Source organism: Oncorhynchus gorbuscha, linkage group LG12 (assembly GCF_021184085.1).
Source record: "Oncorhynchus gorbuscha isolate QuinsamMale2020 ecotype Even-year linkage group LG12, OgorEven_v1.0, whole genome shotgun sequence".
Taxonomy (NCBI): Eukaryota; Metazoa; Chordata; class Actinopteri; order Salmoniformes; family Salmonidae; genus Oncorhynchus; species Oncorhynchus gorbuscha.
In genome coordinates, this window is record NC_060184.1 from 34176919 (window position 1) to 34465276 (window position 288358).

Genomic DNA, 288358 nt, shown 5'->3' on the forward strand with positions numbered 1-288358 from the left:
GCCTGCTCCGCAGCTCCATCAGGAAGCACAGCCAGGAGGCCTTCCAGGCCAGACTCAACAGCTCCAGCTTAGCCAGAGGGCCTTACAGCAGAGCTCGTCCCCATGGAGTCCAGGGAGGGCCATGCAGCCTCGTGGAGATGCATGAGGGGGCAGAACAGGCAGCATGGGGAGGGGGAGCCTGGTGGGGGAGAGGGAGAGGGAGGGGGAGGAGGGCTGGTTCCGTGCAGAGCCAGTAGCCAGGACACCACAACAGCCACCAGCAGCAGCAGCAACAGCGGCAAAACGATCAACACGTTATTGTTGGCTGGAATAAAAGATTGAAGCCAAACTCAAGTTCTCAAACTTCCTGGACGACGTCGGTGGCAGAGTGCTCGTCCCAGGCAGCCTGGAGGCCTTCCAGAAACTACAGCCTCCCCCCCCTCCCCAGAGATCCAGCTCTCTCAGCCCCAGAACCTGTCCCAGCACCACCACAGGGTCGGAAGACGACGTGATCCAAGTGGAGTACCGGTGGAGGAGCAGTCCGCCCTGCTCAGTGGCACTGCAGCGGGGCAGGATGCAGGAGGAGCAGGGTCCCATAGAAATGCCTGTGGGCAAAGCTTACCTGGAGACAGACATTGACAGTGTCCGGAGGGAGGATGAGCTAAAGGACATTAAGTTCAAGAAGGAGAACACATTGTCAACTCTGGAGAGGGAGAGGAAAAGGGGTTTGGTAGGAACAGTGGCTCCTCCAGAATTGCGGCAGAAAACTTTGGGAAGAATAAGGAGTCCAAGTCCAGTTTTGTGGGATGAGGGACTAGTGATGAGATACCCCTACCGATCCTTCTCTCTACCCAGAGAGATCAGCATGGTGAGTGACAAATCGTTATGTTTCTTAATCTTACACTGGTGTGGTGTGACTTTTTTCTTATACCCATCATGTTTTTCTTCTGAGCATGATCAATACATTGCTGTGATTGCGCAATAGTGCGTAGAATCATTTGTGCCATTACCAAAAGCCAATAAACACATTTTCAAAAAGCCTGATGCACAATCATTTCAGAATATCTTCAACTAAATAATATCTAAAACAGATGAAGTCTAGTATTTCAAATGACATGCACCTGCAATGTTATGAGTATACTGACAAAATTGCAACTTATTTGACAGTTTACTTGGGTCGGGAAAAATGACCAAATATGTGTATGTCACGTGATTCATCTGCTGTATTTAATGAATGGACTGTACATGCTTGTATTTGACTGATTAACTGCAATGTGAAATGAGAAGTAATTCATGAACTCAAATTCTATTCATCGCTACAAACCATAGTAGATAATGGGCCATGACTGTTTGTGTCTTATCCTAGACCTAGAAGCTTTTGCCATGTTAACTATAGACGGCTAAGAACAAATCACATTACACTGTATTTGCATGTGCATTTCATTATAGATAGCACTAACCAGATTTCTCACACAAACTAGTCAACCGTATTACAATCTTGTCAATCACACATTTTCCAGCATCCCTATGTATGACATCTATCATTAGTGATTCAGTTGGTAGAGCACAGTGCTTGTGAGGTCCAGGATTTATATGATCCTTTTAGAAATTTAGCAGACGCTCCAGTCTTAGTCAGTGCATACATTTTCATACTCGCCCCCTGTGGTCTACCAACTGAGCCATACGGGACAAAGGATTGTGGGTAAGATTCCTGCTGGGACCATACATATGGAAATGTATGCACCCATATGACTGTTTAGATAAAAGCTTCAGATAAATGGCTATTATTATTACTTATCTCAGCATGTAGCCAAGTCTAGGAAGGAATATGGGTTTGCAAATACTCACAAGTTCAAATTCACGTTTGTTTATTCGTCACATACACATGATGTACTGTACATGGTATACAATGTGCAAGGAAATGCGTACTTGCAGGTATAACTCATTTAAACATAGAACTAACGTAAACAGGCAGATATATACTCCAACAACAACAAATGGTGGCCTCCACAAAGATACTTTGACCCTAGTCCGAGGCACAGCTATTATCATAAAAATAGACCTAGAACACTAGAATTTATGTACATCTCTCTACAGCCATTATACCAAGTCAACCAAAAAAGCTTGCCAATCACTAAATCAATATGGAATGTCGTGCATTTGCAGCTTCCGCTCATGCTTTCCCTGTCCAGAGACTATTCAATATCAGCAAGTTGACAATAATGGATTTTCTCTGTACTGTTTGTTACTCTGTAGGGCAGGGGTAGGCGACTGGCTGCAGGCCGAGTTTTGTCGGTGCGAATGGTGCGAATGGTCGGAGGGCCAGAACATAATTATAATAATTTGTACTCTGCAAATTGACCACAACTAAGCCCAAAAAGAGATTATACTGGAAAATCACAAACATTTCATACCTCAATTACAATGAGACAAGATCCACATGTCGCTTAATTTGTGGGAATCCCCCCCCACACACACACACAGACACACACTTGTGAGCCGGTTTTGGCATATTGCCGACCCCCTGCTGTAGGGTGTATGAGCGATGAGTTGTGTAGCCAAACAGAGTTCTCCACCATTCTGTGCGTCTGATTTCTGACATATATGCAACTCCCAAGTGTTATATTGTATAATAAAACATCAGTATGACATTATTTGTGAATAAAGAATATGACATCAAAATATTAAATATATGTTATCCAACAGTTATCGAGTTGGACACCAGAACGAAAATCTTGCGTAATTGCGCCAGATACTTGATTATGTTCTGGGGAGAGACGGGTTAGAGACCATACTAAAGAGACCAGCGAAGTCTCCACCCATTTTTAAACTGCAAGTCTCTGCCAGTTTCGGGCAAGTCTACGGGAGATTCTCAACTGCATACTCCTCGTGTCCTCTCTCCTTGCCTCCTTCTTAAACCCCTTTGGAGCAGAAGTTCAGAGAGGCGGGACCTCTGCCTTTCTCATCCAATGTGCTTTGAGAAAGAGGAGAGCAGTGTGCGATTAAGATTCTCCCTGTGAGCCAAATGTCCCCTCCCCTTTCAAAATGTGAAAGTTGCATGCACCTGAGAAATTGTGATTTGTCCTAATAATCAGTGAAGAAAAATCACCATAATGGAACAAAGTTCTTTGTTAGTTGTTGCATCCCACAGTCTTTTGACAGATGCTGCTACTTTAAAAAAAATGTTACTTGCATCTGTCCACGAGAGATTACAACAGATATTGCTGCTGTTGCTAGGTGCATTGTAAATCAGAATTGTTTAAGTTTTAATATGGGTTTCATTGGCAACAAGGGAAATATTCAATGTCTCATTCTGCCTTTATGCAGTAAAGATCATATGATATTTACTTTCAAGGTTTTCAAAAGCCTAAATATGTCTGACACATCATCTCACCATAGGTATCACAGACAGTCAATAATGAGAGAGAAAATAACATTGCTCAATTTACTGTCTGATTAAATTTCAGTCTTTGCCGTCACCTTAGCAACTGCTTGAAAAAAGGTGGGCGGTGAGGGGGCTGAGAGACAAGTGTGTATGTGAGCTTGTTTGTGTGTGTGTGTGTGCGTAGCTGTGAAGTTAATTTCTCTCTCAGTAGTATTTTACAGGAGCCCTTGTACAATACACGGTGCTGGTTGAGATCAGTGCTGTCACACCCATCACAGTCCCATCCTGGCATGTACATGGCCTTCTGCTCTCATCACACTTCCTGTGAAATAACCACTGAATTCCTTAACTATGTGTTTTTTATCACTACTTTTTATGACTGCACAACGCAATAAATGTGTTTTTCATTTTTTTACAGTAATGAAACATATATTGTACACACAGTACCAGTCAAAAGTTTGGACACACCTACTCATTCAATGGTTTTTCTTTATTTTTACTATTTTCAACATTGTAGAATAATAGCTGTCGTGTCTGTGACGATTCTGGAGAGTTACGTAGTGAAGTCATCAAAACTATGAAATAACACATATGGAATCATGAAGTAACCAAACAATTGTTAACCAAATCAAATATATATGTTATATTTGAGATTCTTCAAAGTAGTCACCCTTTGCCTTGACGACAGCTTTGCATGCTCTTGGCATTCTCTCAACCAGCTTCATCTGGAATTATTTTGCAACTGTCTTAATTAAAGGAGTTCCCAAATATGCTGAGCACTTGTTGGCTGTTTTTCCTTCACTCTGTGGTTCAACTCATTGAAGGCTAGGTCATCTGATGCAGCACTCCATCACTCTCCTTCTTGGTCAAATAGCCCTTACACAGCCTGGAGGTGTGTTGGGTCATTGTCCTGTTGAAAAACAAATAATAATCGTACTAAGAGCAAACGAGATGGGATGGTGTATCGCTGCAGAATGCTATGCTACAGTGCCTTGCAAAAATGTTCATCCCCCTTGACGTTTTTCCTATTTTGTTGCATTACAACCTGTAATTTAAATCATTTTTATTTGAATTTCATGTAATAGACATACACAAAATAGTCCAAATTGATGAAAAAAATAAAAAACAGAAAAGTGGTGCGTGCATATGTATTCACCCCCTTTGCTTTGAAGCCCCTAAATAAGATTTGGTGCAACCAATTACCTTCAGAAGTCATATAATTAGTTAAATGAAGTCCACCCTGTGCAATATAAGTGTCACATGATCTGTCACATGATCTCAGTATATATATACACCTGTTCTGAAAGGCCCCAGAGTCTGCAACACCACCAAGCAGGCGGCACCATGAAGACCAAGGAGCTCTCCAAACAGATCAGGGACAAAGTTGTGGAGAAGTACAGATCAGGGTTGGGTTATAAAAAAATATCAGAAACGTTGAACATCCCACGGAGTACCATTAAATCCTTTATCAAAAAATACACCACAACAAACCTGCGAAGAGACGGCCGCCCACCAAAACAAAGAGACCAAAGATAACCTTGAAGGAGCTGCAAAGCTCCACATTGGAAATAGGAGTATCTGTCCTTAGGACCACTTTAAACCGTACACTCCACAGAGCTGGGCTTTACGGAAGAGTGTCCAGAAAAAAGCCATTGCTTAAAGAAAATAATAAACAAACATGTTTAGTGTCCGCCAAAAGGCATTAGGGAGACTCCCCAAACATATGGAAGAAGATACTCTGGTCAGATGAGAATAAAATATAGTTTTTTGGCCATCAAGGGAAATGCTATGTCTGGTGCAAATCCTACATCTCCCATCACCCCGAGAACACCATCCCCACAGGGAAGCATGGTGGTGGCAGCATCATGCTGTGGGGATGGTTTTTTATCTGCAGGGACTGGGAAACTGGTCAGAATTGGAAAAATGATGGATGGAGCTAAATACAGGGAAATTCTTGAGGGAAACCTGTTTCAGTCTTCCAGAGATTTGAGACTGGGACGGAGGCTCACCTTCCAGCAGGACAATGACCTTAAGCAATATGCTAAAGCAAGACTCGGGTGGTTTAAGGGGAAACATTTAAATGTCTTGGAATGGCCTTGTCAAAGCCCAGACCTCAATATGAATCTGTGGTATGACTTAAAGATAACTGTACACCAGCGGAACACATCCAGCTTGAAGGAGCCGGAGCAGTTTTGACTTGAGGAATAGGCAAAATCCCAGTGGCTAGATGTGCCAAGCTTATAGAGACATACCCCAAGAGTCTTGCAGCTGTAGCTGTAGCTCAACAAAGTGTTTACTTTGCGGGGGGGTGAATAGTTATGCACTCTCAAGTTTTCTGTTTTTTTGTGTCTTGTTTCACCCCCCAAAAATATTTTGCATCATCAAAGTGGTTGGCATTTTGTGTAAATCCATTTCAGGTTGTAAGGCAACAAAATAGGAAAAATGCCAAGGGGGTTGAATATTTTTACAAGCCACTGTATCCATGCTGGTTAAGTGTTCCTTGAATTCAAAATAAATCACTGACAATGTCACCTGCAAAGCACCCCCACACCATCACAACTCCTCCTTCATGCTTCACGGTGGAACCACAAATGCGAAGATCATTTGTTCACCTTCTCTGCGTCTCACCAAGACACGTCAATTGGAACCAAAAATCTCAAATTTAGACTCATCAGACGAAAGGATAGATTTCCACTGGTCTTATGTCCATTGCTTGTGTTTCTTGGCAGAAGAAAGGATCTTCTTCTTATTGGTGTCCTTTGGTAATGGGTTCTTTGTAGCAATTCGGCCATGAAAGCCTGATTCCCATCAGTCTCCTCTGAACAGTTGATGTTGAGATGTGTTTGTTCATTGAACTCTGTGAAGCAATTATTTGGGCTGAAATTTCTGAGGCTGGTAACGCAAATGAACTTATCCTCGGCAGCAGAGGTAACTCTGGGTCTTCCTTTCCAGTGGTAGTCCTCATGAGAGCTAGTTTCATCATAGCGCTTGATGGTTTTTGCGACTGCAAGTTCTTGAAATTCTTTCAGATTGACTGACCTTCATGTCTTATAGTAATGATGGACTGTCATTTATCTTTGCTGATTTGAGCTGTTCTTGCCATAATATGGACTTGGTATTTTACCAAATAGGGCTATATTCTGTATACCACCCCTGTCACAACACAACTGATTGGCTCAAACGCATTAAGAAAGAAAGAAATTCCACAAACTAACTTTTAACAAGGCACGCCTGTTAATTGAATTGCATTCCAGGTGACTACCTCATGAAGCTGGTTGTGACAATGCAAAGCTGTCATCAAGGCAAAGGGTGGCTACTTTGAAGAATCTCAAATATAAAATATATTTTAATTTGCTTACCACCTCTTTGGTTACTACATGATTCCATATGTGTCATTTCATAGTTTTTATGTCTTTGCTATTATTCTACAATGTAGAAAATAGTAAAAAATAAAGAAAAACCTTTGAATTAGTAGGTGTGTCCAAACTTTTGACTGGTACTGTGTATATAAATACACTACCGTTCACAAGTTTAGGGTCACTTAGAAATGTCCTTGTTTTTGAAAGAAAAGCAAATTTTTTTGTTCATTAAAATCACATCAAATTGATCAGAAATACAGTGTAGACATTGTTAATGTTGTAAATGACTACTGTAGTTGGAAACAACAGATTTTTATGGAATATCTACATAAGTGAATGGATGCCATCACTCCTGTGTTCCAATGGCAAGTTGTGGTAGCTAATCCAAGTTTATCATTTTAAAAGGCTAACTGATCATTCGAAAACCCTTTTGCAATTATGTTAGCACAGCTGAAAACTGTTGTTCTGATTAAAGAAGCAATGAAACAGGCCTTCTTTAGACTAGTTAAGTATCTGGGGAATCAGCATTTTTTGGGTTCAATTACAGGCTCAAAATGGCCAGAAACAAATATATATATATATTTTAACTCGTCAGTCTATTCTTGTTCTGAGCATGAGGACAAGTACACAGTCTAATGTACTTGTCCTCTTGCTCAGTTGTGCACCGGGGCCTCCCACTCTTTCTATTCGGATTAGATACATATATAACTACATTATAAATGTTATTGTGTGAACTGTCTAGTTCAGTATATTTCAATGAATAGTTTTTATTACGTGGTATATTAAACTATATGTTTTCCTCATTGAAAACAATAGACAATGAAGTTCTACTATTATTCATGAGATAGCTCAGTAAAATATTGCTGAATGTCCCTGCCACTTGATTAGCACTGAACTCTAAATCTGAATGGAGATGAAAATTCCTCGTATAGCATGATCTCACCTGATACATAATGTACAAGGGGTGAGAGAGAGAGAGAGAAAGAGAGAGAGATTGAGAGAGGGAGAGAGAGAGAGACGGGGAGAGGGAAAGAGGAGAGAGATATATGGAAAGAGAGAGAGGGGGAGGGAGAGAAAGAGGGAAAGAGGGGGGATAGAAAGAGAGGGGCGGATGGAGATGGGATAGAGAGAAAGAAAAAGAGAAAGAGAGAGTGGGGGGGATCCAACCTAGAGAATCCAACCAATTTGCAGTGGAGATGAGAGTTTCATTCCTCTCCACCGCCTGGTGACATAACATGTGAAATTCAACAGATGGGGCCACCTGTTTCCCTCCACCTCTCTCTCTCCCTCTTTTCTCTCTCTCTCCCCTCTCTTTCTTTATATCTTTGTTTGCTCTCTTTCTTTTCCCTTCAGCTCATTATAGATATTGAGTCACTGCCAGCATCTATTGGGGGGGGGGGGGGGGTTGCTATGTATCTGCAGTCTCTCTTGTTCTCTCTCTCTCTCTCTCTCTCTCTCTCTCTCTGTCTCTCTCTCCCTCTTAATATGACAGGATTGTTCTCTTCACACCTTTGCTAAATGCAGATATAGCCTGACGTGCTCTCTGCATGAGCGATAGAGAGAAGTAGAGAGAGAGAGGAAAGGAGAGAGAGGATTTAGAAAACAAAGAGAGAGAGCGGGAGTGAGTGAGGGCGAGAGAGCAGAGATGGAAACGAAGAGTGCGAGTGTGAAATGAAATGTGTGTGTGATTGAGTGTGTTGCTACTCAACTGCGACTAGCAATGCTTTTGGCAGTAGTCTACAGGGCCAATGGACTCGTCCGTTCATCTAATCTCCTGTGATTTCCTTGTAGGTTCCTGATGAGCAGATGAACACCGTAAGGTAAAATGACGCTCTCTTTCTCTGTTCTTCCCTGCCTACCTCTATCCCTGCCTGCGAAGCACGAAGCAGCCCCCTCAGATCCATCTCTCTCTCTCCCTCTCTCTCCCTCTCTCCCCCTCTCTCTTTCTTTCTAGCTTTGACTCTTTTTCTCTCATCTCTCTCATTTTGTCTCTTTCACTTTATATTCCCTCCCTTGCTCTCTCTCTCCTTTCTCTATCCCCCCCTCTCTCTCTCTCTCTCTCTCTCTCTCTCTCTCTCTCTCTCTCTCTCTCTCTCTCTCTCTCTCTCTCTCTCTCTCTCTCTCTCTCTCTCTCTCTCTCTCTCTCTCTCTCTATCCCTCTCTCCCTCTATTTTATCTCTCTTTCTCCTCCCTCTCTCCACCCTCTCTCCACTTCTCCTCTCCTCCGCAACTGGGGGTTTCTCCACGCTTATCGGAGTTGAGTAAACCAGCTCTGGATCACACAGCAGGGCTTTCACCAGAAGCCCTAGCATACACACACACACACATATATACACACACACACACAAATATACACACACACACACACACAAATACACACACGCGCGCACACACGCACACACGCACACCCTCCGCACTGCTCCCCTCACACATACAGCGAGGAGCGGAGGCAGAAGGCAGCAGGCAGCCAGGTTTCTGTGTCATCATCACCAGCACCAGCGATTCACAATGAGGCTCTGTGTGAGCACCAGCGGAAGGTACTGCTTCTTCAACGGAGGGAACGTCTTTGATTTGGGATCTGGGGTTGGCATGGTGTGCGTGTCTGTCTGTGTGTGATTTATTGGTACGTTTGCGCAGTTTCAGTTTGCTTCACATCGGTGTGGCTTAGAGCTTGTGTAGCATTTGCAATGATAATACAGTTCACGATTTGATAAGGATACTATTAGAATGCCTCATTAGAGCATGTAGCTTCACTTATATGCATTTACACTGGTACAGTTATACCACCGATTGTTTTTCTGGCTTATTGTTCAATACAGTGAACATGTCAAATAAGAAGTGGCGTATATTGTGTTTAAACAATACACAACAGACACATCCTACTGTCCTCTGAAAGCGAGAGAAAAGGCTTGGCTAAAAGGCTTGCTAATATGGTGCTTAAAGGTTTGTTGCGTGAACTAGGATGTGTCTGTGGTGTTTTAGCACTCTGATATTCTAATATTGTTCTGGGAAGTCTCTTGTGGTTTCAGCGAAGCCACAAATCATTTTTTTTCAGTGCACTGTCATTCAGAGGGAGAACAAGAGCTATATAGCCTGGTTCCTCTCTAGGTTTCTTCCTAGGTTCCTGCCTCCTAGGGAGTTTTTCCCAACCACTGCTTGCTCTTTGGGGTTCTGGCTCTGTATCTGTAAAGTACTTTTGTGAAAAATACATTTAATGAATTGATTAAATAGTGATACCTAGGTAAAAGTATTCTTGTCCTACGAACAGTCCTTATAAACCTCTCATACCCCTCTCATGTTATTAAAATAGTCCTGGTAAATTTGATTGCCTCTGCAAAATGTTATTGTTCCTCCCTCAATTATATTGTTTTTAATGCAACATCATTACATATCCATCAGATCAGCTCGAGTCTTCTCTTGTGTTTTGGTTGACTGGCTGCAACACGTAGTTCTATATACCTAGGCTATAATACACTGTGTAAAGTTTTTAAAGATTTACGAGGTTAAATTGCTTTTCAAAACACCAGGGAGGGTAAATTCATTTGATGGACTGTTTCACCAACAGCCCAACAGTATTGATTATCGTCACCTCTGTGACCGGTGTTAGCCGCTAACTGTTTGGCATTTTAATTATACAGTACAACATCACAAGTGCCAAATCTACATGAAATTGGATGATAAAGTTATTCTCTATTCTCGCCTTTGGCTTCACAACACACGATTGACATAAAGAAACATTTCATCCCCTCTTCTTTCTCCCCTATCTTTACAAGGCTGGTCGATGACATGTTGATTGCATGTTCATGTAGACCTACAGGGAAGATAGACCATGTGGAGACGTTCACATTGAATCATATCTTATTTTATTCACTTCCTAACTTGTTGGATAAGAATAGGACAGATTTTCTCAGGGTACCGGTTGTCACTAGTTACCACAGCCACAAAGTCTGTATATCGAAACAATTCATGAGAACAAAAACATAAATGTGCTTTTTTTGGTCTTCAATTAAGGTTAGGGTTAGGAAAAAGGCTTACAGCGTGGTTAAGGTTAGGTTTCAAATACGATATCAAAAAGAGGAATTGTAAAAAAAAAAAAAATAGGTGGGGTTTAGCCATAACTAGGACTTTGTGGTTGTGGTAACTGTTAGTGACCATCTCAAAAAATCAAATCAAATCAAATTGTATTTGTCACATACACATGGTTAGCAGATGTTAATGAGAGTGTAGCGAAATGCTTGTGCTTCTAGTTCCGACAATGCAGTAATAACCAACGAGTAATCTAACCTAACAATTCCACAACAACTACCTTATACACACAAGTGTAAAGGGATAAAGAATATGTACCTAAAGATATATGAATGAGTGATGGTACAGAACGGCATAGGCAAGATGCAGTAGATGGTATAGAGTACAATATATACATATGAGATGAGTAATGTAGGGCATGTAAACATATAAAAGTGGCATTGATTAAAGTGACTAGTGATACATGTATTACATAAAGATGGCAAAGATGCAGTAGATGATATAGAGTACAGTATATACATATGAGATGAGTAATGTAGGGTATGTAAACATTATATTATGTGGCATTGTTTAAAGTGGCTAGTGATACATTTTTTTACATCCATTTTCCATTATTAAAATGGCTGGAGTTGAGTCAGTATGTTGGCAGCAGCCACTCAATGTTAGTGGTGGCTGTTTAACAGTCTGATGGCCTTGAGATAGAAGCTGTCTCTCGGTCCCTGCTTTGATGCACCTGTACTGACCTCGCCTTCTGGATGATAGCGGGGTGAACAGGCAGTGGCTTGGGTGGTTGTTGTCCATGATGATCTTTATGGCCTTCCTGTGACATCGGGTGGTGTAGGTGTCCTGGAGGGCAGGTAGTTTGCCCCCGGTGATGCGTTGTGCAGACCTCACTACCCTCTGGAGACCCTTACGGTTGTGGGCGGAGCAGTTGCCGTACCAGGCGGTGATACAGCCCGACAGGATGCCCTCGATTGTGCATCTGTAAAAGCCAAATTTTGCTTTCTTGCTCTCTCTCTCTCTCTCTCTCTCTCTCTCTCTCTCTCTCTCTCTCTCTCTCTCTCTCTCTCTTTCCTATCTCTTTGTCTCCTCTGCTTCCTCCTGCATGCATTGCACCCTGCCTCAGCCTCACCACTGTCTCACCAGTGGCCTACTCTCTGGAATTCAAAATGTATTATGAGAATTTAGTAGCTTATTTTTTTCCCTCCTGCTGAGGTAGGCTCTGTTTAACGCAATGACTGCATATAATTTAACATTAGCTTCTTACTTCAATGTTATATTGATTGATTGATTGAATTGATTAAACAGTTGTAAAATACACCTCCACATACAAGTAGCTGGCTAAGTAAGACTAGCCAGAGTCCTTCAGCGTCACTGCAATAGAAGTCTCTGCCAGTAGCTAGTCACCTGACTGACTGTATCTATAAACGACGATTTCCCACTTGTGCGCCCATTCTTAGAGAGTTGTGTTTCTGTTTGTTTGGGGATGTCTATACACATGGCAGGAGTCTCAGGACGGTTTCAAAATGGCCTTTTGTCCATCATCTTAAAATGGCCTTTTGTCCAGCATCTCACACAGACTGTCAGCAGCATCTCTAGTTACCTACTTGAGCCTACTCCGAGCTGGGGTAGTTCAGTTCATGTCTCAGGCCCTCAGCCTGAGCCAACGAGAGGGCGGAGTTAGCCGTTTGAGAGAGGGGTGGATGTGCTGCTAAAACAACCTGCACACTGGGGTAGACGTAACATAGTAAAAGTACATCCGGAACACTCCAATTAGTACGATAGGTCACATTTGGTCTGATATGTATTAAGTAGTGGAAGTCTATCATCCATTTTGTACAATATGTTACGAATTTGCAAAAACATATGATATGTTACGAATTGCTAGAGATTTGTGTTATATGCCCACCCTTCCAACCTGACTAACAAGGTTAGTGTTGGGCCAGTAACCGAAAGGTTGCTGGATCAAATCCCCGAGCTGACAAGGTAAAAATATGGTGTTCTGATCCCGAGCAAGGCAGTTAACCCACTGTTCCCCGGGTGCTGAAGATGTGAATGTTGATTATGGCAGCCTGCACCTCTCTGATTCATAGGGGTTGGGTTAAATGTGCAAGATGCAATTCAGTTGAATGCATTCTGTTGTACAACTGACTAGGCATTCCCATTTACTTAAAATAAATATAATTCTTAAGTAAATAGTTGATTTTCTTTAGTGTGTAGAAAATATATACATTTTTACGATCTCCTTGTAGTTACGGCCCTGTGTTTGATGTTTTAAAGTGATTGGAATTTTAAAATATTGTCCCATGTACATTGTGTAATTTACTGATTGTCCCTAACCAACCCCATAGAGATATCGAATGTCAAACCAAATTGAGCATTGGCATTACGATCAGGTCTCGTGCAGCTGCGCTCCGAATTGATGATTACTTGGGTGCTGCCAGGTGTGGACATGTGGGCAGGATTAAAACCCACAGAAATCACAGTTTAGTATTTTTCATCCTTAATGTTGTTCTGGAGGCAGCTCTACAGACTGGTCACTCACTGGCTCAGCCACAAAGTTCTAAAATCTGATTTTGAACCTATCCCTAACCTTAATAACACTGCTAACCCTAATACCTAGCCCTAGCCTTACATTAAGACCATAAATGGCAAATGTTTTCTTTACAGCTGGCCTATCTAATGGGAAATCAATCAGTTATGCCTCCAAGACAAGACTCATAACAATAAACATCAACCTGCACAGAACTGTTACGGTAACCTTCATTCCATAACATACCGTTCTTTCCTACAGATTTGACTCCAACCCCCAGAGTGCCTCACTCAGTGCTACCGTGCCAGTGACCCCAGTCTCCCAGCCCAAAAATGATGAAATGTGTTGAAATCTCTCCACTGTGTTTCCTCATTCTGTCTCTAATTTCCTTGTATGTATTTTGGCCTCAGCCGGACGTAGTAGATGTACATTTTATCGAGAGATGGACCTTTGGCCCTGTCATGGTTTGTAGGAGTGAGGAGCTATGCAGTGTTGAATGCAGAACTGGTGAGTTCGGTAGAGGCTGTCTCACGGACTGGACTGGGCTAGATGGCTATTCGCTAATGAGCTTCTCAAACATGCCTCAGTGCGTTAGAAGACAGACCTGTCACCGGTTGGTCCTCTCTCTCTCTCTCTCTCTCTCTTTCTCTCTCTCTCAATCTTCCCGTTCTCTCGTTCTCTCTCACTCATAATATGTGAGATATTGACGGATCCTCTGCGGGGCATTACTGTGTCTCAATACCATCATTACTCTTCCCCGCTCCCTCTCTCTTTCTCTCTCTCGCGCCGTCTCTCTTTCTCTGTCTCCCCTCCACCCTAAACGGGTGGTCGACATGGGTGAAAACTGTGGGGTGCTGGTGTACCTGAGGAAAGGGTAGGCTCACTAATAATGTAAGCCTACACGTAGGTTGCGAGGGAGATGTTGATCCTCTCGCTTTTGACATTTATTTTCTTTGCATTGTTATTCAAACAAACGGCCTGGTTTCCCAAACTCAGATTAAGCCTAGTCTTGGATTAGAAATCACGCTCCATGGAGAATTTCCATTGAAATAGCTGTTTTGTGCTGGACTAGGTTAAATGAAACTAACATTCTTTGTTCCTGAGTTAGGATGACGACTTGTTATGGGGGCATCCTCTTTTTCCTAAGATGTCTTTTCTTTTGGGGCCTACAGTATCCTGTGTATGGACACGTGAACAGACAGTACACACACGCGCAAGCGCACGCACACACGCACGCACGCTCGCACGCACGCACACACACATAAACACACAGGCCTCCGAGCAATGTGCCTAATCATTCCCTGTCCATTTCAGCCACAGTCACAAACAATGTGTGGTGCAGGTCTCTCTGTGTGAGTATGTTGTATTTTGCATGACTTTAACCAGTTCTATAAACTGTTTGTCTCAATCAAAAAGTATTGAATATTTTCCACGATATGTTGCCTTTTGAATTAATTATATAATTTTGGGCTTTCATAATGTGTGACAAAGTCAACCTCCTTTTGAAAGAATGACCTGTTTTTACAATCTGTGACTCAGTGTTACTCTGCCAGAAAAGTTTAAGTGTAACTTTGGGAAAACAAATCAAATTCCAGGAGAATGGAGAATTCCCTGTAGGGTTGCTTGGCACCATAACGTGTTTTATATGCCTGAGGGCAGAGGCTGTTTTGATTTCGGAACAGCATGTGTTTGTGTGTTGTTTTCCGTCCGCTGTGTGTGTGTTGTTTTCTCTGTGTGTGTGTGCATGTGTTGTTTTCCGTCCATTGTGTGTGTGTTGTTTTCTCTGTGTGTGTGCGTGTGTTGTTTTCCATTTTGGGTGTGTAAGCACACTTGCTCGTGTCGTTTCTTTGCTTGTGTCGTTTTTACAACATTGGTTCCATCAAGTTTTTTGACATTCCACTGATCTCAAATTCCTCCCAGGATCTGACTATAACCCCTTCTCCTAGCTAAGTGCCAGCAACAGTGGGTGAAATCCCTTCTCCCAGTAATTAGCCCAATGCTGTTGGTAAGGAAATAGTAGGATGTGGTGGCTTGGAAATGAAAACTACAGCCCCATTTATACCTGGTTCTTAAATGCGTCCTTTTTCCTGATCTTGTCCACATTCTGATTGTGCCCACATTTTTGGATATGTGGGCAGTAAAGAGTCTTGGCCCTTGGTTATATGTCCTGGAGCCCTGCTTTAACTGGTCAAGTCATGTGTTAAGGAAACCCCTCATGGCAGATCCTGCAGATTGTCTACCTCCTGCGGGACCGAATAGAGCTTTGGCTCCTTGGTGGTCTGGCTGTGGCATAGAGTAGAGCCATGGCTGTGTGGTTAGGGCAGATATTCTGGCTGTCTAAAGGCAAGCCACATGAGTCAGCCAGGCAGCCACTCAGGGCTTCCGCTTTAATGCTGAGTCTGGGCCTGCGATCAGGGCTTTCCTGCCAGCTAATCGGTCTACCGGGGTAGACGAGTGCAGGGAGAGACGGAGTGATGGGAGCAATGCTTGGTTCTCTTTTCATCGCTCCCTTTCGTTCTTTCTCTCTTTTTCTCTGTCTTTCTCATTTATTCGCTCTCTCATCACCTCTCTCTCTTTCTCTCTCTCTCCCCTCCGTCTCCCTCTTTCTTTCTCTCTCGCTCTTCCTCTTTACTGCAGGATGGCAGATCTGAAAAGCAGGCCCTCTCCTCCCCTGCAGCCCCTGCTCTCTCTCTTCCCTCCCACCTCATCCCCTCATCACCCCTCCTCCTCTCGCTGCTCTCAATACCTTCATTTTCAGCCCTTCTCTGAAATGTCAGCATGGCACATGAGTGGGAGGCAGCTGCAGCTCCATCTGAATCGAGAACAGTGTATGTTTTCTCTGATATGAGAGGATTGGGTCAGAAAGGGCATTCAGAAGAGACTTAGTGAGGGAGTTTGACACCAAGAGAAATGTGTGCGTGTGTCAGTGAAAGTTGTGCGTTACCTCCCAGCTAGAAAACAATGTTAATTTCTCTCCCAGGGAGGCTTAGATTTAGTGGGAGTCTTGGTGTGATACACACACTAGGAAACACACACACACATTAAGAAATGCACACACACAAAGACACATGCACACAAATGTATGTACACACGCAAACACACACAGAGACACACGCGCGCGTACACCCACACACCCCCACACACACACACATTGTGTGTGATGACTCAGAGGGGAGCAGCTGGAGTTGAGGCCCCAGTCGTGAGGGTGAGTTGTCACCATCTGGAGGAATACAAGTCTCCCTGACTTACCTCAACTCAAGGGGCATAACAAATGATCTCTCAATGACATTATCTGTGTGTGTTCGTGCCTCTGTGTGTATGTGTATGCATCTATCTGCCAGCCTTAGTGTGACGTTTATAAGGCCCACTCTTGCCCTCCATCACTTTGGCTGTGTTTGAGCTTCGCTGTGTTCACGGCTTGAGAGTCCATCTTATTCTAAACCCGGAGGTGCTTTGATCAAGCCGAAGTCTGTCTCCTCTCATCACCCGCACAATTTGTCTGCCTGATGACAGCTGCACCTGTGCTGTGGACCCATTCGAGACGGGAGCAGAAATATTTACAGAAGTGGGCCCTGCCGGAGCAAGTCCATTACCCCTGTCATAGTGCTTCGACGCTAGAGAGTGAAGAAGTGAAGATGTGTCCGTTTCTCCCAGTATGCACTGCACGTACACTTGAGGAATGAATTTGTTTGGATGGTTTGGTCTACTCACTGTTGTGGTTTTTAATGGCTGCTGAACTGTCTCTTTGCTCTGTTGACAGGAACAACAGAGGTAGAAAACTCACTCAGACAACTCACTCAGCAGGGCAAACTTAACTGACCCCCCTCCGACGAGAACAATAGGCCCCACTCCCTCCGACGATTCGAAAGCAAAAAAGCACATGAGAGGGAGCGAACACAGCAGACAAACCATGAAAAAGATATATGTCGGAAAAACGGCCCTAAAAGTTTCCCGAAATGGCAGTAAACACCAGAAAAAGAGGTAAGAGAGAATGCTGCAGAACATCCCTCCCTCCATCCCTCCATCCCTCCATCCGCCCACCGGGGTCCTTCCACCCCCCCATCTTTGTGAAGTGGTGTTGAACAACTCAAGTGTTCTTCCTCAAAAACAGAGTCATTATCCCGCCTCATCGTTCTCTCATCGCCGACTGCCGTTGAAATGACAGCACTCATTACCGTGTGACTCAGTCGTGGCCATTTCCAGAGGTCACTAATGTGTGATTGGCGTTATAAGCTCATGCTCTTGTCACGTAACAAACACCTGTGTTGTGCCATGTATCGTGTTGCAAGGGGTGGGGGGGGGGGGTTGTTATGGCATGAAAAGCATTCAAACACTGCAAAAACACATTGGAGTAACCATTGACTTGAAAATGGGATGCTATTCAAATATTAGGGTATTGTTATTCCATTTAGTCAGAAACCATTAGGTGTGAGACTTAGAGCAAATGCAATGGTGTCCGGAGCATTGTCTGGAAATGATTAACATTCAACACTTTAGGCAATTAGGAGTGAATAATGGTATTATCAGTCCACTGACTTTTGTTTTCATTTCCGAACCAATAGCTTAGTTTTCTCTCATGTGTTAAGTGCACGCTCTGCTTGCCTTAATGGGAATTTGAAGCTATAGAGCTTTTTTTGCATGTGTATCGTCTGGCTTTGGTGGTTGCGTTTTGTGTGTGTGTGCTATAGCAGTGTGTGTGTCTGTGTGTTTGGAATGTAGATTGGAGCGTTTTTTTTTTTTTGTATATGTGTTTGCATTGGTCGTGGGAATTTATGTCATTACACAGTCACTTTATACTGACGTCTCCATGATTTAAAAAAAACAACAACATTTAAATGAAAATTGTATCACCCTTTAATTTAGGGACTTCACTGTTGAAAGGAAACATCTTCACTTTCATCCTCTTACATTATCTTGGTCTGAACCCGCAACCTCTCCCTCCTTCTATGATCTTGTTAAGTAGATAGAGGGATGAGAGCGGGGTGACCACATCTCTCACCGCTTGCTCTCTCTCTCCCTCTCACTCTCGCTTTCTCTCTCACTCTCCGTTATCTGTGATCTCCCGACAGATAGTCATTACCATCCTTCCTCCATCTGTCCATCAATACAGGCCCATTAGCCTGCCATGGACACTCAGATCCATCAAAAGGGGGAGGGATACGTTTCCTTTTACCTCTCATACTTACCCTTTATAACACTGAATCCCAGGTAGTGCCGAGGCTCTATAAATAGTCCACAGGGTGCTGTCTCAGTGAATTACAGATTGGAGATCATTACTCCATAAATCTAAGCAGTCAACATATATTCCTGGGATAGATTACAGTTCATAGAACCATATTGGAGAACTGAATTCCAAAAAGCTATATATTCATTGTCAGAAATGTTTGGAAATTTAGCTTTTACTGTATGAAGAACTTATGAAAGAGATTGGTGTGATTTTTCACTCTCTAATCATGGCATGGGGTTGTTCAATAACAAACATGCACAGTGGGGTCTGAGATTATTGACACCTTTGATAAATAATGACTGTATCAAATAAATAATGAAAATGCTAAGCTATATTGTATGCTCCAAAAAATTGGGAAATGATAATATTTTATACTATTACAATTGCTCAGAGAAAGAGATTATTTTTATCTCAAAAAGTGACGGGTCAAAATTATTGACATCCGTAGAGATTTTTAGAAATAAAGTAGTCAAAAGTGTAGGATTTGGTCCCGTATTCCTAGCACGCAATCACTAGATCAAGCGTGTGACTCTACAAACTTGTTGGATGCATTTGCAGTTCGTTTTGGTTGTGTTTCAAATTATTTTATTCCCAATAAGAAATGAAAGGTCAATTCTGTATTGTTCACTTTTATTACGAATAAGAATATAATATGTTTCTAAACACTTCTACATTAATGTGGATGCTACCATGATTACTGATAACCCTGAATGAACTATGAATAAAGATGAGCTAGAAAGTTACAGAGGGTCAAAGATCATACCCCCCCCCTGACATGCTAACCTCTCACCATTACCAATAACATGGGAGGTTAGTGTGTCTTGGGGGTATGATCTTTGACCCTCTGTAACTTTCTCACTCATCATTATTAATGATTCACAATACATTATTTACCATTCATGTATCTTTCTCTGAGCAATTGTATTAGTATAAAACAATACATTTCCCCACATTTTTGGAGCATACAATATTGTTCAATATTTGAATGATTTAGTCATTGTTGCTCATCTTTATTGTAAGGGTGTCAAAAATTCCGGACTTCACTGTATTTGTTTGAAATCTATCACTGGTTTAATTTCAGAGACACAAATAGTCATGTTTTTTTGCTAAACGTTATATATGATAAATAACTACAACTTCAATTAAAAAAACAGTGCAAACATTTGTGACATCAATATATATTTTTTTTTTTACAACAAAAAAAAAACGAATCAACACAGTAATATGAGATATGAATGTAAAAAATGGACCTCGGACATTTTCGTCATTTAGCAGATGCTATTATCCAGACGAGAGTTATACAGTTAGTACATTCATCTTAAGATAGCTAGGTGAGACAACCACATATCACAGTCAAATATACAGAACACCAACATTCCATTCCAGAGAATGAACTACTTTGATCAGAGCCCTCTGGCCAGAAGTAGTGCACTACGTAGGGAATAGGGTTCCAGTTGGGACGAAACCTCAGTTGAAAGTGATCCTGGAAGCCACTGTAACCAATCTGGCTGATGGCGGTGGTGTTCTGTGCTATGCAGCAAGGTTGTAGATTATTAGGTATTAGAGCTGAACGCTATTGGGAAGCCAAAGACATCCAAACCTTAATGTACTGTACCTTAGCTGCATATAGAATCATAACGTGGTGTCTCATATGTATTATTCATGTGTCTCCTTTACACAAAATACTGTATATATCCGTTCTGCTTTTAATGGGCTTCCTCCTCATTTATACATCACCACTGTATGATACATGATGTTCATGAATCATCACACACGACTCCCATTATATCGTATTTATACTCCATGTGTCATAACATATACAGTATATACATATAATATAACATGAAGTATACCCTTGTAATATACTACTTCAACTATGGCTGATGCCTGGTGTGTGTTTGTGTCCCTCACAGCTCTTTGCAGGAGCAGAAAGAGGACCTCCGGAAGCGTCTGTCCTACACCACCCACAAGCTGGAGCTGCTAGAGAGCGAGTTTGACTCCACCCGACAGTACCTGGAGACAGAGCTACGCCGCGCCCAGGAGGAACTCGACAAGTTCACAGACAAACTACGCAGGTGTGCCAAGCTGCAAAACCACACCCTCATGGATCTCATTGCATTGATTTGTGCGTTCATCTCTTGGGAAATATGCCCCATATTATAGTCACATTCACAATAAGTCTTTGAATACCTCTTAAGGGTAAAGCCTTAAAAACTAACACTGTGGTACATTATCATGACGGATACATAGCAGAGACATCATTAACCCAATGGGTGCAGAAAGTGTTCAATTATTAATAGTGTGAGTTGGTAAGCCGGTGTCATTGTGTGTCTCCTGGTAGAATACAAAGCAGCTACTCAGCACTGCAGAGGATCAACCAGGATCTGGAGGATAAGATCCATAGAAATGTAAGTGAAGTGTGTGTGCATATGCGCATGCATGTTCGTGTGTACCTGTAGGTGTGTGTCTGCATGCTTACGTGTGTGAGTGTGTGTGTGTGAGAGAGCACGCATGCGCAAAAGTGCATGCATAATTGTGTACACTGTGTGTGTGTGTGTGTGTGTGTGTGTGTGTGTGTGTGTGTGTGTGTGTGTGTGTGTGTGTGTGTGTGTGTGTGTGTGTGTGTGTGTGTGTGTGTGTGTGTGTGTGTGTGTGTGTGTGTGTGTGTGTGTGTGTGTGTGTGTGTGTGTGTGTGTGTGTGTGTGTGTGTGTGCGTGTGCGCGTGCGTGTGTACATGCACACGTGTCTAAGCAAGCAGTGGCCTTTACTCTTCAGAAAAGGTAGTGAAAAGCACTGAGCAGTGGATTTGAATATGAATACACTAGCTGTTGGTACCACTGACGTTAATTACAGCCTTTCACAATAGCTTGTCCTCCTTCCTACGGCAGGATGATAGTGAGCCTATTGTTCGGGGCTAGCCCTGCGACTCACATCTTTTGTCAGATGCAGCTTTTCTAAAGGAAGCATACAATTAACCAGCCTGCCATCCCAGCATTGTATGATCATCAAGTGTCTTCTTCCTCACTGCGAATAGACAGCTGAATATGTCCCCTCTCTGAATTTGTTAAGAGTTTGTAACTTTAAGATGTTGCAGGCTGATTGCACAACCAGCTCTCACTGTCTCGTGTCAGAATTTGATTTTGAAGTTGTTTCAAAAAATGTTGAGGTATTTAAGGTTAGGTTTTGTCATAAACTCCAAATTGTTAAGGTAAGGGCTACGTTTTGGGATAGGCTTTAAACAAAAGTATCAGAAAAAAAACTTTATATCGCTGGTTTCAAACTTGCAACCTTCGGAATCAGAGGCAGATGCTTACGCCTATCCAACATCGCTGTCCACAACAACCTAGCAAAACCAAAACCTACTTGAAGGTAACAGCGCTCACTGTTTCCCTTAGTGGCCGGTTTCCACGTCATCTCCCGACGTCCTCATACATGGATGGACATTGAATACTGACTTGTATTACGACCTGGCTGGATAGCAAGGAGGAGTGGAGAGGGTCTTTGTTTCATGGAACGTAAAGGGACAGGATCATTTATCAAAGGGTTTCATTGTATATCAAACTGTGAATTCTTATCAGTTGGATAATTATTCAGCTCAAATGCTCCCGCTTTAGCGGTTATCAAGTCGATGATGCAATTATCCTGTGCTCAGTAGATAATCAACTCTTTTTTACACTTTACAAACCCCCAATCTGAAGTTATTGCAGTTCAATTGTTTTAAATAATTTGCCGTTCCTTTACTGTCATAAAAATCTATAGAAACCAAACATAAACATGGTCAAAATGTATGACTTACAGTGCCTTTGGGAAGTAGTCAGACCCTTTTCCCACATTTTGTTACGTTACAGCATTATTCTAAAATAGATTCAAATATATATATAAATCCTCAGTAATATACACACAACACCCCATAATGAGCAAGCAAAAATAGTGTTTAGCAAATGTATTAAAAATAAATAAATGAATCCTCCCGAGTGGTGCAGTGGTCTAAGGCACTGCATCGCAGTGCTAGCTGTGCCTCTAGAGTTCCTGATTCGAGTCCAGGCTCTGCCGCAGCCGGCCGCGACCGGGAGACCTATGGGGCGGCGCGCAATTGGCCCAGCATCTTCTGGGTTAGGAGAGGGTTTGGCCAGTTGTAAAGATGGGGAGAGGTCTGTCTGTAATAAAGAGATGCTCTGCTTTTTTGACACCTCATTCCAAAAAGCAAGTCCTGCAGGCTCTAGTTTTGTCTTATCTTGATTATTGTCCAGTTGTGTGTTTGAGTGCCGCAAGGAAAGACCTAGTTAAGCTGCAACTGGCCCAGCATGTCTTGCACTTCGGAGGGCTGATATAAATACTATGCATGATAGTCTCTCTTGGCTAAGAGTTGAGGAGAGGCTGACTGCAGCACTTCTTTTTTATAAGAAATTGTTTGCATAGTCAACGTACACACAGCTCTGACACACACACTTAACCGGCCAGACATTTGTCACAGTCCCCAAATCCAAATTCAAGAAAGTGCACAGTGTTATATAGCTCCATTATTGCATGGAACTCCGTTCCATCTCATATTGCTCAACTGAACAGCAAACCTGGTTTCAAAAAACAGATAAAGCAACACCTCACGGCACAGCGCCTCTCCCCTATTTGAACTAGATATATGTGTGTGTATGTATTGATAAGTAGGCTACGTGTCCTTTTTAAAATTGATGTAGTTCTGTCCCTAAGCTGTTGTTGTCTATTAATGTTCTGTATTATGTCATGTTTCATGTTTTGTGTGGACTCCAGGAAGAGTAGCTGCAGCTTTCACAACAGCTAATGGGGGTCCTAATAAAATACCCCCAAAAATACTAAATCATGACAGATCTACAATACAATTTATGTTTATGTAGTCTTCCCACAAGAGATTATTTGTTATATAAGATTCGACCGGAATGTCCCACTGGTGAAACCTCCATCCTTATGATCTACAGTTTGGTTGATCTTGAACTGTTACTATCATCTACTTTCAGATTCAGATTGCTGGCATTCTTCATGATCGTCACAATCACTTCCCTTCTGCTTCATCTGTGGAGTCAGGTAGTTCTGTTCTCCTGGTAACAGGAAGCAGGAAAACCAGAGCCCCACCAACCAATGAATGGCCGCAGAACACAATAGTGAGGAGTGACCAGTGGTACATAGCCAATAGATTGACGCTTTGCCTGTTTAATGGTTCGTCAGAGGTCATAGTGGGATTTCTTACAAGCAGCTGGATTATAGTGTCCCGCTCCTTAAAAGCAGCGGCTCTAGAATTTAGCTCAGTGCGTAAATTGCCTGTAATCCATGGCTTCTTGTTGGGGTATGTACATACTGTCACCGTGGGGACGACATCGTCAATGCACTTATTATTGTGGGGCTGATAGTCCCCATAATATATAGGTATTGGTTGAAGCTCAGTATTAAATCTTCCTACCACAACTCCCAAACTGTTTTTTTATGTTTTATTTTGCACTGATTCAGAGTGACCATCGAGTTCTTGGTCACCTCCCTGACCAAAGCCCTTCTCCCCCAATTGCTCAGGTTGGCTGGGCGGCCAGCTCTAAGAAGAGTCTTGGTGGTTCCAAACTTCTTCCATTTAAGAATGATGGCTGCCACTGTGTTCTTGCAGACCTTCAATGCTGCAGAAATCTTTTGGCACCTTCCCCAGATATGTGCCTCGACACCCTCCTGTCTCTGAGCTTTACGTACAATTCTTTCGACCTCATGGCTTGGTTTTTGCCCTGACATGCACTGTCAAATGTGGAATCTTATAGACAGGTGTGTGCCTTTTCAAATCATGTCCAGTCAATTGAATTCACCACAGGTGGACTCCAATCAAGTTGTAGAAGGATTATCATTGGAAACAGGATGCACCTGAGCTCAAACTCGAGTCTCATAGCAAAGGGTCTGAATACTTGTGTAAATAAGGTATTTGTTTTATTTTTAATACATTTGTACATATTGAGGAAAACAATATTTGATCAATTTTAGAATAAGGCTGTAACCACAAAATGTGGAAAAAGTCATAAATAAATAAAATTGTCATTATTTCCAGCTTAAACATACTATATATTTTTTTTATTTTATTTAAATATATATATATAAATTATGAACACAACATATACAAAAACAGAAATATACAAACAAGAGTACATAAAGCTCACAGACAAGGATATTACATATCGAATACATTTTCAATTTGTCAAAAAGTTGCATGGTGCGTATTCCTTTTTGGTTTTTACATTTACTGATCATTTTTTAAAAATATTTAAATTCTATCTTAAATAATGTGAAGAGGGGTTTGTTCTCTGCCCACTTCTTTTTATGGATCAAGAATCTTCCATGAAAGATAAACAAATTAACAATGAAAGTTAAATCAGGGTCCATAACATTTGGATCAAAATAAAACATAATATCAGAGTCTTTCAAATTAACATTAATAGTCATTTCTTTTTAAATAAAATCTTCTAACTCACTCCAAAATCTTCTGACATAAGAACAGTCCCAAAATAAATGGTCAAGAGTCTCTGGGTCACAACCACCTAACCTAGTTGAATATTATTATATATATGTCTGCCCTTCATAAAACCAGTCTGGGTATCGTCATCAATGATTTGGTCAAGACCTTTTTTAAGTCTTTCTGCAAAGATGGATGTACATTTTCTAACATCATAGGATCTTTGTTTGGTTTGTGGATTACAGAAATGAGGCCTTGTGTCACAGAAACAGGCAGGACCCCTAAGTCAACAGCTTCCTTAAAAATATTAAATATAAATACAACAATATCCTCCTGAAAATATTTATATAATTCACTAATAAGGCCATCATTCCCTGGAGATTTGCTCAATTTTAACCTGCTGATCCATTTAAAAAAAATGGTCATTAATATAAATTCATCACGAGACTTTTGTTGTATTTATCTATGAATACAACATAGATAAATGTATTTCATCTATGAATTTTGCATAATCTTTGGCAGAGTCTAGAAAGGCAGATATGTCATTAGTAGGACAGGCATTACTGGTATAAAGGCTACCATAGAATTACGAAACATATTTTGAAATATCTTTGGGGTTTTCATTTTCGTTGCCATCTATATTAAACCTATGAATACAGTGCCTTGCAAAAGTATTCATCCCCTTGGCGTTTTTCCTATTTTGATGCATTACAACCTGTAATTTAAATGGAATTTTATTTGGATTTCATGTAATGGACAAACACAAAATAGTCCAAATTGGTGAAGTGAAAAAAATGACTTGTTTAATAAAAAAGAGAAAAGTGGTGCGTGCATATGTATCCACCCCCTTTGCTATGACAACCCTAAATAAGATCTGGTGCAACCAATTACCTTCAGAAGTCACATAATTAGTTAAATAAAGTCCACATATGTGCAATCTAAGTGTCACATGATCTCAGTATATATACACCTGTTCTGAAAGGCCCCAGAGTCTGCAACACCATTGAGCAAGGGGCAGCACCAAGCAAGTGGCACCATGAAGACCAAGGAGGTCTCCGAACAGGTCAGGGACAAAGTTGTGGAGAAGTACAGATCAGGGTTGGGTTCTAAAAAAATATCTGAAACTTTGAACATCCACGGAGCACCATTAAATCCATTATTAAAAAATGGAAAGAATATGGCACCACAATAAACCTGCCAAGAGAGGGCAACCCACCAAAAATCATGGACCAGGCAAGGAGGGCATTAATCAGAGAGGCAACAAAGAGACCAACGATAACCCTGAAGGAGCTGCAAAGCTCCACAGAGGAGACTGGAGGATCTGTCCATGGGACCACTTTAAGCCTTACAATCCTCAGAGCTGGGCTTTACGGAAGACTGGCCAGAAAAAAAGCCATTGCTTAAAGAAAAAAATAAGCAAACACGTTTGGTGTTTGCCAAAAGGCATGTGGGAGACTCCCCAAACATATGGAAGAAGGTACTCTGGTCAGATGAGACTAAAATTAGCTTTTCTGGCCATCAAGGAAAATGCTATGTCTGGCACAAACCCAACACTTCTCATCACCCTGAGAACACAATCCTCACAGTTAAGCATGGTGCTGGCAGCATCATGCTGTGGGGATGTTTTTCATTGGCAGGGACTGGGAAACTGGTCAGAATTGAAGGAATGATGGATGGCGCGAAATACAGGGAAATTCTTGAGGGAAACCTGTTTCAGTCTTCCAGAGATATGAGACTGGGATGGAGGTTCACCTTCTAGCAGGACAATGACCCTAAGTATACTGCTAAACACACGAGTGGTTCAAGGGGAAACATTTAAATGTATTGTAATGGCCTAGTCAAAGCCCAGACCTCAATCAATTGAGAATCTGTGGTATGACTTTTAAGGTTGATGTACACCAGCGGAACCCATCCAACTTGAAGGTGCTGGAGCAGTTTGACTTGAAGAATGGGCAAAAATCCCAGTGGCTATATGTGCCAAGCTTATAGAGACATACCCCAAGAGACTTGCAGCTGTAATTGCTGCAAATGGTGGCTCTACAAAGTATTGACTTTGTGGGGGGTAAATAGTTATGCATGCTCAAGTTTTCTGTTTTTTTTTCTTATTTTTAGTTTGTTTCACAATAAAAATTATTTTGCATCTTCAAAATTGTAGGCAAGTTGTGTAAATCAAATGAGACAAACCCCCGAAAATCTATTTTAATTGCAGGTTGTAAGGCAACAAAATAGAAAAATGCCAAGTGGGGTGAATACTTTCGCAAGCAACTGTAGATGTAAATTCAGAATATTTTCTTTCATACTTCAATATTTTCCATAAGACTTAAATAGTTGGGCTTTCCTCCAATTTTCTTGTATAATATCTTTGGCATCCATCTTGAAATGATCATCTTCCAACAGTCTACTATTGAGTTTCCAATAAATCCATTTTGGTTTATTAACTTCAGATCCATTAATATTTAAAGAATATAACTTTATGATCAGTAAGAATTGATGTTTCAATGCACCTTGTCTATAGTATTATCTAATGAATTAGAAATCAACCAGAAGTCAATTATTGACTGTCTGGACATGTCCTTGTTACTCCAAATTAATTCCTTTATATCAGGATATTTAGATCTCCAAATATTGACTAATCCAAGACCAAGACATAGGTTATTAATCTCAGGATTAACCATGCTGGATCTGTTAGGAGGGGGATATCTGTCAATCATCACATTAGATAGAGAACTAAAGTCTCCACCTAAAATACATGTGATATCCTGAAATACACTCTGTACTCTATACATAACTCTATTAATCTCTTCTTCAAATTCTTGAAATAATATCCTGTTGTTTTGTTTGTTGTTGGACGCATAAATATTCCCTAGAAACATTTCACTGTTGAAATTTACTGTTAAAATGAACCAACGTCCAGAGTGGTGAGTCTTACTACTGATGACCTTCCCTTTAAATTCACCTCTTAACACTGTTACACCTGCAGCGTGGTTGTTGCCATATGATAACCAGATATTGTTACCCCATCGATTTTTTTCCAAAAACCGAAACCGGAAGAATAAGCATGAGTCTCTTGTAGAAAGTAGCCTTACGTTTGAGTAAATTACGAATACACCTGACATTAGTTGAACAAAGAGGTAAAGACATAAACTTTAAACAACAACCTTGTTATGCTAGTATAAGCTTTTCCTAAGGATATGTAACTCAAATGGATTTCCATCCCATTATTGACCTCTCCAACAAAAAACAAACGAATACTGGTCATAAAGTTACCAATGTATTCTTACTCCCACAAGGGGAAGACAATGTGTAGACTTTACAATAAGCAGTTATTCACCCATAGTTAGTGTTTAGTTTACCAGTTCTCAGGTCAGCCTTTCCTCATTCAAGTGTTTGTGTGAATTCCTTATAATAAAAGGCTACTTTTCACCTGGCAATGAGGCAGTATTTAGGCCTACCAGTTCTGTTTGAGTTAGACTGGCTCTCTCTCAAATGTTCTGATTTGGCCGCAATTCTTTTCCCAACGATGATCACTCTTGCACCGACAAAAAAATGCAGTTTTCCCTGCCTTTCGAGCTGCAGCCACCATCGGCCACAGTTTCTCTCGTGTCACTTAGTTCGCAAAGGTCAGATCCTCCGTGAACCTCAATTTTTGCTTGATGAGGAACTCACAATTATTCGCTCGCCTCCAGAGAAGATCCTGATTAAATCTGTTGGTGAACTGGATAATGGTTGTCCTCGGTCTCTTGTCTTGATCCTTAAGTCTTCCCAAACGATTAAAGATGTTGACATTTTCCTGAAGTTTGGCTTTTGATTCGGGAATGACAGCTCCACATATGTCAACAACTGTGCATTTGATGTCCTCACCCGCCTGTTCTAGAATTCAATGAAGCTTCAGGTTCCACCTGCGCTGGTATCTCTCCGCCTCATTTAACTTTTGCTCGAGTTCAGCCACCTTCCTTTCATTTTCCTGGCAGACAACTTCCACTTTCTTCATGTCACTTTTGAGGGTTTTCACTTCTCCCAAGATAAAGTCAATAGATTTTTTCATGGTCTCAATTTTCATTGTATTCACCCCAACCATGTCCTCCAAGCCATTTGCCCTTACATCTATCTTTGCTGTCAAAAGAATTACAATATTGTTTTGCATCTCAAGAAGTGACATACCCTCATCTTTTTCCCCTGGGGCTTGATTGGAGTGCTGGGGGTTGTAAAGTAACGGCCTGAGCGTCCACAAATTAATACATACCATACAAAACATAACATATACTAAATGGAGTGTCTCAGATTTAGGTACACAATAATACGAAATGCTATGAGATCAGGTTGCAGCAGCGTGCCGTCAAAAGAAAACTAAATGCTTGCTAATTTGGTTAGCTGCATGATTAAATGAATCTGTTTTCAACAAATCAACTGTTTTAGATGGTTTATTTTTAATCAAGCAAGATACATAAACGCGCAATCACTACTGAGTGAATTAAAACTTCTTTGGGACTCAGGGGCAGTATTGAGTAGCTTGGATAAAAAGGTGCCCAGAGTAAACTGCCTGCTACTCAGCCATAAAAGCTAGAATGTGCATATAATTAGTGATTTGAATAGAAAACACTCTGAAGTTTCTAAAAATGTTTGAATGATGTCTGTGAGTATAAAAGAACTCATTTGGCAGGCAAAAACCTGAGAAAAAATCCAACCAGGAAGTGGGAAATCTGAGGTTTGTAGTTTTTCAAGTCATTGCCTATCAAATATACAGTGTCTATGGGGTCATATTGCACTTCCTAAGGTTTCCAATAGATGTCAACAGTCTTTAGAACCTTGTTTGATGCTTCTACTGTGAAGGAGGGGGGAATGAGAGCTGAATGAGTCAGGGCTCTGGCAGAGTGCCATGAGCTGGTCACGCGCATTCATGTGAGAGGTAGCTTGCGTCCCATTGCATTTCTACAGACAAAGGTATTCTCCAGTTGGAACATTATTGAAGATTTATGATAAAAACATCCTAAAAATTGATTCTATACTTCGTTTGACATGTTTCTACAAACTGTAATACAACTTTTCATTTGAACTTTTGCTTGGACTTGCCTGCGCATCGTGAGCAAAACAAAAAGGAGGTATTTGGACATAAATGATGGACTTTATCGAACAAATCAAACATTTATTGTGGAACTGGGATTCCTGGGAGTGCATTCTGATGAAGATCATCAAAGGTAAGTGAATATTTATAATGCTATTTCTGACTTCTGTTGACTCCACAACATGGCGGATATCTGTATGGCTCTTTTGTTGTCTGAGCGCTGTACTCAGATTATTGCATGGTGTGCTTTTTCAGTAAAGCTTTTTAAAATCTGACACAGCGGTTGCATTAAGGAGAAGTTTATCCAAAGTTCCATGCATAACACGTGTATTTTCATCAACATTTGTGATGAGTATTACTGTAAATTTATGTGGCTCTCTGCAAAATCACTGGATGTTTTGGAACTACTGAACATAACACGCCCATGTAAACTCTATATAAATTTTTGGATATAAATATGAACTTTATCGAACAAAACACACATTTATTGTGTAACATGAAGTCCTATGAGTGTCATCTGATAAAGATCATCAAAGGTTAGTGATTAATTAATTTTATCTCTATTTCTGCTTTTTGTGACTCCTCACTTTAGCTGGGAAAATGGCTGTTTTTCTGTGACTAGGTGCTTACCTCACATAATCATTTATTGTGCTTTCGCCGTAAAGCCTTTTTTAAATCAGACACTGTGGCTGGATTAAAGAGAAGTTTATCTTTAAAATGGTGTAAAATACTTGTATGCTTGAGGAATTTTAATAATGAGATTCTGTTGTTTTGAATTTGGCGCCCTGCACTTTCACTGGCTGTTGGCGACGTGGGACGCTACCGTCCCACATACCCCAGAGAGGTTATTAACTAAATAAAAACTGTCATCACCAGACTGTCCATTTTAGAGTGTCAAGTTGCCTTTGGAACTGAAGGTCCTGGGTTTGCATCTTGGGGGATACATTCGTACCATTCTCTTTAGTGTATAGTTTTGACACACAGCGCTTTTTGCATTTATTAGGTGTCTCTTAAAAGTGCCTTTTGGTTTGTGAAGTGGCAGTGAGTGCGGTGGTGTGTACTACTGCGTGAGTCTTTCTAGAACTGAGGAGAGACCATCTCTCAGACTCTCAAGGAAGAAAGAGGTCGTTGCCCTCATCAGTGAGATGCACGCCATCCCTACAGTCCTGCCCGGGGACACAGTGCTTCATGGCAGAGTGGTGGATTGTGGGCATGTTCCTGTCACAGAGAAATGCAAGCTGGCCCATGTGGAACTGACAAATGACTTATACCAATTTAAATGCACACAGTACACATGGTACTTTGCCACTGTCAATACTTAAGATGTGTGTTCTGTTCCAAATCTTGAGTACTCCCACTCCCACCTGTTTTCATGTTTATACTGCCATTTATAAATGAGGACATTGTGCTCTTTTACTGGAGTTGGACAGCTGTGTACAGCATTACTTAGGACATTTGTAGCTGAAGTTTTGTTTTCAAGGATTTAGAGCACCTATCCAAGTTCAGATTTGTTCAAACTGTATGTCAATCATTTCTCTTCCAAGTTTTGCACTTGTCTAATGACTGTTTTACAGGTGTTTCTCAGCAATTTGTCATTTGTTGCAGTGTTTGTAAAAGGAGTTGTCAAAATTGCTCTTGACGATCCACACCGTTATGCAGGCTTCTCTGTTTAAGCCCAGTGCTACCACACCTGATTCTACCACTCAGCTGTTCATCGAGACCATGACTAGTAGGATCAGGTGTGGTAGAACTGCGCTTGAACAAAAAAAGCCTGCATAAACCTATAGCTTCTCAAGAGCAATTGTGGCCATCCGTGAATTGTATTTACAAAGTTGACTATATCAGATGAATGTGCATTTGGTTGTAAATGTTATATTTAGTGATAACTCACTTTTGTTTACAGGTATGTAAACTTGTACATAGTTCATGGGTACATGTTGATTATTTGTGTATTTTCCAGGTGCTTGCGCAATTGTCTAAAGAGAGATCAGGGAAAATGTTTCCAGTTTACTCCATATTGGCTTAAAAGGGTTTCTCGTTTTTCGCTTCCCTCTGGAAAATCAGCTGTTAATATTAGATGAATACTAACAATTACATTATTTCTGTTGCCATTTTTATTTGTTGTTTGCTCTTAATGAACTTTTATTGCTGTGTTATTTTGTATTATTATAATGTTGTATTATGATGTTATATAATCACTTTCCGGTGTAAAAATGGAAATTAAAAACAAAATACAATGTTTTAAGTGAGAATAGGCATTGGTCTGAAGCAGTAAAATAAAGGAAATTCACATGAGCACCACAATGCCTATTCCACCTATGACCTATGACAGTAGCTACTGTATGTTGGTATTGTACTTCAAACTTGTGAGACGTCTGTTTCTAAAACTAGACACTCTAATGTACTTGTCCTCTTGCTCAGTTGTGCAACGGGGCCTCTCACTCCTCTTTTGATTCTGGTTAGAGCCCGTTTGCACTGTTCTGTGAAGGGAGTTGTACAAGGCCGTTGTTGTCATGCAGGTGAAAGAGGACCCAAAAGCGACTTAACAGAAACAGAGTTTATTTAAGTCCAAACAGGGAATAACAGAAATCCTCTAGTCTGTAGAGGGGAAATAACTGGAGAAGCGGCCACAGACTGCAGGTCGCTTCGGGTAGGCGCAGGCCGTAGTTGACAGAGACACCTGCTCACACGCAGCATCTGATGAAGGCAAAAACACGACAGGACAGGGCGATACACAATCACAGCAAAAACACGACAGGACAGGGCGAAACGCAATCACAGCATGGTGAATACTAAACAAGGAACCGACGGGACAGGAACGGAACACAAAGGAATAAATAGGGACTCTAATCAGGGGAAAGGATCGGGAACAGGTGTGGGAAGACTAAATGATGATTAGGGGAATAGGAACAGCTGGGAGCAGGAACGGAACGATAGAGAGAAGAGAGAGCGAGAGAGTGAGAGAGGGAGGGGAGAGAGAGGGATAGAAGGAGGGAAAGAACCAAATAAGACCAGCAGAGGGAAACGAATAGAATGGGGAGCACAGGGACAAGACATGATAATAAATGACAAACATGACAGTACCCCCCACTCACCGAGCGCCTCCTGGCGCACTCGAGGAGGAATCCTGGCGGCAACGGAGGAAATCATCGATGAGTGAACGGTCCAGCACGTCCCGAGACGGAACCCAACTCCTCTCCTCAGGACCGTAACCCTCCCAATCCACTAAGTATTGGTGACCCCGTCCCCGAGAACGCATGTCCATGATCTTATGTACCTTGTAAATAGGTGCGCTCGACAAGGACGGGAGGGGGAGGGAAGACGAACGGGGTGCGAAGAAAGGGCTTAACACAGGAGACATGGAAGACAGGATGGACGCGACGAAGATGTCGCGGAAGAAGCAGTCGCACAGCGACAGGATTGACGACCTGGGAGACACGGAACGGACCAATGAACCGCGGAGTCAACTTACGAGAAGCTGTCGTAAGAGGAAGGTTGCGAGTGGAAAGCCACACTCTCTGGCCGCAACAATACCTTGGACTCTTAATCCTGCGTTTATTGGCGGCTCTCACCGTCTGTGCCCTGTAACGGCAAAGTGCAGACCTCACCCTCCTCCAGGTGCGCTCACAACGTTGGACAAACGCTTGAGCGGAGGGAACGCTGGACTCGGCAAGCTGGGATGAGAACAGAGGAGGCTGGTAACCCAGACTACTCTGAAACGGAGATAACCCGGTAGCAGACGAAGGAAGCGAATTGTGAGCGTATTCTGCCCAGGGGAGCTGTTCTGCCCAAGACGCAGGGTTTCTGAAAGAAAGGCTGCGTAGTATGCGACCAATCGTCTGATTGGCCCTCTCTGCTTGACCGTTAGACTGGGGATGAAACCCGGAAGAGAGACTGACGGACGCACCAATCAAACGACAGAACTCCCTCCAAAACTGTGACGTGAATTGCGGGCCTCTGTCTGAAACGGCGTCTAACGGGAGGCCATGAATTCTGAATACATTCTCAATAATGATTTGTGCCGTCTCCTTAGCGGAAGGAAGTTTAGCGAGGGGAATGAAATGTGCCGCCTTAGAGAACCTATCGACAACCGTCAGAATCACAGTCTTCCCCGCAGACAAAGGCAGACCGGTAATGAAGTCTAAGGCAATGTGAGACCATGGTCGAGAAGGAATGGGGAGCGGTCTGAGGCGACCGGCAGGAGGAGAGTTACCCGACTTAGTCTGCGCGCAGTCCGAACAAGCAGCCACGAAACGGCGCGTGTCACGCTCCTGAGTCGGCCACCAAAAGCGCTGGCGAATAGACGCAAGAGTGCCTCGAACACCGGGATGACCAGCTAACTTGGCAGAGTGAGCCCACTGAAGAACAGCCAGACGAGTGGAAACAGGAACGAAAAAGGAGGTTACTAGGACAAGCGCGCGGCGACGCAGTGTGCGTGAGTGCTTGCTTAACCTGTCTTTCAATTCCCCAGACTGTTAACCCGACAACACGCCCATAAGGAAGAATCCCCTCGGGATCAGTAGAAGCCACAGAAGAACTAAACAGACGGGATAAGGCATCAGGCTTGGTGTTCTTGCTACCCGGACGGTAAGAAATCACAAACTCGAAACGAGCGAAAAACAACGCCCAACGAGCTTGACGGGCATTAAGTCGTTTGGCAGAACGGATGTACTCAAGGTTCTTATGGTCTGTCCAAACGACAAAGGAACGGTCGCCCCTCCAACCACTGTCGCCATTCGCCTAGGGCTAAGCGGATGGCGAGCAGTTCACGGTTACCCACATCATAGTTGCGCTCAGATGGCGACAGGCGATGAGAAAAATAAGCGCAAGGATGAACCTTATCGTCAGACTGGAAGCGCTGGGATAGAATGGCTCCCACGCCTACCTCTGAAGCGTCAACCTCGACAATGAATTGTCTAGTGACGTCAGGAGTAACGAGGATAGGAGCGGACGTAAAACGTTCTTTTAGAAGATCAAAAGCTCCTGGGCGGAACCGGACCACTTAAAACACGTCTTGACAGAAGTAAGAGCTGTGAGAGGGGCAGCAACTTGACCGAAATTACGAATGAAACGCCGATAGAAATTAGCGAAACCTAAAAAGCGCTGCAACTCGACACGTGACCTTGAACGGGCCAATCACTGACAGCTTGGACCTTAGCGGAATCCATCTGAATGCCTTCAGCGGAAATAACGGAACCGAGAAAAGTAACGGAGGAGACATGAAAAGAGCACTTCTCAGCCTTTACGTAGAGACAATTCTCTAAAAGGCGCTGTAGAACACGTCGAACGTGCTGAACATGAATCTCGAGTGACGGAGAAAAAATCAGGATATCGTCAAGATAGACAAAAACAAAAATGTTCAGCATGTCTCTCAGAACATCATTAACTAATGCCTGAAAACAGCTGGCGCATTGGCGAGACCGAACGGCAGAACCCGGTACTCAAAATGCCCTAACGGAGTGTTAAACGCCGTTTTCCACTCGTCCCCCTCTCTGATGCGCACGAGATGGTAAGCGTTACGGAGGTCCAACTTAGTAAAGCACCTGGCTCCCTGCAGAATCTCGAAGGCTGATGACATAAGGGGAAGCGGATAACGATTCTTAACCGTTATGTCATTCAGCCCTCGATAATCCACGCAGGGGCGCAGAGTACCGTCCTTCTTCTTAACAAAAAGAACCCCGCCCCGGCCGGAGAAGAAGAAGGCACTATGGTACCGGCGTCAAGAGACACAGACAAATAATCCTCGAGAGCCTTACGTTCGGGAGCCGACAGAGAGTATAGTCTACCTCGAGGAGGAGTGGTCCCCGGAAGGAGATCAATACTACAATCATACGACCGGTGAGGAGGAAGGGAGTTGGCTCGGGACCGACTGAAGACCGTGCGCAGATCATGATATTCCTCCGGCACTCCTGTCAAATCGCCAGGTTCCTCCTGAGAAGTAGGGACAGAAGAAACGGGAGGGATGGCAGACATTAAACACTTCACATGACAAGAAACGTTCCAGGATAGGATAGAATTACTAGACCAATTAATAGAAGGATTATGACATACTAGCCAGGGATGACCCAAAACAACAGGTGTAAACGGTGAACGAAAAATCAAAAAAGAAATAGTCTCACTGTGGTTACCAGATACTGTGAGGGTTAAAGGTAGTGTCTCAAATCTGATACTGGGAAGATGACTACCATCTAAGGCGAACATGGGCGTAGGCTTATCTAACTCTCTGAAAGGAATGTCATGTTTCCGAACCCATGCTTCGTCCATGAAACAACCCTCAGCCCCAGAGTCTATCAAGGCACTACATGTAGCACCCGAACCGGTCCAGCGTAGATGGACCGACAAAGTAGTACAGGATTTTGATGGAGAGACTTGAGTAGTTGCGCTCACCTGTAGCCCTCCGCTTACAGATGAGCTCTGGCTTTTACTGGACATGAATTAACAAAATGTCCAGCAACTCCGCAATAGAGGCACAGGCGGTTGGTGATCCTCCGTTCCCTCTCCTTAGTCGAGATGCGAATCCCTCCCAGCTGCATGGGCTCAGACTCTGAGCCAGAGGAGGGAGATGGTTGCGATGCGGAGCAGGGAAACACCGTTGATGCGAGCTCTCTTCCACGAGCCCGGTGACGAAGATCTACCCGTCGTTCTATGCGGATGGCGAGAGCAATCAAAGAGTCCACATCTGAAGGAACCTCCCGGGAGAGAATCTCATCCTTAACCACTGCGTGGAGTCCCTCCAGAAAACGAGCGAGCAGCGCCGGCTCGTTCCACTCACTAGAGGCAGCAAGAGTGCGAAACTCAATAGAATAATCCGTTATGGACCGTTCACCTTGGCATAAGGAAGCCAGGGCCCTAGAAGCCTCCCTACCAAAAACTGAACGGTCAAAAACCCGAATCATCTCCTCTTTAAAGTTCTGGAACTTGTTAGAGCAATCAGCCCTTGCCTCCCAGATAGCTGTGCCCCATTCTCGAGCCCGGCCAGTAAGGAGTGAAATGACGTAAGCAACCCGAGCTCTCTCTAGAGTATGTGTTGGGTTGAGAGAGAACACAATCTCACACTGCGTGAGAAAGGAGCGGCACTCAGTGGGCTGCCCGGAGTAGCAAGGTGGGTTATTAACCCTAGGTTCTGGAGGCTCGGCAGGCCAGGAAGTAACAGGTGGCACGAGACGTAGACTCTGGAACTGTCCAGAGAGGTCGGAAACCTGAGCGGCCAGGTTCTCCACGGCATGGCGAGCAGCAGACAATTCCTGCTCGTGTCTGCCGAGCATGGCTCCTTGGATCTCGACGGCAGTGTAACGAGCGTCTGAAGTCGCTGGGTCCATTCCTTGGTCGGTTCCTTCTGTCATGCAGGTGAAAGAGGACCCAAAAGCGACTTAACAGAAACAGAGTTTATTTAAGTCCAAACAGGGAATAACAGAAATCCTCTAGTCTGTAGAGGGGAAATAACTGGAGAAGCGGCCACAGACTGCAGGTCGCTTCGGGTAGGCGCAGGCCGTAGTTGACAGAGACACCTGCTCACACGCAGCATCTGATGAAGGCAAAAACACGACAGGACAGGGCGATACACAATCACAGCAAAAACACGACAGGACAGGGCGAAACGCAACCACAGCATGGTGAATACTAAACAAGGAACCGACGGGACAGGAACGGAACACAAAGGAATAAATAGGGACTCTAATCAGGGGAAAGGATCGGGAACAGGTGTGGGAAGACTAAATGATGATTAGGGGAATAGGAACAGCTGGGAGCAGGAACGGAACGATAGAGAGAAGAGAGAGCGAGAGAGTGAGAGAGGGAGGGGGAGAGAGAGGGATAGAAGGAGGGAAAGAACCAAATAAGACCAGCAGAGGGAAACGAATAGAATGGGGAGCACAGGGACAAGACATGATAATAAATGACAAACATGACAGTTGTACAAGATCTTCAGTTTCTTGGCAATTTCTCGCATGGAATAGCCTTCATTGTCACACCCTGACCGTAGAGAGATTTTATGTCTCTATTTTGGTTTGGTCAGGGTGTGATTTGGGTGTGCATTCTATGTTCCTTTTTCTATGTTTTGTATTTCTTTGTTTTGGCCGGGTATGGTTCTCAATCAGGGACAGCTGACGATCGTTGTCTCTGATTGGGAACCATACTTAGGTAGCTTTTTTCCACCTATGTTTTGTGGGTAGTTGTTTTCTGTTTAGTGTTTTGCACCTGACAGGACTGTTTCGGTTTTGTTTATTCACTTTGTCATTTTTGTTTCAGTGTTCTGTTTAATAAAAGTCACAAACACTTACCACACTGCGCTTTGGTCCGATTCCTCCTCATCCGACGACGACACCCGTTACTGAACTACCCACCACCAAAGGACCAAGCAGCGTGGTATGGAGGAGCAGAGGGTTCAGGACTCCTGGACATGGGCGGAGAAGAGAGAGAGAAGAGAGAGCGAGAGAGTGAGAGAGGGAGGGGGAGAGAGAGGGATAGAAGGAGGGAAAGAACCAAATAAGACCAGCAGAGGGAAACGAATAGAAGGGGAAGCACAGGGACAAGACATGATAATTAATGACAAAACATGACACTGATAGCACCAGATGCTAATAGCACCAACAGGACAGTATAAATCCTCTTAAATGTAACTAAACATTAGCGAAAATGTAATCGATGTCATCCCCAAAAGTAATTATTTATCATGAGAGGGCCATAAAAAAATAACTAATAATGCTGCCTACTCAAAGAAAGATTCAAATCTCATATGATGTATTTCCTATTCAACAAAACTAGATGAAGACTTGAAACGATTTCATATATTTTTTCTAAATATTGTTTAATCAATTTCTAAAATAACTAACAACAAGATTTCACCTTCCTTCCAAGTGTAAAATACATATTTGTATATTTAGTGCTAGAAATGTGCATATTTTCTGAAGGTTTCTCTTGTTCAAAATGTCTGCCCCAATTGCTGTGAACGTCTCACAGAGTTCTAGCTTGGCTTCTTGAACTCATTAGGAACTCGCCTTTCGTCGCCTATTAATCATAAAGTGTTTTTTGTTTAAAATCTATGAATTATTTTAGATTACTTGCTATAAATCTATCTCTGAAACCACTCTCTCCTGTTGCGTTAAGATGTAAGGATTCCAGGCATATGCGCGGTTAGTGTCTGTGATGTAGGGTTCAGCCAGGAGTTGATGGAGAGTTGGAAGAGCGAATTAAATGGTAGGAGGGACATCCCAGTTTCGAGTGGTTTTAGATTTCACATCCTGCTTCACACAGGCAGAAGAGACATATTCCAGTGTTCATGAGAATCATGGCTAGCACTCAAGCAAGCCATTTCCATCTATGGTGTTCACATATGGACTTATAAGCAAAAAATGTTGGTCGAACCGGTACCAGACCCACGCTGGTCCCCAAAACAGGGGAATTTACATCTAATAGCAAAGATTATAAATAAATAAGTTTAAGATTATAAAGTAATGCTGAATTATATACATGCATCATTACAGATTTACAGATGGTTGATATGAAACTGATAAAAAGTTCAGTTGAACAATGAGAATAGGTAGACTTCTGCTACGTTGTCATGTTGTCTGGAACAGAGAGTGAAATGAAGCCGTTTCAGCTAGTTCAAGGTAAGATAGTCACGAGTTGAGGCCTCTGAGAATTCCGTGTCCTGTGTGATCTGAGGCACAGAGAATGATGGGACACTCTTGTATACTTTTAGACCATTTTAAGTGATGTGTGTTTAATTAAGCATGATTACACATGATATGATTATAAGCAAATATATGTAGGGTATGGCATCTGGCTGGGTTCTACTGCACTGCCACGGAAATCAAAGAAAAAACAACAATGTATTTGCAACGTGAGTCTGACATGAGCCTTTGCTCTCCTCAGTCTCAGCACCATGACGACGAGAAGAGAGCCCTGAGCAGAGAGATCATCGTGCTCAACAACCACCTGATGGAGGCCAAGCTGACCATTGAGAAACTGAGGGAGGACAATGTAAGGGCACTCTATGAGGTCAGATCTATAGGTCATCAAAAGTACAGTCACAACCCTCAAAGTGTATTGTAACAACCTTAGTATACAACACCTTGCATCTTCGCCAAGAGGTTTGGAGCTCGTTATATAAGGTGTTGGACCGAACAACACTTGAGTTCAAGTCCCGGTTCTGGCTCATCCTCGAATTCAATGCAGTGTGTTTCTTTGGAATGAATCATTTCTTAAGAACATGTTTTCTTCTAACACATTCCAACACTGTGTCTGTCCTGTAGGATCTGTACAGGAAGGACTGTAACCTGGCTGCCCAGCTGCTCCAGTGCAACAAGTCCCACTACAGGACCCAGCTTTCTGAGGTGAGTCCTCCCCCAACCACAGACATATAATTACTTGAACAGCCACATTGAATGTACCCAAGAGTCCAGGGAAATTGCAGTGGTTTAGTTATTCTTCTTTGCCTATCAGACCTGGGCTCAAATAGTACTTTGTTTTCATTCAAACTTTAAGCACTTGGTTGAGCTTGGTCAGAGTGACAGATAGGCAAGATTTGACCTTTGGCAATTTTTCTACGAGAGCCATTGCACCTGGCAAGGGCAATTTAGCACAGCTAAAGTATTTGAAAGAAAATGTATACTATTTACATTTACATTTAAGTCATTTAGCAGACGCTCTTATCCAGAGCGACTTACAAATTTTGACCCCAAGTCTGCTGCTGCCTATTATCAACATACTACACTGGCTAAGTTAAATTAAAGCTAATGCTAAGCTGAAGCTACGGTCTTATGACTTCCTCAACCCCAGCCATTGGATGGTGTTAGTGAAGCTACACAGGGAGGGAAATTCACTTGGATAAAAATCCCCAGGAGATAAAACAACCTTCATCCTTTATCTAAGCAGCTGAATCCACCTGACTTGAGGTATGGGCACGATGTGCAGTGCTGCAAATATTAGCACAAGTCTTGATCCATTCACATCGATCGATGCATGAGCTAGGATTACGGGTTAAAACCTGGGCCCTCGAACCTAAGCTGAAATAGTTCCAAACTTCCAATACATCAACAGTTTGAATCATAAGGTGATTACTCCACTGATGGATTGGTTAGGAGGTAAATGTTTGACAGTGATTAACAATGGAACACTACAGCTACATTATGTGACAGGTAAGTGAGTAATTGATGGAAGGTTGCAGAGCGCTAAGACACTATATGCATAAGGAGATGGAGATTTGAGTATGCCCAACAGTGCCCATGCTACTTTTGTTTTCCAGCGGGAGAGGAACGAGCGAGTATTGATGAGTGCGTTAGTGCCAGGGCAGACTGGCAAGGCTTTCAGCTGTATCAGCTCTGGGCCCCCTGCCCGGCCCGCGTGGCAAGAGCAGATTTTAAAGCTGGCACGTTGCCAATACCGTTAAAAAATGCCTCAGCACATTTGGCACCATGCGCCTAAATGGAAATATCAATGCAAACACGATTCATCAGTTATGTAATGGTCATAAACTAATGGTGTGTGTGTGTGTGTGTGTGTGTGTGTGTGTGTGTGTGTGTGTGTGTGTGTGTGTGTGTGTGTGTGTGTGTGTGTGTGTGTGTGTGTGTGTGTGTGTGTGTGTGTGTGTGTGTGTGTGTGTGTGTGTGTGTGTGTGTGTGTGTGTGTGTGTGTGTGTGTGTGTGTGTGTGTGTGTTACTATATGGAGTGAAAGAAACAGATAAACTGATGACACCTTGGGCATATACTGTCCACTGCTGCAATGGGGTCAAAGGTTATAGTTCTACTTATGTCCTGCAGTCTGTTTGTTTGTGGACTGGAGAGTAATCAAAAGGTTATTGATGGAATGTGGTGCAACACAGAGACATTATGCATGTTTCCAGCCATGATTGAAGTGCGTTAGTCACTTGCTCCACTGCATACCAAGCATGGCTCCCGAGTGGCACAGTGGTCTAATACACTGTAACTCAGTGCGTGAGGCGTCACTACAGGCACCCTGGTTTGAATCCAGGCTGTACCACAACCGGCTGTGATTGGGAGTCCCATAGGGCGGCGCACAATTGGCCCTGCATCGTCCAGGTTAGGCTGGTGTAGGCTGTTGAAAATGATTATGTTCTTTGAAAAATTGGTCCTGGAAATATGTGCAAACAATATCTAAATATCTCATGGTAATTGGGTATTTACATTGGTTAAAGCGAATGTGTGATACAACTGCTATGAAAGGATGTTTGTACAAACGTTCAGTTTTGTCTTGGCTCCTATTAGCCATGAAGCTATAATTAGCTAGCTTCTCATTGCCAATTAACGATAATTGACTAGATTCCTTTTGATAACATTCTGCAAAAGCTTCATTCTTGTTGCTATGGAGAGACAGAGGCAACAGCGACATATCAAACTAATGATCTCATGATGTACCTATGTTTACCATCCATGAAATAACTCCAGGTTACACCTCCTCAGTTATAGTTTTCAGTTTCATGCCTGATCTCCATATGGTGCCATTATCAGTATGTTGTTGCTAATGTTTGAAAACAATGTTTTTATCTTCCATGAACTTCCATCCACTAATCTCACGGTCTGTATCACCATTATCTATACCTCAGTGTCTCTCTCTCTCTCTCTCTCTCTCTATTTCTCAGTTGCCTGCTGAATTCCAGGAACGAGTGACCATGCACATGGAGGGCACACCTCTTTGCCACACTGCCTATGCCGATTCCGTCCCTGCCTCCGTCATCGCCAAGGTGCTGGAGAAGCCCGACGAGGCCTGCAGCGGCAGCCAAGCCTCTAGCTCGCCTAGCCCCCAACCCCAGGACCAAGGCTTTCTCCTGGACACCCTGGACAGAGGTGAACGCCTTGGCCTCCGGGCAGCATACAAGTCAGACCTGTACAGCAGCGACACAGCTCTGTACTGCCCGGTCGATCAGAACCGTGAGCGCAGGCCAAGCATGGACCTCCATGGCCAGAGAAAGCTGCTCTACGGGCCCCAGAACTCCACAGATAGTAACCCAGAGGAGGGTCCCTTGTTGGGACTGAGGTCTGGCTTCTCCCAGGAGTGCTTTGCCAAGTTCCCCACCTCTCTGGGCCCCACCTCGGGCAGCTCCTACTCCAGCTTCAGCGGAGGGGGCTCGGACGACAACAAGGGCAACGGCCCACCAAGCAGCACGGCCTCCTCTCCCCACCACCACTCCCTCTACATGGACTGGAGGAATGGGGGAGACTATGAGAGGAAGAGTGACTCCTCCTGGGAGAGGGACAGTCCCGGCGGGGGCGGCTTCGCCAAGGTCCACGCTGTCTTCCAGCAGGCCGGCGGAGCACACCACCAGAACGGCAGCTCGCCTGTCTACAGCCGCACCATGTCCTCGTGCTTCAGCGAGCCCTACGAACCCCTCCCTCCTTCCTCCTCGCCAAGCGTAGTCTATGGAGACAGCCGCCGGGGCAGCACACTGGCGCCCGAGGAGGAGGAGCTGATTGGTCGCTGGAGGCAGCTGAGTGTGGAGGACCTAAGCGCCCACTCGTACCACTCGCCCGGCCGGGCCTCGCCCTACAGCTTCTCCGAGCAGCACTTCTCCATTCGGCCCGCCAAGATCCGCCTGGGACCCCTCTACAGCAGCTTCCAGGAAGGGGCAGACTTCTACCACCAGGCAGGTGTAGGACCCATCATGGAAACCCCAGTGTGCTTCTCCACGCCCAGCCCCCAGTGTAGCCCTGTGGGGGGACTCCGTCAGTCCCATCCGTCCCACAGCCAGCAAGCCCACCAGACCCATCTCTACCGGGGACAGGAGGACAGCCAGGAGTCAGAGCACAGCCTCTACCACTCAGCAAGCTCCAATGACAGGGAGGGCAGTGTCGGTGTAGCAGGGGCCGGGGTAGGAGGTGGAGGGCAGAACAAGGAGTACGAGGACGTCAGCCCAAACAGCTCCACTGAGTCCCTAAACCAGAGGTCCTTGGAGATGGCTGCCGAGCTGCAACAGCACTACCAGACCGAGATGCAGCATCCATCGCCCCCCCAGGGCAGTCCACCACCGCCCCCGCTACCACCTTGTCCCCCTCCCCCGCAATACCAAACATTTGGCACGTTAGGACTCTCCAGAAAGGACAGTCTCACCAAAGCCCAGCTGTATGGAACACTTCTGAACTGAGAGAAGAAGGGATTCTCATCCTCTGACTTACTGTTCTTTCTTTTCCTTAATCTCTTTCCCTGGTGGGATGTGAGGTGAGAGGTCTTGGTAGATCCAGCAAAACACATTGATTAGTGTGAGTCTAGCCGTTCAGTTGAAGGACATTCATTTTGATAGGACATTTGGACGATACAGTAGGTTAAGCATGAATTCATCAGATTGTTGCCACAGCTGTGAAAAACTGACAAAAGTGTGGTTCGCATCACTACAATGAACGTGTAAGATTGTCTGGGTCAGGTGAATTGACAATTTATTACTGTGCGAAATGAGTGAGGAATATAGGAAAAGACTCTGCTACCTTTGGTACATTTGGTACATAAAATAGTATTTGGAGGTACCAGAGACCACAGTTGTGGATGAAGGAAGTATTTAAAGTAACTGTTGAAATATATAAATATATTTAATTACAACTACAACAATTGAGTGTTCAAAGACATATTTTGTTTGTAGTTGCATTCAAAAGAAAATATAAAACTGATGCTTGTAAAGAAATGACGACAATTGAATCAGATGTGGACACCAACACATTGTAAATATGTCTGGTTATTAAGAGCATCTGCAAATCAAAGAGAGATAGTTGGAATGTTAAAGAAGACTGTCAAAATTGCACATTGAGATTTGTTTGTCAATCACAGGCTGAATACTGAATACTGTGCTGCATTTCTGCAGAGTAAAATATGTATGACAATGGGGCATGGGTTAAAGTTGCAGCACTAAGAGGTGTTTGTAACTCAAAAATAGAGATGCCCCTAGCCTAAACCCATTTGAGTGCAGCTCCATTGATTCGTTCAGTTTTTGCTTTGACACCATTTTGAAATATCCAGAGCGCTTAAAGAGACCGTTCGAAGTATGTATCATTTTGCTACTGATGGACTTCTTTTGAGATGTAAACATTTGTCTTACCCGTTGATGTTATTTTTGCTCTATAACCCTTGGAGACATTTTCCTGTCCCACTCTACCTCAGATGCCCACACCCCAATCAAGCAACCACAAATCTGTTTCTATCACACAATGATGCATGTTTCTATATTTCTGTTGTGTTTCATTTAACCTAATAAAGCACAAACCACACATGTCGATGCTCCAAGGTTTGCTAAAGTGTGATTTAGTGTTGAGGTGTGTGTTGGTGTGCGTGCGTGCGTGCGTGCGCGCGCGCGTGTGTGTGTGTGTGTGTGGACGATAATAATTATGCCATTCGCTAAAATGAGTGCAGAAACAATGTTGTTTTAAAAAGCATTCCAATCAAGCTGTGTGCGCACACGTGGAGAGAAACTATCTTTTGGATTGTCGACTATTTTGTTAATGTATAGCATAAGCCATACCTCCCCATTGACATTCATAACGCACTCCCCCTCTCACTCACTCGCTCTGAAGCGGAAAGGGAATTACTTGAGAAATTACATCTATCCAGAGGAGGGAGCCACCACGGCATCAACGTCGCGACATCATCCAACTGAATCTGAATCTCGTTGTAAACTTAATTGTTCCTGTGCATCCAGTCACAGCAGAAGGCAACGCATTTACAATTCAAACACTTCGCGAGACGAAAACGCGATTAGGCAACACAACACAACCAGTCCTCTATTCCTTTTTCCCACCGTCAAATGCACGATGCAGTATGCATGAGTTTAGCTGCCTTAGCATTTATATACAGCTGGTGAACTAGATATCAATTTGCTTGCTTTTCAAACCACTCCGGGGATATTTCGATAGCACTATAACCAAACTTGTAAGCACATATTAAAAGCAAATATGACAGTCCACCTTCCCTTTGCTAATCACTACAAGGAATTAACTCCCCTCCACTTTGATTGTGTGAATTTGTGATTCAGTAAACACTGGTGAAAAAAAGTACAGTACATATAATCTAGTAGGTTCCTATGGGAACTGGTATACTTAGTTACACATTCATGGAACACTGCATGTAGAAATTCTCAATGGATCTTCTCTGTTTCACAGGCACATTGCTCACATTATTAGCACTCTCGGCATGCACACCTCCAATCCCAATCCCACTCACACTCCATCCACACAATATTTGCACATCTCTCACAGATGCACACATCCACACCAAGGTTAATTAAAAACATCAGGAACTTTGCCCACTGATCCCAGTTCCAATGAAATCCCAAACCGTCTCAATCCATCATCCCCCAATTCACTTGATTCACAGGGAAAAGTATCTCGGATCGTCTCTAGAAGACTGTCTGGATCCCAGGTCTCTTACTGAGACTTGATCCCCAACATGCTTTCACTCAGGTTCCACAGCCTCTTGACCGAGTGATCATCCATTACCTTGGGCATCAGCTCCTCGCAATTAGCGAAGCACTTCCCAACCACTCCCTCTCCATGTTGGGCGAACACGCCAGGTAGAGCGGCGTCCAAGCGCCCTCCAGTGGGCTCTTGAAGAAGGCCAGCCAGGCCAGGTAGAGGAGAGGTTTTGCCAGGAAGAGGGATGTAGATGTGCCTCCCCAGCCTGGTACTCACCATGCCCGGGGAGAGTGTGTTGACCGTGACGCCCTCGTCTTCCCGCGTCGGGTCAGCTCACGGGAAGATTAGCCAACTTGCTCTGGCTGTAACAGAACGCTTTGTTGCAGCTGCTCTCACAGGAGTGGTAGTAGAAGTAGAACATGTTATTATCCCTCGAGGGGGAAAATCATCCATAGAAACACAACAGACATTACACAAGGGTTGTATTCATGAGGCACCAAATTGAAGAAAACTGTCTGAAACAGGAAAGGACTAACCTGAACTCTTGTTTCATAAGAAACTTTCGTTTTTTCATTTTCCGTTGCAAACTGGTTTGTGCTAAGAAATACAATATACACAAAACTACTTCAACAGGAAGTCTGGGGCGAGGTGGTTGAGGAGGAAGTGATCCAGGTGGTTGAACCCCAGCTGCATCTCGAAACCCTCCTGTCTTGGTGTAGGGACACTGGTAGATGCCTGCGTTGTAGATGAGCACATCAACTTTTTGTTCTTCCTAATGTGGGGAGACAGAAGGAAAACAGGCATGTAAGAGGCACACACAGTGAATGATTAGCATAGGGGTTTTGTTTAATGATGGCTGGATGACTGTGTCGTGTTGGTCTCTATATACAGTGCCTTGCGAAAGTATTCGGCCCCCTTGAACTTTGCGACCTTTTGCCACATTTCAGGCTTCAAACATAAAGATATAAAACTGTATTTTTTTTGTGAAGAATCAACAACAAGTGGGACACAATCATGAAGTGTAACGACATTTATTGGATATTTCAAACTTTTTTAACAAATCAAAAACTGTAAAATTGGGCGTGCAAAATTATTCAGCCCCTTTACTTTCAGTGCAGCAAACTCTCTCCAGAAGTTCAGTGAGGATCTCTGAATGATCCAATGTTGACCTAAATGACTAATGATCATAAATACAATCCACCTGTGTGTAATCAAGTCTCCGTATAAATGCACCTGCACTGTGATAGTCTCAGAGCAACACATCTCATCACCCTGAACACACCATCCCCACTGTCAAACATAGTGGTGGCAGCATCATGGTTTGGGCCTGCTTTTCTTCAGCAGGGACAGGGAAGATGATTAAAATTGATGGGAAGATGGATGGGAGCCAAATACAGGACCATTCTGGAAGTCTGCAAAAGACCTGAGACTGGGACAGAGATTTGTCTTCCAACAAGACAATGATCCAAAACATAAAGCAAAATCTACAATGGAATGGTTCAAAAATAAACATATCCAGGTGTTAGAATGGCCAAGTCAAAGTCCAGACCTGAATCCAATCGAGAATCTGTGGAAATAACTGAAAACTGCTGTTCACAAATGCTCTCCATCCAACCTCACTGAGCTCGAGCTGTTTTGCAAGGAGGAATGGGAAAAAAATTCAGTCTCTCGATGTGCAAAACTGATAGAAACATACCCCAAGCGACTTACAGTTGTAATCGCAGCAAAGGTGGCGCTACAAAGTATTAACTTAAGGGGGCTGAATAATTTTTCAGTTTTTGATTTGTTAAAAAAGTTTGAAATATACAATAAATGTCGTTCCACTTCATGATTGTGTCCCACTTGTTGTTGATTCTTCACAAAAATATACAGTTTTATATCTTTATGTTTGAAGCCTGAAATGTGGCAAAAGGTCGCAAAGTTCAAGGGGGCCAAATACTTTCGCAAGGCACTGTATATCTCTCAATCTATATAATTTGTAATAAACTACAATCATTGCAAGTGATTTCCAGTGAAGGAATTGTAATTAGGATAACTACACCCCGTACTGAATTTATTTCAAAACTTAATTGACGTTGTTAGCTTTTGTAAACAAATATCAAGCGACTGTGTACACACGTGACTGTTTCAGCACGTTGGACAGCACACCATTGTGTACTTTGAAAGATTACCTTCATTACTAAATACTGGAGTTTGTGCAGCTTCCCGGCAAAGGTTTTCACTATGCCACTGTTCGTTCAGGTCACAATTACCGTCTTTCCCCCAATCATATCTGCCGGGTACTAGAGCAACTGTACCAATTTCTTCCAGGAGAAAACATTCGGAAACAATTAGCAATATTTCACCACCGACAACAGCTGCCACAAGAATCGCAGCTGACATTACAGCGAGGACTTTAGTTTTCACTTACAAAATATAGATGCATGAGCTAGAGAAGAACTACAACACCCACAAGCCTTTGCGGTGTTTTCGCATGGCCATATTCTCGTGACACCTTGCTAAATAAGAAATAGTCGCACCCTGCTGGTAGACAATGGTCCGTATTTGTATTTATTATGGATCCCCATGGCAGCAGCTACTCTTCCTGGGGTCCAGCAAAATGAAAGCAGTTATACAATTTAAAAAACATTACAGTACATTTCACAACAGATTTCACAACACATTAAGTGTGTGCCCTCAAGCCACTAGTGTACTACCACATATCTACAACACAAAATCCACGTGTACATGTGTGTATAGTACATGTTATCATGTGTGTATGCATGTGTCTATGCCTGTGTGTGTCTCTTCACAGTCCCCACTGTTCCATAAGGTGTATTTTTATCTATCTATTTTCTTTACAAATATTTTTTTAATCTAATTTTACTGCTTGCATGAGTTACTTGATGTGGAATAGAGTTCCATGTAGTCAGGACTCTATGTTGTTCTGTGTGCCTCCCATAGTCTGTTCTGGACTTGGGGACTGTGAAGAAACTTATGGTGGCATGTCTTGTAGGTAATTCATGGGTGTCTCAGTGCATTCAACATGTCAATACTTCTCACAAATACAAGTAGTGATGAAGTCAATCTCTCCTCTACTTTGAGTCACTACTCCCTTCATAGAACTGCGCAAACAGACTAACCAGAATAGAAAGAGGAGTGGGAGGCCCCGGTGCCAACTGAGCAAGAGGACAAGTACATTAGAGAGTCACTGTTGACATTGAGACTGGTGTTTTGTGGGTACTATTTAATGAAGCTGCCAGTTGAGGATTTGTGAGGCATCTGTTTCTCTAACTAGACACTCTAATGTACTTGTCCTCTTGCTCAGTTGTGCACCGGGGCCTCCCACTCTTCTTTCTATTCTGGTTAGAGCCAGTTTGCGCTGTTCTGTGAAGGGAGTCGTACAGTGTTTAACGAGATCTTAAATTTCTTGGCAATTTCTCGCATGGAATAGCCTTCATTTCTCAAAACAAGAAGAGACTGGCGAGTTACGGAATAATGTTCTTTGTTTCTGGCCATTTTGAGCCTTTAATCAAACCCACAAATGCTGATGCTCCAGGTACTCAACTAGTCTAAAGAAGGCAAGTTTTACTGCTTCTTTAATCAGAACAAGATGTGCTAACATAATTGCAGAAGCGTTTTCTAATGATCAATTATCCTTTTAAAATTATGAACTTGGATTAGCTAACCCAACGTGCCGTTGGAACACAGGAGTGATGGTTGCTGATAATGGGCCTCTGTACGCCTATGTAAATATTCCATGAAAAATCTGCCGTTTCCAACTACAATAGTTATTTACAACATTAACAATGTCTACACTGTATTTCTAATCAATTTGATGTTATTTTAATGGACAAAAAATGTGCTTTTCTTTCAAAAACAAGGACATTTCTAAGTGACCTCAAACTTTTGAATGGTAGTGTACGTTAGCTCAACCATCCCAAGGGGGACCCACCATTCATGTAGAGGCTGGGTTCTGTTAGACAGGTGACTCTCAATCCACAGTATAGCAGGGGATGTAAAGCCATAACACATATGTTTTTCCAGCAGCAGATTATGATCGATAATGTCAAAAGCTGCACGGAATTCTTACAAAACAGCTCCCACAATCTTTTTATTATCAATTTCTCTCAGCCAATCATCAGTAATTTGTGTAAGTGCCATACATGTTGAATGGCCTTCCCTATAAATCTACTGAAAATCTGTTGTTAATTTGTTTACTGTGAAATAGCGTTGTCATTTTTCCAAAGTTTACTAAGGGTTGGTAACAGGCTGATTGGTCGGTTGTTTGAGCCAGTAAAGAGTGCTTTGCTATTCTTCGGTAGCGGAATGACTTTTGCTTCCCTCCAGGCCTGAGGGCGCAAACTTTCCTGGAGGCTTAGATTGAACAGATGGCAACTAGTAAAGGCAATATTGTCCGCTATCATCCTCAGTGAATGTCCACCCACGTTATCAGACCCAAGTGGCTTGTCATTGTTGATAGACAACAATCTTTGCTTCTCCTCTTCCACACTCACTTTACGGAATTCGACATTTCAATGCTTGTCATGCCTAAGTTTGCTAACCTTACCAATGAAAAAAACATTAAAGTAGTTGGCAATATCAGTGGGTTTGGTGATGAGTGAGCCATCTGATTCAATGAATGATGGGGCTGAGTTTGCCTTTTTGCCCTACATTTAATTTAAGGTGCTCCAAAGCTTTTTACTATCATTCTTTATATCAGATATCTTTGCTAATCTTTATATAATTTATCTTTGTCTGAGTTGTAGCCTACACTGTAATAACTACCAATATGTAACAGGTTCCTGTAAATAACCCTTTACACTTTTCCCCAAATAAGACACAAAAAAACCTTTCATGTTCTTACAAGTTTATTGTAGAAAATATCTGATGACCCACTTAAGTAACACACCTTTGGTGCACAACCAACAGCAATAGGCTAACAATAATGCACATTCCTAGGATGCTCTATCTATTCTGTTTCTACACTATCACCCCGTTCTCCTAGACGCAGGGTGAACTTGGCAAGAACATACTGAATAGGCCTATAGCAGAAAGCTTAGAAATCATCATGCCAGTTGTGTATGCCATGTATTTGTAGGTGCACAGATAAATGACATTATTTTCAGGGAATTAATAAAAGCAGGCCTACCACCCCCTCATCTTTCCCTCACTAGGTCTGTGCTGTACTGTGTAGAGTCAAACCATAAGGTGGCTTTCATTTAATACACATTGTACTGTACAGCTTACACACACTTCTGCTGATTTGGCATCTTGAAGAAACATAAACAACGAGGAAGGGGACATCGATGAACCTACTGTACATTTCACAGGGGAGATGTTCGCCAAAAAAAAAGATTCATTGCAATACAAAAAGTAGAGGTATAAATCATCTAGAAACACAACTGAACATTCTAAATATCCATTCTTGTGAGTTAAGCCTACAACATGTACTATTTGACACTTGCTTTCTGTACATGCTGAATAACCTAATGGAGAAGCAGAGTAGAAAGTGTAGGGACAGGTTGGAAATACATATATACTCAGCCTATCTAAGAATAGGGATAGTAACAAGGCATGAGGTGAGAGAGCCAATGCTGAAGAGGTCTGGCTGGAGGAGGAGGTGGTGGGGGATATGGGTAGACTCACGGCTGGGCCTCAGTCTCTGCCTCTGCCTCAGTGCTGGGTTCATCGTAGATGTAGCTCCCAACACCTCCAGTGTTCACACCTGGAATGGAACAATGGACATCTGACTATGGTGATATCTATGAAATATCATAATACATGTAAAGCATAGCAATAGGGTGGTTGGTCTTTCAATTGGTTAAGAGGAAGAAAGTCTTGGGTGAGTATAGCATACCTTTGGGCCCAAACAGGGTGGCATAACATGGTTTGTGGCAGTAGGGCTGCCCATCATGCTGAAACAGAATGGAATTCATATCATTGACTATACCCAGACAGTTCCTGCCACATGCAATATGATTATATAATTACTAGAACTGCACTACGTTACAGTCCCACTGTAAATTGTACATTTTATAAGTATATTCTTAGTATATGTACATTGTACATTTTCTCTGTACATTTTCAACTGTAAATTTGCATACTCTCTTATCATGTGTAACTGTTCTTTGTTTATTGTATTTATATTGTATGTACTGTATGTAGATTATGTGTTGTCTGTCTATCACTAGCAGCACCTTCTCACCAAGTCAAATTCCGAGTACGTGGAAAATGCCATTCAGATTCAGAGAGCACAGACAGGGCATCTACTTAAATCTTTCTATTTTCTCTCCTTTCTCCACTCCCCACATCTCCCTCTTCTCTACCCCTTCTCCCTGTTTTCTGTCTCTCACCTCTGCGTGGCTTCCAGGGGCCAGGGTCTTGCAGCATCTCTCACAGCGCAGACAGGGTCGATGCCAGTCCTTCCCCAGGGACGTTACCTTCTCAGCTGCACACACAAGCACACACGGAAGCGCACGCACACACAATATCAGGCATATCACCATGGAAACAACATTCCTCTAGTACTTACAGTTGCCAGCCACCATGTGCATTGTAGACACACACTCACATACACATATACATACACAGATATATGATACACAGATACATGATACATACAGATACACAAATTCTTCAAAGTAACCACCCTTTGCCTCGATGACAGCGTTGCTCACTCTTGGCCTTCTCTCAACCAGCTTCATGAGGAATGCTTTTCCAACAGTCTTGAAGGAGTTCCCGCATATGCTGATCACTTGTTGGCTTCTTTTCATAACAGGCTTACTTAACATAACGGGCTTACCGAAATACACTGTCTTGCTGCATCTTGGACATTTACTGGGCTCTCCAGAAAAAGTGGAGAAGCTTGCGGCTGTGTCAGAAAGAGATGGTGGAGAACAGGACTGTTACACAACCAGTGGTCAAAATACACTGAATACCCTCTCTATATGGGATAACACATGACAGTAGCTCTATCCTTCTTTTTTGAGTTTGTCCTCTTTTTCATTTTTTTCTGTCATGTTCCTTACCCTTCACTGGGCCTCTGGCGTGAGCTTTCTTCTCCTCGAGTTTGGCCCCTGTTTCCGTGGAAACGCTGGCAGGGGTATCGTTAACGGGAGCCTCATAGACGTAAGAGCCAGCACCTCCTATGTTCACACCTACAGAGAGAGAGAGAGAGAGAGAGAGAGAGAGAGAGAGAGAGAGAGGCTTTATTGCATACTGTGCGAGCACATTACCCAAAGCAGTTTCCTTTTATGAGACTCTGGAGAAGTATAAATTAGGCCTATCTTAAGGGCTCACTGTAATTAAACATTTTATTAGCACATAAGCATAAAACAAAAGAATGGCTGACGATAAAGTTGATGTATTTCACCTTTTGGTCCAAAGAGGGCAGCATAGCATGGCTTGTGGCAGTAGGGTGTTCCATCATGCTGTGAACAGAAGGAAAGACAACAGCAAAAGTATCTGGGAACAAACACATTGGACTGTGTTGGGCTTCATTTTGGTATTAAACTCAAGTCAAAAAAATACCCCTATAACATATTGATGTCCATTCCAGTATTGAGGGCTGCATGACTGACTTGAGTTTAAAATGGCTGACGTAGCTTTGGAGGGATCTTTGGATCTTTTAAACAAACATGCCACAAATAAGAGAGGAACCCAATGGATTTCAGATTGCACTGTACACTACACGTTAAACCATATCCTTTAGTAGCCTGCATGAACCTCAATAGAAGTCAATCCCATCTGTTCGTAACTGGCCTAGCCTCCTGTACAGTACTGTACAGTGCCCATATTGATGAATAGGCTCTGTCAGAATGCTGGTTACTCGCCCCATGAGGCCCTAACCCTCTAACCCTCCCAGAGATCTATGGTAGCAGAGCCAAAAATGTCTGCACAGTTACTCCTCTCTATTGTACACAAAGCCCCCTGTGGTTGTCCCCTGACTGTCTCTGTGTGGGGTAAGCTACAGACTCCTCTTACTTCAGCATGGCCCCCTGGGTTCAGGGTCTTGTTGCAGCGCTCACATTTCAGACAGAACTTGTGCCAGTCTTTCCCCAGGGATGTCACCTTCTCCGCTGGGGGGGGAGGAGAGACAGAGAGAGGGGGGGGGGGGTGCTACATTACTGTAGAGGAAAGGGACATGTGGTTGCATTCACATATGTAGATGTCAACTGAGTATGAGATGCTACAGAGTGAGTGAGTTCGGTAGGGAAGGACATTTCTCTGGTGGTTGGATTGGATTGGTTAGTCATTCATTTCTTTATCAACCTAAACCCCACCCTGTCCATTGCCTTCAGAACGGAAGTCTGGTTATCTCTGTTGTACAGAGGAGTAGATTCTCTTTCATGTTGATGATCATATTATATTGATTCCACCATTTTCTCCACATCTCTATTGTGCCTCCAGTCCCCCCCCCCCGCTGTGCCAGACTTTCCCATAGCATGAGTCACCACTGTAATTCAAAAGCCTGTTTCATATCTCAAATCCCAAAGCCTCTGCCCCACTTCTGACCGTTCCGCCTGGCCATCATTCTGCCAGACACACACGCCCACACGCACACATTGGCACGCATGCACAGTCACAATCTGCCTGCAAATTAGACTACAGTAAGAGAGGAGACAATATGTTGCAAATGCTTCCTGTCCAATGTCTAATGCCTGTCCCTGGCTGCTGTGGGATTGCAAGGAGAGAGAGAGAGGACATAGAACAAGCTACTCAATGAGGCTTTTATCTCTAACCTCTGTTAGATATAGCCCAGAATCCTAACACCCAGATATCACATGCTTTTTAGACTGGCGACCTGTCACTAATGCAAGATACAGTTAAGTGGGAGGCAGTGACCACATAGTCACCTCGGCAGACAGACAATAACCACTTTTCTTTGAGAGTCATGAGAGTCTGTCCCTGCAGGGTGTTCTCTCTCTCTCTCTCTCTCTCTCTCTCTCTCTCTCTCTCTCTCTCTCTCTCTCTCTCTCTCTCTCTCTCTCTCTCTCTCTCTCTCTCTCTCTCTCTCTCTCTCTCTCTCTCTCTCTCTCTCTCTCTCTCTCTCTCTCTCTCTCTCTCTCTCTCTCTCTCTCTCTCTCTCTCTCTCTCTCTCTCTCTCTCTCTCTCTCTCTCTCTCTCTCTCTCTCTCTCTCTCTCTCTCTCTCTTCTCTCTCTCTCTCTCTGTCGGTCTCTCTCTTTCTCTCTCTCTCTCTCTCTCTTGTTCTCCCTCTCTGCATTTGCATGCATGGATGGCATACAAGCATGCACACAAACAAACACACACACACACACACACAAAGACAGAGACAGAGACAGAGAGAGTAAATGAGAAAGAGATAAAGACAGTGAGAAAGTGAGAAAGAAAGAGGGAAGGCTGTGGGGGTTGTTCAGTCTAAATAATTAAGGTTGATTAAGGGTATTATGTTTCCCCTTGTGTACAATATGTGACTATGTCTCATCCTGTATCTGATCTGTTGATGAGATCAATCCAGTGGCAGTGTGGGAGCAGGACTCTATGGCAGGATCCCGAACGACATCCTACACAAAAGGGTTCCTTTGATGTCCCCATAGGAGAACCCTTTTTGGTTCCAGGTAGAGCCCTTCTGGGTTCTGCAAAAAAACTCTGTGAAAAGGGTTCTACCTGAAACCCAAAAGGGTTCTACCTGGAACTAAAAAGGGTTCTCCAAAGGGTTATTCTATGGGGACAGCCGAATAACCCCTTTAGGTTGTAGATAGCACCTTTTTTTCAAGGAGTGTATTCCTTATTTAGTGCACCACATAGGCAACAGGGTACCATTGGAGGCACAGCCTATGACTCTGACAGTCAGGGAGGACGGAGGATTGTTATCAGCTTTCATGGACAGGAACAGCAAGTAAATGACACGTGAAGTCAGTACAGTTTCAGAGATATGGCTGATGACGATTACGCAATGGCCCAGATTAGAGTGTTGAAATGAGAGAGGAGATCTTGCGGGGGCCGAATCAAAGACTCGGAGTTACGCAACGTACATCAAACATCATCTAAACTCCTGAGGCAAAAGGACTCAGAGAGAATCTGCAGTATTTCATAATGAGAGTGGGAGTAGAGAAGCAAACACTGCAGATTTAGCAGCACTCAACGGTAGCATCAAAGCAGACACTGACTTAAGAGATGAGGAGCCTAAGGGGGCAGCGTGTGATTATGTGAATAAACACAGAGAGTGGCATTGCCCTCTTTATTGGTGACACGCTACCAACGAACGGGTCAGAGGGACATTCCATAAGGGAAAGGATTAAGATAAGACAGTAAGCAGATTTCAAGTACTATCTGGTATTCAGGCATTCAGTTATTACCAGATAGAAAGCCCAAGACATTGCCCATTCTGGGCTAATTAGGTAAGAAGAAATAGATGCTTCAAGATGAAGGAAAAGTTTTTGCGAGGTTTCCAGGGGTTTTATTCTGATGCACTGCCGATGACTATCATAGACCCACACTTACTGTTTTTAACTCGTGAAAAAGAGTGTAAAATAGTCTAAGAAGAACTATCAAAACAATCTGTTTCTTTCATTGTTTTCTATTTTTACTATGGTGCATAGGGGCCTAATTTTTTACAGGGGAGTGGGAAATAAATAACAGAGACTAGATTGAATCATGTATGTTTCAACATATAGTAGGCCAGGTCTGGTAGGCCATACGAGAGAACATGTTGAATCGGCTTGTCGTTTACAGTGTCTCGGGACTCACACGCACGCTCTGCCATTGGTTTGGATGGGCGGCTGGCTAGCGCGAGGCTCCACTCCATTTCCTTCTTTGGAAGCTGTCCATGTCAGTTAGTTCTGAAATCTGAATGTTTACTGTTCTCCAGAGCTACACTAAACACACATACACAATATATATATATATACACAAAAGTATGTGGACACCCCTTCAAATTAGTGGATTCGGTTATTTCAGTGGAAGCAGTGGATACGGGTTCTCTGGAGTGATGAATCACGCTTCACCATCTGGTAGTCTGAAGGATGAATCTGGGTTTGGCGGATGCCGGGAGAACACTACCTGCCCCAATGCGTAGTGTCAACTGTAAAGCTTGGTGGAGGAGGAATAATGGTCCGGGGCTGTTTTTCATGGTTCGGGCACCTTCGTTCCAGTGTACGGAAACCTTAATCCTACTGCATACAATGATATTCTAAACAATTCTATGCTTCCACCTATGTGGCAACAGTTTGGGGAAGGCCATTTCCTGTTTTAGCATGACAATGCCACAGCGCACAAAGCGAGATCCATACAGAAATGTTTTTTCGAGATCAGTGTGGAAGAACTTGACTGGCCTGCACAGAGCCCTGACCTCAACCCCATCGATCACCTTTGGGATGAATTGGAACACCGACGGCGAGCTTTGCCTAATCGCCAAACATCAGTGCCCGACCTCACAAATGCTCTAGTGGCTGAATTTAAGCAAGTCCCCGCAGCAATGTTCCAACATCTAGTGGAAAGCCTTCCCAGAATGGGGGATGTTATAGCAGCAAAGGGGGAACCAACTCCATATTAATGCCCATGATTTTGGAATGAGATTTTCGACAAGCAGGCATCCACATACTTAATCATGTAGTGCAGGCCAGAGCAAAGTCAATGCAACAAATTCATTATTTATATGGAAGGTAGGGCCTATCTATCAGCACAGCAACATGCCTAATTAATTGGTTTAGCTCAATCTGATTATTGTGCCAAGCAGCTAGGCTGGCTATCTCAATTATTTTTAAACCATGAACACATTCCCTGAATAGGCCTACTGTAAATAGGCTATCGGTTAAGGAGAAATGTATTACTTTTAAATCCATCTAATAGCCATCAATGGGAAAGGCTGTTTATGTCATTAATCTGGGGACAGATGTTTTCACTTTAGGCTATATCCCTCCAAAACCCAACTGATCAATTGCAGTTTAGCGGTGTGCGCTGAAAGTAGACTTGGCCGTCACCCGTCTGCAGGGCGTTGAATTGGACTGATATTACGAAGATTTTCACTGTTCTGATCGATGTATAGACTAGCCAATACTCGTGGGACGTAGGTTTCCCATATGTCCTGATGAAGGAAGAAATGATCCCACCTCCTTGCATGGTTTAAAGCAGATGTAGGCTATACCACACTTCCGAAGTCATGTACAGTCAGGGACCCGGGCCTAATTGGTTGAGCCTATATAGGCACGCTAGGCTGACGCCGCAGACCCATACCTAAAAGTAAATAACCTACTGGTTCATTCTAATAAAATAGATCAAAGGCAGTACAATTTCCAATTAGGTCTTCCCCAATCTGTAGGGTGATATTGTCTAGGTTTACTGTATAATTATAATGTGACAGTGGGTTTATATTTTAGTAAACAATAGCTGTAACGGTGTCTACAATAGCCTAAGTAATTAGGCCTACATAGCTCACTCCGGGGGGGCTTTCACACACTACAGACATGGGACGATAGGCTATATGATCATATGAAAAATGCACTTACCAAAATAAACCGTCTTGTCGCATTTAGGACATTTCGATGCCATGTTCCATATATTCTGGACTAATGCCTGGAGACGAGAGAATGTGATATCCTTTTTATTTTTTAAATTAGCAATTTGAATCGACGTTTTCCCCCCTAGATTGTATTGATGGGCAAGTGGAAATAGCAGGCTTCATCCCCATACGTTATTCTGCTAAATTTACATAGCCCCTCCTCTATGATGACGTATGAGCTGCTGATTCTGGCCTCGTCCCAATACTTTAAAATGGCTCCTTTGGCTACTGCACAGCAGGCTAGAACCTAATCCATGAGGACAGAGATTTAACATAAACGTTATACATATTTAAACCAAAATATACCCAGTAGCAGCAGTATAACTGTGGTTGATTCTTATTTGGGAGCCAACTTGGTTTGTGGCATCACAGCAGGCTATTGTGAATCATTTCCATGAGAGTCGATGTCATCACTTCTATATCAGGTGTCCCTGTATGTCAACTCGATGAATCGCATTGCAACCTAACAGGGACAGTTCCTCTACTCTCACACTTCATCTTTTCAACACTGGACGTCTCTGTTTGTTTCAGCTTCATGTGGTTGTTAGGATACTCTCTTATAGGCCTACCCCTGTCCTACTTAGACAGAATGTTAAGTGATGCTCTGCAAGTCCCAAGGATACTGTAGGTTACTGTAGATACTGTAGGCTACTGTGGATTCTTGGCATTCATATAATGCACATTAGGTATTTGCTACAAATGATCTTGAATCCCAAAAGAGGCTAAACGGTCTAGTCCTTTTGTGGTCTCATTAAAAGTTCAGAAGGGCTTTATGACAGGATTTGTATCTGTCCTTACAGTCATGACTGTTGTTACAGTTGTTACCAGGGTGGACTGGGATGAAAAAAAATCTGCCCTGGCATTTCAGCCACACCAGCCCACATCACTTCACGCACCTTGCGCACCCCAGCTACTAACACACACAGTCGGTAATGCTACTGACACAGAACAGAGGCATTTATAGTACAGCATTACTCAACTTTTACTGTACCATCGACCGGTGAAAAAACATAGTCCTTTGCTTTTTTTAATCAGCTCTTTTTAACCAGCTCGTGGTGATATACCTCACTGCTATAGATGTGCCTCTGTTGCCTCCCTGTTGTGTAGTCTGCCTCTGCATCTTCTCTGCAGACAATCTGTCTGTCTGTCTGTCTGTCTGTCTGTCTGTCTGTCTGTCTGTCTGTCTGTCTGTCTGTCTGTCTGTCTGTCTGTCTGTCTGTCTGTCTGTCTGTCTGTCTGTCTGTCTGTCTGTCTGTCTGTCTGTCTGTCTGTCTGTCTGTCTGTCTGTGTTAATTGTTATTACATATAGTGCCAACATATTAAGGAACTGGCAATATATCTGTCTCTCTCTGTTTTCTTCCGACCTCCACTGCATTCACCTCTGAGCTGTCTATTTATGGATGCCAATGGATGTCAGGCTTTCCCCCCAAAAGTGACCAATTCGTTATTATTTTTAAATTCAATCATTTCTCTTTCGTCTCTCTGTGTTTCATAATTTTCCTTCAATTCACAAGAGGCTGAATGTATCTCACAGGAGAAAGCATCCGAGCGAGCGAAACAGCACCCCTCTGTCACGTTCTGTCCATTGTTCGTATGTGTTTTCCTTGTTTTAGTGTTGGTCAGGACGTGAGCTGGGTGGGCATTCTATGTTGTGTGTCTGGTTTGTCTATTTCTATGTTTGGCCTGATATGGTTCTCAATCAGAGGCAGGTGTTAGTCATTGTCTCTGATTGGGAACCATATTTAGGTAACCTGTTTTGTGTTGGGTTTTGGTGGGTGATTGTTCCTGTCTCTGTGTTTGCACAAGATAGGACTGTTTAGGTTTGCACTTTTCTTGTTTTGTATAGTCTGTTCATGTATAGTCGTCTTTATTAAAAACATGAATAACCACCATGCTGCATTTTGGTCTGCCTCTCTTTCACCAGAAGAAAACCCTTATACCCTCTCTCTATGTGTAGGCCATCAATCTGATGCTGTCTGGTCATAAAGAGTATGACATTGTTGCCGCCTGTAGCATTGAAGGGAAGTCAGCTAGCATCTGGCCTCCCTTGACAAAAAACTATTAAAAAATTAGCCTATCAGCATTGAGCTAAACTGAGCGAGCTCAACTGTGAATGGTCCTGGTGAACCAAAAAAAGTGTCAAGGGAAGCCAGCTTGGATGTGGCATCACTCCTATCAAATCTCATTGAGATTTATTTACGTCATTAACAGAAATTAGGGGGGGGCTTATATTTGTATATGATCCATGAAAATACATTTTAGTCATTCAACAGATGCTCTTATCCAGAGCGACTTACAGGAGCAATTAGTGTTAAGTACCTTTCTCAAGGGCACAGACAGATTTTTCACCTCGTCGGCTTGGGGATTTGAACCAGTTACTGACCCAGTGGTTTCCCAAATGTAAATCTATTGGAGCTGAACCCTGGTGTCCTGTATGACACTGGCTTCCCCAGGGATTTTACCCACGCACTGCAACTGCTCCTATCAGTAAAAAACAAGAAGAATGGACTCCAGTGGACACGCGATCACCAACACTGGACAATTGAGGAATAAAAAACATCCCCTGGTCCGACGAGTCCCGGTTCCTGTTGCGTCATGCTGATGGCAGAGTCAGGATTTGGCGTAAGCAGCATGAGTCCATGGACCCATCCTGCCTGGTGTCAACGGTACAGGCTGCTGCGGCGGTGTACCATCATCCAGTCTCCAGCAACTATGTGGTACCATCGCGCCAGCATGAGCCAACAATCCTGTCGAACATTTCAGACTTATAGAATCCATGCCACAGAGAATTCAGGCTGTTCCGTAGGCAAAGGGGGGTCCGACCCGATGCTTGATGGGTGTACCTAAAAAACTGTCCAGTGAGTGTATGTGGTCTGTATGTTCCTAGCCTGTGCTAGGCCCAGCAGCATCCTAATGAAGGAATAAACACATTTATTAGATAAAGACAAATATTCCTAATGCTGAAAATATAAGTGCCTAAGGGTTCATTACTAATATATAATAATATAATAATATATGCCATTTAGCAGACGCTTTTATCCAAAGCGACTTACAGTCATGTGTGCATACATTCTACGATAACAACATTAGACCATTAGACCATAACAACATTAGACCATAACAACATTAGACCATTAGACCATAACAGCATTAGACCATTAGATCATAACAACATTAGATCATAACAACATTAGACCATTAGACCATAACAACATTAGACCATAACAACATTAGACCATAACAACATTAGACCATTAGATCATAACAACATTAGACCATTAGACCATAACAACATTAGACCATTAGACCATAACAACATTAGACAATTAGATCATAACAACATTAGATCGTAACAACATTAGATCATAACAGCATTAGACCATTAGATCATAACAGCATTAGACCATTAGACCATAACAACATTAGACCATAACAACATTAGACCATAACAACATTAGACCATAACAACATTAGACCATTAGACCATAACAACATTAGACCATAACAACATTAGATCATAACAACATTAGACCATTAGACCATAACAACATTAGATCATAACAACATTAGACCATAACAACATTAGACCATAACAACATTAGACCATAACAACATTAGACCTTAACAACATTAGACCATAACAACATTAGACCATTAGACCATAACACCATTAGACCATTAGACCATAACAACATTAGACCATTAGACCATAACAACATTAGACCATTAGATCATAACAACATTAGACCATAACAACATTAGACCATTAGACCATAACAACATTAGACCATTAGACCATAACAACATTAGACCATTAGACCATAACAACATTAGACCATTAGACCATAACAACATTAGACCATTAGACCATATAAATTAAACCATCAGGTTAACACTATTTGAAGACCAGTAAAACATTTATAACCATTTACAAACAACATTTGACCATTTCTTACTCATTAACAACATTTGTAAATGTTAGTAACAAGTTATTAGAACATAACAACATTTAGACCTTAAACAACTATTGTGTGCTTGTTCTTTAGATCAGGTACACAGGATTGACCAATATGCCAATTTTGTGAGAAATTACACGGGTCTTTCAAAACTTTTATAAAATATTTATCAGGTAAAATAGCACTAACTTTAGATTAAGGACTGCAAAAATACTTTACTAATGATTAGTAAATGGTTTATGAATGTGGGCGTGATGATTAATAAATGGAGAACACACACTTTATAAATGACTTATTATGGACTTTTAAAATAAAGTGCTACCCATCCTAGACGTGAATGAATAAACACATAAATTAGACAAAGAAGAAAATCACTGAATAAATGCCTTATAGAGGGCCATTTGCTTATAACAGCCTAACTCCATATTTAAAATTAGCACATTTCAAGTTATTCACACAAGTACATATATTTTTAAACCTCCTATTTGGTGCTATGTTCTTTTAGAAGAAAACAGAGAGAGACAGAGGGGAGAGACAATCTAAGGAACTGCCAGGGTCTTTCAAAACTTTTATAAAATATTGAATCAATATAAAACATTCTGCTTTAGATTAAGGACTGCAAAAATACTTTACTAATGATTAGTAAATGGTTTATGACCTCCAGGATTAATAAATGGAGAACACACACTTTATAAATGACTTATTATGGACTTTTCTGGCCTGCTCGCCTACCCTACCACTGAATGAATAAACACATAAATTAGACAAAAAGAAAATCACTGAATAAATGCCTTATGGTGGAACAAATTTGCTTATAACGCCTAACTCCATATTTAAAATCACCACATTTCCGGAGACACCTGAAACCCCAATATAGATAAGGAATACCTAGGCTGCATATAATTCGATCACCCCCCTCCCCCCTTAAAATAGGGGAGATGCACTATTGTAAAGTGGTTGTTCCACTGATGTCATAAGGTGAATTCCAATTTGAATTCAATATAAAACATTCTGCTTGTGAATAAATGTAATGTAAAATGGATGCGAATGGATGTCCAGCGTTGTGCTTTGTTTGACTGTTGCTGCACACATATACATATTGTTCCACCCAAAAGTGACAGGCCGTTCATCGAATGAAGTAAGCGGGAGCTAGGCAGGACTTTCCAGCCCTCACTGCAGTGGCCATGTAACGTCATCTGACACCAGAGTCACTTGTTTCTACAGCTCATAGACTAACTCACCGGGCTGAAGAGACTGAAATTCTGAAGCGAATATACATTGATAAAACAATTCAAATACACAGACACTCCCTGATTTGACCTTTACTGAATACACGATGATTAGCAAAAGGCACCGTATAAATAAATGTCTAGCAGATGGCTATTGTGTTATAACAGCCAATTTTGACTTGTTAGGCTATATTGCAAGTGGCCTAGAGTCAAAATGATCCCCAATTACCCATTGCCTAATTAGTCTACCAGGCCTATAGTAGGTATAAAATATATTGCATACAATATACAGTCAAAATATTAGGTATAGAACCTATTAGGTATATTCAGTGTTGTGAGTGTGTCTTTCTCTGTTTTCTTCCTATCTCGACTGCACCATGGCAGTTGATCTATAATTTCTCACAAACTCAGCACTCGGACAAGCAGAACCAGAACTTTTAGCAAATAATCGGGTTAATTTCACACTTTTAGCAGCATCAGCCATTTTGGTCCTATGTTTTTCGGGACCACCGTTCCGTTTTTCTGTTTTGACTGAGTGACTGACAGAGTCAGAATGGGTATCACTCTCTTTGATGATGCTCGTTTGACTTTGGATGTGAATCTGCATCACCTCAGCCAATCAGAAAAATGGTCCATTTTGGCAGTGGGGCCGGTCGTTGCCCACTGTTCAGACAAATGCTTAATGTAGAAGATTATGACAACAGAGAAATAGCACAAAATTCACTTTAAAAAAACAGGCTCATGGGCCTGTCAATTTCGACCAGCCCACCTTAATAATAAAAGATGGTCTGGCCAGGCTGTCATTTGCCAGAATTGCCAGATGGCCAATCTGCCCATCGTTGTTACAGTCATGCTTTAGAATTTGTTCAGAAGAGAAGGGATATAAATGGATTGTTTTCTAAATGATGCCCTATTAATATAATAATCGATATTTGTTCAAAATAATTGTTCGGGCGGTGTTCAGCGGTCGACGTCACCGACCTTCTAGCCATCGCTAATCCATTTTTCATTTTCCATTGGTTTTGTCTTGTCTTCCTTCACACCTGGTTCCAATCCCATTAATTACATGTTGTGTATTTAACCCTCTGTTTCCCCTCATGTCCTTGTTGGTAATTGTTTGATTGTATGTTATGTGCAAGTTATGTTCTGGTGTGTGACGAGTTTTGTACCCACTTTTATTATTTTGTATATTTTGGTTGTCGGAGTTTTGTGAGCACTTATTAAACGACTCCGTTTATACCAAGTTCGTTCTCCTGCGCCTGACATCCCTGCCACCAGCACGCACCCATTACACAACAAGCCTTATAGAAGAGTCTGACAGACAGCTCACTTAATTCTTCACAATTATTCACATTTTGAATCTTGATCTGATTCCAAGAGAAATACCATTCCATTAAAATCCAACTAATGCATATTGTATTTTTATAATAAGATAAACACACATGAAGAGAATCAATGTAGATGGAAACAGCTTTGTTGCTTTCCCTCTGGAGCCTGGGAATGCACTAATCATAAAATAAACACCTTCAGAATGATCTGTCCAGGACCTTTTGGCTCAGTGACCAAGAATGGATGGAACTGGTGTTAGGGACATTTTTGTCTCGATAGCAGACGATCAGACCTCACCCAAGCTCCGTTCCCCAGTCTCCAGACTGATCTCTCCCATGGTCCTCCATCTGTCTCTACCTATCCTCTGCCATGCACTCTATATTGAACCCTACCCAGTGTCCTTATGATGTTTTACATGTGTTACAAAAACTGTCACAATAGTCTGTTGTGTTGCCCCTTTCCCATTAGGGATAACTTGGCAGAGCAAACTACCGGTATTCTTATCAGTACTCTTTAGTCATCCTCTATTTTAACTGGCCACTTCAGCGACAGAGACACGGCTCCCAACCTCTGGGTGCAGAAGCGGTTCTTATCTCTCTGGTGATAAGGGAGAACCCTGCCATTATGGCCTTACATGGGCCTACATCCTGCACTAGCCACACCTCAAACAATAGACGGACTGATACAGACACAGGCTGGGGGAGATGGAGTGATGGGGTCTAGACAGGGAAAAAGGGAGAGTGAAAAAGAGAGACGATAAGCAAGGTGTCATTTATTTGAGTTTGGAATTTCATCACACAGCCCTGTGAGACTGCTTCAAGTCGTGATGTTTGCTGCTGCTGTCTATTTTACAGTCTCACCACATCACAATAGCACAAAATGTTCAATATATTTTATTTGAAAGAATGTGTTTTGTTTTCTATTAATTCTTCATGAGAAATGCATCAAGCTGACCCAGGCCTAAAAAAAGACTGCATCGGGACCCAGTGCAGTGGTTTTGACAGTCCCATATGACTACATTTACCAAAATCCAAAGCGAAGTGGCGGTATGGGTCAGACGAGTTTGAAGTGGACGGAGTACAGGGCTTAACATGTCTCAGAAGGAGTCGGGTAAATTGGTTAAGGGAGGAGGATTGGAGGGAAAGAGAGCGGAGGTTGAAAAGACTGAGGGAGGCAGAGGATGGGTGTGAATCTGTTGAAGCCAGTAATAACAACGGGGAAGATTGGTGTCAAGTTCAAACAGAGTGAGCTGGATGACAGTTTATGTTCTGGAGGTGAAATGGAAAGGGTAGAAGGTGTTGTGAGGAGCTTGGCGCCCGAGCCTTGCATTGATGGACATGGTTATGATAAAGACAAGTTAGGTCCAGTGCGAGAGATATTTTTGAAGAGGGTGGAACCAGGACTTTTGGCTGATGCGTGGGTGGTTTCAGGTTGGGTGGAATAGATGGTGGGTGCTGTTGAGTCGGTGAAGGTAACCCAAATTGGACTTGTGATGTTTGTGATCGGAGGGAGCAGGTGCTCCGTGCAACGCAACTTGGGGAAAGATCTGTATCTTGCTTTGTGTTTAGGTACAAGGCACCATTGACGGGAGGGATTTCTGGGGTAGCGTTAAGTGTGGAGGTTAAGCAATTTAAGATGAAGATTCGTGGTGTTTGTGACGCCCGCCTTCTAGTGCGACACAGATCCGGTGGGGAGCGTGGTGAAACAGTCTGTTCTTTTGAGCTTTGATTCAGTCTTTACCTGACAAAGTAATGTCACGATATATGAGTTATTCTGTTAGAGCTTTTGTGCCGAATATACTGCGGTGTTATAGGTGCTACGTTTACGGGTGTGTCGCAGCAGTGTGTAGGAGGGAGATTCCAAGATGTAGAAAGTGTAGAGGAGGACATGGGACAGAGGAATTGTGTAGTTTTGTTGGGAAAGGTTGTGTGTGTCAACTGTACGGGTACCCATGTTGATGGGGATCGGAGGTGTCCGGTGCGAGAAAGGTAGGTTAAGGTGGTCAGGGTCAGAGTAGTGAAGAAGAAGTCGTATGCTGAGGCAGTGAAGAAAGTAGAGGGTGGATTAAGGGCGAGGGATTCTGAGAGGATCCCTGTCAATAGTAGATCTGTGCCAGAACAGAGGGATAGGCCAATGAGTTACATATGTTTCAGTAAGGTGGGTTTCTTAGTGTTCATAGCAATGGTTATCAACTGTACTGCAGAGATGGAACATAAGTCACAGAAAATAGATGTTGCCAACTCATTTTCATGGTAAGTTGCTAGAGGCAGGTTGATTTGTTGCTAAAAGACGTTGCGTCATTACACAAAAATGTTACTCAAATTGACTGGCCATCTCAGCAAAAAATATGACTTGACATTTGTTCAGGAACAGACAGACTCCCACTCTTTTCTGTACTTATGGCTGTACAATTTTTATTGAGACATGTTGATTGATGTTGTAAGTTCTGTTCAAGATCAAACATTCGTGACCAACTATATTAATTGGGTATGGCTCGTCGAACCCGCACTACTGCTGCTGCAGTCAGCCAACAATGATTTGCAATTTGCTGAAATTTCTGCTGGCCTTCTGCTGCCTGTGCACATACTGCTGACGTCGCTCACAATGCACCTTTGCAGCCAGACACGTGTGTTGTGTCTCTTTTTCTTGCCTTCTGTATAAGCGGCCACAGCTTCTCTCTGGTAGTCTGATCCTGTAGTATCAGAGCTTCTTTGATGCGGAGCTTCTTCTCGTCCAGAAACTTGTTCCCCTTGGCCATTTTCTATATGATGTCCCTGTAATGGCGCATAGTTAAGCGCAAGATGATATTGCGAGGGGGTCCATCAGATCTTCGTTTCCCAAGCCGATGTACCACATCAATCACGTCTCTTAGCCTGTCTTTGATGCACAGAGCCACTTTTCCCAGGATATTAATGACTACTTCTCTAATTCCCTCTTCCTCTTTTACACCTTGGATTTTCAGATTCCACCTGCGAGAGTACCTTTGAAGTTCAGCTACATTCTCACACAGCTCATTATTTTTGGATTGCATTTTCTTCGCCTCATTCTCTAGGAACGTTATATTTTCCTTGTTCTCGCTCACAATTTTGTGGAGTTGATTTGACAGTTTCTGACAAATTATCGATCTTTGAGGTTTCTTCGGTAGCCAACTCTATGATGGACACTTTGGAGAGCGTAGCGTCTTGTTTTGTAGACAGGGACCGGATTGCAGAGAAAAGTTCCGACATGGAAATGTCTTCCTTTTACTTTTTTCACCGGGGATTTTAACTTGGGGTCTGAGGTAAATAGGTTGCAAGGATTTCATCCTGGTCAGTTTTGTTCTTTCTCTTGCTTGAGTTTGCGGCTTCTTGTGTATCCATGCTGCTCTGGTTCTCGTTGTGGCTAGCTAGCATGTCTGCCGTCTTCTGTGAGACTTGGATATTTCGTCTACTCTTGTCTTTCTGTCGTGTTCTTCCCATTCAACTTGACAAAAATGAAATCTAAACTTATCCCATGTCCATAAAACAAGTTAGAGTTAGTTTATTTCAATATTAAGAGCAAATATTTAACTGTTAACCACCTAACCCTCAATGTTGCTTTGAAGAGCGAGAAAACACTCTTCTCACAGCGACGCCACCTTGGGTTCAAGGTTCCACACGCGTTTATCGAAAGAAGAATGAATACTGGGTACTTTTGACATTAACAAAATTGGAACTGTGAGTACTAACATGAGTACAGTTAATGTACTGCCACAAATAAATGTACTGTTCGAACTACAACTGATGAACACTTGCCAAAGAAAAGTAAATAGATGTTATTCTGTTAACCACCGCTACCTCAATTGAGCGTAGTTTTCCGTCGGAGTAATCCTCTCAAGGTTCACTGTTTGTTTTATTGTTCACATGAATACTTGTGTTATCTGTGTTATTTTTTAATGCAGGAGTTCCTTTTCAATTCACTCAATATCGTTAGTCTGAATGCTAGGGGTTTGAGGAATCCTACAAAAAGGAAAGTTTTATTTTTATACTGTAAATGCAGTAACGCAGATTTTGTCCTTCAGGAAACTCCTTCGGGTGAAAGTGATTTGAAATTTTGGAAAGCACAATGGGGAGATATGGCCTATTTCAGTCATGGATCAAATCATTCTTCTGACGGTTTATGTTTTGACACTTATTCACAAGTTTAAAGGTGACATTCTAGAATCTACATCTTCACAAGACGGCAGATGGGTCATAGTAACTGTTAAACTTGACAATGCCATTTTCATAATCTAATGTATACGGACATAACTCACCTGCTCCTAATAAGACCATTTTTACCCAATTTACCAGGAAAGTGCAGGATGTAAGCAAATACTCAAAAAGCTTTTCAAATTATTTCAGGGGATTTTAATGAAACACCTGATGCATCTGCTGATCGGTTTCCTCCTAGAACGAGTCAAAACCCTCATAACATAATCATTACATTATGCAAGGATCTCTGTGTTGAGGATGCCTGGCATTATTTCAGGCATACCTGGACCAACAAAACTGTCACAAATCTAGAATATATGTATTCCTAATGTCCCCTTTTTTGTTACAATTTGTTATAGATGTAGATCAGTAGGCTCCCTTTTCTGATCAAATTGATTTCCCTGAATTTACAAGCTACTAAAACAATCTAAAAAAGGTACACTCGAGGATATTGGAAATTAAACACTTCTTAAAGATGCTACTCTCATTGAAAACATCAAATCATTAGCTAAATATATTTTTGCAAGGAAATACTTCATGGAAGTAGATGGGAATTTTTCAAATATAAAGTCAGTGGTAGCCATTAAATGCACCAAAGAGCTGATGCAATTGAAGAACCTTAGAGAAAAGGAGATGAGCAAGCTTGACAGTTTTCCAAAATACAAGGGGGTGGTCCACCCAGGTATTACCCTAGTGTGCCTAGACAGTGAATATACATTTACATTACATTTAAGTCATTTAGCAGACGCTCTTATCCAGAGCGACTTACAAATTGGTGCATTCACCTTATAACATCCAGTGGAACAGTCACTTTACAATAGTGCATCTAAATCTTAAAGGGTGGGGGGGGGTGAGAGGGATTACTTATCCTATCCTAGGTATTCCTTGAAGAGGTGGGGTTTCAGGTGTCTCCGGAAGGTGGTGATTGACTCCGCTGTCCTGGCGTCGTGAGGGAGTTTGTTCCACCATTGGGGGGCCAGAGCAGCGAACAGTTTTGACTGGGCTGAGCGGGAGCTGTACTTCCTCAGTGGTAGGGAGGCGAGCAGGCCAGATGTGGATGAACGCAGTGCCCTTGTTTGGGTGTAGGGCCTGATCAGAGCCTGGAGGTACTGAGGTGCCGTTCCCCTCACAGCTCCGTAGGCAAGCACCATGGTCTTGTAGCGGATGCGAGCTTCAACTGGAAGCCAGTGGAGAGAACGGAGGAGCGGGGTGACGTGAGAGAACTTGGGAAGGTTGAACACCAGACGGGCTGCGGCGTTCTGGATGAGTTGAAGGGGTTTAACAATGACATTTTCCTAAATCATTACATTGCATTAGAATTGTTTTTTATTTTATTAATCTTTTTGTTTGTTTGTTTTCCCAGTATTTTCTCATTAATACCTGCGTTCTGTTTTGTATGATGTAAGAATGTAAATTGTTGATCTGTATTTGAATATAAACTTCTTCTTTTTTAAGGCATGTGTGTTGTTATGTAAAAGTTATGTACTTTTTACTCCATACATTTTCCCTGACACCCAAAAGTACTCGTTACATTTTGAACGCTTAGCAGGACAGGAAAATTGTCTATCTGTAAATAAATAAAAAACTAGAAAATGTGGCCGTTTGCTTTGCCTAATATAAGGAATTCGAAATGATTTATAATTGTTATTTTACTTTGATATTTTAGCAATTACATTACTTTTGATACCTAAGTATATTAATAACCAAATACTTTTAGACTTTTACTCAAGTTGTATTTTACTGGGTTACTTTCACTTGAGTCATTTTCTATAAAGGTATCTTTACTTTTACTCAAGTATGACAGTTGGGTACTGTTTCCACCAGTGTTCACCAAGTGTAATGGATTGATACAATAGTTAAGTTGGGGGGCGGTAATGCAACATATTGGACGCTAACCCTCTTTAAACTCCACCGAAGAAGAAGAAGAAGACGAAGCAGAAGTGGGGGTATTTTATATGCCACACTGCTGTCAAGGCAACAGAACTCATGTAGCTAGCAGGGCCGTGAAATAAATTAAATCATGTTGCAAAACGTGGAATTTCTTATATTTGAGCCATAATTTGCTTGCTAGAGCAATTAGATTCTAGCGTTTGCCACTTGCGGAGCGAACTTTAGCCACTCGTTGTTGCTGAAGTTAGTTAGCTAGCTAACAAAACAAGTTTGTCACAGACAAAAGGGGAAACCGGTGTCTTTGAATTGGTCATTTTGTATTAACTAGTTAACTATGGCAAGTAAAAAGCTCAGAAGAACGGGTGTGTCACTCGAAGTATGCGAACGACTGCAGCGCCACCAAATTGAAAGTTGCCAGGTAAGAGGTCGAGTCTCATTTCTCGAGGTGGTTATTACATTCTGTGTTGCTGTTAGCGTTGTGGATTACAAGTTTATATCGTGTGAAACGTTACCATTATCTAATATTCTCACATCAAAGAATAGATGGAGTAGAAACGATATGCCTTTCGCAACGGTGACTACTATGCCCATTGTCACCAGGACCTGCTGTCCCTCACACCTCTAGAGGTGATGCGCCTCGCGGGGCAGAGTTACCAACAGGTGTTGATGCTACTTCAGTCAGTCAGCAAGGCCTGTGCCCCCTCAATGACCACAGTAAGTCAACAACAACATCACCGGTATCACTGTCCCAATTCACTGTTCTGTCTTATGAAATTGTTATTGTTCTTCAGGCATTGGAGGTGTGGAAGCAGAGGGCTGACCTGTGTTTCTCCACATCCCTACCTGCCCTGGACAGACTGCTTCAGGGAGGGCTACCACGGGGGACACTCACAGAGGTTGTACACCTTCCTTACTGAGTATAAAGATGGTGATGAGGTTTATAATGGTGAAGGAGATGGAGGGAGAGAGAAATGTATCACAAACTTCCTTTCCCACTTTCAGGTGACTGGCCCCTCAGGTTGTGGGAAGAGCCAGGTGTGTATGATGCTCAGTGTGCTGGCCACTCTGCCAAAGTACATGGGTGGCCTCGACAGCGGAGTTATCTACATAGATACAGAGGCGGCTTTCTCAGCAGAGAGGTGATTGGGACTTACTTTCATCACCCTCCTTTTCTCTTCTCCCCTCCTGCATATCCATTATCTTGTCATATCTTTTGTAATCTTCTATTATGTAATGTCTTCTATAATCTTATCTTCCGTGTCTTATAAATGCATTGTGTGGCCTAAAATGTTTTGTTCTTGCCACTTCCAGGTTAGTGGAGATTGCTCAGAGCAGGTTTCCAGACTATTTCTGTGAGAAGGAGCGTGTGTTGGAGATGGCTGGACGTGTCCACCTTTTTCAGGAGCTCACGTGTCAGGATGTCCTGGACAGGTACAGGCCGCCATGTTGCTTTCAGTCTCTCTGAAATATGTCATTCAATCGTCTCCTCTCACTTACCTCAAGCATGTTTTGGACTCATGAAGCATTTTGGGTGATGGAGAACTGTGTGAACGGGACTATTTCTAATACTGATATTGGTATTGATAGTTTTGTTTTGGTTCCTTCCAGACTGGAGAGGCTGGAGGAGGACATCATCTCCTCCAAGGCTGGGTTGGTGATTCTTGACTCGGTGGCCTCAGTGGTGAGGAAGGAGTATGACACAACACTTCCTGGGAACCTCAGTCACCGCAGCAACCTGCTGGGCCAGGAGGCTGCCACCCTCAAATACCTGGCTCAGGCCTTTCACATCCCTGTGAGTGTGTGTGCAGGGGTTAAATTGGGCTGGATCTGAGACAAGGCACCTATGATCCAAATGAGAGCCAGGTGGAGCTGAGACCTGGTACCTGCTTTGGTTATTGTAATTGTTCTCCACATTTCATTTTCCACAGCCAAAAACACGAGCAAGCAATGGCGAAATTAGACTACCCCATACCAGAATAGTTTACTTATTCAATTGTTCAACCTGTCGCATTCTATGCGAGAAAGTAATATTAATCTCGAGGCACATTCAAATTGCCGCACAGGGGAAGAAATATGCATGTCCAGTCGTACAACATTCTCCATGCAGTCGCGTTAAAAAACAACAACTTTGAAAGCAGTTTTTATGGCCACTATTAAAAGAGGAGAATCACTGATTTCTGAAGTGTTACGAAGCTACACTTCTCAAATCCAAGAAATGAGAAGGCTAAAATGCACCATTTTAGAACCATATTTATTTTTAGCAGCGGCATGGTTTACCCGCATTAGCATTGGCCATTGGGTTGAGTGCATAGGGAAGACCAGTGCTAAATGTAACAAGGGTCAGGCGTAGCAGGTAGGCCAAATTTATATTCACAGTACATGATCCTTGAGTGCCAGTGGAATGCTTTTTTTGTTGGGGTGGCATTCAAGTCATATGTTGCTAACTAGCAACAAGAGAGACTGTTAGGATTTTGTGATCTAGCTAATTAGACTGATGGGGTAAATTCAGATTGGAAACCCTCAGCCTATTTATTAATTTATAGACACTATGCTGTATCAGATGGGCTACATCAGGTGATAATGATTATTGCTAAGTAACACACCTGACTGATAATATGGGCCAATATGTTGTTGGGCTCATTTCTGGAGGGGCTGTTATATTTTAGGTATCAGTGTAATTTTATGTTCCTTCATTTTGCATTATAATTACCCTTTTAAAAAGTAATCCCCCCCCCCAATCACATAATTAGTCCCTTAATACCACTTCTGACTGCCTAATATATTGCAGAACCGCCATTCAGCCACTAGATGTCAGCGTTATCACAAAGTAATCCAAGACAAAAAGAACCTGCCCTCTGTGGGATTTGGAAGGAAAGGGTGAAAGGCAATAGTGCATTGCACGCTGTAGGAAATGTTTTCCTGAAATCTAAAATGGAATAAAATATCTAATCCATACCATATCTCACAAGGAATAATAAATGTGCCCAATTTGACCCCAGTGCATCCTCATTCGTGTCAGTAACACAGTTCAACACTAGAGGGCAGGAAAGCACTGAAGATGTATCACCTCACCTACTAGGTACCTACTACAACTGCTGGCCTAGCCAGGCTATTAGCACTGGGGATTCAAATCAGTTTCTAGTCTACCAACACAACTTTCCCCTGAACTTTCCACTAGATACAAATCTTAAGTCACCACCTCAGTCCCTGGCCGGTGTTACTCAAGCTTTCCTCCTCAGTCCCCTGGTAGTGTGTCCTGAGTTCTTACATCCATCTCCCCGCTAATAACACAGGACTCTGGACTCCGCCAGAGGTGAACAGGTGTCGTTTATTACAGCTGTTGCCCAGGGGCTCTAAGTCTGGCGCTTGTCTGTGTATAGTAGTGATGGACAGCTTATTTACTGGTAGCTTTTTTTATATGTCTGTAAAGGATGCAGTGGCCACGTCAGAATGTAAAGACATGTTAACATACCTTGACGTTACATAGCAACAAGATCATCCTTACTGTTACTGAACACTAAGTGTCTGCTTAATACTATATTATTATACTTTAGCAATAAGGCATGAGGGGCATGTTGTATATGGCTAGTATACCACAGTTAAGGGCTGTTCTTAGGCACGATGCAATGCGGAGTGCCAGGATATAGCCCTTAACCCTGGTATATTGGCCATATACCACAAACCCCTGAGGTGCTTTATTGCTACTATAAACTGGTTACCAACATAATTAGAACAGTAAAAATAAATGTTTTCTCATACCTGTGGCTATCAGCCAATACCACAGCTTTCAGCCAATCAGCATTCAGGGCTCGACCCACCCAGTTTATAATAGACTATACTATACGCCAGGGGTATCAAAATCTTACCCCACGAGCGAGGTCTGGAGTTGGACAACTGCTAGTTTTCTGTTCTACCTGATAATAAATTGCACCCACCTGGTGTCATAGGTCTAAATCTGCTCGATTTAGAGACGAATAATGAACAAAATAAATAGTAATAAACACAGTGGAACTGGCTTTGAGGTCTGTGTGTCTAATTTGAGGGCTCTAAGCCTATCCTATGCTATACTAAACATCTAAGCTCATTCATGACCTATTTGCCAGCTAACTTGTCTTTCTTTATTTTGTATGTGTGCCTTTGTGTGATCATTAGGCTTCGGTGTAAGTCATATGCTATTTTCCACACCCGTGTTTTGGCGTACAAGCATTTTGTGGTTCATGTGAGGTCTGTCTGGACTTGACAGAGCGTTTTGCCTTCACCTCCTCCATATTATTAACTGAAATGTGCCCTGACAAGAAACCACAGTGAGGATAGCCTACCTTGCTCGTGGCCCACTGAGTATTTTATAAGGGCTATCATGATTAAACAAGTAAAGACTTTTGTTATTAGCACCCAGGGCCAAACCAACCAGGTTGTTAAATGTACTAGTTCTTGTTTTGATGTATGACACAGTGCCAAATTTTGCGAGACTGGATGACTGTGGTAGATTGGAGCCCTTTGCTTCCATTCCGCTCCTAGGTTGTGTGGAATTGTTGATTTGGTGTGAGTTTACTGGATGTACAGGTGTAAGATCTTGATTTGATCACCCTGTTGCAGGAGAACTTTTGTGAAATTCAGGACATGTAATACTTGTAGTGTATTTGCGGTTTAAAATGTATTTGAAATGTCAGACATATTTTCCGTTATGAAAAATGTATCGACCCCTACACAATTGTTCATTAATTATAATTCACAGTTCCTGGTGCTTCAGGTTATTTTCCTGTTGTACCAAACTGGATCAAATTAAGATCCTACATCTGTTGCCTAGCCAAGGTTTCATAGTTTAACTGTGTTGTTTCTCTGGATTTCTCCTAGTTAGAACAACACATGGGGAGCTCATTGCCTGCCCAAACATGAGTTTATTATTGTAGCCTTATTGTTGACATATGGACTTTGACTCATGTCAGCCACAGTTGGCTCACATGCACAGTGTAGCTCTGTCAAGCTGGAGGCTTAAAGGACAATTATAGCTCATGTGACGGTAGGCCTTGGGCCTACCTTTTTATGAGTCTGTTGTATTGGCAACAGTTTTATCATGTTGGTATTTTATCAAGGCCAATTTGATTCACCAAGTGCTACTTTGAGCCACCACCACTGATTATTCGAGGGAATTTACTCAATTCTGCTGTGTCAGACTTGGACCGGATGATATTCAGAATACTTTTGTCTCCCGCTTGGTTGGGTTTGGATACATATTTACCATCCATATCGTTTAATGTTGATGACCTCCAACCTACTATTGACCATCAGTCATCTGAGGACAAGTAAAACACATTTGAAGAAATAACTTACCAGAACTCCCAAAAATAATTTTGGTATATTTTGTGTTCATAGTCTAAGGTATATTGAGATATTGCCTAAAAACCTTGAAATTAACATTTAGCATGGCAAACCAGCACTTTGTGGAAGGTATTAACGTCATTATATTCTCTTCATGCTTCTCTATTTTTCTCCCTCCTAGGTGGTCTTGACCAACCAGATTACGACGCATGTGGGCGATCGAGGAGAGAGAGGCGCTGCGTCATTCAGGGGAGGTAAACAAACACAAACGAAATAGCCTCCATGTTAACTGATCACGTCTGAATGCAACTGCAATACTAGCCATCCAATGAAACATTGGATTCAACACATACTAATGTAGTGATGCACCGAGGATGTTTGTAGCCGGTCGCCTCGCATGTCTCTTTGAAACACGTGGAGCGTCTCTGATGGGTCACAGAGATTTGTTTGATCTTACTGTTTACCATCACATTGGTAACAGAGCTATTCTATGACCTGTATCCTGTATTGTTATAATGTCCCCCTCTTCATCACTCCCTTAGTATAGCCTGTGTGTGGATATGTATCTGTGTCTCGGCGGTGTAGTCGGACTAGCCTTTGAGTAAAGGGATACGGGTTCTTTCTCTTATGTTATCTAATAGATACATGGCATTGACCTGTAACTGTAGTCTCTCCTTCACCAACTACACTCTCTCATTAAATACCGTGATTTCCCCCTCGAGGAAGGACTGCCTCTTTCTCATTTCGGTCTTTCTCTCTCAATTTCTGCTCTCATTCTCTCTCTCTCTCTCTCTCTCTCTCTCTCTCCATATGTCCTTGGATGGAGGGGTGAGGCGGGGAGAGTTCGACAGTAGGGTGTATCTGATTCACCCCTCTCTGCTAATGTAATCAGATTCACATCTCCTTTCCCTGGGTCTGACTCTTCTCTAGCCCCGCCATCCCTCCCTTTCTATCTCCCGCACCTTTTTTCTCTCCCTTTTGTCTCGTGCAAGCAGGTTTTTACCTATGCTGTTTTCAACCAGAGATCCCTGCGTCTCAGGTTTCCAGTCAAATGTCAGCCTCCGTCGCCTTTGGGATTCTCCCATCGATGGTCTCCTGGGATTTGGCTGGGGTGGCGAGTGTGATGGAAGGTCTGAAAAGGCCCTTTGTCTAGTCTGAGGAGAGGGAAAGGGGGAGTCTGGTTTCTACCTGGTCTAGGATCAGTACTGTGACTCAGGTGGGCCTGAAGTGGGCTTTAGGTAGCCTCTGGTACTACGGAGGCCTGATGAGTGTGTAGAGAAACTACTAGGTAGAGATGGGTTGGTTGCTGGACTGACCTATACACATGCTCTAGCCCAGCTATCAGTACAGAGAGAATGTATTATTGAATTCGTATGTCTGATTATTGCTATCATCCTTTGCTTGTCTTCAGTGTTATGTGCCAGAAGCTGAAAGGGTAGCATTTCATTATTGGAACCCCCCCCCACTTTTTTTTTTCATGTCAGAAAGATTTATTTCTGTAGATATTTGTAATATTAGAGATGAAAAGAGTTCAGTCTCTGAGGGACATTGGATGCCTATGAGGTCTGTCCTAGCTCTCTGTGTTTAATCTAGTGAAACTGCAGTTGTCCAACTGAAGCTCTTTCTGACCTCATTTTGATGAAAACTCAACTCAATAGCCAGCCCAGTGCCAACAGTAGTTTGGTGCCAGCATTTGAAACAGGCGATGCCCAAGGCAAGGCATAGAAAATCCCCCAAACTCTTAGCTGGCTGAGCTAGCTGTTCACAATAGCAAGTGTAAAGCTTAAAGTTAGTGATGAGGGTTGGTGTTCCTAGTGTAATGGGGGAGAGAGGTCATCGTGACAAGCGTTTATTTTGTCGTAACATAAACTTCATGATGAAAAGTAAACGTAGTTTTGGAGCTAATCTCTTGTGGAAGTGACACCTTTCACGTAAATTTTACTTCTGGGTAACCAAGATTATACTGAAGCGTATGAATCATCTAAATATGGGTAAGGACTAAAGTGGAATCAACCACCTAAGGGAATCTTTGTGTGAGAAGTGAGCTCATTACTTAACACAGCTAAGTAATGATATGGTCACTCCGTGCATGGAGGGACTAGTTGCTGTGTGAATGCTCCTGTGAAGTGTTCCGTGTGTGTATGAGTGTGCACACCTGCCTCTGTGCGGGGTGTTTGTGTGTAAATAAAAACAGCCTTTTAATAGAGGCTAACCTGGGCCATCCGGGGTGGTTTAACCCCGTGCTCCCTCTAGGGTTAGATGGGAGTGAGGGGGCCACAGGCCAGTCACTGTGGGAAAGCAGGGACCAGCGGACAGACAGTTGGCCTCTGTTTGCCAGGCTCAGCAGACTGACTGACTGACAGACAGACAGCAGGGCCCAGAGGACAGCAGACCTGGGTTCAAAATACTATTTGAAATCATTTCAAATACTTAAGCTGTGTTTGACTGAGCTTGTCTGGTGCATTGTAACTAATAGAATATTCTCAAAAGTGCAAACCCAACCCAGTTGGCACTCCAGGCAGGCTAAAGCAGACATAGTATTTGAACCCAGGTCGGCAATGAACAGACAGCTTCTTTGTCAAGCGCAGGGCCCAACAGACAGACAGACACTCTCTTAATCAACAGCAGGGCTCAGCGGACAGACATACAGACATCCTCTCTTTGTCAACAGCAGGGCTCCTTCATTGACTGTGTGTGACTGAGGCTGCAATGATCCAAGCCCCTCAGCTCCTCCACTGCCTCTGATAGGAGAGCCACTGTGTGCAGCCAGCCAGCAACACACTGAGACACTTTTCCATGCCCTCACTTTATCTACATGATTGGGTCCCCCCCCCAACCAGTCGCCCTAATCGACCGCCCGTCTTACACTCGAGGCTTGGTCACACACAGTCACACTGCACAGAGCTCTCCAGCCACTAGACCAATAGGGTTTACTAAGGGACAGAGGGTAAAGGAAAACAGAAGGCAGGGGGGGAGAGAGGGTTGTAGACCTGGGTTCAAATACTATGTCTACTTTAGCCTGCCTGGAGTGCCAATTTGGTTGGGTTTGTTGTAGAACGAGAGAGATAAACAGCTTGTGAGAAACAACTAGAGAAAAGTTGAATGGGATGCTGAGCGAGAGAGTTGTTGAGAGGGGAAAAGGGGGAGGTTGAAATCTGTACTGGACATGTTTATTTGAGCCACTTCCTCCTCTGCACAGCGGGGCAGCCTTTCCAGAGAGCTCTCGCTCGATCAGAGATGGCTATCCATCCATATGATATCCATTCTCTCTATTAGCATAGAGAGGCAAACACTGTATGGTTTTCTGTCATACACAAGCTGGACAAGGCCTTTTAGCTATATATTAGTAACACATGTCCTTGAATGTTGTTTTAAAACACTTTTATTGCGCTAGGACTTATTGTGGCACTCGAGGAGCCATCCAGCGAGCACAAGTCATTACATAGACAGTGTGTTGAAACACTGGACAGGATTTTGGACTCTACACTATCTGCTCTCTGTTCCTGGCCAGTTGTGGGAAAATGTGTGGGCTGCTGGCTTTGTAGGATCAGGGGAGGTTTAGGATGGGGGTTAGGGGTATAGAATGAAGGAGTGTGTGTGTTATGGTTTGGGTGTTTGTGTTAGAGGTCTGTCTAACAGGCAGAGGGGGAGCTAAGCAGGGGAAAGAGGCTGATAGCGTGTCCCCCCCCATCCTTCTCCAGGGAGCTGTGCAGCAGATGTCTGCAGCGCACATGGAGTTTGTTTAGTCTGCCTCTCAGTCCCTCCGGCCTTCTCTTTCCTTCTCTTTTCGTCTCTTTTGCCTCAGCTCCCAACTCGTGAGCCAGTTGTACACTGATTATGTTAGTGAAAGAGCCCTAATGGTTAGCTAGATGCACTAAGGCCCAATGCTTTCAGTTATATTCCACTTTGGTTTGACTCTGAAACCGCTGGTCTTCCAGTACTGTGTGTCTTCTGTTTTTGTCCCGTAGTTTATTCAGTCCTATCTCAACTTAATTGCCTTTAACCAGTGTTCCCTGTTTGTAGTACTACTCTATTGTATGTCTCCTACCTAGTATATTGTGATATTAAAATGAATCGTTTCTCTCTGTTGCTGCTGCTCTTCCCGGCTGGGGGAACTTCCGTCACATGGTCGTGCAGCTATTTTATTTTCTCTGCCTTGCACACATTTCCACAGGAAATGTTTTGAGGAAGTGAGAGTTGCTGATAGGACACTTGTGCGAGCAGAATCCCTGCTTACTCCATGGAAAAAAAACATCAAGGAAGAGGATGAAAAGGACACAGCAACACACACACACACACACACACGGGTACGCACACACACTCACACGCTTGCGGACATACACACACACACATGCACACTCGCAAACTCATACACACACTCACAGACACACACACCGCCACCCGCCAGGGCTCATCCTTCAGCAGACAGAATTAGCATCCCAGGCCCAGCCAAGGTTTATTGGTGTCATGGGAGCAGAGGGAACCATGGTCACACAAAAGCAAGCGATAATAACAGTGTGTCAGGCGGCTGGAGCTGTCTTCTGGTTAATGGTCATTACATAGCCTGCAGGGTCAAATACACACACACACACACACACACACACACACACACACACACACACACACACACACACACACACACACACACACACACACACACACACACACACACACACACACATCATGGGGATGAATCAATGACGATACTTACTTTACCTACTGTATAGTGATATGTTTTTCAGGCTTCAATGCAGTTTGTTTTGAATTTGCAGTTTCCAAATTGATTGCGATTTGCCAAGTTTCTGTACAGTCAGTGAGCCATTCCAACTCAAAAAGTACAAGAAAGAGGATTTCAACACCCAACATCTCAGATTGTTATGAAATCGTTTCTGTTGTTAGAAACAAACAAGATAAGCACTCCTGAAACATTAGTTTGTTGAAATGAAGGTCTTTGATTTCATCCAAATTGGCCATTTTTTTTATTTTTAGTAGCTTGCATTCTTTACCACAATTTATTTTCATCATGAGCAAAAGCTATTGATTTTCTAACCAAAGTTGCAAAGAAAATGTTGTAATCCATTTAATAAACACAAGAGACCAGCAAAATTGATAGTTGTTGCAGTACCAAGTGCAGCGGCATCTAGTGAGCAAAACGTGGTACTTTCACACTATTTTATTGTATAGAATGCAAGCTTCAATGGCTGATTTCTCTGAACAGGGGGAAAAAAACATCACCAGATTCACAGGGAGTACATAACAAAAGTTGAAGAAGCAATACTCCAAGCAGCAGCTTGTCAGACATAGACCACTGATACTGTAGACTGGTTGTTGGGGTGGGGGGCCCGTGAGTGGCTTGTTTGGATTCATCATTGTATTGGATTCATCATGTCCAAATCTAATGTTCGGTATTATAGTTGAATATTATATGAGTCCTATAAATTATAATGGCCAATTTTGGGTGCAATGAATTAGCTTAATTTCATTTCAACAAATTGTTTCAGGAATACTAATCTTATTTGTTTCTAACTACAGAAACGATTTCAGAACAATCTGATGGTGGGTGTCATGGCTTGCTGAAATGACATGGTATGACCCCTGTATGAAATAAATAAAGATAACACATCACACAAGTGTAAGTGCAATTCAAAGTTGAACTCAACCCCTGTAATGTTTGTTTGTGTGTTGCAGCATCCGATGAGAGGGATTCTGGGTATGTGACGGCGGCGCTGGGGAACACGTGGAGTCATAGCGTCAACACCCGCCTCATTGTCCAGTATGTAGACGCACACCAAAGACAGGTGATATACGATATGTCACGGAGGATACCATTTTGCCTTACTAACTATGGGAAAGGAACTGTCTTCCTATGTCGTCTTTGGGCTTTATCCAGAACTGTTATTAACCAACTTTCACAGAACACACAGTTTAAAACAACTGAACTATGGCTATGCTTAGATTCTCTATTGGGGAAATAGTGTGGTCAGTCAGACAGACACACACACTACTCTCCCTTTAGTCTCATCCTGCACGACTCAGAGCTGCGGGTGCATTCCAGAGTCAACTCCCAAAAAGCCTCGGAGGCCCAAACGAAAGGCTCTGTGTTTTTCTTTTTACGATCCAAATCCCCCAAAAGAAAACCAGCATGAAAGGAAAAGCAGCGGTCCTCAACTGCTGGTCCATTAAGGCTTCAGTCTGGTGCCTGGGTCCATTGGGTCCTCGGGCTGGTTCATTTACGCTGTGTGTGTGTGCCTCTGCCTGTCTGTCTTTCTGCCTATATGCTCCGGCTGCTCTGTCGGTTTGCCCATGCTCAAATGAACACAGGACAGTCATCTATCTAGCCTCCAAAACATTCATCTCCGCCACGATTTCCTTGTAGATTTTAAGGGCTCTCTTTTACAAGAGTTATCTCAATGTGACTCCCTGTTTAAATAAAGGTTAATAAAATAAAATAACTGATTTGCGAAAACATGAGATGGCTTTATGCAGGGAGACTTGTCTCTGTCAGAGTTAATGACATGTTATTGTGGGCGCGGCGGTTTTGAAAACAGGGAGCTGACTGGTCGCTGCGGTCCGCAGAGCCGTGCATGCCTGTGAAAATCACTGAGACGGCATTTATTCACACTGGTCCTAATTCAAGTGGGTTTAGCGAAAATGACTGATTACCGACCACAGGTAATCTAATCCCCCTCGGTGAAATAGCACTCACGTTTATTTTTAACTGAAATAAAGCGACAGCAGTTAAAGCAGACATCTGTAGCTGGTTAGGCCCTAAGTAGAGATATATGCTCAAATGTTGAAACTGCACCTCAGGAAATAAAACGTTAAAAATTATTAGATGCCATTGGGATTGTTTCTTTCCACTAGTGCAAATCTGAGGTCCCCCCCCCTCATAATAAATGTTTAACTGACTGGATGCACAGTGAGTGCGCTCACTGAAGGTAAAGAACGATCAGTAGGCCTATGGCTAAAGCTTGTAGAATGAGTATGTAGACACATAGCGCTTCACAGCTAATGCTGTCCCAAAGAGAACTGTAAGGTGATTTGTATCTTTATTCCGTGTCTGCACTTTTGCCTCAGTCTCTCTACTTTTCTATGTCTAAAGCTCATACAGAGGTTCAGCATGGCTAGAATGACCTCTCGTTCAACCCACCAAGAGTATGTCAAGCCTGATGAAACAAGAACACTGAGAAAATGTCACTTCCTTGTTTTGACTGGTCATTTCACAATAACATTTATCACAGCCGTGATTCAACGCGCTTCCAAAAACACTGACGCTGCACTCGTTATTTCTGCACTGTTTACAGCTATTTATGCTGCAGCAACTTCAATCGTCTTGTTTTCGCTTAGTTCTTCCTTTAGATGGTGGTAGCTGAAAGGCCCAGGCTGGTTTGAACTGAGCCCGGCCATGCGACACTAGTCTGGCCCCAAATGTGTTTGTACTGAATGACCTAGAATTGGCAAGATGGCACAAAGAGATCTGGGACCAGGCTTAAGTAGTATTGGAAATCCCAGAGCTTGGAGCAACCGCACAAAGTCTGGGGAGGATGTTTCATTCTCTTGGACATTTTGTAATTGGAGAAAAATTATTCCAGTGTGGGTCCTCTTCAGACAGACAACTCTCCAAACAAATCAATAGTTTGGTTAGGCGGAGCTGAAAATGTGGGATGGAATTGTGCTCATGTTTAGTTAGGGCAACAAGCGGATACGGCAGTAACATAACTGGTGACGCATGTTCCATTTCTGACTCGTCCTCTCTATCCCAACTGTCTGACTTCTACAGATGTGTAAGCTGGAGCATTGGTACATTGTGGGAGGCAACCCAACTGTCTAGAGAGACTGATGATAAAGCAACACCACGCCAACCATGCCACATGGCGCTGACGGAGGGTGCTTTGACTCGAGCTCTAATAAAACATTGCAAGTTTAGACTTTTCAGTTTTTTTCGTGCATTACTTCATACACCTGGGTAGAACTATTGGGTACTCAACGTCTACCCAACCTCCCAGAATTCCCTGAGATAGCGGAACAATGGACTAGCTTCTTTGGCGAGGCGCCTAGCTACTTGGGAGTCCTACCGGTGAGTAGGAAGCGAAGATGCCGACGGAGTGGGGGAGTCTTAGTGAGATTAAGATGCTGGGCAACCCGTCCTCCATTACCGAGCATACTACTCGCCAATGTTCAATCATAAATTTACATTTACATTTAAGTCATTTAGCAGACGCTCTTATCCAGAGCGACTTACAAATTGGTGCATTCACCTTATGACATCCAGTAGAACAGTCACTTTACAATAGTGCATCTAAATCTTAAGGGGGGGGGGGGTGAGAAGGATTACTTATCCTATCCTAGGTATTAATGAACATACTTGACGAACTCCGAGCTAGGATCTCCTTCCAGAGGGACTCTGCAACATATTCAGTTGATTTGAGACTTGGTTCTCCTCCTCTGACATACCACCAGCTGGCTTTACAGTTTTTTGAACCGGGCTCTCTCTTGTAAAGAGTAAAGGTGGTGGGCTCTGCTTTATGACCAACATATGATGCGATAGGGGAAATGTACAGGAACCTGCAAGCTTCTGCTCCCCCGACTTGGAATACTCTGACATCAAATGTTGCCCTTTTTACCTTCCAAGAGTTCTCCGGGATTATCGTCATGGCTGGTGTACATACAGCCCCAAGCCGACACTAGCAATGCTCTCAAAGTTCTTCATTGGACCCTGAACAAACTTGTTGCGACTTTAACAAAAGTAATTTGAGTTATTACCAACATGCTACACGCCTTTTCGACACCGGTATAAGGCCCTCTCCCCTCCTCCTTTAGGCAAATCCGACTGACTCCATCCTGCTTCTCCCCACCTACAAACATAGACTCGAGGGAAGTTCCGGTGGTCGGCCCAACGCTGTACAGACCTGACCAATCAGAAGTCTCGCTCCAAGATTGTTTTGATCATGTGGACTGGAATATGTTCCAGATCGCTTCTGGAGATGACTGCAATGAATACGCTGACTCATACACCGGATTCATCAGAAAATGCATAGATGATTTGATACCGATAGTGTCTTTAAAAACATAGCCATATTAAAAACCGTGGATTGATAGCAGCCTTGGAGGGAAACTGAAAGAGCGAGATGCTGCATGTAAATGGGGCTAGGTAACCGGGGAAAATAGTTTGGTACTAATACGACCTACGCAGATCGATCACGATTGTGAAACACAAGTATAGGGACAAAGTGGAGGAGCAATTCAGCAGGTTGGACACAAGGCGTATGTGGCAGGGGCTTCCTGACTATCACGGATTACAAGAAGAAAGCCAGCCACATTGTGGTCACCAATGCTACCCTATCGGATGAGCTAAACACATTTTTCTCACGATTCGAGCACAATGACCCTGAGCTGCCGAGGAAAGCCCCTGATGACAACGTGGGCTACATACTCTCACTGTCCCCACTGAGGACGTATGGAAGTCATTCAAACGTGTTAACCTTCGCTAGGCTGCCGGCCCAGATGGCATCCCTAGTCGTGCCCTCAGAGCATGTGCAGACCAGCTGGCTGTTTTCTCTGACATTTTTAATCTCTCTCTAGCTCAGGCGACTATACCCTTCTGCTTCATGTCCACTATTATCCCCGTGCCCAAGAAAGGGAAAGTAACTGAACTGAATGACTATCAACCAGTAGCACTCACTTCAGTCATCGAGAGGCTAGTCAAAGACAATATTCTCTCTAAGCTGCACACGTTTGTATATTACCCACTTTCAATGCAACATACCGAAACAAAACAAACTATGCAAGGCAGAACGCATCAGAGTACGATTCTATTGCATTGGCAGGCACATACTCTACACAGACCGGTGTGCCATAACCAATCAGAGGTGCAGTTGGCCTATATGCAAATAGACCATTGCCATATATGGATCAGTGCCATTCACTTTGAACTGTACTGTGTTTACAGCATCAACGGTCGTGTGTAGATGTAGCTCTTATTTTGATCTCAAAACAAGCACATGTAGCGACGTGCACATTTGTTCATATCCTTTGCTATTTAGTGAGTTATTAGACCAGTTATAGATCAATTGCAGTCAGCAATGAGGGAGTGATTGCTTCAATGTAGGCCTACATTGAACACCACACATTGGCTGCTACTGCACGCTGAATGATAGAACAGCTATTTTCATGTTAAAATGTTATGGGATGCATTTCCTCCACTCTGGTAGGCTACATTATGATCAAATAGCCACAGTAGCCTACTTGACCACTGTTAAAATGAACTTAAAGTGAGTACAGCCTCACTGTTTACAGTAAACATGCGCCGGAAGTTGCACAGAATTTTCACAACATTACCTCCTTGACACTGATTCTCAACACTGTGGCCCCATAAGGGTGCGTCATCAGTCACCTCCTGTATTCCCTGTATACGCATGACTGCGTGGCCTCACACAATTCCAACTCTCATCATCAAGTTCGCTGACAACGTAACAGTAATAGGCCTGATTACCAACAACAACGAGACGTCCTACAGCAGTGTTCCCCAACTGGTGCCGCTGGTTTTATTTGTCTCCCAAGTTTTCTGATTTTTATCATTTATACATTTCATTTTTGGAGATAAGACTGTAAAACACCAGGAAATCAGCTCCAATTGATATTAATTTTGGAAATCTGTTCCCAAGTGTTCCCACGCAGGTCATTTGCAGTCTACAAATGACTGGTAATTATGTTAAAGAAAAAATCGGTCCGAGGCTGAATCTAGTTGTTGGTCCCTGGTCTAGAGGGAGGAGGTAGGCCAAGAAGCTCATCGGGGACTCCAGCCACGGTGTGGTTACACGTGGTCTATGGTTGTGATGCCAGTTGGACGTAATGCCAAATTCTCTAAAACAACATTGGAGGTGGCTTATGGTAGAGAAATGAAGATGACATTTTTTTGGCATCAGCTCTGATGGACATTCCTGCAGTCAGCATGTCAATTGCACACTTCCTCAACTTGAGACATCTGTGGTACTGTGTTCTGAGAACTTCACATTTTAGAGTGGTCTTTTATTATCCAATGATCCTGCTGTTTAATCAGCTTCTTGATATGCCACATCTGTCAGGTGGATGGATTAAGGAGAAATGCTCACAAAAAGGATGTAAACGAATATGTGCACAACATTTGAGGGAAATACGCTTTTTGTAATTTTGGAAAATTTCTGGGATCTCAAACATGGGACCAACACTTTACATGTTGCGTTTTATTTTTGTTTAGTATATTTTTTTTTTACTTCACTTGGTCCCCACACCCCCTCTGGTAATTTAGTCTGACTGCTGCTCCCATTATGGCCATTCCCCCTTACCCCCTCTACAGTCTTTACTCTGCCTCCACCCCAATGGATATTTATTTATTCATCATTGCTACAATATTTCTATTGATATGTTTTTTAATTTTTATTAGCTACCATTTTTCATTGTTTTATTTAACTTAGTCCTGCATGTTGGGCGCGGAGCCTAAGATTTTCACTGTACCCTGCAATCATACCTGCAACCCTGTACATGTAACTAACACTGAATCTGAACAATATCAGCGTTGTGGCTAGGGGACAAAAGGGACAGATCTGGGCATGTTGGCATCTTCAAGTGGCTTGAAAGCAAATTCTTGGCAGCATCGGAGCAACCCAAGTAACCTTTCACTCCCCTCTCCTCTTATCCCATTGTGCCCAATCAAAAACACCCTACCCATTGGCGACGTGCCCCATTGTCCTCGTGTTGTCATGTTTTGCTCGACGACGCCTGACTTTCAAACTGCCTGCATGACAATAGGTTGTGACGCTCTGTCTGAATGCTAGTGGGGAGTGTCCTCTCAGGTTCAAGTGTCGTGTTGGAGATCACTCTATCTCTTCATGATGCGTAACATCTCTCACTTATGTGTTTTACGCTCTGTCAAAGAATGTGACTGTCTGACAACCCAGTGAACCCACCTTCGTATCTCCTCTCTTCTCTCACTTAATCTCTCTCTCTCTCCCTTTCACAGATTATGATAGCGAAGTCACCTGTGGCCCCGTTTGCTGTTCTAAACTACACCGTCCAGAAGGAGGGCATCCGTCTAGAGGGTGAGTCGACAGTCAGTCAGCTGGCCATACAGATGGCTTCCTTGTAATGAAGTTGACTTCCCAGCCAATGGGGGCACTTACTGTATTTTATACAACAGTGCTTTTTCTGGATGACTTCATCTTCTTCACCCAATGTACAAAACCCATGACCCTGTCTCACGTTTGGGTTAAAAGGGGCAAATAGCCCACCTCTCAGGGCTTTATAGTCATATGACTATGATTTTAGGAAACTGAGAGCAGGTTTTCTCCATATGGAAATATTACCTTAGAGCAGCTCTCTGTTCTCTCTTGATGTTGCATATTCCAGTAGTACATTCAGTGAACTGGAGAACAGGAAGAGGGGAGTGAAAGAGGAGCTCTCCTTGCTCCCACCTGCCCCCCCCCTTCATTTCCCCTTCTGTAGTATCTGACCACTGAATAAACCATAGATTCCCCCTCCGGACAGATGTGCCCTTCAAGCTGCTCGCCATAACTCACTGGGCTGTTTTCACTCCGAATCTGAAACCTGAAATCTTATTAGAACACGGTAACATAAATCAAAGCCTAAAAGAGCGTGTGGTGAGGGGTATTTTGGTGTTTGTGTATGTGGGGTTTCAGAGTCGTAACCTGTTTAACCTGCGCACCCCCACTGCCTCTCTGTCAGAGTTCATTAGTTGGAACCGTTTGATTTACCCACAAGCCCTCAGGCTCCTGTTGATCTATGTTGGTGCCAGACACCGCTAAAGTTTTATAGGAAATGTAATATCACAAAATAACATTCTGTTAAGGGGGGGTACACTATACTGTTTTTTCCACACTTTAGTAGATTGAGCATTGCATTTGAAAAAAATAGGCATAGTTGTGAGATGTAGAATGTCTACAAAGTACTTGTTGCCACCTATCTTCATCCATGTGTGAATGTACAAAAATGACAGATGAGCAAAAATGACAGTAAAAATAAATAATTTAAATACTGAGCTATATTGTATGATCAAACAATTGGGCATTTTATATTATTTTATAATACAATTGCTCAGAGAAATATGTTTTGTGGAACAAGTCATCTTTTTTTCTCAAAGGGAATGGTCAAAAATATTGACACCGCTTTTTTTTCAATGCATCACCTTGCGTGGGTAACGGCACTGAGCCTTTTTCTAAAATGTTTTGGGAAGGATCTTAAAACATTCTGCCATACAGACTCCTTCCAGATCCTTGATATCCTTCGTCTGCGCTTATGGACTGCCCTATTCAGTTCAAACCACAGGTTTACAAGGGGTTTGAAGTCCGGAGACCAAGATGGCTATTGCAAAAATGTAGATTTTTGTGGCCAATTAACCATTTCTTTGTGGATTTCGATGTGTGCTTGGGGTTATTGTCTTTTATTATCCAGGAATGGATCTCCCAGCAAGACAATTCTCCCTTGTCGAGAGTTGTTGCACGATAATTCCCGGGTTCTCAGGCATTATTGCTTAAGTTTGTTTATGCAGTCATTTTTGCTCATCTTTATCAAGGGTGTCAATATGAAAATAGAGCTCTCAACTGTGTGGCCACACACGACTCCAACTCCACCATCAAGTTTGTTGTCGACACGATTGTGGTCGGCCTGATCACCAACGGTGATGAAACAGCCTACAGAGAAGAGGTCAGTGACCTGGCAGTGTCGTGCCAGGACAACAACCCCTCCCTCAATGTCAGCAAGACCAAGGAGCTGATCGTGGACTTCAGGAAACGGGCGTATGCACATTTCAATGCAGATCGACGGGGCTGTTGTGGACAGGGTCAAGATCTTAAAGTTCCTTACTGTCCACATCACTGAGGACGTAACATGGTCCGTAACATGGCCCATCAGATCCTTAGGAACCTTTACAGCTGCTCCACCGCCTGGAATGTCGGAAGGCCCTACTGTAGGTGGTGCAGACGGCCCAGTGCATCACTTGGGGTGAGCTCCCAGCCATCCAGGACATACATGCCAGGTGTCTGAGAAAGGCCTGAAAAATTGCCAAAGACTCCAGCCACCTGAGACATGGACTGCTCTCCATGCACCCGCCCAGCAGGCAGTACTGGTGTATCCTACCCTGCTGCTAAAATTATGATTGATTATCTATCAATCCTGCTACTCGTCACTATTACTCCTATTTACACTTGAAGTCGGAAGTTTACATACACCTTAGCCAAATACATTTAAACTCAGTTTTTCACAATTCCTGACATTTTAACCAAGTACAAATTCCCTGTCTTAGGTCAGTTGGGATCACCACTTTATTTTAAGAATGTGATATTTCAGAATAATAGTAGAGCGAATGATTTATTTCAGCTTTTATTTCTTTCATCACATCCCTGTGGGTCAGAAGTGTACATACACTCAATTAGTATTTGGTAGCATTGCCTTTAAATTGTTTAACTTGGGTCAAACGTTTCGGGTAGCCTCCCACAAGCTTCCCACAATAAGGTGAATTTTGGGTGAATTTTGGCACATTCCTCCTGACAGAGCTAGTGTGACTGAGTCAGGGTTGTAAAGGCCTCCTTGCTCACATGCGCTTTTTCAGTTCTGCCTACAAATGTTCTATGGGATTCAGGTCAGGGCTTTGTGATGGCCACTCCAATACATTGACTTTGTTGTCCTTAAGCCATTTTGTCACAACTTTGGAAGTATGCTTGGGATCATTGTCCATTTGGAAGACCCATTTGCGACCAAGCTTTAACTTCCTGACTGATGTCTTGAGATGTTGCTTCAATATATCCACATAATTTTCCTACCTCATGATGCCATCTATTTTGTGAAGTGCACCAGTCCCTCCTGCAGCAAAGCACCCCCACAACATGATGCTGCCACCCCTGTGCTTCACGGTTGGGATGGTGAAACAAGGATGGTGCAAGCCTCCCCCTTTTTCCTCCAAACATAACGATGGTCATTATGGCCAAACAGTTCTATTTTTGTTTCATCAGACCAGAGGACCTTTCTCTAAAAAGTAAGATATTTCTCCCCATGTGCAGTTGCAAACCGTAGTCTGGCTATTTTATGGCGGTTTTGGAGCAGTGGCTTCTTCCTTGATGAGCGGCCTTTCAGGTTATGTCGATATAGGACTCGTTTTACTGTGGATATAGATCATTTTGTACTTGTTTCCTCCATTATCTTCACAAGGTAATTTTCTGTTCTGAGATTGATTTGCACTTTTCACATCAAAGTACTTCCTGAGCGGTATGACGGCTGCGTGGTCCCATGGTGTTTATACTTGCGTACTATTGTTTGTACAGATGAACGTGGTACCTTCAGGCATTTGGAAATTGATCCCAAGGATGAACCATACTTGTGGAGGTCTACAATTATTTTTCTGAGGTTTTGGCTGATTTATTTGGATTTTCCCATGATGTCAAGCAAAGAGGTACACCTCCAATTGACTCAAATTATGTTTATTAGCGTATCAGAAGCTTCCAAAGCCATGACATTATTTTCTAGAATCCAGGCTGTTTAAAGGCACAGTCAAGTTAGTGTATTTAAACTTCTGACCTACTGGAATTGTGATACGTGGTAAGTGAAATTATCTGTCTGTAAACAGTTTTTGGAAAAATTACTTGTGTCATGCACAAAGTAGATGTCCTAACTGACTTGCCAAAACCATAGTTTGTTAACAATACATTTGTGGAGTGGTTGAAAAACAAGTTTTCATGACTCCAACCTAAGTGTATGTAAACTTCCGACTTCAACTGTACATGTACAGTGTGTTCGGAAAGTTTTCAGACCCCTTATCCCCTTTTCCACATTTTGTTACATTAAAGCCTTATTCGAAAATGGATAAAATAATTGTCTCCCTTCATCAATCTAAACACAATACCCTATAATGACAAAGCGAAAAAAAGGTTTTTAGAAATCTTTGCAAATGTGTATAAAAAAACAAAATACCTTATTTACGTAAGTATTCAGACCTTTTGCTATGAGACACAAAATTAAGCTCCGCTGCATTCTGTTTCCATTGCTCATCCTTGAGATGTTTCTACAACTTGATTGGGAGTCTTCCTGAGGTAAATTCAGTTGATTGGACATGATTTGGAAAGGCACACCCCTGTCTATACAAGGTCCCACAGTTCAGTCTGTCAGAGCAAAAACCAAGCCATGAGGTCGAAGGAATTGTACTTTGAGCTCCGATACAGGATTGTATCAAGGCACAGATCTGGGGAAGGGTGCCAAAAGATTTCTGCAGCATTGAAGGTCCCCAAGAACACAGTGGCCTTCAACATTCTTCAATTTTTATTTTTTTATTTGACCTTTTATTTAACCAGGCAAGTCAGTTAAGAACGAATTCTTATTTTCAATGACTGCCTAGGAACAGTGGGTTAACTGCCTGTTCAGGGGCAGAACGACAGATTTGTACCTTGTTAGCTCGGGGGTTTTAACTTGCAACCTTCCGGTCACTAGTCCAATGCTCTAACCACTAGGCTAACTTGTTACCAGTCACTTTCTCCCAATCCCCGCTTACATGTACATTTCTACCTCAAACTACTCCAGAAAATGTGGTATTGGCACTGTTGTAACGCCCTGACCATAGAGAGCCGTTGATTCTCTATGGTGTAGTAGGTCAGGGTGTGACTAGGGGGTGTTCTAGCTCAATATTTCTATGTTGGTGTTTTGTATGGTTCCCAATTAGAGGCAGCTGGTATCGTTGCCTCTAATTGGGGATCATATTTAGGTAGCCATTTTTCCCACCTGTGTTTGGGGGATATTGTTTTGTGTTTGTGCATGTGCACCACTACTTTCACGTTTCGTTATTGGTTTGTTTTTAGTTTAAAGTTTCACCGTAATAAAGATGTGGAACGTCAATCCCGCTGTGCCTTGTTCCGCTCATTACGACGATCGTGACAAAATATCCCACCAAGCAAGGACCAAGCAGCGTGTGACGGAGGTAAAGGAGTTTTGGACCTGGGAATAGATATTAGGGCTGTCACACTATTCAAATAATTAATCGTTAAATTCTGTTAATCATACATTTTCTATTTGTTTAAATTTGGTGCTAAATGAAAACATTCACTTTTTTTAAGCAGGCATTTATTGACTCAAACACAAAACTATTTTGTATCAAAGTTTTTATTGGCAAATTCCCCATAGGTAAAGCAATACAAAAGTCCCGTAACTTAATAATGCTCCCAGTAGGCCTACTAACATTCCCTCATAAATTCTCACACACACAGTTGAAGCTTCAGCCATTCCAAATGATTGTCCTCCCATAAACCTGTCCAACAATGTCATGAATTCCACAGAACATAAACCTATGACCATACACTTCAGTCGTCCTCCTATTTCTTTTCACTGAGCCAGTTTCATAGACAAAACAAGCCTGTTGACATTTTCAGATGATAAAGCTGCTTTCTTCTTTTGTACGATATGCCCAGAGTGAAAACAACCTCTCACAAGGTACTGATGTGGCAGGCGTTGCCAGGTACCTTTGCAGGCCAGCCTAGTGTGTGTGCCCTTGCATGCTGTGACCACCACTGTAGTGGACAGTCCTTAAACCTTGGGTTGAGTGATGTGGCTATCTTCAGCCATGTGAAAGTCAGCTTGAATCTTACCATGTAGGCAGGGTCATCATCAGAGCACTCCATCACCCGAAGGAGATGACACAAAGCAGGCGACACCACTGAGCAGGAAATGCACTTCTCTCCTCCCAGAAGTTCAGTCAAGTACCTGCAGTGAAAAATATTTCAAAATCACTTCAGTCAATTGTGAGAGACTTGTTATACACAGACTATCTCCCACACACACTTTACACACTCACTCTCTCACACTTAAACACAAAATATTATAACACTAATAGTAAGATTACCTGCAGGGCTCCAGTAGTACCTCCAGCTTCAGCTTCTGCAGTTTCTCCAGTTCAGCTGTGGTTGGCATGGTGATGTTTGTTTTCTGTTGGGCCAGAGCATCTCTTTGTTTGTTGTGGAACATGCTTTACCATTTCCAGAGTAGAATTTCATCTTGTTGTGACATCTTGTGCGTGTGATTCCTTCTTTAGCCCATTTGCAACTTGATGTTGTCCTAGTTCTGCAGCGTTTGGTGGGCTGAAATGCCCAACCATTTTACGGGCGTTTGGCTAGGGCATTGTCGAACCTGCTGTACTAGGGACACTGATGGGAGTGCATGTGTTCGAAAGGCAGATGTCTCGCAGCTGTAATCAAGTTCCGTGTGCTGTCTGTGCAAATTGAGCTAACTTTGTTATCAATGTTCTACTGTTTTGCTAGATCCATGAAATGCTCTGGCACATTTCAGCAGTGCCTCTCTTCTGTCTTCCTTATGGCCAGAGCGTGTGAATGCAGTTTCCAACCGTTGCATGCTTCAACTCCTCTGCTTTCGTAGCCCTCTCGCTTTCATACAGCTTGTGTATTCTTGTAACGACGGTGGCTCTCGGGTATCTCGTACGTTGAGTTTTGAGAAAAATATGTGTTTTAAGTAAGAAAATAAGAAATAAAAGTAACGAATAATCATAATGAAGGGGGGGGGAATTATACCGAAGACTCGATGTACTTCAGTAATAAAAAAATTCAGCCTTGCAGTGGATGCAAATCAATCCAGAGAGCCATCTGGGAGGGATTTGAAATGTAATTAGCCATTTAAAAGCCCCTCCCTCACTAGCATTGTCCATCATTCAGTCCATACAAGTAGCTAGCTAGTAAAGGTGTTGTCAAACTAGCGCATCGGCTGCCAGGGTTTTAGGTTGGAACAATGCATGGTTCAGGGGGTCAAACTAAGAAAATGCTTTAATTTCTTCCCAAAAATGTAAGCATTAATCCGTTATTAACGTGTTAACTTTGACAGCCCTTATACACGCACGCGTGCGCTTTGGGTCAAAAGTTTTAGAACACCTACTCATTCAAGGTTTTTCTTTATTTTAACAATTTTCTACATTGTAGAATAATAGTGAAGACATCAAACTATGAAATAACGCATATGGAATCATTTAGTAACCAAAAAAGTGTTAAACAACCCTTTGCCTTGATGACAGCTTTGCACACTCTTGGCATTCTCTCAACCAGCTTCATGAGGTAGTCACCTGGAATGCATTTCAATCAACAGGTGTGCCTTCTTAAATATGTATTTATGGAATTTCTGTCCTTCATGCTTTTTGAGCCAATCAGTTGTGTTGTGACAAGGTAGGGGGTATACAGATGATGGGCCTATTTGGTACGAGACCAAGTCCATATTATGGCCAGAACAGCTCAAATAAGCAAAGAGAAACGACATTCCATCATCACTTTAAGACATGAAGGTCAGTCAGTACGAAACATTTCAAGAACTTTGTTTCTTCAAGTGCAGTCGAAAAAACCATCAAGCACAATGATGAAAATGGCTCTCATGAGGACTGCCACAGGAATGGAAGACCCAGCGTTACCTCTGCTGCACAGGATAAGTTCATTAAGAGTTACCAGCCTCAGAAATTGCAGCCCAAATAAATACTTCAGAGTTCAAGTAACAGACACATCTCAACATCAACTGTTCAGAGGAGTCTGTGAATTAGGCCTTTGTGGTCAAAGTGCTGCAAAGAAACCACTCTACTAAAGGACACCAATAATAAGAAGATACTTGCTTGGGCCAAGAAACACAGGCAATCTACATTAGACCAGCAGAAATCTGTCCTTTTGGTCTGGTGAGTCCAAATGGGAGATTTTTGGTTCTAACAGCTGTGTCTTTGTGAGACGCAGAGTAGGTGAACAGATTATCTCCGCATGTGGTTCCCAGCATGGAGGATGTGGTGTGGGGGTGCTTTGCTGATGACACTGTCGGTGATGTATTTAGAATTCAAGGCACACTTAACCAGCATGGCTACCACAGCATTCTGCAGTGATACGCCATCCCATCAAATTTGCACTTAGTCCCACCTATCATTTGTTTTTCAACAGGACAATGACCCAACAGACCTCTGTTGTGTAAGGGCTATTTGACAAAGAAGAAGGGTGATGGGGTGTTGCATTAGATGACCTGGCCTCCACAATCACCTGAGCTCAACCCAATTGAGATGGTTTGGGATAAGTTGGACCGCAGAGTGAAGGAAAAGCAGGCAACAAGTGCTCAGGATATGTGGGAACTCCTTCAAGACTGTTGGAAAAGCATTCCTCATGAAGCTGGTTGAGAGAATGCCAAGAATGTGCAAAGCTGTCATCAAGGCAACGGGTGGCTACTTTGAAGAATCTAAAATTGAAAATATATTTTGATTTAACACTTTTTTTGGTTACTACATGTTTCCATGTGTTATTTCATAGTTTTGATGTCTTCACTATTATTCTACATTGTAGAAAATAGTAAAAATAAAGAAAGATCCTTGAATGAGTAGGTGTGTCAACTTTTGACTGGTTCTATATGTATATAGTTATACTATTTTGACATTGATTATTGCACAGTTGGGTAGAGTTTGCAAGTTAAGAATTTCACTGTACTTGTGCATGTGACAACTTTAATCATTCCGGACCCCATTGTAAGTGAGCATTGTTTTGTCTCGAACCAGGTTTCCATCCAATCTTTTTATGCGAGTAAATGTAAAAGCTAAGATGTTTTCAGCACTTTTATTTTCATGACTGATCAAAGCTCGTTTTATGGCTCTCTTATCCCTCCGCAGTAGACATGGTGAGCAATATGTTTGGAATGGCGAAACGCAATCAAATTGCAGTACTGAATCGCAATAAATGTCGTATCGGCACCGAAGTATCGTGATAGCGTTATATTGTGAAGACTCTTGCAATTCCCAGCCTTAGCGTTAGTATCCTCTTGTCGTATTCCAGTATGGCTTTCTTTGAAAAGCTCTTCTCTCTCCTCTCCCGCTCCTCCAGTGAATGGGTCGTGTTAATCTGGCCTTCTCCTCACAAGTGCGTCTTTGATGTGATGTGAGCACTGCTTCCTGCCAGCTTCCAAATAGAGCTCTCCTACCAGAATGTGGTTTCTTCTTTTTCCCACTGAATACACCAAGGCTTTGATTTGGCTTTATGATGCAGTGAGTACAAACTCGCCCTCAGTGTTCACTGCTCACTCACTCTCACCCTGCCATCGCATCGTCATGCCAACAACTGGTCCCCTTGATGCACGCACTAAGTAGCTGACACACACAACTGACCCTGTCGGGTTTAGCTGTTCACGTGTTCATCATCATTTGTGAAAGCTGCTTTGAGATAGGACATGGCTTGAGATGCTATATCTCTGTAATTTTAGGTTGTTTGCCGTTCTCAATGGCAGCATGTTGTAGATTGTTGGCGTTACCGATGATAATGGTGCACGATTACACAATTATGTCATGAATAATACCTGGTTTAACCCCAACCTCTACGACCTAACTGGTTTGGAAACCTGCATTACATTTCCAGCAGATTTGAATACAATTTTAGCTAGGCCTACTCAAAAAGCTGGCAAATGGTTATTTAAAAACACTTTATTTTTATTTTTATGTACAACATGGTTACGCAAGGAGGGGAAAGTGTGCTTTACTGGAAAAAAGAACATCTGCCCGTCCAATCCAATTGGACAACTGGTGTGTGGAAGTTAAATGTGACACTCCGCACCCCTAGCCAGGCAGTGGACGGTTGGCTCCCTTTCTCCTCTCCTTGCGTCTCATTAAATGATCTCATTACCATTCCATCCATCCATCGCACATTGCTTTCATTAGGAGCAGCAGCAGCTAGCTATCCTATCCCTGGGCATTACGTAACTTCCCTTCCCCTCAGCTTTTGTCAGGAGATGGTTTCGTGACCGGGGTTTGGGACTAGCCCTGCCAGAAAGTCAACCCCCTCATTCTTCGGGCCTGTCAGATGGGTTCTCTGTTTCTGTTTCACGCAGAGAGAGAGACCAGAGACCATGCACAGACACTAGTACACCTGAGTACAAATAGTATTTGAAATCATTCAAATACTTTGAGCGTTTTCTCTAGCCTGCCTGGAGAGCCATAGAGGTGGGATTTATATTTTTGCAACTATTTTATTATTCGCATGGCAAACTCAATCAAACGTGGCTAAAATAGTGTTTGAGCCCAGGTCTGAATTCTGATAGATACACAAGGCAACATCTGGGAAACTAATGTGGAAGAATACAGCACATCAGGAGCTTTGGAAGCCACAAAAGACACAAAAAAAGACCATTCCCAGCATAGCTCAAAGATAGTGGGAACAGACACAAGTGTAGTCTACCTGTGTGGAAGGCTATATTTCAGTCACCGTTTCTGTTGGGCTAGCTGCTAGCTTTATCTGTGTACCGTGCGTTTTCAAGTCGTTTGAAAAGAGTTGAGGTGGGTAATTGTGAGGGAACTGCAAATCCCCTGACAGGGTCTGATGATGATGATTTGAAAAGCAAAGGGCTTCTCTCTAGAGAAAGAGTGGAACCAAACCCGAGCCAGGTGCTTGAGAGGAGAGCGGGTTAGAGAATAGAAAAAGAGAGGAGGATAGGGGGATTGGAGAGAGAAAAGAGCATTAGAGAAAAAGCACCTTCCTCTCCACAAGATCCCGCATGCCTGGGAATTCACTTATTGTTTTCAGGATTACTTATGGGCCAACCTGGCAGCTCACTACGGGTGAAAAAGTGCTGTCACTGCACAACCCTGAGTAACTGGGTAACTCTATAAGGCTACGGACCCTATCTCAGCTAGCTCGCTGTGCTATGTCTGTGCCATTCCATTTGGTCACCTACGGTCCTATGCAGTTACTGCCACTTTACAGCTTAAGCAATCAGTCTCTGCAGGAGAGACACTCAGACTCACAAACCAGATGACAATGGAATACGGGCTAGTAAGAGTCTCTAGATTTTTCTGTGTTGGTTCCATTAGAAGGACAACTTTTATATTGTGTTTACTTATACACTTAGCAGGGGTTCTTTAACTTTTTCTGCCTGGGACTCAAATGAGTCTGTTTCTTGGGACCCAAGCTTAGGAAAATATGCAACTATACATAAATATCGGTACATTTCATTGCCCTTATGCCTAAAATAAATGCAATATAGACATTTTATTTTATTCTGAACTGGAATAAACTGATTGATCACATTTGTAGACCAGAAAAGTTGAGTTGTGTGGCATGTTGAAGTTTTCATCAAGCATGTCTATTCTGGGCTCAGTGTGTTTGCCTCAAAAAGATTACAGTTCCAACCTAGACTAGTTTTCAACAGTCATTTCTACAGTTAAATGTACAGAAGGCCTGAATTTTTCATCTTCATCTGTAGTGTTATTTAGGGTTGCAGCTAGCTTGCTGTGACGAATGTTAGCTATTAGCTGTGTATAAGGCCAGGGGATTGTTTGAAAGAGAAACTCACATCTACTACTATGAGAGTTAGTACGCCCTTATTTCTGCTCATCATCACCCGTTATAAAATGACAACAATGCCCTGTTAGCTGACTTACTTTTCCACTGTCGAAGCACTGTTTCCTGGAGCATTCTGCCCTGTTCTGAAAGAACTCCCTGGGTTTACCATCATGCTGTGGATGTTTGGCCAGGATGTGTCTTTTTATTCAATTGTTCATTATGCGAGTCTCATTACTAAGCACCTCCCCACACAAAACACATTGTGGGCACTCCTCGTTATATGTTTGTATGAAAGAGAAGAGAAACTCATCGCTGTATTTGCGTTTCTTGACAATTGAGCTCAGTCAGAACTTGTGGCTAGCATGAATCCATTTGGTGAGTGATGGCGAGTGGGAATGACAAGTCAGTGACTGACAGCACATCATCTGCTGCCTGAACGACAGCGCTGCGTCGTGTGTGTCGCAAAGTGATCTTCAAGAAAACTGCAGAAAAAAGATCCGGTAAACAGCAAAGCACACGGGCATCTCCCTCTCACATTCGCACAGCTGCCAAACTGAGCAGAGACCGCTGCTTAAGCAGAAATCACACTGAACAGAGAGCGCAGATGCAAAGTGCCAAATTAATTCCAGTAATTAATTAAACTATTATAAATGTACACTGACACGTCGCGACCCACCAAACCTCTTAGCAAGGTGAGACGCTAACTTCAATGCAAATGCGCAACGCCAAATGCTAATAGTACTCGCTAAAACTCAAACTTTCATTAAAACACACATGCAGGGTACTCAATTAAAGCTACACTCGTTGTGAATCTAGCCAACATGTCAGATTTTTAAAATGCTTTTCGGCGAAAGCATGACAAGCTATTATCTGATAGCATGCAACCCCCCCGAAATACCTGAAGGGGACATAAACAAAAGCATTAGCGTAGCCGGCGCTACACAAAACGCAGAAATAAAATATAAAACATTCATTACCTTTGACGAGCTTCTTTGTTGGCACTCCTATATGTCCCATAAACATCACAATTGGGTCTTTAATTTTTTTTTTTATCCGTCCATGTATACCCAAAATGTCAATTTATGAAGCCCGTCTGATCCAGGAAAAAACAGCTTTCCAAAATGCAATGTCTTTTTTTTTTTATTAAAAAAGTTGCCTATAAACTTTGACAAAACACTTCAAACTACTTTTGTAATCCAACTTTAGGTATTAGTAAACGTTAATAATTGATCACGCGGAGATCTGTATTCAATAGCAGCAGGTCTTGAAATCTTGGTCGATATTCTCTCTTTCAAAACTTCCTCCGGCGTAACCGATGACAGGAAGTGCCTATTCTTCATTTCACCAAGGATTAACTTCAACCCAATTGCCAAGACTGGCGACATCATGTGGAAGCTGTAGGAATTGTAAACTGGGTTCTATTTATTTTCCCTTGCCATAGACTATACAGACAACTGGCGGAGGGATATATATATATATATTTTTTGGTGAACAGTTTTCCTTGGGATTTTGCCTGCTACACACGTTCTGTTATAGTCACAGACATGATTTAACCAGTTTTAGAAACGTCAGTGTTTTCTATCCACACATACTAATCATATGCATATACTATATTCCTGGCATGAGTAGCAGGACGTTGAAATTTTGCTCTATTTTTAACAAGTTGAAAAAATTCACCCGATCTTTAAGAGATTTTAATTAACCATTAACAGGTCCTCGACCCTTTAAGAAAGGCGGATTTAGAGAATCTTAAGTAGGACTGGATATATGATGACAAGTTATTGTGTAACCCATCAGACAGCTCTCTGCCAATCCGGTCCCAGCGGTGTGACATCCACATGTTCAGACTTGTGTAAGCGTCAAAGACACAGGTCGTTGGGTGCGTGTGTGACAAAGGAGACTTATTCAGGTTCATCTTCCAGCCCTGAGGTGAGGATTAAACCTAAGACGCAGACCCCCTATCCTCCCCTGTCCCTTTCAGTCAACCAAGACCCAACCATGCTTCTCTGATTCCTCACTGTTGTCCTGTAATCTTAGTAAACCCAACACTGTGTCAACCTATTGTCTGGGCCTCGTTTTACATCATTGTGACAGTGAGAGGTTTTACTTGAATATCGTCTGTTGTTTAATGTGCATGTTATCTGTAGCTGGGGATCGGGTGGAACATGTGAGGCCATGTAACCAGAGTGATCCCAGTGGGTATATAGGGTACAGTGTATTGAGCAACCTCATGGCGTCATACTGCCTGAACAGGGCCCCTACTGATAGATGAGATCAGGTTCTTTCCTGGAAGACGTTTTCGAAATGGAGTGAAACAGGGAGCTAGTTTCTGAGCTTGTTTTCCGTTGCAAAACGTTTTGAAACTGTGTGCCCTACTGAACATGACCCAGGCCGCTACTGATAGATGTACTCTCTCTCTCTCTTAATCTCCACCCACCTACAGTACACTGTGAACTCCGCTATCATAACGCCTTCAGATGAGGTAGCCTTCAGATGAGGTAGCGACGTGTCGGTACCCGGTACTTTTATCATTATATTGCCCTTCACCGACCTGGTTCACTGTGAACGCCTACCTAGGAGGATGGAGGAGGTGGCTAAAGTTGGAGTGTTGACACGCCGGGTTGCAACATTATATTTGCACTACTTCGCAGTGCAAATATGCCTGGGTCCTTGTCTTGTATGGTCTGGTCCCAGTCCTGTCATTCTGTTACAAAGTTATGACCAAAGGGATTGTTTGTAAGGTCTGAGTTTCATCCGAACTCTCTATTGATCCCTCATCCACCCCTCCTCCTCTGCAATTCTCCCTCTTTCATTTCTTGCGGTTCAGTTCATTGAGTTCCTCTGCTTTTCAGAGCAACTCAATGCAACTGCCGAACACATGTAAAAACCCCTGGAATGTCAGATGGATGGCATCCAAGATATTTTAATCTCCAAGTTTGAAATCCGATTCTGGGTTTTGGTTCGGCTCTTCCTCTGTTTAGAATGGAGGCATCCATGGTTTGATGACAGTATTGAGTGCTGTTTGTCTATGGGAAGCCATTTCTCTCTCTCTCTCTCTTTTTGTGTGTGTGTTTGTTTGTCAGCGGCAAGCCCGTCCTGACCAGTTTACATAGAAATGCACTGTTTACATATTTCTCCTCGTATGAGGAGTGAAACGTGATTACCGTTGGCAACCACTCTGTAATTTATCCAACATCTCTCTTATCAGTAGTTGTGTTTTCAGTGGTTTATATCAGGTAGACCATGGTGAACCCACTGCTCGATCAGATATGTCAGGTTGTCTGCATTGTTTAGTCAGTGTGGAACGATAATAGCCTGGTCCCAGATCTGTTTGTGGGACAATAGAGGCTTGAGGTCACACTGTGTCAACGTTTAAGGCTGCTCCCAGATTTGGTCACTGAGAACTTTTACATGTACAATAATAATTAGATATTCAAGTGATTATGGCAGTAGACAGATTCCGCATTGTTCATATAAACACCGTACTCTGTTTTATCTTAATCTGCGTCAGGTAAAAATCGAAGTAAGCATACGCCAATTAAAACACCTGATTTTTCTGATCCATCTTTCGAATGATGAGGACATTATTCGGCGTTCCAGCGGTGTATTTCATTTACGTGTGACTGGGAATACAAATATGCCTCTGTTGGTCACAGATATGGTATGGGTGTGGATCAGAACCAGTCAGTATCTGATGTGAACACCATTTGACTCATGCAGCGTGACACATCTCTTTCACAGAGTTGATCAGGCTGATGATTGTGGCCTGTGGAATGTTGTCCAACTCCTCTTCAATGGCTGTCCTAAGTTGCTGGATATTGGCGGGAACTGGAACATGCTGTTGTACACATCGATCCAGTTTATCTTTAACATGCTTAATGGGTGACATGTCTGGTGGGTATGCAGGCCATGGAAGAACTGGGACATTTTCAGCTTCCAGGAATTGTTTACTGATCCTTGCGACATGGGGCTGTGCATTATCATGATGGCGGCGGGTGAATGGCACGACAATTGGCCTCAGGATCTCTGTCACATTATCTCTGTGCATTCAAATTGTCATTTGATGAAATGCAATTGTGTTCGTTGTCCGTAGCTTATGCTTGCCCATACCGTAACCCCACCGCCACCATGGGTTCACAACATTGACATCAGCAAACCACTCACCCACACAATGCCATACACATGGTCTGCGGTTGTGAGGCTGGTTGAACGTACTGCTAAATTCTCTAAAATGAAGTTGGTAGAGAAATTGACATTAAATTCTCTGGCGACAGCTCCGGTGGACATTCCTGCAGTCGGCATGCCAACTGCACGCTCCCTCAAAACTTGAGACATCTGTGGCACTACTGTCTTGTGTGACAAACCTGCACATTTTAGTGGCCCTTTATTGTCTCCAGCACAAGGTGCACCTGTGTAATGATCATGCTGTTTAATCAGCTTTTTGATATGCTACACCTGTCAGGTGGATGGATTATCTTTGCAAAGGAGAAATGCTCACTTACAGGGATGTAAAGAAAATTTAGAGAAATAAGCTTTTCGTGCGTATGGAACATTTATGGCAACAATTTACATGTTGCATTTTATATTTTTGTTCAGTATATTTTACCATGTCAGTATATAAACTCAGCAAAAAAAGAAACATCCCTTTTTCAGGACCCTGTCTTTCAAAGACAATTCGTAAAAATCCAAATAACTTCACAGATCTTCATTGTAAAGGGTTTAAACACGGTTTCCCATGTTTGTTCAATGAATCATAAACAATTAATGAACATGCACCTGTGGAACGTTAAGACACTAACAGTTTACAGACGGTAGGCAATTAAGGTCACAGTTATGAAGGTCACTTTCTTCTGACTCTGAAAAACACCAAAAGAAAGACGCCCAGGGTCCCTCATCTGCGTGAACGTGCTTTAGGCATGCTGCAAGGAGGCATGAGGACTGCAGAGGTGGACAGGGCAATAAATGGCAATGTCCGTACTGTGAGATTCTTAACATGGAACCCAAACCGGCTGCGCGCATGCGCCATCGTACGCTATTGTGAATAAATGCATTTTGTCCCCCTCCACCAAACGCGATCATGACATGCAGGTTAAAATATCAAAACAAACTCTGAACCAATAACATTCATTTGGGGACAGGTCGAAAAGCATTAAACATGTATGGCAATTTAGCTAATTAGCTTGCACTTGCTAGCTAATTTGTCCGATTTGGCTAGCTTGCTGTTGCTAGCTAATTTGTCCTGGGATATAAACATTGAGTTGTTATTTGACCTGAAATGCACAAGGTCCTCTACTCTGACAATTAATCCACACATAAAACTGCAAACTGAAATGTTTCTAGTCATCTCTCCTCCTTCCAGGCTTTTTCATCTTTGAACTTATATGGTGATTGGCATCTACACTTTCATAGTATTACCACGACAACAGGTAAAACATTTAATCTTTCAATCACCCACGTGGGTATAATCATTGAGGAGATCGCACATGGGTACCTGCTTCTATAAACCAATGAGGAGATGGGAGAGGCAGGACTTGCAGCGCAATCTGCGTCAGAAATAGGAGTTCTATTTTAGCCCTGGACATCGCAGACACTCGTTGGCGCGTGCAATAATTGAATAACATGGATTTCTAAATTTATTTTGCGATGCTCGCTCACGGGACGTGTCCAGTCTGGTCAGCATGTAAGACATCGTTACAGGGAGACAGAACAGACAGCTGATTGTCCTCGCAGTGGCAGACCGCGTGTAACAACACCTGCACAGGATTGGTACATCCTAACATCACCTGCGGGACAGGTACAGGATAGTAATAACAGCTGCCTGAGTTACACAAGGAATACACAATCCCTCCATCAGTGCTCAGACTGTCCGCAATAGGCTGAGAGAGGCTGGACTGAGGGCTTGTAGGCCTGTTGTAAGACAGGTCCTCACCAGACATCACTGCCAACGACATCGCCTATGGGCACAAACCTACCGTCACTGGACCAGATAGGACTGGCGGCAAGTACTCTTCACAGCGAGTCGCGGTTTTGTCTCACCACGCGTGATGGTTGGGTTCGTGTATATTGTCGAAGGAATGAGCATTGTATACTGGAGCGGGATCGATTTGGAGGTGGAGGGTCTGTCATGGTCTGGGGCTGTGTCACAGCGTCATCGGACTGAGCTTGTTGTCATTGCAGGCAATTTCAACGCTGTGCATTACAGGGAAGACATCCTCCTCCTTCATGTGGTACCCTTCCTGCAGGCTCACCCTGACATGACCCTCCAGCATGACAATGCCACCAGCCATACTGCTTGTTCTGTGTGTGATTTCCTACAAGAAAGGAATGTCAGTGTTCTGCCATGGCCAGCGAAGAGCCCAGATCTCAGTACTATTGAGCACGCCTGGAACCTGTTGGATCAGAGGGTGAGGGCTAGGGCCATTCCCCCCAGAAATGTCAGGGAACTTGCAGGTGCCTTGTTGGAAGAGTGGGGTAACATCTCACAGCAAGAACTGGCAAATCTGGTGCAGTCCATGAGGAGGAGATGCATTGCAGTACTTAATGGCCACACCAGATACTGACTTACTTTTGACCCCTCCTTTGTTCAGGGACACATTATTCCATTTCTGTTAGTCACATGTCTGTGGAACTTGTTCAGTTTATGTCTCAGTTGTTGAATCTTATGTTCATACAAATATTTACACATTTTTATTTTTATTTTTTTATTTCACCTTTATTTAACCAGGTAGGCTAGTTGAGAACAGGTTCTCATTTGCAACTGCAACCTGGCCAAGATAAAGCATAGCAGTGTGAACAGACAACACAGAGTTACACATGGAGTAAACAATTAACAAGTCAATAACACAGTAGAGAAAAAAAGGGGAGTCTATATACAATGTGTGCAAAAATGCATGAGGAGGTAGGCGAATAATTAGAATATTGCAGATTAACACTGGAGTGATAAATGATCAGATGATCATGTACAGGTAGAGATATTGGTGTGCAAAAGAGCAGAAAAGTAAATAAAAACTGTGGGGATGAGGTAGGTGAAAATGGGTGGGCTATTTACCAATAGATTATGTACAGCTGCAGCGATCGGTTAGCTGCTCAGATAGCTGATGTTTGAAGTTGGTGAGGGAGATAAAAGTCTCCAACTTCAGCGATTTTTGCAATTCGTTCCAGTCACAGGCAGCAGAGTACTGGAACGAAAGGCGGCCGAATGAGGTGTTGGCTTTAGGGATGATCAATGAGATACACCTGCTGGAGCGCGTGCTACGGATGGGTGTTGCCATCGTGACCAGTGAGCTGAGATAAGGCGGAGCTTTGCCTAGCATGGCCTTGTAGATGACCTGGAGCCAGTGGGTCTGGCGACGAATATGTAGCGAGGGCCAGCCGACTAGAGCATACAAGTCGCAGTGGTGGGTAGTATAAGGTGCTTTAGTGACAAAACGGATGGCACTGTGATAAACTGCATCCAGTTTGCTGAGAAGAGTGTTGGAAGCAGTTTTGTAGATGACATCGCCGAAGTCGAGGATCGGTAGGATAGTCAGTTTTACTAGGGTAAGCTTGGCAGCGTGAGTGAAGGAGGCTTTTTTGCGGAATAGAAAGCCGACTCTTGATTTGATTTTCGATTGGAGATGTTTGATATGGGTCTGGAAGGAAAGTTTGCAGTCTAGCCAGACACCTAGGTACTTATAGGTGTCCACATATTCAAGGTCGGAACCATCCAGTGTGGTGATGCTAGTCGGGCATGCGGGTGCAGGCAGCGATCGGTTGAAAAGCATGCATTTGGTTTTACTAGTGTTTAAGAGCAGTTGGAGGCCACGGAAGGAGTGTTGTATGGCATTGAAGCTCGATTGGAGGTTAGATAGCACAGTGTCCAATGACGGGCCGAAAGTGTATAGAATGGTGTCGTCTGCATTGAGGTGGATCAGGGAATCGCCCGCGGCAAGAGCAACATCATTGATATACGCAGAGAAAAGAGTCGGCCCGAGAATTGAACCCTGTGGCACCCCCATAGAGACTGCCAGAGGACCGGACAACATGCTCTCCGATTTGACACACTGAACTCTGTCTGCAAAGTAATTGGTGAACCAGGCAAGGCAGTCATCCGAAAAAACGAGGCTACTGAGTCTGCCGATAAGAATATGGTGATTGACAGAGTCGAAAGCCTTGGCAAGGTCGATGAAGACGGCTGCACAGTACTGTCTTTTATCGATGGCGGTTATGATGTCGTTTAGTACCTTGAGTGTGGCTGAGGTGCACCTGTGACCGGCTCGGAAACCAGATTGCATAGCGGAGAAGGTACGGTGGGATTCGAGATGGTCAGTGACCTGTTTGTTGACTTGGCTTTCGAAGACCTTAGATAGGCAGGGCAGAAAGGATATAGGTCTGTAACAGTTTGGGTCCAGGGTGTCTCCCCCTTTTGAAGAGGGGGATGACTGCGGCAGCTTTCCAGTCCTTGGGGATCTCAGACTATATGAAAGAGAGGTTGAACAGGCTGGTAATAGGGGTTGCGACAATTGCGGCGGATAGTTTCAGAAATAGAGGGTCCAGATTGTCAAGCCCAGCTGATTTATACGGGTCCAGGTTTTGCAGCTCTTTCAGAACATCTGCTATCTGGATTTGGGTAAAGGAGAACCTGGAGAGGCTTGGGCGAGGAGCTGCGTGGGTGCCGGAGCTGTTGGCCGAGGTAGGAGTAGCCAGGGGGAAGGCATGGTCAGCCGTTGAGAAATGCTTGTTGAAGTTTTCGATAATCATGGATTTGTCGGTGGTGACCGTGTTCCCTAGCCTCAGTGCAGTGGGCAGCTGGGAGGAGGTGCTCTTGTTCTCCATGGATTTCACAGTGTCCCAGAACTTTTTGGAGTTGGAGCTACAGGATGCAAACTTCTGCCTGAAGAAGCTGGCCTTAGCTTTCCTGACTGACTGCGTGTATTGGTTCCTGACTTCCCTGAACAGTTGCATATCGCCGGGACTGTTCGATGCTATTGCAGTCTGCCACAGGATGTTTTTGTGCTGGTCGAGGGCAGTCAGGTCTGGAGTGAACCAAGGGCTGTATCTGTTCTTAGTTCTGCATTTTTTGAACGGAGCATGCTTATCTAAAATGGTGAGGAAGTTACTCTTAAACAATGACCAGGCATCCTCAACTGACGGGATGAGGTCAATGTCCTTCCAGGATACCCGGGCCAGGTCGATTAGAAAGGCCTGCTCACAGAAGTGTTTTAGGGAGCGTTTGACAGTGATGAGGGGTGGTCGTTTGACTGCGGCACCGTAGCGGATACAGGCAATGAGGCAGTGGTCGCTGAGATCCTGGTTGAAGACAGCGGAGGTGTATTTGGAGGGCCAGTTGGTCAGGATGACGTCTATGAGGGTGCCCTTGCTTACAGAGTTAGGGTTGTACCTGGTGGGTTCCTTGATGATTTGTGTGAGATTGAGGGCATCTAGCTTAGATTGTAGGACTGCCGGGGTGTTAAGCATATCCCAGTTTAGGTCACCTAACAGAACACAAACTCTGAAGCTAGATGGGGGGCAATCAATTCACAAATGGTGTCCAGGGCACAGCTGGGAGCTGAGGGGGGTCGGTAGCAGGCGGCAACAGTGAGACTTATTTCTGGAGAGAGTAATTTTCAGAATTAGTAGTTCGAACTGTTTGGGTATGGACCTGGAAAGTATGACATTACTTTGCAGGCTATCTCTGCAGTAGACTGCGACTCCTCCCCCTTTGGCAGTTCTCTCTTGACGGAAGATGTTATAGTTGGGTATGGAAATCTCTGAATTTTTGGTGGCCTTCCTGAGCCAGGATTCAGACACGGCAAGGACATCAGGGTTAGCAGAGTGTGCTAAAGCAGTGAGTAAAACAAACTTAGGGAGGAGGCTTCTGATGTTGACATGCATGAAACCAAGGCTTTTTCTATCACAGAAGTCAACAAATGAGGGTGCCTGGGGACATGCAGGGCCTGGGTTTACCTCCACATCACCCGCGGAACAGAGAAGGAGTAGTATGAGGGTGCGGCTAAGGGCTATCAAAACTGGTCGCCTAGAGCGTTGGGGACAGAGAATAAGAGGAGCAGGTTTTTGGGCATGGTAGAATATATTCAGGGCATAATGCACAGACAGGGGTATGTTAAGTTTGCTGAAAATAAACGCAGTTGACAATGAGAGGACGTTTTTATTTTTTTGCTGAGTTTATTTGTTGTCAATGTTTTGGCGTCAAACTGGTGGCATTTGTGAAAAAAGTCAATAGTTAGAAAAGTTGCAGATAATGCCATTGTTGATTAGATGCTTTTTTCATTAATTAGACTATTTTCTCTTGATCCATATGCTTTGTCTGCTAGAAACTCATAATATGGACACATATATACAAAATTAATTATAAATATGAATACATTATATATACACTAGTTATTCAAGTATAAATGACCAAAGTTACCATGGATTGCAATAGTTTTTCTGTTAATTACCAAAATTACAGAAGATTCTGCTAACTTTGGTAAATTACTGGTAGCTTTGCAACCCTAGTCTTGCCTCCCACTGTGGAGACCAGAACACAGTGTGTTGTTTGTGGTTGATGTTTTATGTCAGTCACACACTGTACCTATGGAGGGTGTTGGGTTGGTTAATTATGGCCCTATTCATTCGTATTCATTAACCTTTAGTAGTGGTGTCTGTCTGTCAGAGGGCTGGAGTGGTGCTGTTGTTCCTGATGTGTCTGAGGCGCCAGCAGCTGTTCACTGGGATTAGCTCTCTCTCTCTGGTTCTCTCCTTTACAAACATGTATGAATGCACAGTCACCTACACACTCTCGCTCACACACATGTACACACACACACTCACGCTCTGTCTAGCTGACTCTTCTCCCACTCTATTCTCTCTCTGTCTCTCTCCGTCTCTCTCCGTCTCTCTCTGTCTCTCTCTGTCTCTCTCTGTCTCTCTCTGTCTCTCTCTGTCTCTCTCTGTCTCTCTCTGTCTCTCTCTGTCTCTCTCTGTCTGTTTTTCTCCCTCCCTCCCTCGGCCCTGCCACACAGACAGTGCTGCCCTGTGTTGCTCCTGCGGCCTGACCTTTCCAGCCCTGACAGCTGACACGCAGCCCCGTTCCCACACCACACGCCTGTCCTGGCCACATCCTCTGAAGGACCCCCAGCCAACACACACACATGCAAGTACAAGCACACACACACACAGGGACACATGCACACCGACGAGACACACACCCACGTACTGTACACAGGTCGGCCAGCAGCTACTTCCTAATTCCACCGTCAACCACACAGAGAGAAAACTAGCCTATAGCTATTAAACACCAGGGCAGGAAAGATGCAGCCACACAATAGCACCAGCGGCCCCTTTTGAACTCTCTCAGTATTTCCTCAGTTCAACGGGTTTTTTTTCACCTTTATTTAACCAGGTAGGCAAGTTGAGAACAAGTTCTCATTTACAATTGCGACCTGGCCAAGATGAAGCAAAGAAGTTCGACACATACAACGACACAGAGTTACACATGGAGTAAAACAAACATACAGTCAATAATACAGTATAAACAAGTCTATATACGATGTGAGCAAATGAGGTGATAAGGGAGGTAAAGGCAAAAAAAGGCCATGGTGGCAAAGTAAATACAAAATAGCAAGTAAAACACTGGAATGGTAGATTTGCAGTGGAAGACGTTCAATGGGCATTATGTAATTTATTTACTTGAGGGCTGTAGTGATGAAACGGCTATAGGGCTCTGCTGGGAGCCAATGGAAACTACATGTCCTCTTTGTTTCTCACTACTGCATTTCATTGTAAGAGACATTGATTACAGTTTCTTTCTGAGGGCCACCTGAGTTGCTTTGTGTTCCTGTGACCTATGAACTTTGACCCATAAGCATCAGCAGCCTTGTTCCCATAGTAGAGGTCTTGTGCTGTAAATCTCATTCCATGTACAGTACAAGTCAAAAGTTTGGACACACCCACTCAATCAATTAATTTTCTTTATTTTTACTATTTTCTACATTGTAGAATAATAGTGAAGAGATGATCAAAACTATGAAATAACACATGGAATCATGTAGTAACCAAAAAAGTGTTTGACAAATCAAAATATATTTGAGATTCTTCAAAGTAGCCACCCTTTGCCTTGATGACAGCTTTGCAAAGTCTTGGCATTCTCTCAACCAGCTTCACTTGGAATGCTTTTCCAACAGTCTTGAAGGAGTTCCATCATATTGCTGAGCACTTGTTGGCTGCTTTTCCCTCACTCTGCGGTCCAACTCATTCCAAATCATCTCAATTGTGTTGAGGTTGGGTGATTGCAGAGGCCAGGTCATTTGATTAGTGTGATAGTCCCACTAAGCGCAAACCAGATGGGATGGCGTTTCGCTGCAGAATGCTGTGGTAGCCATGCTGGTTAAGTGTGCCTTGAATTTTAAATAAATCACAGACAGTGTCACCAGCAAAGCACCATCACACCTCCTCCTCCATGCTTCACGGTGGAAATCACATGCGGAGATCATCCGTTCACCTAATCTGCGTCTCACAAAGACGCGGTTGGAACCAAAAATCTCAAATTTGGACTCATCAGACCAAAGGACAGATTTCCACTGGTCTAATGTCCATTGCTCTTGTTTCTTGGCCCAAGCAAGTCTCTTCTTGATATTGGTGTCCTTTAGTCATGGCTTATTTTCAGCAATTAGACCATGAGGCCTGATTCACAGTCTCCTCTGAACAGTTGATGTTAAGATGTGGCTGTTACTTAAGTTTTCCGTATTGACTGAACATGAACATGTCTTAAAGTATTGCTAGACTGTTGTTTCTCTTTGCTTATTTGAGCTGTTCTTGCTATAATATGGACTTGGTCTTTTACCAAATAGGGCCATCTTCTGTATACCACCCCTACATGGTCACAACACAGCTGATTGGCTCAAACGCATTAAGAAGGAAAGAAATTCTACAAATGATCTTTTAACAAGCCACACCTGTTAATTGAAATGCATTCCAGGTGACTACCTCATGAAGCTGGTTGAGAGAATGCCAAGAGTGTGCAAAGCTGTCATCAAGGCAAAGGGTGGCTACTTTGTTGGCTGGCTAATTTGTTTTAACACTTTTTTTTCCATTTACTTTATGATTCCATATGTTATTTCATAGTTTTGATTCCTTCACTTTTAGTCTACAATGTAGAAAATTGTCAAAATAAAGAAAAACCCTTGAATGAGTAGGTGTCCAATCTTTTGACTGGTACTGTATGTCAGAGAGACTGAGTTAACAGTGGAGTAGGTGCAAGAGCGGAGCGAAGCAGGCCAGAGGGTGGGGAATAATGGTCCCCCTGTTTGGTCTGTGGCTGTGCGACTTAAGACTCAGCGCGGGGGCAGCGAGGGTAGGGGTAGGGGAGGCAGGAAGCAGGGGAAGCCTACGGGAACACCAATATCCTCTCGGAATTAAATTGCCATGCACCCGCTTTGATCCCTTTGAGAAGGTTTTTTTATTTGGGCCAACTTTCACTTGCCCTCTCCCTCGCCCACCACCCCCTCCTCCTCCTCCCCTTTCACTCCGTTCCATCGACCAACCGCTCCCTCTCTTCATGCTTAACAGCTGGCTGGTGACAGCGCAGTTGTCCAGAGAAGGGTACTGGATGGAAAGGAAGGCACCAGCCAGAGAGTACCTGGGTAGTTGTGGTAGGAAGTGGCGGTTGGGCCGGTTTGATTCACCCCTGCTCTCTCTTTCTCTACCCCTTCTTTTCCCACCCTCTTTTTCTGTCTCTCTGTGTGGTGAGACTTGCAAGCACAGGGCTTGTAGGGATGTGGGTTACTCTGCTATGGTTGTTTCTGTCTGTGTGTGGTCCACCATCACATCTGAAACTGTGACGGGGTCATAGAGGGGGGCGGGGCAGCCATTACACCTAATCTCTGTCACATTCTACACTTCACACTCATTCTGCCGACTCACTGTGGAACTCCGCAATAAGTGGTTTTTCGTAGCATTAGCATTAAAAGAGTAACCTGGTCCCAGATCTGTTTATGCAGTATAGCCAACTCCAAAATTGTCATGGTCAGGCTGAAAAAGTAACCTGGTCCAACATCTGTTTGTGCAGTATAAGCAACTTCCTTGGTCGTATTAGCACTAAAAGAGTAGCCTGTTCCCGGACTTGTTTGTGCAGTATAGCCAACTCCTACATGGTCTTTGTTAATGCCAAACCCATAGGGATTTGTTACACAGCACAAATAGATGTGTCACCAGGCTACTAAATGAGAACACTGAGTGTAATGGTATTAACACGACACATTTAGAAACAATAAAAATGATATGAAACCAGTATATTAACATGAATCGTTCTCTGAAATGAAAACGCTTTCACTTCCTATTACAGATATGCTTCCCTTGAGGTCCTCATGTTGTAATCCCCTCTTTGTTTCTCTACTTTTGGCTCTAGAATGGGGAGACTGACTGAGTGCCCTAGATCAGGGGTTTTCAATCCTCTCCTCTGGGACTCAGACGTTCCATGTATTTGAGCAACTTCAGAGCTAGCACACCTGATTCAACTTGTCAACTAATCATCAAGCCCAGGCGAGTTAGCTCAGGGCTACAACAAAATTGTAAAAAGTCTGGGGGTCTCCGAGGAGAGGTTTGAAAACCACTGCCCTAGATCTCCAGGTCTCTAGTTAGGCTCTCTATGGACAGTCTTGACTGTAATTTACAATCTGAATTTGCCATGATTCTCTTAGCCTGGTCCCGAATCTGTTTGTGCTGTTTTTCCAACTCCTATGTTGTCAATGTCACGTAAAACAGCTCAAACCAATCTGGGACAAGGCTATGATTATTTTATTTTTGTTGTTGTTTGCTAAAGTGGTTAATATGAAATAGTTGAATGAGTTTCAGCCTGCCTGGCTCATAAGACACATCCCAGTCAAACCCTCCTGTGTACTGAGCGGAGACCAGAGTCAACAGTCAGGAGGCACAGAGATCAATGACCAGACTTTTAATTACGCACGTTGTTTTATCTGGGAGAGTGTGTTGAAGTTTTAATTAAGGCCTAGTAGCGCCTCTTCACACATTCATACTGTGTATACACACACACACACACACACACACACACACACACACACACACACACACACACACACACACACACACACACACACACACACACACACACACAAGGGGCCAGACGAGCACCTGTGTTCCCCCTGTCCCATAAGCAGTGTGTTTGCTTTGATGAATGGCCCTCGCCAGCCTGCTTCCAGTTCTGCAGTACATATCTGTCAGGAAGTCTGTTGCCAGTGTGTCCTCTCCATGAGATTATGAGTAATAAGAAGGGATTTGTATACATGCCTTTTAAATCTTATATCCGGACTGTGTGTGTGTGTGTGTGCGCTAGAAATGTATAGAGCAGGGTTCCCCAACTGGCGCTCCTCCAAACCCCAAGAGCTCCAAAACCATCCGCTCAAGAAAATATCGGCCCGTGTCTAAATCTAGTTGATGATCCCTGATATAGAGAGACTTGGTCTGTGTTCATAAGATTACTTTATTGGCCAATGGCAACTTGTCTTCTGCTTTATTCCAATCACATATGAGTCCTTCTCACTGTGCTTCATTCCACTCAAACGTCAATACTATAAAACTGCACATGACATTGCTATTAGCAATTGAGCCCTCATGAATTCTAATGCTAGTTAGATACACGGTGTAGTATTTGTCCGACAAAATGTCATCTTGAGCATATTAGCAGAACTGACAAATTTTGGAGAGGAAGGGGGAAAAGTTATGGAGAAAGTAGAGTGAAACAGAAAAGAGTAACAGAAAATGTAATAAGACTAGAAGTCTAGCGAAGGGCAGGGAAGAGTTAAGTCTGTTTCCTGGAGGAGAATAAATTAAAAGTGGCTCGTAATCACATTGCTGGAATGCAGTCAGTGTACACTGTTAAACACTCCCTAAGCCCTGGCTCCACTTCACTCTCTCAGCACTCCACACAAAGACCTCTTTGTTCTCCTCTCCCTCGTCTTATAAAGAAATGCCCCCCCCCCCCCTTCTCTCTTTTATTTATTTCCTTCTCTCTCAATCTCTGTTCTGCTCTCTCTGTCTCAGCTCTCGTCTCGTTCGTTCTGTTACACTTCTATACTCATTTTATTGGGCGCCCCCCCCAATGTCTTCTCTATCTAAGCCCTCTGTAGTTGTTCCCCTCTCCTTCTTACACTTCAAAAGATAATATTTCTCCCCAAATTTCTAGAGGGTTTGAATAGTCCCAAGGTTGCTGCTGCTGCATATTGAGAAAGACTATCTTGGGAGAGAAAATAAGGTGAGGGAGGGGAAATGAAAAAGAGAGAATATTTTCGGACCCCCTAGCAGCGCAAGGAATCTGGTGGACTTTAATCTCCTGTGCCAGAGAGAGAAAGCGAGAGACGGAGAAAGAGAGGACCAGGGTAGTTAAGACCACTCACATGAATAGAGGGGTCATAAAAACGAGCACTGAGGAGAAACGGGGTCAAACCTGGAGAGAGAAAGGGGATATTGAAGACTGCAGTTGGAGTAAGGGGAGGGATAGTTATAACTATAGCCTGGGGTTGAGAGGGAAACAAAGATTGTAGTGGGAATACTGTTTCACGTACTGACTCCCACACAATACGGTGTTGTAGGCTGCTTTTGTCCGTACGTCCAGTGTGTTGATGACCACTTCTGTTTACAGTACGAGTATTTTTATAGCCTGGGTGTGTGACCTCTCACATGCTGTTCATTTAGTGTTACTCTGATGTGTGAATGGGTGGTTTTCATCACTACACATCAGTAGCTAGCTTGCTCTCCAGTTTAGACAGCTGCTGCTCAGTATTCCCTCCACATAGTCATGGGGACATAAGTGTGTGTGGTAGAGGGAGAGACGTGTGTGTGTGTGTAACATTTTATTATAAACACAGAAAGCAGCATTTAAACACATTGGGCTCTATGGCTTCGGTTCACTTCTCAGTCATTCCTGGAGCAGTGGTTTATGCCATACGCAGGTGTTCAGACATTTTGTCAATATCTATCTGTGCCCAGACAAACACCTCAGATACGTATGTACTTGTGTGTGTTTATATACATGTGTGTGTGTGTGTGTGTGTGTGTGTGTGTGTGTGTGTGTGTTGGAAGTTGGAACCCCACTCCCCAAAATGAGTCACCCTCTATCGCAGCTGCAACCCTCCCAGGACTGTGTGTTCCCCTGGCAGCCAAGTGCATCACATGTACTAACACACTAATAACCACAGCCGTAAAAGACAAATAAATGTACCACCTACTCCGTTAAATATGACTCAGAACCTGGACATAACATCGTGGTGCTTTCACAAGAGAGGTTATGTGGGGAAATGAGCATGGGGTAGTGTTCATTACCTCACACCCTAGTAAAATTTTAAAAACAAAAATGAGCATTTCTTATTAGAAAAATCCAGGTCGTCCCACCATGTTTCAGTACTTTAAAAAAAGTATGTTTGGTGCCTAATGAACATGACAATGGTGTAAGTATCTAGTCATCTGTCATCCTTGGGCAAAACAGAATGAGATGTTGTCATTGAGTACAAGCATGTGTGAGTTCTGAAGTGGGTGTCTTTTGCACAAACTCACTCAGTCAACTGTTAAAACAAAAACCACATTGGTGATGGTTTCAATGCTTTGGTTATACACTAAGTATACAAAACATTAAGAACACCTGTTCTTTCCATGGCATAGACTGACCTGTTGAATCGAGGTGAAAGCAATGAGGTGTAATTGATGTCACTGGTTAAATCCACTTAATTCACTGTAGATGAAGGGGAGGAGACCGGTTAAAGAAGGATTTTTAAGCATTGAGACAATTGAGACATGGATTGCGTATGTGTGCCATTCAGAGGGTTAATGGGCAATTAAAAAGATTTATCCGCCTTTGAATGGGGTATGTTAGTAAGTGCCAGGCGCACCGGTTTGTTTTCAAGAACTGCAACGCAGCTGGGTTTTTTGCGCTCAACAGTTTCCCGTGTGTATCATGAATGGTCCATCACCCAAAGGACGGACATCCAGCCAACTTTTCACAACTGTGGTTTGCATTGGAGTCATGATAGGCCAGCATCCCTGTGGAACGCTTTTGACACCTTGTACAGTCCATGCCCTGATGAATTGAGGCTGTTCTGAGGGGGTGCAACTCAATATTAGGAAGGTGTTCCTAATGTATGGTGTACTCAGTGTATATTACATTTACATTTACATTTAAGTCATTTAGCAGACGCTCTTATCCAGAGCGACTTACAAATTGGTGCATTCACCTTATGACATCCAGTGTCCTTGGTATGATAATCAAAGAAAATGGGATGCCTTTTCTGTTACTTCTTCATCCGTACGGAAAGACAGTGGTCAAAGCCGACCTGTAGTTGAGTTGCAGCCGAAATGTAAAGTAAAGTTAATTAATGTTTGAACCTATTATTTTGTTATGAAAACAGTCATAAATAAAGTATTGTTTTACTTGAAGGCTGAGAGCTGTGCCTTATTTTATAAAAAATAATTTCTCCCAACATATGTACGGTGTATGTGTTTGTGTGTGTGTTAAGGTTGGGCGATTGTGTACAATCCTACATCGCCCGATTGCACCCCATAGCGATCCTCGATAGTCGATCGCTATTGGGGGGGGAAATGGAAATATAAAGTTCATTTGGAAAGTAATAAATCTATTTTTAAAAGCATTCATGATTTGTGTAAATGTAATATACTAACTATTACTCTTGTTAAAAATATGAAATGGTATTACATTTGGTGAAGAGCACATTATGACTTGTTTAGGACTCGAAACTCAAAGTTTAGTACTTGATTTGATACTTGTCGGTCTTGACTTGGGACTTGAGTGGTGAGACTTGAGACTTACTTGTGACTTGTAAAACAATGACTTGGTCCCACCTCTTATCTACTACCAATCAATTTTGCTGTCGATAATTCTAATGTTATAACTTCTAATAGTAACTGTATCCAATGGGAGAGAGGTGGTTGCCGTCTTAGAGCCAAAAAATGTTTAATTTTTCATGACTGCCAGCAGTAATCTTACATTTAACATTACATTTAAGTCATTTAGCAGACGCTCTTATCCAGAGCGACTTACAAATTGGTGCATTCACCTTATGACATCCAGTGGAACAGCCACTTTACAATAGTGCATCTACATATTTTAAGGGGGGAGGGGGTGAGAAGGATTACTTTATCCTATCCTAGGTATTCCTTAAAGAGGTGGGGTTTCAGGTGTCTCCGGAAGGTGGTGATTGACTCCGCTGTCCTGGCGTCGTGAGGGAGTTTGTTCCACCATTGGGGAGCCAGAGCAGCGAACAGTTTTGACTGGGCTGAGCGGGAACTGTACTTCCTCAGTGGTAGGGAGGCGAGCAGGCCAGAGGTGGATGAACGCAGTGCCCTTATTATATATGGGATCTATGTATATGGGATCCCGAGTGGCGCAGAGGTCTAAGGCACTGCATGTCAGTGCAAGAGGCGTCACTACAATCCCTGGTTCGAATCCAGGCTGTATCACATCTGGCTGTGATAGGGGTCCCATAGGGCGGCGCACAATTGGCCCAGCGTTGGCCGGGCAAGGCCGTCATGGTAAATAAGAATTTGTTCTTAACTGACTTGCACATAAATTGAATGAAATTACACAACCACTTTTTTTCTCTCCATATTTAGGCACAGTGTTTGGTGTTTACCAAACACACACACACACTTTCACACACACACACATTTATTTTATTGTCCTTGTGGGGACCAAACAATTGATTCCATTTCGAAATCTTATTTTCCTTAACCTAACCTTAACCCTAAGGCTAAAACAGCCGTTTTCCTTATGGGGGGGCTGGTGAAATGTCCCTACTTTTCCTTGTTTTACTATCCTTGTGAGGACTTCTGGTCCCCACAAGGATAGTAAAACCAAAAACACATACACTCACACACAACCAAACTCACAGGGGAAATGGAGTGTTTATGAATCATCCTAGTTTCATTTTGGCTCCCATTCGATGAGCTCTAATTTGAATCATACGAGCCAGCCCTGTTCAGTTTCACAGTGACTAATGACTATACCCTAAGCGTTATGTTAGCCTGGCACACAGAGAGAGCATCAGCGCAGGCCACGTTATGTTATGGGCCCTTTTGTTCTTCTCCCTGCTGCTCCATGAGCCACAACACAACAACCGATTCAACATGACATCGGAAGGGAGAGATGTTTTCTAAAGATGGCCTATTTAATTCGGGCTGAGGAGGAGCGAGGAGTTTATTAGCAGCAGACCTGGGTTCAAATACTATTTGAAATCCTTTTAAATTCTTTATCTGCGCTTGTTTGAATTTGCCTGTCTCAATGGAACCAATAGAAAAGTAGTTCAAGTAAAACCTCACCCACCTGGCACTCTGGCAGGCTAGTGCAAACAATCAACATGTTTAAAAATTTCTGAATAGTACTTGAACCCAGGTGTTCTTATTAGTAGCCCAGACAGACGGCAGCAGCATAGCGGAGCTGCAATGTTCTTCTGTAACCCAGCGTGGTCCAACGCCTCCCATTAGAGGCACATAGATAAACATGAAACAAAAGGGGCCTTGGCTTGGCTGACTCAATGTTTCCAGCGGGCCTAAGGGGTAGAGGGTGGGAGGAGTGGGGTAGGGGAGTACCGGGGAGGGGGGAAAAACACAACCGCACGGCCCAGAAGAGTCTCTAGCTGCCTGGGATACAAGCTCCAAGCACACTCATTATTAGCAATCAGAGGCTGTGGATCTGGAACCCTTTAGCTGCTCTCTTGCTGCAGTTCTGGAGCTCCGCAAGGGTCAAGCTCCCATGACTGGCTGAATCTCTGCGCTGAGAAGTTGAACTGCGTGCCGAGTGGTAATAGCCCCTCTGTAATTTAGCAGTTTGATTTGATTATTGGTGAGGTTTGTCTTGGGCCCGGGCCTGTGAAACTGAGAGAGAGAGAGAAGGGGCTATTTACTATTATGTAAGACTTCAAACAGGCGGAGTGCTCAGTCCAGCAGAGAACCAGAGAGGCTTGGAGGATGGTGGTGGGAGTGTTGTTAGTCCCCCTCTCTGTGTGTGTGCCTAGGGATAACACCCTGCTACAGTATAGCCCTAGGCTCCTATAGGCCCCATGTTGTTACCAGAGACTGGCCAGCAGAGAGCTTGGCGGAGGCTGCTGGGGCGGAGATGGACTTGGCTCAGCTCCAGCAGGAGGGCCCCGCGCCCTGCGTTACTTTATACAGCGGCAAGTTTTACCAAGGTGTTCATTTCAAGACTCCCCTTTATCTCCTTCCCTGATCCCGACTGTCTCCGTCTGAGGGGCCATAAATGAAAGGTGGAGAGGTTGATACAGGAGCCCCCTCTGACAGACAGATGCAGAGCTCCTGTTCTGTTCCCCATCCCCTATCGCTGATATGGACTCCTGCCTGCAGATCGCTTTCTATCGCTCATCTCCCTATGACACACACCATCTCATTTTTCTTGAATTCCACTTTCCTCCTAATATGTAATCTCTGCTTCCCACAATGCCCTGTAGAGGAGAAGAGAGGATCTGTCATCCTCCATCCGAGTTGTTATTCTCTCTAGTGCCTCACTACTAGTGACCCATTTTGTCTTGTTTCACTTCTTTTTGGAAGGGGGAAAAAGTCCGTCATAAGCAAATCCTCCATAACTATCTTGACTCATCTCTGGGCCTGTTTATGAGTGTGGTTGTGTTGAAATAACTATCTAGTGTTTCCAGATTTCTATGAAATATGATCTATAATTCATTATAATATGAGGGCAATAGTTTTCTTTAAAAAAATGATTAATTACGTATGTTAAAAAGCTGCTTTTCTGTGTTGGAAGGGTGTGGGCGTATACTGGTCATTACAAATATTCTTGTGAATAGACTGCTGATTGGCCAGCTCATCCTTCTCAGGAGGATGACCTCATCCTTGATGAGTAAATGGCAATAAAAACATTTTTAGTTACAGGTTTGAAGTGGGGTTTTTGAAGTGCTTTGGCCACAGTCAATAATATTATTTGGGGATGAATTAACAGAATGTGAACTTTCAAAAGTGAGATTTTCATTGTACAGTTGCTTTAAAACGCCGTAAAAATGCATTTGAGCTGCCTCAGTTATGACTCGAACTGTGATTGTAATCACAGGCCGAGCAGCACAGAGAGAGAGAGAGGCAGTGAAACGGAACATTAAATGCACATGAAGTTTATCTCACTGCTGGAGTGAACCATTTCTTCCTCGTCACCCCCCAGCAGTCACTTCTGCTTTGGTACAACCCAACCATTGTTTGAAAGTCTAGATAGAAAAATTGAGGCCTGAAACACAGAGGGCTGTTTCGAGAAGAACATTTACCAGGCATTTGGGGACCGCCAGACTAGTTTTGTCTGTATTTATTGTTTGCTTATCTTTCGTGTGTATTTGTCTCAGGGAGGGCATAGCAGCGTGCTGTATGATAGTCTTGGAAGGTCAAGAGGTCAGATTCTGGGGACTGAAATAAGGGGGCGTGTGACAATGATGTCATGGAAACTCATTGAGGTGAGTGTCATGATTTGAATTTTTTTTTATTTGCTCTTCTAACAGTGTATTCAGAACTTTGCTATCATGTTAGCTAGCTATGTAGCCTACGCTAGCCTAGTATAGCAGGTTGATTATTTTGCTTTTCACTCGCGTAAGCCTACATCCTAACTGAAAGCCCTTGACTTGTCTGATAATCAATGCGATTTTGTTTCACTGAATCTCTGTTTGTATATTTGGTTATTTGATCTGTCTGGGCAAATAATTGGAGGTGGCAGCTCATCTATTTGTTTGCTAATATCTGATCAGACAGATTTAGCATGCTATGTAGCATAAATCAAGTGTATTATTGGCTCGTGCATAGGCAACTCGAAAAGCCCCCGGAGGTTTTGAAATCTGAACACGAGACTCACATTGTTTTGAAGTGTATAGATCACTATTATTTTCAGTGCATATCTTAAAAGAAGATGGTCCCAATTGAACACCCTAAGCTACACCCCGGCAGTGGTGGAAAAAGTATCCAACTGTCATACTTGGGTAAAAATACAGATAACTTAATAGAAAATGTCTCAAGTAAAAGTCACTCAGTAAAGTTCTACTTGAGTAAAAGTATTTGGTTTAAAATATGCTCAAGTATCAAAAGTAAAAGTATAAATCATTTCAAATTCCTTATATTAAGCAAAACAGATGGCACCATTTTCTTGTTTTTTAAATTTACAGAAAGCCACTGGCACACAATTTACAGACGAAGCATGTGAGTGTTTATTGAGTCCAGTTGATAAGTGTGTGAATTGGACTCTTTTCCTGTCCTGCTAAGCATTCAAAATGTAACGAATACTTTTGGGTGTCAAGGAAAATGTATGGAGTAAAAAGTACAATATTTTCTTAAGGAATGTAAGTGAAATAAAAGTAGTCAAAAATATAAAAAGTAAGGACAGATAACCCCAAAAGTAGTACTTTAAAGTATTTTTACTTAAGTACTTTACACCACTGTGCCCAGGTGTAGCTCATAGAAGGGCTTATGCCCAGGTGGTGCAACAGGTAAAAAAAATTGGCCCGACATAGAGCTCATTTTACGTCAGACCTAGAGTTGCGACCAACTGGTGCAACCGGCCTCTGTGGTGGACAAAGTCAATAAATCTCCTCTGGAAACTGGAATGACACTCATGTGTTCCCCTCTATCTTCTTCTTATCAAGTGCCCCCCCTCTTAGACTTTTCACTCCATCCTCATAGACCAGTCTACTCCATTTCCCCCACATCTCAACGGTTTCCACTCAGTGTGGCTGTGAGAGGGAGTTGTTTAATGTTCTGTATGTTTCTTGCATCATCAAATTGTATTTGTCACATGCGCCGAATACAACAGGTGTAGTAGACCTTACCGTGAAGTGCTTACTATATATATATATATATGCCATTTAGCAGACGCTTTTATCCAAAGCGACATACTTACAAGCCCTTAACCAACAATGTAGTTCAAGTAATAGTGTTAAGTATAAAATATTTACTAAATAAACTATAGTAAAAAGTAACACGGTACCGAGTCAATGTGCAGGGATACAGGTTAGTCGGGGTAATTTGTACATGTAGATAGGAGTAAAGTGACTATGCATAGATAAAAAACCGTGAGTAGTAGCAACAAGGGGGGTCAATGTAAATTGTCTGGGTGGCAATTTGATTAATTGTTCAGCAGTCTTATGGCTTGGGGGTAGAAGCTGTTAAGGAGCCTTTTGGACCTAAACTTTGAGCTCCGGTACCATTTGCCGTGCGGCAGTAGAGAGAATAGTCTATGACTTGTGTGACTGGAGTTTTTGACAATTTTTTGGGGCCTTCCCCTGACACCGCTTAGTATATAGGATCTGGATGGCAGGAAGCTTGGCCCCAATGATGTACTGGGCCGTACGCACTACTCTCTGTAGCGCCTTAGTCGGGTGCCAAGCAGTTGCCATACCAGGCAGTGATGCAATCCGTCAGGATGCTCTCGATGGTGCAGCTGTAGAACTTTTTGAGGATCTGGGGAACCATGCCAAGTCTTTTCAGTCTCCTTAGGGGGAAAAGGTGCCCTCTTCATGATTGTCGTGGTGTGTTTGGACCATGATAGTTTGTTGGTGCTGTGGACACCAAGGAACTTAACTCTCGATCCACTCCAATACAGCCCTGTCAATGTGAATGGGGGCGTGTTTGGCCCTCCTTTTCCTGTAGTCCAGGATCAGCTCCTTTGTCTTACTCACGTTGAGGGAGAGGTTGTTGTGCTGGCACCACACTGCCAGGTCTCTGACCTCCTCCCTATAGGCTGTCTCATTGTTGTCGGTGATCATGTTACTTTCTAAATGTAATCAGCATCCGAATCGGGGCGGATCCTGGGGGCATTCTCCAGGGGCCTTGTACGACCCATACTGTAAGTGGACCATCTCACAGTTATAGCAATGGATGTAGCTATACAAGACAAATATTAGACAAAGCGATCAGCAGACATGCAGTAGAGCGATAATTTATAAACCAGGATTTCCCATGGATACAGTTGTGATTCAGTGCTCCTTACTTCCTGGTGTCTAGGGACGTCTGTGATAGAAACAGAAACAGGTGGGGAACGGCTGGGTTTGGTCCAGGCAGGGTTCAGAATAATCTCCTGGGCTCCTCATTGTCCTCAGTCCTGCTGCTTCCCTTTAGGATTGACTTCTCCCAAAAGGCCTTTTGTTCTCAGGACAATCGCCTGTGATTATGATTTCTGCCCTTTTCTGGAGCAAGATCATCTTTTGAGATTAAAGAAGACAGTTTTTATCGTTATCAAAAGCTAAATGTGGGCCGGGTGAATCGGGGCGGCATTGTGGTGGCAGTACACTGGTTGGGTAAGGTGTTGTCATTTGAAGACATGGTGTCTTCGTTAGTAGGTTAGATACAGTAGATTTGAGAAAAATTTGCGGTGAGTTGCAACAAAATAATCGCTCTCCATCATTGTAACCACGCCTAGTCTAAACATTCAGGTGTTTATCACCTTTTGAACCTCCTCCTAGCTCCTCAGAAGTAGCAGGGTTAGGGAGAAACTGATTATATGTCATCTGAATTTTAAAAATGTAAACAAACTAATCACTTATGTTAGCAGATTTTGTGTGCGTTTGTAATCAGATACTTTTGAAACTAGATTACTTCTTATATTACTTTTAAAATCAGAAAGGATATTAATAAATTGACATCTTTCTGTTTTCTCAATTCCATTCAATATTGAAAAAAGGCTCAAGTTTAAGTTTGTTCCATTGGAGCGAGTCTGACCAGTCAGAGACCAACCACTGATGACATTCCAAATGCATTTGATGGGTCCTTTTTGTCTTCTTCTTCTTATGCATTTTAAGGGAAAAGTAATCCGATTATGTTACTGAGTTTGGGTAATCCCAAAATTATGTTACTGATTACAATTTTGGACAGGTAACTAGTAACTAACAGATTACATTTAGAAAGTAACCTACCCAACCCTGTCTACCAGAAACACACCTAACAGAAACACCATGGATAAGTAATGAAAAGGAAAGTTAGCCTAGCTCCACAATTACTCCTCACCTGTCTAAACTGCATACAGTACACTTTGACAAGTTAAATATGCATTTGGTCAGTTTTGTCCATTTCACATCATGCAGTCAAACAGACGTACTGCTGTTTGTCATGGTCTGTAGCCGCACTGTGCTTTCTGAACCCAGCTCCTCTCCCCTTGAGGAATGGATAAGGATTATGGCAAAACAAAGATATTTTATAAAAATACCCTCGACGACGTCCATGGGTATCTCAGTAATCAATCCCCTATTTTTCTTTTGGGCCAGGTTTTGTTTTACATAGTCTGTTTTGGATCAGCGTTTTCTGTAAATGTTTCACACGAGCCCATATCGGTCCCTGACTCCCTACCAATATTACATTTTTTACATTTAAGTCATTTAGCAGACGCTCTTATCCAGAGCGACTTACAAATTGGTGCATTCACCTTATGACATCCAGTGGAACAACCACTTTACAATAGTGCATCTAAATATTTTAGGGGGGGGGGGGTGAGAAGGATTACTTTATCCTATCCTAGGTATTCCTTAAAGAGGTGGGGTTTCAGGTGTCTCCGGAAGGTGGTGATTGACTCCGCTGTCCTGGCGTCGTGAGGGAGTTTGTTCCACCATTGGGGAGCCAGAGCAGCGAACAGTTTTGACTGAGCTGAGCGGGAACTGTACTTCCTCAGTGGTAGGGAGGCGAGCAGGCCAGAGGTGGATGAACGCAGTGCCCTTATTTGGGTGTAGGGCCTGATCAGAGCCTGGAGGTACTGAGGTGCCGTTCCCCTCACAGCTCCGTAGGCAAGCACCATGGTCTTGTAGCGGATGCGAGCTTCAACTGGAAACCAGTGGAGAGAGCGGAGGAGCGGGGTGACGTGAGAGAACTTGGGAAGGTTGAACACTAGACGGGCTGCGGCGTTCTGGATGAGTTGTAGGGGTTTAATGGCACAGGCAGGGAGCCCAGCCAACAGCGAGTTGCAGTAATCCAGACGGGAGATGACAAGTGCCTGGATTAGGACCTGCGCCGCTTCCTGTGTGATGCAGGGTCGTACTCTGCGGATGTTGTAGAGCATGAACCTACAGGAACGGGCCACCGCCTTGATGTTAGTTGAGAACGACAGTTTGTTGTCCAGGATCACGCCAAGGTTCTTAGCGCTCTGGGAGGAGGACACAATGGAGTTGTCAAGACGACACGCTCTAAACTACACAATTATCTTGGATACGAAGACAGCAAAGACAACTATGTAGCTAGCTAACACTACACTAATCAAGTCGTTCAGTTGAGTGTAATAGTTTCTACAGTGCTGCTATTCGGTAGACGGTGGACGTATGCTAGCTGGCTAGCTGCTGGGCAGATAGCAGTGTAGACTACATTAGGACGACGAAATATGAAGTTGCAATAGAAGTGCTGACTGTTTCACTTTGTTGTCCTCTTTCTTTTCCTTTTTCTTCTGTCCTTCTTTTGTCCTTATTTTGTCTTCCTTTCTTCTGTTAACTAGATATTTATAATATGGTAACCTATTGAAACAAACAAATGACCAGCAATTTCCTCAAGCCCCAGGCTGTCGCCGAGAGAACTCGTGATGGGGGGTATTTGTCATTCAGAATAAAACTCAGATGGACGAGTAAATAAGAAAATCCATATACACTGGTAATGTAATACCTCGCTTCTGTTGTTTCAGTGAGACCCAGATCTATTACATACTAAGGGCCCTGTATTGTGTTTTCTAGGAAATGATGATAACCAGGAAGTGTTGCATCAAGGCACAGACCCGGGCCTCCAGCCGATCAGAGTGAGGACAGGATTCAACTACAACCTGACACAAGCCAATCCTGCTGCCGTTGGCCATCTGAAGCGTCTTTGACTCTGGGAACTGTGTGTGTGTGTGTCAGGGCTCTACAGTGCTACCATTTTGGGGGCATATGCTCCTAAATATTTTGCTGTGCTACCAGGAATTTTAATTTGGGAATTCCAATGCCCATAGAAAACAAATCACCCAAGTAATAATTGTTGTTATGATTTCTCCGCAGCCTCAGTAGTATGCAAACATGGTGGCACAGAAAGAAAGGAAAATAGCTTTTTTAGGAGATGAGGATTCATATAGACCCAATGTATATGGAACGGTGTTTGGGTCTTTGCGTGTCAAAAAAGATACAAGTCAAATAACGCTATTTGACGTATCACGTAACGCTAACACAATTTGACACGTCAAATAGGCTTGTTGACCAATCAGGACCTGAATATGACTACACGTCACATAATAATTGAACACGTTCAGTAATGTTTTACGTGGTTATTACACATTGATTACACAATCACCGCTGAACATAAAATAGCTAGCTAGCTGATGGATGCAAACAATGTTCTTTGCCAAAAACATAGCAAAATGACATCCGTTTCAGTAGCTATAGTTAACTATCTAGCTAGGTGGTGTCATCTAAAATACTCCTAATTTATAAGACAGTTCTTATTTGATTAATGGTGGTTGGACGCACCTATGTGAAGCTAGCCACAATAGTGGAATTGGCAGTTCGCCTTCAAAAATGAAATGTTATTTGTCACATGCGCCAAATACAACACCTTACAGTGAAATGCTTACTTACAAGCCCTTAACCAACAATGCTTTAAGAAGTTAAGAAAAACGTGTTAAATAGAAAAAAAGAAAAGCATTTTTTTTGTCCATTTAAAATAACATCAATTTGATCAGAAATACAAAGTATACATTGTAAATGACTATTGTAGCTGGAAATGGATGATTTCTGATGAAATACAGAGGCGTACAGAGGCCTATTATCAGCTACCATCACTCCTGTGTTCCAATGGCACGTGTTAGCTAATACAAGTTTATCATTTTTAAAGGCAAATTGATAATTAGAAAACCCTTTTGCAATTATGTTAGCACACCTGAACTTGTTCTGAAGCAATAAAACTTGCCTTCTTTAGACAAGTTGAGTATCTGGAGCATCAGCATTTGTGGGTTCGATTACAGGCTCAAAATGGCCAGAAACAAAGAACTTTCTTCAGAAACTTGTTAGTCTATTCTTGTTCTGAGAAATGAAGGCTATTCCATGCGAGAAATTGCCAAGAAACTGAAGATCTTGTACACCGCTAAAACTAGCTAGTTACCCCAGAAGTTGCTGATAGCATCTGTATCAGAGATATTTGCAAACATTTTTGATCCTGATCTAATTTCAAATGCTCACACAGACGTTTTCCCATTCGGTTAAACAAATAATTCCTTATTACCAACGCAGTATTCTACCACTTGACTGTGATCGTAATGGTGGCTCTTGGCTTGCATGTGCAAATTCAGCACACACAGCATTCTACAATAGAATTGTATTATTTGACATGTCATATTAAAAGCTTATTTGACCAGTCAAAGTGTTATTTGATGTGTTTTTTTACATGCGAATAAAGAAACGCCATTCCATAAATGTAGGCTATATCTCAATCTTAAACATCTATTTTACTGGTGATAAACCCTGTATTTTGTAATTGCTGGCAATTCTTCTCATTAAAGGGGCAATCTGCTTTTACTACATCCATTTTTTTTAAAATAAATTAATAATGTAAACCCATTGATTCTTGAGGAGTATAATTTATAAATGCCCCATGAGCTTAGGGGACAAAATATAAGCTTTATATAAGTTTTTCCCAAAGTAAATGTAAACGAAGACTGCCTCAAAACAAAAAATGAACATTTTGATATCATGGATTGTTAGTCCTTGCATCCATAGCTCTATCGTTTAAGTTTATCCAGCCCCATCCCGTAACCTTTTACAGAAACAAGCCTTTTATCATTTCAACTGCGGATTGCCTCTTTAATATTTGTCATTGTGCTCCTACATTTTTCAGCTTAGGACCACATGTGCTCCTTGGAAGAACTGTAGAGCCATGTGTGTGCGTATGTCTGTTTGTCTGTGTTTGTGACTTTGTCTAACATTCCCCTTGTTGTTCTCAATGTTCTCAAAATACCATGTACAATACTGTATATTCAAATAAAACACTTCACTAACCTACCAGACTGAAGTCAGTGTTGTATTAACCCCTTATCAGTTCCTGTGTGTATGAAAGAAGGATTGGTCATTGATCTATTGCAATGCCACTGTCTTACTAGCTGGCTTCTCTGAGGTGAAGGTAAAGGGAAGCTAGCTCAGAGTTTGCTCAAGGGGAGACTGATGGGAGTACCAGCCAGCCAGGCAGGTCTGTCAATGTTTTATAGAAGTGGTACTCTGTGTCAGGAACAGAGGTGAAAGCCAGACACAGAACCTCTCATATACACAACTGGGCAGATTTCCTCCTGGACACTGCTCAAAGACTAGCCTACACTGAGTGTACAAAACATTAGGAACACATGCTCTTTCCATGACTTTGACTGACCAAGTGAAAGCGATGATCCCTTATTGATGTCACAGGAGACTGAAAAGGCATGGGTCCTCAGATCCTCAAAAGGTTTTACAGCTGCACCATCGAGAATCCTGATGGGTTGCATCACTGCCTGGTATGGCAACTACTCGGCCTTCGACCGCAAGGCAATACAGAGGTTAGTGGGTATGGCCCAGTACTTCACCGGGGCCAAGCTTCCTGTCATCCAGGTCCTCTATACCAGGCAGTGTCAAGGAAGGCCCAAAAAATTGTCAAAGACTCCAGCCACCCTAGTCATAGACTGTTCTCTCTGCTACCACACGGCAAGCGGTACTGGAGCGCCAAGTCTAGGTCCAAGAGGCTTCTAAACAACTTCTACCCCCAAGCCATAAGACTTCTGAACATCTAAGCAGACTATTCCCCCCCTTCCCCCCGTTATGCTGCTGCTACTTTGTGTGCCATTCAGAGGTTGAATGGGCAAGGCAAAAGATTTAAGTGCCTTTGAACCGGGTATGGTAGTAGGTGCCAGGTGCACCGGTTTGAGTGTGTCAAGAACTGCAACGCTGCTGGGTTTTTCATGCTCAACAGTTTCCTGTGTGTATCAAGAATGGTCTTCCAGCCAACATGGGACAGCATCCCTGTGGAACGCTTTCGACATCTTGTAGAGTCAATGCCCTGACAAATAGAAGCTGATCTTAGGGCAAAAGGGAGTGCAACTCAATATTAGGACGGTCTTTCTAATGTTTTGTACATTCGGTATATACAGTTGAAGTCGGAAGTTTACATACACTAAGGGTGGAGTCATTAAAACTTGTTTTTCAACCACTTCACAAATTTCTTGTTAACGAATTATGGTTTTGGCAAGTCGGTTAGGACATCTACAATTGTTTACAGTCGTATTATTTCACTTATAATTCACTGTATCACAATTGTAGTGGGTCAGAAGTTCACATACACTAAATTGACTGCCTTTAAACAGCTTGGAAAATTCCAGAAAAGTGTGGCTTTAGAAGCTTCTGATAGGCTAATTGACATAATTTAAGTCTATTAGAGGTGTACCTGTGGATGGATTGCAAGGCTTACCTTCAAACTCAGTGCCTCTTTGTTTGACATCATGGGAAAATCAATAGAAATCAGCCCAAAATTGTACACCTCCACAAGTCTGGTTCATCCTTGGGAGAAATTTCCAAACGCCTGAAGGTACCACGTTCATCTGTACAAACAATAGTACGCAAGTATAAACACCATGGGACCACGTAGCCGTCATACCACTCAAGAAGGAGACGTGTTCTGTCTCTTAGTGATAAATGTGCTTTGGTGCGAAAAATGCAAATCAATCCCAGAACAATAGCAAAGGACCTTGTGAAGATGCTGGAGGAAACCGGTACAAAAGTCCACAGTAAAACGAGTCCTATATCGACATAACCTGAAAGGCCGCTCAGCATGGAAGAAGCCACTGCTCCAAAACCTGCCATAAAAAGCCAGACTACAGTTTGCAACTGCACATGGGGACAAAGATCGTACTTTCTGGAGAAATGTCCTCTGGTCTGATGAAACAAAAATGGAACTGTTTGGCCATAATGACCATCGTTGTGTTTGGAGGGAAAAGGTGAAGGCTTGCTAGCCCAAAAACACCATCCCAACTGTGAAGCACGCAGGTGGCAGCATCATGTTGTGGGGGTGCTTTGCTGCGGGAGGGACTGGTGCACTTCGCAAAATAGATGGCATCATGAGGAGGTAAAACTACGTGCATATATTGAAGCAACATCTCAAGACATCAGTCAGGACGTTAAAGCTTGGTCGCAAATGGGTCTTCCAAATGGACAATGACCCCAAGCATACTTCCGAAGTTGTGGCAAAATGGCTTAATGGCAACAAAGTCAAGGTTTTGGGGAGGCCATCACAAAGCCCTGACACAAAGGCCTACAAACCTGATTCAGTTACACCAGCTCTGTCAGAGGGAATGGGCCAAAATTCACCCAACGTATTGTGGGAAGCTTGTGGAAGGCTACCCAAAACGTTTGACCCAAGTTAAACCATTTAAAGGCAATGCTACCTAATACTAATTGAGTGTATGTAATCTTCTGACCCACTGGGTATGTGATGAAAGAAATAAAAGCTGAAATAAATCATTCTCTTCTATTATTCTGACATTTCACATTCTTAAAATACGGTGGTGATCCTAACTGACCTAAGACAGGGAATTTTTGCTAGGATTAAATGTCAGGAATTGTGGAAAAACTGAGTTTAAATGTATTTTGCCAAAGTGTATGTAAACCTCCGACTTCAACTGTACCATCATCATCCCACAGTACAGAACATATTGCACGAACTCATCTGGGACTCTGGACCTTTCAGTGTTCACCACCAGACCTGAATGTAGATACAGATGTTTCTCCCTGCCCTGCAGAGTGGTGGTATGTAAGTTCTGACGCTCTGTGTGCTGTGGCTGCTGTGTAATGGCTCATTGTGTATAGCTGTGGCCGTCTGTGGTTAAACAGTGCTCTGCTGTGTGGCTCAGCAGGTTACAAGTCCCTGGGGCACTAGGCGAGAGGAGAGAGCAGGCTGGACAGGTTTCGCACATGCACACACAGCCACTGCTGTTAGAGTTTACCGGGATACTGAAAAGTGCCTCTCAGTCGGCTACTAATTGACACCCTTTAAGTGGCTTTTAGCTCGAGGAAAACCCATCAATCTTCTGCTGACTCGAATGGGACTTGATAGGCCGTTACCATGCCTCCCGTTCCCATGACTTCTGTTCCCATGGCTCCTCCAGTGCTTTAAGGGGAAGTTTGGCTGATTAGCTGAACAATGGTGTTATTTTGGATAGTTCCTCCTTTTTCTGTTGTTTTTCCCTCTGTGTGTGTGTGTGTGTGTGTGTTCTTTTACATACATCATACAGTAGTCACATGCTTTTTCTTGTGTGTGTTATAGCTCACTGCCAAAGAGAGGAGGAACCGTAATAAAGTATTCATATGAGTATCAAAAGGCAGTATGTTTGTCTTTTAAGTCATATGCGGTTGGTTCGAGCCATTCTTTTCACGCCAATCAAAGAGCAATGGGAGTTTCCCTTAGTTTTCCCCTTAGTAGTCCTCACGCTGTTTTATGTTCTGTGTTTGGTCAAGTTCGTTATGTCAAGTTCAAACACACCACTATTTCACTTCTAATGGAAAAGACAAGAACAGCAGTGAGGTATCGCACGCACATACACACAGCTAGTCTTTATGATGAGTGCTGACAGGTATGCCAGTCTGAGGCTGTTTGTTGGAGAAAGTAGTGCTGTTCAGTCTTGGCTAAGAGTGTTCAGTCACAGGGCCCCAGCACAGCCTCGGGGACAGACAGCACTCCTTCACCGGGGGTGTCAGCCTTTGTTTTTTCCTTCACACACCCTGATCATGGTTAGAAAGACCCCGCAGCAGTATCTCACACCACCCTGCCTTCGTCTGTAACGAGAAACGACCCTAGCCGGTGCCAAAACCGCACTTCTCAAATCATAGTTCCTCCTGGCAACTGCTCCCCCCCCCAATGCTGTTGCCGTAGGCTTGACTCGCAGCCAGTCAGGAGCGAGGAGTTACTAATGACACGGCCTGTGGGAGGTAGAGAACCACGTGACTGGACTCGGGCTCCGCTCCTGCAGGTTGACTTAGCCAGCACAGCACTGGAGTCTTGGAAAAAGTCATATAAAGGCTGAGGAATTGTAGCAGGGTCACGGGGCTGGGAGCGAAGTACGCAAAACACCCTATCAGCTCATCCCTGTCGCTACAGCCGTCTCCTAACCAATGAGAAAGGTAATGACAATGGAACATTTCACTTTTTAAAATTGAACCTTTATTTAACTAGGCAAGTCAGTTAAGAATAAATTCTTATTCACAATGATGGCCAAACCCGGACAATCGTGCGCCGCCCTATGGGATACCCAATCACAGCCGGCTGTGATACAGCCTGGACAGGAGATAGATTGCATGGCCCCACTGCTCTAATATTCACTTTGCTTTTGTTTAAGTTTTCTAGTTTGTTATTATCTCTGCTTGTGTAATACACCTTTACTAAAGGTTTATATCTGAGTCAAGCTCCCCCTTTTAGTATTGGTGCTATAATCAGGATCTTTAGGGCTGCTGTCAAGTAAAACGGCTCCCTGCAATTAAAAAACATTTCCCTCACTTTTGTCAATGATCAACTCCATCCATGCCTTTACTTTGGCAAACTCAACTTACTCAAATACTGTTGTCAGTCATTCAAATAGGCCTTCAAATAGGCCTGTTGGTGAATCGGTCAGTCAAATAGGCCTACTCACTTTAAGTTGATGTTCCCAAGTCCCCTTCACTTCCCATGAATAGAGCTCAACTTCTCACACTCCTTCCCCCTAATTTACCCCATGTGTGCGCTCATCTCATCTTTTTAAATCTGATCCTTCCTCAGTGCTATTAATGTATGCAGAGCCAAATGCTTCAGTCTGATCGGGAGAACCCATTAGGTATGGAGCTCTCTGTCTCATAGGGAGAACCCAGTAGGTATGGAGCTCTCTGTCTGATAGGGAGAACCCAGTAGGTATGGAGCTCTCTGTCTCATAGGGAGAACCCTGTAGGTATGGAGCTCTCTGTCTCATAGGGAGAACCCTGTAGGTATGGAGCTCTCTGTCTCATAGGGAGAACCCAGTAGGTATGGAGCTCTCTGTCTCATAGGGAGAACCCAGTAGGTATGGAGCTCTCTGTCTAATATGGTGAACCCATTAGGTATGGAGCTCGCTGTCTCATAGGGAGAACCCATTAGGTATGGAGCTCTCTGTCTCATAGGGAGAACCCATTAGGTATGGAGCTCTCTGTCTCATAGGGAGAACCCAGTAGGTATGGAGCTCTCTGTCTCATAGAGAATCCAGTAGGTATGGAGCTCTCTGTCTCATAGGGAGAACCCAGTAGGTATGGAGCTCTCTGTCTCATAGGGAGAACCCATTAGGTATGGAGCTCTCCGTCTCTCGCTCTGTTTGTTCTCTGTTTCAAAAACATGGGAAAATACAGTTGCTAGAAGCATTACGAAGTCTATAGCATCAACTACAGTACTGGTCTGGTCTCCTCTTTATCCCCCCAGCTGCACTTCTTAAAGGCCCAATGCAGCCAGTATCAAAACATTACTAGGTAACAATTAAGTAGCTTACTGTGATTGTTTTCAATTAAAATTTAAAATAAAAAACAAATAGCTTCTTAGCAAAGAGCTATTTCTCATGGAAGAATTTTGCTAAGACTGTCTGGCAGTGGTCTGAGTGGGGAGGGAAAAAAACTGAAAACTAGCTGTTATTGGCATAGTAACCTAGCGTAGCAGGCGTTGAAAGACGCCTTAACGGAGTTCTCACTTCCGTTTTTCAGGGGAAATGGAAGTTAGGTTGAAAATACTGTATCCCTCAACTGTATATTAGTGTTTTCTGACGACTTGGCAGAGAGGTTTGGAACTATTCCTTATTGGTCTATGAACTAATTAACTGCCAGGCAGGCCAAAACTCCATCCCACTAAAATAGGCTGAAATGTCAGGTGACCTACACTAAAAGGGCATTATCATAATTTCACAGTATTATTCAAACCACATAGTGTGGATATACACAAAATGAAAAGTATGTGGACACCTGCTCGTCAAATATCTCATTCCAAAATCATGAGCATTAATATGGAGTTGGTCCAGTAACGTTGCGATTTCCCATTACTGGAGCCGGGGTCCAATGGCAGCGAGCTTCACCACTCCAGCTGACGCATGGCATTGTGCATGCTGATCTTAGGCTTGTGTGCGGCTACTCGTCCATGGAAACCTTTAAACAGGTCAACATACACAAGGCTGCGGGGCCAGACGGATTACCAGGACGTGTGCTCCGGGCATGTGCTGACCAACTGGCAGGTATCTTCACTGACATTTTCAACATGTCCCTGATTGAGTCTGTAATACCAACATGCTTCAAGCAGTCCACCATAGTCCCTGTGCCCAAGAACACAAATGCAATCTTCCTAAATGACTACAGACCCGTAGCACTCAGGTCTGTAGCCATGAAGTGCTTCGAAAGGCTAGTAATGGCTCACATCAACACCATTATCCCAGAAAGCCTAGACCCACTCCAATTTGCATACCGCCCAAACAGATCCACAGATGATGCAATCTCTATTGCACTCCACACTGCCCTTTCCCACCTGGACAAAAGGAACACCTGTGTGAGAATGCTATTCATTGACTACAGCTCAGCATTTAACACCATAGTACCCTCAAAGCTCATCACTAAGCTAAGGAACCTGGGACTAACCACCTCCCTCTGCAACTGGATCCTGGCGGGTCACCCCCAGGTGATGAGGGTTGGTAGCAACACATCTGCCACACTAATCCTCAACACTGGAGCTCCCCAGGGGTGCATGCTCAGTCCCCTCCTGTACTCCCTTTTCACCCATGACTGCATGGCCAGGCACGAGTCCAACACCATCATTAAGTTTGCAGATGAGACAACAGTGGTAAGCCTGATCACCGACAATGACGAGACAGCCTATAGGGAGGTGGTCAGAGACCTGACCGGGTGGTGCCAGAATAACAATCTATCCCTCAACGTAATCAAGACTGAGCTGATATCTCAAAGTGCTGTACAGAAACCCAGCCTAAAACCCCAAACAGCAAGCAATGCAGGTGTAGAGGGCACACCAAGCCTATTCCCCCTCAGGAAACTAAAAAGATTTGGCATGGGTCCTATGATCCTCAAAAGGTTCTACAGCTGCCTGGTACGGCAATTGCTCGGCCTCTGACGGCAAGGCAGTTCAGAGGGTAGTGTGTACAGCCCAATACATCACTGGGCCAAAGCTGCCTGCCATCCAGGACCTCTACACCAGGCGGTGTCAGAGGACGGCCCTAAAAATTGTCAAAGACCCCAGCCATAGACTCTTCTCTCTACTACCGCATGGCAAGCGGTACCGGAGTGCCAAGGCTAGGACAAAAATGCTTCTCAACAGTTTTTACACCCAAGCCATAAGACTTCTGAACAGGTAACCAATGGTTACCCAGACTATTTACATTGTGTGCCCCCCCAATCCCTCTTTTAAGCTGCTGCTACTCTGTTTATCTTATATGCATATTTACTTTAACCATACATTTATGTACATACTACCTCAATTGGCCCGATCAACCAGTGCTCCCACACATTGGCTAACCGGTCTATCTGCATTGTCCCACCAACCCCTCCGTTTACACTACTGCTACTCTCTGTTCAACATATTTGCATAGTCACTTTAACCATACCTACATGTACATACTACCTCAATAAGCCTGACTAACAGGTGTCTGTATATAGCCTTGCTACTCTTATTTTCAAATGTATTTTTTCGTTTTTTTTGTTTATTTCTTTACTTACCCATACCTTTTTTCGCACTATTGGGTCGAGCCTATAAGTAAGCATTACCTGTTGTATTTGGCGCACGTAACAAATAAACTTCAATTTGATCTGTGGCATTGTGTTGTGTCAAAACTGCACATTATAAAGTTGCCTTTTGTCCCCTTGCATTAGGTGCACCTGTGTAATGATCATGCTGTTCAATCAGCTTCTTGCTATGCCACACCTGACACATGGATGGATTATTTTGGCAAAGGAGAAATGCCCACTAACAGGGATGTAAACAAATATGCATATGGAACATTTCTGGAGTCTTATTTCAGCACATGACACCAACACTTTACATGCATTTATATTGGTTGAATATATATATATATATATATATATATATATATAAAACAGAAACATTTTGACTGCACTGGACCGTTAAAGGCACAGTGATCCTCCTGCAGAAGTCTGTTCAAAGGAATCAGAAATCACTGATGTGCTAAGGATTCGCAGCACTTGAGTATTTTACTCCTTGTACCCCAGGCAACACCCACCCACTTGTTGAAACAAGTACACTTCTCTCTAGTAAAAAGTGTCACGCCTTGGGTGTTTCAGTCATGAGCAGGTAGTGGTTTGGTTTCTAGGCTACATTCAAAAGGGTTAAGGCAGCCGGGAGAGTACTAAACCAACAAGGTCGTAGCTGGCGCATGAGGTAAGAAGTGAAAGAGATTTGTTTTCTTAGCATACTACAATGAAAACCTGAGTACCATTCCATGCAGCCCCACTGTTTTGCTTTAAGTTTGAATTGACTTAGACTAATGGAGCAGCCGGGTTCCTAACTTGTCTCTGTGGAAATTGGAGATAAGTCCAGGCCTCAGGGGAACCAGCCCTGGCTCTGCCTAGTGTGGAATAACAAATGAACTGAACCTGCAATTCATCAGCTGTAACAGGCCTAACTGAGGGACTGGGAGAAATCTTGGCCAAAACACATGGGAGAGTCAACACTGTAAAAGCTAACGTCTCCTACCTTACAGTAACCATGGTGAAAGGCTGATCTAGGGCCTCAAGACGAGAAGTAGCACTGAAAGTTGCGGCTGCTGTTCCGCAGTTTCTTTAAATCACAGTAGAGCAGCACACCAACCCTCAACAATAGTTTCAGAGAGAGAGAAGGCACAGCAGTTGGATTTCCTGTCTTGGAAATGTTTTCCTGGAAAACTGTTTAAGTAATTTTTTGGTCTGACTATTTGTGTGTGTCTGGGGGAGGGGGTAGCTTTTCAATGGGAACTTTCAAAAAGTTCCCCAGTTTGCTGGTGTAGAGACTGTAGCAAGATAAGTCAAAGATATGTGGTAGGATAACAAGCAGGGCTGTTTGCTCAATATTTCAATAGCACCGCTTCACCCACATGAACTATGGTTCCCCTTCAATGCCCAGCCCAAATAGCTTCTAGTACATGGGCTGCTTTCTCCACTGATAAATATTCTCACCCTAGTCATGTGATGTGAGGGTTGCTGTATATGATCATTACATAAACAGTGATAATACAACAAAAATGTTGCCAACCTCGGCCTCAAACAACCCTTATCAATCAGGAAGACAGATGTTCAATAGAAATATGGGTTTTATTAGTTAAGTTTAAACTGCAATCTGTCATTTAAAAAAAATACATGAGAACAAATAAACTACTGTAGTGAACAGCAACAGCTGCTATAAAGAATACATTCAACTGTTGCTTTTCATGTCATGTGTCAATCCTGTTAACCTTTATACTTAACTACAAGTTCGGGCATAAATCTGCTGTGTTATAAAACATGTGATGAAGGCACAACACTTGGGGATACCTGGAATGTATTCGATAGGCACTTATGGGAACGAGTGGTCCAACAACACATCAACTAAAAGTGCTAGTAAATGTATGCATGGTATTGCGGAATAGGTGATCGTCCATAACTAATTCAAATAAGAGCTTTCTATTTGTCATTTACAGCATAACTGCTGGTTATATAGGCTGAGTGACTTCTTAAATACTAAAATGTAGATTTTTTCCCAGTCAAAGGGACAGTGAATTAACAGGAAGAGGACTGTTACTCAACTTCGTCTACATTCTAGAGGGCCTTCGAGAGCTGCTGCAGCCCACAACTGGAAGAGAAATTAAGACATCAAAATAGAGAACCTGAAAACCACAGTCCAATATCAGGGAAGAGGAAAAACAATAAATATTAACGCAAAAACATTTGCATTTTTGTATTTAAATTAAGATTCACTTTCAAAATAAATCAAAGTGTAGTTACAAAATAATAAAAAATGTCATTGCAGTATAATATATTACCTGTAAAAAAAAGAAAAAAAAGTCTTCACAATCTTACGATTAATACGGAAGATCATAATTTAACATAAAAGAAAATATATTCTATTGTTTCATTATCCAGATAAATACAAAATAAAAAAAATGCTTTAAGATCAGCAATAAATACATTTTGATAAGTTAAATAAGCAGTGACAAGCAAACCTTTCGTTTGAAGGTTTTACAAAACAATATAGTTGAACAAGGTGGAATCGATGGGAGAGCATGGCGCTCGTGATTTGACAGCGGTGACTGAGGTATCATCTCAGTCAGCTATTGAGCCGAGTGGGGGCTAGGAGAACAGGGGGGGGGGGCAGGCCAAGCTCACATATGAATGTTTAACGACCAGTTTACATTGATGAACAGTCCTACTCCACACAACTAAAGAAACCAAACAGACCAGTAGACATTTACTAAGGGTTCTTAGTAGTGCCAAAAGAAAAAATGAAAAACTCTTCCAGCCCTGATTCTAAAAAATATTTTTTTTAAACATCTGTGTTTGTCTAGTCCTCATAATATACTTTTTTTTTATTTAAAAAAAAAAGCTGAAAAAATATATTTTGCAATCATTAGGACGTGGAAAAAGTAACAATTGTAGTCCCACACATTGATCGGACAACACCAAGGCACTTCATTTAATCTGGTCGTCCAATCATTTTTTTAATGGTTTAACTTGAAGAAATGTGACCCTTTTTAAAAATGGAGCACGAATTTGTCACAAGTCCTCTTGAGATGTAAAAGTATGGGATGTTTGAAGATAGCTGTGGCACAGGCAGCAATGGCAAAGTGAAGATATGCAGCACCGCTACACACAAAACGACAGGGAAATCCTGCCTTGGGACATACTGAAACTTCCCACAGACCTTATCCATCCCCTCTGATTTCTACTGTTCACCGTTATTGTAGCACTTCACCCAGGGCCAACTTGCTACTCACGATTCTTGAGTGACCACTTGGCTGAATGATTGTTTGGGTAAAACAAAAACACCTCGATTGACTAATTGGAGGCATCTGAGATGGGGGGGGGTAGCTGAGTTTCCTGATTGGACTCAATGGCTACAACACTGCGACACAGAATCATGTCCACTTCTGGGCTGTAAACAAGGCCAGGAGACGAGGGGGACAGGACCGTGGGGAGACAGGCACTCACTTTCTCACTCCATGCATCCATCCCAGGCACCGGGGGTGTAGGCTCTCTAATCATCAGAGATGGAGAGCCTGCTGAAGATGGGCAGGCGGCGCGAGGCATCCAGACTGGGGGATTCGGAACCACTCTGACTGCCCAGGCTGCTCTGGTAGCCCTCCTGGTCGGAGAGAGAGTCCGGGGGGCTGGGGGGACACTCCGACATGGGCCGGAAGAAGCAGGGGGTAGTGGGGGAGTGCGGCGCCGGGGCCAGCAGGTTGGGCTCTAAGACAGGGGGCCCCCCTACTAGGCTCGGGCCAAACAGATTGACCAACTCCTGGCTGGAGTAGGTGAAGGGGTTGCTGGGCCACTCGCCCAGGTCCTCTGTGGAGAAAATGGGTGGCGGGGTGACCGAGGTGGGGCTGTCCTGTAGACCACCCTGGCTGGGGAAACCGGCGAAGCTGAAGCTGTGCTGGAGGCGGGGGCGCTCCATCTTGTTGAAAGTGGAGAACGGTGGCGGCGGGCCGCGGCGTTCCTCTGCGTTGTGGATGAAGTGGCAGCGCGGGCCGTAGGGGCAGAAGCCGATGGTGTGGAAGGTGCGGCACAGCTCAGTCTTGTACTTTGGATGGCGGCTCAGGCTACGCAGCTCGTGCATGCCGTGGGCAAACTGGCACTTGTCACCGTACTTGCAAGTGCCGTTCTCCTCGAAGGGCCGGCACAGCTCCGTCTTGTAGCGGCTGGAGTTGACCTGCTGCTGCTGCTGGCCCTGCCCGCCGCCAAGGCACTGGAGCTGGCTGCCCGGCTTGAGGCGATCCCCGGTCTCGGAGAAGGAGCGGTCCCGGAAGCGGTTCTCCTTGTTGTTACTGCCACCACCAATCAGGAGCGAGGAGGGGTCAGCCTTGAGACTGTTGATGAACTGATTCTGGTTGAATTTGGTGTTGGGGAGGGTGACCGAGTGGCGGCGCTGGAACAGCCCACTGCCCCCTGCAGAGGGGGCCCCCACTACCTTCCTGTCCAGCAGGGAACCAGTGGGGGGGCAAGAGGGAGGGTTGTTGGCACCAGTGCAGACTGGGACAGATGTGGAGTGGGGCCCACCAAAAGTATTGTTGTTGTAGTTAAACATCTTATTGTTCTGCAAAGAAAAGAACAGTCATGCTTAATAAAAGTGTCAATCAGTACTGAAAAAAAAAAAAAAAAAACTTAAATTCTCCCAAAAAGTTTGGAGCTAGCCGTGTTAGTTTACAGTCCAGACCCATTACAAAAGCAGAGCCGGGATCTTAATGACATACTTACTAGTTCAACAGCACTATAGAAAGACTGGTCTCCAAAGTCACAAGTTAAAGAGAATTGTGCAATCCGTTTACTCTAACAAGCTGTCAATCAAATAAAAAGCACTGCCAAACAATTATGGCCATAGGATGTTGGCGCAACAGTGATAGTACAGACCGCAAACCCTCAGGCTGCTGCACAGATGCTATAGGGGCTCTAGTCTAAAGCACCCAGAAATTGTGATTGAGAGCACCCCCCCCCCCAACACTCTAAATGGTTCAATGAGTGACAATGTCATTGTTGCAACAGTTTGAGTAGGAAACATACTATCATCTTAAATTGACATGTTGAATTATTTTGACATTAAATGATTTTATAGTGTCAATTTCCCCTAATGTGGACAGTTTGTTTTACTACCTTAAACAAGCTTGCAATTTCACCCAATTAAATTGAGTGGAATTATACATCCTTTTTTACCTCAGATTAGTAGGTGTTATACTGGCGTATTTGGAAATAGCCACGGGATGGTTTTTCAATACTGTTGAAACACATACACATCTATTTGTATCTACTTTAAGTAAATACCTGTAGCAAACGTGTGCAATACCTTGAGATAGAAGATTGTTCATTTCACAGGTCACAATTTTTCATTATAAAGTAAACAGGTCCCCAGTCTCTTGAGTCACTCACTGGTGTGCAGCCAGGTGATCTAGTTACCGTGTAGAATTCAAACCAAAATCGTTACAAGCTAGATATCTTGTAACTTAAGTTACTACCTAAAATGTGCCAAATGCTCTGCAGTTCAGCATTTGGTTCGCTAATTTAGTAGCTAGTTATCCATCTTGCTAAGTGGTTAGCTTATTCCAATGTTAATTCAATCAACAGACATTCCAAAAGTTCTCATCTAACCAACCATGTATAGGTTATTCCATGATTAGGTGGCCATTGAAGTGTTAATTTAAACAGCACTACACTCCAAAACGTTGATTTCTATTGATTTCAGCATACTATCGATGGAAGTGATTAACAACAAGTGATGTACACATTATTTCCAGATTACGAGTGGCTTTTTGAGCTGTGTTGGTTTTAACAGGACGTGGAACCTCATCTTCCCCCCTCTAGCTAATTTATTTTAAACATGACAATCGATATTGACAACAGTGTTGAGTTTCTTTTGTTTTGGTGACGTCTATATCAAAAATGCAACATTCAGGTTGTCCTCTAACCAGTGATAAGGTGCTCGTTTAAAAAAAAGAAGACATGTAATATTATTACTATTATTACTTCACATGTGTAGATAAACATAGTACTTTGTTCCACCTTTTCTGCATACTGGTTATTGATTTGGACTTTTTTTTTTAAACTATTGACATTGGGCTATTTATCAAAATTTGTTTTTTGAAGCAGCGACAACATTTCAATTTAAGTTAAGAATATAAACATGACCTTTAATCATGAATTTCCAATGGTATTGTACTTCAATCAGGTAATAGCTGCTGAATATGTCCAAAAACGTGCTGTGATATATTTATTTTGATGAGAAGAATCAGCAAAAATGCTATGCCCAAAACTGGTAGGCACCAATGCCTTTTACATAGTTCGACATCTTAGATAATACAATAGATTGAAAACGATAACCAGTAAACTTCTGGTAATCTAATTCAAAAGCCTTTAGCTATAGAAATACACAGTAGTCAAATGCTGACATGTAACCTTTGTAGACAATATTTTTGGTACTTAGGCACAACTGTTTACAATTCGTACTGTGTGTGTGAGATTTCCATAACGTTATCCGTGCGAGACAGCACAGCTTGCACACAAAAGCGCGTAAATTGTTGCAAGACAACCAGTAGCAGCTAGGTTTGAATCAGCCTGTTCATTTTCAACCAAAATAGCTGGCATGCCATGTGAACTCAGATAGCTACGTGTTGCATTTTCAAAGATTCATTTTTGCGATCACTTAGTTTATGGTTATTTATTAACTAACATTTAAAATAAATGATAAATTCGCGACGCTAAATACTCAAGAACATGTGACAGAAGCAGCGATAACTTACGTTGCCTGGTGAGCTAGCTAATTATTAAAGTGCTGAATTGTTAGCGGCCAGTAAACACTTTATACTTTGTCATCAGTTTGTCACTTACGATCCAAAACGTGTAGAGAACACTCGCTAACGTTTGCTGAACCCCGAAAAAAAGTTAAATGAACTAGGCGAAGCTAACCAAGTTAGCTAGCTAGCAATTAGCTAGCCCTCAGCTCGAAGCAAGCAATACACATTCATTACCTTGTTCATTTCGTTGTAGTCGAAGAAAGGAGAAGCGATACTTGCAGTCATTTTTGTTGAGTGGATACTGTAAAGTAAATATAAAATAATTTATCTAAAGCACAGGGCTGGTGGTAAGTCCAGATTGAAGTGTTCTTTCTGCCCTGCAGAGAGCCCCCTCTGTCCTGCAACAGTTGTACGCAGTTCCCTTTTAAAAGCTCTATGCATGGTTATGTCTGCTGGGAGGGGCCTGAGTGTGATTGACACAAGTAACTGTCTGCCCTCACCACTTATTTCTTGCTTGTCAGAGCAGCCCTTTTTCAAACATTTTTGGGCCCAGGGACCAGCAAGGCATGGCCTTATTCCTCTGGGGACCGCTTTGGTAAAACAATATGGAAACTCGCTTTTTCTTTATAAAAATTAATTCATTATGTATTTACTTGGCTTCCTCTTTGTTTGTCTGTCTATATTTTTGCCTGCCTGTGTCTGTCTGTGTTGTAGTCATGGACAGTGTCGCTCTCTGTGCTTTCTTCATGGGCGGTCTTCAGGGGCTCTGTTCATGGGCTGTGTTCGTTCTGGGGCTGTCTGTTTATAAATTACAAGACCGTACATATACACAATCATATTATCTGTGCTGTCAATAAAAACAATGTAACAACTGAATCTTTATAAACAAATACATCTTTCCTTCTATCGATATATACCAACGGGGAAAAAAATAGAATAGTACAAGATGTTTGACTCACCTAATCATTGAGACGGGTGTGTCTGTCTCCTGGAAACCAACAGTTCAAACCTCGGGGAAAGGAGAGGGACACTCAAGGTGTTTTTAACAGCCAGTCTGCTGCAATATTTATATTTTTTTGCAGCAAGAGAGAAGAATCTGGTTTCACATAAGTAGGTAGAATAAAAGGGGATTCTTCACTACCATTTCGCTGAGTTTCGGGTAGACTAAAAATGAGGTGATCAACAAGGGTTCTTCTAAGATCCTCAAAGTTCTTCAAAGAACCTTAGGATTCTTGGCACTGAAAACTGCCCCCAATATGTTCTTCCAAGTGTAACGGATGTGAAACGGCTAGCTTAGTTAGCGGTGCGCGCTAAATAGCGTTTCAATCGGTTACGTCACTAGCTCTGAGACCTTGAAGTAGTAGTTCCCCTTGCTCTGCAAGGACCGCGGCTTTCGTGGAGCGATGGGTAACGATGCTTCGAGGGTGACTGTTGTCGATGTGTGCAGAGGGTCCCTGGTTCACGCCTGGGTATTGGTGAGGGGACGGACGTAAAGTTATTCTGTTACACAAGAACCCCACAGGAGGTGGGATTAATCGAAAAACCTCCTTAGTTGGTGGGGCTTCTTGCAAGAACCTAACTACTCAACTGAAAAATGTGGATTTGAAAGGACAGTAGGTCTGGCACTTAAATGAAATGCAGTGGGGCTAAAAAGTATTTAGTCAGCCACCAATTGTGCATGTTCTCCTGCTTAAAAAGAGAGAGAGGCCTGTAATTTTCATCATATGTACATCATAGGTACACTTCAACTATGACAGACAAAATGAGGGGGGGGGAATCCAGAAAATCACATTGTAGGATTTTTAATGAATTTATTTGCAAATTATGGTTGAAAAGCCTTTTTTAAAATTCTTATGTTACATCCTACATGTCAGTCCCTTTCAGACGATCCTCCTATCACTGTTGGTCCTCCTCTGTGACCTTACTTTATGGCTGAGGATTTTAACTTTCCTCTTGAGAATTAGTGTAGAGTAAGAAGAGCAGTCGTATAGCTCATCACAATTACTTCACCTCTTCGGGCATGTAGTACCCTAGACTGTCCTGATCATCTAGTTGAGCATTCCAGATAACTCCTCCATCCCAGCAGAAATCCTGATCTACATAGCAGGATAGTAAATGTGCAAATAGACCGAAGCCCAGTCTATTTTACCGTTACTATAGTCAAGTCTGTGAGTTATGGTATTTTAGTATAGATGTTATCATTTTAGTAATCAACGTAGCTAGCTAGTAAAAGTAACTTTTTTTTTGTCTTTCAGATGTGCGGACCAGAAACCCAGTGACAACACTCGGGTCTGTAGCTGTCATTTCCCGGCGGGAAAGAGAAATGATCAACCACACCCTCAGCAAATAGGCTGGATGTGATGTACTCTCTCACTCTGAGGGAAAGACATCATTTAATCGTCACAGATTTAAATTCCCACTGTGCCCATGATAGAATATAATGTGAATTGTTTTGTACTATTGAATGAAACTGAGAGGCACTCAGACCAGCCTTTGTGGTTGAACTTACATTACTTTAGTTGGATGATTTGAGCAAAACTAGTATGGAATATAACCTATTCTGGGAGCCTAGTGTGTGTGTGTGTATGAAGTTTGTGGAATATTTTTGGACCATTGTCTTCCCTGAAAACGGGTACTGACAAGAGGAGCAATATGAATCTGTCAGATGTCGTCACGCCAGATGGGGATGGTGATGGAAGCTTTGGTAGTACACACAACGAAGAAGCAGATGTCCCTTCCAGTGATGTGGAGCTGACCTTGGACCCTGGTGCCAGTAAGGATGGTCTTCAGAGGCTGTAAGACCCTCCGTCCTTGAAATAGAAATTCTTCGACTTTACTACCTCTTCAATGGTAAGGTACCTTGCACCATAGGGACACTTGAATCCACCACTGCTGTGTTGTCCACCAGACCATCCTGCGAGGCCCACGGGATCCAAGACCCCGTGACCCAAATCCCAGACTCCTGCACATCCGTCTATGTGGTCATTTGCCATGATGCCTCACTCGATGGTCTGGTGCCCTTCTCTTCATTATCTGTGCTCCACTTTACAGACAACACCTCATCCAACGACTGATCTAAGGACCCTTTTTAGCAGCGAAGCAGTAACACGCTTGGCCCTAACCACTGTTCCATAATTGCTGACCGTCAACCTCCCTTTCCTCTTGGTGTGCCAGTTGGGGTTGGTGCTCTGTCCAACTGTTATCTGCCCTATAGCCTCCTGCTTCTCCACCGACAGCATCATGCCAGCCAGGATGCCTCCATGCCTCAGGTGCCCTTGTTTTTTTTTAAACTATGTCCGGTACAGAAAATGATGACAGAGAGGGTAGAGGTTGTTGTGGCTCAGGTTCAAGGAGACATGATATTCCACTGAACCTGCCCCGGAGACGGTTCCTTAGCCACTGAAGATCCTCCTCTGTGGGCTCTCAGAACAGAGGGTTGTAGTCTTCAGCCGGGCGCAGGTCCTTCACTAACTGACTGCACCTGGTTGGGCATGGTTGGCTTCCTCCACTCGCACTCCACATCCGTACGGCCGATATTGGGAACTGCCAAAATTGGCTGCATGGCTACACTGATGAGCTTCACGGAGGCATTCCCATGTGGTAGAGAGAATCCCCTGGTCACCAATAGAGGCCTGCCAAGAGGAAGGATGTTAAGTGCCACATGCCTTTCCATGCATGACTTTGAACACCTTGAAATGCATTCGTTGTAAGAAATGCGCTGTATAAATAAAGTTGGATTTGGTTGATGACATTACAGCTGTAGAATATTTAATCAACTGTAATTTTCACATGAGGACAAGTGCAGTTTTTTATTTGAATTTGTTTATTGATAACTTGGGATTTTACCACTTGACATATCAATCATATAGTGGGAAGGATCCTATAAATCAAGACTGTGTGACTGCATGTACCACTCCAAATATATAAATACTGTGCCTTTGAAAATTTGTCTCTGGTCATGAAACAGTACAGGCTGGATGTCAAAACAAAGCAAATTCTGAATGTCAATAGATTTTTAGATTCATTCTCATCAATGATACCGTTCAAGAGCTGAGTTATCACTCATCAAAGTCTTGTATCGGTGGTAATCTGGTTAATGATTATATAATTGATTAAGTGGTTCTTTTCTTATAGAATGTTGACAGCTGTATAGAACACATTGTATTGCTAAAATGCTCAAACTTAACAGCTACATTCACTGACACGGGATAAACTTTATCCCTCATGCTGGCCCTGACCAAACTGGTAAGATTCCCTTCACTATAGCTGCACTTCTCCACATGGCCAGACTTAGTGGTCTTCTCCCCTTTTAGTGCTCTTATGCTCATCCTTGAAAAATGCCATAAGGTCTGAAATAGACAGACACCTTCACCTCTCCCGAGTCACTATGGGAATTGCAGCGATGGTACAAGACTGACTTGGGGAAAAAATAAAAATAAATAAATAGAAACGAGGTTTATAATCAGATATCCTTTGTATCTCGATTGTAAAACCTCTTCTCTTTTTAGTGGTAGATATGGCTAGCTACTAAACAGCAAGCTACAGTGTTTACAACCATCCACCTAAAGCTAGGTTTACCAGCAAACGTTAGTGTATGACTGGAGTTGGCTAGCTAGAGTTGGCTAGCCTGGAGCCTGCTAACTTGTTATGCACCACGCCTTGTATCCAGTGGTGGAAAAAATACCAAATTGTCATACTTAAAAAGTAAAGACACCTTCATAAAAAAATCACCCAGTAAAATACTACTTGAGTAAAAGTCTAAAGGTATATGGTTTATAATCTACTTAAGTATCAAAATTAAATGTAATTGCTAAAATGTACTTAAGTATCAGAAGTAAAAGTATAAATCATTTGAAATTCCTTATATTAAACAGACGGCACGATTTTCTTGTTTTTTTAAATTTACAGATGGCCAGGGGCACACTCCAAAACTGACACATCGTTTACAAACTAAGCATTTATGTTTAGTGAGTCCGCCAGATCAGAGGCAGTAGAGATGACCAGGCATGTTCTCTTGATAAGTGCAGACATTTCTGTGTTTATTCTGGAATGTAGTAGAGTAAAAGTACATTTTTCAAAAATAGAAATAGTAAAGTAAAGTACAGATACCCCAAAGAATGACTTAAGTAGAACTTTTACTTAAGTACTTTACACCACTGCTCGTATCTGTAACTTGTTAGCAAACAGGTATAACATCAGCAACTGTAAATAATTTTACTAGCTAGCTATGTAACACAATTGACGAGGGTTGTCATCAGTTATGATTATGAACTTGGATGCATTTCAATCTCACAGAATTATAGGCATGACGCAAGATAGGATTCCAAACAGATTTAAATATCAAATATTGTATATCTAGCAAGCTAGCTAGCTAAGTTACCTAGCAAACAATGAGGTTAAATAATAATACGACAATTTACAGTTGTATATCTCTAAATATGACGCTGGTTTAATATAAAGAATATTTGCCTAAGCATGCTTGATAGACATGCTCATTTATGCTCATTTGTACGGTCTTGTCACTGTTCAATTGTTGAGGGTTATGCCATATTTCTTTCTATTTGTAACGAGTGCACTGAGAGTCGGCAAGCAAGTTCAGGGAGTGAGTGTTTAAATAAATAAATGTAACATAATACAAAATAAGAAACACGAACAACGCACAGACATGACAAAGGAACAGAAACAATAACGCAAGGAACGAAAGGGAGTGACATATATAGGGAAGGTAATCAGGGAAGTGATGGAGTCCAGGTGAGTCTGATGACACGCAGGTGCGCGTAACGATGGTGACAAGTGTGAGCCCTAACGAGCAGCCTGGTGACTTAGAGGCCAGAGAGGGAGCACACGTGACACTATTAGGCTAGATATAGTTGTAAATGTAATCTCTGTGCCTGTCACATCTGCTCCTGCACCGCCCTCTACTTCTCATCCTGTGTCTCCTTGACGTGCCTTCACTCCCCCAGTACTCTCTCCCTCTCCCTCTCTCTATGTGTGTGATTGTGTGGGCGGAGACAGTTGTGCTGGAGTCAGAGCAGATCACCACCAGCTGCAACCTGTTCCATAATCAAGACCTCTACAAATACTCAGCCCTGTCACTTTCACACTGCCAGAATGTAATCTCTGTTCAGTCATCAAATCAAATCAAATGTATTTATATAGCCCTTCGTACATCAACTGATATCTCAAAGTGCTGTACAGAAACCCAGCCTAATACCCCAAACAGCAAGCAATGCAGGTGTAGAAGCACGGTAGCTAGGAAAAACTCCCTAGAAAGGCCAAAACCTAGGACAAACCTAGAGAGGAACCAGGCTATTTGGGGTGGCCAGTCCTCTTCTGTTGTGCCGGGTGGAGATTATAACAGAACATGGCAAAGATGTTCAAATGTTCATAAATGACCAGCATGGTCCAATAATAATAAGGCAGAACAGTTGAAACTGGAGCAGCAGCACGGCCAGGTGGACTGGGGACAGCAAGGAGTCATCATGTCAGGTAGTTCTGAGGCATGGTCCTAGGGCTCAGGTCCTCCGAGAGAGAGAAAGAAAGAGAGAATTAGAGAGAGAGCACACTTAAATTCACACAGGACACCGAATAGGACAGGAGAAGTACTCCAGATATAACAAACTGACCCTAGCCCCCCCGACACATAAACTACTGCAGCATAAATACTGGAGGCTGTGACAGGAGGGGTCAGGAGACACTGTGGCTCCATCCGAGGACACCCCCGGAGGGCCAAACAGGAAGGATATAACCCCACCCACTTTACCAAAGCACAGTCCCCACACAACTAGAGGGATATCTTCAACCACCAACTTACCATCCTGAGACAAGGCCGAGTATAGCCCACAAAGATCTCCGCCACGACACAACCCAAGGGGGGGGGGGGGGCGCCAACCCAGACAGGAAGATCACATCAGTGACTCAACCCACTCAAGTGACACACCCCTCCTAGGGATGGTATGAAAGAGCCCCAGCAAGCCAGTGACTCAGCCCCTGTAATAGGGTTAGAGGCAGAGAATCCCAGTGGAACGAGGGGAAAGGGCCAGGCAGAGACAGCAAGGGCGGTTCGTTGCTCCAGAGCCTTTCCGTTCACCTTCCCACTCCTGGGCCAGACTACACTCAATCATATGACCCACTGAAGAGATGAGTCTTCAGTAAAGACTTAAAGGTTGAGACCGAGTTTGCGTCTCTTACATGGGTAGGCAGACCATTCCATAAAAATTGAGCTCTATAGGAGAAAGCCCTGCCTCCAGCTGTTTGCTTAGAAATTGTGTAGGTATGTACGGCAGGACCAAATCAGAGAGTTAGGTAGGAGCAAGCCCCTGTAATGCTTTGTAGGTTAGCAGTAAAACCTTGAAATCAGCCCTTGCCTTGACAGGAAGCCAGTGTAGGGAGGCTAGCACTGGTGTAATATGATCACATTTTTTTGGTTCTAATTAGGATTCTAGCAGCCATATTTAGCACTAACTGAAGTTTATGTCGTGCTTTATCCTGGTAGCCGGAAAGTAGAGCATTGCAGTAGTCTAACCTAGAAGTGACAAAAGAATGGATACATTTTTCTGCATCATTTTTGGACAGAAAGTTTCTGATTTTTGCAATGTTACGTAGATGGAAAAAAGCTGTCCTTGAAATGGTCTTGATATGTTCTTCAAAAGAGAGATTATTGTCCAGCGTAACGCCGAGGTCCTTCACAGTTTTATTTGAGACCACTGTACAACCATTAAGATTAATTGTCAGATTCAACAGAAGATCTCTTTCTTGGGACCTAGAACAAGCATCTCTGTTTTGTCCGAGTTTAAAAGTAGAAAGTTTGCAGCCATCCACTTCCTTATGTCTGAAACACATGCTTCTTGTGAGGGCAATTTTGGGGCTTCACCATGTTTCATTGAAATGTACAGCTGTGTGTCATCTGCATAGCAGTGAAAGTTAACATTATGTTTTCGAATGACATCCCCAAGAGGTAAAATATATAGTGAAAACAATAGTGGTCCTAAAACGGAACCTTGAGGAACACCGAAATTTACAGTTGATTTGTCAGTCAGTCTAAAGTTCTAGCCGTTTGTTACTATTCATATCCTGTTATCCTGTTGTGCCTGTTTTTCTTGCCTGACGCTGATTTCCTCTCCGCTACAGTTCTTCCCGGTCTACCTCTGGTCCCTGTCTCATCATCTTGCTACTCTGTCCTGGATTCCCCACTCTACTTCTCCCTTGGATTCCCCTCCGGACCTGCTTACCCTGTCTCAACCCCTCTCGCTCCAGCCTGAGCCTCCGAACCTGGTTTCCAGCAAGTCGCCCGAGCTTCCCCTAACCTGCACTCCATCTCCCCCCTGTGTTTCAATGAATACCTTGTTTACTTCATCCCAGTCTTCTCGTCTGAGTCTGCTCTTGGGTTCCCCTGTTCCACTCCGCGTAACAGTGCATGTGCAGATGTATGCATGTTCAACTAGTTTACCCTAATGTTGATTTTACACTGGCACAGATCAACTGCTGTTCAAACTGTAGAATAGAGTATAATTTATTTAGTTTTTTGTCTTTAAGGCGATATCATGTGGTGCCTGGGCTTCTTCCTGCATTAGATTCTAGATACAGAAACATAATTCCTTTGCCTGTGTGTCATTGTAGCAGGACTGTATCTCATGAAATGTATCCCACTCAAGCAGATTACACATGAGAAGCTGAATGGCAGCACTACCATAACACTCCTCCCACAGTTTTAGAAGTATTCCCTGAACTTACTGTGTTTTTTTCGAATGACAATTTCATTATGACCTCTCCCATCATCTGCTGATCACCAGTTATCTTACACCAGATTTAACCAAAGATTTTTGGTATCCATTACTGGGATTTACAAGATAGGTACTGTTTGGTGTAGCACAGAGAATTTTCAACCAACATTACTGATGCCGTCTTTGTCTTAATTCAGGGAAACAGGAGTAAAATTTCTGTGTCCAGTTGCAGTGGGTCAGTTTGAATTGCTCCGTTATTAAAACAAAAATGGTTTTGCTCCATAAGTAATCCAACAATATGTGCGCCGCCATCATGTGTATTTCGAGTCTTCTCACTCATTGATCGAGACTAAGTCTCTGCCATCATGACACAAAGACCTTTGAGGAGGACACCCACATGTCTCAATCAATGAGAGATGACTTGAAATAGACAAGATGTCTGCAAATATCTTTGGGTAAATAACATTACCTCATGTAACCAGGGGTGAAAGTAAGGTGGTATGGTAAAACGTCACAATTGATACAACATGCCCAAAAACACTCGAGGCTTTTATACCATTATTTAACATTACTGCATGTCTGCCACATGAAACATCTTTGAATTAACAGGGTGGTATATGATCCAAATTGGGTTGTGGTTTGAGGAGAACACTTCCATTTTATCAAGGCGGAGATGAGTGGCCGAGGCGCACGTGAACAACAGTGGATACATTAATTCAGGCTGCAAGTGACAATCGCAAAATTGAATTACAATTCATGTTGGTGTTTAGTAACAGATGTCTCTTTCCATTCATCAAATTGCTAGTGCACTGTTGGGGTTTGTATGCTGAAATTATTTTGTGAGTGGACGATTGGGCATAGGTAGCCTACAGGAGTGCCTTTGTTAAATTATGGTCTGACAATCAGATGAAAACATCTTGACTGGTTGTGTTTATGCCACATTAACCTCTTCAGTCTACCCTCTACTTTTTCGAACATTCTGTTAAAAATCGCGCAACATTTCAGCGCCCTGCTACTCATGCCAGGAATATAGTATATGCATATGATTAGTATGTGTGGATAGAAAACACTCAGACGTTTATAAAACTGGTTAAATCACGGCTGTGGCTTTAACAGAACTTGCGTTTCATTGAAAAGTGCAGGAAAATCTGATCACTGAAAGTGGAAAAATATATCCATCCGCCGCTTCAACCCATTGTTATGGGCGAAAGACATTAATTATGGCTGAGGTTGCAGTACCTACAGCTTCCACACGATGTCAACAGTCTTGTCATTTGCCTAGGATTTGTTTCTTGGTCAAACGAACATTTCTTCCGGTCTCCGACCGGATATTTTGGTTGAGAAATACACAGACAGTATTTCAAGACGGACCCCTATAGAAAACACTTCGTCTCATGATTAATTTGATCGCTTATTAACGTTTACTAATACCTAAAGTTGCATTACAAAAGTATTTCGAAGTGTTTTGTGAAAGTTTATCGTCGACTTTTTGAATTTAAAAAAATGACGTTACGTTATGAAACGCTATTTTTTCCCGTTTATCACACAGTCTACATAGAACGATATCTAGGCTATATATGGACCGATTTAATCGAAAAAAGACCCAATAGTGATTATGGGACATCTAGGAGTGCCAACAAAGAAGATGGTCAAAGGTAATGAATGTTTTATATTTTATTTGTGCGGTTTGTGTAGCGCCGACTATGCTAATTATTTTGTTTACGTCCCCTGCGGGTCTTTTGGGGTGTTACATGCTATCAGATAATAGCTTCTCATGCTTTCGCCGAAAAGCATTTTAAAAATCTGACTTGTTGCCTGGATTCACAACGAGTGTAGCTTTAATTCAATACCCTGCATGTGTATTTTAATGAATGTTTGAGTTTTAACTAATACTATTAGCATTTAGCGTAGCGCATTTGCATTTCCAGAGCTCTAGATGGGACGCCTGCGTGCCAGGTAGGAGCAAGAGGTTAAAAGGCATATATGACGTGTCCATAAGTCTAGGGGAAGCTAAGCTCTCCCTAAAGTAAATTGAATTGCCAAAATTATATTGCGAGCTTCCGTCCTGTAGGTTTTCACTCCAACCCTGTTCCTGGCGAGCTACCGTCCTGTAGGTTTTCACTCCAACTCTGTTCCCGGCGAGCTACCGTCCTGAAGGTTTTCACTCCAACCCTGTTCCCGGCGAGCTACCGTCCTGTAGGTTTTCACTCCAACCATGTTCCTGGCGAGCTACCTTCCTGTAGGTTTTCACTCCAACCCTGTTCCTGGCGAGCTACCGTCCTGTAGGTTTTCACTCCAACCCTGTTCCTGGAGAACTACCGTCCTGTAGGTTTTCACTCCAACCCTGTTCCCGGCGAGCTACCGTCCTGTAGGTTTTCACTCCAACCCTGTTCCTGGCGAGCTACCTTCCTGTAGGTTTTCACTCCAACCCTGGTACTTCAATTGCTCTCATACACAATGATATATTTACTATCTAAGCACAACTCTTCACAACCAAAGTACTGTCTGTAAACCTCCCCCAGCCAATTCACTTTGACAGATCATCCTCTCTCAAAGAGTGCGGTGTATAAAGTCAGGAAATCTGCTGTCTCAGCCACTGCCTGTCATCAAGGGAGTACTCCAAGGCTCAATCCTAGGCCCCACACTCTTCTCAATTTACATCAACAACATAGCTTAGGCAGTAGGAAGCTCTCTCACCCATTTATATGCAGATGATACAGTTTTATACTCCTCATCTGGCCCCTCCCCAGACTTTGTGCTAAATGCTCTACAACAAAGCTTTCTTGATGTCCAGCAAGCTTTCTCTACATTTAACCTTGTTCTGAACACCTCCTAAACATGTGGTTTGGTAAGAAGGTCATGTGGTTTAGCCCCTTTTTCCCCAGTCACACCTCTGAGGGTTTAGAGCTTGAGGTAGTCACCTCATACAAGTACTTGGGAGTATGGCTAGATGGTGCACTGTCCTTCTCTCAAAGCTGCATGCTAAAGTTACATCTAGACTTTCCTCTATTGTAATCACTCCTCTTTCACCCCAGCTTCCAAACTAACCCAGATCCTACCCATGCTAGATTACAGAGACATAATTTATAGATCAGCAGGTAAGGGTGCAATGCTCCTTATACGACACATCACTGCACTCTATACTCCTCTGTAAACTGGTCATCTCTAAATACCCATTGCAAGACACACTGGTTGATGCTTATTTATAAAAACCCTCTTAGGCCTCACTCCTGCAGCCCTCATACTGTTCTGCCAGATATTATTTACCTTTATTTAACTAGGCAAGTCAGTTGAGAACAAATTCTTATTTTCAATGACACCCTAGTGGGTTAACTGCCTGTTCAGGAGTAGAACGACATATTTGTACCTTGTCAGCTCGGGGGTTTGAACTTTCAACCTTCCGGTTACTAGTCCAATGCTCTAACCACTAGGCTACCCTGCCGCACATTCTGTTAAAGGTCCCGAAAGCACACACATCCCTAGGTCGCTCTTCTTTTCAGTTTGCTGCAGCTAGCGACTGGAACGAGCTGCAGCAAACACTCAAACTGGACAGGTTTATATCAATCTCTTCATTCAAAGATTCAATCATGGACATTCTTACTGACAGTTGTGGCTGCTTTGTGTGATGTATTGTTGTCTCTACCGTCTTGATCTTTGTGCTGTTGACTGTGCCCAATAATGTGTGTACCATGTTTTGTGCTGCTACCATGTTGTGTTGTCATCTGTTGCTGCTTTGCTATGTTGTTGTCTTAGGTCTCTCTTCATGTAGTGTTGTGTTGTCTATCTTGTTGTGACGTGGGATTTGTCCTATATTCATATTGCATTTATTGATTTAAATCTTAATCCCAGGCCCCCGTCTCCGCAGGAGGCCTTTTGCCTTTTGGTAGGCCGTCATTGTAAGTAAGAATTTGTTCTTAACTGACTTGCCAAGTTAAATAAAGGTTAAAGAAAGAAAGAAAGAAAACATCCTTGTCAACAGTAGCCCTTTGCAGTGGAATATTGTAGACATTTTTTTGTATTGTGTTTGGAGAATCTGCAGAGAAAACAGTGAGACGGTTGTGCCATTACTGTTGTAGTCTTGATTTTATACCTTTCAGTGTCACTTGCTGGTTTCTGTCCCATTGTGCTCCATAACTGTGTCCGCTCCCTCATGCTTGTGCACTCACAAGGCCCCCGCTTTGGGGCACCGCGGAATGACTCCAGATAACCTGAGTTGTACAAATAGAAAAGGTAAGAAGAGAAGAGGGGTAGACTAAATTGGTCTGAAAGATACTCTGTGGTCCTCTGGCTACCTCAAACCACCTGTAACCCCACAACACAAACCATACAAACACTACCCAATTAATGTTTATACCATGCTTACTCTAAATTGAGCTGTCTTAGCCATCAATTTGTACATATTTGGCCAATTTAACTTCATATTGAGCAGAGCCAGTGGTTGGAAGTGCATGTTGGTGAAATCAGATTCTGTTGCACCTTCAACAAAATACACAACAATACACAATTTAACCACCCCACTAATTGTATTGACCTCTATTAAACTGGCTAGCTAAGCATTCCTAACGTGGACATTTCAATATCGTCAGCTTGCTGTTAGCTAACTAGCATCACTAACTTGGTAGCAAGATTGCTAGCCAGCTGAGACTGGCTGAGAACCAACTAACCAACTATAGACGATTTATACACATTCATCAATGCAAAATCTGATTGATTGAATTATCCGTGTTGTCTATATTAAATGGCCCTTCATTTAACATAACAGGCTTTTAAAATTCAATATTGGTGTACAATTTCAACTTAAAATATCAAAGGCACTAATTTCACATACAAACCCGCACACACACCCACATTTTTGTGTGTTGGTCGTTCATAGTAAACAATGCCATTATTTACGTTTTTGGGCACGCCCCCTCTACCTAGCGGGCAGTATCAGCATTCGCTATAAGTGCTGGACTTTGTGGTTCATCAGGGAGTCGAAACTTCCGGATTCTACCATTGAAATGAAAATGTGCAAGTTCTAGCTAGTGGTTTAGATAATTGTGATGTTTATGATAAAAACGTATATTATTCATATAGTAATGACTACACGTCGTGGCAGAGCCAGGGTGAAATTCCCTTTTAAGGCCTTGTACATTATAATCCGTTCAACACGCACTGGTTGAATCAACGTTGTCTCCACGTCATTTCAATAAAATGACCTTGAACCAACATGGAAGAGACGCTGAATTGACACCTGTGCCCAGTGGGAAAGCCTGTTCAAAATGTTTCCTAACCTCCAAAGTAGTATGAGATAAGAAAAGTAATCAAGTGATTATACAAACTAAGTTTCCATCCAAATCAAATTTGAACTGACATTCAAAGTGATTCGTTCGAAAGAATAGTAAACGGATGAAAACGAGCTATGACAAAACACAGAGATGACCATCAGGTCATGATGGAGGAAGCTAGCTTGTTGGTTTGCTCGGGGCCCTAAAGGAAATATGTCATGTAATGTGTTACTTCCTTTTTCCACTACCATTTCATTGTCTCTCTCCGGATGAGACTGGAGACCAATTCATGGGTGGTTTCGTCAATTCGGTGCCTTTTGAGAAGTGTAACTTTGTAGTAAAAAAAAAATGCAATGCTTGATTTCACTTATTTCAACATTCTGTTATAAAGAGCACATATTTAACTCTGTAAAAAAAACAAGTTTTCATCTTAAATCAGCCATAGATCCCCTTGTGACAGGGGGAATGGAAGCTTGTTGTGTGCAATAGGGTGTGGCAATTGAACGCAAACTTCACAAAAACATTGAAATTGTTAAAACGTTTCCACCACTAAACACCAGAAAATGGACAAAAAGAGTAGAACCAGCTCACCTGCATTTACACCAGGATTTGACTATTAGACGCTCAATGTTTCTTCAGAAAACAATATTTGAAAAAAAAAATTGTTTCACCATATTAAACAAGAGTTCAGTTCACGTAACAGGGTTGACCTTAAAAATGAGGGACAGACGTACGTGAATCACGAATCACATGAAATAAATCATCATCTTCTGTAATAACTGTTAAAGCAACAAAATAACTAGGGCTTTATATTGAAAACCTGGAGAAATGTTGGGGTTCAGTGGGTTAAAATCTTCCTAGATGGGGCACGGATGGACATGTCAAAATGCTGAATCTTGCCACTTCAGCAAGTCTTTATTCATATTAAAAATCAGATTGATTGAATTCTCCATGTTGTATATATTAAATGGCAGTTCATCTAACATAACATGCTTTTATTTCTTCTTAAAATATCAAAGGCACTAATTTCACACACAAGCTCGCACACAAACACACACACACAACGGTGCTGGGTGGAGTGTACGCTCAGAGGGAAGGAGTCATTCTCAAGCAATGTGGGCGACTGACTCCTTCAACTATTTAGATTCCATTTTGTAAAAAAGAAAACACTGTCCAGAACATAGGAAGGCAAAGAAGATCTGATGTGGAGATGGAACGTGACGGCCAAGTCAAATGGATCACTGTGCTCTTTAGTCGGACGACCCAATGGACTTGGCTAGTTGTGGTGGTGAACTTGGCCCAGAGTTATTAACTGGTCCTCATCAAGTCGCACAAGAAAACAGGCATCAGGAAAAATACATTATGTCAATTCGGATGATTAATTACACAGGTTATGCAATTACCTTCAGAGAAATGAATGTAGGACCGACACTTTCTCCTCCGTGGGGATGAGAGTTTAAAAACATACCAAAAAAAAAGTAACAAAGAGCCCCCAAAACAGGATGAACAGATTATAGGAAGAGAGGGAGCTAGGGAGGACAAAGGAGGGTAGAAAGCATAAACAATACAGTGAATATTGCTGTTCTGGTAGCTGAGAAATATATGGGAACAGCTACAGTGTACTACAGTATCTGAACGTTGTTCCACAAAGCTTTCAATGTGCAGATTTGGAAGCAGCAATCCAATTGTAAACCACCTTTCTCTCTCCTCCTCTCTCTCTCCTCTTCCTACTTCTCTCCATTTCTCCTTACAGTCTCTGTTCCAATCTCCCATGGCAATCTTCCGACCAGCATGTTTTTCTCCACCAGAGCCCAGAGACCTTGGCGCGGAGTGTTGGACGTCTGACACTGTTGACACGGTGCTGTTTTGCAATACAAAGCGGACTGTGGTTTATTTTCGGGAAAACAATATTTTCTTTCTACCATGTTGCAACTTATTTTCCCAATTTCATTATTTGTTATTGCTCGTGGTGGATTAACGTCTATGCGCTGTTAATCGGGGGAGAGGGAGAGAAAGCGAGTGAAGGGGAGCAGGGAGGAGAGGAAAGCGGTGGGGAATCTGTTTGAAGAACACCTCTGTGATTTCTTTGAGTTCATACATGGTATGTTATTTCACAAGAGGCTCGTGGTAAGATAAGAGCTCCCCATTCAAATCCAGGTTTGATCAAGTCTCTCCACCGTCATGTTTACTGGATTAAATGCAAAGCTTTCGCTTAGCCTTTGAGACAACCCTTCCTTGTGCGCGGAGAGATTTCTTCTCTTTTTTTTTGACTCTCTCATTTGTCCCGCCAAATGAAGGAGAGATGATCGAAAGGCAGGATAGAGCCCGTTAAATGATTACGCAAGGATGTTTTTTCTTGGTGTCAAGTCTTAGCCTAATAATAAAAGGGTGAGATTTCTTATTGTCGGGTTGACTGACATTGAATGCCGTACAAAAGCCATGTTTGCGTAGGGAGAGGCCTCAATCACAGCTGGAAAGAAGGCCTGACAAGGGGCTCAGAGCCTCAGACGAACGGACACATCTGGAGTTGTGTGGTCTATGTCACTGTTGGTTCTGTATGCTTACGCTCAGACCACGCAAACAAAAACAGAGATTTCCACCCCCTGAGGAAGACAACACATGCAACAATTTGAAAGCTTGAAATAATAAACAACAATCACAGAAGGCGGGCAGTTCTCCACGGAGGCATCTTTCCACTAGCGAAGTCAATTTGTGGGCACGTAAACAGGGATAACATGCCTCTGACCACTCGTGTTTAGACGGCTCCTCCTCCACACACACACACACACACACACACACACACACACACACACACACACACACACACACACACACACACACACACACACACACACACACACACACACACACACACACACACACACACACACACACACACACACACACACACACACACACACACACACACACACACACACACACACACACACACACACACACACACACACACACACACACACACACACACACACACACACACACACACACACACACACACACACACACACACACACACACAGAACAAAACAGAACAGCTGTGTGTAAGATTAATGCTATTTCATGGTGTGCTTGAAGAAAAGGAGGAAATTGATTTGGAGATACCAGAGAGGCATGATAAATTCTGAGGACAACCAAAAGAGAAGAAGACCAGCGATGCAACAAGAAAAAAGGAGAAAGTGAAAGAGAAGATCTTGAGTGCAATGAGTCGAAGAATAAGAGTTGTATGGAGAGAGTGTGTGGGGAGAAAATGCTCAGTCATGCCTCAGGAATGTTGTGGGTGCGCTTGCCGGTGTGACTAAACCATTTTTCACAGCAGTAATCTGAGGAAGCCGTCCGTGTGTTGGCAGTGTGGGCTGCATGGTTGAGCCTGGGAGGTGAGAGGAGGAGGTAGGGATGGAGGGAGATAGCGGAGGATAGGAAGGGGGGGGGAGTCACATGTAGACCCAGTTTTAAATTCTCTCTCTCTCTCTCCCTCTCCCTCTGTCTCTCCGATTCAGAATGGAGTTGTAAACAAGCTCTGAGGATTTACAGGCCTGCTGAAATAGAGTGCCGACCCCTGCATTCCTCTGAGCAATGTATTCTGGAAGAATCAACACTGGGCCTGAGGTGGACCTCTCTCTCTCTCTCCCCTGTCTACTCTGTTCTCACCCCTCCTCATTTTTCTGTAACATATTTATCTGGCCACCGAATGAAGGAAGGCCTCTCTGGGGGAGAGGGGGAAGGGGGTAGTTAGCCCCCCTCCCACCTGCACACTTGTGACTGTCATTGGTTTGACTGATCACCTCGAATCCGCGAGCAGATGGTTGGATGAGGGTCAGCGATATTACATAAGCCACATTGTTCCTCTGGCAAAGCCAAGAGCGTTGGACTCATGGGTCTCGTCATCTAGAATTATATCTGGGAAGGAACATCGCCATTAGGTTTCAAACTGAACCAGAACACTGTCGAAATGACAAGATAATAATCAGGCTATTAACTCAGGGATACATGATAAAGAGAAAGACTGATGATATGTGTACAATTATGTAATGAAATGTATACTATACAATCCTATATTATGTAAGACAGTTTTGATAAAAAATGTTAGCGAATAATATTAGAATGACTCATATGAGTATATAATTATGCCATAGCATATCTAATTTATGTAATCATTCAGTTTCAGTTCACTTTGATCTTTCATGCTTCGATGACAATAGATACTGTACATGTTATCTATATGAAAACACAGTACTATCTAGAATACTGCATGTGATCTAACTAGGCATCATTACTGTGTACATTTCTGTCATAACCCTTGGCTTGCTGGCTAGCAAACAGCACAACAGCACAACATCCAACTGACATGAAGAATATGTAGAGTTGAAAAACAATAATGACCCTCTCTTTCCATCTTTGTCTCAAATTGCACCCTATTCCATATTTAGTGCGCTAAATTTGACCAGGCCCCATAGGGCTCCATAGGGCTCTGGTCATAGGTAGCCCACTATGCTGTATAGGGTGCCATTTGGGACACAATAAGCATTTGCTTTGTAAAGCGGTTTTCAATACAAGTTGCAAAGCGCTTCACAGTACTAACAAAGAAACAAAAACTAGAGGAAGGAGAAGAAAAAGCTCATTAAAATCATACATTGAAATAACTCTTTAAAATCACCTTTATGGAAGTGTCTTCAGCAGTGATATAATGACGCAGCCCATGTCTGGGCTCATTTGTATTGGCGTAGTCTAATAAATATATATCTGTTCATAGTGAAGGGTGAATATCCAATAACCAGAAACCCTGGTTCACATTCCCCAACCGTTGTCTCACATAGCGAAGTGAGAAGGGACAGATATTTATGAGGAACATGCTTGTACACACACACACACACACACACACACACACACACACACACACACACACACACACACACACACACACACACACACACACACACACACACACACACACACACACACACACACACACACACACACACACACACACACACACACACACACACACACACACACACACACACACACACACACACCAAGTTCGAGTTAGCTATGAAACTAAACACTTGGTGGGGCCTCCTAGGGCATCTTGAAGTGAGCTAACATTGCTTTTAGGATTTGTGAGGAAGTACGGCAAGCTATGTTTTGAGCTCTGTGGTCTGTAGTGAAGATGTCATACTTGGCTCAGAGCCCTGCTAGTCACCTGATGTGAATGACATAATGTTTATCTGATTATCATCATCTGATAGAGGGATATGCTTTCAACCTCCAACCCAGACTGTTGGCGAATGGTCATAACATTCTCCTGTTGAGCTCTCTATATGTAGCCTGATCTCAGATCTGTTTGTGTTGTCTTGTCAACTCCTAAGATCAATGTCATTTCAAACAAGTTGGCTATACAGCAGCACAAACAGATCTGGGTCCAGGCTACAGGGTGCAGTTTCATAGTTCCCTCCACTTCCCTGAGAGAATAGCTTGGATGTCTGCTTTTACCACCACAGTCACCTCTACTTGCCATATGATACCTGTCCACCCCCAGGGTTTGTATTTTGAGGTCAGTGGCCCATAGCCTTAGGATGGACAGGAAGAGATGTGACATTCTGGGGACTTGAGGAGACGTGATATATTATCTGTCACCATTATTGTCCCCCCTGCATCACTGTCTAGAGCTTGAAACTGGAGGTGACATCAAACCATATGGCTGGAAGCTGACTCGACCGTCTCACCCAGCATGTGTGGTTAGAGATGCCGGTTCAGTAACGGTCTGGGTTACGGTCGCCTCATTGTCGACCATGAACATGTCAGAGATAGTCTGTCACGTCGCGTGAAGACAAAGGTCCTTTGTGCTGAGGAGTCAGGACATGGTTCATAGCCACAGAGATTGAAGAATACTATTGAAGCACGCTGAAAAAATTAAGTGGTAATGTCCTCCACTTTTTCTAGGAAAATTAGACTATTTTACACCAAATTGTTTCCAGTGCCTGCTCTGAGAAGGATACTGATTGGTATGGTAAAACTCATTTTTCAAAATGAAATGACGGAGAAGGGTGAGCTCTCTCTCTCTCTCTCTCTCTCTCTCTCTCTCTCTCTCTCTCTCTCTCTCTCTCTCTCTCTCTCTCTCTCTCTCTCTCTCTCTCTCTCTCTCTCTCTCTCTCTCTCTCTCTCTCCTTGGCAGTCTCAAACCCCAAAGTAATACAGTGGACCTTGCACTGCGGCTGGGCTGCCAAATCAAACACTCGACATTTCACAATGCATCTGACCCTTTGCTCCAAAACTTGATAAACACACAGTCAACTGACGTATCTGAATTACAGCTGTCAAGTGAACCCTCCATAACGAATCATGCCCATCATAGCTTTGCTGTTCTTCAGCACTTGACCGAAGATGACAGAATGGTATAGTTAGCTTTAGCCTGCCTTTCCCGTGTCCATTCCATTGTTCTCTCCTAAGTGTTCAAAGCCGTAAAGGCAATGGGCAGCGCTTGTGTCAAGTGTCAACTCCATGTCATTGTGCGGTGTTGTTGATGTTAACCCACCTCACTGAGAGCACATATGACCTCAATCTAAACTTGGGGGCGCAGCCTAGTGGTTAGAACGTTGGGCCAGTAACTGAAAGGTTGCTGGATCGAATCCCTGAGCTGACAAGGTTCTGCCTAAACAAGGCAATTAACCCACTGTTACCCAGTAGGATGTCATTCTAAATAAGAATTTGTTCTTAACTGACTTGCCTGGTTAAATCAAAATAAACTTCCTGTACTTTCTGCTCGACCTGAGGCGAGTAGTGATGAGGTCATCATAACAAATCACACATGGGTCATTATGGACAATTGCCATAGAGACTTGAGGAGGTGTCACGTGAGTTACAAGGAAAGAGGTGCTCAGTGCCGTTAGGACAGAGTGAATACACAAATGGGGCTTGTTTCTTTCTTCCCTGCTTTCCAGTGCTTTACGTTATCTCAGGGGTTCCGAGGAATGCTATTGCCTTAAATAACGTCACAGACCATGTCAGAGCTAGAACATTAGGGAGACACATATTTCAGCCTCTGAAGCTTTCCATATTTCATGAACTTATGCAACAGCACTCCACAGATCGTGAATTCCTTAATGTTTAATTGTGGCACCCTGGATTTTATTCAAGGTCTTTGATCTGTAATGAATAATGGTGATGCCTCTAGTGTGTGTGTGTGTGTGTGTGTGTGTGTGTGTGTGTGTGTGTGTGTGTGTGTGTGTGTGTGTGTGTGTGTGTGTGTGTGTGTGTGTGTGTGTGTGTGTGTGTGTGTGTGTGTGTGTGTGTGTGTGTGTGTGTGTGTGTGTGTGTGTGTGTGTGTGTGTGTGTGTGTGTGTCTAACCTACGTGATTGTGGCAGCAGTGTTGCCAGTTCCTTTCCTAGAAGCAACAGAAATGGGTCAGTGTGTATGAGGAGGGAATGCTTTCCTGCACACAACACCTGTCCACCATACTTTTGTTCTAAGTTTTGCGAGTAAGACACACACAAAAACATTCCCCCCTCCCTCAATGCCAGAAAAGAGGCCAGAAAGAGCAGCTTTTACAACTCTTGATGTCACATCTGTGTAGGATACCTGAGAAAGATTACGCACTCTGTCTGCAAGGTCAGACAAACTGCTAACGATTGAGACCTGACAAACAAACAGGAGTGTTGATTACAAATCCATCAGCATGTCACCACACCTAAAGACAACAGACAACAGCACACAGAGGGCTGTAAATTATAGCAGGAGAGCAGGTCAAAGTGCAGGGCTGCAGGGAGATGGTCTGTTAGGTCCCTCATTTACTTCACAGTCTAATGAACCCTTCCTACAAACAGCCATGTACAGGGCCCATATTCCTAAAGCATCTCAGACTAGGAGTGCTGATCTAGGATCAGTTTAGCCTTTTAGATCATAATGAATAACACTAGCTGTCATGATCGTCGTTGTAAGCATACTCAGACCAAAGAGCAGCTTGGAATCGGTTCGACATCTTTTTATTTAAGTGAACCGCACAAAAAACAATAAAGAATACACGAAATGTGATGTTCTGTAGTGCTCACAGGCCTCAACACAAAAACAAGACCCCACCAAACACAGTGGGGAAAAATATGATCCCCAATCAGAGACAACGATAAACAGCTGCCTCTGATTGGGAACCATACCAGGCCAACAGAAATAAAACACCTAGATAAGAACACCCCCCCTAGTCACACCCGACCTAACCAAAATAGAGAATAAATAGGCTCTCTATGGTCAGGGCATGACAGTACTCCCCCCCAAAGGTGCGGACTCCGGCCGCAAAACATTTGCCCCCGCCCAGACCACGCGTCCGGCCATGGGGCCGGGTAGAACGCCCTGCCCAGACTGGGCATAGGCGCAGAGGTGGTCCCCGGCCATGGAGCTGGGTTGGATGCAGGACTGGGCACCGGAGCAGAGGAAGACTCTGGCATTGGAGCTGAACTGGATGCCGTGCCTGCACTGGGCACTGGCGCAGAGAGAGGCTCCTGTCCTGGTGCTGGATGTTCTGGACCGTGGACCGTCGCAGGAGTTTCCGCACCATGGACCGTCTTCTCCCAGACTGGCTCTGGCACGCTCTACCGACCACCTCGTGTGCCCCCACCCAAAACGTTTTTTTTTTGCGGGGCTTTCTATGTGGCCGCAAACCCCGGCGTCGCCGCTATCCTCCCTTGTCTCCTTCAACGGAAGGCTTTCGTCTCCTGCAATAATTTCCTCCCAAGTCCAGGATGTCTTCTCCACCTTTATCTCCTACCAAGCCCAGGATACATTCTCCTCTCAGGCGCGCTGCTTGGTCCTGTTGTGGTGGGATCTTCTGTCATGATCGTCATTGTAAGCATACTCAGACCAAAGCGCAGTGTGAAATCGGTTCGACAACTTTTTATTTAAGTGAACCGCACAGAAAACAATAAAGAATACACAAAACATGATGTTCTGTAGTGCTCACAGGCCTCAACACAAAAGCAAGATCCCACCAAACACAGTGTGGAAATGTCTGCCTAAATATGATACCCAATCAGAGACAATGATAAACAGCTGCCTCTGTTTGGGAACCATACCAGGCCAACAGAAATAAAACACCTAGATAAGAAACACCCCCCCAGTCACACCCCAACCTAAGCAAAATAGAGAATAAAAAGGCTCTCTATGGTCAGGGCATGACACTAGCCTTCTAGATCACCAGTCTTACTCTGAGACGCTTTAGGAATACGGGCGCTGAGGAATATAACTCCCAAAATCATAGATTTGGTCAAAAGGATTTAAGTTTGCCTGCATTAAAGTCCCCGGCTACTAGGAGCGCCGCCTCTGGGTGAGCGTTTTCTTGTTTGCTTATGGCGGAATACAGCTCATTCAATGCTGTCTTAGTGCCAGCCTCTGACTATGGTGGTATATAAGCAGCTACAAAGAATACAGATCAAATCTCTCTCGGTAGGTAGTGTGGTCTACAGCTTATCATGATAAACTCTACCTCAGGCAAGCAATAGCTCAAGACTTCATTAGATATCGTGCACCAGCAGTTGATTACAAAAATACATAGGACGCCGCCCCTTGTCTTATCAGACGCAGCTGTTCCATCCTGCCGGCACATCAAATAACCAGCCAGCTGTATGTTGATTGTTGATGTTATCGTCGTTCAGCCACGACTCCGTAAAGCATAAGATGTTATAGTTTTTAATGTCCCGTTGGTAGTTTAATCGACCGCGTAACTTGTCAATTTTATTGTCCAAAGATTGCTTGTTTGCTAGCAGAATGAAGGGAAGTGGGGGTTTATTCCATCACCTGCGAAATCTCAGAAGGCAGCAGGACCTTCGGCCCCTCTTTCTCCACCTCCTTTTCACGCAGATCACGGGGATCAGGACCTGTTCCTGAGGAAGCAGCGTATCCTTCGCGTCAGAGTCAGAGTCGTGAAAGGAAAAGAGGATTCTGCTAGTCCATGGTGAGTAATCGCAGTCCTGATGTCTAAAAGTTATTTTCGGTACTTAAGAGACGGTATTGGCAACATTATGTACAAAATAAGTTAAAAAAAAACTAGTTACAAACAACACAAATAAGCGAATAAAAATAACACAATTGGCTGGGGGCACGTAAAGCGTCTGCCATCTTCTGCCATTTGAAGGGTTGTCTCAGTCACCAGATCACAACCCAATTGAACACTTATGGGAGATTCTGGAGCATAGCATGAGACAATGTTTATGGGAGAATCTGGAGCATAGCATGAGACAATGTTTATGGGAGAATCTGGAGCATAGCATGAGACAATGTTTTCCACCACCATCAACAAAACACCAAATGATGGAATTTCTCGTAAAAGAATGGTGTCCCATCCCTCCAATAGAGTTCCAGACACTTGAGGAGTCTATGCCAAGACCCATTGAAGCTGTTCTGGCTTGTGGCGCCCTATTAAGACACTATGTTGGTGTTTCCTTTATTTTGGCAGTTACCTGTACATGTACTGACAAGCTAAGGAAACTTTACACACGTGACATTTGAACAGTTACTGTACGTTTTACAGTAAACATCCTACAGAGGTGGTGCTCATTTTGTCCCTGTGGTTTTTTTTTGCAGCCTGGTTTCTGCCAGTTCTAGATTTTCTTCTCTCAATTATTCTACCAGTTCCAGGATTAACTTTCATGAAAACAACTGCCAAGTGAATGAAGCATTGGGAAACAAAGTGTCCAGAGTAAGGCACAATATAAAGTATAGAAAACATCCTGTATGGATTCCTGGTGCGTTATTTGTATCCTTCCTGTTCATGGCATTTGACGTCAGATAACACAATAGCTCTTTTGTATCAAATGTTTGTACTTTTTAGTCGGGGAACTGGGTTTTTGTCTTTTAAATGTCAAATTAATAATCATGTAATGGAGGAAATTGAGGATTGAGGCTGTTTTGGGGTTGTGTATGTGTTTGTATTTGTGTGTGTGTGTGTTTATGTTTACAGTCGTGCTCATATCATACTGCAGCTGCTGTGCCACAGATTCAATACTCAACTTCGACTCTACTAGGGTGCTAGTGGGGGGGGTAGGCTGGGAGGGCCGGGAGGGCCGGGAGGGCTGGGAGGGCTTGGGACCTGAAGGGATGTGTTGTCAGGTCTGGAGAGATGTAGAAAAGTGGCCCATTTCCCTAGGACTAGATCTGTCCTCCTCCTGAAATACCTGTGGATTTATGGACCAGTTCAGGATACATCTCTCTTCCTGTGAGTGGGGGTCCACCCCACCCACCACATCTAGCTGCATTACAAATCAACCTTTCTCTCCTCCATAATCACCAACGATCTCTACAGGGAGAGCAGCAAGGTATGACGGAAAACAAAATTTACACTAGGATGTGTCCAATGTAAATTCAGGAAAATGACTTGCATGTTCCAGTAAGTGTAAGACACATACTGTAGTAGGCCAAAGTTTCGTTCTCTGTCAGACATCTTCCCTCTGTTTTGGATCCAGATCAAACCAGTCTAACTACTTCCATCCATCTAGAATGTATGAGCTGTTCAGTCTGTTGCCAACAAAAGCCCCCAGTTTCAGCCCACAGAGAGCACACTAACATTACATAGGGTTTGAGTTCCTCCGGCTGTTTGTTAATCATAAACTTTTGACGGTGCAGCGAGACAGTTTCCCGGAATCAGCTGTCGTTCCCAATTGCCCAGTTGTAATGGGAAGAGGGGGAATGTGGGGGGGTTCCTGTGAATGTAATGGCCACATCAGGGGAATGTGGGGGGGTTCCTGTGAATGTAATGGCCACATCAGTGAGTCCTGAGGCTGAGACAGACCCTGCCCGTATCGACGGAGTGATGCTGATACACATAGATACACACACATGCTAAAACACACATACAGGCTTGCTCTTTTGCCTTGTTGCTGGCTCTAACCAAACACACATACCCGCCCTGGCCCTAACCTCTCTGAGAAGGCATGGTCCTGAGCGTGTTCCGAGGGAGCAGTGTTCCAATCCAAGCCCAGTCCTGTGTCTCCGGCCTGTGCTTCGATGGTTTCCACATGTGGGGGCGGAGACACGGCTCGCTGGAGCCCCAACATCGTCCAGGGATTCAACCAACGGCAAGGGAAGTGACACGCCAGGCCAGGGATGACATTTAATAATAGCAGGTTAATGTTTTGGATGGAAAAGGTAGATCCACGGTAAAGCTCTTCTAGTATTGGACTGGTACCAGTTTGAGAAATGGAGCTGGAGTGACAGGAGATTTGGTTCCAATTAGCATGACATTAGCAGAGGTTGGGACCTCTGCCAGAGTAGACAGTTAGGGCACTGTTCAAATGTTTCGCTTTGGGACGGTGCCATCCAAAGGTTTCAAACGACACCAGTACAACCCTGTTTCCATTGCTCTAGCTCATGGTTATTAGACAAATACATGTACGGAGAAACACCCTTTCCACAACTGACTGTTTGCATTCTTTCTCACGGATGCGCCGCAAGTCTTTACAAGTTACTGAGTATGACATCTACTCAACTCAGCAAGTGGTCAACAACATGAATGAAAAACATTTTGATTCTGTCGGTCCTAACTGAGGTGTAGAGTGCAGTCGTCTCGAGAGGAGCCATGATAACTGTGACGTGAACCTTTCTCTTCCCACCCCCCCTCTCTCTAGCTCTCTCTTCCTCTCCCCCTCTCTCTCTCTCTTCCTCTCCCCCTCTCTCTCTAGCTCTCTCTATTTATCTTTCTATCTATCTATCTATCTCTCTCTCTCTCTCTCTCTCTCTCTCTCTCTCTCTCTCTCTCTCTCTCTCTCTCTCTCTCTCTCTCTCTCTCTCTCTCTCTTCTCTCACACACACACACACACACACACACACACACACACACACACACACACACACACACACACACACACACACACACACACACACACACACACACACACACACACACCCTAACTCACAAGATCCCCCACACACACACACACACCTAACTCACAAGATCCCCCACACACACACACACACACACACACACACACACACACACACACACACACACACACACACACACACACACACACACACACACACACACACACACACACACACACACACACACACACACTGTGCCCTCCCCACCCACACAAGCCTCCTCTCTGTGGGCCAGAGTTTAATTGCAGACACATAACATGCTCTGGAGCCTCTCCAGGATCCAACTGAGAAAGGACCAATTAATAAGCAGGCTGCATCAGAGCCAAGTGTCCAGCACTAATCAGAGGAGGGGGAGGGACAGGAAAGACTGTCATTTGTGTGTGTGTGTGTGTGTGTGTGTGTGTGTGTGTGTGTGTGTGTGTGTGTGTGTGTGTGTGTGTGTGTGTGTGTGTGTGTGTGTGTGTGTGTGTGTGTGTGTGTGTGTGTGTGTGTGTGTGTGTGTGTGTGTGTGTCATTCCACCACTTTCCCAGGATGCAACTTAATCCTGCAGAGCCAGAGAGAAACCGTTAGACAGGAAAGAGTTTTAAAACCCAACCAGAAACAGAGCGCTCTGGCTTCAAGACGATTTTAATGAATGCCTTATTGTTTTTGTCCGTCTTCGTCATACAGACAAAACTGATGATTAATATGATATCAAATTAATGTTGTTTTGTTTTTCAACAAACAAGTCTTAAGCCATGCAGACAATGTTGATTGGGATTTTGAGGTATTCTTCACTCGAGCAATCAGTGTGATAGAATGATTTTAGGGCTGTTTTGTCTTAGCTGGATACCGAGTTCAGTTCATGTTGGTTTTTAGGATGAGTAGAGCTTCGTTCTAATGATGAGGGTGATCGAAGATATGGAGTTTGTGAGCCTTATTGGGGTTGGCGTGGTTGCTTTTCATCAGTGTGACAGAAGATAGAAGGAGAGATCCAGAGAGAGAGAGAGAGAGAGAGAGAGAGAGAGAGAGAGAGAGAGGGAGAGAGAGAGAGAGAGAGAGAGAGAGAGAGAGAGAGAGAGAGAGAGAGAGAGAGAGAGAGAGAGAGATGATGAGAACAAGGGGGGTTAAGTGGATCACCATGGGACTGGGAACTTCTCATTCTGTCTTTTCCAGTGGGGGAACAGAGGAACAGAGAGAGGGAGATTCTCTTACAGCCATAAGTGCCTCTCTCTGCTCTCCCTGGCAGTTTATCTCTCATGTGGCTTCCTGTCACAGGAGACTGACAGTGCAGGCCGCAGGCTTCAGTTGCACGGGTTTGTTGTTCTGACTGGAGAAGGAAGAGAGGATGAGGGGAAGGAGGGTGGGGATTCCAGGGGGGTTGGTTTGGGGGGGGGGGGGGGGGCTGTGTAGAGGTTTTGTGGGGAGTCATCAGAGGATGGAGGGGGCTCATGTAGACAGTTCCTCTCCAGGAGATAGTCAAGGCCTGGTTCCAATAAGAGAGATGGTGATAGGAGGCTTGGTTCCCATCATGCTTTCACCACCACAACTCCCAAAGCCTCCAGCCCTGCAGCCCCCAGACCCCAGTTAAGACCTGTCATTAAGTCAGTTTGAGGAAGAGGATTTGCCCCATGGTAAACAGACAATTGTACGCAGACATACAGTACATAAACGTAGACAGACAGGCACGCACGCGCACCAGTGGAGGCAGCTGAGGGGAGGACGGCTCATAATAATGGCTGGAACGAAGTAAATGAAAACCATGAGCCCGTCCTCCCCAATTAAGGTGCCACCAACCTCCTGTGACACACACACCACACCACACACCCTCTCTCCTCCCCCATACACTCTCTCGGGCCTCTTCCGTTTTTACTATCTCAAACACACCATGACAACCTTGTCTGGCACAGATATGAGCAGACAGTCATTGCCACACTACTCCACTGCAACCCTGATAAACAGAGCTCTGATCTTCAACTTTGAGTCATATCATGTCTTTAGTACTTTTACAAGGGGTTAACGGGCGCAAATACACACAGATGAATAGAACTAAATGAGTCAATAGACTTTCCAGTTTTATTCCAATCAAGTGTCAATATGATTTCATGATAAGAGAAAAGGGAGGTACTGACATAGTTTGCTCTCATTACAACCAATAAAACATAATAAGTCAATTGTTCTTCAGCCACTGGGGAAAGTGCACCAATTGCTTGTGAAAAGACGGGATTGCAGTGTATGTTTGACATTACACAGGTGGGCTCTCATAACGATGATATTATCAGGGCGGAATCCATGCAGCCAATGTGAAATCACGTAAAGTGGGCCCACTATGAGTGACATCTCCCAAACCTCCAAGACCAATGATGAGTTTAGCAGAGAAAGCCCCCTCACATTTGAAGTCCTACCTCCCTGTCTCCTCTTCCTGCCGTCCTCCCGTCCTCCTTACATGTTTCAGCTCCAGTCCTCCTGTCCAAAGTCCCAATACTGTACGAGGTGGATATACAACTCTACTACTGGTCTGTTTACTCCGACAGAATGGAACAGAAGTTTGGACTCAAACAAAATAGACTTGTGCCATGCCAAACACAATGTCATTGAAAAGTGTCCACACTAGGGCCAAATCAAATTGACACTCACTCTCAGTGTTACAGTTCTCAGAGATACAGTACATATCATTTAAAGTACACAGTATCAAAACTCCAGGTATCAACAGGAGCCCTATGGTCCTATGAACCCTGGCCAAAAGTAGTGCATATATAGGAAATAGTGTGCCATTTCAGAATGAACCATACTATCTAGTTGAGAGGGGAAACAGGCGGTTTCACTTGTGTTGCTAGATTAAGTCTACTGCCTGGTGTTCTTGGACACCAATTACTATTCAACATGGTTTCTGATTCTCCACCATCCCCCTCCTCCCCTCCTCCCTCTCCTCCATGTTATGTACGCTTTAGAGGAGAGGAGGAGGGTGGAGCGGTATGATGAACTCTCATGGGGTTATCCAACCATGGCTCCAGCAGTGAACAGACCATCAGCCATGACATGGCCAGAGACAAAGTCCAGAAGGGTTATGTAACATATGAGGCGGGGTAGTAGGATACTCACTTCATTACATTTCAGTCATTCAACAGACATATTCGGTTGTGTAACTTGACTAGGTATCTCCTTTTCCTCTCCCTTCCCTTATCCAGAGCGGCTTACAGTGTGTGTTTTCCTCTTACGGTCGTTACCTAAGACCATGTTTCAACTTTTAGGAAACGTTCTGTTAAAGTAATGAAATATCAAGAAGATAATGTCAAGCTCCTTAAATATGCTGAGAATGTTCCAAAGCCAAGCAACTATCCTGAAAGTTCTTGGAAGGTTGTATGCAAAATAACCACAGGACAACCGAGCTCTCACCAAGCTATGGTTCTCAGAACCTTATGTGCTAACTGGGCAGTCTGTGTGTATGAGTGGGTGTGTGAGTTTTTGTGTGATTAATTGTATTGATATTATGGCGGATATACAGTCTTCTTTTCATGAGGTGCTTATGACCCAACTTTATTTCAACCACACCCCTAACAATCACACTCACATGCTGACACACACACGCACACACACACACACGTGCGCACACACACACACACACACACACACACACACACACACACACACACACACACACACACACACACACACACACACACACACACACACACACACACACACACACACACACACACACACACACACACACACACACACACACACACACACACACACACACACACACACACACACATAGAGTTGAGTTGTATACAGCTAATGACTCTGGGCCTGGAAAGAGTATTGTTTCACTTTTTGGCCACAAGCCAACATTTCACACAGGTAAAAGTTGACTAAATCATGATGGAAGCCATCCAGCCTCCACTTTTCTTTTCCTTATTCTTCCTTTTCCTTCAAATTCACTGCAGTCTGTGGTGATGAATAGAATGAGACAGGATCGGGTGGAGAGGTGTGAGGGGGGGGGGGTAGGACTACAAATAAAAGAGGTCATATTTTTGCAGTTGTGAATGCAGAGAATAAATAAGAAGAGAGGGGGGTAAAGAAATAGAAGAGGGAGAAGAGGGGAACAGAGGAGGGGGATAGAGAAGGGGAGCACTGTGGTGTATAGGGGCATAGTTGCGGTATAAGAGCCACTCCTCCTGCCGTTTGTAACAGGGTGGATGGGTGACATGTGAGTACTGTGGCTGCAGGGCCTTTGTGAGGGTTTCTGAATGATGTTTTTCCTCACTGTCAGGCACACACACACACACACATACACACACACACGCACACACACTCACATTCCCAGCCTCTGGCTGTACTCTACCCTCTCACACTACATGAACAGATTACCACCGGGGCTCATGACACATAGATTGAGCTGTTCAATGACTGCCTGAAGGCATCGCTATCTTGCACATAGATAAGCTGTAAGTTATCCAAGGAGCTGTTATGGAGATAGATGTTATAACAGTAAGTCCTGATCAGGTGACAAAGGTGAATACATTCAACTAATCTAGTCTAATGATGTCCCAGGTAATATAGTAAAAAAGGACTACACACAAAACAAATATAGCAGTCAATTTCTCCCTCCCTCCCTCGCTCGCTCGCTCGCTCTCTCCCTCTTTCTTCTCTTCTCTTCTTTTCTCTTCTCTTCTCTTCTCTCTCCCTCTCTCCTTTTCTTTTCTTCTCCACTCTTCTATTCTTTTCTCTTTTCTTATCTTCTCTTTTCTCTCCCTCTCTTTCTATGTGTCTGTCCATCTTAAGTGCTGACCCATTGGTTCAGGGGCAGGCTGCAGAGGTCAAAGGTCATTCATGTGATGGTCCGGAGGTCGGCTCAGCTTAGGCCTGCTGAAAGTAACCTGTGTCAGGAGTAGACAATCTAAGCAAATCTACTACACTTGGGTCAGTGTTTGAATGCCCAGTACAGTCAAAGCTGTGATTTTCCTGTGTTCATATATATTTTCACACTATAAGGTTGGAGTAATACTGTGAAATTGAGATAATTATGATTATGCCCTTTTAGTGTAAAAGCTGTCAGAAAAGCCCGCCTGAAATTTCATCCTGTTTTGGTGGGATGGAGTTTTGGACAGCCGGTAAATGAGTTAATAGACCAATAAGAAATAGAGTGAAACCTCTCTGCCAATAACATCTAGTTTTCAGTTTCCCCCTCCCCACTCAGACCACTCCCAGACAGTCCTAGCAAAATTCTTGATTGATGAATTGCTCTTTGCTTGGGAGCATTTTCCCCCCCTACTTTTTGCCCATTTTAATTGAAAACAATCACAGTAAGGCACTTAGTTGTTACCCCGAAGTGATTTCATATATAGGTCAAAACGACTACTTTGTATCTTTACTGCGCGTTGGGTCAGTGTAAAGCAGTGTTCTAGGAAATGCCCATTCTTATCCAGAGCTGGTTAAAACCGATGAAGAACAAAATGGAAAGGCAGAAAAAACACAATATGTTCTTAAGTGATCAGTGATCACACTGGGCACTTGACCAGCCAGCGGTCACATAGTGTTCAACCTCTGTGACCGTGACCAGGCAAGGGTTTAGGCCAAGCCCCACTCCAGAGAGTGACCGCTGCATTGAGCAATCTTGGCTGAACTTGCTGAACCGCTTGCGTGCGGTCGGAGTGGAATTCGTTTGTTCTGTGGTCATCACACACTCCCACTGCAGAGCACCCTGGGTAATAGCAGGCTCATTCTCTTTCTTTCTTTCTTTCTCTCTCTCTCTCTCTCCCTCTTAGACTAGGGGGGAGGTAGGGGAGACAGAGAGGGGAGGGAGGGAGAGACAGAGGAAGACTGGGAGGTCTGGTCTCCTCGTGGTCAGTGGCTGGACCTCTCTGTGTCTTGGCAGCCGTCACGTCTTTAGCAAAGCCAACATGTTTGTTTTAGGATATCATCAGGTTTCTTATTTACAGGAACCCAACCTGTGGTCCGATAGCGTTCCTACCCCCTCAATGATGCCTCGTGAAGAGCTATTTTCATTGTCATCGAATCCTAAGGATTGTACAAACTTGAGAAACTATAGATCCTATAACAGTATGCAACACTTGAGGATAACTCGGATCTGTTGATTCGTATATCTATTTGGTGTAGGGAGATAGCAGAGAGGAGCATGCAATGGATGGATAGACATACAGACAATCCAAATATGCTCTTACGTAAGAATGTTCAGCTTTCAGATTGCAAGAATAAAATGCTGTTTTCTCTCGCCTAGAGTCAAATCCATTTCATATACTAGTAAAGCTCAACATAGTCTTATATACAGCATATATACAGCATTGTCGTGTAAAGAGATTGAAGCCTACTAATACAGAAACTGGAAGCATATTTGGGACAAAGTATGTAAATACCAGTCATTTTGGACAGGAAAAGCCCTAGTTTCCCATTCAGTGAGCAAGTTTGTGGGCTTTTCTCTTCCCTACTTATTATAGGACAGCTCAACTACATAACCACATGTAATTATTTCAATGGAACAACATGCCTCTTGTCCACGCACACGCACACACATGCATACAGACACACGCACACGCACACACTGTTTGATTGAGTCCGCATGAACTATGACTTCGGAGGAGGGTGAACCAGGGCGTCTTGGGTTAAATAATAGTCTAGCTTAGGGACAGATTGTGTTCCCACTCAGTTGTCCCCAGTAACACTGACAGGTAAACCAACACCCCCCATTTAAAAACCTCAAACCTGGTCACCTAAGACCTCTCTTTCACAACATGTGTGTTTGCATAAACGCAAGAGGAGAGGAGAGAGGGAGAGAGTGTCTGAGGCCACAGTGTGTGTGTGTGTGTGTGTGTGTGTGTGTGTGTGTGTGTGTGTGTGTGTGTGTGTGTGTGTGTGTGTGTGTGTGTGTGTGTGTGTGTGTGTGTGTGTGTGTGTGTGTGTGTGTGTGTGTGTGTGTGTGTGTGTGTGTGTGTGTGTGTGTGTAGGAATCCCATTTGTATTTTTATATTTATTACTGTGGTCCAGCAACATTAAGGCAGTTGTTTAAAATATGACTTAACATTACATGTAGTAACACTACCCAATACATTTAGTGTGTTCCCTCAAGCCACTCCTCCACTATCATATATTTACAATACAACATCCATGTGTGTAGAGGGCGTGTCTTATCATGTGAATGTGTGTCTGTGCCTTTGCGTGTGTCTCTTCACAGTCCCCGCTGTTGCATGCAATGTATTTTTATCTATTTTTTAAATCTGAGTCTACTGCTTCCATCGGTTACCCGAAGTGGAAGAGTTCCATGTAGACATGGCTCTATGTAGTGCCTTTAGGATTGTGAAGAGACCTCTGGTGGCATGTCTTGTGGGGTATGGATGTGTGTCCAAGCTGTGTTCTAGTAGTTTAAAACAGACACCTCGGTGCAGTCAGCATGTCAACACTTCTAGTCAGAACAAGAGGTGTTGAAATCAATATCTCCTCCACTTTGAGCCATGTGGGATTTACATGCATATTATTCATGTTAGTTCTCTGTGTACATTTAAGGGCCAGCCGTGCTGCCCTGTTCTGAGCCAATTGGAATTTTCCAAGGTCCCTCTTTGTGACACCACACGACTGAACAGTAGTCCAGGTGCGACAAAACTAGAGTCTGTAGGACCTGCCTTGTTGATAGTGTTGTTAAAAAGTCAGAGTAGTGCTTTACTGTGGACAGACTTTTCCCCATCTTAGCTACAGTTGTATCAACATGTTTTGACCATGGAAGTTTAGAATCCAGGGTTACTCCAAGCAGTTTAGTCACCTCAACTTGCTCAATTTCTACATGATTTAATACAAGATTTAGTTGAGGTTTAGGGTTTAGTGAATGATTTGTCCCAAATACAACTCTTTTAGTTTTTGAAATATTTAGGAGTAACTTATTCCTTGTCACCCATTCTGAAACTAACTGCAGCTCTTTGTTAAGTGTTGCAGTGATTTCACTCAAGGTAGTAGCTGACGTGTATAGTGTTGAGTCATCCATGTACATTTTTTAAAATACATTTTTGTACCTTTATTTAACTAGGCAGGTCAGTTAAGAACAAATTCTTACTTTCAATGACGGCCTAGGAACAGTGGGTTAACTGCCTTGTTCAGGGGCAGAACGACAGATTTTTACCTTGTCAGCTCAGGAATTTGATCTTGCAACCTTTCGGTTACTAGTCCAAAGCTAGGCTACCTTGCCACCCCATAGACACACAGGCTTTACTCAGAGCCAGTGGCATGTCATTAGTAGATTGAAAGAAGTATGGGGCATAGAGAGCTGCCATGGGGAATTCCCAATTCTACCTGGATTATATTGGAGAGGCTTCCATGAATGAACACCCTCTGTGTTCTGCGACAGGTAACTCTTTATCCACAGTATAACAGGGGGTGTAAATCCATATCACATACGTTTTTCCAACAGCAGACTGATCAATAATGTCAAAAGCTGCACTGAAGTCTAACAAAACAGCTCCTACAATCTTTTTATCATCAATTTCTCTCAGCCAATCATAAGTAATTTGTGTAAGTGCCCTGCTTGTCGAATGTCCTTCCCTATAAAAGTGCTGAAAGTCTGTTGTCAATTTGTTTACTGTAAAATAGCATCGTGTCTAGTCAAACACCATTTTTTCAAGAAAATGTTTCAAAGGCAATGCCATGACGTGCCCATTTTCATCACCAATTCAAGGACATTCTATGCTAATGGCCAGTGATATGGAGATTTTAGAACACACAGAGAAACCAGGGGTCCTGACCTCCAGGGGGCCCCCATTGATTTTGTTAGTCACTCTCGCTCAGATATCATTAACAAGGCATAAGTCATGGCAAATGGGTAGAATTGCAAGACATTCTCTTTAAACTGCAAAAATGAGTAGAACTGGGAACCGGCCAGAGGGTAAGAGAGAGAGAGACTCTGTCGCCTCTCCCCCTCCCTCTATCCCATCCACCCTCCCCTCTCTCCCTCATTCTCTCCCAGGCCACTGTGGTTCTTTAATTGCTGTGAATTATGTGGCTTCTGTTTCTGGGTGAGTGAGAAAGCACTTAGTGTGTGCTACCATGTTTGTTGGAATGTCTCTTTGCCTTCCAGACCCGTGGTCTTAGTCAGATGTCCCATTCGTTCAACATACCAACAGAGGGATGAATGTGCTGTAGCATGTTACATCCACTTCCATGACCATGACATGACAGAATTAGTGGTCAAAAAAAGGGGCTTCAATCTTTAATCCACAGTGATATCATCACACACAAAATACACATAACCCTCTAGCACTACGAGTGCATATTGTAGGACATAGCAATATCCAATTAAGTAGAACCTTGCTTGTCTCCCTTGTTATGTGTCTCCATTAGTCTTTACTGACTTGAGTAAGCTAAAGCTGAATAGCCATAAGCATTTTGTAGTTGACAATATCCACGATAAGATCGCCATCTAGTGGAGACAGTCCATAGCAGTCAACAGCTGAGCTGAATTCTGCTCTGAGGACAAGTCACGTACCAGAAATGTAATCTGAAATACAGGCCTCTGATATATGTTTTACTATTTGGACCAGTATTCATAAATGGTTTCAGAGTAGCATTGACAGCATAGATATAGAACTGATATATTCTTACCTTCTTACCTTACCTTAGGAACAGGGAGATGGGATAACTGTGATTCCTTCCATACATGTGAAACCTCTGTCAGATTGCGTTATCTATAATATATTAATAACAACATTTGCCATTTAGTAGATACTTTTTTTCAAAGTGACTTACAGTCATGTGCGCATGCCTTGTCTTCTACATTATCTTTATACTTTATCTTTATTCAGCATCTTCTTCATGAAAAAAAACATCCCGGAAAGAACAGGAGGCTGGTTTGGGGAGAGCTGCTCATAGTAATGGCGAGAATGGAATGGTATCTAACACATGGAAACCATTTGTTGGATGTGTTTGATATACACGCTCAGAAATTCGTTTCCAGCCATTACTACCCTGCCACCAGCCACCTCTATTGACTTGTAGGCCTATACAAACGGAGGCTGCATAGGCCTACAATTTTAAAAAAATAATTAAAAATACAAATGAACAAAAAGCGAAAACAAATTAAATGCACGGGGGCGCCCTCTCCATCCTGAGTGGGCTGACAGTGTGTGACAGTACTGCACTCTCAGCACCATAACACGCATGGTTGTGTGTGAGTGGGTGGGTGACTAGGTTGTGCCGGAAAGATTAACATCAGTTTTTGTTGACACCAGAGGAGCCAGCATGAGCCTCATTTCATATGGCAGTGAAAGAGTTGGATGCGGACTTAATTCCTCTTTTGTTTGCACTGATGTCAGCAAAAGGGATATTTATCAGTTCAAGATTAGGGGAGTAGGCTACGACCAGTTGTTATGGAATACAATGATAGTATAACCTGCCATGACAGAGTCACTGTCTCGTCGGGGAATCCCTATATCTCCGCGGCAATCTTCTCTGCGGAGGTACTAGGCAATTTAATCGCCTTGGTCCTTTTGGAGATGCGGCGCCGGCGGCAAATTCCATCCTTGTTCCAGGTGCTGGTGACTGCACTGGTGACTACAGATCTACTAGGTTCCTTATCCATCAGTCCTCTTGTACTAGCCTCTTATACACAAAACAGGACCTTGGTAGATATGAGTAAAAACAGAGCAGTATGCGCCTACTTTGGTTTCAGCATGACTTTTTTCAGCCTCGCCACTTTGGCCATTCTGTGCTCCATGGCTTTGGAGCGCTACCTCTCCTTTGGACAGCCGTATTTTTACGAGCGGCACTTGACAAAGCGCTGCGGATATATCACCATTCCACTCATCTATCTGGTCTGCATCTTCTTCTGCTTAGCACCTTTTATGGGCTTTGGAGACTACGTCCAATATTGCCCGGGGACTTGGTGCTTCTTTGACATGAACCCAAACGTGACCCAACACAAAGTCTACGTCGGTGTGTATGCGTCATTGGCTCTTATCATGATTTCGACGACACTAGTTAGTAACTTATCTGTCGTCTACCATTTGATTATAATGTATCGGATGTGCAAAGCGCACCGTGGGGGAGTTACGCGACGGATACGGTTCTACCAAAAATCATTCGCCATGACTGAGGAAGTGGAGCATCTTCTGCTACTGGTTTTCATAACAGTGGCTTTCGTCATCTGTTCGTTTCCTTTAGTGGTAAGTAAGATCATTCGTTTCGATAAAGCTGGTCTAAATGTGGAAAATATTGAGACAGTCACATGTGCAGTGGAGGTTTTTCTTGTGGTCTTCCACATCACCACTTCTGCTTCTGCTACATCTAGAAATAAGCCATCATTTCAAATGTAACTTGCACAGAACAAATGGCATAGCCTACATGGAGCAATACCATTGACGAATTATGATTATTTATTGATTACATATTACCAGGGCCCAGAGGTAGACATTGATTTGGAGGCCCCAGGCAGACCAGTCTCAGGCCCCAATCTGAATGCACCTCATTGCTGCAGCTTCATTTAAATGAAAGTCACATTTGCAATCACATCACATGAAACAATGCATGGGAGCTCGGCCAGGGTGAAATAGTCCATTATTATGAACCAGTCCTTGGGTAATTAATAACATTTGTTTCTACTATTATGAGAAAAACTTGGATTTTAATATTGATATGAAATATATGTATATTGATCTATTATGAATTATGAAACCTAGGAGGCTCATGGTTATTCGCACCCCTTTCCATAGCCTTACACAGTAATTATAACTTAGGAGTATAACTTATAACTTCCGGAGGACGTCCTCCAACCTATCAGAGCTCTTGTAGCATGAACTGACATGTTGTACACCCAGTGAAAGGATCAGAGAATGGATCTAGTACTGAACGCATCAGCGACAGCTAGTAAGCAATGCATAGAATGTGGTGAGTAGTTGACTCAAAAAGAGAGAAAGACAATAGTTAACCAGTTTTGTACAAATTAATTTATTCCAAAATACTTTGATTCACTAGTTTAGCCTACTCAAACAGAGGGATGCTATGTTAGCTAGCTGGCTATGACATTTAAGTCATGACTGTCCAACACAACACTGGAACTCTTCCAAGTCAAGGTAAGCTTTTGGTTTTACTAATTTATTGCCATCTGGGCCCGCCGGTGTAAGAGCTAAACTACTTATTGACACTGCAAGGTTACTGCATGATTGTAGCGGGTTTACTAAAGCATTAGTTCTATTAGCTATGTTGACTATGACATTACTTTAGTTAATATGGTGACAATAATGTAGGCTGTGTGTAGCGGTTATGATATGGTTTTGTTTGGAAAGGTTTTTTTTCGCATGGTCATATACAGCTGATGTGTTGTGCATTGAAGTCCACAAGCGAAGGGAAACTCTCGTTTGCAACTGTTGGACTAATGATTACACCCCATATCAAATAGATGCAGGCAAGAGTGTGCAAGGTGGTATTGAATGTTTCATTGTTTGTCCATGTGTCACTGTCTGTCACCTCAATTGTTTTCTATCGACCTGTGTGCACTAAGTTGTAGACATTCATTCATTGGCTAGGGTAGAGGTCAAATTTGAGTATCATATCGTAGCCTAAACCTATTGCTGATACATTGAACTGAGTGACTGGAATATGAATGACAGTCATCCGATATGCTGTAATAGAAATAAGGTCATGCTCATGAAAATAAAAAATCTTTTAAAACCTTATCTTATATGGCATCGACCGCCACCGCTGGGCACGGTGGCCAGGCAAAACCCCCCTCACTTCCCATTTCAATCTTAACTTTTGAAGCTTCCAGCTGGTTTTAAAATTATGCCCAGCTCATGAGGTGCCTTTGTGCTGTGAGGCCTGAAGGTATTTACTTTTCTGCCTAATGGTAAGACCGACACTGCCAGGCCCTTTTAATTTATCTTTTATTTTACCTTTATTTAACTAGGCAAGTCAGTTAAGAACAAATTCTTATTTACAATGATGGCCTACACCAGCCAAACCCGGACGACACTGGGCCAATTGTGCGCCGCCCTTTGGGACTCCCAATCACAGCCGGTTGTGATACAGCCTGGATTCGAACCAGGGTGTCTGTAGTGATGCCTCAAGCACTGAGATGCAGTGCCTTAGACCGCTGCGTCCTACTTACTGTAGTTTTCTTGCACCTGTTATAGCCTAAGCCTACTTACTACTACCAAGACTACCTGGATTGTAATAAATAATAATGAAACATTTGGTCTGTCTTAATTGATGACCATTACATGGTTTTGTTGATTTTGAAATTCTGAATAACCGACTGTGATGCCTTTTCTCTTTTCCCCCATATAGCTCCGTGTGTATGTCAACTTTACAGGCAGGTCAAAGGAGAGCCATGCCACCGATCTCGCTGTGCTTCGCCTGCTGTCCTTCAACTCCATCATCAACCCTTGGGTCTTCATCATCCTCAGGCCATCAGTGCTGCGCTTCCTCTGGAGAAAGCTGACACTGAGTAAGGCCCAGAGGCCTCCAGAGGCCCCCACATTCCCCCAGGAAAAGTCTCTCCCAGTTGGGCGCAAACTCCCTCTGCCAAGCCCACTTATCGAGCTCCAGAACGACGATGTGGAGGGAGTGGACAAGACATAGGGCACGTTGGAGCGGATCACCTTCGTCAAGTCGTTGACCATCATTGGTCACCGTCTTTCAAAGTGTGTTGCATTATGGTTATAAAAATGGTCCGACTTGACATGTCGACAGCATGAACTTCACAAAAATTACGTGGTCAAATGTCATGCAGTTCTTGATGAAGTCGTCTTCAAGTCGCTGCAGTTGCTTCTCACCAACTGCACCATGCAGCCATTGCCTGCATTGTGCGAGGCACTATTGGTCAACCAATCATTCTTTTTTTTTAAATGACCCACGTGCATGTGGTCAAATACATGACTGAAACAGGAATCAACTTTGAACGATTCTAAAGTTACAGGGGATACAAATGAAAAGTGATATTTGAGATCTCTCAAGAACCAATGAATTGTACACAAGTTATGTTTCCAGTTTGTGAGTGTGTGATATGGGGGTACAGAAAAGTGTATTTTGATATTTATACAGACAAACGTTTATAAACACTAGCAGCTACATGTTTGTTGACACTGCCATGTTGATCTTAGTTTTGCTGTTGGAAACTACAGTGTCCGACTTTTGCTGTCGCAGATACACCTCCCCCGACTTCACTCCACGACTTTAGTCTACAGTGGGTTGCTTTCGCCCCCTACCACTCAAACAAGCCCATAGTGTCAGGCATATTGGACTAGGGGGCCAATGACCCACTCTTGAAGGATTGAAGATAATAACCCTCTGACATCAGCAAGAGCCCAAGAGGTCACAGGAAGTGATTTGTCAGACATCCACTGACTGGTTGAAAGGACACCCGGACACTGAAGTGCAGTGTCTTCAATAATATAGGGGACATCCACTTACTGACTTCCATGTCAGACACTAGTTTCCAACAGCAAAGCTCAGATCAACATCAAAGTGTCAACATACATGTAGCTGAGATTGGAATAGATCTAGGAAGAGATCAGACTTTGGGGTCAAATCAAATCAAATTTTATTGTTCACATACACGTGTTTAGCAGATGTAGTGAAATGCTGGCTGTGGCGCTGATAGGTTATACCCATACAATATGCATTTGGAATAGGACTTAGCATTTTAAGAATTCATTATGTGTCTATTTATATCATTGATTTATTAAAAAAGGTTTATTATCAGCACTTTATAGGACTGAAATTAAAATTTGACCAAACTACTTCTGGATGAATGGGTCGAGTATTTACTGTATTTATGAAGGTCAATGACAATCACAAGTCGGCTAATCTTAAACTGGCTGTTGATTGGAGAACCAAATATAATGTGTATGTATTGTATTGAATGTTTGCATTATGTCACACCCTGATCTGTTTCACCTGTCTTTGTGATCCAGGTGTCACCACCCCCCTCCAGGTGTCGCCCATCTTCCCCATTATCCCCTGTGTATTTATACCTGTGTTCTCTGTTTGTCTGTTGCCAGTTCGTCTTATTTGTCAAGTCAACCAGTGTTTTTGTGTCTCAGCTCCTGCTTTCCCAGTCTCTCTTTTTCTCTCCCTCCTGGTTGTACTGACTCTGAGCCCGCCTGCCTGACCACTCTGCCTGCCACTGACCCTGAGCCTGCCTGCCAACATGTACCACCCCTAAAACTTGGCGGTTAGCAGTGCCCCACCGGCCACTCCACCTTCCTGGGAGCCTTGTTTACCTCCCCCGGAATGCTTTAATGGAGAGCACCTGTCGGGCGTATTTTCAGCCCTCCTCAGATCACTCCAAGATAGCCAACCTCATCACGTTGATGTCTGGGAAGGCTCTCACCTGGGCCACCGCCGTATGAGAACAGCAGCCGGCCATGTGCATGAGTTTGGAGGGGTTCATGGGGGAGGTGAGGAAGGTTTTAGATGCCCCATTCTCTGGAAGAGAAGCTGCCTGGAAGCTAATCCAGCTCCGGCAGGATGCCCTCAGAGTGGCCGACTATGCTTTGGACTATGCTTTGGATTTCCGCATAATAAAAATATCCCAATGACCCAGGGCAGTGATTGGGGACACTTCCCTGTGTAGGGTGCTGTCTTTTGGATGGGACGTTAAACGGGTGTCCTGACTCTCTGAGGTCATTAAAAATCCCATGGCACTTATTGTAAGAGTAGTGGTGTTAACCCCGGTGTCCTGGCTAAATTCCCAATCCAGCCCTCAAACCATCACGGTCACCTAATAATCCCCAGTTTACAATTGGCTCATTCATCCCCCTCCTCTTACCTGTAACTATTCCCCAGGTTGTTGCAATAAATGAAAATGTGTTCTCAGTCAATTTACCTGGTAAAATAACGGATAAATAAAAATAAATAAATAAAATCAACTGGTCTACAGGTGCTATCATGGGCTGGAGTCTGTTCTGCCACGCCCATTGTCTGAAGTCGGTGCAATCTGCCCCTGGACATCTTCCTGCGGGCTCGGAAGTTGCTCCGGACCTCTCAGCCATTCCCGCGGAGTACCAGGACCTCCGGGAGGTGTTCAGCAAGTCCCGGGCCACTTCCCTTCCGCCGCACCGCCTCTATGACTGCGAGATTGACCTTCTCCCTAGCAACAAGCCGTCCCTTGGACGTCTGTACTCTCTGTCGGGACAAGAGACCAAGGCTATGGAGACCTACATTGGGGACTCCCAAGGTACAGGATATATCCGTCACTCTTCCTTTCCCGCTGGGAAATGTTTCTTCTTCGTGGAGAAAAAGGACAAGACCCTGCGCCCATGCATTGACTACCGGGGACTCAATGACATTACTGTGAATAATCATTATCCGCTACCACTCATTTCCCCGGCCTTCAAGCCGATCCAGGGGGTCACAGTTTTCTCCATGCTGGATCTACAAAACGCCTACCACCTCGTGCGGATACGAGAGGGGAACGAGTGGAAGACTGCCTTCAACACGGCTAGGGCCACTACGAATACCTGGTCTGGCCTTTTGGCCTCACCAACGCCCCTGCAATGTTCCAAGCTCTGGTGAATGATGTTCTCTGTGACATGCTGAACCGGTTCGTCTTTGTCTACATTGATGACATCCTCGTCTTCTCCCACTCACCCCAAGAACACATGCTCCATGTCCGAAATGTTCTCCAGCACCCCATCTGTGACAATGTTCTCCAGCACCCCATCTGTGACAATAGCTAGCGAGCAGCAGCTAGCTAACAGCCTGTATTTGTTGATGTCCTGATGAGACGTCACCTTCTGGTCTGTACTGGAGCAAAATAGCCAAACCACTTCTCAGTGAAAGGATGCTCTTCAGTCGGCCTCTTGTCCACGAAGTGACAGGAACACACACATGGTTTGGTGGTTTCTTCAAGTTCAATGTTTTGAGCCAAAGCTGAAGAGACTCCTCATCCTTAGGAGGTGGGTACAAATCAAAAGGTGACTTACAACTGCACTCCAATCTGAAAAAAGGTCTGATATACCACGGCTGTCAGCCAAATCCAAATTCAGGGCTCGAACCACCCACTTCATTATCTAATTTAGACAATGGCATTGTTGAATACTCATTTCTGATTGACTTGAAGGGCACTCTAGAGTGTGCATTATTTCCCTATTATATATGTACATCAGTATATCTCATTCAATGGCTATAGTTCATTCTTACATGTTCTAAGTTTGAGCTGCTTTTGAAAGCAAAAGTCCAATTGAAAACATTATTGCAGTGTTGTATTAAATGTTCATTATAGCAAGCTAGGACTGATTGTTTGTTTAGCTAACTAGCAAGTCTATGTCTTTGGTTACCAAGGCAACTAATGTAGATATCTAGTTAACTTGCTAGCTACTTCAGTGGACGTTGAACACCCAACACACCGTCCAGGCACACCCTTGCAACTCCATCAACCATCAACCACCATGAGAGATTGAAAATGACCGTGAATATGCCTACCAGCTGTTCTGCGCATGCTCTGAGAACGTGCCCTGGAATAGCATGTTGTGAGAGCGAGATCCCCCAATCCTCTGGGTGGGTGACGGCCCTCACAACCGGCTCGATGTTGTTGTCAAAGTGTGCATAAAATGCGCTATGTTCGTCTGGTAGAGGCAGATGCCCGCTGCCACATGCATCGGAGCCTGTGTAATATTATTCCTATATTGTCCTTTTGCTCATTTGATTACACTGCGGAGGTTATAGCAGGCCTTTTTGTACTTATTCCTGTCTTCGAGCGTAGCATCAGGGTTGTCTACGATAGCTTTGTGTGCGGTAGCCCTGTTCTGAAGTTTGGCGCCAACCTCTTTGTGTCATCAAGGCCAGAAGAACCTTTGTATAAAATTTGCGTTTCCATTAGTATTGAACAGGAACATGAAGTCTATCAAATGTGTACTGTAACAACTGTGTAGCCCAGGGTTTCCCAAACTCAGTCCTAAGGACCCCAGTGGACGTTTTGGTTTTTACCCTCGCACGACAGATTCAGAACATTGGTCTTCACCAAGTTTACTGGGCGCGCTGCTTAATTCTAACTCATCAACCACTTCTGCCATCTTCCTTCCAAGGCAGACTTCCTCTATGGGTGTAACGCAACGAAAAGACTCCGCTGCCGGCAACAACAAAAGAACACTCCACCCACGAACATGCAGGCGGGTAAATCTACACACGTACACCCTGTAGCTGCCATAACGCCTTCTGCATCTGCGGTGGAAGGTGGGCAACCTACAGAAGTGTTTGTTCCACTGTGAGACATCCTGAATATCGGTCTTCTCATGAAAACCCCTGTAGCGGCCGAACTGTTTGGCCTACAAATGAATATGACCACTCGATGGAAAGATGACTCTCATGAACACGATGGTATTAGTTTTGCTCTACCACAAGTGTCACGGGAGGTAACCCTGAAGGTAACCCATACAAATGAATGGAAGTACGGAGGTAATTTTGTCCCAACAAAAATAAGGGGTTAAATATGTGAGCTTTCTTATATATCCTAGATATAGGTGTCATGGTCGTTGCTGGAAGAAGACCAAGGTGCAGCGTGGTGAGGGTACATTTTCCTTTTATTTGGAATGTCTCCAACAAAACAAGAAACAAACTGCACAACCGTGAAGCTTACAGGGCTAAGTGCCACAAACAAAGTTAACTACCCACAAAGACAGGTGGGAAAAAGGGCTGCCTCAGTATGGTTCCCAATAAGAGACAATGATAGACAGCTGTCCCAGATTGAGAACCACACCCAGCCAAAACAAAGAAATACAAAACATAGAAAATAGAACATAGAATGCCCACCCCACATCACACCCTGACCTAACCAAATAGAGAAATAAAATGTCTCTCTAAGGTCAGGGCGTGACAATAGGACAGACACTTTTAAACCTAATTCCTTGTGAGATGTTTTTTTGCCATTTACAAATTCGTTAGTCAATGCCTTTCTATGAGCTATAAATAATTGCTTTTGATACCTAAAGGTGTCATAAAATTCCAAATAAAATCCATGGTATGACGATCTTTAAAAAAATTACATATGTTAGCTTAGTAGAACCCCGCTCTCCGAATGACATTTAGAGGTTAAGGTTAGGTCTATGGTTTGGGGAAGGCTTAAAACAAAATTATGAAAAATGTATGTTTGTGAATTTCACTGGACCATTGAAGTTAGGAAGAGATTTGTCTTATTTACTGTAGGTTTAGCTCTAATGCTCCATATTTACTGAATCTCTCCAAATGGTCCTTTATTGAACTACAGAATGAAGAAAACAAGTAAATTATGGCTCCAAGTGCAACAAGATATCAAACTGAATCTCAACAGTACACTTCCAGGAAAGGATGCACAGTCATCTCACAACCGGTCTGGTTGCACTGATAAACATAGATTTGGACACGGAGCCCACTTACACTAACAAACAGTACGTGTACAGCCCATAAAAATGTATCACTTTTATAAACAAGGACATAGGATTTCGAAACACGTAACTCAGAACTTTATTTTCAAAGGGATCTAAGATTTCTTTGCAGTGATATTGACAGGGACTCTTCATGTTCATATCAGTTTGATTGGACACCTCACAGAATGTTGCACGTCTTATGATAATAACAAGGAACAGACAACCACTAGTAAGAACCTAATTCCTGAGCCGACATAACTATAAGTGATAGTTTACCGATTTCAGGAATTGTTGGCACAATGCTAATGTTGCTAAAAGTTAGTGGTTAGTTTATCAAAACCAAAGTGTGGATTGCAATCATTCTTTGTCCATAGACAAATCATACACGGTTGAACAGATGTTATGGCGGGTGCAGAAAAATGCTTATCTTACTAGCTCCCAACAATGCAGTAAAATGTCAAACACGTACACAAAAAATACAACAACAAAAATGTATCAAGAAATGTTGGAACGAATACCAAATTGCACTGTAACAGTAATCCAAATGCAATCTATACGTATATACACCGGATGAATTTACACAAGATATATACAGTTGAAGTCAGAAGTTTGCATACACTTAGGTTAGAGTCATTAAAACTTTTTTTTCAACCACTCCACAAATTTCTTGTTAACAAACTATAGTTTTGGCAAATTGGTTTGGACATCTAGTCTGTGCATGACACAAGTCATTTTTCCAACAATTGTTTATAGACAGATTATTTTACTTATAATTCACTGTATCACAATTCCAGTGGGTCAGAAGTTTACATACACTAAGTTGACTGACTGTGCCTTTCAGCAGCTTGGAAAAATCCAAAGAATGTCATGGCTTTACAAGCTTCTGAAAGGCTAATTGACATAATTTGAGTCAATTTCCATGTTGTCTGTTGTCTGTAGCTTGTGAGGTGTGGAAACACTTTGTTGCTTTTATGAATTTTGTCTTGCTGCTTTTTGTTCTATGTTGCTCTGTCTGTATGCCACGTCTTGCTTGTCCTATGTTGCTCTGTCTGTATGCTATGTCTTGCTTGTCCTATGTTGCAATGTTGCTATGTCTATGGTGCTATTGTCTATATTGTAATTGTTTTTAATAACCTGCCCAGGGACTGCGGTTGAAAATTAGCCGGCTGGCTAAAACCGGCACTTTTACTGAAACGTTGATTAATGTGCACTGTCCCTGTAAAAATAAAATAAACTAAACTAAATTGGAGGTGTAACTGTGGATGTATTTCAAGGCCTACCTTCAAACTCAGTGCTTGTGAGGACCTTGTGAAAATGCTGGAGGAAACAGGTACAAAAGTATCTATATCCACAGTAAAACGAGTCCCCTATCGCCCTAGCCTGAAAAGCAGCTCAGCAAAGAAGAAGCCACTGCTCCAAAATCGCCATAAAAAAGCCAGACTACGGTTTGCAACTGCACATGGGGACAAAGATTGTACTTTTTGGAGAAAGGTACTCTGGTCTGATGAAACACACATAGAACTGTTAGGCCATAATGACCATCGTTATGTTTGGAGGAAAAAGGGGGATGCTTGCAAGCCGAAGAACACCATCCCAACCATGAAGCACGGGGGTGGCAGCATCATGTTGTGGGGGTGCTTTGCTGCAGGAGGGACTGGTGCACTTCACAAAAATAGATGGCATCATTAGCAAAGGAAATTATGTGGATATATTGAAGCAACATCTCAAGACATCAGTCAGGAAGTTAAAGCTTGGTCGCAAATAGGTCTTCCAAATGGACAATGACCCCAAGCATACTTCCAAAGTTGTGGGAAAATGGCTTAAGGACAACAAAGTCAAGGTACTGGAGTGGCCAACACAAAGCCCTGACCCCAATTCCATAAAAAAATTGTGGGCAGAACTGAAAAAGTGTGTGCGAGCAAGGAGGCCTACAAACCTGATTCAGTTACACCAGCTCTGTCAGGAGGAATGGGCCAAAATTCACTTATTGTGGGAAACTTGTGGAAGGCTACCTGAAACGTTTGACCCAAGTTAAACAATTGAAAGGGAATGCTACCAAAAAGTAATTGATTGTATGTAAATTTCTGACCCACTGGGAATGTGATGAAATAAATAAAAGCTGAAATAAATAATTCTCTCTACTATTATTCTGATATTTCACATTCTTAAAATAAAGTGTTGATCCTAACTAACCCAAGACAGGGAATTTTTACTATGATTAAATGTCAGGAATTGTGAAAAACTGAGTTTAAATGTAGTTGGCTAATGTGTATGTAAACTTCCGACTTCAACTGTATATCCTACCAACGGGACATAAAAAACTGTAATATCTTATGTTTCACAGAGTCGTGGCTTGAACAACAACATGAATAACATACAGGTGGCGGGTTATACACTGTATCAGCAGGATAGAACAGTAGCCTCTGGTAAGACAAGGGGTGACGGTCTATGCATATACTGTATGTAAACAATATCTGGTGCATGATATCTAACAAAGTCTCAAGGTTTTGCTCGCCCGAGGTAGAGGGTGATGATAAGCTGTAGACCATACTATTTACCAAGAGAGTTTTCATCTATATTCTTCGTAGCTGTATATTTACCATCACAAACCGATGCAGGCACTAAGACCGCACTCAATGAGCTGTATACGGCCATAAGCAAAGGAAGGAAGGAAAACGCTCATCCAGAGGCGGTGCTCCTAGTGGCCGGGGACATTAATGCAGGGAAACTTAAATCCTTTTTACCTAATTTCTACCAGCATGTTAAATGTGCAAACAGAGGGGAAAAAACTCTAGACCACCTTTACTCCTCACACATACAAAGACACATACAAAGCTCTCACTCGCCCTCTATTTGGCAAATCTGACCATAATTCTATCCTCCTGATTCCTGCTTACAAGCAACAACTAATGCAGGAAGCACCAGTGACTCAGTCAATAAAAAAGTGGTCAGATGAAGCAGATGCTAAGCTACAGGACTGTTTTGCTAGCAGACTGGAATATGTCCCGGGATTCTTCCGATGGCATTGAGGAGTATACCACATCAGTCACTTGCTTCACCAATAAGTGCATAAATGATGTCATCCCCACAGTGACTGTAAGTACATGATTGGCTGAGAGAAATTGATGATAAAATGATTGTGGGGAGTGCCTTGTTAGATTTCAGTGCAGCTTTTGACAAAACTGAAATGTTATGACTTTACACCCCCTGCTATAATGTGGATGAAGAGTTACTCGTCTAACAGAACACAGAGGTTGTTCTTTAATGGAAGCCTCTTAAATTAATCCAGTTAGAATCAGGAATTCCCCAGGGTAGCTGTTTAGGCCCCTTGTTTTTTCAATTTTTACTAACGACATGCCTCTGACTTTGAGTAAAGCCAGAGTGTCTATGTATGCGAATGACTCAACACTATACACCTCATTTGCACTCACTGTATATAGACTTTTTGTTTTCTTTTGTTCTACTGTATTATTGACTATGTTTTGTTTATTCCATGTGTAACTCTGTGTTGTTGTATGTGTCGAATTGCTATGCTTTATCTTGGCCGGGTCACAGTTGCAAATTAGAACTTGTTCTCAACTAGCCTACCTGGTTAAATAAAGGTGAAAAAAGGGAAAAAAAGAGTCAATACAGGACTAAGATCAAATCGTACTACACCGGCTCCGACACTCGTCGGATGTGGCAGGGCTTGCCATCTATTACAGACTTAAAAGAGAAGCACAGACGTGAGGTTCCCAGTGGCACGAGCCTACCAGACAAGCTAAATTACTTCTATGCTCGCTTCGAGGCAAGTAACATTAAAACATGCACGAGAGCGTCATCTGTTCCGGACGACTGTGTGATCTCGCTCTCCATAGCCGATGTGAGTAAGACCTTTAAACAGGTCAACGTTCACAAGGCCGCATGGCCAGACAAATGACCAGGATGTGTACTCTGAGTATGCACTGACCAACTGGCAAGTGTTTTCACTGACATTTTCCTACTCTCCCTGTGTGAGTCTGTAATACTAACATGTTTCAAGCTGACCACTGTAGTCCCTGTGCCCAAGAACACTAAGGTAACCTGCCTTAATGACTACCAACATGTAGCACTCACGTCTGCAGCCATGAAGTGCTTTGAAATGCCTGTCATGGCACGCATCAGCACCATTATCCCAGAAACCCTAGACCCACCTCAATTTGCATACCGCCCCAACAGATTCACAGATGATTCAGTCTCTATTGCACTCCACACTGCCCTTTCCCACCTGGACAAAAGGAACACCTATGTAAGAATGCTATTCATTGACTACAGCTCAGCATTCAACACCATAGTGCCCTCAAAGCTCATCAATAAGCTAAGGACCCTGGGACTAAACACCTCCCTCTGCAACTGGATCCTGTACTTCCTGACGGGCTGCCTCCAGGTGGTAAGGATAGGTAACAACACATCCACCATGCTGATCCTCAACACGGGGCCCCTCAGGGGTGCGTGCTCAGTCCCCTCCTGTAGTCCCTGTTTACTCATGACTGCATGGCCAGGCACGACCCCAACACCATCATTAAGTTTCCTGATCACCGACAACGATGAGGCAGCCTATAGGGTGGAGGTCAGAGACCTGGCCGTGTGGAGCAAGGACAACATCTCCCTCAACGCGATACAGACAAAAGCAGATGATTGTGGACTACAGGAAAAGGAGGACCGAGCACGCCCCCATTCTCATCGACAGGGATGTAGTAGACCAAGTTTCTTGGTGTCCACAACACCAACAAACTATCATGGTCCAAGCACACTAAGACAGGCGTGAAGAGGGCACGGCAAAACCTATTCCCCCTCAGGATACTGAAAAGATTTGGCATGGGTCCTCAGATGCTCAAAGTTCTACAGCTGCACCATCACTGCCTGGTATGGCAACTGTTCAGCATCCAACCGCAAGGCACTACAGAGGGTAGTGCATACGGCCCAGTACATCACTGGGGCAAAGCTTCCTGCCATCCAGGACCTCTATACCAGGTAATGTCAGAGGTAGGCCCTAAAAACGGTCAAAGACACCAGCCACTCTAGTCATAGACTGTTCACTCCGCTACCGCATGGCAAGCGGTATCGGAGTGCCAAGTCTAGGTCCAAAAGACTTCTCAACAGCTTCTACCCCCAAGCCATAAGACTTGTGAATAGCTAATCATATGGCTACCCAGACTTTTTGCATTGCCCCCCACCCCTTTTACGCTGCTGCTACTCTCTGGTTATTATCTATGCATAGTCACTTTAACTCTACCTACATGTACATATTACCTCAATTACCTCGACTAACCGGTGACCTACATTGACTCTGTACCTGTACCCAATGATCTGTAAATTGAGTGATGTGTGTGGTCATTTGTGTGAAAGGGGTGCTATTTTGTCTCAAAATGTTAATTAGAATTCTTTGGGAAAACATCCATTCCTGTTGCTTTTTTTCCACGTGAATGTTTTAAAAGTATCTAAAATGTTCTCTTTTTTGAGTTATTATTTTGAATCTGCTGATAGTTGCTTCAGGGTTGTTGAGTCTTAGATGGCTGTATCATCCTTCCCACTGTTTAATTGTGATTTCTTTTCGTTTTCAAAGAAGCTTTTAAAATGGTAATTTATCGCTTTGTTGTTTCTGACCCCTCTCCTTTCAACTCACCACCCACCTGCGGATCCAACTTCCCTCATCACCCTTCTGCTCCCTTCCCTAGCTATTTAAGCAGTTTGTTTCCCTTCAGTGTTTATGGCAAATGGCATGGGGTGGCCCAATTCCTTTTATTTTCCTTTTGATGTGTGTAGTGTAACCCATAATTTCCCACAGGAATGTTTTTGAATGCTTCCGAGTTGAGAATATTAGCAGCATCCAAAGACCCCTGATTTACTGGGGGGTTGTTGAGTTGAAGTTTCTGTGGTGGTAGCTTCACTGTCTATCCTCATTCAAATTGCACTGAATGACGAGGTGCCGCCAGAGGGGTGCAGCTAGTGTTGTTTACTCATTCTCTACATTTGGAGACCAGATGACTCTGGGGTACCACTACACATTATCATCTATGTCTATGGTTTATTGGACAAAGACATCCCATGAAGTGCTGCTTGCTGTGTTTCCATTGAACCTTCTATGAAGAGCACTCTAGTATAGCTAATGCAATGTGACAGCGCAGAGGTTGTTTGAACAACTGGAGGGGAATACCAGAGCTTGTGGTCAACTAAATCCACAGGATCACGACATAGTCAGGTCCCATTTATCAGTAAGCCTATACCACATCATAGAGATATGATATCTAATCCACAGCATATTCATTTGATCAGACAGCAATGCTTATACGCTGAAGACATTGTACCTTACTATGTAAGGAATAAAACAAGTCATGAAAAACACTGTTTTTAATAAGAGTTTGTCTATACTTCTAATGTGTTCATCCTGTGAAATGTCCTAGGGGCAAATCACCTGATATTCACAGATTGGTTGGTCTCCTTCCTGTAACGTGCTTGAACATGTCCAACATATATTTCACCCTCTAGCTGCCATTAGAGTCCATTTGACATGCTGTCCATTTGACATGTTGTCCATTTGACATGCTGTCCATTTGACATGTTGTCCATTTGACATGTTGTCCATTTGACATGCTGTCCATTTGACATGTTGTCCATTTGACATGTTTCAGAACATTATTTCATACAATAACCTTTGAATTGAGATTAAAATGGAATTAATGACTGTAATGGAAAAATGTAAGATTACTAAAGTTAATATTTAGTTTAGGCAGTGGTTCCCAAACTGTGGGGTAAGTGTTCTTATTTTTGTTGATAGTGTTTGATGCCAGAGAAGTTTTTAAGGTCCAGGTACAAGGAGTTTATTAGTTTATGGCTACTGTTGGATGTGATTAAGTACTTTGACTGCTGTGATTGCTTTACTACTGTTTTATAACTCTGTACACAGCTGATGTTTATAACTCTGTAGCAGATGAAGGTCACTTATTTGTGTTTCCTGCAAGCCTCTTATAACTTTGCTTCCTCTGCTCACAAAGAACACAAAATCAGCTGATATCCAGACTAGAAGAGTGTCATTAAACATGATTCGGGAGAGGTCAAAATGTACACAATAGTTACCCAGAGGAAAATGGGTGAGGCTCATGATATTTCTATTTCAGTCAGGGGGAGGGTTTAGTACTTTTGAAATGTAATCCAGGCGAGGGTCATGTCATTTGTAATCAATGAAATGTCCTATTGCTCAGGGTTTGAGAATTCATTTATTGTGTGCCCGATGTGTATCCCTGATCCTCTGCAAGGCACACAATATCAAGAGTGCCGAGTGTGGTCTCAATAAAATTATCCATAGCCTATACCAGCCTTTCTCAAACGAGCCGGTCTGTCTGCAGCATATTTGTTTTGTGTCACACCCTGATCTGTATCACCTGCCTTTGTGCTTGTCTCCCCCCACTTCTAGGTGTGGCCCATCTTCCCCATTATCCCCAGTGTATTTATACCTGTGTTCTCTGTTTGTCCGTTGCCAGTTCGTTTTGTTTCGTGAAACCTACCAGTGTTTGTCCCCTTGCGTCTGTCTGTTCTTGTTCCTGTTTTCTAGTCTTTCCCGGTTTTGACCTTTCTGCCTGCCCTGACCCTGAGCCTGCCTGCCGCTCTATATCTTGCCATACCTCTCTGGATTATTGACCCCTGCCTGCCCTGACCCTGAGACTGCCTGCCGTTCTGGACCTGTTGCACCCTTTCTTTATTACTGACCTCTGCCTGCCCTTGACCTGTCGTTTGCCTGCCCCTGTATTAGAAATAAACTTGTGTTACTTCGACACTGTTTGCATCTGTGTCATACCTGAAACCTGAGAGTCTTCAATATGATCAGTTTTTTTTCATGGTCTGCTGCATATTTGACTGGAATACTGTATATACTTGACTCAGATAAATACTTGCCATGGGCCTACTTGTTCAATGCACTGAACTATGCATTCGGCAGTAAAGAAATTGTATTAGCATGTCTAAGTATAGTTACTGTACACCAAACCAGCCTGTTCTAATAGACTAGACGTGACATAGGAATTGTAAATCCAGGACACTCAAATTAGTATGATATGTTACATTTGGTATGGTTACATAAGACAGATGGCTGCTTAGGACAAAAACAAAAGTAGGGTGGTTAGTCGGGGTGGATGGGTGGGCGCATAACGCGACCATCTAGCAACCTAAATGTTGTGAGTTTGAATCTCATCAAGGGCAACTTTAGCATTTTAGATAATTAGCAAATGTTCAACTACTTACTACTTTTTAGCTACTTTGCATCTACTTAGCGTGTTAGCTAACCCTTCTCCTAACCCTAACCTTAACCCTTTTAGCTAACCCTTGCCCTAGCTCTAACCCTTTAACTCAACTCTTAAACTTAACCCTAACCCCTAGCCTATCTAATGTTAGCCAGCTAATTAACATTAGCCACCAAGCTAGAATTTGTAAGTTTAGCCAATTTTTAACATTTTGTACAATTTGAGAAATTGGAACATATCAAATGTTTTGCAAATTTGTAACATATAATAGAATATAATTATAATTATAGAATTATAATTTGTAACATATTATATGGACATCCACAAATGAATGCTAACCATACGAAACATAATGGCATGTCTTGGATTTATATACAGCCTTTTGTACAGAATAACACAAAATGCTTTGAGACCAAGTTAATCAAACACACACACACACACAAGCTAGCCCTTCCAATTTGTAAGTCGCTCTGGATAAGAGCGTCTGCTAAATGACTTAAATGTAAATGTAAATGTTCTATACAACCTGCAAGCTCTCTTTCTTTCTGCCTGGATTTGTTTAAAATAATAGCTGTCTGCCAAAACCGGTCTGTGTGATATGTAAGACCAGCCAAACAAAAATGTTGCACAATAATTTCACAGACAACGAAAGTTTACTGAAAGCTTCATACTTTCTCATAACATTTCCAAATGCCAAGCTCCTTTAACCATAGTTTAAAAGCTGGCCCTCAGTCGTCGATGCTTGCCCTAGAGGTTTAAGGCCCAACTGCTGCTACAAAGATCAGTGAAATCCTACTTTCCAATTACACTGTTACACAGAATCCAGGATATAGCAGATGATATTGAATCACATGAAGGTTTTAGACAGAGCCCGTATATCAAATTAGTTTGCAATTAAAACAGATGAGAGTGGCTGACATTTGAAATCGCAAATGCCTCTATCCACTCACTGGTCTCTCCAGGCGCCCATCTTTTTCTTGAAATTGATACAAACGGTCCCACCGTAATCTATGTTCCTCTCCTTCCAGTTCTCTGCTGCCAATGACTGGAACAAACTACAAAAATCTCTGAAACTGGAAACACTTATCTCCCTCACTAGCTTTAAGCACCAACTGTCAGAGCAGCTCACAGATTACTGCACCTGTACATCTATAATTTAGCCCAAACAACTACCTCTTTCCCTACTGTATTTATTTATTTTATTTATTTTGCTCCTTTGCACCCCATTATTTGTATTTCTACTTTGCACATTCTTCCACTGCAAATCTACCATTCCAGGGTTTTACTTAATATATTTGATTTACTTTGCCACCATGGCCTTTTTTTGGCTTTACCTCCCTTATCTCACCTCATTTGCTCACATCGTATATAGACTTGTTTATACTGTATTATTGACTGTAAGTTTGTTTTACTCCATGTGTAACTCTGTGTCGTTGTATGTGTCGAACTGCTTTGCTTTATCTTGGCCAGGTCGCAATTATAAATGAGAACTTGTTCTCAACTTGCCTACCTGGTTAAATACAGGTGAAATAAATAAATAAAATAAAAATGTAGGCCTACTCGTTCAGAACACGTGCAGTCCCGAGGCAACTCTTTGCGTCAAATAAATTAATCATCTATAGTGCCTTTGGAGAGCATTCAGACCTCTTGACTTTTCCCACATGTTGTTACGTTACAGCTTTATTCTAAAATGTATAACATAGTTTTTTCCCTCATCAAACTACACACAATACCGCACAATGACAAAGCAAAAACAGGTTTTTTGATTTTTTTTTGTAAATTGATTGAAAATAAAAAACTGAATAAGTATTCAGACCATTTACTCAATACTTTGTTGAAGCACCTTTGGGTGAGATTAGAGCCTTGAGTATTCTTATGTGTGATGCTAAAACTTGGCACACCTGTATTTGGGGAGTTTCTCCCATCTTGCAGAGTTGCTGAACAGCCAGAATGAGGACAACCGCATCTCATTAAAACCAGCGCGCAGGCCTTGGTCACAGCTCCAATCCTTAAGAACCGGTGGCAAACTGTGAGTCTCTTCAGTGCTGGTGAACGGATTACGCATCCACTGCTTTCCCAGGCGTGGGTCATCCACTGCATTTCCAGGCGTGGATCAGATTTTGGGGAGAAGTAATCCTCAAATTTGAGTAGTTTTGCTCTGATGTTACCCCATCAATTTACGCATGTGATCCATATCTAAGTCACCCACGACCGCCAGAGTTGAGAGTATAGCAACACATTGCAAATGCCTCTATCCACTCACTCCGTGTCTCCAGGCGCCCAGTTCTTTCTTGAAATCGATACAACGGTCCACCGTAATCCATGTCCCGTTATGTACTCGTTCAGAACACGGAATTATCCCACAGCATTTCAAAGCATTCGTATGGACATGATTATAAAGCGATCTATAACAACGCTTTAGTCCGCAATGCTTTATGCTAGAAACAAGCTGTAAAATGCAGGGGACAGACGTGACGCCGATGCATGTGAGATATATTTGGTTTGTCTCTATAACATTCAGAGGATGCACTACAGCCTTCTATAGCCGAGGACAACGAGATTTAAAAAAAAAGACTTCGCTTGAGAAGTAATGATTCTGTCACTTTCAATTGACGTTTGACATTTCAACAGGATACTAAACAAAATACTAACTTTAAATCAGTCAGGAGCAAGCCAGGTCGCCTTAGAAGGAACGAACATGTATTATTTGGGATATATTATTATTTCAAAGCTACAGCCTGCCATTTAAGAAATCAATTGTAAAGCATTTGTGACATGCTACAGGCAGGCAGGAGCGCTCAGCATTTCAACAACAGCATGCATATACATGTAATATTTAAACGGTATAAAATTACATTTAACTTTGAATTACATTGTAATGAAACTAAAAATGCCTTAGTAGGCTATTCAGTCATTCTACTGTGTCTTTGAATTCACTTATAGAAAACAGAGGTTTGGCCAGTCTTTGGTTTGAGGATCATGTGGTGAGCTATGTATGTTAATTTGGCCTAGCAAATGTTATTATATTCCAATCCCCAAATCACAGTCAACACAAGTCATTTTTGTAACATCAATATCATGGAATAAAATTAGAAAATTAGAAAATTATAGGTTCCCAAATGAAAAAAAAATGACATGTGCGTACCTGATATGTGGCTGCTGTGTTAAACAATTATTGGCTTTTTGTCTAAATCATTGATGATTAGATTTTTCATTTGTAACTGGTTTTGCTCCTGACTGATTACATTTTTTATTTTATTTTTTACAGTTGATCGATATCTTAAACACTTCTCCAAACTTAGACTATCTGTCTTATCTTTCTTTTCTTTTCTTTTTTTACAGTGGCCAGTATATAAATCAAAACTCCTCAGGTGCTGCAGCATGCGCTCATTATTTGGCATGCTCTGTTGCGGTATTAAAAATATTATCCTCATCCCCAGTCATGTAAAATTACGTAGATTGGAACGAAATGCGTTTGTAAAATGCTTCTTTTTTAAAATCGGAACGCAAAATAAAATGATTCACGCAAGTGCTTTACTATAATGGATATATTTTCACCCTTGTCTGCGGTGGTCTGCGAATCCACAACCTTCTGAGTACTTTGCCTTGTAATTGTATTTTTTTCAAGCGTTCAGGGAGATCCGATTTTCTCCAGGTATCCCTCATTATAAATAACGTACAGTCCCTTATTATTAATCTGTGACCCATCATCACTGGGAAGGTCACCCAAGCTAAACATAACCAGATTCAATTTTAGATAGAATTATTTGTTTTTGTGATTTGAATGTGAGGGGAAATATTTTATTTCCCAACAAAACTCTTCTTTTGGAGCGAGAGGATTTTGTTTTCACTGTCAAGGGGCATCCTTTGGAGCGTCATTTGGTCTTGGTCATATTTTCACCCAGTGAGCAGTATGAGGAGACACCTCCCCCATGTGGCAGATGTGACAAATTGCATGATGACACAGAAACAAAACCCATCTTCCGACGTCGTACAATTCCCATAATTCATAGAGGCAACATGGCTGACACCAGAGAAAAGGGACTTCAAGATTACAGGAAAAGATTACTTGAACATAAAGAGATTGACGGACGTTTAAAAGAGTGTAAGTAATGCATTACCGTGTCTTTGTCAATATATCGGAATAATGCACGTAAAATTGGTTATCTAACTAAAATGAGCAACAACCAGTTAGATAAGCGGTTGTTGGCTACTTGTAACTCGCTTTGTCATGCAGTGCCAGTAGACTCGTCCATAGAAATGAATGGTCTTCACAACCGGCTAACGCGTTAGCAAAATGCTAGCTACAAAAACAGCTGTAACTAGCCGTATATTGAAATGTATTTGCTGTACTAAGCCATAGCAAAACAGTTTAACCAGCTAACGTTATTTGCCAAGACCGATAGCTAACAATATTAGTTCGAGTTTAGCTTGAAGTCATGGAAGAACAATAACAGACATAATCAGCTAACGTTAACTTACTAACTGTAGCTAGCTAACGTTAGCTACACATCTTGATTCCATTCGTATCCTCTGTCCGACTCTGCTTTCAGTGAGGGAACAGCTCAAGGAACAGACAAAACAATATGAAAAATCTGAAAATGACCTGAAAGCCTTACAAAGTGTTGGTCAGGTAAGATGGTGTATTCACACATGATTATTGACCGGCAATATAGTGTACACAAATGTATCTTAATGAATGGATTTGAACTGCGAATTATTTTCATACTTTATGTAGATTGTGGGTGAAGTGCTCAAACAGCTGACAGAGGAGAAATGTAAGTTGTATCTAATATCACTGCAATTTATATTGCCTATTTATATGCCTAGCTACATCCTTAAACGTCACATATTATGGTGCGTTCGTAAATTCACTCTGGTTAGCTACTCCGATTTCAAAGCACTAGTCAATGTGTGCCAGAGAGCAGAATAACTGATGAGCAGAGTAACACCCATTGAATATAACCTGCGGCGGCCAAAACAATTCATAAAATTGTTGCCAGCAGCACAGTTAGTCACCAATGCTTTAGACAACATGAAAACATCCTAAGCACCTCTGCTATAAGGTGACTAAAATGGTAAGAGTGAGGTGTTCTCTCATTTGTGTCTGGAAGTAGCTAGCAAGTTAGCCAACTTTAGCCAGTTGACTACAGTTGTGAGATCAGAACTCTCGGGTCAACCCTACTCCTCAGCCAGAGTGTACAGTGTGCGCTCTGAATGTACAAACGCCCAGAGCTCACTCTGGCACTCCAGAGTGCATTGAAGAACACACGATGCCATGGGTGCATTCGTAAATTCACTCTGGAGTGCCTCAGTTTACTTTGAGCATTTGTAAATTCGGAGTGTTGTCAGATTGTCCGTTTGCTCTCAGAGCGCACATTGGACACTCTGACGGAGGAGTAGGGTTGATCCGAGAGTTCTGATCTCACAACCGCAGTCAAGCATCCAAGCTAGCTTGCTAGCTACTTCCAGACACATGAGAGAACACCTCACTCTGATCATTTTACTTGCCCTAGCAGAGCTGGTTAGGTTGTTTTCATGTTATCCAGAGCATTGATGACTGTAACTGGGCTGCTGGCAACAATTTAATTATGCTTTTTTGCCAACGTTTACTGACACTGGCCATATTCAATGAGTGTTGAGCGTTCCTAAATTCAGCAGTTATTCTACGCTCTGGCACACTCAGACGAGAGTGCTCTGAAACCGGAGTAGATAGCCAGAGGGAATTTACAAACACACCCCATGTTATGTTCATTATTTACTTCTCTTCACAGTCATTGTCAAGGCAACCAATGGACCCCGCTATGTTGTTGGCTGCCGCAGACAAGTAGGTCTTAAAACATGATGTTACCAACGTTTCATCAGTGATTATTTACTTAATGTGTCATCTCTCCATGATTGTAATTGAGCTCATCTCTCTGTCATTTTCACACAGCTGGATAAATCACAGCTCAAACCAGGCACTAGAGTGGCCCTGGACATGACCACCCTCACCATTATGAGGTAGGCACTAGGGATTCCATATGTGACAGAGATGAAAATCTCTGTTAGAAACGTAGAATGATGGCATCGATTAGCAACGACTAGGATGGGTTGCTAATATGACTAGGATTGTGCCTTTGGCTTCTGGACAACGAAAGAAAGTTGATATGAAAAGCAATACAACAGGAGAGAAATGCTGCTTAATGGCACGAGGAAGTCTTTATAAAACAATTGCCTCTGTTTCTGTGGTTGAATAATGGTTAGGCTACGATGAAGCAAAGTAAGACATGCCTCATTATTTGAAGTAAAGTAAAATGTTCAGTTTCAAACAATTCTACTGCCACAAGTAATAGCTCTTTAATCGTGGCAATCAAAACAGTTTAACACGTGATTGCATTTAGAATTGTTATTTGTTGCGCAACGACTGGGCTTGCAAAAGCACATTTCACTCCAGTACCAGCTTTTTGAGGAGCTGCTCTCGCATTGTCTGACAGGTGGTAGGCTATTCCGCTCCTCAAACCAGGCTCTGTATGCTGTGTGTGATTTTAACAAGATGCATGATGACTAACACAAATACACGCAGCAATTTCATTCCACTAAATTATGCAAATTAACCTATAGACCGATAAGCATGAACGGTAAAATGCATTTTCGGTCTATAGGTTAATTTGCATAATTTGATTTAACGGTTAACCGCTAACATCCATAATTGGTACTGCACCCACACGCAATAGGGTTGCAATATATGGGCAAAACATTTTAATTGCGATTAAATAAATAAAAAATAAAAAAATATTGACCATTTATATATTGCGATATAGATCAAAACACTTGGGTGAACTGTTGGAACTATTGAAATAGAATGATTTATATTAAGAGGCGAAGTGGAAAGCAGCATTGTGTTGACTGCATTTGATCTAACAGAACAGCATGCAAACTTATAGTGAATCTAACAGTGAGGAGGAGGAACTGTGCTGCTTGAGTGACAGGGCTTGGTGTGTGTGGGAAGCGGCCACAAGCGATGAGAGGGAGAGAGACGACAAACTGAGTAAACCGTAACTGACGTTACACGCGGCTTATTGGCGTTCCAAAATATTGCATGCGATATGGATCTCTTGAGATATGGATATTGCACAAATCAATTTAGAAATTTGAATTTGATCAATTGTGCAGCCCTAATACAGACACGCACCCATTGAGAAAATGTCAATACAGTCTGACACAAAATGGTAAAAGTATAAGGTATGTCAGGCCTAAATGTTTTCCCTGATGGTAGATAACATGTACACTCACACACCCTACAGGTATCTGCCCAGAGAAGTCGACCCCCTGGTGTACAACATGTCCCATGAAGACCCTGGCAGTATCTCCTACTCAGAGATCGGTGGCTTGGCCGAGCAGATCCGTGAACTGAGAGAGGTACACGTCACATCCTACAGTACAGTTAGTACTGCTTCCCTGAAGCAGGCAGGTGTTCTATATGACACTCCCCTATGTTCCCTGTCAGGTGATTGAGCTGCCCCTGACCAACCCTGAGCTTTTCCTGAGGGTGGGGATTATCCCTCCAAAGGGCTGCCTGCTCTACGGACCTCCAGGTGAGTCTCTAGCAGGATTTTGATGTAGACTTTAAATTGTTCCTTGATTCCTCATGTCCTGGATTCCTTGACCTACATCTCAAAACACATTGGATCAAAAGATATGAGGTCCCTCCCCTCAGACCTTCTCCTCCAATGCGTCTTGAGAAGAGGTCTAGGAATAAAGGATGCGGCGAACCAAGGAAAGACTTGAGATTCACCCTGCGGTTATGTCACTGAGGTCCTGAGGGTTTATTAATCAATTTCCTTTATGCACTTATCTTTTCATTAGGCACGGGAAAGACCCTTCTGGCAAGAGCTGTAGCCAGTCAGATGGACTGTAACTTCCTCAAGGTGAGTAATAGGCTACACTTTGTTTTCCTCCACTGGCCCCTCGGGCTGTATTCACTATTCTTTGAACAACATGGCTGACGCTTAGCATGTCCTGTCTTCTTTGCACCGGTTGCGGCAGGTTGTGTCCAGCTCCATTGTGGATAAGTACATTGGAGAGAGCGCCAGGCTCATCAGGGAGATGTTCAACTATGCCAGGGACCACCAGCCCTGCATCATCTTCATGGACGAGATCGACGCCATCGGTGAGCATCCTCACCTGTAGCCTGGTCCCAGATCAGTTTGAGCTGTAAAGCCAATTGCTGTAGTCATTGTCAAACAAAGGAGTTGGCTATCCAGTAAAACCAGATCTGGGACCAGGCTAAGCATCCTGAGCCCTGATGCCATATCTATTCCTTCTCCCTTTGCTTAGCATTGCGTGCAGTGTCTGGGAATGTTGAATGTGTTGTAAGTGAAATACTTTTTTCTCTACAAGGTGGCCGAAGGTTCTCAGAGGGCACGTCAGCTGACAGAGAGATCCAGAGGACCCTGATGGAGGTAAAATGGGCGGCCATAACTCTTAGATATATGTTACATAGAATGGATAATGTTCAACAGATGTTGCTTTCTATGAGAATGATGGTTCTGTAAAATATATTTATTTGGTGAAAGACCGTTCTGTGGCTTGGTCAGTACAGTATATCTTCTGGGTGATGTTGAAGATGGGAATAGAACTCGGTGACGTGTAGTTTGCAGCCAGCTTGACTGGCATTTCAATACGTACTGAAGGGTCTTACTGAAAGATGTCTAAAGTTATCCGGATCCACGGCAGATAATCCCTCTGTGAGTTGGCTCCTCCCCGACTTATCTTTTGTGTGTTTGTGCGCCGCACAGCTGCTGAACCAAATGGACGGCTTTGACACCCTGCACAGAGTCAAGATGATCATGGCCACCAACCGGCCTGACACCCTGGACCCTGCACTGCTGCGTCCCGGCAGACTGGACCGCAAGATCCGTACGTTCTTCCTCCTCTCATCATCATCCCGCAACCTTCATACTTAATCCTCTTAATGTAATATAATGATATATGCCATTTAGCAGACACTTCTATCCTAAGCGACTTAGTTGTGTGTATACATTCTTTGATGGTCCCGGGAATCGAACCCACAAACCTGATGTTTCAAGTGCCATTGCTCTACCAACTGAGCCATGCAGGACCTTATCTCCTTTGGGAGATAAGTCCACAATGATCTCCTTCCTTCCTCCTTTCTCAATCATAACTAAGTAGAAAGAAATGTGAATGTCTATGGCATGAAACAATGAGTGACCCATGGTTATTTCTACTGTTCCAACAGACATTGAGCTGCCCAATGAACAGGCCCGCTTGGACATCCTGAAGATCCATTCTGGCCCCATCACCAAACATGGAGAAATAGGTGTGTGTGTGTGTACTCACTCACTATGGAGACAATGTAGTCTTGATTGTTAGCACAGCTGGGACTGGGACACATTTGGGTGTAATCATGTTTTCGATTTTGTTAAACTGCTTCTTGTAACAGGTGTTGTCGCTTTGTATTTTTAGATTACGAAGCGATCGTGAAGCTTTCAGATGGCTTCAACGGAGCCGATTTGAGAAACGTGTGCACTGAAGCAGGTAACTGACCCACATTATGGGCGGCTTTCCCGGCTAAAAATAGGACAATAGGACAATTACATGAAGTTGATGAAGAGTCGATATTTGCAGTGTTGACCCTTCTTTTTCAAGACCTCTGCAATCCGCCCTGGCATGCTGTCAATTAACTTCTGGGCCACATCCTGACGACTGGCAGCCCATTCTTGCATAATCAATGCTTGGAGTTTGTCAGAAATTGACCACAAGTTCTGGGATTAAGGACTGGGGAGTTTCCTGGCCATGGACCCAAAATATTGATGTTTTGTTCCCCAAGCCACGTAGTTATCATGTTTGCCTTATGGCAAGGTGCTCCATCATGCTGGAAAAGGCATTGTTCGTCACCAAACTGTTCCTGGTTGGTTGGGAGAAGTTGCTCTCAGAGGATGTGTTGGTACCATTCTTTATTCATGGCTGTGTTCTTAGGCGAAGTTGTGAGTGAGCCCATTCCCTTGTCTGAGAAGCAACCCCACACATGAATGGTCTCAGGATGCTTTACTGTTGGCATGACACAGGACTGATGGTAGTGCTTGCCTTGTCTTCTCCTGACAAGCTTTTTTCCTGATATCCCCCAAACAATCGGAAAGAGGATTCATCAGAGAAAATGACCTAACCCCAGTCCTCAGCGGTCCAATCCCTGTACCTTTTGCAGAATATCAGTCTGTCCCTGATGTTTTTCCTGGAGAGAAGTGGCTTATTTGCTGCCCTTTTTGACACCAGGCCATCCTCCAAAAGTCTTTGCCTCACTGTGCATGCAGATGCACTCACCTGCCTTGTGCCATTCCTGAGCAAGCTCTGTACTGGTGGTGCCCCGATCCCGCAGCTGAATCAACTTTAGGAAACAGTCCTGGCGCTTGCTGGAGTTCTCTCCTTGAAGTTCTTGATGATCTGATAAAGGTGGATTTAGATGCAATCTTACTGGCAGCAATATCCTTGCCTGTGAAGCCCTTTTTGTGCAAAGCAATGATTGCACGTGTTTCCATGCAGGTTACCATGGTTGACAGAGGAAGAACAATGATTACAAGCACCACCCTCCTTTTGAAGCTTCCAGTCTGTTATTCGAACTCAATCAGCATGACAGAGTGATCTCCAGCCTTGTCTTCGTCAACACTCACACCTGTGTTAATAAGAGAACCACTGACATGGCAGGGCTGTTTTTGGGGATTCAGTTAATTTGCATGGCAAATAGGGACTTTGCAATTAATCTGATCACTCTTCATAACATTCTGGAGTATATGCAAATTGCCATCATACAAACTGAGGTAGCAGACTTTGTGAAACCTTTGGCCACGACTGTACAACTAGTCTTAATCTGTGTCTGGGAAACCTATCTGAACATAGCTGTTATTGTCCTGAACCCAACCTGCTGTTCATGCTCTAAGTCTCGTTCCTTTCCATCTTCCAGGTATGTTTGCGATCCGTACCGATCACGAGTACGTCACTCAAGAGGATTTCATGAAGGCGGTTCGCAAGGTTGCCGACTCAAAGAAGCTTGAATCCAAACTGGACTACAAGCCCATATAAATGCCTATATCAGTATTCCTATATGTGAAAATGGAAAGTAGATGAGAAAGAGAGGCTGGGATGGGGTTTGCTTTTGCGGTTTAACTTTTTGTGTGATGCAGAAAAGCTTCTTGGGGGTGGTGTCTGTTCTAATTAGTGTACCATTTATATACAGAGTTGCCAAGAAGTGACCTCAAAACAGTTATAGATATTGGAAATGGATACATTAATGTCTCTGTCTCCAGTCCATAGTGTGAAATTTATGCCCACTGGCCCAGTATTTTGGGTTATATTAACAAAACAAATATTCTTGCCATTGGAGCACCTGTATCTGTAAAATCAAAGGAATATGTCACATTAAAACATTGATATTTCACACTGATTGTCCTATTTTTTTTTGCTGCCTTTTAAACCTTGGAAGCTGTGATGCCAGGTTTGATTTCTTTGTGATTTTCATAAAGATGCAATTCATAACTTTGTCTGTGATTTAAGGGTCAAAAGAAAAAACACTTCACTGTATGGTATATTGACAAAAACAATACATTCTCTATACATTGCACATCAAAAATATTAGGTTTTCCATATCTACATTTACAAATAGTACAAGTAGTTTGCACCTCAAACTCAATGTGATAAAATGTGGTTTATATGCTCACAGCCATAAAACAGTAGGAAATGTTCAATAAAACGCCTCAATGTGAAACCATATCATCCATTCGGTAAACACTTTGATTCTGTTGAAATTGTACTCCTGTATCTGTTGGAACAGCACCTATTGTGACAGTCAGCATGGACTATTTGGACACCATTCCTTCCTATCAGTAGCCTGTAGAGCTACTCCAATGAGTAACATTACTACGCTCATATAAATACTGGTAATATTGACCTGCTACATTACAGTTCATTCTTCCTCTACCTCCTCCATATGGGTCTGCTGGAACAGGGCAAAGGACTCTAATACGAAAGCTCTGCATATGGGGCAGTGTTGGAAGCGATGGACACAGCCGTCACACACACAGGCGTGCCTGCAGGGCAGCAGGACGCGGTTAACAGGTGCATTCTGACACACCACACAGTCTTTGCCTTTTCCCTCCTCTGACCAATCCTCTTCATCTTCCATTCCTGGCATCTCCTTTCCAGGTTCTCTTTTCTGTGTTTCTGGTGGTGCCTCTGTGCTATGGTCGGGGTCAGTCGCCTCCAACAACCCCTTGGTCTCGGCTGACATAAATAGTGGCTGGAGCAGATAACATTACATTTGTAAGGATGTTAACTGCCAGCATCAGACTTGCTCTTAACAGTGAATACTCTGTTCTAATAACTACACTAGCACATCACGTAGGAAGAAATGTATTGGCACATTGGCCTGCGTTCTAAACGGCACGCTAGTATGGATATTAGAACACAACCAAAAATCTGAAAAAAGTAATGATAGGCTACTGTAATCTCACTGAGCCCCTGTCCATTACCTTGAACAAGACATTCCTGCTACGTCAATGAGACTGGAGAAATAAATGATGAATTAACAAAATATAAAGCCGTACCTTCAATTCATACATGTTCCCTTGTGCCGTGAGGAGATATTGAAACAGGATCCGTGCCGACAGGCTGTATTTGTCATCTGGAACGTGAACCACTGTGACGCTGGCGACCTGAGCGAGAGGAACAATGAGGGATAATGAGTGTCACATCCCAGGACTACGCCCATGCCAAGATGGTAACTTTAAACCTAACGAGCACACCTTTACATCAGGGTGTGGATTGCATCATTACCCCTATGATAATACACATTGAAGTGATTGGACTTCCTGGACATAGATTGGTCCTAGACATAAAAACCCTTTCAGTGGGAATTCGCCATTGGGCATGTTCTAGGACTAGGTTTAATTTGTGCCCACGAAACTGGCCCCATGTGATGATGTTCCAAGTGTTACCAAGACTGTCACACTAACAATGTTGTAAGTGTCCCTTGCTTCAGATTTGGCCAGTGTGAGGACAGCCACTATGGGGTAGCGTTCCCGTGGCAAAAGCCCGAAATCAGTGATCCCCAGATCGGCTGGCATCTTGGTATAATGCTCCTCTCTGTCCTCTCCACTGATACTGAGCCTTTGGTTAAGGGGTAAAATACATGCAGGATGAAACTGAACTGAAAGACATGTAATTTTAGCCATGCATGCACTCCATCTGTCTATCCTCAACCTTAGTGCCACAACTAAATATCATGATGATGAAATATGACATATCATACATCAGTGAAACATGCATTAATGTGCAATATTTCATAAAAGACAAACATGAGTAAATAATATCTTCTAGAACCTGAATATCGGAAATCAAATGTTATTTGTCACAAGCCTTTCCCAACGATGCAGAGTAAAACAATTCACTTTAAAAAGTAACACAAGAAGAATAAAATACATAAGAATTAAGCTATATACAGGGAGTACCAGTACCAGATCAATGTGCAGGAAGGAGTATGAGGTATTTGAGTTAGACACTGTATGTACATAGAGGCAGAGTAAAGTGACTAGACAACAGGAAAGATAATACTAAGAGTAAAAATGAAGAACACATCATAAGACCATCCCATATACAAAACATGTACTTATACTAACAACAACGATACCAATTATACGATTATCGCCTGTGAGGATACTGGAAGCTTTGGCAGTGATGGTACTGGAAGTGCAGAGCTTCCTGGAACAGATGTGGCGTGGTGAGCTTACTGGGGCCGTGTTGGTGCGACTGTAGCGCCCCCTGTAGGGCATGGACACCACAACCCCAGTAACAACTCAGCACACAAGGCTCCAGGCAGCATGGAAGCAGGGACACACCCTCTGGAAAGAGGAAAACAATGAATGATTCAAAGTGGCAGTCAGATGGGCGTTGAGGAAATTTGCATGGATGCAGTACTAGTTGTATATTTTCCTGGTTAACCACTCAATACGAAAATGTGGTATATTTAAGCAATAAGGCCCGAGGAGGTGTGGTATATGGCCAATATACCACAGCTGAAAGCTGTTCTAAAGTATGGACACAACATGGAGTGCCTGGACGCAGCCCTTAGCTGTGGTATATTGGCCATATATCCCAAACCCCTGAGGTGCCTTATTGCTATTATAAACTGGTTACCAACTTAATTAGAGCAGGAAAAACAAATGTTTTGTCATACCCATGGTATACAGTCTGATATACCATGGCTGTCAGCCAATCAGCATTCAGGGCCACACAGTTTATACAATCTAGATTCACGCATCATTCATGGTGGCACACCTATAACATAGTGTGGGCAAAGGCCTAATACAACACACTATGCTATACAGGTCATTTATTCAAAATCACCATTGAAATAGCTTTTAGGCCCTGGAGGCTTAATCTGGGTCCCAGAAACTGGCTCTATGTGTGGTTTGTTGCATAATAACTGTCTTTGCATGTTCTCTCACCAGTCACAGAGGCCACCCCAGAGGAACCCATCTCTAGGGCAAAGGGGTTGGTCACCTGAACCATCCTCTTCTCTGGGACAGGCACGACTGACTCAGTCTCATCAGAGCTGCGGAGAATCACTGGGACATCGAAACCAAACCTATGGGAGATATGGTGGAACACAGGACAGAAAATCTGAATATTTCATTATGTTGTGTGTATAAGAGATCAGACAAGATAAGTGAAGTAGCCTAAAGTATAACAACTTGATATTGCGTGCACACCAAATAGATAAAAGTTTATTTTAAAAATCCTGCTTTTAAAGAAAGCTCTCTAATAGCCTACCTTGTGATGTAAAGAAATACATGTAGAACATTGTAAATGGCTATTTAAAAAACAAACACATGTTATAATAAAACTAGTAGACAACTGTGCAGAACAGTCCATGTTTCAGTAAATACAATACCAGGTACTGTATTTTTTTCTGAGGCAATGACACTTTGATTAACTTTCCCGAATGCCAGGTTTATCCAAGGTCCATGCTATCCAGGGTCCTTGGGACGTCCCAACTCTGACTTTACCCCATTGCAGTTGACTTTTAAAATGGTTAAGGTTAGATAAGGGTTAAGGTTAGGTAATGGTTATAGTTAGGGTAAGAACCGTTCCAAGGTTCCCGGATAGCACTAATGCTACAAAGTTTCATTTTACTTGCTGTGTGTATGTACTGACATGCATGTGTAACTGATAGATACACACACCCCCACAACCTGTGAATATTTTTTAATATATGTACACTGCAAAGTATTTGGTCTGTAATGTATTTTTCGTTATGGGTCGCAGCCTAATAAGACTAGCTATTGCCATTGCCGTCGGCTAATGGGGCTCCTAATAAATAAAAAAATGTAACATTTTCGTGCGTGCTTAACATTGCAACATTTATCACTCTATATGCTGTCACGTGATGTGTCAACGTAGCATTGCCGTGATGTCAAATGACCATCTCCGTTTGCAATATTTATTACCGCAAATAACAGTCTCCTGTGATTTACTGAACAAAATATAAACAGGGCCGATTGCTTAATGTAAGTACAGATAGCTGGCAACTTTATTTGTAGGCTAAAATAATCATTCCATTCAATAATAACAGCCTAATGTTGTTGTTGTCATAACAAGGCAATTTGACAGGAACCTACCAGCCGAGGACCATGGCGGCGGTAACAACGAAACATAACGATATGACAGTAATGTAAAATAATGGAGAATATTCATACAACGTAATTAGAAACACCGCTGCCATTTTTTAAATATTGGCTAAAGATAAATAAACCAATTTATGATTAAACCCGTGGAGAAAACAATATTCGTATACTTCAAAGCAGTTACTTCCGTCTTTCAACTACGGTGGCCAGTGCACCATCTGCCCCTCATGCGCAATCTTTTCGCGCATTTGGGAGGAGGAGCACGTAGTCTACCATTGTAATTATGTTGTAAGCAAGTCGCAGATAGGCATGCGAATAGAATAAGTGAACAGGTAAACCTACTGGCAGTGACAAAATGGGTCTCTGAATAGTAGGATATCTATCAGCAATTTCAAAAAATCTCCAATTTGGTAGCCTGTATCTGGGTAATGAGTGGATGAACGGGCTCAAAGATGGTGGCATTTACAATAATCAAGGAGGAGGTTTGGAAACCGTTAGTCCTGGACCTATGACTGTCAATCAAAGGTCAACAAGAGGCGCAGAAATAAATACGTTTGAGAACGTAGGCCATATTGTTTTTTAGGGAACAAGCTGTTGATTTTTTTTGTCAAGTGATGAGCAATTTTAAGGACATTAAGCCGACTACCCGTCGACTGAGCTCGGATAATAATTCCGTGAGCAGCAATGACTGGGATATGGCCAATGATGTGTTTGTGTCCTGCTACGAGGAACCGATGGGAGAGACTATACACGGGGAGATGGACTCGGTCCAGTCCGGCTTGGAAATGCACTTGCCTCCGCTGTTGCTAGGCGATCACCGTTTATCTCAAGACGGCATGATATTGGGCCTAGTGGAGGAAACTTACTCGGGCTATCACTCTCTCCCCGACTCAGGGACAGGCTATTTGGACATCACAAACGACCTGAAGTACACCGAAAGTGATGGGAGTGTGACTACAAAGAAGCGGAACCGCTCCAACAGTTCCAGACACCGCGGGGAGGTCGTCACCGAGCTGGGACCTGAGGAAGTGCGATGGTTCTACAAAGAGGACAAGAAAACCTGGAAGCCATTTGTTGGACACGACTCTTTGAAAATTGAAGTAATTTACCGCAAATTATGTGAACTAAACCCCTGCAAGGTGAAATGTCGCAATCATGCCACCGAACCAGAGAACCCCAGTGGGTCAGCCACGGGGTCCGAGGACCAACCGGAGGATGTGGCGGAGGGGGGAGCTGTTCAGGCGGATCCGGCAACAGGAGAAGGGGAAGGTGAAGGGGAGGGAGGATACGAGACGGATGACATCGACCTGGATTCCATAAGTGTCAACGTTGAGGCTGTTTGCGTCAGAGGGGGTCTCTATGAAGTGGATGTCAAAGAGAAAGAATGTTACCCTGTCTACTGGAACCGTGAGTAGCCTATTCTTATCACTATAGATGTTTCTCTCTCTCGTGCTATTTGTCGTGTTAATCCTGGTTTTATCACACTGATGCCATTCCTATTCAATAAGCATGTCATAACAGTCCCACATCTGTCCGAGCATAGAGCAAAGTTAGCCTACTGCTCATTCAATACCTGCTCATTCAATACAGATGGACCGACATGACCATACATCGCAACCCCTTTGTCCACAGAGCAGGACCGTATTCCTGTGATGAGGGGCCAGTGGTTCATCGACGGCACGTGGCTTCCTCTGGAGGAGGACGAGAGTGACCTCATCGAGCTGGAGCACCTGGCCCGTTTTCGTGGCCACCAGATGAGGGAGATCTACGAGACTGCCACCGAGGTGGTGACCACCACAGTGGACAGCAAGGACTGTAAAGTGGATGGACTCAATGGCAAGTGGGACGGGGGCGTGCCATGTGGGGCGTCTGGCGTGACAGTGTTGATGAAGGGTGTATTGTGTCACATTCTATGTGAATGATATAGATGAACAACACACACCGGTTCTGGGCCCAAAAACAAACACTTTGAATAAGGAAAGAAAATAACGTGGCTAGAACTTCGCACATGGCTACCGCAGAAAACAAAAACAAGCGATTCTTATTGGACAATTTCATATCTGGACAATTTTCTTCCGTTTTATTACCTACTGAACATGGCCCTTGATTGAGTGCATGCAAGCGGTGTATGGAAGTGGGATTTCTACAAAGGTCACTGGAGACTTAATTCACATTAACGGAAGGAGGTTATTAGGTCTATGTTAATTAATTTCCCTCTTGATTCTTACAGCGATCCACAGTTTGAAACTGAGCCGAAGCCATGTGGACTGGCACAGTGTGGACGAGGTGTATCTCTACAGTGATGCCACCACCTCCAAGATCGCACGCACTGTCACCCAGAGACTGGGCTTCTCCAAAGGTTTGTATCCCCACTGAGGTGAAATTAGAATCCTCTGTGTTTCACTGCCTACAACGAGGTGTATAACATCTAACTTAAAACCTGCAGGTACAATTGTGCACCTATGGTTATAATGCATTATAAGCCTTGTCATAAGCATGTATTTTTTTTCATCTCATAATGATCCTGAGTAAAAACATAAATTTTGACAGAAAGAACTAGCAATCTTTTGTGGGATTTGCTCAAATATTGTGTTTCTGTACTGTATAAAACTACATTTACAGTGTTCTGTATAATAACTGGTATAATTCCCCTGTGTCCTTCCCAGCTGGCAGTAGTGGGACGCGTCTCCATCGGGGCTATGTGGAGGAGGCAGCGCCCGAAGACACACCGCCCGAAACAACACACATTGTCTTTGTGGTGCATGGGATTGGCCAGAAGATGGATGAGGGCCGCATCATCAGGAACACAAGCATGTGAGTTACAGGAACAATGAACTCTGTTATAATACTGTATAAAACCCTATCAGAACCTGCCATAGAGTTTTATACAATCTCATATGCTTATAATCTAGTATTATTGTACGGAAAGCGAGCAGAGTGGGAGAAAGGATACCAACGATTGGACCTGGAAGATTCAATCTAAAGCTGTCGCGGCACCATTGTTTATGATCACTTATTCACAGCTATGTTGTGTAATACTAATGCGCTCATAAAGCTTCATGAAGAGGGTATTCCTAGAATATATGACCAAACATTCTTGGTAGTGTAACGTTTGTTTATGCGCATCTGCCTCTGTGCCTTTACTCGTCTACAGGATGAGGGATGCTGCTAGGAAGATGGAGGAGAAGCATTTCTCCGATCGTTCCACAGAGCATGTGGAGTTCCTTCCTGTGGAGTGGAGGTCCAAACTGTGCCTGGATGGAGGTATGTCTGGCCAGTTTGGCCACACCTACTTTGTGACCTATTGAAGACCTGAGTGGTCGGGAAACGTTGTCGCCAATAAACCTCATGGTAGCATAGATGGCAGAGTGCAGAGTCCGGTTTTTAGGTCAGTTTGCTTGTAGTCCCACTGTTTGACATACCGGATTGACTGAAATGTCTTTGAAGGTGACTTGTGTGTGTGTGGTTTGTGTGTGTGTGTGTGTGGTTGTATGATGGTTGCAGACACCGTGGACTCCATCACTCCAGACAAAGTTCGAGGACTCAGAGACATGCTCAACAGCAGCGCTATGGACATCATGTACTACACCAGCCCTCTGTACAGAGACGAGGTGAGACTCTCTTAATTAATGGCACCACCCATTCCAAATAAATTACCATAAATCCTATGAGCCCCTCCTCCCCATGTTTGGTGCCACCAGCCACCGCTGGTCTGTATGTCTGTAGAGTAGACAACTATAGGGGCCCACTGGTCACTGTGAGTCAAATAAACATACAGTAGACATATGATAGTGTCCACTTTCGCATGCCATGTGTCTAGACACACACACACACACACCTGTCTGCAGGTCCCATGCATATTTTACCACATACACGCACACACTCAATCTCAAATTCTAATATCTACCAATTTGCAGTTGCAGCCTAATACACAAATGTAATTCATCATGCTTCGTGTGTCTGTAGATCACTAGGGGTCTAACTCAGGAGCTGAATCGTCTATACACACTCTTCTGCATGCGGAACCCCGAGTTTGAGGAGAGTGGCAAGGTGTCCATCGTGTCCCACTCCCTGGGTTGTGTCATAACCTTCGACATCATGACAGGCTGGGACCCCGTACGCTTCCATCATGAAGAACTATCGCCGGACCCAAAAGAGATGCAAGAGTGCTGGTCAAGCTATCAGGAACATCACCTACAAGAGGAGCTGAGACTCACACGACTCAGGTAGATAGACACTCAATAGCCAGGGTCAGGCTCTAATTTCCCCTCCCCCAAAAATATTATTTTGTTTTGTCATTGTTGTTTGGAACCCACTGCCCGCAAGTCGTCGTCAAGTTTGCCACCCCCAACCCGTCCGTTGGTTGTGCCTGTTGAGCTGCCGTGTACGGAGCTCGTGCGCTCCCGGTATCCAAACATGCATGGCTTGAGAGATGCGATCCCAGGTCAAGTGTTTGTAGCTAGCTACCTAGTTTATATATCAACAGTACTGCCAACAGTATCACCCCCACCCCAGGCTTGACTCGTTGCACACGGGATGCTGGGCGTGCTTTGGCAGGACCCGCTGGTTGCCCTGTGTGTCCTGATAGGACCCAGGCCATACCCCCTCTTTATAGAGCCCCACAGAGGTGTCATATAATACCCATAAAACCTAACCGTCAAATGCAAATGGTTCCAATCATTTTTCCACCATTCATTTTTCCCACAGGGATTTTAGATACACTTCAAATAAGGGCTGTGTTTTGTGTAGGCTTACCCTGGTGTGACACTTTGATAACCATGTAAATCTCTCGGACAAGGTGACTTTTATCTATATATTCGTCTCTATTTACGCTCAGATTCAAAAATGCTAATTAGCATCAAGGTAGACATCATGCAAGACTACAAATCCCTGCAAGCACGTCATCTTTAGCTGGCACCTCTGCTGACGTGTAAATGTAAAGGAATTTAGACAATTTATTCATTACTCCAGTTAGCTAACATTAGATAGTTAATCTAGAGATTCTTACCTTTGCCTCGATTCAGCAGTCTCGTCCAGATCATCATGGCATTTTTCGTTCTTTATGATAGCCAGCAGCTAATTAGCATTTCATTTGTTGGGTGTAAAATACAAGCAAATATATTGATAAACGCCACGTTGTCCGAGACAGATTTAGACGGTTATTAAAACGTCACGCCATAGTAAGCTCACACGAAACACAGACCCATTATTTTGTGTTTCTGAAATCCCCTGTGGGGAAAATGTATGGTGGAAAAAACGATTGGACCCATTGCTCTGTTTGACCATTAGGTTTTATGGATATTATGATTCATACTGTTGTACTCGATGGTGTTGTTAACGTGTTTGATGTCTTTGTAAAATAATTCATTTGAAATAGTACAAAAAAACAACATGTACTGCCACAGCAGCATAAAATTGTATTAACACTTGTTAACACTTGCTTTAGCCTATATCCTCATCAATATTTGGTCTGGTTGGCTGATAGCCGCAGCAGATAGAGGCAGAAAGACATAAAGAGGTAAATCACCATCAGCTAACTTGTAGATTTACATCAGTCATCAACATCAATGATCACCCGATTGTCCCGATGACATTCATGTCTTTAAGAGGGAATGTAACTAGCTTGCTTACAATTTGTGATGATGAGAGAGTGGGTTTTAGAAATAAATAGGCCTTTGCTGAGATACACTATATATATAAAACATCTTTTTTAAGAATATGGACACTCATTCAAATGAGTGGATTCGGCTATTTCAGCCACACCCGTTGCTGACAGGTATATCAAATCGAGCACACAGCCACGCAATCTCTATAGACATACTTTGGCAGTAGGACGGCCTTCCTGACGAGCTCAGTGGCTTTCAACGTGGCACCGCCATAGAGTGCCACCTTTCCAGAAAGTCAGTTCGGAAAATTTCTGCCCTGCCAGAGCTGCCCCGGTCAACTGTAAGTGCTGTTATTGTGGAGTCTAGGAGCAACAATGGCACAGCCGCGAAGTGGTACGCCGGACAAGCTCACAGAACGGGACCACCGAGTGCTGAAGTGCGTAGGGTGTTAAAAAAAACATCTGTTCTTCGTTGCAACATTCACAGCTGAGTTCCAAACTGCCTCTGGAAGCAACGTCAGAACTAAGAACTGTTCGTCGGGAGCTTCATGAAATAGGTTTCCATGGCCGAGCAGTCGCACACAAGCCTAAGATCACCATGCGCAATGCCAAAGTTTGGTGGAGGAGGAATAATGATCTGGGGATGTTTTTCATGTTTTGGGCTTGGCCCTTTAGTTCCAGTGAAGGGAAATCTTAACGCTACAGCATACAATGACATTCTAGACAATTCTGTGCATCCAACTTTGTGGCAACAGTTTGGGGAAGGCCTTTTCCTGTTTCAGCATGACAATGCCCCCGTGCACAAAGTGAGGTCCATACAGAAATGGTTTGTTGAGAACGGTGTGGAAGAACTTTGGGATGAATTGGAATACCGACTGCGAGCCACACCCGACATCAGTGTCTGACCTCACTAGTGCTCTTGCGGCTGAATAGAAGCAAGACCCCACAGCAACGTTCCAAGATCTAGTGTAAAGCCTTCCCAGAAGAGTGGAGGCTGTTACACCGGCAAAGGGGGACCAACTCCATATTAATGCCCATGATTTTGGAATAAGATGTTCGACGAGCAGGTGTTCACATACTTTTAGTCATGTAGTGTATGAATTCTGAAAGTATTTTTATTTCATGAATGTTTTTATCTCCGTCTGTTCACGGAAATTCATTAGGCACCAAACAGGGGGGAAAAACTGGCTCAAACAGGGAAGGATTACTTCAACTTTCCAACTCATTTTCTGTAGGATTTTTCTTTGCTACGGTTTTTCCTGTTGAATACGACCCAGATCCCACCGCCATTTGTCCCCAGTGTTGAATGTTTATGTTTCATTTACGGTTGTGTGATAATATTGGTGTTGCATTCATGTCTAAAGGTTACGGGATTTGGAAAATCAGTTTGCTGGTTTGCAATCCCCATCATCTGAAGGCTCTTCTTCAGCCTTGAAATTTAAGGTGACAAATTCCATATTTCATTCCTTCTAATTGTTATGACAGATAGATTGAGCCATGGATTTAACCGCGGTTCCCCTCTGATTTTCTCTGTGCCTTTTATTTTGTTATAGGTGGAGAACTTCTTTTGCATGGGTTCTCCCCTGGCCGTGTTCTTGGCGTTGCGAGGGATCCGACCGGGGAACAACGTGACCCAGGATCACATCTTACCCAAATCCATCTGCCAACGTCTCTTCAACGTCTTTCATCCTACCGACCCTGTGGTGAGCCAACCAACTGAACCAGACAGTAGAGTCATTCAGTCATGCAGTCAGTCACTGATGGTAAAGGATTGGAAGGGAAAGGGGCTCAGGAAGGGCTTTGGTAGGGGTGGAAACATACCTGCTGTTTCCGTTTGTGCTTCCAGAGTCAAATCAAGTGGCTGGCTAGATAGTGTACGTACGATTTGGTTTTGGGTTCCGGTTCCCAGATTGCTGATGGCATCATGGAAGTGCTTAATGATGCCTATGGCTGTATTTTCAGGCGTACCGATTGGAGCCCCTAATCTTAAAGAACTACAGTAACATTTCACCTGTCCAAATACACTGGTGAGTAGTGGATTTAGTATTTTATTTTGAGTAGAATAGATCACAGTCAGTATACACACACACACACACACACACACACACACACACACACACACACACACACACACACACACACACACACACACACACACACACACACACACACACGCACACGCACACGCACACGCACACACATATATTGGGACAGCACAGAATCGGCAGCAGAGCAGCACCCTTGGAGCAGTTTTGTATGAATCAGTGTTTGTGAATGACATGTATTGTATTGTGACCGGGATCTACAGGTATAACACAAGTAGTCCGACTCCGTACGACCAGATCCGTCCCACGCTTCTCAACCCTGCACTGAAGGAAAGTGCATCTGTCTCGGACACAGAGAGCCTCCCTAGCCCCTGTACCTCCCCCCCTCAGGCCCGAAGACACTACGGAGAGTCCATTACGAACTTGGGGAAAGCCAGTATTATGGGTGAGAGAGAGCATGAGTGACGGGGGGAGGAAGGGAGAGACATAGGGACTTTCAGTGGTGGATTCTTCATTTTTATCTCCTTGCTTTTTAGACTTTGCTCTTTGTTTATCTTGTTGGTGTTTTTTACTTTGGTCTTTCCTGAAATTGGCTTATTTTGTTATTTTATAGTAGAGAGAGTGGGCTGTTTGGCTTTAGTCAAGGACAGACCTACGCATTAAGATATATATATATATATATATATATATATATATATATATATATATATATATATATATATATATATATATCTGTGCGTGTGTGTGTGTAAAAAAATATATATTCTGTGGAAATACCACATTTTTGCTCGCTGAAACAGAAGTAGATTGCATAGCTGATGTAGCAGCAAGCCAAGCACAGAACCACTGTCCAGAAAACCCAGCCTCAACAAATCAATGGGGAGCCATTAAGTCTTGTCACAGGGATTGACACTATAGAACCTATGAATAAAGGATTTCCTTCATTCATGATTAGATAGTATTTTTACAGAACACTTTGCAGTATAGGACCAAGTCTAATGCAATTGTGTAAATCAATGGGTGTGATAGGTACAGTATAAATGTTCCCTTGTTTTCCTGCCTATATCTGTGAGAAGTTAGTAGACTTATGTGTTGTCCTGTGCTGTGCCACGTGATCGTGAGTGTGTGCATGTGTGCTTGTCTGTCTTTGAGTTTCGCTATGTGCTCTCTGTCTCGGCAGGCGCGGCAAGTCTCGGCAAAGGCATCGGCGGGATCTTCTTCTCCCGCTTCTCGCGCTCAAGTGGTCACGTGGGCGGCGTGGAGGAGGAGCCTTCTGACTCGGAGGCCGGGGTCTTGGAGGTGGATAATGCCGTGTCCGGGGAGGAGGGCGTGGCTGCCGAGTTAGTGGAGAAGTTAGCGGTAGTCGAGGAGACGAGAGAAATAGAGCACTCCATGTCTCGTTCCACCTCGGCTATCCTGGACAACACCACATGTACGTATCCCTATACCAGATCTATTCAACCGAAGCATCTACCTTAGTGCTCCCCACAGACCTGGATCAATTATGCATTGCAAATATTTTATAAGAAATTGTTGAGGTGTTCTTGATTTAGCTTGTCAAGCACAATCAATCAGTCAGTCAAATGTGTCTGTAAAGCACAAGGTGCTTTTACAGTAACCCGGCCATAGACCCAAGCAAAGGCAGAAGCAAGAGCACAGTGGCCAGGAAAAACTCATTGGAAGGAAGAAATCTATAAACTCTGCCCTGTAGTACATTTCCAAAAGGTATTATTTGGCTGTACCCCTAGGGGAACTCTTTGGTTCCAGGTAGAACTATTGTGGGTTCCATGTACAACCCTCTGTGGAAAGGGTTCTACCTGGAACCTAAATAGGTTATTCAAAGGGTTATTCTATGGGGGGGACAGCCCAAGAACCAAACCGGTGTCATAACCAAAAGTGCAAACTCATGCTAGGCAGGCTAAATCAAGTACATCGTAATTATTTTTAAGTATATGAAAAATGTATTGGACCCTACTCCTTCATATTGTTTTCGAAAGCCAGCAGTGAATTTTACTACGCACTATTCCCTTTTGACAGAGGTTTCCCTATTGCGTTTTGTAACTGCTTTGTCCCCGTATCTATGGCTAGTATTTAAAGTGCGTGTTTTGTGTGTGTGTTTGTTGTGAAACTCTTTGTCTTTCTGTGTGTTACAGTGGAGTTGGAGAGGCGTATTGACTTTGAACTGCGAGAGGGCATGGTGGAGAGCCGCTATTGGTCGGCGGTGACCTCTCACACTGCCTATTGGTGTTCACACGACGTGGCACTGTTTCTTCTCACTTTCATGTACAGACAGGAGTATCCCACTCAGCTCTCTGAGGATAACTCAGAGTTATCCTAACCCACAGCCTGTGGTCAGCTGGTGGTGATCTCGTCAGAGACCTTTCCCTTTACCCTACGGGTTCTAATAGTGACTGTTCCTCTAATGTTCCCAATGCTGTCAATTCATCCACCCTGTGGGTCTATTGAATACCGTCTCCCCTCCAAAGCACCCACCAACCCCAATTAAGACTGTTCCTCTTTCCTGTGACCGTAAATGACGACTGTGTCTCTTGGACTGTGTTGGTGTCGGACACAGCTCTGACTCGGGTCTGTGTGACTCCTGAAACTGTAGCCATGGCTCAAGCCTAACCTCTCTCAACTCTGAGCATCAACACTCATTCAGATGTTTAGCCTGTTGAGAGAGTTACATTCAAATCCATCCATTCATGGTCTGAATGCCTCAGAGAAGCACACTGAAACCCGTTCAATTGCATCGTTTGATTTCAACCCGTCAGGTCGATCAAAGTGGATTGTTATGGAAAGGTTGAAGTAGCCAGACGGAACACTGCACTCACCATTGTTTTATTCGTTCAGTTTAACCTGGCTATAGGGTTAAAGTCAAATGAATGATGATGACATTGGATGGCGCATACTTAGACTAAATGAAATGCAGCTCTATATACTAACTGTACTGGTTGCGACGATGCGTGGAGTCGCCAAATTATGTTTACACTAACGGACTAACTGCAAGACTAGGCTGAAAGATACTAATGTTGGATACACAACTTTAGCAAAGTTGCCAAATACAGTTTTTGTTTAGCTCTCTCTTATAACAGTGGCAGGTTCGGTCGGTTTTGCTGGTCCATAGGAAGGCCGCCGAATTGCTTTGTTCTATTGTGAATTGTCTTGATCGAAAAGAGCACTCCATTTGTAATACTAACACTGACATGTTGCACATATACGGTAGCTTTACATTTTTCCGGCACTTTCTAGTCAGGCAACGAACAGAGATACGACATATTGGTAAAACAACAGTAAAACACACACACGAAGGACTCAAAATGTTTCATGTGCATCCATTGAACTGAAACAGAGTAGCAAGTAGAGAAGTCTGCAGAGTACACTCCTTACAATTCTAACACTTTTATTTAAATCAATAACTATTCGGGCCAAAATGAAAAGGAAGCATGATGTGCAGTATGAACGTAGACGGGGATGAATATGCTCTGCTTAAGATTGTCTTACTAGTAGTGGGGGATTGTAGCATGCCACATTGAAAGTCACCTGGAGGGTTCCTCTGTGATTTTTTTTAAGTAAAAAAAACAAATGTATTACACTAACACCGAGTGACATCACTCAAATTGGATCTCTGCCATAATCAAGGATCAATCAAGCTTGCCATCAGGAAGTTTTTTAATTTTTTTATGTTTGGTGTCATGTATTTTGTACACAGTATGTGTTAAGAGTATGCCTTTTTGCCGTCTTGTGAATGTTTGCCGTTTAAGTTCTCCTCAGATGTGTTTGAGTCCATCCCTTGTTAAGTCATACTGTCAGATTCCTAGGTATGCTACTGTGTCATCCCGTTGCGTCTCGGCTTACAAATGCCTGATTCACACTATGTGGCCGAGCGGAACTGTACTGTGCCGGCACAGGTATTCTCTTTTCACTTTGTCCTTTCTAGCGTCATTCCAGCAACTATGGTGTATACGTAACCAGGCCAGATCCAATACAGCTTGATTAAGTTTGGCTCAAGGAGTGTGAAAAGAGGATTTAGAGGGTTTTGTTTGTGCTTCACTCCTTGGTTTAGCATATCCTTGTTTCCGTGTCACACTGTCACTGTTACACTCAAACATAGCAAGCTGATACCTCCTTCTTCCTTATGTTACAACTTACCCATTCATGTGCCATAATGTGTAACTGACATAGATCTCTTCTCTTAATTGTGCATAGAGTTGTCATTCGAGGCTAAATGTACTGTACCCTAAGGGCATTGAATTGTGATTGATTGTGTTGTGGGTAGTCCATTCTTCAGCTATACTCCCATTTGCCTTGCACTAGAGGACATGTTTCCACTTTACTGCCCAATCCACTGTCATGCTCATTGCTCACTCTTTTTAACCTTTGTTTTGTTCAAATGAATGACGTAATGCTTAACCTTGGTAACCCTTTTGTTATACATTAAAATGTATCTCTACAGCTGTCTGTCTGTGGTCTCAGTTTATTCATATGTGCTCATGAACAAAGACAAGACAGCCCGTCGGTCATTCCACCAATTAGGTGCCTTTTGAGTAGTGTAACTTCACCTAATTTTAACATTCTGTCAAAAAGAGCACATGTTCATACCTAACAAAAAACAGATGGCTTTCTCATCTGAAGAGGTTAAATAAATAAAAATACTTCAGTAAGTGCCAAATAAAGTAACAAGGTTGACCGTAACAGTGTTGACGACTTCATCTTAAATCAGCCATAAATCTCCTGTGACGGGGAATGGAAGCTTGTTATGTGCAACAGGGAGGAATGCAAGCTTGACAATTTTTATATTTATTGTGAAAACATTTCTAGCGTGTCTATGGGTAGGAGGGTTGACGTGTTATGCTCGCACCAAATAAATTTTCAACCACAAAACACCAGAAAACGGGGGAAAAGAATAGAACCAGCTCACTATGATTTGACTATTAGATGTTCAATGTCTCTTCAGATCTTTTTTTTAAGGAGTAGTTTCACCATGTTAAAACGAGAGTTCAGGTCACATGACAGGGTTGTCCTTAAAATGAGGGACAGTTGATTTTTTATTTTATTTTGACCTTAAAATTCATCACTAATCACATGAAATACATACTGATCTTCAGAAATTACTTTGTCAAAACAACAAAATAACTAGAGCTTTGTAATGATGCTGAAAACTTCTGAGACATTTTGGAGGAATCACAGAGGGACATTTTGTCACGTTAGTCTTTATTCATATAAAAAATCGGATTTATTGCATTTTCCATGTTGTCACTCAATGTAATATAACAGGCTTTTAAAATCAAATATTTGTGCACAATTTTTACTTAAAATATTAAAGGGATGCAAAAGGCTCTCATTTCGTGGTTCAATCCCAATATCTAGGCTTTGTAAAGTAGTTTCATGTCCAAGGAAGTTTTTACAGTACTGAAAGAGTACAAACATTTGTTTAATCAATATGTTCCAGATATTTGCAACCTGCAAATAATAAAGATAATTATGTTAAACCAAGATTAATATTTATATGTATTAAAATGTATTGTAATGAGATGCAACTCAACAGTACACATTTCCCACGTGACTTCTAACTTGCTCAAATGGGATGGCGTCCCAGACAGATTCGCCTTCTCCGCAAGGCATACTGTTGTTGTGTGACAAAACAACACCGCTTTAAGGCGTTGGAATAGTTTGGTGAGCATTACTGCAGCGTCCCTGTAGCTTCCCTGTTTCTGCGTCTCGAAGGAGTTAGGGGTAAAACAACAAAACAGGTATTGTAAACGATTATTTCTGCTCTCTTGCAAATTGTTCTGAAGGCCACCATGGATAATTTTTATTGCAAATCAATTTGCAACGATTCATTTAATTCACTCCGGTCAAGTAAAATAGATTCACAACTGATTTAAATGATCTGCCACTTTTAGAGTTGTAACGTTCACCACTTTAGTAGTTAGAAATAACCATCTAAGGGTCCTTGATGATTAATGGTCTATATATGGCACACGGGAAATCAAGATTACATTAATGAATATGTATATCAATGTTTCATTTACTTACTCCCCTGCTACTCTCCCTATGGACCCCCCCCCCCAAAAAGGATTATGGACTTTTATCATTGCTACACTTGTAAATGTGTAATATATATTTTAATTATTGTCTCGTTCACTTCTCTTTGACCTGCACTGTTGGCGCTCGGGGGCGTATGTGACTACTAAACGAATCTAATCACCAGTCTCACTGTCTACTATCTTCATAGATCACTCATCAAATCTCCTCCACCCAGTCCCACCATGAATATCCAGTCAGCTATCAACAGGGCAGTGTTTGCTCCCCGGGATGAGAGGATGCTAGTGGCTGTGGAGGTGAAGAGGAGAAAAAGGAAAAGGGTCCCCTTTCTGCCCACTGGAGGCAAGGGAGAATACATGACATACATCTGTTTGTCAGGTAACACCTATGGTTTTTATGCATACAACAACACGACTACATCTGCATTCAGCATTTGTTTTGTTTGATTTTTTTTTGATGTCTCAGGGTAGGTGGTGATCTCAGATGAGTTTTACCTTTTAAGGATGCACTATGCAGAAATGGTCATATAAATAAGTTTATTTAACAGCAATCAAGCGTAGAGAATCACTACCAGTTAAACTGCTGTGTAATATATTTTCCATTGCCAAAAATACAGTATTTTCTGCTGTTTTGAAACTGGTTAATAAAACCGAAAGTGAAAGTCTCTCAAACGAAACTTAAGAACATCTAGCATAAATATGACGCACATAGAACAGATCTACAGCTTTTTAGACTGGCTTTCAATAAGAATGACAGATCTACAACTCACCTTTCTATGTGCATTTGGTCAGGTAGCCCAAAAAGTTACATATTGCAGCTTTAAATCATAATGAATAAGAGGGGAGAGACCTGATCCAGACGAGCAGTCCTACATTGAGACTCGCCGTGAATACGGGCCCGGGTATACTGAGATGACCGGTTGATAGATCAGTGTGACTTTTACAGTTCACTGTCCTGTTGCTACTCTGTAGTCCTGCTATGTACAACTCGCTTGTTCAGTAGGTTATTGAAAATCTGCGTTTTAACTGTCTCATAGTGGCATTGTCTGAACAGAAGGATGCAGAGTTATTCATTGTGCTGCTGGTAATCTAAGATCTTTGCATCTGACACTGTCAGAGGACATGGATCCTAAAATTGAGCAGGAAGGGTCATTCACATATATTTAGCTGTGCTCAGTGTCATCTGTCGCTATTGTTACTGTGATGAAGTCACCCAGAGCCATGGTCATTCACTGGCCCTACCCAAACACCACTAATGGCTGGGTGATGTCATAAGGTGAATGCACCAATTTGTAAGTCGCTCTGGATAAGAGCGTCTGCTAAATGACTTAAATGTAATGTAATGATGGCTGGCTGGGTGTCCTCAGCTGGCACTGCCATTCCCCCCCCCCCATTGCAAAACCCTCATATCGTGTGAACAAGAGAAACCACTGAAGTAGAATAAGCAATGGTTGTCTGTTTGTTGATCTGTCATGGCGACTGATCGCTAATGCCTTCTGTGTTGGGTTAATTTGTTCACAATGAAACACATATCCATTACTGGATAGCCAGTCTTTTATCAAGTGTCTTTTAATCTTGATTCTAGTAGGGAGTACATTTACATCCTCTGTGGGTGTTATGATGTGTGCTTGCTTACCTCTCAGTATTGGCATATTTGTAAACCCTTGACTCCTCTCAATTCCCCAGTGACCAATAAGAGGCCAGCTCAGCTCCTCATCACCAAAGTCAAGCAGTTTGGAGGCTCCGCCCCCTTCACCAGAAGGTCACAGTGGGCCGTGGAGCAGCTTCGCCAGGTCAACGGCATCAACCCCAACAAGGTGACATCACCACTAGTATACATGCCTATTGGCTGGGATGTTTAGACTACTATTCCCCCTACTGTCCTGTGACCTATACTGTATCCCTCCTGTGTGTCTCCCTCAGGACTGCCCAGAGTTTGACCTGGTGTTTGACAACGCCTTTGACCAATGGGTGGCCAGCTCAGCGCCAGAGAAGTGCATCTTCATCCAGATCATGTACCACGCCTGTCAGACCTATTGGGAAGGCAAGGAGGGGGTCCCTGGTAGCCCAGCCGGGGACCAGCAGAAGGGGCAAAGAGGTCAAGGGGGCCAGGGTAGCCCAGGGGGCCAGGGTAGCCCAGGGGCCCAAGGTGGCCAGGGTAGCCCAGGGGCCCAAGTGGGCCAGATAGGAGGACCAGTGGCCCAGGCTAGACGGAAGAGCACCGTGGGTCCCAGGCCCCATCATACCGAGTTTGTCAACTGTCAGTCCAAACTCACAGGAGGTAAGGGAGTGTTTGAAGGCTAAGCCCAGTCTATCAACAGTCGGTCCCAATTCACTTCCTTCTCCTTGGTCCTAACCCTTCCATGTTTTCAAATCGAAGTGCTAGTGGAAGGGTTAGGGAGTGAATTTGGGTAATGTGTGAATTGTTCTGGGACCACTGGGTCAACCCTAGGAGTGGCTTGTCTTATCATCTCATAATATGGCAGGGACTCCCAATATCATGTTTGACTCTGTAGTTTCTATTTGCCTATTTTGATCATGGTTATAATACAGCTATTATCAGATTCCACTATTTGTGTCATTGTCATTCTAACAGATGCCTGCAAAATGAATCTGGTCCTGTACCGTTGCAAGGTCTTTTTCAATCGCATGAAGAAGGTGATGGTTTTAAACCAAAGCTGTTCTCAGGCTGGAGGTAAGTGAGTCAAAAACATCCCAAATAACCCCTAATACTCACTGAGTAGCAACACAATCTTTGCAGAGATGACAAAAGGCATGTGGTGATGACCTTAGTAGGCCTGTGGCTGTGTCTGTTCTATTCTCATGGATTCCTAATCCTCTCTCAGGAGATGGATGGGTTTGGTCTATTGTCTTCTGTTACACCTCTCCACTGCAGTAGAGAATGGCTCTTCTATGAGGTTGTGCCTAGATGAGTGGTGACTTTGTGTCCAAACCTCCTGCTAAAAAACAAAGGCTGGCCTTGAGTCTCTGGGGCAGGGAGACTGAGAAGGAACGCGGCTCCCCATTGAACCCGCTGACAGGGGGGTTGTCATGTGTAGCACTGGGAGAGGTGCCAGGCGGTAGCAGGGCCTAGAGACACAGAGCGACAGCAAATGTTGCTGTCTTTGTCCTAAGCTGACCAGTCCAGGGCTTGTATCCACAAAGCGTCTCAGTGTAGGAGTGCCTTTTAATAATGAATATTATTATATGAACAGATCCTAGATCAGCACTCCTTCTCTGACCCTTTCACCCATGAATATACTGAACTCATGCCTTGGCTGTTTTATAATTGTTAATTATCACTGAACAGGATTTGTTTGCAGTCTTCTGAGTATCCCATCTGATGCACTATTCTCTGTCCCTGTGTTGTGCAGCAGGTCCAAGAGCAGGACCCAGTGGGCAGCGCCCTCCAGGGGGCAGTATGGGTAGTGTAGTCCAGAGGGCCAGCCAGGCCCTGCAGGAGCGTGGGGAGAGACTGGGCCGGGCCGAGGACAAGACGGTGGACCTAATGCACAAAGCCCAGCAGTTTGCAGACACTGCTCACAAGGTGTGACATTGTTGAATGCAAATAGTATAGACACGCATGCTAACACACACACACAGATTCAGCATGTGGGTAAAAGTTTGACTCCACCCCCTGAGTTTGGTCCACTTTCGTCCCACTTTTATTATGAAGTGTGCATCATTCCGCACTATGGCTATCCTGCTGTGTACGTTGACTTTGTTCAGAACGTTTACCCACTGAGAAAGCCAGCAGAGCTACAGTCAACCTCATCAACCAACAAAAAAATCAGGCCCCTAAGAATGCCCTCCCAAGTGGCCCCTCGAAGTGAAATAAATAAGTTTTTATTTTTATTTAATAGGAAATGATCTAGAATGTGTAAATTATGATTTTCTTTCTCCTCTAGCTGGCTCTGAAGTATTCAAACTAGAGGCATATCTTCCTGTGGAACCGCTCCTGGAGTCTTTGGCCCTAATTTACTTGTTAATTCTATGTAATAACATTTTTACTAATCTTTGACTGAGTTGCAACTAATGGACTAATGTTGGACTGAGTTGAAACCAAGTGGTCACACTGCAATTCCTTTGTGAAGAGTCCTGTCTAGTACTGGGTTATTGCGCTTGCTATTAGGACTTAGACTGTGGACAAGCAACTGTCACTTGTGTCAGAAGGACTTTAAAATGTTTACAGGTGGGGAGGGCGGCCCAGTTATGGACCCCCCCCCCCAGGATTAAAGAATGACCTTTCACCTCTGTGGATTACATGATGGTGACCTTTCGTGGGATAGATAGTTTGTACACTGGATGGCAATGTAGTGTCACGATGCTCCCACTGTTTGAGTGTACATGTCTTCCCTGCTTCAGTAGTCTCTTCTCTGATAACAAGGATTTTAGATTGTATTATTGAACTTTTGTGTTGTGCGTTTTTAGATATCTTAATATAGATTCATGAATTCACACAGTGAACAGCTGACAAGTGAAGTTGAGAACCTACGTTTCTCCACAATGAATGTATTTTTTTTTTTTTTTTTTTTTTGCTCATTGTAAAATTATTGATCATTTTATGACTGACTAGGCACACACAAAGAGCAGCCTGTGAGTATTGGCACGAACCGATGCAACTCAGATTGCAAATTCATTCCTGGTGTTATTATTTTCCTTTTTTTTAATCTGCGTTGTTGGGAGGGGCCTGTAAGGAAGCATTTCACCGTTAGTCTACACCTGTTTACGAAGTATGTGACGTAACCATTTTGTAGATTTTTATTTAATTTTTTACAAATTGCATTTTCATTGAATGTTTGACTGGCATTGTATGCATAAGTGTGACTCTTAAGGTTATTGCCTTCATGGTTGTCAGAGCAGGGGAACAAGGAACACCTGGTGAAATCTTTTTTTTTTTTTTTTTTCTTTGCATGATTTTGTAATGGTCTTGATTTCTTTGCTCTTTCTAAAGTGGAATACGCACTCATTTGCTTTCAGTTTTTTTCCCATGCTCAATTCCTCCAGTGCCCTTTCCCTGCTTAGTCACCATCACTGTTCCAAATTCTAGTTCATATGTTCCTATTTGATCCTTGCTCTTGTCTTTGTCTAATTGTGTTTGATTAATTAATCCCCTGAATTGTCACTGTCTTGTCACGTATGTCATCTGTTTTTGTCTCTTGTGCCATATCTACATGTATGCTGGTTCCATGTGAAAAAATTAGAGTGTAGCAGTTGGAATGGTGGGGTCATGTATGTAGACCAGGTCTCTTCTAGGTGAGGTCATAGGGAAGGTATTTAGTGTTGACGTGTGACGGTAATCACGTCCACCCAGCCGGCTCAATGCGGTAGCAAATTGATCCCGGGGACGACGTTGGTGTAATGAAGTTTCTGAGTAACACTGTATAGATACCGTGGAGTTGGCTAGTGATGAGGAGACTGGTAGAGATGGGATGGTTCAGTTGTTTAGTGACGAGGGTTCGTTAGGACGAAGGTGTAGTTGTTGAAGGTCTAGCTAAATGCTGTTTTGATGCCCAGTGCTAATGTTTTTATTCTACACACTTTTCGGATGGAGTTTTCCTTAACTCTTATATTTCGGTTTTTTTTTTCATTAGTCCATTGACAGTTTCAATGTTTTTGCTTGTCCCTCCTTTATGCTAAACGTCTCCTAGAAAGTGAGAGGGTCGTCTTACCTCTGTCTTCAGAGTACTCCTATTAGAATGACGCTTATTCTGTCGGCTCGCTGTCAGGAGTGGAATCCAAAGAGGCCGCTTGTCGTAACTGCATGTTTTCTGTTGCTATGTTACTGCTGTGGCAACATGTGGGTTAGAATCTGAATGAATTGTCCAAGAAGAGTGCCTTACTACCTTTTTTTTGTATAGCCTGATCGTGGAGTTAAACCCTGTACTCACATGTTTTTATTGTCCCTAGAAATGCAGAGTATTTAACATTGCCTTTATACTACAGAGCTTCAAGTACTGTTTTACGTGTAAATGATATTTATTGTACTGTCTTTAATGTGAAGAAGAGCAATGACCTTAACACTCCTTTTTGAGCCAATAAATTAAACCCATCTGATCTCTTGTCTTCATTGTGATAGTGTCTCGCGTGTCCCTGGACAGAGGTACAGGTACTTTGTTTTGCCCCATTTCCCAACAGAGGGTGCTCAAACCGCAGTCAAATCCCATCCACCGCCCATCACAAATGATGTCGTTACTTATAAGGTTATTCTTTGAACGTGTACTTATTCTTGCGTCGACAATGCAACACATTTGACTGTTCATACTGATAATGTAGGTCAGGTTTGGTCAGGCTTGTTTGTTAGGAATGTTTTAGATTTGTCAAATTTCTCAGTCACCAGTGATTGTTCAGTCGAAGGAAATTAAGCTTAAAAGAACTGGGATCATTGTTTTGGGATCATAAGCTTTACTGCCCACGTTCAATCTGGTCATAACTCTGTCAAACCACTCTCCAAACCAATAAACTATTCTCAAAAAAAATATTGAAATGTAGCTTATGCAATATCTGTATTTTCATATTGTATATCCAGGTGGCTTGGTGTGCATCTATGGATCTGAACTAATTTCTGGTCTTTCTGGAGAATACAGTACTTAACGTTGATGCAACAAATGTAATGCATGAGGGATTTTTATTTAAATTAAGTGCTTTTATATAAATTACAATGCTACTTTTGAGTCACCTAAACAGACACACACTGAGATGACTGGGATAAAATGATTTCATTCATTGTATGTGGTGTGCTACTGAATTTACAACATTTAAATGAACTACTTAGCTCCCGCTTTTGTACCATAGATCTATTTTACGATTTACTCATTTAGTACCATTACCATAGTTGCAATTTGGTACCATATACTGTATTTAATCTACGATTCAGTTCTTATGTACCAGAGATGTAATTTAGAATTGACTCATTTAGGACCATTAGATACAGTCTGATATTCAAATCAGTATAACATTGTGGCTAATATGTTTAACATTCATGGTCACAACAGGAATTGTCAAGTGTGTCGTATCGACAAAATATATATTTCCTGATGCCTAAAGTAGATCTATCAGCAAGAAGGGCCGGCCGTGACTTTTGTGGCCTTGGAGCCGCAGTGACGTTGCATCAATCCCATATTGATCCTACTTGTCTTTTCCTCCTTGGATGTTAACATGGCACTGACCCTCAGTTTAAGTCTGACTTAAGTGTGGCTTAACTCTGACTCCGACCGCTGTGTCAGTGTCATGAGTCACGACTATTGGCCAGGCACACGGGTTGTGTACATTTGGGTAAGCTGTGGCAAAAATGTTTTTCAATGGAAAACCAGCTCTAATCGAATACGTTTTGGTAGTCCCTCCCCGTTTCAGTCCGTTTTCTTCTTTTTGATGCTTAATAAAGCTGACCTGGGAGAGCATTTATGTTTTGAATAGCTTTTGGCGATATTGTCATCACTATTTAACTGCTACAGTAATTCATGTATTTTAATAATTTATTGTTAGTCAGAACCGGATGTCCTTATCCAGTGTACCACAGGGTGGCACTACTGTGCAAATTCTCATTGTATTGGTCGCATACACATGTATAGCAGATGTTATTGCGGGTATAGTGAAATGCTTGTGTTCCTAACTCCAACAGTGCAGTAATATATAATACACACTACACAAATCTAAAAGTAAATGGAATTAATAAATATATAAATATTAGGATGAGCAGAGTCCGGATTTTGTATATGTATATATGTACAGTATATAATGTCAGACATGGACAGCATGTGGATAGAATATATAGTGTATTCAGACCCTTCAACGTTGTCCACATTTTGTTACGTTACAGCCTTATTCTAAAATTGATTAAATAATAATGTGGAATCTATGACAAATGCATAAAATGTTTTTAGAAATGTTTGCAAATGTATAAAAATGTAAAAACAGAAATACCTTATTTACACAAGTATTCAGACCCTTAGCTATGAAACTCGAAATTGAGCTCAGGTGTATCCTGTTTCCATTGATCACCCTTGAGGTGTTTCTACAAATTGATTGGAGTCCAACTGTTTAATTCAATTGATTGGACATGATTTGGAAAGGCACACACCTGTATATATATGGTCCCATAGTTGGCAGTGTGTGGCTGAGCAAAAACCAAGCCATAAGGTCAAAGGAATTGTCCATAGAGCTCAGAGAGAGGATTGTGTCGAGGCACAGATTTGGAGAAGAGTACCAAATCATTTCTGCAGCAGTGAAGGTCCCCAAGAACACAGTGGCCTTCATCATTCTTAAATGGATGAATTGTTGAACCACCAAGACTCAGCCAAACTGAGGAATCGAGGGAGAAGTGCCTTGGTCAGGGATGTAACCAAGAACCCGACGGTTCCTCTGTGGAGCAGGGAGAACCTTCAAGAGGTCAACAATCTCTGCAGGATTCCACCAATCAGGCCTTCATGGTAGAGTGACCAGACGGAAGCCACTCCTCAGTAAAAGGCACATGACAGCCCGCTTGGAGTTTGCCAAAAGGCACCTCTGAACATGAGAAACAAGATTATTTGGTCTGATGAAACCAAGATCGAACTCTTTGGTCTGAATGCCAAGCGTCACGTCTGGAGGAAACCTGGCACTATCTCTACAAGAAGCATGTTGGTGGCAGCATCATGTTGTGGGGATGTTTTTCAGAGGCAGGGACTAGGAGGCTAGTCAAGATCTAGGGAAAGATGAACGGAGCAAAGTAAAGAGAGATCCTTGATGAAAACCTGCTCCGGAGCGGAGCGCTCAGGACCTCATACGGGGGCGACGGTTCACCTTCCAACAGGACAACGACCCGAAGCACATAGCCAAGACAACACAGGTGTGGCTTTGGGACAAGTCTCTGCTCTGAATATCCTTGAGTGGCCCAGCCTGAACATGGGCTTGAACCCTATCAAACATCTCTGGATAGATCTGGAAATAGCTCTGCAGCGACGCTCCCCATCCAACTTGACAGAGCTTGACAGGATCTGCAGGGAAGAATGTGAGAAACTCCCCAAGTACAGGTGTGCCAAGCTTGTAGCATCATACCCAAGAAGATTTGAGGCTGTAATCGCTGCCAAAGGTGCTTCAACAAAGTACTGAGTGAATGGTCTGTATACATTATGTAAATGGGATATTTTTTTATTTATATTTTTTTTATACATTTGCAAAAACTTCCCAAAACTGTTTTTGCTTTGTCTTTATAGGGTATTGTGTGTAGATTGATGAGGAAGATAAAACAAAACAATCTAATCCATTTTAGAATAAGGCTGTAACGTATCAAAATGTGGAAAAAGTTAATTATGGGGTCTGAATACTTTCCGAATGCATTGTATATCTGAAGAATATGTGGAAAGAATAGGATATGTACAGCAATAGTTGAATTGGATGGCCTTGGCTATAATACAGTATATACATATGAAGTGGGTAAAACAATATGTGAACATTAATAAAGTGACCAATGTTCCATGAATATGTACATAGGGCAGAAGCCACTACAGTGCAGGGATGAGTAACCGGCTAGTGACAGTGACTAAGCTCAGCGCAGCATGCTGGGTGGAGGCTGGCTAGCGATGGCTACTTAACAACAGTCTGATGGCCTTGAGATAAAAGCTGTTTTTCACTCTCTCGGTCCCAACTTTGATGCACCTGTACTGACCTCGCCTTCTGGATGATAGAGGGGTGAACAGGCCGTGGCTCGGGTGGCTGAGGTCCTTGATGATCTTCCTGGCCTTCCTGTGACACCGGGTGCTGTAGATGTCCTGAAGGGCAGGCAGTGTGCTCCCGGTGATGCGCTGGGCTGACCGCACTAACCCCTTGCGGACGGTGCAGTTGCCTTGGTGCAGTGGTGAAGGTGTAGTCGAGAGATGTTTTAACGGTGTTTACACTACGAAACGTTCAAAGTCAAATGAAATGAACCACCCTCAGTTCCTCATATTACTGTAGTGTAAAGCCACACATTTGTCACATCTCCTACACCACCTCCGTAGGTAGTTTGCGAAACTCGCCCTGGACTTGTCCCGTCCCGAGCAGAAGAACGTCAACTCAATTGTCTCCTGAAGCCAAATATACCTACAGTAATAATCTTAATAGCAGAGCATTTTCCTTACTGGAGACTTAATCCCAGCACCAGAGAATTGAATTTGAATCCTTATCTCTTTTGGCTGAGATGGTCCATCCACCTGCTTTCTATGAAGGCCGTCTGGCTAGACAACATTTGAAGAAGTCACTCTCTCTGTGTTGGTTGAAATAGGTAATCAACTCTTAATCTCTCACATACATCAATGCCCTCAATCCGATTTTGGGCTCCAGGCATTTTTTGATTTCCAATGATGCCATGGTTTACAGGTTTAAATCTGTAGACAAAATGCTGCGTAGATAATCTCTGCGTCACGAAATCCAATAGTTTAACAGTTAGACTTTTCTCAGATTTACTGCAAAGATTTCTGATGTTATCCTTTGTGACATTAAAGCAGAAAAACCTAACCTAGAAAGTGAGATTAGAGGAGCTGGGTGGGAGGTGGGGGGATCCAATTTGTTGTGAAGAGAACACAAGTCCAGGGTCTTGTCCTAGGGGCCCTGTCGTCTGGGGACGGGATTATGGACAGCTGCTGGGCCACACACACAGGGAGCACACAGCAAAGTGGGACAGGTGTGTGTGTGTGTGTAGCTGTGTGTTTATCCATCTGTGTCTGTCGTTCCTCACAACTGACTATATTTTTTTATTTTACCTTTATTTAACCAGGCAAGTCAGTTAAGAACAAATTGTTATTTTCAATGACGGCCTAGGAACAGTGGGTTAACTGCCTGTTCAGGGGCAGAACGACAGATTTGTACCTTGTCAGCTCGGGGGTTTGAACTCGCAACCTTCAGGTTACTAGTCCAACACTCTAACCACTAGGCTACCCTGCACCGTCATGTAACATCCCAAACAAGGTCCTCTGTGGCTCAGTTCCAGGGCATGGTGCTTGCAATGCCAGGTTAGTGGGTTTGATTCCTGGGACCGGACCACCCGCCTGCAAAATATATGCACGCATGACTGTAAGTCGCTTTGGATAAAAGCGTCTGCTAAATGGCATGTGTTATTGCTATTAATATTATATCATGCCTCATCAAATGTATGATTACCTAAACAGCCTTGTTGACATGGACATGGTTACGCTGAGGACACAGGTGATATAGCTGACGACATGGAGGGGTCATGCCCGTGTTAGGGATTAGCAGGTTGTTGATAAGTCTTGATGAAACAGGTGACCTGTCCTCTGAAGGTTTACCTTGTCTGACAATCATAGGATTGGTGGGAAAGGGGTTTGATTGGTACTGACAATTGTTGTTATAGAATTGTCCTAGGAAGCACATTTATTTGAAACTGTTGAGAATTAACAAGGGCTGTCCTCGAACTACAATTCTGAGATTCAAATCAGGTTTGTCGTTTAATAACCATCCTGTATGTGAAAACAAAGAAGCTAAGTAGCCAGGATTGCTTGAATCTATCCATTAGAACACATTTGTACACATTGTGCCTGTGATCATCACATTGATCACACCATGAGGTGATGAATGGGGTGACATCTCCCAATACCGTCACAGAGGACGCGTAGTGGGTCATACAGACTACAGTAAGCTAAAAACCATACGGTTGGTCCACCTCCTGTAATGGATATGTGACTTTAAGAGAATGTGGCGGTGCTGTGCTGCGGTAGTGTGGGTGTGTTTTATCCTGCAGCAGCAGCCCTGGCTGCTACAGGCCTCTCACAGTGGGGCCATATGGCCTTCTCCATTTCCCATCCAGCCAGGCAACCGCACCTCTGGTCACCTTCAGCCTCCTCCCCCGGCCCTCCCTCTGAGCCCTGGCAGCCTGCACTCCCAGAGAGGTCACTGTCTGGGTTACTCATCTCTCCTGTTCTCCTTTTTACACCGCTCTCTATCCTTTACTCCCAACCTTTCTCTCTCCGTCTCTCTCGACATTTCTCTCTCCATCTCGCGCAACCTTTCTCTATCCCCTCTCTCTTTCTCTGTCTCCTTTTCGTCTGTCCCTCTGTTTCTCTCTCCCTCTGTTTCTCTCTCCATCTTTCTCTCTTTCTCTCTTTCTCTCTTTCTGTCTTTCTCTCTCCCGTTTCCATAGTTCCTTCTAGTACCTGAGCCAGTCTGTCCTTCCTCCTCTCTCTAGGTAAAAACATCCCAGCCTGTCTCCATTGTGTCCAGGTGTCAGGCACCAGGACAGCTCAGGTCAATGATATCAAGTGTTAAGCTGCTTTAAAGAGAACATCCTTAATCTACGAGCCGTGGATTTGCAAAGCAGTAGTATGTCTGTATGTATGTGTACGTGCGTGCGCGACCTTGTGTGTGTGTGTGTGCGTGCGCGTATCTGTTTGTGTTTGCATGTGTGTGTGAGAGTCATGGGCAGGACACGGGTCCTTGAGAGAATATGGACTGCTCTAATAACTAAAAACCACCTCAAAGCCTTTCGATAGAGTGACTTTCATTCAATCTATCTACAGAGTTTTACGTGACCTCTCTGTCACCCAATGCTATAAAAAGCCACAGTCCTGGCTATGGAAGCAACTAATAGGGGATCTACAAACCAAAAACAGCTTGAATCTAGTTCCATCAACCAAGCCAGGTCGTATTCATTAGGCACCAAATGGGGATTTTATTTTTACTGAAACGGGGCGGGACTACCTGAACTGGTCCAATAGGAAATGCTCGTTTTTGTTTTCCATTGCAAAACATTTTGCTACGGTGCGCCGCAATGAACACAATCCAGCTCTCTAATTTCCCCCAACACTGAAGCTGGGCAGGCGCGGGTCAGGCTTGGCGCTCCGCTTTGAGCAGATGTTTGGTAACATCACAGAATTTAAGCTGGTGTTTTCATGATCGACTTTTCACCACTCCAACGCTGCACCAAAGAAAAACCTGAGCCACCCCACTGGCTGCACGCAGAGGAGCATTTTTACTTCAGAGAGAGAGAGAGAGAGAGAGAGAGAGAGAGAGAGAGAGAGAGAGAGAGAGAGAGAGAGAGAGAGAGAGAGAGAGAGAGAGAGAGAGAGAGAGAGAGAGAGAGAGAGAGAGAGAGAGAGAGAGAGAGAGAGAGAGAGAGAGAGAGAGAGAGAGAGAGAGAGAGAGAGAGAGAGAGAGAGAGAGAGAGAGAGAGAGAGAGAGAGAGAGAGAGAGAGAGAGAGAGAGAGAGAGAGAGAGAGAGAGAGAGAGAGAGAGAGAGAGAGAGAGAGAGAGAGAGAGCAGGATAGAGTAGGATAGAGTTGGGGGTCGAGAAAGCTTTGAAGGTGCAAGCATCAAGGCTCACCGCACACTCATTGATATGTGGTCCTTCTGTAGCTCAGTTGGTAGAGCATGGTGCTTGTAACGCCAGGGTAGTGGGTTCGATCCCCGGGACCACCCATACGTAGAATGTATGCACACATGACTGTAAGTCGCTTTGGATAAAAGCGTCTGCTAAATGGCATATATATATATATGCAGCGTGTTGCATATCACACCCTGAAACGACAAATCCCTCAACACCCCTTTGCCTCATATCAAAGCCAGATGCCCATAGCTAGCTGACACATTTTGAATTGCAATGCAGTTTAAATGGAGATCCTGTGGATATGTGATCTATGTTAGCCCCTGGGGAAGTGCCAGAGAGAGTCCCGGTAGAGCTTGCCATTCCTGGTGAGCAGGGGCCATAGGGACCAGCATCTGGCTCTCTCCCCTGCCTTGCCCCCCCACCACCACGCAGTGATAGGGTTAACTCCTCTGTCTGTGTCCGAATCACATGCATCGCAATGGGGCTTCATGGTCCAGTCACCATCAGTAGCCACCACCACTCTCCACCCCTCCCTCCTTTGACTGCCCAGCCTGGACCATAGCCACTGTGTGGGTTTAAAAATGTAATCTGATTGGCTGATTCATGATTAATCCACACGTTGGCCAGTACTATGTGTACTTTCAACGTGCCAATACAGGTCCTTACATTTGTACACGTGCACAGTGCTTCCATGACCCAAAGAAACATCAAATGCAGTCCTGTATTTGACACAGTGGCACCAAGCTCCGTCTCGCTCTCTCTTGGATCCATCGGTCAGCGTTATTGGATATTTGAATCATTTCCTGGTTATGTGCCCTGTTATTGGAGGACTGGAGGTCAGTTAGGGGTTCAGATTACGGAGGATAAATCCGGCTGGAGACAGAGATGCTCTGAGGTGAAATACCTCTGTCCGACCTATTCTACCCAAATAATACATGGACTAATAATAACTAAGCAAGAACGCACCAGTTGACCTTTCTGTTCTGTGCATAATGGCTTTGACCTTACATGTCCTCCGTGTGTGTGTGTGTGTGTGTGTGTGTGTGTGTGTGTGTGTGTGTGTGTGTGTGTGTGTGTGTGTGTGTGTGTGTGTGTGTGTGTGTGTGTGTGTGTGTGTGTGTGTGTGTGTGTGTGTGTGTGTGTGTGTTAGAGAGAAATTTCCGTGTACTGTATGTTTAAGTGTGATTGTACCTTTTTGAAAATGTATTTGTGAGATAGTGAATGTTTTTTTCCCCGCCTCTATGCATTCAGCTGTAAATAGAACATTTTCTTGCTATACATCATGAATGTATTCATGTATTGTGCTTCCTCCTAGTCTATTTATAACCGTCATAATCCAGGAGTCATTACACTAAATCTCATGCCATGTTATCTGTTATATAGCCTACTACAGACAACCCACCCACGCCCACATCACTCTGTTGACTGCTGTTGTGTAGACCAAGATTGTGCCCCAAATGTCACCCTATTCTCTACATAGGGGGTCGGATGCCATTCGGGACACAGCCCAAGTGATTATAGGCACTGACCTTTTGTCCCATGACTCACATCTGTTTGGAATGGCCATCAACCAGGTGACCGTGGATGACAATAACCAGAGTGGCTTAGTAATGTCTTTATGAGGATACAGTCTTAGTGGTGATTCCACTTATGTAATATGGCTGGCAGAACCACTGTATGGAGGGATTTTGTAAGGCAAATCTGAGGTTCTGGTCAACACATATGGTAGAGTAGCCTCTGCTGTAGATAGTGTAGAGGCTTTCACACAATAGGGTCCACCCAAACCGTTCCAGCAACTACCGTTCCAGTACAACCCAGCTTGATTCGATTTGGCCCTATAGTGGGAATCAGACATAGGTTATTTGAGTGGAAGAAAGGATCCCGTGTCTGCTCCTTTGTAGAACTGTGGCTAGAACTGATCTGTTTCTGATCTGATCAAAACCCTGGAGGATTTGTATTGGCTAGTGGTCATTTCCCAATTTACTGGTCTCTCTCTCCCTTTCTCTCTCGCTTTCTATCTCTCTCGTCCCTTCATCATGATAGCCTGGTGAATGGTCAACCATAGCCAAGTGTTGACGATGTGAACCGTGATGAGCAATAATCATCGTAGGGGCAGTTTCCTGGACACAGGTTAAGCCTAGTCCTGGACTAAAAAAACAATTTTCCATAGAGATTATCCATTGATAATAAGGGCAATTGTGTGTGCACTATGATTCGATAGTATCAGAGTGTATTCTGATACTATAGAGAGCTAGACCCCTCAGAGAGTCTTTGACTGTCTTGGTCCATGTCCAACATTATAGCCTTGCGTTGGGGAATGAGGAAGCTGTATAGGAGATCAGGTATCAATCAGCCTGTAGTACCAAAGCTGGCGTTGGGCAGATGGGGACATTGTCTATCAGTTTAATGCGCCACCTTGCGGGATCAGAAACGTTACCGCCAGAAGGATGAAAACAGGCTACAATGTGCTCACATCAACACAGTTTACATTTCACTGAATTGCATGCAGATCTGTCTCCCGTGCAATACTGCGCCCTCGTCGGTAAGGCGATACACACGTGGGATGTGCAGTTTGTTTCTGTCGGTGCCCACAGATGTTGTGTTGTACGTGGAGCGTTGACACCGTATGGGATGGGAATAGGAGGGGAAGGGTTGAAGCCCCTCTACTGAACACGCACAGCCAGAGACGGGATAGGGGATGGGCCATAGAGATCCTAACAAATCATTTTAATTCCTAATTCTATGGGATGGCCATGGTCCAGATAATCACCATTATACGCTTTAGGTTTAAAGGTGGGGTGTTCGGTGTGTGTGTGTGTGGGGGGGCAACATTTAGCATCACTACATCAAGGGAAATATAGTATTCTTTCTAACAAAGATATCTACATAGATTTCAGGATGTTGTGTTTCCCTGGATGTAATCTGAATTCATGTAAACATAACAATTTTGAAAAGATAGCTTGTTCAAAAAAAGTGGTCTCTTGGCACAACTTGGCACAACTATTTATGGGGTAAATAGATCATAGGGACAGGGTAAGCTGAGCCACCACGGGGTAAGTGGGTGATGGTGACGGTGGGTGATGCTGCTGGTAGGTCAAAGTCTCATTTGTGGAATGGAGGTGTGCTATATCGTACAGTATATCTTAAACGTATGCCTCCGTAAAGATATAGACATCTCTGTTCTATATCACTTATCCTTCCATTTCTTGACCGGTTGTCTGCGACAGGGATGTCGTTTCGATGTGCCAAATCATTGGCAATTCCTCTGCATTTGAGGCTACTAAAGCCCAGAAACTGGTCCGAGAGATTCTTGACATGTGTAGCAAACTCAGACTCCATGTCATCAGATAAGACCTTGTGTTCCTCCTCTACTCTATCACAGCCTCTCTGTAACACAGGTCCTTTTTCCTTTTCTGTTTGTTTGCCAGTGTTCCTCTTCAGTGTCATTCAGTCTATTTGTTCATCCCTTGCTGCTGCCCAAATGGACTTCCTCCCTTCACTCACTTCCGTGGCTGCTCTCTCAGGGACCTCTAGGTGGGCTCCACCCCCTGTTTTGTTTCACACTGCACGGCACACAGCAAAAAGATGCATATTATGCATAAAATTGACTAAATGTAATTGTCATTTGTATGGGGTGTGGTGGCCGTTGGCTCAACTTACCCCAAGGCAAACATTTTGACTATATTAACCCACACAGCTACAAGGATGCACGTTGATGCTAAATTTAGGACCTCATATTGTAGCTTATAGAACTGCTGCGTAAAATCATCTTAAAACGATCTACTTTGGTTTAGATACAAGAATCATGAAACCTATATAACACAATACATTTATTTGATTTTGTGAAATATGTTTTCTTGGAAAACTTTTTGGTGGTTTCTTCCTTCACAAGACTCCATGAAATGACGGCCTCTTCCTAAATATTTGGTCAAATGATACGTTTTGTGTATGGTTTCCTGGAAACAAGGGGTGGCTCAACTACCCCTTTGGTTCAATTGAACCCTCTCCCCGACTGTACACATTTGATTCCATGTGAAATTGTATTCACAGTATTTCATTTTTTTCTTTTTTTTTTTACAGTGTAAACCCTCACCTCACAGCAATAAAGCACAGGGAACACTCAGGCATGATAACTAAATGAGGTATTTTTAAGACGGGCAACATTACAATGTCCATAGTAGTGTGGGACCTTCATATTATCCCTCACCATCATTCCTACCACAGCAGAATTAAAATGCATGCCCAATATATTGCTTTATCCTTAGTATGCATCATGCTAGTTTGCTTGCTTGCATGCTGGAACAGAGCCTCTGACATAATGGTGTTTCGGATGTCCTCTGCTTTATTTTGTGTACACTTTCAGGTGCAGTGTGGCGTAGAACCCTATCTTTGTCTTCGCAGCATCACAGCATTGATTTTGCCGAGCTGCTGGTAGCTCCCTGAAATAGCTCTGCCACACATGGAGCTGCTGAGCGAGCACACGCACACTTTTCTCAAGCACAGAACAATATAGGGAGCTGTGCTTAGCTCTGTGATTTTAGGCCAGCAGCTCGCCATCCTGGGCCAACTCTGTGGGGAAATAACACTGAACTCCCCCTAACAGTAAACTCCCATCCATAACACCAGCTTTAAGAGAGGAATCTGAGGAGAGGCATTAATCAAAACTCTCAAACCCTGTTGGAGAGAGAGAGAGAGAGAGAGAGAGAGAGAGAGAGAGAGAGAGAGAGAGAGAGAGAGTCAGTCAGTGGAAAGGCACAGAGGAAACTGAGATGGAGACAGGGAAAGGTCGAAGGAAAGATGGGGAGAGGGTGAGGTAAGGAGAGACAGCGTAACCAGTAACCGTAATCTCTACTGACACAGCTCAGCATTGTTGTTCAACATCTCTCTCTCTCTCTATTTTCTTGAGGCAGCGGTGCTAACCAGGGACAAGCTATAGGTTGGAACCTGCGTCGGCTCACTCTGTCCTCGAACAGCAATGTTACTGCAGCTAGTGTGTCCCAAACCGCTGGCCTACTTCACCTGCAAAACAATGGCAGGAGGAAGCAGCTGCAAATAATCCTATAATCCAAACACGCAGCACAGCCCGAGCATGATTAAAGAGGCCAGGCAGCCAGAATAATGCACTCAACTTTGAACAACACCAGCCTCCAAATACATCTAATGGTCTTGCAGGAGACAAAAAGCAGGAAATGGGGATATAACATTCTAAAAGGGGGTGGAGTGATGTGGAGAGATTCAGTTATATTCTTTTTCCTGCCTTTTTCCTTTCCTGGCTATTTATTTCACTCTGAACGCCCATGTGATGTGGAAATGGCAGCAGAAGACCAAGCGCTTATTAAACGCGATGACGCCTTGTGTGTGGTTGTGCGCCCGTACGCGCACAAGGTGTATGTGTGCGTGCCCGCACGCCTGTGTGTTTTCACCACCAAGATGCTCCACTTGACAACATCTTGTCATGACTCATCTGACTGGGTCGTTCAAGCCCTGTTATTGTGCTGCACCGTCTGCAACGGCTCAAAGTGGGTGTGTGAAACTCTCTATTCGTGCACGCTCTGTGTTGGCTGGTGTGGGCTGCTGCCTGCAGGCATGTGCTTGGCTCTGACATCCATCCTCTACCTCTATTGTGCTGCCAGTGCAGCTGGGAGAAGAAGACTCGCCATGCTGTCCTCTCTACGGCTTCTTCCATCCCAGCGAGGAAGAGCGAGAGAGAGGGAGGGTTGGGGGGAGAGGGAGATAGGGATTGCGGGTAGGTAAAAGAGAGAGGGGGGGGCGGAGGGAGAGGTAAGAGATGGGGTAGGGAGGAGGGGCATTTGAAGGCCTACCTTAGATGTCTACTATCTACTGTAAAGATAACCGTTAGATGACAGACCAGACTTTTCTTCCTCTGTTGCGGAAGACCGCCATGAGTCCAGGAAATCGCTTTGAGAATCCCCACAACCTCAGTGCAAAATCAGAAAACAAAATGGCTATGGTCCAAAATCTGTGAAACACTAGGCGACACAAGCTCTGCACAATAACCATAATGCACTGCGCCTAAAATGTACAGTTCTCCCACTACCCAAAGCCCCTCCCCCCCCCCTCACACCCCTCCTCCTCCTATGCATCCTGGGTAATGCAGTGCACCGCGTGCACTTCCAGGTGTCAGCAGAATGCACCGTGGGATGTCACAGCGGATATTGTCACGGTGTGACGGCGATGGATGGCTTGTCACGCCGACTGACCTCCAAACTCCTGTGTCAGCAGAATGACCGGAGAACATGTCACACCGTGTGACTGGTCCAGCACCGAGGAGAGGACAATGCTGCTCCAACAAAGTTTTCCTGGAGCCAAACCCTAAAAGAAAACAGTACACTCGTCATACGCTTCGTTTTATGACGAGAGTTTGGGTTTTGTGCCTTGTCGTTCGCCCAACTTTGAGTGGTGTCCCGTGAAACCTTGCAATAACCAATTGCAACTGTGACAGGAAACCATTTTAAGAGCCATCAGCGAATCTTATCACTGTGGTGGTGCGTTGTTAGCACTAATGCAACGTGTTTGCGTATGTGCTGTGTAGTTCCTCTACGTAAAACAGTTTGCCTTAGTGCAGCAAAGCAGGTTCGGAACCACACTCGCATCATGAGTAACCTTGCCTGAGACCTGAAGAATTGCGTTCGCTCCCAAAGCGAATGCTTAGGCTTTAGCTCCGTGGGCTAACACAGTATTGTGGTGTGCAGGATACCTGGCTTCAAACCCGGGCCGGTCACATTTTATTCTAACACCTGACTCCTATCAGAACATACGACTTACAGTATAATGATGAAGAGATCTCTTTCCTCTAAGGTCCCTAGTGGCCTTTGATAGAGAGGCCGACTAAAATACACCACCAGCCCTATGGCAATCCAGGGCCCTGTCAAGCAGGGACACGCTGACGTCCCAACGGCCTTTCGACAGAGCAGGGGACAGGGGCTGAGTGGGTCGCTGAGCCGGCCGCACCCTGCCTCCACTGAGACTCATCAGCTGGGTTTGATCACCGGCTGGCCAGGGCAATAATCTTCCCCTCCCTCCCTCCCTCCCTCCCTCCCTCCCTCCCTCCCTCCCTCCCTCCCTCCCTCCCTCCCTCCCTCCCTCCCTCCCTCCCTCCCTCCCTCCCTCCCTCCCTCCCTCCCTCCCTCCCTCCCTCCTTCCCTCCCTGCCTCCCTCCCTCCCTCCCTCCCTCCCTCCCTCCCTCCCTCCCCTCCCTCCCTCCCTTCTTCCCTGCCTCCGTCAATTTAACATTTGATCCAGCACTCCTCCCCCTCTTCCTCCTCCTTCGACGGGCCACCACAGGGCTAGCCACTCCGCACGCCACATAACCCTGACAGATCCCTCCGCAGACTGGGACGATTTCATCAGCCGCTTGGTCCCCCCCCCCCTACCCCTGTAGAGCTGTGGCTGTGGGCCATAGCTCCACATCCACACATCAATGCCAGTTTGTCTTGTGTGGCAGGCAGCTAAGAGAGGGATTCGGAAATGCTAGGGAGGGGAATTTCATCAGTACCTTTTATGGTGTTGGAATATAACACTGATTTACTGTATGTGGATTTCAGGAACATGTTTAAATATGTGCTGTGTGGATTCTTCATACTTGTATTCCTTTCATCTGTTTTATTGGTTGTTTGTTAAGCACTATGACATCAACACTGTGGCATCAACACTATGACATCATTATGGCATGGTCATATGTCAAGTATATACCTCATGCTCTACTCTGTCACACTTCAGGGATGTTGAGTTAATTTTCTTCCAGTACAATTTTTCAGGGGGTGATGTGTGAGAACAGGGAATTTCATCTATTTTCTTTTGTTGCTGTGGTAACACTTATGTTACTGTGCAGCGTCATAAGGAACGAGCCAGTTCATGACTCTTGAGCGCCCTGATGTTACACTACGTCTTGACAGGAGTTACGGGGCGTTAATAAATCCAGACCCTTCTCGCTGTTCCGCTCGCTATTATCTTATTGACTGAACATTCTCATCAGGCCTCATCAGGACGGGGCCCTGGAGGGGGCCCTGGAAATCACCCATAAATCACCCATAAATCCTACCTCAAGTGACTGGGTAATAAGTCACTGGACAGGACCCCCTCCAGCCAACCAGCTCCTAGCCAGACTCAGGTCCTGGCAGAAAGCAGAGAAAAGCTGCTCTGCACGAGCATCTCAACTGAAAACCCTGAAAAATTGCTTAGAAAATAATACATAGAACATATCTTTATTATTCACATACGAGGAAGGGACAATGCTCCAATGTTTCTTTGGCAAGGAAGCAAATCATGGAAATTGCAATACAAAACAATACAGTCTAATTAAGTTAGTCCAATAAAGAATCCTTTCATTTTCAAGCCTCTCCAGAGTTTAAGGTTGTGAGTAGGGACAGATCACTGCATGGGAGGAATAAGTGACCAGGCTTATCTTCACACACATTCACACACATTCACTCACATTCACACACATTCACACACATTAACTCATGTTCACTCACATTAACTCATGTTCACTCACATTCACTCACAGTTACACACATTCACTCACATTCACTCACAGTTACACACATTCACTCACATTCACACACATTCACTCACAGTTACACACATTCACTCACAGTTACACACATTCACTCACATTCACTCACAGTTACACACATTCACTCACATTCACACACATTCACTCACAGTTACACACATCCACTCACATTCACTCACAGTTTCACACATTCACACACATTCACTCACATTCACTCAGTTACACACATTCACTCACATTCACTCACAGTTACTCACATTCACTCACTGTTACACACATCCACTCACATTCGCTCACAGTTACACACATTCACTCACAGTTACTCACAGTTACACACATTCACTCACAGTTACACACATTCACTCACATTCACACACATTCACTCACAGTTACACACATCCACTCACATTCACTCACATTCACTCACAGTTACACACATCCACTCACATTCACTCATATTTATTCACAGTTACACACATTCACACACATTCACTCATATTTATTCACGTTCACTCACATTCACTCACATTCACTCACATTCACTCACAGTTACACACATTCACACACATTCACTCATATCTATTCACGTTCACTCACATTCACTCACATTCACATTCACTCACATTCACTCACAGTTACACACATTCACACACATTCACTCATATTAATTCACGTTCACTCACATTCACACACATTCACTCACATTAACTCATGTTCACTCAGATTCACTCACATTCACTCACATTCACTCACATTAACTCACATTTATTCACATTCACTCACATTCACTCACATATACCACCATAGCGCCTGTGCCCAAGAACACTAAGGTAACCTGCTTAAATGACTACAGACCCGTAGCAGTCACGTCTGTAGCCATGAAGTGCTTTGAAAGGCTGGTCATGGCTCACATCAACACCATTATCCCAGAAACCCTATACCCACTCCAATTTGCATACCACCCCAACAGATCCACAGATGATGCAAGCTCTATTGCAGTCCACAATGCCCTTTCCCACCTGGACAACAGCAACACCTATGTGAGAATGCTATTCTATGACCTATGATCTCTCTTTTGAAGAACATATCAAGACCATTTCACGGACAGCTTTTTTCCATCTACGTAACATTGCAAAAATCAGAAACATTCTGTCGAAAAATGATGCAGAAAAATTAATCCATGCTTTTGTCACTTCTAGGTTAGACTACTGCAATGCTCCACTTTCCTGCTACCCGGATAAAGCACTAAATAAACTTCAGTTAGTGCTAAATACGGCTGCTAGAATCCTGACTAGAACCAAAAAATGTGATCATATTACTCCGGTGCTAGCCTCCCTACACTGGCTTCTTGTCAAGGCAAGGGCTGAGTTCAAGGTTTTACTGCTAACCTACAAAGCATTACATGGGCTTGCTCCTACCTATCTCTCTGATTTGGTCCTGCCGTACATACCTACACGTACGCTACGGTTACAAGACGCAGGCCTCCTAATTGTCCCTAGAATTTCTAAGCAAACAGCTGGAGACAGGGCTTTCTCCTATAGAGCTCCATTTTTATGGAATGGTCTGCCTACCCATGTAAGAGACGTAAACTCGGTCTCAACCTTTAAGTCTTTACTGAAGACTCATGTTTTCAGTGGGTCATATGATTGAGTGTAGTCTGGCCCAGGAGTGGGAAAGTGAACGGAAAGGCTCTGGAGCAACGAACCGCCCTTGCTGTCCCTGCCTGGCCGGTTCCCCTCCTTCCACTGGGATTCTCTGCCTCTAACCCTATTACAAGGGCTGAGTCACTGCCTTACTGGGGCTCTTTCATACCGTCCCTGGGAGGGGTGCGTCACTTGAGCAGGTTGAGTCACTGATGTGATCTTCCTGTCTGGGTTGGCGCCCCCCCCCCCACCCCACCCTTGGGTTGTGCCGTAGCGGAGATCTTTGTGGGCTATACTCGGCCTTGTCTCAGGATGGTAAGTTGGTGGTTGAAGATATCCCTCTAGTGGTGTGGGGGCTGTGCTTTGGCAAAGTGGGTGGGGGTTATGTCCTTCCTGTTTGGCCCTGTCCGGGGGTGTCCTCGGATGGGGCCACAGTGTCTCCTGACCCCTCCTGTCTCAGCCTCCAGTATTTATGCTGCAGTAGTTTGTGTCGGGGGGCTAGGGTCAGTTTGTTATATCTGGAGTACTTCTCCTGTCCTATTCGGTGTCCTGTGTGAATTTAAGTGTGCTCTCTCTAATTCTCTCTTTCTCTCTTTCTTTCTTTCTCTCTCTCGGAGGGCCTGAGCCCTAGGACCATGCCACCTGACATGATGACTCCTTGCTGTCCCCAGTCCACCTGGCCGTGCTGCTGCTCCAGTTTCAACTGTTCTGCCTTATTATTATTATTGGACCATGCTGGTCATTTATGAACATTTGAACATCTTGGCCATGTTCTGTTATAATCTCCACCCGGCACAGCCAGAAGAGGACTGGCCACCCCACATAGCCTGCTTCCTCTCTAGGTTTCTTCCTAGGTTTTGGCCTTTCTAGGGAGTTTTTCCTAGCCACCGTGCTTCTACACCTGCATTGCTTGCTGTTTGGGGTTTTAGGCTGGGTTTCTGTACAGCACTTTGAGATATCAGCTGATGTACGAAGGGCTATATAAATACATTTGATTTGATATTCGTTGACTTCATATTTTCATAACTACATTGTTGGTTAGGGGCTCATAAGTAAGCATTCCACTGTAAGGTCTACCTACACCTGTTGTATTCGGCGCACGTGACAAATAGAATTGGATTTGATTTTCTCACGTTCACCCTCATTCCCTCACATTCACTCATGCACACTTCAGCAAAATATTCTGTGAAATGACCCGGGGTTATAGTTCAAGAGCATTCAGCACTGTGCCTTTGATCGCTTTCTCTCTTGCACTCTCCCTCCCGCTCTTTCATTCTCTCCCACTATCTCTCTCCATTTGTCCAACACAAGTAGGCACGTGTGCACGCACACGCGCACGCGCAAATACGCACAGACACACACAGGGGGATTAAAAGAGTCAGAGGAGCAGCTGAGTGGCTGCCTGCTGACACCAGAGTGACAGAGTGACAGAGTGACAGAGTGCACGGTTGGCATCCAGAGTCGTCTGCATGTGCTCTTCGATGTACAACGGGAGACACGTCTCTTCATTGTCATGGTCTATAACCATCTGTGTTCTGAGAGCCGTAGTCAGAGATCACCGAACCTCAGACGTTCCTAGACGTGACTTGGGCCTGGGCCCAATTTGACACGAAGCACACGACACATAATCCAAGTTAACACGACATTTCCAACGTTACATATGTAAATTAGACAGGCAATGTGTGTATGTTGTGTCTGTGTGAGTGTTTAGGGTACTTGTGGGAACTTTCAATAAATTCCCTGGTTTTCTCAAAATCGCGGCTGGACCATTGCTTGCTGGAATCTGGAGGGAATAAGCAGGAAATCTGGCGCACCTCCATCCAAACCAGGGGATTTATTGAAAGTTCCTGTAATTTTGCAACCCTAATTGTGTAACATGTTGTGGTTGGGTATACGTGAGTTAGTAAATAAACAGTTGGCTTGTGGTGCTGCAGTGATCATTAATCCACTTAGCCAATAGGGATTAAAGCTATCTGAGTCTCTCTTTGGCTTTGGACAGAACAGCTACCTGTCACTATCACATGGACCGGCCGCTGTGGGGACTGTACGTTCGTAAGACGTAAGAGAGGGGGAGAGAGAGAGAGAGTAGATGACATGCCTGCATATTGTGTGTGTGTGTGTGTGTGTGTGTGTGTGTGTGTGTGTGTGTGTGTGTGTGTGTGTGTGTGTGTGTGTGTGTGTGTGTGTGTGTGTGTGTGTGTGTGTGTGTGTGTGTGTGCGTGTGTGCGTGTGTGCGTGTGCGTGCGTATGTGCGTGCGTGCGTGCGTGCGTGTGTGTGTGTGTGTGTGTGTGTGTGTGTGTGAGTACAATACCATGTTTAATCCCCATGAGGATCTATGAATAACAATCATATGAAAAAACAGAGCATCACTTCCTCTAATTTCCCGAGTGGTCCACACTGGATGCGGTAGAGGTCACATGGTCAGCTCAATGCGGGGGTCGGGCTGGTGTGGTACTCTGAGGTCACAGTAGCATTAGTAACCAGACACCAGTGTGCTTTCCCAGTGACGGAAACCGGATACCATCTTTGGATCTAGAGGGCACAGCATGGAGGCCACCCATGCAGTTAATGTTCTCTTCAGGCACATAGGTGTGTGTTGTCAGCCCATCTGGTTGGGGAAAACCCCTGGTATTATTCAATACCTGCTGGATGGTTATGCAGTGGGTTTTCATTGAAAATGAACCAGTGATTGTATTCTTGAATGGAACTCTTAATGAAATGGTTGACCGCCCATTCACCACTGGAGTGTAATACCCAGGGGTCCTCGGATATCCAATCATAGTAAGCAGTGTAAAATTAATGATTCATTTATACTTCCAAACAGAGGAAGCGAGAGATGGGAGTCTGGACCTCCCTTGAATCAGTGCACCGAAGGGGGGAAATTGGATGGAAGAGGGTCATGTTATTTGGTGCGTTATGCTGGTGTGGGTAGGGGATTATGGGTAGGAAATCAGGGTGAGCTGGGGGACAGACGTGGACAGATGATACGAGGGGAGGGAGGGGGGTACAGGAAGGGGCCACCCGTTGGGTGGACACCCATACTGGGGCCAATCCCCCATGCCAAAAACATCAAGGAGATTAAATGACCCGTGTTTAATATCGAGGCTGAGTATGATGAATTGATGTCAGAGGTCAGAATTTGGAGTTGTCGAGATAATGACCATGCTAAAACCATCTCCAGAATAATCTCACGCCACTGTTTTTTTTTGCACTACTTTTGGTGGCAGCAGTGAGATCCAGAGTACAAGGACAGTAGTCTAATGTAACCTTTTTTTTTTAAGTGTGCGAGTCATAAGTATCTGTCTTTGGGCCAGAGTGCAGATTGACTCCTATTGGCTCAGGTTGGCTCAGAGGGCTGCCTGCTGGGTGCTGCAGCGGATATACGGCAGGACTGTTCTCTTCTCTGTGAAAAATCGGCCCTGACAGATACAGGCTTCTGTTCGTTAGCAACTCTTCGCCTGCTAAGGTCACACCTGTTCTTTTTCTCACCTGCGGTGGCAACTTTCAGGTCTTCCCACGCCTGACAAAACCGCTTTAGAACGCTAGAACTGCTCTGCGGAGTTACTGAAATTGCACGAGTAATACTGTTCTGCTCTTTTTATTGTACTGTTTTTACAGTACGCAGTCTTTGATGAAGAGCTCACATAAAGAGCTCCAGTGAAAGTTTAGCTCTGCCAATATGCTTTTTATTGGTGGCGAGGGTCTTCTGTTGCACTGCTTGACTATCTATCCTCTGGCACTTATCTGATTTTTTAAAAATTGGTTGCTTTTGAGACACTTTATAAATATGGGCCTTGAACATCAATACTTTCCATCTCATGTATTTTAGATAGAGCATCCAAGAGGGAGAGAGATATTTAAGGGGAGAGGCAGAGAACGAAGACAGTGACTGAGCAACAACCATCAAAGAGGGTAGATAGGCAATGCGGATGCAACAACATTCCTTACTATTCCCACAGGCTGCTTCAGCTGTGACACCAAGGTCATCCTTGTGGTTGAACACAGCGGGAGAGAGCCTGTGCTCTTGAAAAACCCTTGAGGACAGTACTCTACAACCCCGCCCACTGGCAATAAGAGGGTGAAGTGAGGAGATAAAGGAGAGCCCATGGGAGAAGCCACAGCAGAGAGACTCTAGTCCTATCTGCCTAGAGTAGGGGGGTTTAAGCTCAGATGAGACTTATTTAGGGGATTGTAATCAGGTGTTACCGGGCAGATCTGGCTGCCTTTGAAGCCTTTGAAAAATCTCTATAGCCCAAACGTATGAAGTCAGATGTTCCTGAAATTGATTCAACTGATCCCCACTCACAGTGATAGGAAAAAGTGTTTTAGGAGAAACTAGCTCGTCTTGTTCTCTTTGACAGCGTGGATACTCGTAAACAACCGGACATAATGAGCTTTGGTAATTCCTTAATGACTTTATAGCCGTCACAGCATTTGTCATGTGCAAAACTACTGTACTGTTAAAAAGCCCTGAGCTGGCCATCATGTCCTTATGTGATATCTGCTTTTTGAGTGACGCTAATGCCACAACACGGGACTAAAAAAGATGTCTGATTGAAACGAAAGCGTCGACAACACCGAAACACCCGTCGCTGCTTTGACAGCACTTCTCGTGGACATACAGGAAGTTAATGTCAGATTATGATGAGCTGGCTGCTTATTCAAACAACTGAGCGCTGCTAAAAGCACACACACACACACACACGCACGCACACACACACACACACACAGTGACTTGTGTTGAGTGACAGTATGACAGTGTTTGATTTCCCTTAGTTAGATGACATTATCATTGATGTCTTTGTTGCTCCGCCAGGTGTGGACTCTAACTCGGCGAGCCCCTCTGACTCAGTCATAAAGCTTTAATGTCATAGGCACCGTGCCCAGGGCCGTGGTAATGACTCCAACGGGCACCCTGCCCACACAGGGAGCTCCAGGTCCTGGCAGCGCCAGCAGGGCCTTGCTCTCCTTCCTTCCCTCTCCTTCTCTCTCCTTCCTTCCCTCTCCTTCCCTCTCCTTCCTTCGTTCCCCTTCCCTCTCCTTCCCTCCTACATGGCCGTCATCACCCCATTTGATGCGTCCATAGAGATATCTGAGATGAGATGGGATGGGCCTGCCAATTCAGAAGTGTGCAAATTCACACTAGATGAGGGAACCAATGCAAAATGACAACTGCTAGTTGTTAGGAATTGCACTCTAAACGTACAATGAGTATACCAAACCTTATGAACACCCTCCTAAAATGTAGTTGCACCCCCCCTTTTTGCCCTCAGAACAGCATCAATTCTTTGGGGCATGGATTCTACAAGGTGTCGAAAGCATTCCACAAGGAAGCTGGCCAATGTTGATGCCAATGCTTCCCACAGTTGTGTCAGGTTGGCTGGATGTCCTTTGGGTAGTGGACCATCCTTTGTGCAAACGGGAAACGGTTGAGCATGAAAAACCCAGCAGCGTTGCAGTTCTTGACGCAAACCGGTATGCCTGAAACCTACTACCATATCCCGTTGAAAGGCACTTACAATTGTTGTCTTTCTCATTCACCCTCTGAACGGCACACATACACGATCCGTGTCTCAATTGTTAATCTCAATCTTGAACCTGTTTCCTCCCCTTCATCTACACCGATTGAAGTGGATTGAACAAGTGATGTCAATAAAGGCTCATAGCTCTCACCGTGATTCCCCTATGGCATGGAAAGAGCATGTATCCTTCAGTGTCTACTGATGCAGCTCTCTGCAGTGCGGAAATATTGTTACACAAGTATCATAAGCCCTTATGAATATCAAGAAGGCTATTGTTCTCCTTTATGGTTTCGTCTCTATTAGAGGAATAGCCCCTAGTAGACAGTGAGGTACAGAACTGAAGCGTGAGCACACGAACACACACACACACACACACAAACACACACATACACGCACACACAGTCTTTTATAGATGTGACCAGTGCTTTCAACATCAGACAGCCTGCCTAGCTGCTTCTCTCTGTCATCTCTTTCCGTGACTGCCTCCTGCCTGTGTGCATTGATGTCAATATGCTACAATATGTTTCCAAATGTGTTATGATCATACCCAATCATCCCTCATCTTGAGAGATTCCAAGATTGGACACACAACGAATCTGCCTATCATTTCCTCCGACTAAGCTCTCAAGATGAGTGATGATTGTGTATGATCATAACCCATTTGGAAACATATTGTAACGTATGATGCCAAGGACACCATGATAAAACTCTGAATGTGTTTTAGATAAAAACGTCCTCATGATGAAAAGCTGAGTTATTTTCAGAAGAGGGCATAGTGATTTGTTACGATTGTAGATGGCCTATATGAAAGACAGTCCACTGATCACTAATGTGTGCTTTAAGGAAGTTGAGTATGAATATTTATGGTGAGTGGCTTTATCTGAAGAAGCTCTGAGTGGTTCCTGCTGGTTTTTGTACTCTTCGGAGGAAACACACACAGAATAAGCATTCATATCAATATTTAGTGTTAAAATAACCGTCAGGTAACATTACGAGAGAGAGAGAAATATCCTAAATAAGCTTTGGCAATATGTACATTGTTACGTCATGCCAATCAAGTAGAGAGAGAGAGAGAGGTGGGGCCGCCAGTAGCCAAACGAGCGGCGCTTGTTTCATGTCGGAGAGTTTGAGGAGCATCTAAAGTCCCTGCTGATTTTGAAATTGATCTGTCAGTGCCTTGGCTCTTCGATTTCTGCTCTTCAGAGTTGTCGAGTCATCTTGGCAGCCGTACCTGTCCACCAATCCACCACCCCCACCCCCCTCATGCATCCCGCATCCTGACTGGTCAGCTGGGGAACACTCTGACTCTCTGGGGATATGGGTTTCAGCTCTCAGCACTTTTCTCAGTGACCTTGAGGTAGTGCGGGAGGCAACCTCTCAGCTTCCAACAGAGCTGAACCGCTCAACCTCTATGACCAACAGCAGCCAAGGAGGATGATGTGGATGCAACGGATGCAAATGTGGCTGACGGGCTGGGCGGGGTAGGGTCTAGGTAGAGGATGAAGCTGTCAACCACGTGGTCACAGAATGATCACCTTTAGCGGCGTTGGAACAAAGCGGATGTTGCCCATTTTCAGGGAAACAATGTTTTTTTTATTAATATTTTTAATCTGACTTCCATTTCCCTTGAAAAACGGAAGGGACTCCGCCTAGGCTTCTTTCTACGCCTGTTACGTTAGGTTAGAGATGAGAGTTGTGCAGACTTTGTCTGTGTCAGTCTGTCAGGTGTTGACTATGTCAATCGGGAACCTGTGGTATAACCTGTGTATAATTTCCCCATGTTTCGATACCACTTGCTGTATTGCTGTACATATCTGAAGGATCGGTTGGAATTATACAGAGCAGACAGTAAATCAGTTTCTTGTTGAAACATTGATTGCAAGGGTTTAAGAGCAAACAGGGCATAATTGTGCTGACGGTGTTTACTGTGCTTTGTGTGTATCTGCTGTACAATTTGAAAGCATCACACATTACACAAATCTTGTATACATGAATTACATTTTTATTTGTGGATAGGATCACCTTTCAGTGTGATCTTACATCGATGATTGCTTTGGAAAATGGTAGCACCAGGGGCAAACATTTATTGCCTATCATCTGATTGATTCCAATTCAGATTTGTGCTCTAGTCTATATGACTAATTGCTCATCAATACTTTTTGAATGTGCAAAGGTTGCTTGTTTTTTCATGTTGCCAAATGAAACCAGGGATGACAATATAGCAGTAGCATACCATTTCCATACAAACCACAGCTATTCAAATCAAATACGTTGACAGCATTTAATCCAAAAGAGGAATTTACAGAATTCTGCTGTTATGATGATGATAATACTCTATAGATTTATAATGTTTATATTTATGTACATATATGGCACTTGATGACATTAAATCAAGAAAATCCATTTGCCCACAAACGAAAGCAATGGGCGCCTGGGTGTAAATAAAAGAAAGAAAAAATGAATTTAAAAGTCCCAGGTGTCAGCATTTGTTTGCAGCACCCCCCCCCCCCCTCCAATTGAGTGATCACATAGGTTAAGGTCAATGGTGCAAACTCAGGCAACCAAAACAACGATAGTGCTGACAACAAAGATGTGAGATGAGTAATATACTGGAAGAATGTACATCATTTGAGTACATTTGACCCAAAAACTGCCAAATAATGTGTGTGTTTCATTGCTATAATGGTATGTGGTGTTTAAATCCGGCGGAAAGTCATAAAAACACCATCACAGCACAAATTGGATATATTTTGGCTCATTATTCATATATAGTGCAAGTATTTACTCCATGTTCAACAGCTGAAGTGAACGACAGAGTGAATGTCAACGCATACATTATATACTTCTAAGAAGCGCTTTACAAAATATAGGCTAAACCATCATCTATAAACGTTGCATCAGTGCCTTCTCATAAATATATGACAAACGTTTGGTCCGTTTGTTTTTTAGTTGTCAGTAAAAGACAAAATAAAATCGATCTACCCCACCTACTTCGCAAGCGAAGTTGGAGTGATAAAATATACACCACATTCTTGTTAAATATATTTTACTTCTTTGTACAATTGTTCTGTTCAGTGGTGCTGAAATGCACAGCTGTCGCACTTAAGCCGCATGCACAAAAAAAAAACACAAAAAAACAAATACGCTACATATTTGCAACTTCTTCGGTGGTTTATCTACTTCTGTGTCTGGTACCACACAGCAAAGCAATACACCAGTTGGAAAAATCCAACGCATGCGACACACTGCACGCAGTGCTACGCACCACAACCTTGTCCAGCAGATGAGTCGCAGTGGTGTGGATTGCCTCCCATTTGAAATGAATGGCCCTCCGCGAGAACCCATACAGTTTGACGCAACCGGTGTCCACGAGGCTTGTCTTGGGCCTTCTCAATATGCTACACATAGGCAGAGTCACTTGATTGAGTGCGGCCGAAATTGGGCATGCTCATTCTAGGCATGTCTTTGTTACGGATCTCGTAGATGGACTTCCTCCTCGCCTGCACGCCTTTGACAGCTACTTTGATCTTCTTCCATCCAAGATGATTGAGTTCAGCCAAGTTCAGGAGCACACAGACGCCACTGACCGCAAACATGAAGACCAGAAACACAGTCTTCTCCGTGGGTCTTGAAACGTAGCATTCTACATCTTTGATGCAGGGGTATCGATCACACTCATATACCGCGGGGACATTGAATCCGTACAGGAAATATTGACCCACCAGGAACCCTATCTCTAGAGCGTTTCGGAAAACCACTTGGATGATGTAAAATCTTGAGATGCCCTCCTGCCTCCTCATTTTAGACTTTCCACTAGTTCTCATGGCCGAATTTGGGATGTCCTTCACCTCCAAGCAGTCGGGCTCGGCTTCTTTCGTGGAGTTCTCCGTGTTCTGAAGTACTCCATTTACAATGGTGTTTTTGATCTTTTTGCTGTCGTCTCTTTTGATGGAATCTTGGCGCTTGTCCAAGGAGAGGAACACGGTGGAGTACCCCCGCTCCAAGCGCTCCTTCTGCTTGGCAGACTGGTGCACGGAGTAGGTGATGAAACAGAGACTTGGGGTGCACACCAGAATAATCTGAAACACCCAATATCTGATGTGGGAAATGGGGAACGCCTTGTCGTAGCAAGCCTGGTTACAGCCGGGCTGCAGGGTGTTGCACACAAACATGGACTGCTCGTCATCATAGACGGTCTCTCCAATGATCGCAACGATTAGAATCCGGAAAATCACCACCACTGTTAGGAGGATCCTACAAAACAAGCAAGCACAAAATCAAAATGTTGCTGTTAAGATGTGCAGAGATGATCGGCTTAATCATAAAACAAACAGATAGACAATTAGCGATGGCAAACTAATACTGGCTCCAGTGCACAAAACGGGCGCTTGGGAGCTGTCCAGTGCTGAAAGCCACTAGTCAGTTCTGAAAGAAAAGCGCTACAGCACTGTTCACCTCAAGCGTCAGCTCTCTTGTAACAAAATGTGCAAATTTAGTGTTTCCAAAATCATTATTCTTGAATGTTATGTTTATGCCATGATTCCCTATTGGTTCACATTTTTTTGCATAGTCATGAATCTTTGTTGTTGTTTTTTGCGTTTTTGTACCGTTCTTCAGCTTAATCGCTTATAGTAACCGACTTGGTCATCAAACACACTCATGGTAATACTTTTACAAAGCTATCCTCACGTTCCCTCTTACCTTCCGATCATAGTAGAGTGCTGTTGGACAGCTGCCTCCAAGAGACGCTCTAATATTGTCCACTCCCCCATTGTCATTCATTTGGAGATGATAGCACACCGTGCACCGTTCTTGTGGAATCTATTGTTTCCCTTGTTTTACACTCCGGATGCTCCAATATCTGGAGAATACATTGGTAACGCGCCGCTGCTGCGTGCGCTCCTGCCTTCTGCCTTCTGCGCCTCTGCTAAAAGATCACTTGACAACCCAAGCACTTTTGCTCGCGCGAGTCTGAGTGCTGATTAGTAGAAAGCCCTCCTATTTTCGATGGCGAGCGCTGGACGCCAGGTCGCGCCGTGCTTGAATGGAGGGCAGTTGAGTGTAATGTTGGTAGGGCGCTAATCCTGCTTTAAGTAGACTACCCTTGCGTCACGCGCAGACAGGTTGGTGGAGAGAGGCCAGACACACCAGTTGTTTTGTTTGTTTCATTATTCTCCAAGTACACTGCAGCAGATTCATCTTTAATAACAATAATTGGTTATAAGCTGAAATCACGGGGGATGGCTGTTGCCTGTAAGACAACCACATGACAGCGACAGAACGAATAGTGGCACCAGAGGAAGAGAGACAGAACAAGAGAGAGAAGGGAGAGAGAGCGAGAGGGGGGGGGGGTAGAAAGAGGGAGAATTGCTTTGTTTCAGTCTGTATTCCGTAGATTATTATTGTTGCAATGTAGGAGGGAGGGAATGCAGATTGAAACATGCCTGCAAGGCTAAGCATTAATCGACGCTTGACCATGACAAGACATCCTACACATGATATCCTTGTCAGATGGCTATAGTCTGTCTAAAAACAGATGTTTTCATTTTGTCTGTTTAAGGCAAAACAACAATCCATTGTTTTACAGTACCCTAAGCATTTGTTGGTATGAACACCAGGACAATTCCTTAGATAAGCTTGGCTGTGCGATTACTAGGTTGAGTAACGCTTTAAAGGGTTGCCTCAGATGGTTTAAAGATAGCAACAACTTAGTGGACTGCCACAAGTAGTTATTTTTTTATGTGTGTGACTGGACTTAACATGTAGGCCTATGTGACTAATCTTCCTACTAGGAATGAGTTAGTCTGTATTATCAATGGATAGCCTATGAGTAAACAGGTATGTTTCTCCTGAATTATGAAACAACAATAACCAATATGCTCCCTCAGGTTGTGAACAGATGATAGATGAGATGAAGATGGTATACACAATCCTAGGTCTTGTTTATTTATAAAGCAAATACATATCCACATCATATAAATTCATTCAGGAACCAGTAAAATAACCAAATATAAATTGCACTTTGGTGTAAACAAACTGTACATCATTGACAAAACATAAAACAGGGGCCTGTCTGGATTTGTAACTTCCATATCGATCATAAACAACATATCCATAGGCGGAGGTAATGTACAGAGTTTTTGCATCCGTGGGCGTCTGACTGTCGCAGGGGAGAGCAATTTGTCAATGGGGCGCTTAAAAGCATTTCCTGTGAACGATGGAGGGGCCTGCCTCATCATACTCCTGCTTACTGATCCACATCTGCTGGAAAGTGGACAGGGAAGCCAGGATGGAGCCGCCGATCCAGACGGAGTACTTACGCTCGGGGGGAGCGATGATCTAGAGGAGGGGGAAGAGGGAAAACCAATAAGCAAAAGTCCTCTCAATATGTAGTGCATTATAATGCATCATACAGTTCATTCTTTGTGTTACCGTGATTGGTCATCAACAAAAATGTGAGATTGAAGTCAGGTTGGTCTTAGATGGTCAGTTTGTGGTCTTCAGTATGCAGCTGAGACTTGAGAAGAATATTTACCTTGATCTTCATAGTGCTGGGGGCCAGGGCGGTGATCTCCTTCTGCATACGGTCAGCAATATCAGGGTACATGGTGGTGCCGCCGGACAGGACGTTGTTGGCATACAGGTCCTTACGGATGTCAATGTCACATTTCATGATGCTGTTGTAGGTAGTCTCATGGATACCAGCAGACTCCATGCCTGGTGAGATAGAAGAGAACATGTTGTAAGCGAATGCTCTGGATTAGGTTTAACTGGTGCTAAAATGGACAACTCCCTCACCACTTTATTAAAAACATATGTTTGGCAGTAGTTGGTGTAATGTCTCATGTAGCTGTTGTGAAGGCTATGTGAGAAAAGGGGCATTTTCTTGTCTTTTAAAGAAGTCAAAATATGTTGATGGTCAATGAGTTACACAACACTTCTAAGATCCCTACCGATAAGGAAGGCTGGAAGAGGGTCTCGGGGCAGCGGAAACGCTCGTTGCCGATCGTGATGACCTGACCGTCAGGCAGCTCGTAGCTGGAGGAGGCAGCGGTGGCCATCTCATTCTCAAAGTCCAGGGCCACGTAGCACAGCTTCTCCTTGATGTCACACACGATCTCACGCTCGGCTGTTACAATAGAAGATTCAAAGTTGTAGCGGTTCGGTCTAAATGGTGAATAGCAATGGACTACCATTCAATATCAAACACACCGTATCCTCCTATCATATATGCCCCGGAATTACGGACTAACCAGTGGTAACGAAAGAGTAGCCATGCTCAGTCAGGATCTTCATCAGGTAGTCAGTGAGGTCGCGACCGGCCAGATCCAGATGCATGATGGCGTGGGGCAGAGCGTAACCCTCATAGATGGAGACATTGTGTGTCACACCGTCACCAGAGTCCAGCACAATACCTATAATATGAGGCCGAATAATATGTAAACCATGGAAATAGCATAGAACAGCTTCATGTTTAATGGTGTAATCTATGTTTCACAAGGAAAGGTTGCATGGGACTCAGTATTGCACCTCTTAAATGTAACTGCATCTGCATGTTATGGAACAGAGTATTTCTCCTCTGTCCGCTTCTCACCTGTGGTACGACCCGAGGCGTAGAGGGACAGCACGGCCTGGATGGCCAAGTACATTGAAGGTCTCAAACATGATCTGAGTCATCTTCTCCCTGTTGGCCTTGGGGTTAAGGGGGGCCTCTGTGAGCAGGGTGGGGTGCTCCTCGGGGGCCACGCGCAGCTCATTGTAAAAGGTATGGTGTCAGATCTTCTCCATGTCGTCCCAGTTGGTGATGATGCCATGCTCGATGGGATACTTGAGGGTCAGGATACCTCTCTTGCTCTGGGCCTCGTCTCCTACATAAGAGTCCTTCTGACCCATACCCACCATCACACCCTGTAGAGGAAGGAAGGAAATAAACTTAGTCAAAACACAATTCCCCAAAGTCAAACAGAGGGACAAATAAATGTAAGCTATTATAGCAAATGACATTCATTCACAATTAAATGGTCTAGTGGTAAGGTAAAATACAATTGTAAGAAGATTAACAAGGGTAATGCATAATGTATGGACAATTAAGTCTGGAAAAACCCCAGTTTGAAGGTTGCATCCTCATGAGTGTTTCATTGCTTTCATGCTGTGGACCTTACCTGATGACGGGGGCGACTCGTCGGCAAAGTCAGCCTTCACCAGACCAGAGCCATTGTCGCACACAAGGGCAGTAGTCTCATCGTCGTCACACATGATGTCAGCAGAGTTTTTGTTTTGACAAAACGTACATTAAGGCTAAGTATAGGCCTACAGATGTAGGATCTTAATTTTAGCCAGTTTGCTACAGTAGGAAAATAATCCTGCATCAACAGGAAATTTACATTTTTGTAGGGGTTGACACATGTTTCGTAAGGGAAAATCAGTATAGGCCTACGGCATACAAGTCTAACAAACTTGTTTTAGGTCATTATTTATTTACATTTCTTTTAAAAGCCTAGACTGGGAAGCACATTGTAAATCAATGTATTATTAATCTAATAATAATAATTATCTCTAGGTTATCAATTTCGCTTATAGGTCTGAATCTGATGGAAAACAGACTAACAAAAATAATAAAATATGTGCAACATTTAGGCAACAACAGCTATTTATTTTATCAATATTCAACAACAACAAAAAAGGAGTGTCTTGAAAATTCAAGCTGTCAAATTTGAAATGAAAGCCCTTTAAATCCAGTTGTCCGGTTGCAAACTAGAGAAGTCCAATTCAACATCTTTGAAGTGGCTCCAACCTAGGCCTAGGCTACACGTTTACCGTAGTAGAGTGACAAGTTGTCAGGTACTCACCAAGTAGCCTGTCCTCCGAATGAGCAGCGGTAGACTTGTGAGGGCAGACACCAATTTATAGTCTACAAGTGCCACTGCGCCCGGCGACCCCTTTCTCCTTATATGATAGCCCCTGCGCAATTGAGAGCGGAGTGGCCATGAACGGAAGGGCGGGAAGAACAGACCAGAGGCTCGCTGACTCCTGAAGCCGCATGTATGGAAGAGAACCCGCGCGGACAGACACAGCCGTGTGACGAGGTGTGGAGGTATTCCCTCTATTCCTAACGCGTCAAAGTGAGTAGACACACAAAGAATCATGTTATTTGATGGCCTTAGGTTTCATTAGCATACGCGTTGTTCCCTCTTATAGAGTTGACCGTGCCATGGATTTAGGTTTAGGCCTATATTTTCAGGGATGGGTTATGTGAGGGTTAAAAAATATATATATGTGAGTCAACCCATCTTATCTGAGCTCTTAGCAATGCTCTTTATTATGAATGATGACTTTTAATGTTATGACTTTCCTGTTCAGTATATAAGACTCTATCCCTGCTAAGTGTGTGTGTGTGTGTGTGTTTGTATGTGTCACTGTGACTAATAGGTGTGATAAGGAATGCACGGTTAGGGCTTGCGTCATCCGTCCAGCCTATGAGTTGGTGATTCCTCTTCATGTAGGACATATGTTCACCAGTGGAGGCTGCTGAAGGGGAGAACGGCTCCTAATAATGGTTGGGATGGAGTATAATGGCTGGAACGGAGTGAATGGAATGGTATCAAACAGATTCATTTTTAATTAGTACATTTGTCAAAAATTGAACTTTTTTATTTAACTAGGCAAGTGAGTTAAGAACAAATTCTTATTTACAATGACGGCCTACACCGGCCAAACCCGGACGACGCTGGGCCAAAAGTGCGCTGCCTTCTGGGACTCCCAATCACCGGTGGTTGTGACACAGCCTGGATGAAGCACATGAGAACCACGTGCTTGATACCATTCCATTCACTCCATTCCAGCCATTATTACCAGCCGTCCTCCCCCCAGCAGCCTGCACTGACGTTCACACATGTCAATTCCATAATAGGAATGATTTCAATATGCTACAATGTGAGCCGTTGAATGTCTCAGGGAGACCTTAGAGATGGAGGAAATGCATTGGCTTTTATGGATATGCACACAGCCATATATAAAGCAACAGGGAAGTAGTAAGACCTGCAAGTGGACCATTTGTGATCTGCTTGTGACATTCAATTGAAATAGATAGGAAATTATTAATGAGACCCATTGCATAAGTAATAATTGCACTCACTCTCTATTCCTCCAACAGTTGAAGCGCATCATTTGCCACCTTTATGCTACCTTGGGATGAGTCGTGTATATACATTTGAATATGTAGCCATGGGTTACCTTAGTGTTGGGTGTTTGAGTGGGCAGGATAGCTTCACTTCTCTCCAAGGGATCACCGGAACTCTGATCAGTTCTCTGGTCATTCAAGCCACCTTAACATATACATATATAGCTCTGGGGATGAAGTTCCCCCTAGGCAGGATTTACAGATCTAGGATCAGCTTTCTGTCCCCCATTCCCGACCTTCGCCATTTAGTGGGGAAATGCAAAACTGACCCAAGCTCAGCATCTAGGGACAACTTCACCCTACTACCTCTATCCTACATACAATACAAACACACTCACACACCAGATATACAAGTGATGCTGACGGAGAGGCTATTAACTTTAAAATGATCAGTGCTGTGACTTCCTATGGTGAAAGCAGCTGTCCAATGCCCAGCATGGGATAGATAGAGCAAGGCCATGGTCACTAGGGATTATAGTCTGGCTGGCACAAGACTCTCCCTTCCTCACACGTTACATTCTCACTCTTACAGTGTTATTTCACCATAAGAAATGCATTCCTGCAGAATCGAGTTATGCATTTGTTCTCTGTATGTCTATCCTGATTCCCTGGACGTGTATGCATTTTGTTTTGTAGGTGTAAATGGGTTTTTGGTACCGTGGCTATCGCAGCAAGATTGACCTCTTCCTATCCTTTGACACTGGGGGAAGTCATGTGACTAGATGATGTAACAGACATCCACTTGTGCTTTACCCATAATCCCACCCGCATTCTCTGTCTGAGCATCTGTCAGCTGGCTCAGGTCTTCTGGCCTGGGGCAAATGGTTGGGGGTTGGGAGGAAGGGGGTCGCGGTTTAAAAATAGCTGGGATGTTGATAACTTTGCGTGACAAAAAAAGTCTGATTTGTGATTAGCTGTTTCACTGTGTTTTGGTTGCAAAACAATTAGCCTGTGAAGTGTCCATTTCTAAAATTGATGTTGAAAGGCAAAATCTTTAGCGCACAAGTTGAAAAACTGAAAAGTTACAGTACATTTCAAACTCATAGCTTTCATTGTACTGATGGAATTATAAGTATGAGCATGCAGAGGCTACTAATTTACAGTAATCTACTGTAGGTCCCCAGTGGTTCTAGTAATTTCTTATAATTCTCTTGGGTGAACTTCTTAAACCGACTCAGCATGAAACTTAATTTCTTTAAAATAAGATAGCATTCCGAATGAGCCTATTACTCTATGAAGTAAGGCTTTCAATTTAGTATGTTTCTTAATCCTTTCCTATGTGCTAACTCTTTTGAAATCTTTCATACTGTACTCTTGGTTTCAATCTATTCGTGCCATGTACATGGTTCATATCTGTAACTTCTCTGGCTCCAATTCGACTGTGTAATGTATCATCTCCACACGTCAATTTGTTCTAAAATCTTTACTTTGATTCCTGGGTTCTTGGTTTCTTATGCACGTTGAGCCTGATTCAACAGCAGACACCTCGACCTGCAAGTGTAAACTACAGTTTGAAACCCACGCTTTGTGAACAATATGACAGAGGCATATTAGTCATGTTAGAATACACTTGGAAAAAAAAAGTCGTTCGGGAAGCACGCCTCATATCCCGCTCTGCATTCTGTAGGGGATCTGCATAAATGAATGTATTAACCTTTGGTATTAACTTAGGCATATCCATATTCATAAAGCGTTAATTATGCACAAGTGTAGTTGTTCCTTTGTTGCCTAAGAACACATATATTAGCGAAGCCTACACCTGAACAGTGGGTAAGAGTTTGTTTGCAGTGACCTCTCCACCCACGTCTCTTATAATGTACACACATTTTGAATACGCTATGACAGATGGTATCTAGATTTGTTTAGCGTTGGAATGGTGAACTGACCAATATGTATGTTTGTCTAGGCGCACTGTAAACACAGTTAATCATAATACTCAACAAACATGGCCTATATGCTGCATGAATATTCTCTACTAATGGTATGTTGCTGCTTCTTATCATTCTCCCCTGTCTGCAGTCTTGTCCATCATTCCCCGCCTTTCTTTGACCCTCCGACATCCCATTGGCCTTTCACTGAAGCTCGATTTGGACACTCATTTAGACTAACCAATCAGAAGCATTCTGCTGATACTGTATTTCAGGTGTAAAGAACCAAAACACAGCTGGCCCTACTGTTAATACAATTCTGAAGGATCGTTTCATTTAGAGATACAGTTACAGAACTGTAGAGAAGTGTGTGGCCATACGCACATCCTGAAAATCGGCAGTGCATTGCTAATTAAGAATGCTTTTAACTGTATCCTCATGTTTTTTTTTTGGGGGGGGGGGGGGGGGGTTCAATCCTTTGGGAATCCTTAGGGAGGTAGAGGAACGATTGATCTCATCCCTTGGCTTCTAACCTCTCCCTCAAGCCTTCTGCTGTCGTCCCTGCGCATATTGAACAGCTGAGATTGATCTTCCGCCATCATTAAGGATTCCGTCAATGTCAATTTAATTCCACCCAACGCCTGGGTTGAGTAAACCGAGCTGGCGTTTAGGGGACTTTAAACCTTCCCTATCTGTGTTCAGTTACCCAACATTTCAATGTTGCTTTTGGCAATTTTACCATCCAGTCTTACTGTCCATGTTCTGCCTATCTTTGGAGGACATATCTCACTAGCCTGGTCCCAGATCTGTTTGTGCTGTATAGCCAACTCCCATGGTCGTTGTTATGGCAAACATAATCAACAGATCTGGGATCAGGCTACTATATAATCACATCACCTCCCCTAATAGAATGTTTTGGCATTAGCTTTGCTGCTTAATCAGCACTGCATGAGTTTCCCAAATGTCTGCTGCTGAAATATAGCCTGCTTATCCTTTGCTGGTTGAAAATAAGTTAGAAAGACAGTAGTTTCTCTACTTGTGACGTGTCTGCCATTGAGAATGTAGCTTTTTGGTCGATACAAGAAGCGTAGAGTGCACTTCGAAGCAGATTTTGTTACATTCAGCTACCTGAATTAGATACAGTTTGATCCAACGGTTTTCCTCAGAGTTCTTTGCATCCTGCAGTATTCTAAATCCATACAGCAAGTCTGAGGATTTCATCAAACTGTTCTGGCTGTTAACGTGGGATTGTTGGGTTGTTCGGTTCAGAGAGGTCCCACAACAGCCAAAGATGCATAAAATAGGCACATAGATATGAATAATTGATGTTCTCTTTTCGCCTGCACCAAAATGCAATATTTATGGGGCATTTTAGCCGGAGTTTGTTATTGTTCAGGGTGAAAACATTTAGTCCCATAACAGGATACGCAAAGTATCCAACCATGTTTGTTCCTTTTTTGTGAGATGTTTTAGTGTATGGAAAGAATTGAAGTCATGCATTGCAGAATTCTGTCTATCTTCTTAGACTCAAGGGACACAACAGGCGTATTCCACAGCGAATAAAAACATTAGCTTTTAAAGCAACCAAATGACCTTTTGAATTGTGAAATGATTTCCAAATGATAAAACTGTGTACCTTTACCAAATATGTGTAAATGCCTAATTGGACTATTGCCTTCTCTAGTCGAACATGATTGGTTGGTGACTGCTTGTCCCTCTTATTCCTATGTGTTCTCAGTATAAAGTCCTCTCAGATCTATAATCTTATATCTACGTTGGCGGGGCGGAGGGGTCATACCAGAGAAGAGAGTCCGCGTCACAGGCGGTGGGGTGGCATCCTATTTGGGGAGGACGGTCTCATAGTAATGGCTGGAACGGAATAAATGGAATGCTATTGAACACAACAAACACACGGTTTCCATGTGTTTGATACCACTTCATTCACACTCCATTCCAGCCATTTTAATGAGCCGTTCTCCCCTCAGCAGCCTCCTGTGGTCTGAATACATAGGTTTGGTTTGCTCCTAGCAGAACACGGCTAGGTGAAGCCATCTCTCTTTCCTTTCCTTTCCTTTCCTTTCCTTTCCTTTCCTTTCCTTTCCTTTCCTTTCCTTTCCTTTCCTTTCCTTTCCTTTCCTTTCCTTTCCTTTCCTTTCCTTTCCTTTCCTTTCCTTAATTTTACTGAGACACACCCCTCAAGCCTTACAGACACATAACGGGGACATTTCCTCCTGAAGAATGATCTTTCACGATTGAGGTAATATGAGAAAAATAACTGAAAAAGAGCGCCACCTACTGGTGGTGGACTCCGATAGAGATGCGGGTTTAGATATAGGTGCAACTGTCCCAGTAAGAGGTCGGAAATGACCATTAAGAGACAGGTGTACAGAACACATGTTTATTGCCACACTCAAGACAGGCACACGCACAGCAAACAGGGGAGACGACTGATGGGAGTGAATAGTGATAGTAGTTTATGATCAAAGGCACTAAAGTCAGGGAGTCCAGAAGAATGATTGTCCACGTGCAGGCAGGAGTTTACAGAGGTTGTGTCAACCTGCCCTCCTGGAAACAACTGAAGATTTGAGAGGCAGAGTGGGGTTCTGCTGCTCCCAAGCTAGACCATTAATTGGCTGACCAGGTCACATGACACAAGTCAGGAGAGAGTTGCCCCTAGCAACTAGAGTTGCCCCTCTGGCCCCTAGAGTTTCCAAGGGCCAGAGGTGTGAAGCCGGGGGATGGTAGCCTCTGCTGGGCTGGAGAGTTTGTGTCTCTGTGTCCCAGGGCCAGAGTGAGGGTTTTCAACAGCCGACCCAAAATGTATGAAGTACATTTTTACCTAAAACCCTCTTGTGAGGATGCGGCTTAGTGTGTCCTCTGTAGCCGCCCTGTGAAGTCCAGTGGTGGTTGTAGGGCACCAAAGGAGGCGGAAGTCCTGCCGACTCGTGTCGCCACCCGTTCAGTGGCATGGATGGAGCTGGCAGTGAGAGACCAGGTGCTCACAGTGTGTATGAGGCTGGTCTGTCCAGCAGGAGTCATAGGGGTCCATGTCCGTGCTGCTGGAGGTGTCCAATTTGATGGAGGAGGCCATCCCACAGGGGCAGGCCTGGCGTCCTCGGCTGGAACAGGTAATGAGCGCTGGTTAGGTGGTGGCCCTCCCATGGAGCCTGCATGGTCAGCCAGGTCCGGAGGCAGACCCAAATCTGGTCCGGCCGGTGGATCCAAGGCTGGCACTGAATCTGGCGATGGTGTTGGGCACAGAACAGGAGTGGGAGGCGGACCCAAGACTGGAGCTGAGTCAGCTGGTTGGTCCAGGACAGGGCCGGACATTTGACCTTGGATTGGGTCTGGCGATGGGCCCAGGTCAGTGCTGGATTGGTCTTCCAGGACCGCTCTGATGCTGGCAGGTCCAGGAGAGATAGTGAGGGCTTAGGGGCTGGATTGGACGCCACCTGCGACTCAGACTGTAAAGTCGGCTTCGATGTCAGATACAGGCCAAGCAGGTCTGCGAGAGCAGAGGATAGTGTAGGGACCAGCACTGGAGTTGAGTCTGGGGATGGCTGGTCAAGCAGAGACACTAGCAAGAGTCTGCTGGAGTGTCTGTTAAGGTGCTGGCTCGGGTACCAGCAGCTGCGGATCTGGTCCTGTAGGTTGATTAGGCTGCAGCACTGGCAACGGCTCGACTGACTCAGGTGCTGCTTGTGTTGGAACTGGTGCTGCTTGTGTTGAACTGGTGCTGCTTGTGTTGAACTGGTGCTGCTTGCGGCTGAACTGGCTGATGGCTGTATCGGCAACCGTGGCACCCAAGCCGTTTGAGGCTGCTGCACTGCCTGGTACACAGTATACGATTGGTCGATCCTGTGGTACTCAGGGACTTGAGGTGCAGGCCAGGTGTTGATCTGCTGCCAGTAATTAGGCAGAGGTTGTGGAGCTGGTGAATGCTAGACTGGAGGGGGTCTCAGGACCACTGCTGCAGGACCTCTGTGCCTGCGTGCTGCCGTGAGGTAGAGGTGATGGTTTAAGAGAGGGTTTTTAACAATAACTTCTAGTCTTCACTGGCCCATTAAAGAAGACCTGAATTATTTGTGCAACTCTGACTGTGTTTTTGTTTGTGGAACTTTGCAAGCGCATGGTCAAACCAAAGTGTGTGGTCCTTTATAGGCCAATGTGTTTTTTTAAAATTGTGTTTGTGTGGAAATAAACAGACACGAGCACAGACACAGTTAGCAATGATCACCTGTCTTCCTATTGTTTCCTTCCTTCAGTGTCCCGCTGCTCTCAACTGTGGCTGAGGATCAGAGTGGTGGTGGTGTCTGTCTCTCTCTGTCTTTGTGTGTGTGTGGCTGCTGTGGGGGAGGTGTTGGTGGGGGTACTCCTCTGGGGCAGCTGCTGCAGGGTCTAATAGAGTGACAGGGGGACATGGGGGGTTATGGACCCCCTCTACCGACAGACGCTAGACCCTGTGCAGGCAGCCAGGCGGTAGGAGTGATTCACTAGAAGAGGGGCTCTGACACCGGACACGCCTAGTTTGGTGAGCCATCTGCCAAAGACTGCAAAATGGAGGGCAATTCCCAACTTGGACAGGCGGAGGGGAAGTGATTGCACACACTATATTGAGCAGTGATTGTTTCACCGAGCTCTTACGCAACGCATGTCATTTATGGCTAGGTCTCTTTAAAGATGCACTTTACTTAACAAAAGGCACATCTCAATATGTGGCCTAGGTATGACATGGAATGGCACAAGTTGGGGGGTGGGCATTCCTCTTCTGTACTCTATTGTTCCTAAAGCAAGCGGGAGGCCCGATGACACCAGAGTAAACCCATCAGACCAACTTGAATAGCCGACTCTTGGAAAAAAATATTTTTTTTGTGTAAAAGTGTGTGTACATTACTGTATTTATACTTGGGATATTGTTTTTCAACAGGAAAAGTCAACAGCAACAAAAATAGCAGGAGTGCGTTGTTAAACGCAAACCAAACCTGGGATGAAATCATTTTGAGAGACGACATGACATTGCGCTATTTAAGAAACGTTCATACGGGGAGATACGTTCCGCAAACGTCCTTGATTATTGTATTCGTGTTGACATGAGTCAGCACTTCTTTACCCGAACATTTTATACAGTTATCTGTCGTTTTCTTTTTATGCAGTTATACTGTAGACATGGGACATATGAACATCATCATAGAGAGATCAACATTTCCAGGGAGAAACATTTGATCATTTTCTTTCAGAGTACACGTTTAAAATTAGATTTGTTGTAGTAGTCTTTTTGGCTTTAATGGATGGCCTACTGTGTAGTACGCTTATAAATTAGTCATTAACGTCATGGGACCCCAACTGGCTGACTTATAGGAGGGCTCAGCATAGTAATGAGCAACATGGCTAGCAAGCAGGAAGCCCTCCAAACATAAGCCCACGTTGGTGATACGTTATGACTTGGCCACAGTCCATCCCTCACATGGTGTCACACTGAAACAATTCCTGTGGTGTAGTGGCCTTGAAACAAAATAACCCCAAGACCAAGCTCATGGGCCCCCAGGCCCCGGTCCTTTCAAAATACCCCTTAGAAATCTCATTCTCATCCCGGTCCTGGGGGTCAAGTCTCCCTCGCCAGCACACACTTACTCTGCTATTAATACCTCCTACACAAATACACAATAGAGGCCCCCTCGCTGGAGCTCCGCTGTGGGGCTCACAGAGGCAGGCCTTGAGAAGGAGAGAGGGTGTGTGGGTGTGAAACTTCATCCATTTTTTGGCTTAAGGTTCATGGACTTGGCATGGTGACAAGGTTAGTCAGGATGGGTCAGACGCTGATTGGGTGACGTAGGAGAACGTTTCTTACAGGCAATACAATGCTTGGGTGTCCATTGGCACAACTACAAGGAGTCTTCGTTAGAGACACATCGAGTAGGAGGAGGATATGTTTCACACAGACAATTATGTTTCTCACAACATACATTGGGTAGCTGTCACTGAAACATGTGCACACATTTCAATGACATACAGTATCTGACTAAGATCACAAAATGGTGTCAGAAGTCCTTCAACCTCGTCAAATACACTGCACAAAAATATAAACGCAACATGTAAAGTGTTGGTCTTATGTTTCATGAGCTGAACTAAAAGACCCCCCTAAAATGTTCCATACACACAAATATGTTTACATCCGTGTTAGTGAGCATTGCTCCTTTGCCAAGATAATCCATCCACCTGACAGGTGTGGCATATCAAGAAGCTGATTAAACAGCATGATCATTACACAGGTGAACCTTGTGCTGGGGAGATGGAAAGGCCACTCTAAAATGTGCCGTTTTGTCACACGACACAATGCTACAGATGTCTCAAGTTTTGAGGGAGTGTGCAATTGGTATGCTGAAAGTAGGAATGTCCACCAGAGCTGTTTCCAGAGAATTTAATGTTCATTTCTCTACAATAAGTCACCTCCAATGTCATTTTTGAGAATTTGGCAGTACTTCCAACTGGCCTCATAATGGTCGTCCTTCTGTAGCTCAGTTGGTAGAGCATGGCACTTGTGGGTAGTGGGTTCGATTCCCGGGACCACCCATACGTAGAATGTATGCACACATGACTGTAAGTCGCTTTGGATAAAAGCGTCTGCTAAATGGCATATATATTATTATATTATTATAATCGCATACCCCGTATAACCACGCCATCCCAGGACATCCACATCCAGCTTCTTCACTTGCTGGATCGTCTGAGACCAGCCACCCAGACAGCTGATGAAACTGTGGGTGTGCACAAACAAAGAATTTCTGCTCAAACAGAAACCATCTCAGGGAAGCTCGTCTGCTTGCTCGTCATCCTCACCAGGGTCTTGACCTGACTGCAGTTCGGCGTCGTAACCGACTTTAGTGGGCAAATGCTCACCTTCGATGGCCACTGGCATGCTGGAGAAGTGTGCTTTTCGCGGATGAATCCCGGCGTCATGTGGGTGAGCGGTTTGCTGATGTAAATGTAGGGAACAGAGTGCCCCATGGTGGTGGTGGGGTTATGGTACGGGCAGGCATAAGCTATGGACAACGAACACAATTGCATTTTATTTATGGCAATTTGAATGCACAGAGATACCATGATGCATTGTCGTGCCATTAATCCATCGCCGTCACCTCATGTTTCAGCATTATAATGCACAGCCTCATGTCAAAAGAATCTGTATAAGGGCCTCCCGGGTGGCACAGTGGTCTAAGGCACTGCATCGCAGTCCTAGTTGTGCCACCAGAGTCTCTGGTTTCAAGCCCAGCTAATGGATTTACTAACGGAGGAAGTTATTTCTGATTTCGGGCAGAGCCTAAAATTTGGCAAAAGCAATTGGGCCTAGGTAGGGTAGGGTCTGAACGTCGCGGGCATGGGTAGGGCTCTGTGCTTAAAATTCTAGCCAGGTAATTACAATTCATTTATATATTTCCAAACGTGTGTGTGTGTGTGTGTGTGTGTGTGTGTGTGTGTGTGTGTGTGTGTGTGTGTGTGTGTGTGTGTGTGTGTGTGTGTGTGTGTGTGTGTGTGTGTGTGTGTGTGTGTGTGTGTGTGTGTGTGTGTGTGTGTGTGCGAGAGCGAGAGCGAGAGAGAAGGAGAGTGTGTGCATGTTGTGTTTTATTTTTTCCTTGTCAGCCACCCATCTCTGCTTTTCTGCTTCATAAAAAGCTGAGGTCTGGAACTCCCTCCAGGTCATCTCTCTCTCTCTCTCTCTCTCTCTCTCCATTATTTGGCCTTGGTTCCCTGACCACTCACCTGGAATGCAATTCTGCTGCTCTTTCGATCGCTACATACATTCATTGTGGAGAACAAACATCAGTTTGGCCGAATCAATGTGGATGGGTAGCCAGGGAATGGCCTTGATACATTTAAAAAAGTGCGTTTGCAGGACACTAATAAACATATTTGCCTGCCACTCCTGGGAATCCTGCACATACTGCACGTTAAGGCTGTTGGTGCCCTGTTCCAGCTCCGGATGACAAAAACTGCACACACTCTCAGAGGGTTGCAGGTCTGCCGACTTCCTTTTCGTCCAACATTTTAATCAGAGACATATCCAATAAAACAAAGACTTGGCTTTAAATGGGAATGTACTTTATTGCACACAATAAACTCAGGAAAAAAATGCACACATAATTTCCTCAAACTGTACACGTCAAGCAATACTGTATTACAATATTAGCAATCACACTGATTTGATAGATAGTGTAATAATGTAGATATTTAGAAGGGATATGTGGCCCTAGATATCTCCAATCCTCTAATAAAATGGAGCATGGATAAAATAAACAAGTAATTACCATTTATTTACATTAGAGAGAGAAAGAGAGAGAGAGATGTGTTTTATTTTTCCTTGTCAGCCAATCCATCTCTGCTTTGTCAGTCTTGACAGGCCCGGTGGATGCTGCACTTCTTGATCATTGTCATGAAGCCACATTCATCCCACTTCCGTTAGAAGTTCAGTATGAGAAAGTGTAGGCTGTATAGAAATATTGATGCTCAAATTGAAAAATCATTCAACTAAATAATGAGGGTTTCTATCATCCTAATCAAGGTGTAGATTACATCTCACATTCCAGTGTTTCAACTTTTAAACAAAGCTGCATGGGATTTCCGTTAATGAGACTCCGTGCAGCCAATGGCATTGTCCGCTTTAGGTATAATGCCAGGAGCCGCATGTGACCAGCTCTAACACAGTTCCTCCTCAGACACCGCCAAAACAACAGCTATGCAGATGTCGACTAAAGCGGACCGGATTGAACAGAGCCTCAAAGAAGGGAGAGTGTTCGTGTGTGTGATAATTACCTGTATCACCTGTCGTGGTCAGTGTAACAGGTGCAGGGGCAGACGACAGCAGCTGTGAGGGCTGTGGTTGAGTTGGTAGGGGTATCAGATCTACGGGAGAGAGGCACAATTTAAGTGATTGTGTGTGTGTGTGTGTGTGTGTGTGTGTGTGTGTGTGTGTGTGTGTGTGTGTGTGTGTGTGTGTGTGTGTGTGTGTGTGTGTGTGTGTGTGTGTGTGTGTGTGTGTGTGTGTGTGTGTGTGTGTGTGTGTGTGTGTGTGTGTGTGTGTGTTAATTACTTGGACCACATTACACTTCAGGCCTGGAAAAGCTCTGTTACCCACCGAGCCTGGTTGATAGATATGAACGATAGAAACAATATTATTTTAAATGACAAAGCCTTGACTACTCACTCACCTATATTAAGTATGTGTGTGTGTGTGTATTGGGCAACCACGCAGCAGACTTAATTTCTATAGTTGCTCATTGGACTTGCACTTGCAATCTGTAGTGTGTGTGCGTGTCTCTGCGTTATTGTGACTCAGAAGTGTGTCAACCTTGTAGTAGGACATTCAGTGATCAGCTTTGGAAACAATTACTATCAACAGTGTACAGTAAAAATGATATCAAACATTCAGATCTGGATTGACAGGTAGGTTTAATCACGCAAAGTTAGTCTACACTCAAGATGACTAAAGGATGCAGGACCTGAGCCTCAGGACTACCTGGCCTGACAACCCCTGTCCCCAGTCCACCTGGTCGTGCTGCTGATGCAGTCTCTGCGGTTACGGAACCCTGGACGTGCCACCTTGTCCCGGACCTGCTGTTTTAACCCCCCCCCCCTCTACCAGACCCGCTGCATCAACCTCTAAATGCTCGGCTATGGAAAGTCAACGGGCGTTTACTCCTGATGTTCTGAAGCATTGCACACTCTATAACCACTGTAATTATTATTTGACCCCGCTGGTCATCGATGAACATTTAAACATCTTAAAGAATGATCTAGCCAAAATGGCTGTACTCTTTTATCATTTCCACCCGCACAGCCAGAAGAGGACTGGCCACCCCTTGGAGCCTGGCTCCTCTCTAGGTTTCTGCCTTTCTAGGGAGTTTTTCCTAGCCACTGTGCTTCTACATGTATCTGCATTGTTTGCTTTTTGGTGTTTTAGTCTTTAATGTAAAGTTAATTGTATGGATTGATTGCCTGTATATGCTACTATTCATGTCAGTAACTCTAAATCTAAATATGACTTTGGAAGGAATAGGAAATTGTACCTTAAGCCAACACTTTTTCCTGGTCTTTCCTGCTGGGGAGCTGCAGGTTTGGAAATGAGGAATATTAACAATAATTAATGCCCACATTTATGAATGATATTCAATTTTGGTTAGCTGTGTATCTCTGATTGAGAATTGCAACACATATTTAGAAGCAAGTTACAATGAAATGTTTTGTTAGCACAGACTGGAATAGGTTCTGGAATTCATCCGATGGCATTTCTGAGCATTCAACATCAGCCACCAGCTTCATCATTAAGTGCATCGACAACGCCGTCCACACAGTGACCGTGCTTACATATCCCAACCGGAAGCCGTGGATTAGAGGCAACAGCTGCAACTGAGCTAAAGGCTAGAGCTGCCGCTTTCAAGGAGCGGGACACAACCTCAGACACTTATAAGAAATCCTGCCGTGCCCTCAGACGAACCATCACTTCGAGCAAGAAGTGTATAGCGGTTGCAAGTTTGAATCCAGCGATAATGTCACGCCCTGATCTGTTTCACCTGTCCTTGGGCTTGTCTCCACCCCTCTCCAGGTGTCGCCCCATCTTCCCAATTATCCACTGTGTATTTATACCTGTGTTTTCTGTCTGTCTGCTGCTAGTTCGTCTTGTTTGTTCAAGCCTACCAGCATTTTGTCTCAGCGCCTGGTTTTCCCTAGTCTCTCTTTTTCTCGTCCTCCTGGTTTTTGACCTTTGCCTGTCCTGACCCTGTACCCGCCCACCTGACCACTGCCTGTCTCTGACCCTGAGCCTGCCTGCCGTCCTGTGCCTTTGCTCCACCCCTGGATTTACCAACCTCTGGCTGACCTGACCCTGAGCTTGGCTGCCATCCTGTACCTTGGCCTCTGCTCTTGATTATCGACCCCTGCCTGCTGTGACTTGTCGTTTGCCTCCCCCTGTGGTTACAAGAAACATGGTTCCTTCACACAGTCTGCACTTGGGTCTTACATTGATTCCTGACAGACAAAAAGTTTTTTTGTTTGATGTTGTTGTCTTAAATCTATCCAAACCTTAACCCTTGCCGTAACCATTTGGAGTTAATGCCTAACATTACGAAATTGGAGTTAAGGCCTGAACTTAACCTTAAACACTTCGAAATTTGACATTTGAGAAACATGGTTTCATGTCTAATTCTGACATGCGACTGTGAGAGCTGGTAGCAAAATTCATGCCCATGCAGGGCTATACTCTGTGGGCTCAGACAAAGTGCATTGCTCAGCAGGTCTGAAACGACACTGGAGTATAAACAGTGCAGATGATGTCAAAACCTCTGTGGGTGGCTGAATCTTAAAGGTTTATCCCTTTTTTGTTAACCCGCGAAGAAGCAATGTGAAGCTTAGTGCTCATGGCCCCTCTCTGTAATCTCAGCACATTAAATATGCAGACAGAACAACCATGCCTCCGTGACAATTATGCTGAGAGGAACTTTTAAATAGTCTCTGCTGTGTGTGTGTGTGTGTGTGTGTGTGTGTGTGTGTGTGTGTGTGTGTGTGTGTGTGTGTGTGTGTGTGTGTGTGTGTGTGTGTGTGTGTGTGTGTGTGTGTGTGTGTGTGTGTGTGTGTGTGTGTGTGTGTGTGTGTGTGTGTGTGTGTGTGTGTCTGTGTGTGTGTGTGTCTGTGTGCATGCATGTTAGTGTCAGCGAGGCACTTTAAAGAACTAGTGTGAATCAGTCATTTTAAAGAGGAGGTTAGAGTTACTAAGTGTGCGCACGCAGTGTCAGGTAAAACTGTAGAAATGCAAGTGGCACTTTAAACATAGCTATAGTTTGACTGCGCTGCACAGCAGAGCACGAGCAAATGGCTCAGTTTCAAAATGATAGTGATCAATATAGTGATACCCGAGCCCTGCCCGTACCCTAGTTGTTGATTCAAACCCGATCCATAATGTCGGGGCCCGTTGGGCTCGGTTCGGGTAGCAGAGCTCTGCCACAGAGCGCTTGCCAGCCTATCGCCGATGCTGTCAGAGTGATACATTTTCCCAGCTCATAATAAATACATCAGTCCCACTTTCCCGTTCGCCTGAAGTTATTTTAGAACCTTCTTGCAGCTTCATGCAGCGCTGCTAGACCAATGGCTGATGGGAACAGGATAGGAGAGCCTGAGAGATGGTTGGTCGGTACTCCTCCCTCCCTCCTCTGTCAGACATATGAACTGGTTACTGTGTAAACATGAAAGACTTAAAAGGCTTTTAGGGCACTGAGGCGTCAGACAGCCAAATGGAGGGATGCATGAGATGGGATGTACTGTTTGTCATCAATACAACAGTAGACCGACTGTACATGGTCTGTATGTGAAAGAGATGCACAAACTCAATCTATCTAGAACTACGTAGCTATACTGAGTGCACAAATCATTAGGAACACCATCCTACTATTGAGTTGCACCCCGTTTTGACCTGAACAGCCCTCAATTCATCGGGGCATGGACTCTACAAGGTGTCGAAAGAGTTCCACGGGGATGCTGGTCCGTGTTGGCGCCAATATTTCCCACAGTTGTGTCAAGTGGGATGGATGTCCTTTGGGTGGTGGACCTTTCTTGGTACACATGGGAAGCGGTTTGAAAAACCCAGCAGCGTTGCAGTTCTGGACACACTCAAACCGGTGCGCCTGGCACCTACTACCATACCCTTTTCAAAGGCACTTAGAATATTGTTTGTCTTCACCATTCACCCTCTGAATGGCACACATACACAATCCATTTCTCAATCCTTTAAAAAAATATATTTCACCCGTCCCCTCCCCGATTGAAGTCAATTGAACAAGTGATCATAGCTTTCACCTGGTCCGTCTGTCATGGAAAGAGGGACACCTAGTTAGTTGTCCAACTGAATGTATTCAACTGAAATGTGTCTTCTGCATTTAACCCAACCCCTCTGAATCAGAGAGGTGCGGGGAGCCGCCTTAATCGACGTCCATGTCTTTGGCACCGTGGGTTAATTGCCTTGCTCAGAAAGACAGATTTTTACCTTAATCAACTCAAGAGATTCGATCCAGCAACCTTCTGGTTGCTTTTGTACAGTGTAAATCTATCCTTACCGCTCTCCATTTAGTAAACTCTTTCTCTCCATAAGGATCCACCGTGAACTTTCTCGACCTCCAGTGTCTTGACTGTCCATCTTCTCATGATGATGAGCCTAATTACGTTTTTGAAATGTAATTTTATAGCTTTTTTTGTTGTTGATTTACAGCGCTTCTAGGTCCTTTATGTAATAAATAGCACTGTAAAAGTGATATAAATCACGATTATCTATCCAATCCTAACAGGTCTCTCCATAGGGTTGATTCTCTCGGTCTACTATAAAGCTATCTAATCCAAGAGGGGCTATTACTGCTAGGATTAGATCCCATGTCTCCATACACCAGAGGCATGTCAGAGATTATTCCACAGCGCTGTAATCACTACATGACCTCTCAAACGAGGTTCTGAGGACTCTGATAACATTCTGAGTAGTAGGAAGATGCGTTTAATGTACATCTGTGTGTTTCAGAAACAAAAGAAACAGTTGTGTGAGGGTAAATCCATGGTTCAGCGTAGCATCCTCCGTGTTGTTTTTGCCGTTGGTCAATTGAGCCTATATTGAGGTATTTTGAGATATTTTTACGTGGACAGGGAACTCCAAAAATATCTGACCTCCATTAATTGAATTGGAATTTTACTTTCGGGTGCCTCAGTAAAGACCAAAATGTTTCATTTTGGGAGATTTTAATTTAAATACCCATAATGACCTAAATTAACCCCTCTCCCAATCCCTTCCCACATCCCCATAGCGTGATGGACAACTCACCCACAAGCGATATGGATGTTTCTACACAAATGAACTGCTCTAACAAGCTTGGACAAAACTGCTATTATTGATTCGCATATACAGTAGAACTGCATACAATATAATACTGTATATACTTCACATCACATAAAATCTCGTGAAATTCTTAAAGAAACCGCTTGAATCTTGAATGGTTTTAAGAGAAAAAATAATCCCTTTAATCCATACTCTGCAAATCCCTAACAGGTCAATAAGCTTTTTATCTTGTCACAACGTGGACACCCAGTTAAACATCTACATCAGGTTTAAAGACAGTTCAAAAGCTTCCAGTGAGTACACATTTATAAATAAGTAAGATGTGTTATCGAAAATGTCAAACAGAAAATGGCATTCTAACTGATAATCCTACAAGTGATCAAAAAAACAGCAATAATTCACATTAAAACCATGTTAAAACTAGTTTATTCTCACACTGACACATCTCCACATTACATCTTTTATCAGAAGTCAGATGCTCCTTCTCCTCAAAGTGCATCTCAACTAACCAAAACAGAGACATGCTGCCATCTTGTGTGAAGAAGTGGTACTGCGAAACCATAATGAAATGACCTGCCGAGTAAGTGTGATCAGATGGCATCGATCCTGTCATCTGAGAATAAACCATGCCTCTACCCTCAGTGCCAAATTAAATATTTTCCAGCTATAACCAAATAGCAACATAATTATATGGCCAGCCAGAGTATTGCATTGAAGACATTTTTATTAGTATATACTTCATGTGTGTGAAACAGAAGAACTGACTGCTGTTGTACTTACATATTAATAAGTTATTTACAAATACAGTGCCTTCAGAAAGTATTCACACCCCTTGACTTTTTCCCACATTTAGTTGTGTTGCGGCCTGAATCACATGGGTTCGGATTTATTTGTATTTTTATCAATGTTGAATTCAGGCTGTATCAACAAATTTTGTAATAAGTCAAGGGTTATGAATACATTCTGAGGGCACTGTGAATACCAGTATGCGATGCGATAGGCAGATTGTTAGCATCCACTAATACACCACACATAATTACATTAGTACAAACTCAGTGAACCATATAACGCCATCTATAATAGAAGGCACGAAAAGAAACACAAGAAAACATTTACTTTTTCATCAGGATGAACATGTTCTGCAATCCAAAAAGCTCATGTTGGAGAATAGAGGAGCATGGCAAGGTAAGTAGCCAAAGTAACATGTGAGTGTGTGGAGATCTGTTATTAGTCCTTAAACAGTAGATGACGGTCCCAAGTCTTTTACCTGTGGATTTGCAGGTGTGTCTTCAAATGACCTGCCTGGGTGAAAGATTTCCCACACACTGTACACTGAAATGGCCTCTGGCCTGTGTGGATAACATAGTGTCTTTTCAATTTCGAGGGAGCCTCAAAGCTTTTGAAACAGATGGCGCACTGATATGCGCTCGCCTGTCTCTCTTTCTCTAAAGGTCTCGGAGAACACCTGTGGTGATTCAGTTTCCTCTTGGTGGTAAAACACTGACTACAGCCTGCACAGACGTGAAGGTCGTTGGGAGGTTCTGACTTATATGGAACATTCAACTCTGACCTAAGGCCACCCTCTAACCCGCCCTCCTCTTTAGCACCGTATTGTGAATTAGGTCTATCCTCCAGATACGGAACATGTTGGTTAGCAATAGGATATGCCTGTTTGTTTTTGGTGGTTTCTTGGTGATATGGATAAGGGCTTAACCAGTTAGGAAGCTGGGGGTGGTTTTGCTGCCCATAATATTCATGCAAGGGAAACTTTTCCACATGTTTCTCCTCAGCAATATTCCAGTTATTCTCGGACTTCATGCTTTTCACGTCTTCTGACCGTTCAGGGGTTGGGGTTGGTTCATGCTTTCTGTTGATTTCTGTTGATTGGTTTGCGCTTTCTGTTAAACAGAAGTGATTGTATGATTCACCACCATGACCATTTTGTCTGTAATTTCCAAAACCTTGACTTGGGCCTGGTTCATCTTGATGAAGACCTGCTGCAAAGATGTGTCCCTCCGAAACAGTCCCATCCTCTAGGGGAACAATGTCCAGTTGAGCCAAGTTGATGTTCCTCTGTTGCTCATCCCCATGCAGTGTGGCCTTATTATAGTGGACCTTCGCGTGAGACTGTAGATGGCAGAGTTGTCTGAAGGACTTACTACAGACGGTACATCTGAAAGGCTTGATGCCCATGTGGACTAATAGATGTCGGGAGAGTTTAGAAGGATAGTCAAACTTCTTCAGACAGGCCATGCACTGGCACACCCCTGATTTCCTAGATGCAACAGGAAGCAGTGTTTGGCTGTCGACGCCATTTGTTGGGGGGCAGTTGAATTGAGCTAGAGGGACAGCAGAGAGACCACTGCCACTCGATAAAGTATTTTCACTTCTATTACGGAAGACTACGTCCTTTCCATTTGAACATGGGGTCCTTTTCAGTCTTGATACAGACTTGGTCTGCCTGTCTTCATTATGACTAATAGAGGGTTGAGCCTCTTTCCCTTGTTCATGAACAGACTGGTGCACCTTCAGATGAGCTTTTTGTCTAAACGTTTTGGGACAAGTGGGGCACTGATAGGACCTTTGTCCTGTGTGAACCAGGGAATGCCGCTGTAGCTTGGATGGAGCGCCAAAGCGCTTTGAACAAACTGGGCAACAATAGCGCCCTCTGCCATGGATTGTAGGTTTCTTTTGTAAGATGCAACTCCTTTGTTTAGATTTGCCTATTAGTGAATGGTGTGTCGGTGTGCTGTCAAATACACCACTGGTCTTCTTGTAGTCTGTCTCATGTCCTTGTCTGAGAGATACTGGCTCTGCTGAAGACTTCCTGTCTGTGGCAGTGTCCAGTCCAGGTAGCAGCTTCTCACTGGGGTTCCATGCAGGTTGTTGAGCACCATAGTTGGAGAGACTGTCAGTGGAGCAATGACTGAAGGTAGGTCTGATAGGTAAAACATACTGGCTTAGGAAACAATCAACTTCATTGAGGCCTCTGCTGGCTTCCCGAGGTTGAGAAACTTGGTCTAAATGTTCACTTTGATTTCTCTTCACCGCAGAAACAGGCTTGTTCTTTAATATAATATCCCCTGGTTGGTCGGGTGTATCTTCTACTCTTTTCGAAAAATTGTCACTTTTTATGTGGTGGGCCTTCATGTGAGTCTGTAGATGGCAGAGCTGCCTGAAGGACTTACTACAGACGGTGCATCCGAAAGGCTTAATGCCCATGTGGACCAACAGATGTCGGGAGAGTTTGGAGGGATAGTCAAACTTTTTCAGGCATATCATGCACTGATTTTCCCTTACCTTACGCGTGCTTGTATGTGTGTGGTCTGTGCGATTAGACACAGGCGACTTGTTTCTGTTGTCTGAGGAGCGAGTGAGGTCAATGTGCTCCTGTGATGCATGTTTTGCACCATCATGCAATATTTCCGATAAGTTGTATAAACCTTCAACTACATCTAGTTGTCTCTTACCATTCAGCTCTGTGTTGTACGTTATAGAACTTTTAGAGTTTTGGAAATATACTTTGGAAGCACAATTATTTTGAGGGGGAAGGTAGGCCTTACTTGTATTATTTAACTTACGAGGGTGAACAGCAGTCTCTGAAACTTTATGAGTTTGTTGGTGGACTATCAAATGTCTCTTCTGTTTAAATCTCCTTCCACACATGATACATGGATAGTTCCTTGGCCAGGTTGACCGCTGGGGTTGGGAAATAGATTTGAGACTTTGTCGTGGTAGTGAAGAGTTCCGCGACTTGGCGACCCCAGAGTGAATGCTGTAGTGTACCTTTAGATGGGCCAGCTGCCTAAAAGCACGCCGGCATAGGTAGCACTGAAATGGTTTCTGGCCTGTGTGAATCAGGCAGTGCCTCTTTAATTTGGACGGGGCGCTGAAGCACTTAAAGCACTCAGGGCATTTATGAGAGTTTGAATTCTCAATTATTTTTGTACGTTTGGCCATTGTTTCATCTCTGGAGGATCTATCCTCATGCAGTGTCTGTTTCTCAGGTTCACTCCAGTCATCGTGGTTCCTCATTGCCTCGTCTTTTGTGTGCTGCTTCTCAAACCTCTCGACCGCAGAGTGTAGGGGATTGAGTTCAGCGGTGCAGCGAGAGGAACAGAGAGATTTTTCCTCAACTCTGTCGACAGGTGCAGTTGGACTGATGCCCACCTCCAATGTGCCCTCTGCACCAAATGTGTCCAAGGAGCCTGTCTGCAAACATGCATTTGAGTTATCTATCTTTATAGGAGGGTCATTTTCATATCCACTTGGATGCAAGCTAGACTTTACATTGCTCTTCCGTTCAATATGTTTTGGATAAAGGTGTGTGTTAATATGGAGTTTCAGGTGTGCTAGTTGCCTAAATGCCTTTTCACAGAGGTGACACACAAATGGTCTTTGTCCTGTGTGCGAAAGGATGTGCCTCTGTAGTTTGGATGGAGCAGAAAAGCATTTCAAGCATGTGACACACTGATAATTCTTGCTTTGTGGCGTCTTCTCCATAACGCCAAAGGCCTCCTGTGTTCCATGATGCCTGGCTAGCATTGTGTCCACTAACAATATAGTATTATTTCCACTCGTAGGATGTTATCCTTCTAGTTCCTCTGTTGTACAGCCCAGCTGCCAATATGGGAGGACAACATCTGTAGTGAACAAATCATTTAGTCATTTACAAATATTTACAAATATTATAGTATTTGTAAACTAAATTGCCAACACGGGCTACCTTTATATGCAATAAATTATATCGAACAGAAAACAATTTTAAACATTCGCTAGCCATGTGAGACGAGATTCCCTAAAATCATTCCACTTCGATACAGGTACGACCGGAAGTGACTTTTAGTTGCAGGATAGGAGCACATTTTAGCTAACACAAGCCTTTTCCTAACCTTAACCTAAATCTCCTAATCTGCCACGTTAATTATCCTAACCTGCTGAGTAAATTATACGAACCTACGGAAAAGTAATTTCCGGTCGTAGCTGTACTCCCTCTAGTAGGAACCTGCTCTTAGGGAATCCCAACATGGGAGGCTGGTTGCT

General features: G+C 43.5%; 11 protein-coding genes, 2 long non-coding RNA genes and 2 pseudogenes across 24 annotated transcripts in view; 7 read left to right on the forward strand and 8 right to left on the reverse strand.

Annotated features, from left to right (window-relative positions):
* The first annotated feature begins 317 nt into the window (after positions 1-317).
* si:dkey-174m14.3 (uncharacterized protein LOC563117 homolog) lies at positions 318-45248 on the forward strand. Of its 7 annotated transcripts, none has more exons than XM_046291929.1 (7): positions 318-847; positions 8515-8543; positions 20423-20584; positions 20851-20917; positions 39899-40006; positions 40279-40359; positions 42625-45248. In XM_046291929.1, the coding sequence occupies exons 1-7, from the start codon at positions 554-556 to the stop codon at positions 44122-44124; spliced, it is 2241 nt and encodes a 746-aa protein (XP_046147885.1). In that variant the 5' UTR covers positions 318-553; the 3' UTR covers positions 44125-45248. The 7 variants fall into 7 exon arrangements, with proteins under 7 accessions (XP_046147885.1, XP_046147888.1, XP_046147891.1 ...); XM_046291932.1 differs by lacking the exon at positions 318-847 and adding an exon at positions 17043-17263 and having other exon boundaries at positions 8317-8543; XM_046291931.1 differs by lacking the exons at positions 318-847; positions 8515-8543 and adding exons at positions 9132-9260; positions 17043-17263.
* A 1139-nt stretch (positions 45249-46387) lies between these two features.
* On the reverse strand, positions 46388-48645 carry LOC123990366 (annotated as a pseudogene).
* Positions 48646-51212: 2567 nt separating this feature from the next.
* LOC123990915 (cysteine-rich protein 2-like) lies at positions 51213-59029 on the reverse strand. Its single transcript, XM_046291937.1, has 8 exons — positions 58826-59029; positions 54341-54435; positions 53730-53787; positions 53386-53514; positions 53160-53228; positions 52711-52805; positions 52215-52272; positions 51213-52082 (listed from the first exon to the last, which is right to left on the reverse strand). Exons 1-8 carry the CDS (start codon positions 58866-58868, stop codon positions 52000-52002), a joined length of 630 nt encoding a protein of 209 aa, XP_046147893.1. The 5' UTR covers positions 58869-59029; the 3' UTR covers positions 51213-51999.
* Positions 59030-71328: 12299 nt separating this feature from the next.
* On the forward strand, positions 71329-128670 carry rad51b (RAD51 paralog B). Of its 4 annotated transcripts, none has more exons than XM_046291940.1 (10): positions 71337-71911; positions 72032-72207; positions 72285-72389; positions 72496-72632; positions 72805-72924; positions 73102-73285; positions 76994-77066; positions 82501-82610; positions 88811-88889; positions 127829-128670. In XM_046291940.1, exons 2-10 carry the CDS (start codon positions 72124-72126, stop codon positions 127960-127962), a joined length of 1026 nt encoding a protein of 341 aa, XP_046147896.1. In that variant the 5' UTR covers positions 71337-71911; positions 72032-72123; the 3' UTR covers positions 127963-128670. The 4 variants fall into 4 exon arrangements, with proteins under 4 accessions (XP_046147897.1, XP_046147896.1, XP_046147895.1 ...); XM_046291939.1 differs by having other exon boundaries at positions 71338-71911; positions 72037-72207; XM_046291938.1 differs by having other exon boundaries at positions 71341-71911; positions 72094-72207.
* Positions 128671-139401: 10731 nt separating this feature from the next.
* zfp36l1b (zinc finger protein 36, C3H type-like 1b) lies at positions 139402-145004 on the reverse strand. Its single transcript, XM_046291942.1, has 2 exons — positions 144820-145004; positions 139402-142397 (listed from the first exon to the last, which is right to left on the reverse strand). Exons 1-2 carry the CDS (start codon positions 144868-144870, stop codon positions 141339-141341), a joined length of 1110 nt encoding a protein of 369 aa, XP_046147898.1. The 5' UTR covers positions 144871-145004; the 3' UTR covers positions 139402-141338.
* A 6055-nt stretch (positions 145005-151059) lies between these two features.
* On the reverse strand, positions 151060-173905 carry LOC123990920. Its single transcript, XR_006830733.1, has 3 exons — positions 173844-173905; positions 157399-157516; positions 151060-151107 (listed from the first exon to the last, which is right to left on the reverse strand). It is a non-coding gene; the product is annotated as an uncharacterized LOC123990920 (long non-coding RNA).
* LOC123990919 lies at positions 159315-163350 on the forward strand. Its single transcript, XR_006830732.1, has 2 exons — positions 159315-160676; positions 162094-163350. It is a non-coding gene; the product is annotated as an uncharacterized LOC123990919 (long non-coding RNA).
* Positions 173906-181622: 7717 nt separating the features above from the next.
* Positions 181623-186178, forward strand: LOC123991665 (prostaglandin E2 receptor EP2 subtype-like). The gene is made up of 2 exons (XM_046293314.1): positions 181623-182603; positions 184723-186178. Exons 1-2 carry the CDS (start codon positions 181809-181811, stop codon positions 185014-185016), a joined length of 1089 nt encoding a protein of 362 aa, XP_046149270.1. The 5' UTR covers positions 181623-181808; the 3' UTR covers positions 185017-186178.
* A 16816-nt stretch (positions 186179-202994) lies between these two features.
* psmc6 (proteasome 26S subunit, ATPase 6) lies at positions 202995-210470 on the forward strand. The gene is made up of 14 exons (XM_046291945.1): positions 202995-203141; positions 203590-203669; positions 203775-203814; positions 204811-204863; positions 204972-205039; positions 206323-206437; positions 206526-206613; positions 206885-206946; positions 207065-207188; positions 207419-207480; positions 207817-207937; positions 208278-208358; positions 208505-208576; positions 209997-210470. The coding sequence occupies exons 1-14, from the start codon at positions 203057-203059 to the stop codon at positions 210113-210115; spliced, it is 1170 nt and encodes a 389-aa protein (XP_046147901.1). The 5' UTR covers positions 202995-203056; the 3' UTR covers positions 210116-210470.
* Positions 210471-210474: 4 nt separating this feature from the next.
* On the reverse strand, positions 210475-214939 carry cgrrf1 (cell growth regulator with ring finger domain 1). The gene is made up of 6 exons (XM_046291946.1): positions 214708-214939; positions 213535-213674; positions 212748-212928; positions 212044-212191; positions 211636-211743; positions 210475-211328 (listed from the first exon to the last, which is right to left on the reverse strand). The coding sequence occupies exons 1-6, from the start codon at positions 214809-214811 to the stop codon at positions 210996-210998; spliced, it is 1014 nt and encodes a 337-aa protein (XP_046147902.1). The 5' UTR covers positions 214812-214939; the 3' UTR covers positions 210475-210995.
* On the forward strand, positions 214501-226821 carry LOC123990921 (phospholipase DDHD1-like). The gene is made up of 13 exons (XM_046291944.1): positions 214501-216120; positions 216346-216549; positions 216944-217072; positions 217380-217527; positions 217868-217977; positions 218218-218324; positions 218680-218939; positions 221683-221761; positions 221872-222021; positions 222281-222345; positions 222627-222808; positions 223544-223795; positions 224517-226821. Exons 1-13 carry the CDS (start codon positions 215328-215330, stop codon positions 224699-224701), a joined length of 2664 nt encoding a protein of 887 aa, XP_046147900.1. The 5' UTR covers positions 214501-215327; the 3' UTR covers positions 224702-226821.
* A 1142-nt stretch (positions 226822-227963) lies between these two features.
* Positions 227964-234467, forward strand: LOC123990924 (syntaxin-binding protein 6-like). Of its 2 annotated transcripts, none has more exons than XM_046291947.1 (7): positions 227964-228116; positions 228602-228789; positions 230097-230227; positions 230334-230691; positions 231007-231105; positions 231785-231957; positions 232319-234467. In XM_046291947.1, exons 2-7 carry the CDS (start codon positions 228636-228638, stop codon positions 232340-232342), a joined length of 939 nt encoding a protein of 312 aa, XP_046147903.1. In that variant the 5' UTR covers positions 227964-228116; positions 228602-228635; the 3' UTR covers positions 232343-234467. The 2 variants fall into 2 exon arrangements, with proteins under 2 accessions (XP_046147903.1, XP_046147904.1); XM_046291948.1 differs by having other exon boundaries at positions 231788-231957.
* A 25206-nt stretch (positions 234468-259673) lies between these two features.
* On the reverse strand, positions 259674-262535 carry LOC123991666 (gap junction delta-2 protein-like). Its single transcript, XM_046293315.1, has 2 exons — positions 262108-262535; positions 259674-261660 (listed from the first exon to the last, which is right to left on the reverse strand). The coding sequence occupies exons 1-2, from the start codon at positions 262182-262184 to the stop codon at positions 260805-260807; spliced, it is 933 nt and encodes a 310-aa protein (XP_046149271.1). The 5' UTR covers positions 262185-262535; the 3' UTR covers positions 259674-260804.
* Positions 262536-263565: 1030 nt separating this feature from the next.
* LOC123990925 lies at positions 263566-265662 on the reverse strand (annotated as a pseudogene).
* An 18062-nt stretch (positions 265663-283724) lies between these two features.
* The window catches only part of LOC123991667 (zinc finger protein 770-like), a 4856-nt gene continuing 222 nt past the window's right edge, over positions 283725-288358 (reverse strand). For both annotated transcript variants that reach the window (XM_046293316.1, XM_046293317.1), the window contains exon 2: positions 283725-287958. In XM_046293316.1, coding sequence (XP_046149272.1) covers positions 284579-287860 — 3282 coding nt within the window. In that variant the 5' untranslated portion in view covers positions 287861-287958 and the 3' untranslated portion in view covers positions 283725-284578. The remainder of the gene's footprint in view (positions 287959-288358) is intronic.

Bases quoted from the DNA above. Each gene is read 5' to 3' on its own strand.
- si:dkey-174m14.3 (XM_046291929.1), top strand. From the start codon at position 554: ATGCAGGAGGAGCAGGGTCCCATAGAAATGCCTGTGGGCAAAGCTTAC. The intron at 20,585-20,850 runs GTGTGCCAAGCT...GTCTCCTGGTAG, and splicing joins TTCACAGACAAACTACGCAG to AATACAAAGCAGCTACTCAG. The intron at 20,918-39,898 runs GTAAGTGAAGTG...TGCTCTCCTCAG, and splicing joins AGGATAAGATCCATAGAAAT to TCTCAGCACCATGACGACGA.
- LOC123990915 (XM_046291937.1), bottom strand. From the start codon at position 58,868: ATGGCATCGAAATGTCCTAAATGCGACAAGACGGTTTATTTTG. The intron at 54,436-58,825 runs GTAAGTGCATTT...CTCCCCCCCCAG, and splicing joins CGACAAGACGGTTTATTTTG to CGGAGAAGGTGACATCCCTG. The intron at 52,083-52,214 runs GTATGCTATACT...GTTCCATTCCAG, and splicing joins CACCCTGTTTGGGCCCAAAG to GTGTGAACACTGGAGGTGTT.
- rad51b (XM_046291938.1), top strand. From the start codon at position 71,828: ATGGCAAGTAAAAAGCTCAGAAGAACGGGTGTGTCACTCGAAGTATGC. The intron at 72,633-72,804 runs GTGATTGGGACT...TGCCACTTCCAG, and splicing joins GCGGCTTTCTCAGCAGAGAG to GTTAGTGGAGATTGCTCAGA. The intron at 73,286-76,993 runs GTGAGTGTGTGT...TCTCCCTCCTAG, and splicing joins CTCAGGCCTTTCACATCCCT to GTGGTCTTGACCAACCAGAT.
- zfp36l1b (XM_046291942.1), bottom strand. From the start codon at position 144,870: ATGACTGCAAGTATCGCTTCTCCTTTCTTCGACTACAACGAAATGAAC. The intron at 142,398-144,819 runs GTAATGAATGTG...TTTTCTTTGCAG, and splicing joins ACTACAACGAAATGAACAAG to AACAATAAGATGTTTAACTA.
- LOC123991665 (XM_046293314.1), top strand. From the start codon at position 181,809: ATGGAATACAATGATAGTATAACCTGCCATGACAGAGTCACTGTCTCG. The intron at 182,604-184,722 runs GTAAGTAAGATC...TCCCCCATATAG, and splicing joins TCTGTTCGTTTCCTTTAGTG to CTCCGTGTGTATGTCAACTT.
- psmc6 (XM_046291945.1), top strand. From the start codon at position 203,057: ATGGCTGACACCAGAGAAAAGGGACTTCAAGATTACAGGAAAAGATTA. The intron at 203,670-203,774 runs GTAAGATGGTGT...TACTTTATGTAG, and splicing joins CCTTACAAAGTGTTGGTCAG to ATTGTGGGTGAAGTGCTCAA. The intron at 207,189-207,418 runs GTGAGCATCCTC...TTTCTCTACAAG, and splicing joins GGACGAGATCGACGCCATCG to GTGGCCGAAGGTTCTCAGAG.
- cgrrf1 (XM_046291946.1), bottom strand. From the start codon at position 214,811: ATGGCAGCGGTGTTTCTAATTACGTTGTATGAATATTCTCCATTATTT. The intron at 213,675-214,707 runs GTAGGTTCCTGT...TATCTCCCATAG, and splicing joins GCCGCCATGGTCCTCGGCTG to GTTTGGTTTCGATGTCCCAG. The intron at 212,929-213,534 runs GTGAGAGAACAT...TCCTCTTTCCAG, and splicing joins TGGGGTGGCCTCTGTGACTG to AGGGTGTGTCCCTGCTTCCA.
- LOC123990921 (XM_046291944.1), top strand. From the start codon at position 215,328: ATGAGCAATTTTAAGGACATTAAGCCGACTACCCGTCGACTGAGCTCG. The intron at 216,121-216,345 runs GTGAGTAGCCTA...CTTTGTCCACAG, and splicing joins TTACCCTGTCTACTGGAACC to AGCAGGACCGTATTCCTGTG. The intron at 217,073-217,379 runs GTTTGTATCCCC...TGTCCTTCCCAG, and splicing joins GAGACTGGGCTTCTCCAAAG to CTGGCAGTAGTGGGACGCGT.
- LOC123990924 (XM_046291947.1), top strand. From the start codon at position 228,636: ATGAATATCCAGTCAGCTATCAACAGGGCAGTGTTTGCTCCCCGGGAT. The intron at 228,790-230,096 runs GTAACACCTATG...TCAATTCCCCAG, and splicing joins GACATACATCTGTTTGTCAG to TGACCAATAAGAGGCCAGCT. The intron at 231,958-232,318 runs GTGTGACATTGT...TTTCTCCTCTAG, and splicing joins TTGCAGACACTGCTCACAAG to CTGGCTCTGAAGTATTCAAA.
- LOC123991666 (XM_046293315.1), bottom strand. From the start codon at position 262,184: ATGACAATGGGGGAGTGGACAATATTAGAGCGTCTCTTGGAGGCAGCT. The intron at 261,661-262,107 runs GTAAGAGGGAAC...CTTGTTTTGTAG, and splicing joins CACTCTACTATGATCGGAAG to GATCCTCCTAACAGTGGTGG.